Source organism: Dendrobates tinctorius, unplaced genomic scaffold, assembly GCF_039654945.1.
Source record: "Dendrobates tinctorius isolate UK_male_01 unplaced genomic scaffold, ASM3965494v1 ptg000263l, whole genome shotgun sequence".
NCBI classification, from domain to species: domain Eukaryota; kingdom Metazoa; phylum Chordata; class Amphibia; order Anura; family Dendrobatidae; genus Dendrobates; species Dendrobates tinctorius.
In genome coordinates, this window is record NW_027361930.1 from 208,445 (window position 1) to 486,022 (window position 277,578).

The 277,578-nt window shown below is 45.1% G+C and overlaps 2 protein-coding genes across 2 annotated transcripts; one reads left to right on the top strand and one right to left on the bottom strand.

Moving 5' to 3' along the window:
• Window positions 1-56,192: 56,192 nt before the first annotated feature.
• VKORC1L1 (vitamin K epoxide reductase complex subunit 1 like 1) lies at window positions 56,193-81,594 on the top strand. The gene is made up of 3 exons (XM_073558920.1): window positions 56,193-56,447; window positions 72,886-72,995; window positions 78,971-81,594. The coding sequence occupies exons 1-3, from the start codon at window positions 56,257-56,259 to the stop codon at window positions 79,195-79,197; spliced, it is 528 nt and encodes a 175-aa protein (XP_073415021.1). The 5' UTR covers window positions 56,193-56,256; the 3' UTR covers window positions 79,198-81,594.
• A 16,859-nt stretch (window positions 81,595-98,453) lies between these two features.
• Window positions 98,454-225,982, bottom strand: GUSB (glucuronidase beta). Its single transcript, XM_073558921.1, has 13 exons — window positions 225,679-225,982; window positions 221,174-221,362; window positions 215,969-216,150; window positions 187,035-187,177; window positions 148,129-148,316; window positions 147,198-147,350; window positions 137,883-138,061; window positions 136,366-136,512; window positions 125,196-125,280; window positions 114,324-114,500; window positions 112,136-112,271; window positions 111,827-111,938; window positions 98,454-98,620 (listed from the first exon to the last, which is right to left on the bottom strand). Exons 1-13 carry the CDS (start codon window positions 225,877-225,879, stop codon window positions 98,521-98,523), a joined length of 1,992 nt encoding a protein of 663 aa, XP_073415022.1. The 5' UTR covers window positions 225,880-225,982; the 3' UTR covers window positions 98,454-98,520.
• Between the last annotated feature and the right edge of the window lie 51,596 nt (window positions 225,983-277,578).

Genomic DNA, 277,578 nt, shown 5'->3' on the forward strand with positions numbered 1-277,578 from the left:
GAGAGAGACAGCAGACAAGGGGGATAGCACATGGGGTAGACAGGTCAAAGAAGAGAGCACAGACGGGAGAAGTCAGCACATGGGGAAAGAAAGAGTGCATAGGTGGGTGAGCACATGGGGGGGGAGACGTTACCGCCCTCCCGATGCGATAGCATGGGGCCTCCATCTAGTATAATAAATTAATTTTGGAATGCCAAAAATCCTAGATGGGGTAATATTATTTAGCACCTCCGCAAAAGTATGCCTGATTGTCAAGGTATAGAAATCACAATGGGTAAGGCACCACACATGAAGGCTATAGAAGTACTAAAGACACATTGCAAAGGTGCTGCAATGCATTTGTATACAGGGCTGGAACTAAGTAGTCAGCCCAGAGAGGATGGAGATAGAATGCACATAAGGATAAGGGCTCATGCCCACTTGCGATGAAATCGGACAAATTCAATCCGATAAAAAATCGGATTGAATTCGGACCAATGTTAATCTATGATTGTGTGCTCATCTGCATTTTTTTTTCCAGCCCGGATCGGATCACGATCGGGCTGGAAAAAAATCGCAGCATGCTGTGATTGTAATCAGAAAGTGCAGCTCATCCAGGATGGCACATCAATGCGAGCTGTGGCAAGAAGGTTTGCGGTGTCTGTCAGCGTAGTGTCCAGAGGCTGGAGGCGCTACCAGGAGACAGGCCAGTACACCAGGAGACGTGGAGGGGGCCGTAGGAGGGCAGTTATGAACAACTGCCACCTGATGAAGACGGGGTTACCGTTGAAACGCATTGTGGGCTAAAGAAGAAACAATTGTCTTTTCCTTGTGTTCCTAGCACTCCGCTGACCGTTCACTCTCATCTTCCCTGACCGTGAAAGAGGCAGACAAGACTCAAAACCTAGTCTGGATCATGACAGTATGACTTTAGGAAAAGGAGTCATTATTCAAGCTGGAGTGACAGACTTCAGATCCACAAAGAACTCTTCAGTCTCATTTTTATATTAATTCAAATTTTGATTTTTCATTAACTAAGGTCAGACTGGGCATGCAAAGGAATTGCTAGATTCGTAGTCTGGGGGTGTAAAATCATGCTCATAGATTCCCTTTAAATTCTTCTGATCCCAGTGATTGAGACTTTTTTTGTGACATGTTGTACTTTGTGGTAAATTTAGGTTAGTATAATTTGTGCCTATTTGTGAAAATATCTGAAATCTGCAGAAAATGGGAATAGTATGTCAGCGCGATCAGCGAGATTATCACAGCTGACACGTGGCACTATGTGTCAGAGGCGGTCACCGACTGCCCCGGCACATTAACCCCTGGCACACTGCGATCAAACATGATCACAGTGTACCGGGGGATTAGGGAAGAATCGCGCAGGGAGGGGGCTCCCTGCATGCTTCCCTGAGACCCTCGGAGCCGCGCAATGTGCTGCGCTGCTCCGAGGGTCTCCTTCCTTGCAGGCCCCTGGATCTAAGATGGCCACAGGGGCCTTCGGGGGCCTGCAGGGAGGCGGCTTCCTCAGTTCCTGCTGAGAGCAGGCGCTGAGAAAGCCTGCTCCAGCGCCTGTCAGATCGCAGCGATCTGACACTAGACAGTGATGTCCCCCCCCGGGACAATAAAATTTAGTAAAGAAAAAAAAACATACGTGTAAAAATAATTTATAAAAAATCCCTCAATAAATTTTTTGACCCGAAGAATAAACCCGCTTTATCAATTTTACCACACGTGGAACGGTGTAAACGCACCCGCCAAAATAAATTCATGAAATGCTGTTTTGTGTTCATTCTGCGTCCCAAAAATCGGAATAAAAAGAGATAAAAAAATGTCACGTGCCCGAAAATGGTACCAATAAAAACGTCAACTCGTCCCGCAAAAAAGAAGACCTCACATGACTCGGTGGGTCAAAATTTGGAAAAATTTTAGCTCTCAAAATGTGGTGATGGCAAAAACTATTTTTACAATAAAAAGCGTCTTTTAGCGTATCACAGCTGCCAAACATAAAAACCCGCTAAAAATAGTAAATCAAACCCCCCTTTATCACCCCCTTAGTTAGGGAAAAATAATAAAATTAAAATAAATGTATTTATTTCCATTTTCCCATTAGGGTTAGGGCTAGGGTTAGGGCTAGAGTTAGGGTTAGGGCTAGGGTTAGGGCTGAGATTAGGGTTAAGGGAGTGTTGGAGTTAGGGTTGGAGTTAGAATTGGGGGGTTTCCACTGTTTAGGTACGTGAGGGGCTCTGCAAATGCAACATGGCGTCTGATCTCAATTCCAGCCAATTCTGCATTGAAAAAGTCAAATGGTGCTTTTTCCCTTCCAAGCTCTGCCATGCGCCCAAACAATGGTTTACTCCCACATATGGGGTATCAGCCTACTCGGGACAAATTGCACAACAACTTTTGGGGTCTAATTTTTCCTGATACCCTTGGGAAAATAAAAAATTAGGGGCAAAAATATCATTTTTGTGGAAAAAAATATAATTTTTGTATTTTTATGTCTCTACGTTATAAACTTCTGTGAAGCACTTGGGGGTTCAAAGTGCTCACCACACATCTAGATAAGTTTCTTGGGGGGTATAGTTTCCAAAATGGTGTCATTTGTGGGGGGTTTCCACTGTTTAGGCACATCAGGGGCTTTCCAAATGCGGCATGGCGTCTGGTCTTTATTCCAGCCAAAAAAGTCAAATGGCACTGCTTCCCTTCTGAGCTCTGCCATGCGCCCAAATAGTCGTTTACCCCCACATGTGGGGTATCAGCGTACTCAGGGAAAATTGCACAATAACTTTTGTGGTCCTATTACCCTTGGGAAAATAAAAATTGGGGGTGAAATGATCATTTTTGTGGAAAAAATATGATTTTTTTAATTGTATGGCTGTACTTTATAAACTTTTGTGAAGCCTGTGGGGGTTCAAAGTTCTCACCACATATCTAGATAAGTTCGTTGGGGGGTCTAGTTTCCAAAATTGTGTCATTTGTGGGGGGGTTTCCACTGTTTAGACACATTAGGGGCTTTCCAAACGTGACATGGCGTCCAATCTGAATTCCAGCCAATTTTGCGTTGAAAAAGTAAAACGGCACTCCTTCCCTTTTGAGCTCTGCCATGCGCCGAAACAGTCGTCCCCCCCCCACATATCAGGTATCAGCGTACTCAGGACAAATTGCGCAATAACTTTTGCTGTCCAGTTTCTCCTGTTACCCTTGGTAAAATAAAAAAAAATTGCACTTGATGTAATTTTTTTGTGAATAAAGTTAAATGTTCATTTTTTTTTTAAACATTAAAAAATTTCCTGTAAAGCACCTGAAGGGTTAATAAACTTCTTGAATGTAGTTTTGAGAACCTTGAGTGGTGCAGCTTTTAGAATGGTGTCACTTTTGGGTATTTTATATCATATAGACCCCTCAAAGTGACTTAAAATGTGATGTGGTCCCTAAAAAAATGGTGTTGTAAAAATGAGAAATTGCTGGTCAACTTTTAACCCTTAGAACTTCCTAAAAAAAAGTTGGTTAGAAAATTGTACTAATGTAAAGTAAACATGTAGGAAATGTTACTTACTAAGTTTTTTGTGTGCCATATCTCTGTGATTTAAGGGCATAAAAATTCAGAGTTGGAAAATTGCGAAATTTTCTAAATTTTCCCCAAATTTCCATTTTTTTTCACAAATAAGCGCAAGTTATATAAATGAAATTTTACCACGAACATGAAGTACAATATGTCATGAGAAAACAGTGTCAGAATCACTGGGATCCATGGATTTGTTCCAGAGTTATTACCTCATAAAGGGACAGTGGACAGAATTGTAAAAATTGGCCTGGGCATTAACGTACAAACCACCCTTGGGGGTAAAGGGGTTAAGGAGAAAATGTACCACACAATTTAATTTACAATTTGTCCTGAATGTGGAATTACCTGGTATGTGGTCACAAACTACTGTTTGGGCCCACGGTAGAACTTGGAAGGGAAGGAGCGCTATTTGACTTTTGGAGCACAAATTTATCTGGAATAGATTGCTATGTCATCTTTCCAGAGACTCTGATATTATCTGAACAGCAGAAACTTCCCAAAAAGTAACCCTCATGGGTAGTGAGCATTTTTAACCGTCAAGTGCTGTACCCTGTGACACTGGACCTTTAAAAATAAAAAAATACATTTGTTCCACTAAATAGTTGTTTTGACCCAAATCTTTCATTTTCATATAGATTAATAGGAGAAAATGGCCCCACTAGTTGTTATGAAATTTCACTAGAACGCAGAACCCCTTCTGTGGTTGGAAACTACTGTTGGTTCTGAAAAGAAGAAGCGCCATTTAATTTTTTGCTTTTTGGATCACAAATATTGCTGTATTAGTTTTTGGAAATTACACCCCTCTGGTTCAGGCAGCATGAATCAGATGACTGGTTGCCTTTACTAACTCCTAAAACAACAATTATAACCCAAAGTGAAAGAATTGCAGACTCAGTGTGAGATGGATGTACTAGGTCACTGGGCTTTGACTATAATACTTAAAGGCCAGTTTGGCTTTCAGACGATCAGATATAATTTATCTTGGTTATTTTTGAGATCTCTGGTATACATTCAAATTTAAATATTTGATTGAGGTGAACATACATCATAGAAATCTGAAAAAGATGTAATCCAACACTCACAGATATAACATGAGTAAGGTGCTATGAAATTAACATAAAGTCAAAGAACAAATTATTGCACTGTTGGCGGCTGGGAGATGTTTATCTATTCTACCCCTTCCTGGATTGCTTAGTGTCAAGTGATCTTTCCAGCCATGCTAAAGACAGTTATTCATCTTACAGATCCTTAATGATCTACCAAGTCTGAATACACTGTGGCAAATGGATTCATAAAGACTGGCGATTTTCTCACTGGTTTTGATGAGGAGGGTTGTAGGAGTCAGACGCTCCTGTAACATTAACCCCTTCCCGACCTTTGACGCCACATAGGCGTCATGAAAAGTCATGCCAATACGACCCATGACGCCTATGTGGCGTCATGAATTGATTGCCCCCCTGCATTCGGGTGACCGGGCTCACTGAAAGGTCACCCAACCCGCACACAGAGGACACTTTAGAGTTACCCCAAGGGGGCGTGGCTCAGCCCTCATGTGCCTATGATCGCTCTGATTGGTGGTTTCACTTTTAACAGCCAATCAGAGCGATTTGTAATATTTCACCAATGAAATTTGGTGAAATATTACAATCCAGCCATAGCCGATGCTGCAATAGCATCAGATATGGCTGGACACCGACACCCGACCCCCCCCACACACCGACTATGGGGACGATCAGCCCCCACCACCGACGGACTGCGGCGATCGGTCGCCGCCGTCATCATCTGCTCCCCCTCCCCTTCCCTCCGTTCCCCCCCACCTTCCAATCCCCCCTCACCCCCCGGTACCTCTGATGTCCTGCTGTGGCTCCCAGGGTCCCGCTCTCCCGGATCATGGGCACCGCCATCTTGGAAAATGGCAGGCGCATGTGCAGTGCGCCTGCCATTTTCCAAGATGGCGGCGCCCATGAATTTGCCGGCTGACCATTCATTTTTCATTTTGATCACTGTGATAAACTCTCACAGTGATCAAAATGAAAAAAAAGTAAATACACCCCCCGTTTATCACCCCCATAGGTAGGCACAAATAATAAAATACTTTTATTTTTCCATTAGGGTTAGAAATAGGGTGTTAGGCGTCGGATTTCTGTCGCTGTACAGCGAGAATACAGAGCCTTGCTTCCGGTGGTCTCCCATTCCTCTCCAGCCGCAGAGGAGGTTGCTCAGCAAACTCGACAGTCCTGGCGTTCTGCCCAGACCAGCTCCGTGGGTTTGCTTGCTGCTGCCACCCCTGGCACAGCTGTGGCAATGCATGCTGCTCAGCAGCAAGATTCTCCAGGGACTAAGTCCTCATGTCATGCCACTGAGCATGCCCGTGGAGTGATCTCCCATTGGAGATCGAAGGTCACATGCTCAGGCCCTGCTCGTGTTCGGATTGGCCCATCCGAGAAGCCAGGAAGGTCCCGGACGCTCACGGCTATAAAAGGATCGCATGGCCGCCCGGCCATGCGCTAGGATAGCCTGTATTTTCAGACTATAAGGAGTGAGTGGTGTATGCACGTATGAATGTCTCTGGTGACTGACTCATTATGAAACCCCCTACCCTTGGTACGCATGTGTTGTGCATCCTAGCCTGCTAGCGCCCAGGCTTAGGCGTAGGTAGGTCAGAGTTTGAGTCAGGCATTAGCCATCATCAGTGACTCGGCACGCCTCAGTGCCCCGTGCTCCGCACTCCATAGTCAGCATCTATAGCGGCGCTCATGGCAGCGACACTGTGCGCTCTGTGGGCCTAGAAGGACTCTAACCCCGTGTCCTTGGGGTAGAGTTCTGTGGCCGCTTGCTGTGCGCTCTTTGGCCGGGCTCTGTGAGTTAAACAGGCTCCGGCATCCACGTTCAGCGGCTGTGCGGCTCTGTGAATTAACAGAGTCCGCTCCTGTTGACATTGGGTGACGTAACCCACGTGTGACTGTTTTTACGCCGCTCTATTCTTCCACCATTACCTAGCAGCAGTGTACCACCTCTGCACGGTGGACACCGGGCTGCGAACGCACCTACTATTATTTTATAATTTGGTGCGTTCCGCCAGTCCTAACATAGGGTTAGGGTTGGAATTAGGGTTAGAATTAGGGTTATTGTTGGAATTAGGATTAGGGGTGGAATTAGGGTTAGGGTTGGAATTAGGGTTAAGATTAGGATTAGGGTTAGAGTTGGGATTAGGGTTAGGGGTGTGTTGGGGTTAGGGTTGTGGTTAGGGTTATGATTAGGGTTGGGTTTTTGTTAGGGGTGTGTTGGGGTTAGAGTTGGAGTTAGAATTGAGGGGTTTCGACTGTTTAGGCACATGACGGGGTCTCCGAACGCGACATGGCGCCACGATTTATTCCAGCCAATTTTGCGTTCAAATAGTCAAACAGCGCTCCCTCCATTCCGAGCCCCGACGTGTGCCCAAACAGTGGTTTACCCCCACATATGGGGTATCAGTGTACTCAAGAAAAATTGCACAACAACTTTGGGGGTCTAATTTCTTCTGTTACCCTTGGGAAAATAAAAAATTGGGGCTAAAAAAATGATTTTTGTGGAAAAAAAATGATTTTTTATTTTCATGGCTCTGCGTTATAAACTTCTGTGGAGCACTTGGGGGTTGAAAGTGCTCACCACACATCTAGATAAGTTCCTTGGGTGGTCTAGTTTCCAAAATGGGGTCACTTGTGGGGGGTTTCCACTGTTTAGGCACATCAGAGGCTCTGCAAACGTAACATGACGCCCGCAGACCATTCCATCAAGTAGGTATTTCAAAACGTCACTACTTCCCTTCCGAGCCCCGTCATGTGCCCGAACAGTGGTTCCCCCCACATATGGGGTACCAGCGTACTCAGGGCAAACTGGACAACAACTTTTAGCGTCCAATTTATCCTGTTACCCTTGTGAAAATAAAAAATTGTGGGCTAAAAATCATTTTTTGAGGGCAAAAAAAATGATTTTTTATTTTCACAGCTCTGTGTTATAAACTTCTGTGAAGCACTTGGGGGTTGAAAGTGCTCACCACACATCTAGATAAGTTCCTTGGGTGGTCTAGTTTCAAAAATGGGGTCACTTGGGAGTTTCTACTGTTTAGGCACATCAGGGGTTCTGCAAATGTACATGATGCCCGCAGAACATTCCATCAAAGTCGACATTTCAAAACGTCACTACTTCCCTTCCGAGCCCCGACGTGTGCCCGAACAGTGGTTCCCCCGACATATGGGGTACTAGCGTACTCAGGACAAACTGTACAACAACTTTTAGGGTCCAATTTATCCTGTTACCCTTGTGAAAATAAAAAATTGCGGACTAAAAAAACATTTTTTGAGGAAACAAAAAGATTTTTTATTTTCACGGCTCTGCGTTGTAAACGTCTGTGAAGCACTTGGGGGTTAAAAGTGCTCACCACACATCTAGAAAAGTAGAGTTGAGCGAAACAGGTCGGTCAGATTCAAAAGTCGCCGACTTTCACCAAAGTCGGGTTTCATGAAGCGAAACCTGACCACAGTGTGAAGTTGGCCATGCGGTCGGTGACCCAAGCGTCAAAGTCGGGTTTCGCCGAATGCTTGCACGTGACTTTTTTCAGCCAATGAGAGAAGCGGAGCGTAGCGTAGCGGGAGCATAGCTGGAGTGGGAGAGAGAGAGGGAGAGCGAGAGGGAGAGGGAGAGAGAGGAGAGAGAGAGATTTTGCCACCTCTGGGGTTAAAATTCATGCCAGGTGTGTTTACAGTCCTCCACTCACTGCCGACTTTTCTCCCCATTGACTTGCATTGGGTTTCGTGTTTCACGACTTTTCCCGACTTTTCCCTATAGTTGGCCGATTTCGTTCGACTCGACTTTTGAGAAAGTCGGGTTTCATGAAACCCGACTCGACCCTAAAAAAGGCAAAGTCGCTCATCTCTATAGATAAGTTCCTTGGGTGGTCTAGATTCCAAAATGGGGTCACTTGTGGGAGGTTTCCACTGTTTAGGCACATCAGAAGCTCTGCAAACGTAACATTCCATAAAGTCGGCATTTCAAAACGTCACTACTTCGCTTCCGAGCCCCGACGTGTGCCCAAACAGTGGTTCCCCTCACATATGGTACCAGCGTACTCGGGATAAACTGGACAACAACTTTTGGGGTCCAATTTCTCCTGTTACCATTGTGAAAATAAAAAATAGCGGGCTAAAAAAATCATTTTTTGAGGGAAAAAAATTATTTTTATTTTCACTGCTCTGCGTTATACACTTCTGTGAAGCACCTGGAGATTCAAAGTGCTCACTATGCATCTAGATAAGTCCTTAGGGGGTCTAGTTTCCAAAATGGGGTCATTTGTGGGGGAGCTCCAAAGGTTAGGCACACAGGGGCTCTCCAAACACGACATGGTGCCCGCTAACGATTGGAGCTAATTTTCCATTCAAAAAGTCAAATGGCGCTCCTTCCCTTCTGAGCCCTGCCGTGATCCCAAACAGTGGTTCCCCCCACATATGGGGTACCAGCGCACTCAGGACAAACTTAGCAACAACTTTAGGGGTCCAATTTATCCTGTTACCCTTGTGAAAATAAAAAATAGCAGGCTAAAAAATCATTTTTGAGGAAAAAAAAAATATTTTTTATTTTCATGGCTCTGCGTTTATAAACTTCTGTGAAGCACTTGGGGGTTCAAAGTGCTCACTACATATCTAGATAAGCTCCTTGGGAGGTCTAGTTTCCAAAATGGGGTCACTTGTGGGGGGATTCTACTGTTTAGGCACATCAGGGGCTCTGCAAACGCAACATGATGCCAGCAGAACATTCCATCAAAGTCTGCATTCCAAAATCGCGCTCCTTCCCTTCTGAGCTCTCCCATGCGCCCAAACAGTGGTTCCCCCCACATATGGGGTATCGGTGTACTCAGGACAAATTGCACAACAACTTTTGTGGTCCAATTTCTCCTGTTAGCCTTGTGAAAATAAAAAAATAGCAGGCTAAAAAATAATTTTTGAGGAAAAAAATGATTTTTTATTTTCACTGCTCTGCGTTATAAACTTTTGTGAAGCACTTGGGGGTTCAAAGTGCCCATCACACATCTAGATAAGTTTTTTGGGGGGTCTAGTTTTCAAAATGTGGTCAATTGTGGGGGAGCTCCAATGTTTAGGTACACAGGGGCTCTCCAAATGCGACAAGGTGTCCGCTAAAGATTGGAGCTAATTTTCCATTCAAAAAGTCAAATGGTGCTCCTTTACTTCCGGGCCCTGCCGTGCGCCCAAATAGTGATTTATGACCACATATGAGGTATCGGTGTAATCAGGAGAAATTTCCCAACAAATTTTAGAATCCATTTTATCCTGTTGCCCATGTGAAAATGAAAAAAATGAGGCTAAAAGAAAATTTTTGTGAAAAAAAGTCCTTTTTTTTTTACGGATCACTTTGTGAAGCTCTTGGGGGTTCAAAGTGCTCACTATGCATCTAGATAAGTTCCTTGGAGGGTCTAGTTTCCAAAATGGGGTAACTTGTGGGGAAGCTCCAATGTTTAGGCACACAGGAACTCTCCAAACGCGACATGGCAACCGCTAAATATTCCAGCATATTTTCCATTCAAAAAGTCAAATGGCGCTCCTTCCCTTCTGAGCCCTGCCGTGCGCCCTAACAGTGGTTTATAACCACAAATTTTGGGATACATTTTATCCTATTACCCATGTGAAAATGAAAAAATTGATGCTAAAAGAAAATTTTTGTTGGAAAAATTAAAATGTCCATTTTTTCCTTCCACGTTGCTTTAGTTCCTGTGAAGCACCTGAAGGGTTAATAATCTTCTTGAATGTAGTTTTGAGTAGCTTGAGGGGGGTGCAGTTTTTAGAATGGTGTCACTTTTGGGTATTTTCTGCCATATAGACCCCTCAAAGTGACTTCAAATGTGAGGTGGTCACTAAAAAAAATGGTTTGTAAATTTTGTTGTAAAAATGAGAAATCGCTGGTCAACTTTTAACCCTTATAACTTCCTAACAAAAAAAAAATTTGTTTCCAAAATTGTACTGATGTAAAGTAGACATATGGGAAATGTTATTTATTAACTATTTTGTGTCACATAACTCTCTGGTTTAACAGAATAAAAATTAAAAATGTGAAAATTGCGACATTTTCAAAATTTTCACCAAATTTCCGTTTTTTTCACAAATAACCGCAAAAATTATCGACTTAAATTTACCACTAACATGAAGCCCAATATGTCACGAAAAGACAATCTCAGAATCACTAGGAAGCGTTCCAGAGTTATTACCTCATAAAGGGACACTGGTCAGAATTGCAAAAAGTGGCCAGGTCATTACGGTCAAAATAGGCTGGGTCATGAAGGGGTTAAAAGACATGTGCTTCTGTGGCAAGCCACAAATCTTATTCCAGTTCCTAGGATTTCTGGAGTATGAAATGCAACAGCTTCTCATTAATTAGATAAGGCGTGGCATCATGCCCCTTCAGCACCCCCATCTAGCCTTATCACCACCCATTTTGGCTGGTTGAAACTGGCGTTAAAAATGTCAAAAGTTGAAAAATTATGGGTCAAAAACATTTCACAACAATTTACGCCAGAATTCTGGTGAAATTGCTTTGATGAATCAGGACCTAAATTTCAAAAGTGTATTTATGCCATATGTAGCCTTACAATAAAAGTCCTTGTAATGTGTTTTTATGGTGTAAGGCCTCCGCCCTTTGTCAGACAATGGAAAGCTGCATAAATGCCTGAAGCCTTAGTAGATATTACATAATGGTGTCATCCAACCATAGACATTATTGATGTTGTTTCATACTGAACATTATGGATAGTGTGGGAGGAAGGACCGAAACAATAAAGATAACGGTGTCTCTGGACCAGAACCATTGGGACTGCCACTAGTGTTGCAGGGGGACAGAGAACCTGATCGGGACAGACCTGTGACCCCTGCTGCCAAGGGTGGGTCTGTTATAAGAAGGGCTGTATGCAGGAACCCAGGGCTTTTGGCTGGAAGACAGGAGGTGTGGCAGGTGAATGTTAGCTCCCTCCCTGCGGGTAATCCTACAGACTTCAGACTACGCTTGAGTACGTACTTCCCAGCATCCAGCTATAGCACCACTGACCGCTGCCGGACGCCGACCGCAGGCAGGAAATGCTGACCGCACTGTGCAACGCTTGACTGTTGACAACATAGGGTGCATAGCTCCCGTCAGAGACTTCAACTCCACAGCCGCGGCTGCGGCCTTGGTACCGGATCCGTCCACCTCATTCGCTGGAGCAACAGCCACTGGTACCCGAACATACAGTGGACCACCGAAAGTTCCCGGACACTTCGCCGCCGCTAAGAGACAGTGCCTCCAGTGCATCCACGACCACTTCCTCAACGTAATGCGCCATCTGTGGCACCATCATGGGATTTTCCAACCACCTCCCTCCAGATGACAGAGTCTGATAAGTTGAACCCCACATTTTTCTTTCCCACCGTTAGCAACTCTGTTTTTTTTTACCGTTGTTGACAGCAGAAGTCAGGCTATCACCGAATTTTACTGTGCTTCCACATATTTGCCCTCGCAATACTTCTGTGCATCTTGTATATTCCAACTCCCTGCGTGGAGAAAGCGTTATCTTTTTCTCTTGATATATAAAAACACCCGTTAACACTTGCTCTGCCTCCTGCTCGTCACTGCATCCTACGCAACTGTTAGTAACCTACAATAGCACCCAAATCCCCTGCACTCTACATGTACAGTTATGGGCAGACATAAACCAAAGAGATCTCTTATGGAAGAACTGTATATGGGCACTTTGCGCTCCAGTAGTTTTTCATAGTACCGTACATTTGTTTATGCGTCTGTGATAGAAGCTGTTTGTTGCTTTGGAGGTGATAGTGATTCCCCTTATGTCTTTGATCCCTATTCTAACTGTTGAAAGATTACACATATCCAAGTGATTCTGAGATTGTTTTCTTCCATGGCACATAGTACTTTATGTTAGTGGTAAATTTAGGTCAATATGATTTGCGTTCATTTATGAAAATATCTAAAATTTTATAAAAAATATAGAAAAATGCAGTTTTTGAACTTTTAATTTATTTGCCCTTCAAACAGATAATCACAGAAAATACAGTAATTAATAAGAAACATTTAACAATTGTCTACTGTGTACGTCAGCATAATTTCTGAAAACACCTTTTTTGTTAGGATGTTAGAAGGGTTAAAGTTTAACAGAAGTATTTTATTTTTTTCAATGAAATTAACAAAATCTATATTTTTAGAGACCACGTGTTGCAAACCACTATTTTGGGCATACGACAGGGTTCAAAAGAGGAGTAATATTTGATTTTTGATTTAATGATCATCTTGGACCCACAGGCGCTTCAAAAAATGTTATAATATGGGGACCTTGAAACTTAAATAATATATTTTCTTCCATAAAAATGTTGATTTAGTCTGAAATGTCTCATTTTCACAACGATGACAGGAGAAATTGCACAATAGATTTTCTCCTAAATATGATGATAACCAACATGTGGTCAAGAACTACTGTTTGTGCGTACATCAGGTATTGAGAAGGAAGGAAACCTATTTGATTTTGCCCAATTTTTGCTGGAACAGAATGCGGACACCAAGTCACATTTGCAGAAACCGTGAAGTGCCAATAAAGCAGAAAACCCCCACAAGTGACCCTGTTTTAGAAACTGCACCCATAAAGGAATTTTTAACCCATAGATGATTCCCAGAATTTTATAACGTTAGGCTGTGAAAATGAAATATTATGTTTTTGCTTCGAAAATGTTGCTGTAGTCATAAATTTAGCCGATTTTATGACGTTATAGCGATATCGCTATGTGTGATACTTACTTCCGACCGGCTGCTCCACGGTCCATCGCTGATCGCGCGAGAATGTCCGGCTCCATTTCTCGTCGTCCGCTTCCTGCTGAGACTTCCTGCTGGCGCCGATGAGCGACGCGTGGAGGCGGGTGGGAGGACGTCAGGATCGCTGTGTGTGAACGGTGATTATCGTGCGCTGCGTCGCTGCTGCATCGCTGTGAGATCTTCAGGTGTGAAAGCTCGCTAGCAATCATTTAGCGATGCACCAGCGATCCTGACCGGGTTGGATCGCTGGTCGGATCGCTGGTGCATCGCTAAATGTAAAGGGGCCTTTAGGTTTACATAACATCTAGCCTGCTCTTCTTCTTCTGCTTACTGTCACTGAATGAAAACATTGATTCCTGAGGGTTAACCGATGAGGAAGCAAATCACTAATAAAACACAGCAAGAAAATCTCTAATAAAACACAACAATATCAACGCAACCGATGCTCCGTGTTGGAAAAAGTCTCTAGTAAAGCTGTGAACTCTGCTCTAGGTCCGTTCGTCTTATAGTCTTTAGTACGTGGCCATATCCTCACACATATTTTTTTTGTTACGAAGTTAGAAGAGTTAAAAGTTGACCATCAATTTCTAATTTTTCCTTAAAATTAACTAAACCATTTTTTTACGAACTACATCCCATTTGATGTGTCACACCATTCTAAAGCTGCACCCCTCAAGGTGCTCAAAACCACATTCAAGAAATTTATTAACCCTTCAGGTACTTCACATGAATGGAAAGTGAACGGAAAAAATGAACAATTAGCTTTTTCCCACAAAAATGTTACTTTACCCCCCCAAATTTTTATTTTCACAAGGGTAGCAGAAAAAATGAACCACAAAATTTGTTATGCAATTTCTCCTGAGTACGCTGATACCACATATGTGGAGGAAAACTACTGTTTGGGCGCACGCTAGTGCTTGGAAGGGAAGGAGCGCCATTTATCTTTTGGAATGGAAAATCGTCTCAAATCGATACCCGACGCCATGTCGCATTTGGAGAGCCCCTGATGTGCCTAAACAGTGGAAACTACCCACAAATTAACCCTTTTTGGAAACTAGACCCTTCCAGGAGTTCATCTAGATGTGTGGTGAGCGCTGAGAACACTCAGGGGCTTGACAGAATTTCATAATGTTGAGCCGTAAAAAATAAAAATCATTTTTCTCACAAAAATGTTGTTTTAGCCCCAATTTGTTTATTTTCACAAGGGTAACAGGAGAAAATGGATGCCAACATTTGTTGTGCAATTATTTTCTGAGTACAACTATACCCCATATTTGTTGGAAAACGACTGCTTGGGCACACGGCAGGGCTGGAAAGAGAATTAGCGCTATTTTGGCTGGAATAGATTGTGGATACCATATCACATTTGAAGAGCCCCTGACATACCAAAACAGAAGAAACCCCCAGAAGTGATCCAATTTTGTAACGTACACCTCTCAAGGAATTCATCTAGGGGAGTAGTGAGTATGGGTGGCCCTCCCAGGGCTGTGGGGTACTCGGTGCCGGGCCGGTATCAGTGGGATGTGTCACAGCAGCAGTGACCCGGTCCATGGCCCTGGGCGCCCAAGTAATGGGGAAATTGTGTATGGTGGAATAGTTCGTGACGCCACCTGTGGTGTTCGGCAAGTGAGATGTTAGGCCGACGCTGCTGGCAGATCCTCTGGGGCTGGTGATGGGTTGCAGCTAAGATGGTGAAGCTCCCCACAGGTGGAGCTGTAGCCCCAGGGCAGTGTAGATGTAGGGGAAGAGGAGAGGCGTAGAAGCTGGTACCCAGATGTAGCGGTGCTGAGTGTGTTGGCGCAAGAATCGAGGACACCAGGGCTTGTAGTTCCAAAGCTTTATTCACAGTCTGAAGTACCCACAGGTGCCGGCCTCCGTGCCATGTCCTCCGGGTCAGGGACTCAGCCAAACTCCAGGCAAGATGGAATGCTCCCTTCCAACGCTCCGCCAACATGTGCCTTTCTGAACGTCTCCTCATATAGCGCCTTTTAGTGTGAAGATCTCCTAGTACTGAGTTACACTGGAGTTCCTCCTAACTGATGTTCCCAAGAACTCTACTTGTACGGCAGACAGCTGTAGCCTGCTTCGGGGACTCCTCACTCCTGAGTCCCGGCTCTCTATCCGTGTTGCTGTTGTGCCCCCAAGTCTTAGATGAGAGTAGTGCATTTACAGCCCACTACTCCACCGGTGTCTGCTGCAGAACCATTAGTGTCCATACAACCTCGGGGACCGTGCCCTGGCCTTGCGCTTATAACTTCTAGGCAGGGTTCTCTCCTAACCCACGTCCTCTGTGTTCTCTTATTCTCCTACATTCCGTACTTGTCTTTCTTTCCTATGGAAGCTCAGGCTTCAGATCAGTGTCTGTCTCCTTCTTTCCTTTCCTGTGCCAGCAGACCCGGGTCACTCAGGCTTGCTGCAGCACTCCTTCCTCCATCCCTCTCTCAGGGATCTCCTTTCCTCACTCCTCTCTGAGTGACTCACTACTCACTGACTGACTGACTGACTGCCCTCAATCCTAAATCTTCCCACTCTTTTATGTATTCTCAACTCCACCCACCTCCCAGTACGTTTCGTGTTCCAAGCAGGGAGCCACCAAAGGTGCTCTGCTACACTCTAAGCAAGAGCCGCAATGTGGCTTTGCTGAACTACCCTGTTGTGTGGGGTGTGAGTGTTGGAGCGTGGTCAGGAGTTCCCACCTTACCTGGATGGTGGGGCACCACACCTTAGGAGAAGGTGCAGTACCTCTGTGGCAACTGAGCCTCAGGGGCGCCACAAGTATTTTTAACTCTCGGTGATTCACAGACTTGTATACATTGGGTTGAGTAAATGAAATATTACTATTTTTTCCCGTAAAATGTTGCATCAATAGTACATCAATTTCCCCATAAGTGGTCAAAAACTACTTTTGAGGTACAGTGCAAATCTCAGAAAGGAAGGAGCGCCATATTACAGTGCAGATTTTGCTGCACTGGTTTGATGGTGCCATGTCACATTGGCAGAGCCCCTGGGGTTCCAGAACAGCAGGAGACTACGTAAGTGACCCCGTTTTACAAACTAAACCTCTCTATGAATTCATATGGGAGTGCAGTGATCATATTGACACCTCAGGAATGTCACAGAATTGTATACCATTTGACAGTGAAGAAAAAATAATTACATTTTTACAGCAAAAAAATTGTTTTAGCCCCAGATTTTACACTTTCATACAGTGGTTGTACCATCTGTGGTTGTACAGTACTGCTTAGCCACACAGTGGGACTCAGGAGGGACAGCGCTATTTGAATCTTGAAGAACAAATCATTGTACAATAGTTTGCGGACTCCATATACAGAGCCCCTAAGAGCCAGAAGAGCAGAATCCCCCTCAAGTGACCCCATTTTGGAAATTACACCCATCTTGAAATTTATTTACTGGTGCAGTGACGATTTTGTGTTAGGGACGGCGGAACGCACTAATAAATAAATAATAATAAGTGCGTTCGCCGCCCGGGGTCCACCGTGCAGTAGGTGTTACACCGCTGCTAGATAATGGCAGACGCACAATATGGCGGTATATCGCACACGGGTTGAACGTCACCCGGTGTGCACTGAGCGTACTGTTATCTCCACAGAGACGCTTAGAACTTAAACGTATATACTGAGCCTGTTGGACTCACAGGTCTCAGAGAACTGCACGCACGGTAAATGGTCACAGCAGCTGAACCCAAGGCAGAGGGACAGGGTCCGTCTAGACCTACCGTGTGTGCGGCGTCGCTACCGCAGACGCCCACAGATGCTGCTGGTTGCAGTACGGCGACTGACTCAGCCGCTATACGTCAGTGCCCAGAGGAGGCGCACTGTCGGACGCTAAATAGGTGAAGATATGCACTGTGACCTGTATCATGCCACTGACTGGCGCTGACTCTAATACTAAGTCCCTATCCACACACATAATATCAGAGGGAGGGGAGTCTTAATGAGTCATTCGCAGGCACATGCATCGTCATCATTCACACAGGTAGCAAGTAGAGACTATACTAGCGCATAGCCGCTCGGCCATGCGGGCCTTATATAGCCTTGCGCTTCGGGGACCTTCCAGATCTCTGAGACGGACCAATCAGATCAGGAGAAGGACCTGAGCACGTGACTCCCGATCTCCACTGGGAGATCGTCTCGTGAGCATGCCCAGTGGCGCGCGAGAGGACTTAGCATCTGGAGTGGTTTGCTGCAGAGCAGGCTGCGCTACGCTACTATTGCTGGTCCAGAGGTGGCAGCAACAACCAGACCCAGAGAACTGGTCTGAGCAGGGCACCTGGATTGCTGAGATTGCTGTGCAGGTCCCTGAGAGGTCGGAGGGGAATGGGAGACAGCTGGCTGCATGGCTCTGGATTCCTGCTGTGCAGCTGCAGGAACCCGACGCCTAACATTTTGACTCCATAAGTGTTTTCCAGAAACAGGCAGCAGTACATTATGCCTACCTTGTGCTTCTGGAGACATGCACTCATAAATTAGGCAGGCTTTCATCGATACAGAAATGCCAAACATGTAGATGCTAAATTTGGTTTAGATACACTGGGGCTCCGAAGGGAGGGGGGCATTTGGATTTGGGAGCACATAATTCATTGGATTTCTTTTGGGGAGCGAGAAGCTATAGCGCTTTTCCTGAGCCTTTGTGCTACCAGTAACGTAGAAGCCCCCAATATTTCCATTAACAGGTGACAGAGGTGAGTGGGGACTTGCTTGTTTGGGGATTGAGTTTTAGCTTTTACTGGGAACCGTCTACATAACATTTAGGATCACATTTGTCCGGCGCTCTATGCTGAGCATTTACTTTGGGGTTTCCATCTAAATCTCTGAGTGACATGATTCAGATGAAACCCCCGAGAGATCAATTCACTATAGTGAGGCAGCAGAGTTACTCTGGACTCCGTCTGACCTCTGTTCAGTGGTGTCCTTCTTTTCAGAGGTGCACAAAATGGTGGTGGACTTTGCTTTTATGCATGTCTAAAAAGAAAGACACCAACAGATCATATACACATGGTCAAAATTGTTGGTACCATTCGTTTAATGGCCGAAAAACCCACAATGGTCACAGAAATAACTTGAATCTGACAAAAGTAATAAAAACTAAAAAATCTATGATAATGAACAAATGAAAGTCAGACCTTGCTTTTCAACCATGCTTCTGCAGAATTTTTTAAAAATAAAACTCATGAAATAGGCCTGGACAGAAATGATGGTACCTTTAACTTAATATTTTGTTGCACAACCTTTTGAGGCAATCACTGCAATCAAACGATTCCTGTAAAGGCCCTTTTACATTTAGCGATGCACCAGCGATCCGACCAGGTCAGGATCGCTGGTGCATCGCTAAATGATCGCTAGTGAGCTGTCACACAGGCAGACCTCACAGCGATGCAGCAGCGACGCAGAGCACGATACTCACCTTTCACACACAGCGATGAAGATGTCCTCCCGCCCGCCTCCACGCGTCGCTCGTCATCACAGCAGGAAGCTGACGAAGAGAAATGGAGCCGGACATTCTCGCGCGATCAGCGATGGACAGCTGGGGAGCCGGTCGGAGGTATCACACATAGCGATATCGCTAGCTATATCGCTATAACGTCACAAAATCGTTGACGTTATAGCGATATCGCTATGTGTAAAACCCCCTTAACTGTCAATGAGACTTCTGCACCTCTCAACAGGTATTTTGGCCCACTCCTCAAGAGCAAACTGCTCCAGTTGTCTCGTGTTTGAAGGTTGCCTTTCCAGACGACATGTTTCAGCTCTTTCCAAATATGCTCAAGAGGATTTAGGTCAGGGCTCATAGAAGGCCACCTCAGAATAGTCCAATGTTTTCCTCTTAGCCATTCTTGGGTGTTCTTAGCTGTGTGTTTTGGGTCATTATCCTGTTGCAAGACCCATGACCTGCGACTGAGACTAAGCTTTCTGACACTGGGCAGCACATTTCTCTCTAGAATCCCTTGATAGTTTTGAGATTTCATTGTACCCGGCACAGATTATAGACACCCTGTGCCAGATGCAGCAAAGCAGCCCAGAACATAACAGAGCCTCCTCCATGTTTCACAGTAGGGACAGTGTTCTTTTCTTGATATGCTTAATTTTTCCTTCTGTGAACATAGAGCTGATGTGCCTTGCCAAAAAGTTCCATTTTTGTCTCATCTGTCCATAGGACATTCTCCCAGAAGCTTTGTGGCTTGTCAGCATGTAGGTTGGCAAATTCCAGTCTGGCTTTTTTATGATTTTATTTCAACAATGTATTCCTCCTTGGTTGTCTCTTCAATAAACAGCAAGATACATATAGGGTCTCAAAACTAGAAAATCATGAAAATCCCCTATCAAAAAATACTTTATTGGTTAAAAAGACCAAAAGTTGGTTCACACCAAATAGTGACAAACAAAAATCAAAAAACAATGTGCTCAATCCAAAGATAAAATGTTTTGGGGATATACTAGAAGTCCCTGGTAAGCAACCTAGGCTCACTCCTTCCTGACTGTGGAGGTTGGCACCCTAGGGGGGAGCATTGTGGTGCCCCTGCTCCTCGATGGCTGTCCCTAGGGACCCTGCAAAGCCCTACCGCCACTAGGGAGACCCTCTACCCAATCTACTAGAGGGACCCCTATCAATAAACAGAGACCGGTCCTATGTCTAAGGAGACCCTATAGCCCAGAACAATGATAAAAACAGTGAACAAAGAACACATAAGGCAATCGGTGGTCAAGATATATAATTCAAGATCTTAATAAATTTTCCACAGATGATATTTCATAATTTTGGTGGCATAAGGTTGTAACCACACAGATAAACCATTTAAAGGAAAATAGTGCGGATTTTCAACGTGCATGCAATTGCCCACATATAAATGGGCCTGAATTAACATATGATATATTTTATACCACGTAAAGCAGCTTTTTAAATAGTACCTCAAATTAAAGTCTATATTGCCAAAAGAGGACCATGTACCACATGGTCTCAATGTCTATACCAGCAGAAGACATGAATAATCAACCAGGTATACAAATGCAGTGCGTGATATCATATTGGCATATTGTAAACGATATTCATCTTCTTGCCGCCACCTGCCATATAGAAATGTGTGCCTCAACGTGTTTCGCCCCTTTCTGGCTCATCGGGAGGCTTGATATATTGATACCATGTGTCCCGATATGGTGTGATGTATAGCTACAGATGCCAGACTCCGCCAGTTCAAATATACCGCCACACAAGGTGCCGCCCACAAGTGTCTGCAGACCGGACATGATCATTCCATATTAATCTCACATGCAGTGTGCATGCCCTGGTTGGAGCGCAAGTACCGTCAGCCAATCAAATGCCAAGCATTGGAACGCAAACATGCCCCAGCCACTGCAATGCTGAGAATCACACTTCCACTGCCGGGTAAGATACCATGGCGTCCGCACCATTCTACTGTGCATCCCCAGGATTGCAAACACTCCCTCTATGACATGTATGGAAACTAGTAACAAGTGGTGGAACGCTTTACTATATTAGTGGGCATAAAGCGTCAAAAACTGAGCGTCTGCCACGTCAACAGCGATCTAATGATAGAAAAAAGAAATATGACATTTATAGCCATAGAAAAACATATTAAGCGACTCAAAACTTATGAGCAGATCATGAAATAAACATGGGCAGACCTTAATTGGAGTATGATAGATATATTTTAAAGCATGGTTTATAGAATTAAATAAATCATTCATAGTAATCTATGAGTCCCCATTCAGGGGAGCACATTTAGATCCTAGAACAGACAGTTTTAATTATTGCGAAACAGACCTAAAGGTACATATAGACTCAAAATATGAATTATGAAAAAATGAATTATAAGAAACACGCATAAGACAACTGTTCATTAATGCCTTTAGGAGTCTAACCTGAATATCTATTCACACTCCCTTTTTGAATCGCCTTATCACTGTTTCCCCCCCTCGGGTTCAAACCAACCACCTCAACAACCATAAACTTGATTTCATTGAGATTACCCCCATGAATGGTCTGCATGTGTTTTGCCAATGGGGTATCCCTGTTGTTCCTGATATCCCCCATGTGTCCCCAACTCTCCTCCTAAACTCCCTCTTTGTTTTGCCCTCATAGTCTCTTGGGCAGGAGCACGTGGCCATGTAAACAACACCCGTGGTCTTGCAGCTTGAAAAATCATGCTGATAGAAAACTTTACCCGAGCAGGCGCTTCGAAATGCTTTACCAGGTTGCATCTATTGACACATACTACAATTGCCGCATTTGTAGAAACCACACGGTCTCCTGTCCAACCATGTGCCCGTCACTATCGGTCTCCTGTATTGGCTATGTACCAACATATCCCTCAGAGAGCTCCCTTTTCTGAAAGTAATGTTTGGACGTTCACCCACTATACCTCTAAGATCAGGATCCAGGCTATGAATATCCCAATGTTGGGCTAGAACTTGTCTAAAGATCTGATGCTTATAATCAAAGGTCCCAATAATCCTCATAACCTTGGAGGAACTGCTATTCTCATTTTTCTGCAACAGTTGTTGTCTGTTTGCTTTTTTTGCAGAATCATACGTCATATCCAGGACATGTTTAGGGTAGCCTTTCTCCCTAAATCTATTATACATGTCTCCTGCTTGATTATTAAATGTATCATTTCTCAAGCAGTTGCTCCTTGGTTGTGTCCCATGAAGTCCACTTTGGCTCATACAAAGACGGATGGTGCGATCTGACACTGATGTTCCTCGAGCTTGAAGTTCACCTTTAATGTGCTTAGAAGTTTTTCTGGGCTCTTTTGTTACCATTCGTATTATCCATCTCTTTGATTTGTCATCAATTTTCCTTCTGCGGCCACATCCAGGGAGGTTAGCTACAGTCCCATAGAGCTTACATTTCTGAATAATATGTGCAACTGTAGTCATAGGAACATCAAGCTGCTTAGAGATGATCTTATAACTTTTACCTTTAACATGTTTATGTATAATTTTCTTTCTACTCTCCTGAGACAACTCTTTCCTTCGCTTCCTCTGGTCCATGTTAAGCGTGATACACAACAGCGCAGTGTATCCCTATATACAGGCAGACTCACTGATTCCAAGATTGTAGACACCTGTGATGCTAATTAGTGGACATACTGTGGTTTAACATGTCCCTTTGTCACATTATTTTCAGGGGTGCCATGATTTCTGTCCAGGCCTTTTTCATAAGTTGTTTTTTTTTTTTTTAATTCTGTGGAAGCATGTGTCACGATATGTCTGGCTCTGCGTGACACGACCCGACGATCAGTCGGTCACAAAACCACAAGACAGACAAGGGGACACCGGGGAAACAATTACAACGGTGGGCCCTATAATAGGGAACGGGGAAGTGGACACCTCCAGCACTCTCCTAAGGAAGAGCGCTGAACTCTCCTCACATTCCCTATACAGGTTCTTTCAACCTGTCGCCGACCAGGATACCTCAGTCCCTCACTTGCCCTGCACCTATCCCTTACTAGGGAACTGACAAGTGCGGACACTGGTCCTCACCGCTGTACTAATAAAACACCAGGGAAAACAACAGACAGGGAAAAACAAACAACACTTAGCTTACTCTTACCGCAGAGTAAGGCACCAGGACACAGCTTCCAGCAGAAACACTAAGGCTCCAGATAAGCTGCAACAGCACTGCTCCAGATAGCTCCTCTCTTCAGAAAGGTTGATTAGTGAATGACCAATACTACAAACAGGGAGCTGCAGCAGATGATGACCTTTCATAGGAAGGAGGGGGGAGGTCACCACCTGCTGACTAATTAGAACTGTAGTAACACCAGCGGTCACTGGAGGGGGAAAAACCCAGCAGCCGACCAACTACAGTTGTAGTAACACCAGTGGCAAAAACTCATATTAACCCCCGAGGGCCTGAAAGGAAAAAGGTTTATAAAAGATAATCCAGACTCTGCCACAGATCCAAGAATGGATCGTGACAGCATGGTTGAAAAGCAATGTCTGACTTTCATTTGTTCATTATCATAGATTTTTTTAGTTATTATTACTTTTGTCAGATTCAAGTTATTTCTGTGACCATTGTGGGTTTTTCTGTCATTAAATGAGGGGTACCAACAATTTTGACCACGTGTGTAGGTCAGACTGTGTCCACGATGCCTCCATCTGCCTCATTATGGGGAATCTTCCACCGGGGGTTTCGTCTGAATCATGTATTTACAGAGATTTACATGGAAACCCCGGTGTAAGTGTTCAGCGCAGAGCACAGGATAAATGGGCTCCGAGCCTTACTACGATCTTTGGGAGGCAGAAAGAACAAATCAACCACAAGTGAACAAATGGATTAATTTATTTTTTACACCATCCTCTTGCATTATAAGCGATTAGATGACTTTATTCTTCCGGTCAGTGCGATTACCAGGTTTATATGTTTTGTATGTTTTGCTGCTGTTACACACAAAAAGACACTTTTTTTTTACAAAAACAAGGTTTTGCATTGACATGTTTAGATAGCTTTACACTGACAGAACATCTGTTAGGCAGACTCAGAATTCATTATTTGACAACCATCAGTTCCCCACAATTGTAACATAAGGGTGCTGGTGGGTTGAGAAAGGAAGCCCTTTTCCTCTCAAAGCCTTCTAAATGTCTGTGGAGAGTACGTCAATTTTAGAATCCCAAGTTATCCCTTTAATGTGAGGCTTGTTTAGATTAGCACATCTACAATGGTGATGTGTAATATTCTTTAATTATAAAATGCCAGGAGTGCTACTGAACCTGCTAAACAGTATGCTGAACTTACGTTTAGGGAGTTTAAGGTTGGGATGTACTGTATGATAATTACAGGTATTTCTTTGCCCCAAATCATTGGAGAGATATGTATAAAAAGTTAAAAAGCCACATGAGATTCCCTACTCCTTGTCAACAGTTTTGAGACAGTCTGTTGCATCCATTCCATAGAGAAACCAAACACTGCAATTAGTTTCTAGTAGGCATCAGAGACAAAAATTATGCTCAATTTTATTCTCAACTGCTTTCTAGAACTGCATCCACTATATTTTGTGCTGCGAGGGCTCTGTCACATGCTCCTTTTTTGTTTAATTAGCATTAAAATAGCATTAAAAGTGCTTGTTTAAAAAAATTCCAAAACCTTGTGCATTTGAAATCAACTTAATGGCGTATTTTATGTGTTTTGTGTTGAGGTTTTTCATTTGCAACATTTTGTACATGTGTTTTTTTTCTGACATTTTGGCATTCTATAAAGAAGCCTATACAAAATTAAAAAAAAAAAAAAATTATCTAGAGCATGCACCTTTTTGATAATATTGCTTGTCAACTCAAAATCATATACCGTATTTTTCAGATTAAGACGCACTTTTGTTCCCCCAAATTTTTGGGGAAAGTGGGGTGTGTGTCTTATAATCTGAATCTATGTGCTTCTGTACTATAGAGTGAGGGGGGGGGAACTCTGGCATGGTGTCATGGGGCTGGGGTGGGCTGACTGTGGGTGGTCACGTGCTCCCGCTCCTTAGGCTCATGTAATATTCACTGCACCCGCTGTCCATCACCTTGGTGCTGAAGCCGCGCCAAGTTGGTAGACAGGGGAGTGGCGCATATTGCATGTGCCTTCACTCTCCCCCCCGCGCCGCGTCACTATATTTACTTTCCGATGATGACTCCTGCTCCCAGCTCCCCCGTGGCTCTTCCTGTGTCTGTGCTGACATCCTCCTCCTGCGAAGGCACGCGGCAGGAGCTACTCATTCAGGTAGTTCATCGTAGCTTCAGGACCTTCCGTCACGTCAATAGGACCTGCGGCCACGTGACTCCCAGTGTGCACTGTGAGTCACGTTACCACAGGTTCTATTGGTCACGTGACGTAAGGTCTTGAAGCTACGATGAAGTGCCTGAATGAGCAGCTGCTTCCGTGCGCCCTCACAGGAGGAGGATGTCAGCACAGACACAGGAAGAGCCATGGGCGAGCTGGGAGCAGGAGCCATCATCCGAAGATGAGTTAAGTGTTTGTTATTTTATTATGCGCTTGCCAGCAGGGGGGAATATAGAGACGGAGGGCAGTGTGCATGCCAGCAGAGGGGAATATAGGGATGTGGGGCCGTGTGCATGCCAGCAGGGGGAATATAGGGACGGGGTGGCCCGTGTGCATGCCAGCAGGGGGAATATAGGGACGGGGCGGCCCGTGTGCATGCCAGCAGGGGCGAATATAGGGACGGGGGAGCCATGTGCATGCCAGCAAGGGGGAATATAGGGAAGGGGGGCCGTGTGAATGCCAGCAGGGGGGAATATAGGGATGGGGGGGCCGTGTGCGTGCCAGCAGGGGGGCATATAGAGAGAGGGGGGGCATGTGAGTGCCAGCAGGCAGGCATATAGTGACCGGGGGGCCATATCCAGGATGGGATGGGGGGCTATGTGCCAGCACAAGGGGGCAATGTGCCAGGATAGGGGTTATATAGATACCAGAATGAGGGACATATATATGATTTGAAAGACAGACACTGTCATTATAAGACACACCTCCATTTAACATAAAAAAAATTTCTCCTTTTCTTCACCAAATTTGGGGGTGCGTCTTATAATCAGGTGCATCTTATAACGCGAAAAATACGGTAAACACAAAAAATGCTATGTAGGCTTTTAATAGTTTGCTACATTTTTTAGTTTGGCTTAAAATGCAGTATTTAGAAAAAAAAAAAGAAAATACCGTGAAAAATGCCAGTGACAACACAATGAGGATGCTTCGTAACCCTGTGTGTGAAATCAGTTATAAAAAAAGCTTGCTAAAGCCTTTACAGTAACTGAAGACAGCCATCCTAGCAATCAGATGATATCTCTTTGGGAAACTGCTTGTGATCACTCGTCTTCTGTTCAGATAAATGGATGGCTTTGTGATACAAACCCTTGCAGGGTTGACTAGTCCAATAGTCACTAGTTCTTAGTGGCTCTTTCCATTTCTACCCTTGCTTTACTGACTGGCAATTATAAGCTTCACACTTATTGGCCCAGAAGGTAAAGTCTTTTATTCTAATTACCTTACATTTATGGCACTCACATGGCTCAGGCCCTGGTGTTGACCTCACACCATCCATTATATTCTCTGGTCAATATCAACCTCAGGTAAGTATGGCAGTTTGTGGCCTAGCAATGGTCCCCAGATCTGCCATGTACAGAAGCCAAAGAAAAGATCCTTTATAGTGGTGCAAAATAAGTATTGGTTCCTCCATAACAACCCAATCCCCCATATTCTGGAACTTACCTGGTCTTCCTGGTCTCTGCTTCCTCGTCCACACGGGAATGTGCAGTAATGCCACTGGTTGAGTCAGCGCTGAGGACAGTGGGTGGCTATGCAGACAATTGTCACCATTTATGGATTGTCAAGAAGGGATAAAGGAAGCAAAAATCAGAGACGAACAGATGAGCAATGATATAGAAACTTTTCTCTAATGAAAGAATTTTTCATACTTTACTAGCATGCATTACGCTAGAGAATCAAACTGAATCCCAACATCCAGTTTTAGGAGTGTTCTAAACAACACAATATTTAGACAGGCCTGTCATATTCTCCGACTCCTTTCTTTTTACTCTTGTTCATCTATAATATACTCGCAGACTTCTTGTACTTTTAGGCATATACACAGATACTGGTTGGGTGACTAAGTCATGCAGATTTACTGTATATGTACCTGCACATTTATGTTTTATTTTTATTTTTTATAAAAGATTAAGCTAAATACAGAATATTATTATTCCTTTTGTTTAGGCGCTGTATTGTGACCCTGACGAGACATATGTAGGAAGATACACAATGCAGTGATAAAAAAGCATAACTGTCTAATAATCTAGTCTGTCTCATTACAGCAGGAATGTGCAGTCTAAGTGTTTCTCATCCCACACATGTACTTGAGTGGACGGACAGTGTTTGAATTTATTGTTGTGTCCCTTTTGGCACCCCTTCAGTAACAGAGTACAAGGATCATGATTTGATTTTAATAAGCTTTTCTTTTTATCACTGTTGTACTTGCAAATTAATTGGCTTTCTTCAACTATACTCCCTTCTGTATACTACATTTCATATTTTTTGTGGGTTTTTTTAGTTGTTTTTTAAATCTTTTTCTGGAGATTGCTATCTTCTCAGTCTACCCAATAAGTTTGTATTGATCATTTGTGATGAGCAGATTGATGACTTATGGTTCAGTTGCAGTTGGTTATTCTATATTCACACAGCAAAAATAACAAAGGCGTGGCCTCAGAACAACTCTGTGACCATTCTTGACTGGCCCAATTGAGCATTTCTGGAGAGACATGAAAATGGCTGTCCACCAGCGCTCACCATCTAACCTGATGGAACTGAGGAGGATCTGCAAGGAAGAATGGCAGAGGATCCCCAAATCCAGGTGTGAAAAACTTGTGGCATCACTCCCAAGAAGACTCATGGCTGTACTAGCTCAAAAGGGTGCTTCTGCTCAATACTGAGCAAAGGGTCTGAATACTTTTGACCATGTGATATATTTTTTTTCTTTTTTAATAAATTTGCAAACATTTCTACATTTCTGGTTTTTTCAGTCAAGATGGGGTGCAGAGTGTAGATTAATGAGAAAAAAAAACTTTTTTTAATTTACCAAATGGCTGTAATGAAACAAAGTGTGAAAAAAGGGTCTGAAAACTTTGCATATCCACTGTATATAAGTGAGTAAAATAAATAAATGCTATACACATATGTGATATACTTCATATGTGAGTAGTATGAGTACATCATTATTTGGGGACCACAAACCTTCTCTTTGGAAAACAGGGTTAACTAGAATCATTGAACTAAAATTAAATCTGGTGTGAGATAAGGGAAAATTATATCATTTTGATTTCGGATGGAATTCCCCATCAAGAGAAAGTTTGGCTCAAAAATACTTGCTTCAGACCACTCAGCCCCCCTCCATTGGCATGCATACCCCAAGGCCAAAAAAGCAATGCAATGTTTTTTTTAAAACTCAAGGAACAAGCTCTTTAAAGCTCAGGCGACTAGCAATTAGCACAAGGGTTTGAATTCTCCTGCAGCTATAGCCAGCTGGCTCGCTTTGTCTGGCACTATATCTCACAGCAAGGCTCTGAGGTATTGAATCTGGAAAATGACCTTTAATAACAGAATGCAATATCTCTGAGACTAGCCGAGCACATGTTCGGAATCGGCATTCCTTCCCCCACATGCCCGTGCCCGGCAGCCACCTGTAGCACTCTGCGTTATTGAGTTATAAAGCATAGCTACTAGGAATTACATAATGTAGGCATATTTAGTCTCTATGCGCAGATAAAATCCAACAGAATCCAGTGGCACCACTGCCATTCCATTCAGAGCTTCGGGCGGAAAGTTATGAGCCTCCACATTTCTAGACTGAAAATCATACTCTCAGAGATGGGAGGAGCGAGGCTGCACAAGCCCAGTTGTGGGCACAAAGTGTGGGAGAGGACAGCCTAGGAGATAAGAGACAGCTGCTCATTTTGAGCTTAGAGTTTTTCTACTGGCAGGAGGATCCATTACAAGACGCAGCCAGGAAAACCACGTAACTAAGATTTGAACCTGTGATCCATCAGCTCCTCCCTGTGGTCAAATGCTACATAACACGGTAATTGCAACCTATCTTTACCCTATATCCAGAGAATTAAAGGAAATGCTGGATCGTTTAGTTAAAAATATCCTTGTTTTTATTTGAAAATCATTTAAAAAATGACATCAGGGTAGTCAGTAACTGGTTGACGCGTTTTGACAAGAGCTTTAGTTGTAACAAATTACAGAATATGATGTAATCGCTTAAAAACACAATGCCACTCCCATTTAGTGAGATCATACATGTAATTATTTACGAGGAACATATGTGAAGAACAATGCGATTGAAGGAAAACAACCTTAAGCCAAAATAGTACAAAGAAACTCCAAAGATACATGCTTCAAATAAAGACACCAGTGTGTCGAATATTTCCATAAGTATTAATGCAAGAAAGACTCATAAACATATGGAAAAACGGAGAAAAACTGAGTCACCAATTGCTGCATAAATCGATACAATTTTATTAATCACAAAGGACATATACTGGGACAAGACAAACTTCATAAAATAGTCACATAATGAGTGCAAAATACCTATCCGTCTGGCAATTTGACCAGCCTCACCATGCCTCTACCCAGGGGTTACTGATAAAAGGGCTATACCGGCTATAATGGGCATTATTCTCCCATCATTTTGCACTCATTATGTGACTATTTTATGAAGTTTGTCTCGTCCCTATATATGTCCTTTTGTAATTAATGAAATTGTGTCTATTTATGCAGCAATTGGTGATTCAATTTGTCTCCGCTTTTATTTGAGCCAAAATAGCACAACAAAGGAAACAGAATATATATAAATATATAAATATATATACATCGGAGTTTCACAAATGAAAAGTACAATTATTGTGCAAAAAAGGGAAAAAAAGGATCAATATAATAAGGGAGTCATCAAAACACCATTCAAGTATCAGTGATCTAAATTATTGTAATGGAGTCATGGAATACAAACACATTGGTAAAAAACTGTATCTCGATCTAGAAATATAAATGTACTATACATAAAAAAGGGGGAAGGGGAAAAAAAACTTTTCTCCTTCCTTCCTCTTTTCTCAACATAAATACATGAGGTCATTGCGAAAATGTAATCCAAAAGGAATTCGGAATTCTGGTATTAAGTTTCCTAATCCATAATGCCTGTTGTTTTAATAATATTTTCCTCCAATTGCCACCCCTTTTTGGTCTGTCTATTCTCACTATACCAAAAAACACAAATATTTCCAGGCTCCCAGCAAGTAATTAAAAAAAATGTTTAGCAGCTCCTGATGTATTAGACACTTTTCCCTTTTTTATATCTGCGTACACATAATGACATATATAACATATGTACTTTTGCAATTAATAAAACTCCTAATAGAATAAACATCCAAATTCTGTCCATTTCCAAAATTTTGTGTTTTAAAAGCATATTGACATACCGAACATTGATTTAGTTTACATTTAAAAAATCCTGTTACCGATAGCCAGGTTTTCTTTGTTTTTTTAGCCTTTTCTTCAAATAAACTTGGGGATTAAAAATCACCCAAAGTTTTACCATTCCTGACTATAAAATTGCACCCAGGTTTTAAAATGAATGCAAGCATTTCATCTTGATTTAGAACTGGTAAGTATGTAGACACTATATGTTTAATTTCGTTGAACTGTTTACTATAAGCTGTAACAAAACTAATTTTTTTGCTGACTATTCTTGTTTTTATTTGCATTAGATTTTAAAATACTATCAGTTTTGCAATTTTGTTTACATTTTATAATTCCCTTGTTCAACAATAAATCAGATCTAGCAACCCCATCTACTCTGGACTTAGCATTTTTCAACAGTAAATTTTCATAACCCCTCTGTTTTAATCTATACTGTATTAGATCAGAATGCTCATCAGATAACTCATTGTTAGTACAAGTGCGCTTTGCGCTCACCATTTCACCATATGGAATCGCCTTAATTGTATGTCTAGGGTGACAACTCTCTGCCCTGAGTATGGTGTTACCCGCAGTGGGCTTGTGATAAAAGGTTGTATTAACCCTTCCTGTACTAGAATTTGCTAATTATAATTTATAATTAATAAAACATCCCAAAAAAGGAATTGATTGTCCACGTTCAGAAAAGGTGAATTTGAGATTTAAGTTGTTGTTATTTCTGTAGCTAACAAATTTGTGCGCAGCTGCTTCACCCAACCAAACAATCAGAATCTCATTCAGAAAGCGGCCGTACCATCTCAAATGCTGATTGAATGGGTTATTGATGTTATAAATGTATGTTCTCTACCACAAAGCTACAAAAAGAATTGCCAAAGAAGGAGAGAATTTCGAGCCCATTGGAGCTCCCACCAACTGTTTGTAGTATCTCCCATTAAAAGCAGGGTAGGATTAATTATTAAAAGACAATTTTATTAAATACAATTAAAATATTTCCTATGGTGACACCAAAAAAAGACAAACAACACATATAGTGCATGTGATCAAATCACCAAATTAAGCAACACCATTGACCAACTGGTCAAAATCAAAAATTGAACAGTATGAACATCATGAATAAATATCAATGCTCAAATGCCAATTTTCAATTCAAATGTTATGATGTTATGAGGTGGATTACAACTAACCATACTATTTCACATTTCAGTGATTGTAAAAAATGGAACGATCTCACCTCATCTGAATGATCTGTCCGACCTGTTCAAGGGCCATGGATTCCTAACACCAAAGGAGGAGGCATTCACTTTCATCCAACCAGTACCCCGCAGGAGGAATCAACATAAGACCCTTTGCATTATAGCCCCATCATAATCACTCCCCGACGTATTTCGTTTAGCATACTCATCAGGGGAAGATAAAGGGCATAAAGATAGGGAATGTCAATAGAGACCCATCTATAATATGGGGGTAAAGCGGCATACCTTATTGCACAATATGCCCGGTTTAAATATTCTATCTAGCTGTGAAAGCCACCAAATACCCACACATCGCCACTTTGCGAACCCTTTCAATGTCCTCAATTGCGGCAAATGCGGATTATCCCATATGGGAGCATATCTCGTGAACCCAGCAATTCCTCTTAAACTTTTGATTTTTCCCCACACCTTAACTATAAGCATTACCGTCGGAAGTTTAGCTATCCAAGGTCTGAATTTATTCGCCTCTAACTTAGACATTAGAGGTCCCCGACCCCCAAGAAACTGGAAACTGTCCCCCCATCTCCACAGATGCGTCTTCCCATCCCCCTGCTAGATGCTGACACTGAGAAGATAAAAAATATAACCAAGGGTTAGGCAATGCCAGCCCTCCTTACCCCTTTGTAAGTGTTCTAACTTGATCCTCGCACCCTTTTTTAGCCAAATAAGTTCCCTGAATAGTGCATTAATTTTAAAGAACCTATTTTGAGGAAGCCACATCGGGGAGTTATAAAGAACATACAAAAGTTGTGGCATAATCACCATTTTCAACAGATTCACTCTCCCCACCATTGACAGATGTAACTTAGCCCATGCCTTCATCTTTTGTTTAATCTTAGCTACAAGCGGTGAGAGATTTAAATGCTCATAGTCTGGTATGTTATTAGATACATTAATACCCAGGTATTTAAGGCACGACACTACCGGCACTTGTGGAACTCTGACCACAGTTGGGTCTAATGGGAGAATAGCAGACTTTTCCCAGTTTATAACTAGTCCCGAGACAGCTCCAAATGAGGTAAGAAGTGACATTGCACTATTCAGTGATCTGTCAGGGTCCGCTAAGAACAAAAGAATATCATCTGCATAAAGAGCCACTTTCTCCTACAATGCCCCATACCTAAATCCTTCAATTTCCTGGTTTAGTCTTATCCTCGAAGCCAAGGGCTCCACCGCCAGGGCGAAGAGCAGCGGAGATAGAGGGCAGCCCTGCCTCGTACCCCTGTGAAGAGGGAAGGGCCCAGACAGCAATCCGTTCGCCCGCACTCTTGCCAATGGTGCAGAGTACAGAAGCTTAATCCAACCAATGAAGCCTGGACCGAAACCCATGCATTGAAGCGTGGCAAAAAGGTATTTCCACTCCACGCTGTCAAATGCCTTAGCAGCATCAAGAGACAGGACTGCCCTCCTCCCCACATTATCTGCCCCACCTGCATGTTAAGATACAATCTTCTAATATTTAGGGCCGTTGACTTGTGAGGCATAAATCCCGTCTGATCCGGGTGTACTAAAGATTCCACTACCTTCGAAAGACGAGTGGCCAGTACCTTTGCTAATAATTTGATGTCTACTGTCAGAAGGGAAATTGGCCTGTACGAGGCCGGGAGGGTAGGATCCTTATCTTTTTTCGATAAGACAGTAATAATAGCTTCCCGCATGGATGGCGGGAGGATCCCAAGTCCAAGACTATCATTAAGTGTAGTCAGCAGCAGTGGGAGTAATACCGACTTATATTTTTTATAGACTTCCACTGGTAGGCCATCCACCCCCGGTGCCTTGCCATTAGACATAGTGCTCAAGGCCTCCTCAAGCTCATCCAAACCCAGGGGTTCGTCCAGCAAATTTCTGTCTGTGTCAGAGAGTCGTGAGAGCTTAGCTAATCCCAAAAAATCCTCAAGATCTTCCGCGGAAGCCCAAGAATGAGAGGAATACAAGTTAGTAAAGAAGGCCCCCAAAACTCCCAGGATTCCCGGCGCATCAGTAACAAGTGTCCCATTTTCACCACTGAGCCCAGGTATGAACGAGGACCCCTTTTGTGCTGACGTTATAACTGAGAGTAGGTGCCTCACACTTTCTGCATTTTCAAAGAATTGGGTCGATTGGAACATATGTTTCCGCGCTGCCACTTCTAGAGACATTTTGGTCACTCGCAACTGAGCATCCTTAAGTTTCTGTTGTGCACTGGGAGTGACCTGTATTGAAAAAGCCCACCAGACTAGAGGTCGAGTTCTCATTAAACCCAAGATATTCCTGTAATTCAGACGTGAATGAATCAGTCTTGTCCACTAGTTGTAGCCAAAACGGATTTAAACGCCAAAGTCTGTTATCTCGTGACATATTATTATCTCCTTTAATTATAATAGACAGGGGCGAATGGTCTGACACTGTCCTTGATAGATATTCAACATTCAGAATTTTCCCCAGTATGAGACCGTCGCCCAGAGCCAAGTCGATACGAGACAAGGAGGAAAAAGTAGAGGAGAAACATGAGTACTGATATACTCCAGGATTCTTGCATTTCCACAAATCAGTTAAGGCTAGTTCGCGCAGGAGCTCCCCGAATGGTGTGCAGTTGCCTTCCCGTTTTATAGGTGCATGATTACCTCTATCCCAATGGGCATCCAAAATGTTGTTAAAATCACCCACCACTAAATATGGGACTCCTGGAAAATCTCTCAAAATAGTTAGGATTTTATGTATGATTTTGCTACTATATGGCGGAGGAATATATATAGATATGAGTACCATCGTGACCGCAGACAGCGTACAATACAAAAGAACAAATCGCCCCCATTCATCTACCACCACCCGATTACATGAAAATTGAGCACACCGTCTAATTAGTATACTAACACCTCTAGAGTACTGGGAATATGTAGAATGATATCCCGCCAATATCCACCTTTTATCCAGAATATTAAGTGTTTCACGTGTAAGGTGCGTCTCTTGCAAGCAAATTACAGTTGGTTTGCGGTCCATAATAGAAGAAAAAATCGCCTGTCTTTTTACTGGCGATTTCATCCCTCTAACATTCCAGCTAAGAATTTTAACGTCCCCCATAATTGGTATTTTTAAACTTAAACAACAATATCCAACTAATCTTAGCTAAATACATTTGGACATATGTGCACCTGTCAAAGGACTTAACACCCCCCATTCCCCCCCCTAATAACACATCCCAACGTAACTCTCAACTGTATTAGGCCCATCACAAAGAAGGACAATGTTATCCCCCTTAAAATGTATAAAGCCAAATACCAGGTGCTTTAGTTCCTATCTCGCCCCCCACATATTTCAGGATAATGCCCAACAGCACAAAGCAACCATCTAGACACAGGAACAGCTCAAAACGTGCAGAATGTCCAAAACATTCATGTTTCTTCACCACAGTCCTCCACCTCTCTTCTTAGATGTTGTTCGTTCAGATCCAACCATTCAGCTGCCTCTGTAGCTTCCAGAAAAAAATGAGACTTGTTTCCAACTTCGACCCGCAATTTGGCCGGGAAGATCATAGAGTACTTGAGGTCAAGGGCCCTCAGTCGTTTTTTAATATCAACAAATTGAGCTCTCATTTTTTGCACTTTCGGTGAAAAATCAGTATAGAATGAAACTCTAGAACCATCAATAGTTAGATCAGGGTGGTCTCTTGAGAACCGAAGAATACTGTCCCTGTCTCTGTAGTGAAGTATTTTAGCCAGGATGGGTCTTGGTGGATGGCCAGGGGGAGGGGGACGAGCCGGGACCCTATGAGCGCGCTCCACCGCATATAAGTGAGTCAGATTGTCTGGCCCAACTTTTTCCTTTATCCAGGCTTCGATAAAAGTAGTAGGGTTTTTGCTCTCACAGCGCTCCGGGACACCGACAATACGGACATTATTGCGTCTGGACCTGTTTTCCAGGTCGTCCGTTTTATTCCATACTGCTGCAAGATCTTTTTTGAGCTCCTTATTATGCTGCGCAGAGTTAGAGACTGCATTTTCCACCACACCAACTCTTTTTTCTAATTGCCCAGTTCTGTCCTTAACTGTGTGGAGGTCATATTTTACATTCTGCATTGACTCCTGTAGAAAGCCCAGCTGAGTGAGCACATTAGTAATGGCTGATCCACGTTGCATAACAGCCACCAACACGTCTTTTATAGTGGGTTCAGCAAGAACCTGCAGCTTCAGCGCTGTGAGCTGTTTCTTATTTAGCTCCACCAGTTCTCCCCAGCTAGCCAGAGCCTCCTGGTTCCTCTGCCCTCCAGCACTCTCAGTCTCCTCCTCCCCCTCTTCACTCATCCCCCGCTCTGTACCTTCTCCTCCGGTGCCTGGATCTTCTCCAGCTGTTTGAGGAGATTCCTTCTCCACTTCCTCCACTTGGGCAAATCACTGCAGACGAGCCGCTACTTCTCTATTTCTGGTTGCACTATCAGCTTCTGCATTTGCCAAAGCACGTGCTGAAGCAGCAGCGCCATAATAATAATAATAAATTTTATTTTTATAGCGCCGACATATTCCGCAGCACTTTACATTTCAGAGGGGATTTGTACAGACAATAGACATTACAGCATAACAATAATCACATACAGTAGATTATAACAAATACCAAGAGGAAAGAGGGCCCTGCTCGCAAGCTTACAGTCTATGAGGAAAGAGGTAGACACGAAAGGTGGGTGGTAACAGTTGCCCTGATTGTATGGACCAGCCATAATGTTAAGTGTGTAACAGTACAAACACAGAGGGCTAATGGATGCATAAAGCATGTGGGAACATGATGCGGGGAATCTGGTTATGGTAAAACTTTTGGCTGTGTCACACAGGGATAGAGTAGGTTAATATGTTGAGGCGATAGGCCAGTCTGAATAAATGCGTTTTCAGGGCACGCTTATAATTGTGGGGATTGGGGACTAATCGTATTGACCTGGGAAGTGCATTCCAAAGAATTGGCGCGGCACATGTAAAGTCTTGGAGACGGGAGTGGGAGGTTCTGATTATTGAGGATGCTAACCTCAGGTCATCAGCAGAACGGAGGGCGCAGGTAGGGTGGTATACTGAAACAAGGGAGGAGATGTAGGGTGGTGCTGAGCCATGGAGGGCTTTGTGGGTGAGGGTAATAAGTTTATACTGAATTCTGGAGTGGATGGGTAGCCAGTGTAATGACTGGCACAAGGTAGAGGCATCGGTGTAACGATTGGTGAGGAATATGATCCTGGCTGCAGCATTCAAGACAGATTGGAGAGGGGAGAGTTTGGTATGAGGGAGACCGATTAGAAGAGAGTTACAATAGTCGAGACGAGAATGAGTAAGAGAAACAGTAAGAGTTTTTGCAGAGTCAAAAGTAAGAAAAGGTCGAATTATAGTTATGTTTTTGAGGCGCAGATGACAAGAGCGAGCCAGTGATCGAATGTGGGGGGCAAAGGAAAGCTCGGAATCAAGTATGACCCCAAGACAGCGGGCTTGTTGCTGGGGAGTAATAGTGGAACCACACACAGAAATGGCAATGTCGGGTATAGGTACATTAGTAGAGGGAGGAAACACCAGGAGTTCAGTCTTTGACAGGTTCAGTTTCAGATATAGTGAGGACATGATATTAGACACAGCGTTTAGACAATCGCCGTTTTTTTCTAGAAAGGCTGGCGTGATATCAGGAGAAGAAGCGTATAATTGGGTGTCATCAGCATAGAGATGGTACTGGAAACCAAATCTACTGATTGTTTGACCAATAGGGGCAGTGTACAAGGAGAAGAGGAGGGGGCCTAGAACCGATCCTTGAGGGACCCCAACAGTAAGGGGAAGGTGAGAGGAGGAGGAACCGGCAAAAGCGCCATCTTGGGAACCAGAGGCCATCTCTCCTGCAATCTTCTTTTGACCTTTTTTCGGCATGTTGCACGCCAGGAATGCTCCCATGATGGCCCTACGACCTCCACCAGTCCCCAGGGCCTCTCCCACAGGTAATTACCGGCTGTGCTGTGGGGATTTAGCAGCAGTAATTAACTAGGACATGCGGGAGCTCTGCAGGCACACGTCCTCCTCACATGCTGCTAGGCCACGCCTCTCCAATAAATATTTAATGGAAGCCAATATAAATTCTCGAGTTTCCACTATGGCATCTGTATCTCTCTGAATAAAAAAATTCACTGCCTCAAGTGCATAAATGTGGGGTATACATGATTAGAGATTTACTATATCACAAGTGAAAAAAGAATTGTCCTAAGTTCATTTGAACGTGTCAAAATTTACCACCACTTCAGTGCTGTCTCTCAAATAACCTGGAATGCTTTTCATAATAGGTTGCAGAATTGAATCAACTGAGAGACCCAATGCCTGACATTATTGGGCGTGAAGGTGGAGGAAAAATTTCCTTATGGAATTTTGGTAATCCATGAAATATAGGCATGGTAGGAATGTCTACATAACGATAATCTGATAACATCTTGGTAATAACCCCAGTGTCTAAACCCTCTTTCAGTAAATACTTTAAAATAGCTTATTATTAATAATAATCGTTATTTTTGTATAGCGCTAACATATTCCCCAGCGCTTTACAGTTTGCACACATTATCATCGCTGTCCCTGATGGGGCTCACAATCTAAACTCCCTATCAGTATGTCTTTGGAATGTGGGAGGAAACCCACGCAAACACGGGGAGAACATATAGCTTGACATTGAAGTATGGCATAACACAGAAGACAGCAATATGTGATAAAATCATTTAATATGTTTAATACCATATCACTGTACAGTTTAGAATCAAGAACTACAGCTGAGCCGCCCTTGTCCAATTCCCGTATCACAATGTTAGCACTTTCAAATAATTCTTTAAGTGCTGAGGATTTCCTTTTTGGAGAAATTACCTCCTGTATCTTTTCTTTCAATGGAGGCATATAGTTGTTTCAATTTCACCTCCACAAGATTCTGAAACTGATCACAGGCTGCAGATCTTTTTTGCATCGGGTAATAATTAGGATTAGGTGTGTTACATTTTTGTGGTCTAATAGCAGTCAGAGTCGAATCCAGATTTTCATCCTGCAAATCTCTCAAATTATATCATCCTCTTCAAATGAATCCATGCTGGAACTGATTGTACTAATATTTAGGAGGTAGGATTCCACCGTAGAACCCGAAGTATTTGATTCAGAAACAGTCAAATCAAAGTTTACATGAGGAATTTCCTTCTTTTTTTGTTTATTTGATCTATGCGGGTCGCTAGAATGGCGGAGAATAGATTTAGGTGCCCACTTTTTATTTTTTCTCCAAGAATACACACAATTTTCCTCATAATCTCTGTTTTTTTAATTTGCATGATATTGGACTCCGTTTTTTCTATGTTGGTATTGATTTTATCACGCAAGGCTTCAATAATATTAATTTCCGTGGAAGCTGCAAGAGCGGTTTTAATATCATCTATTTTAATTCTCAGATCAGAAATCTTTTTCTCTTCATAACAAATGATCCGTATCATTAAATCCATGGAACAGCGGGATAGTATATTGTTCCATTCCACAATAAAAGAATCTGAAAACTGAGTAGTTGGTACTTTATTTATCCGTAGACCACGAGGGATCTTGCTTTTACCCACATAAGTCTTAAGCAAATTATGATCCCACCACGTTTTTGTTTCCTGGATACAAAGTTTCTCCAAGTTGTGCAATGGATATGAGCCATTTTCTGTGTTCATAGCAGTCTCAGTGTTAAACACTTGTGTCAATTTGGCCAGCCGTACGGAGTACATCATCAGTGAACAAACACTTAAAGCAGGCTCTAAAATAAATCTTCGGTCAATTGGTCATATAGTAAATGCTAAACCATATAATAAGCAGCCAGTACAGCAACAAAAGCCGACCCAATAAAGTAAAAATCAGTAGAGGGTATGTTGCTCACCAGAAAGTCCTTTGACCTGACCGATCCATACAAATAAGGAACACAACCACCTGTCGGCTGGGTGCATAAATATACAGTATCCAAAGAGAAAAAAAGATAATGCTGGAAGCCTTGAAAAAAAAAAAATGGCAAAACTGATAGTATTTTAAAATCTAATGCAAATAAAAACAAGTATAGTCAGCAAAAAAATTAGTTTTGTTACAGCTTATAGTAAACAGTTCAACGAAATTAAACATATAGTGTCTAAATACTTACCGGTTCTAAATCAAGATGAAACGTTTGCATCCATTTTAAAACCTGGGTGCAGTTTTATAGCCAGGAACGGTAAATCTTTTGGTGAATTTTTATTCCCAAGTTTATTTGATGAAAAAGCTAAAAAAATAAAGAAAACCTGGCTATCGGTAACAGAATTTTTTAAATGTAGACTAAATCAATGTTCGGTACGTTTAAAACACAAAAAATTGGAAATGGACAGAATTTGGATGTTTATTCTATTAGGAGTTTTATTAATTGTGAAAGTACATATGTTATGTATGTCATTAAGTGTACGCAGTGTAATCTCATATATGTGGGATGTACTATACTTCGTCTAAAAGTAAGGATTGCTGAACACATCGCTGATATAAAAAAGAGAAAAGTTTCTAATACTTCAGGAGCTGCTAAACATTTTTTTGAAATACATGCTTGGAGCCTGGAAAATGTTGTATTTTTTGGTATAGTGAGAATAGATAAACCAAAAAGGGGTGGCAATTGGAGAAAAATATTATTAAAACATCAGGCATTATGGATTATGAAACTTAATACCAGAACTCCGAATTCCTTTAGGACTAAATTTTTACAATGACCTCATGTATTTATAGTGAGAAAAGAGGAAAGAAGGAGAAAAGTTATTTTCCCTTCCCCCTTTGTTATGTACAGTACAATTATATTTTTAGATAGAGATACAGTTTTTTACCAATGTGTTCGTATTCCATGACAATAAATTTAGATCACTGATATTTGAATGGTGTTTTGATGACTCCCTTATTATATTGATGCTTTTTTCCCCCCAGCAACATACCCTCTACTGATTTTTAGCTATACCCTATCCTTGTACTACACTATTGACTCTATACCTGTATATTTTTCTTGTAAATATATACCTCTATATTACTAGTGCGCCTTTTCGACGATTAAATATAAAATTAATCTTTGGGTGCTCTTTTATCTTGATACACGAATCCCCAAGTCCAAATGCTCAGTTGGTTATATTATACGCTACCTTGGTTGGTTTCTGATCTATAAGCCTTCTATCGGATGGGGTTTATTTTGAACGAGGAACTGGTGGCAGCAAAGCATACTGTTTTAGTGAGGAACTCTGGCAGTGACAGCCGTGAGGTTTATATATATATATCCCCAGCCTGGACTGGTGATATATATATCCCCTCACTGGGAGCACCTCGTTAACTCGAACCTATAAGGGAAGCCTTTCCGGCGACTATTTACCCTCCATGCAATTCCCAGACTGACCTGGAGCAAGTGGTGGCGCCAGAGAGACGATCCCTGCTGAGTCCTTCTCCCCCCTCCTCCGAGGTGAGCGAAGTTGACACACCTTCCTGAGTGCGATTCGTCATGTCTGGAAAAACCTATATACAAAGGATTGGGAAAAAATGGTGGAAGTGAGATATTGATGAAGAATTGATATGGACTATGCACAGAGCTTAAGAAGCACTCCTTCTCCCACCAAAGTTTTTATCCTTTTAATATAACAGTCATCACATTATATAGCACTGTGTACATACAATTGCTCATTCTGCCTTTCTACCCAGGTAAATTATTCTGTTTTCTCTCTTTAGAGACATGAAGTCTCTTGTCCCCAGATTTATCATTCCCCTTTTCATCTTCTCACACAGCTCCTCTGCCTCTCACCCCTGCCATTGACTTTTGCAGTGACTTATGACTCATACACGAACAATTGTACTCCAGTTTCTACATAGAGCTTGGAAGGATTCAACTAGTCAGTTTTTAATCAAGTGATGTCATAGACCTAATGGAAAACAGAATAATTAGCTGGGTTGAAAGGCAAAATGAGCAATTGTAAGTACACAGTGCTATATAATATGATTGCAATATATTAAGAGGATAAAAACTTTGATAGTAGGAGGAGGAGTGCTTCTTTAATAAATGCTATAACTAAAGTTGAGCGAATTTGTTGGGATTCGATCGCCGAATCTGAATTTGCCATATTCTTGCCATATGGGTTCCCTATTCCTGCTGAGTGTATGTTTGATGATCCTGTTCCGAACATATTCTGTAAACTCTACTCCCATTGACTCTAATGACGTTCGGCTGTGTTCGATGAATATTGCAAAAACAATATTCGCTGTCGATCGTATTCGGAACCAAATCCGAACAAATTCACTCAACTCTAGTTATAACCAAGCATAGCTATAGAAAACATCACTGAAGGTTTTCAAGGAGAACACATGACCCCACAGGCTCAGTAAATATGAGTTTGGGAAGTATTTTAAAGGTTGTGAAGTAATTGGTCCATGTGGTGAAATTGTACAGTAGTCCATGAATATTGGGGAAGGTGTACCAGTTAATAATTGAACAATTGATGGTTAAATACATGACATATCTGCAATAGTTTGTCATGTAGGGGTTAGCATAGAAAATGTATCCAAAATGATATCATTGTCTCTGTTCTGACTCCAACACCTGATTATAATCCCTAATTATCTGCTTGTTAATGTTTTCAGTGCTTTTGGCTCCATCTAGTGACCAGAGTCATAACTGTTATGAACGAGTAGCCGAGGAGGAAATAAAAAACAAACAAGCTAAGTCTCAGAAAACCTAAGAGGTTGGTAACTATGCAGACTGCAGACCCCTGATCCTAACACGCAACTAGCAGCAGTCGTGGAGCGTTCCTACGGTGGTCCTAGACGCCTCGTCACAACCGGAGAACTAAATAAGCCTAAAGCAGGAAAAGAGGAAAACTAATTGCCCCAGAGCAGACCCCAAAGGAGAGACAGCCCCCCACATGTATTGACGGTTAAACAAGATGAAAACACAAACAAAGGCAGGAAAATAGGCTGAGCAAATGATGGGGCCAAACTAACTAGAAAGGACAGGAAAGGAAAGATACTGTCTGCAATCTGCCAAAAAACCCTACAAAAATGTCCAACACAACTGATAGCAAAATAAACCCTGAAGTCACTAGACTTCTCCCACTATATCAGCATTCTGAAATATTCTGAGACAGAGCAAAAAGAGGACAATCCAATAAGGGACAAAAAAGACAATTTGGCAAATAAGTGTGGAAATTCGGGCTGGCTGACCACACAAAAAACTGAAATGACCAACAAGAGCAAGTGTGAACATTAACAAAAAAACAAACTTATCTTGGGAAGACTGGAACAGAGCTGAGTCCTAGACCTGAGAAGCAGACTGAATCACCAGCACTAGGATAGGGCGTCAGCTGTCTTATATCCATTCTGATCCTCCAGAGATCCAATCGTCATCTTCCTCACCAGGTGGCAGTTCACTACCACTTAAGCCAACCTCTCTACCTCCTGTCACCACCAGAGGGAGAACGGAAGGGGAACTCTCAACTGGTGGAGCAGAAAATGAGCTCATAACACATAACCACAGTATTATTGTAATTTTACTTTCACTTTGATGCTTGTATTTTTTCCCTCTGTTGCAGTGCATTCTGGTAAGCTTTTGCAGTGCATTCTGGTAAGGTTGCAATGCATCCTGGTAGCCTTTGCAAAGGATTATGGCTAGTTCAGCCTCTATTTCCCTCCTGTTCTCCATTTTCCTTCTGCCTGCATTTCCTTCTGCCATTGCTTGTTTAATTCATGTGGCCCAGTCTTACAAGTCAACATCACCCATCAGTCAGAAGTCTTGTAAAGGTTGGCACCACTGCAAGCATGCCATTACAGCTCTAAACCTGGAAAATGAAGTGGCATTAGTTAATGCCAAGCGGGGAGTGTTCTGCCTCTCAATAGGGCAAAGAATGTTTGCATTATATGCTGGGTTAGTTGTAGCACCATCTAGTGGTAGCTGAATTTATAGCAGTGTCTTCAATAGCATTTACAGTCTGTGACTTTAACAGAAGCAATGCACTATGGGATTGAAGCAATGCTTTGTGAGAAGCAATGTATTCTGTGACAAAGAAGGGCCATTTTGCTTCTGTGTACATTATAGGACGCATGTTGTTTACCTGTCTTCCAGGTTAACTCCAACTTGAGTTCGTTATCCAGGTAAAGTGTGGCGCCCCTGAGGCTCAGTCGCCACAGAGGTACTGCACCCTCTCCTAAGGTGTAGTGCCCCACCAACTAGGTAAGTTGGGAACTCCTTTCCACACTCCAACGCTCGCACCCCACACAACAGGGTAGTTCTGCACAACCACATTGCGGCTCAGTGCTTAGAGAGTAGCAAAGCACCTCTGGTGGTTCCCTGCATGGAACACTGGATGTGCTGGGAGGTGGGTGGAGTTGCGATCCATATAAAAGGTTGGGAAGGTTTAGAATTACAGAGCAGTCTGAGAGGTCAGGCGAGAGGACAGTCAGTCAGGAGAGTCTGAGGACGGGTCCGAGGAGAAGGAGTGCTGCAGCTGCCTCAGTGATCTGAGCCAGCTGGCACGGGAAAGGACCAGAAGGAGAAAGACGTAGAACTGCAACCTAAGCTTCCATAAGAGAGAGAAGGAACAGTGCGGAACGAAGGAGTAGGAGAACAGAGAGGAGATGTGCGTTGGAAGAGGAACCCTGCCCATAGGTTCTCAGCGCAAGGCCGGGGCCCGGTCCCCGAGGTTGTATGGACACTTATGGTTCTGCAGCAGACACCGGTGGAGTAGTTGGCTGTAAATGCACTACTCCCATCTAAGACTTGGGGCACAACAGCAACTGAATAGAGAGCCAGGTCACCGGAGAGAGGAGTCCCCGAGAGAGGCTACGGCTGTCTGCCATACGAGTAGAGTTGTTAGGAACATCTGACAGGAGGAACTCCAGAGTACCACGGTACTGGAGCTCTTCACACTTTAAGGCGCAATAGAGGAGTCGTTCAGGAAAGGTACATGTTGGCGGAGTGTTGGAGAGGAGAATCCTGACTTGCCCGGGAGGTTGATTGAGTCTGTGCCCCGGAGGACACGGCACGGAGGCAGGCACCAGTGTGTACCACAGACTGTGAGTAAAGCTTTGGAACTGCAAGCCCTGGTGTCTTCCATTCATTTGTGCGCCAACACCGTCAGCACCGCTACATCTGGGCATTCCTCACATCGCCTGCGCCTGTTCTCATCTATTGCAATTACACTGCCCTGGGGTTACAACTTCACCTGTGGGAAGCTACACCATCTATGCTGCAACACACCATCAGCCCCAGAGGATCTGCACGCACCATTGGCTTAACATCTTGCTTGCCAAACACCACAGGTGGCGTCACGAACTATCACATAAACTATATCACAAACCACCATTGATTTGGGCGCCCAGGGCCACGGACCGGGTCACCGCTGCTGTGACACATCCCCCTGACACCGGCCCGGTACCGAGTACCCCACAGCCCTGGGAGGGCGACCCAATTTTGGCGTCACGAACAGGATGACGAGACCCGATACCATCGGGTTCTGTGCGCCTGAAATTTGTGAGACTTTGAACTTTTGAAAATGTGCAGAAGACCTGATTTAATAGACTGTAAAATGGACATTAGAAATGGCCACTGGCGCGGAGAAGAAGGGCGTGAAGACATGGGAGGTCCTAGGAAAAGGCCGCGAAGAGTATTGGGCCTTCCCTGCTTGAATTACTATGTGACAGATACATGGCCCACCCCCCGAGGGGTTCGTATACTGGCTTGGTATGGAGGCGCTGGAAGAAGACGCCGCCCCTGGAAGGAGGGGCAGAAGAAGCCAGTGGCGGGAAAGGGGCCGAGGCAGGAAGAACGCCAGAACGCCATTTTGGAGAGTGAGGGAAGGAGGCCTGCGGAGTGTGGGGAAACGGATCTCCCTGGCGCCATGGCTGACGGCTCCAACCTGATCTCCGAGATGAACCTCCGGCAGCTGGAGATAGTCGAGCTGACCACCCAGCTGCAGCTGAGACGGGAGGCCTTGGAAAGGCTGAACCGACAACGTGCCCAGGAGGGGCCTACGCCTGCGGTACCCGCTCCACCGGTACCTGCTACCGCTGCACCGGACTGTCCGCAGGCAGCGCCAGTCTATATCTCCAAGCTGTCCATACAGCTGGTCGCGGCTCGCCCGGAGGAGTCCCCGGAGACCCCGGGAGCTGAGGCCACGCTATTGCCTGGACCTGACGCGGCTGCGCAGGTCCCATCGGAGGCCCCTGCGGACTCGGAACCATCACCCGCTCCACCACCGCCGGCATCCAGACCAGCCATTCCGGTGGATATCCCGGCAGCGGCCCACCACCTCAAGCCTGCACCGGAGCCGGAACACCGCCAGGAGGTCCCAGGTAGGACTGCAGCCCCTGAACCTGGGAAGGCCCTGGGTTGTACGCCCGTGGTAGCGGCGGGACAGGTCGTGCTGGACCTTGTCTGGGACCGGGATGCTAGTCCTGAGGATAAGACATCTGAACCCCTAAAGGTGGTGTCACGGGCCCCAGTGGGTGAGGACCAGTCCCAGGAGGAAGAAGAGAACTGGGCTAGTTGCCAGGCTACCATCCGGCAACTGGCAGCTGAATATCGGGAGAGGGAGCAGAGAAAGATGGCTGTGCTGGGCCCGGATCTAGCCCGAAAGGAGTAAACTCGTGCTGGTCACTTTGGTCCCCGGGATTCAGCAGGATGGGGCCAGGTTCTCAACGTGAACCAGGAAAAGGGGTTCGGGTTTATCTCTGACCCCAAAAGAATAAGTGACCTTTTCTTTAGCCGGAGAGACGTTGAGTCCCATCTGAGTAAGTGTGACGAGTATCAGCTTACGCTGAGTCGTTCTTCTTAGAAAGAGTGGACCCTCTGGGCCGTGGCACCCACCCACCTAGGGCGAGCTGACCTAATGAGAACCACCCCCTATACAGGGAGTGTCAGGGGCAAGACCAAGGGGGTGAGCCACCACGGCAGCTGGACCAGATGGCCAGCTCAGGGAAACAAGACAAGGCAAGACGATTCGCTAATTCAAAGAAACTTCATTAAGGAAGACTTCAGGTACAACAGGTGCAAAACGTGAACACACAGAACATAAGACAAGGTGCGTGCAAGGGCACGCCGAGGTCCAAGACTTGAGGAACTCTTCAGGGTGCAACAGGAGCAAACGTGAACACACAGTTCGTAGAACAGTGTGCGTGCAATGGCACGCCAAGGTCCAAGCATGGAACGTGCAGATGGTATGCGGACATCGGACTCTGGACAACAGTCCACGATCAACCAGGGCATCAGGACCTGCAGCTCAGAGGGTGATCGGCAGGATCCAGACATCCAGAAGTCAGCCAGGGTTCCATGCAAGGAAACAAGACAGAGTTAGTGACATGGTGCGTGTCAACGGACACGCCAGGATCAGGTTCACAGGACAGAGACCTGCGCATGCCGAGGGGCATGCCAGGGACGGGTTAGGTTCACAGGATGGTGGCCTGCGCATGCCAAGGGGCATGCCAGGGACGGGTCAGGTTCACAGGACGGTGGCCTGCGCATGCCAAGGGGCATGCCAGGGAGAGACACAGGGTACGATGGCATCGGAATCCAAGTGCTGGCATCGACCGACAGGGTCCAGGTAACTGGCTACGGACATCAGCTCCGGACATCAGGCCGCAGTCATCTAGGTCCGGACCTCTGGCAGTGGTCGGCAGGTTATGGAATCCGGCAGTCAAACTAGGGGTCAGAGAAGAGCAAAAGAGACAAAGGCTTTGTGCAAGAGTAGCACGAAAAGACACAGTGCGAGAACCAGCGTGAGTGCAAGGGAGCACAGAGACCACGGCTGGGAGCACCTGCAGGTGGTACCGACGATGGCAGTTGCAAGCGGGCACGACTAGAGGCGGCACCGCTGCGGGGCCACGCAGCCAGACCACTATAGCACTGGACGGGGCACGGCTGGGGCACACAGGCGAGCACGGCTAGAGGCGGCACGGCTGAGGCACACCAGGTAGGCACAGGCGACCAGGCACGTGCACAGAGGCACGGAGCCACAAGGCAGGGCTAGGCAAAGGGTACAGGACAGAGCCACATGCAAGACAGCATGGCAAAGCCTAGTACGAAATGTGCAAGAGCGCACGAAACAACAGGGACAAGACAAAGAACGAGGCAGAGACCTGCGCATGTGGAGAGCATGCCAGGGACAGGGACAGTCTAGCAGCGGAGCGTAGGCCGAAGCCCAGAGCCGGGCCAAGGAAGGACCTTGGGACTAGACAGGGTACAGAGCGAGGCCTGCACGTGTAGAGACACGCCAGGGAGAGATTCAGAGCGGAGGCCTGCACGTGTAGGGAGACACGTCAGGAACAGGGACAGTCTAGCAGCGGAGCATAGGCCGAAGCCCAGAGCCGGGCCAAGGCAGGGCCTTGGGACTAGACAGGGTACAGAGCGAGGCCTGCATGTGTAGAGACACGCCAAGGAGAGGTTCAGAGCGGAGGCCTGCACGTGTAGAGACACGCCAGGGAGAGGTTCAGAGCGGAGGCCTGCACATGTCGAGACGCCAGGGAGAGGTTCAGAGCGGAGGCCTGCACGTGTAGAGACACGCCAGGGACGGAGACAGAGGCAGGGTACCTGAAGCCACAAAGCAGAGCGAGACATGAAACAAGGACAGAAACACGAAACAGAATCAGAGCAAACAAGGACTACAAGGCAAAGCAGAGCAGGGACAAAACATGGCACGAAGGACAAACACTAGACAAGACACAAGACAAGAGATGGCATACGAGCACGGAGCGTGTGCAGAGACGCACAACAGAGCAGAGTGCAAGGGTACAGAATAGATGGAGCGCCCCACAGACCAAGCAGCCATGCAGGGACACCACACAGTACTCAGGCCCTGAGCATAGGAAGGGGCGGCCTGATATAGGGCATAGCACCTCCTCTTCCAGGTCAAGACCAGGGGGGCACTTCCAGGTTCAGATCCACAGGATAACAGAGCGTAGTCGCATGATCAGAGATCCAGACATGACGAGACGACTGCAGAATCAGTGCTGAAACCTAGACAGGTCACATGATCAGAGTTCTAGACATGACGAGATGATTACCAAACCAGACAGTGCAGGATCCTAGGAAAGGTCACATGATCAGTGTTCCAGACATGACGAGATGATTGCAGAACCAGACAGTGCAGGATCCAGACAGGGACACCTGATCAGAGATTCTAGACATGACGAGAAGATCACAGAAGACAGAGCAGAAACACAGGCATCCTGCAGCTCAGACATGAGGTGAGTGTGCACACTGCTCTAGGGAACGAGCAGTATAGCAGACAAGATATACGCATGCACATCGCTCCAGGAGTTCTTGAGAGAAAACAGACTGGGCAGACATGACAGACATGGCGGACATGACAGTAAGGGACACCCGGCCCGGAGTCTGCAACCTGGGGAGTATGTGACATTCACCCGGCATGAGGGGCTCAGGGGGTGGTATGCCCTGAATATCCGCCGTATCCCGGAGGACCTTGCTGAGAGGTATAAGCTGAAGCGACCTGCTGCGCATCCACCCACAGTTGCCACACCTGCTCCTAGAAAACCGGCAGCCCTTGCATCAGTTCCAGCCCGACAGCCTAAACCAATGGTCCCCAACTTGACACCTTGAGAAGAGGAGTACCTGAGGATGGCCAATGAGTACCTTGCATCTGGTAGCAGTTCCAGTTTGGCTTCCAGAACCCCAGGAGGGGACCACAATTAAAAAATTTACAGTAAATCTCGTTACCCAGGTGGGTTTGTTTGCACCGTTGTGCCTGTTTCTATTTTTGCTATCATGTTTTTCTGGTAGCACTTTTGTTGCCTAATTTTTGCAGTGGCAGCATTCTTCAATTTTGAACTACAGTGATCATGAACTTGGAGTGTATCACAAACTCTATTGTAAATAGTTTGCACCTCTTTAGGTGCTCTCTCTTGGCTTTACATAAAAGACACTTTGCGAAGATGATGTTTTACATAAAAGACACTTTGCGAAGATGATGTTTTGCATGGACACTTTTCGAAGATGATGTCTACCTCAAAGGACACTGCAAGAGATCCCGACTGGGAGTGGTGTCCAGCACTTACAAGAATCTTTGAAATGTTTTATTGTTGATAATGTGTTTATTAAGAGTATTAGTAACTGAGAAATGGCTTTTATAGAAAATTGAGAATGTTTTGCAGAATAAAGAATTGAAAGTAGACAGGTGACGGACCAGGTATTTGCGGTCGGCGTCTTGCGTCTAGAAGAGAGAACAATAATAAAGAAAAGTGTACTAGAGAAGGAAAAGCTGAATAATTCTGAAGTGATAGTGAGTCACAGATAATGGCACTTAGAATGAAAAATTGCACTTTTTGACTTGAAATTTAGATAGTTAAATAAGAATTGTTTGTAACGTTCAAGAATAAGTACCTCCTATACTAGGAAGTTTAGTATAAGGATTGTTATGCAGCATTATAAAAATTGTGTATGTTCCTGTACTGTCAACTTTGTTGTCTTGCAGCCTGCGGACGTGCTGTGTTTAACGGGGGGGTATGTGACGCCCCTGAGGCTCAGTCGCCACAGAGGTACTGCACCTTCTCCTAAGGTGTATTGCCCCACCAACTAGGTAAGTTGGGAACTCCTTTCCACACTCTAACGCTCGCACCCCACACAACAGGGTAGTTCTGCACAACCACATTGCGGCTCAGTGCTTAGAGAGTAGCAGAGCACCTCTGGTGGTTCCCTGCATGGAACAATGGATGTGCTTGGAGGTGGGTGGAGTTGAGATCCATATAAAAGGTTGGGAAGGTTTAGAATTACAGAGCAGTCTGAGAGGTCAGGCGAGAGGACAGTCAGTCAGGAGAGTCTGAGGACGGGTCCTAGGAGAAGGAGTGCTGCAGCTGCCTCAGTGATCTGAGCCAGCTGACACGGGAAAGGAACAGAAGGAGAAAGATGTAGAACTGCAACCTAAGCTTCCAAAAGCGAGAGAAGGAACAGTGCGGAACGAAGGAGTAGGAGAACAGAGAGGAGATGTGGGTTGGAAGAGGAACCCTGCCTATAGGTTCTCAGCGCAAGGCTGAGGCCCGGTCCCCGAGGTTGTATGGACACTTATGGTTCTGCAGCAGACACCGGTGGAGTAGTTGGCTGTAAATGCACTACTCCCATCTAAGACTTGGGGCACAACAGCAACTGAATAGAGAGCCAGGACACTGGAGAGAGGAGTCCCCGAGAGAGGCTACAGCTGTTTGCCATACGAGTAGAGTTGTTAGGAACATCTGACAGGAGGAACTCCAGAGTACCACGGTACTGGAGCTCTTCACACCTTAAGGCGCAATAGATTAGTCGTTCAGGAAAGGTACATGTTGGCGGAGTGTTGGAGAGGAGAATCCTGACTTGCCCGGGAGGTTGATTGAGTCTCTGCCCCGGAGGACACAGCACGGAGGCAGGCACCAGTGTGTATCACGGATTGTGAGTAAAGCTTTGGAACTGCAAGCCCAGGTGTCTTCCATTCATTTGTGTGCCAACACTGTCAGCACCGCTACATCTGGGTGCCAGCTTTCCTCACACCGCCTGCGCCTATTCTCATCTACTGCAATTACACTGCCCTGGGGTTACAGCTTCACCTGTGGGGAGCAACACCATCTATGCTGCAACACACCATCAGCCCCAGAGGATCTGCACGCAGCATTGGCTTAACATCTTGCTGCCAAACACCACAGGTGGCGTCACGAACTATCACATAAACTATATAACAAACCACCATTGATTTGGGCGCCCAGGGCCACGGGCTGTGACACATCCCCCTGACACCGGCCCGGTACCGAGTACCCCAGAGCCCTGGGAGGGCGACCCAATAGCATATTTGGTAAGCTTAATCTTTCTTACAATGCAGTGTGTGCAGAGAATTTATAAGCTGTATAGCAGTCAGTGCTCAGTAGATGTAATTAGACACCTGTGTTTTTCTATGTACGTTGCATCACACTAAATGCTTCCTGTATTTGTGTTAACTGTGTGATCATCTGCCCAATACTTATGTATGTCATTGTATTCTTTACAGTTTTACCGCATGTTCTATACCATTTACCAATAAACAAGTTAGACTACAGAGAACAGTCTGCTTATTTTGGAAGACAGAGCTGTGGTTAATGCTGTATGCTGGACTGCACACTGTGTCAGCGTGCCTGAAGGCAGAACAACAGCCTTAAAGGTGTTGCACAACAGACAGGACGAACAGGCCGAAAGCATCTCTGAAATGGAAAGGAGAATATCAAAATGTGGAGGATGATACATATAGTGACTATAATAAGCTATTGGCCCTCACTAAAGAGAATGTCTTGCTGTGGGATAGAGTGGACGACCTGGAAAATCGCTCTCATCATAATAATTTGCGCATGGTGGGACTGCCAGAATCTTTTGTACCTAAAGAGTTGAAATCAATATGCGAAATTGATCTTCCCAAAACTTTGCATCTATCCACGGGGAGTAAGGAGGAGAGGGCCCACAGAGTGGGACCACCGGCATCCTCTACCGCGACTGATGGATGGGTCCCAAAGTGCCAGACGATTATGCGCTTTCTAGATTATAATAACATAGTAACATAGTTTTGAAGGCTGAAGGAAGACCTTATGTCCATCTAGTTCAGCCTATTTTTAGTGCAGCGGTTCTCCATTGTTGGTCCTGGGGAAGGCAAAAAACCCACAGAGTAGAAGCCAATTTTCTCCATAGGGAAAAAACTTCCTTCCCCTAAGCTGGGTCAACCATCTACCTATAATATTGTTATTCGTAACCTTCTATACTGTTACTCACAAGAAAAGCATCCATTCCTTTCTTAAATTCATTCAGTGAGTTGGCCATCACCACTTCCTCAGGAAGAGAATTCCAGAGCCTCACTGCTCTTACCGTGAAGAACCCTCTTCTATGCTGGTGCAGAAATTGTCTTTCCTCCAAACGAAGAGAATGCCCCCTTGTTCTTGTCACAGTCCTTGGTACAAACAGTTCATTGGAGAGATCTCTGTATTGCCCTCTGATATACTTGTACATATATATTAAGTCTCCCCTAAGTCTTCTCTTTTCTAAATAGACCTAATTTTGATAACCTTTCTGGGTAATGTAGTGAACCAACTCCATTTATCATTTTAGTAGCCCGCCTTTGAACCCTTTCAAGTTCAGTAATGTCTTTCTTGAGCACCGGCATCCAAAATTGCACACAATACTCCAGGTGTGGTCTGGCGAGTGATTTGTACAGAGGGAGAATTATGTTTTCATCTCGTGTCCCCAGACCTCTTCTAATGCATCCCATGACCCTATTTGCTTTGGTGGCAGCTGCCTGACACTGGGCACTCCAATTTAGCTTCTTATTGACTAAGATGTCTGTCTTTTTCCATGTCTGATTTCCCAAGCAGTTTCCCATTTAGTAAGTAATCGTAGCATCTGTTTCTCCTGCCCATGTGCATAACCTTACACTTATCTGTGTTAAACCTCATTTGCCATTTTTCAGCCCAATTCTCCAATTTACTCAAATCTGTCTGTAGTTGCAAACTGTCCTCCTTTTGTGTTAACTACCTTACATAGTTTTGTATCATCTGCAAATACTGATATTTTACTGTGTAAGCCATCCACTAGATCATTAATAAATGTATTAAATAGTAGGGGGCCCAATACAGAACCCTGTGGTACCCCACTAGTAACCCTGGCCCAATCTGAGTATGCCCCATTAATAACCACTCTTTGTTTTCTATCACTAAGCCAGCTACCTACCCATCTACACACATTTTCCCCTTTTGATAAAGTTGATATCCTGCAGGCATATTGGAGACGCAACCAGCCATTTATGATATGTGTAAACAAGGAAAAGAGACATACTATACACCAGGGATCACCAAAAAATACAAATTGGTATCAAAAAAATGTCTTTATTCAGATAGTCACAATTAAAGACAGGACAAAGAAGCCCCCATGAGATGTCATAAAACCCCTGAACCCAAACCGATCAAACACATATATAGCCTAGGCATCAGCTCCTGCAGATGAACCGGCCACCTCTGAGGCGGCTGCAAATCTTGTCAATGTACAGGACACTAAACAAATGCTGGCCCCTCTGATCCTGAGAACATGGAGGATTTGTAATAAGAGGTAAGGTGTAGCGTCGCTGGTACAAGCCCCTGAGAACGTCACCCATTATATAACACAATACGACTCCTTTAAGACACTAAAATAATAAAAGACACTGGAGAAGTTTGGTATCACCATGAGGAGAGAAATTTGGTATCGCCGTGACCGGAATAGTTTGGTATCGCCGTGACGGGAACAGTTTGGTATCGCCGTGACGGGAACAGTTTGGTATCGCCGTGACGGGAATAGTTTGGTATCGCCGTGACGGGAATAGTTTGGTATTGCCGTGACGGGAACAGTTTGGTATCGCCGTGACGGGAACAGTTTGGTATCGCCGTGACGGGAATAGTTTGGTATCGCCGTGACGGGAATAGTTTGGTATCGCCGTGACGGGAACAGTTTGGTATCGCCGTGACGGGAATAGTTTGGTATCGCCGTGACGGGAACAGTTTGGTATCGCCGTGACGGGAACAGTTTGGTATCGCCGTGACGGGAACAGTTTGGTATCGCCGTGACGGGAACAGTTTGGTATCGCCGTGACGGGAACAGTTTGGTATCGCCGTGACGGGAACAGTTTGGTATCGCCGTGACGGGAACAGTTTGGTATCGCCGTGACGGGAGAAGTTGGGTATCGCCGTGACGGGAACAGTTTGGTATCGCCGTGACGGGAACAGTTTGGTATCGCCGTGACGGGAACAGTTTGGTATCGCCGTGACGGGAACAGTTTGGTATCGCCGTGACGGGAATAGTTTGGTATCGCCGTGACGGGAACAGTTGGTATCGCCGTGACGGGAACAGTTTGGTATCGCCGTGACGGGAACAGTTTGGTATCGCCGTGACGGGAACAGTTTGGTATCGCCGTGACGGGAACAGTTTGGTATCGCCGTGACGGGAACAGTTTGGTATCGCCGTGACGGGAATAGTTTGGTATCGCCGTGACGGGAACAGTTGGTATCGCCGTGACGGGAACAGTTTGGTATCGCCGTGACGGGAACAGTTTGGTATCGCCGTGACGGGAACAGTTTGGTATCGCCGTGACGGGAACAGTTTGGTATCGCCGTGACGGGAACAGTTTGGTATCGCCGTGACGGGAACAGTTTGGTATCGCCGTGACGGGAGAAGTTTGGTATCGCCGTGACGGGAACAGTTTGGTATCGCCGTGACGGGAACAGTTTGGTATCGCCGTGACGGGAACAGTTTGGTATCGCCGTGACGGGAACAGTTTGGTATCGCCGTGACGGGAACAGTTTGGTATCGCCGTGACGGGAACAGTTTGGTATCGCCGTGACGGGAATAGTTTGGTATCGCCGTGACGGGAATAGTTTGGCATCGCTGTGACGGGAGAAGTTTGGTATCGCCGTGACGGGAACAGTTTGGTATCGCCGTGACGGGAATAGTTTGGTATCGCCGTGACGGGAACAGTTTGGTATCGCCGTGACGGGAACAGTTTGGTATCGCCGTGACGGGAACAGTTTGGTATCGCCGTGACGGGAATAGTTTGGTATCGCCGTGACGGGAATAGTTTGGCATCGCTGTGACGGGAGAAGTTTGGTATCGCCGTGACGGGAACAGTTTGGTATCGCCGTGACGGGAATAGTTTGGTATCGCCGTGACGGGAACAGTTTGGTATCGCCGTGACGGGAACAGTTTGGTATCGCCGTGACGGGAACAGTTTGGTATCGCCGTGACGGGAACAGTTTGGTATCGCCGTGACGGGAACAGTTTGGTATCGCCGTGACGGGAATAGTTTGGCATCGCTGTGACGGGAGAAGTTTGGTATCGCCGTGACGGGAGAAGTTTGGTATCGCCGTGACGGGAGAAGTTTGGTATCGCCGTGACGGGAACAGTTTGGTATCGCCGTGACGGGAATAGTTTGGTATCGCCGTGACGGGAACAGTTTGGTATCGCCGTGACGGGAACAGTTTGGTATCGCCGTGACGGGAACAGTTTGGTATCGCCGTGACGGGAACAGTTTGGTATCGCCGTAATAGGAGAAGTTTGGCATCACCGTGAGACATTCACACAGACCACCATATCAATGAGATCTAAAAACAACATTGGAGGAATCGTAGGGGGTTTCCACTCCATTTCTAAATGTTTCCCCTTTTTTGAATACTTTGGTAAAATGAATGGTGTCCTACAAAACTACAACTCGTCCACAACAATAGGGAAAATAATTCAGTCATGGCGATTGGAATAAGGGGGTGAAAAAACGAGGCTGGAAGGGGTTAAAGGGAATCCCTCTGCCACCTCCGACTGCTCCATGCTGACACCATTAAGGACCTGACCGCTAGGGGGCGGCAAGGTCCCTCACGGAGACATTAGCCGGGTGTCGCACAGAACCTGGACCAGATTCTCACAGAGAAGTGAAAGCCAGGCACCATTGGCTCTTTCACTCAGTGTCACTAGTTCTCCGTGACGTCACACCTGATTCCTCAGCTGATTGGACGTTCCGCCTCAGCTCTCGGACGTGGCTCCACCCCCGAAGCTCCTGACCGCTGGAGACGTCACTGCTGCAGACGGAGCGCGCTTTGCGTGTACCTCGCCTCCCGCGAGAGATTAGAGCAGGCCGGGGTTAAGATGGCGGCGCCCGTGCTGAGAGTGTCTGTGCCGCGGTGGGAGAGCGGGGCCCGCTACGCTGTGTGCGTTCTCGGTATCGTTATATCACTCTATGCTTTCCACGTGGAGAGGGAAAAGGAGCGGGACCCCGGCTTCCAGGCCATGTGCGACCTTAACGAGTGGGTGCGCTGCTCCACCGACCTCTCCTCCAGGTACCGGGCACTTTGTGTTCAGGGATGGCACATGGGCTGCGGGCAGGGGTGGCACATGGCGCCTGGCTGCAGCCCCATCCCTGGGGAGATGCTGGGCTGTCAGCTCTGAAGGATGGAAACAAGGCCACGTCGTCAGTGCTGCTGTCAGTGTACGTGGCCAGGTGACACTGGGGCCAAGGCTGGCATTCCTGGGCATGGTGCCATCACCTGGCACACCCCCTCTGAGGAATGATGGGAAGCTGTATGTGCCCTCCTCCGCCGCGGGACTGGCAATATAGCAATGGCAGGTTTAGTCCCAGTGATTACTCCAACAGCTGGGTGCCGTGTGTGAGGGTCTGTATACAGGGACGACACCATCGTCTGTCTGTAGTACAGTCCCTTTCACCACCATGGATACAAGTTCTCCGCTTACCCTTTCATGCGTACCGTTCTGTGCCATTGAGCAGTCGCTCTTTAATTTTTTTTTTTGTTCTTTACACGATTAGGTATATTTTTTTATAAAGACCCTGTTTGTCAGAGGTAATGCTGACCCGGGCATTGGCGTGGTGTGGATGTCAGCACGGTGTCACTCCTGCAATGACCTGACGGGCTGCAGGGAAAAGATTGGCTGACAGATGCTGCTGTTTGTGTAGGCTCCTTGCTCGGCATCTTTCTAGTTACTCAGGTCTTGGCACTGAGCAGAGGGCAAAGGAATAGGAACCTATAAGTTCTTGAAAAAGTATGTAATTCTTCTAATATGCTAGACTGGTAGCCATTTTTGTCTTCCTTGCAAACGTTCTCTGTGTTAAACATAGCGGAGAGGAGGATGCTGTGATTGGACCTGAATTACATGGTCACCCTTTATTGAATGTACAATACAATACTAAAATTCTCCTAAGTGGCCACTTACAGCTTCCCCAGCGATCACTGGGAGTTAAAGGGAATCGTTCAGAAGACTCCACCCTCCTAAGCCGTTTATAAGCGCATGTAAGTCCTACAGTAGATGGCTGAATAAAATTGATACCTTGATGTCTGAAAATCAATGTCTTATTCTAGAGAAATCCACATTTTCTTAATGTTCAGGGCAATGGGTCATAGATCTGCATGAGAATCTGTCTCCAGAGCTTATTCCCTTCCTATGACCTACATGCACATATAGACGATTGGTCCTACTGACAGATTCCCTTTAACCCCTTACTACCATCAGACGTACTATTACGCCGATGGCAATATACCCTGCTATGATGTGGGCTCCACCTCAAAGCTGGGACATGTCAGCTCTTTTGAACAGCTGATGTTTGTCCGCAATAGCCGCGGGTGGAATCGCGATCCGCCCGTGGCTATTAACTAGTTAAATGCCGCTGTCAAACTGACAGAAGCATTTAACAAGCGCTTCCGGCCGTCTCCTTGAGACCTCTATGGTTGTTGATGCTGGATTGCTATGAGTGCCACCTGGTCATAGCAAGTCTGTAATTCTGCTACATAGAGGCGATCTGAGCATCGCCTGTATGTAGCAAAGCCAATCGGGCTATGGCAGCTTCTAGCCTCCCATGGAGGCTATTCAAGCATTACAAAAGTTAAAGAATTTCACAGCGTTTGGAATTCTTTTTCCAGTTTTCTAGTACACGACATGGTAAAATCAATGGTGTCGTTCAAAAGTACAACTCGTCCTGCAAAAAATAAGCCCTCACATGGCCATATTGACGGAAAATTGAAAAAGTTATGGCTCTGGGAAGAAGGGGAGCGAAAAACGAAAACACAAAACTGAAAAAAGCTCCAATCATTAAGAGGTTAAAGCTGTAACCCACACAGCTTGTCACTGATCACCTGGTCCTGCCAGCCTGTCAGCCCGCTAGTAAAATGCACTGATAATACAATGGAACTTGAAATCTGCTGCATGAGCGCTGTGGAGAGTGTATATAGTGCCCCCTCAGAGTTGGACTTTCCCCGGGGTCTCGGCTACCGGGGGTAGCCGAGACCCCAGAGAACATGATTCCGGTCTTTTTTTTTTTTACCGACCCCGCTTTTGCAATCGCCGTTATTAACCGTATAGCAGTGACAGCAAAAAAAAGTCCGATGTGCCATTTAATTTCTGTCTCCTCTGATGTGATCGCACATCAAAGAAGAGAGAAATATCCCCAATTTCCCCCCTCCCCTCCTGGTGGTCTTCGGCCCTCGTGCTTCTCCTCCATGGGCGCCGCCATCTTCTTCCAGGAAGAAAATGGCGGGCTCATGCGCAGTGCGCCCACCGAGATCTCCCGGCCGGTACCTGGCAACAATAGGAAGATTTTTCCTATTGGTTCATTTTGGTCACTGTGATAGACCCTATCACAGTGATCAAAATAAAAAAATTAGTAAATAAACCCCCTCTTTATCACCCCCATATGTAGGGAAAAATAATGAAATAAAGAAAACATATTTATTTTCTCTTTTTCATTAGGGTTGGGATTAGGGTTGGGGCTGGGATTAGGGTTAGGGGTGTGTTGGGGTTAGGGTTGGAGCTAAAATTGAGGGGTTTCCAATATTTAGGCACATCAGGGGGTCTCCAAACATGACATGGCGTCACCATTGATTCCAGCCAATTTTGCGTACAAAAAGTCAAATGGTGCTCCCTCCCTTCCGAGCCCAGACGTGTGCCCAAACAGTGGTTTACCCCAACATATGGGGCATCAGCGTACTCAGGACAAATTGCACACCAACTTCGGGGGTCTAATTTCTCCTGTTACCCTTGGGAAAATAAAAAAAAATGGGGGCTAAAAAATCATTTTTGTGGTAAAAATGATTTTTTATTTTCACAGCTCTGTTATAAACTTCTGTGAAACACTTGGGGGTTCAAAGTGCTCACACACATCTAGATACCGTATTTTTCGTACTATAAGACGCACTTTTTCCCAAAAAATTTTGGGGAAAAATGGGGGTGCGTCTTATGGTCCAGATGCATTTACCAGGAGACACCATCCGAGGCTGATGGGCGGCGATTTGGCAGATGATCGGTGATGTGGGGGCTCCGCCGGCATTGGTGGAAATCCCGGAGCCCTCGCACATCCATCCCGGGCTGGTGTGGCACTTTTGCAGGTGATCGGCAGTGCAGGGGCTCCGCCGGCATTTTGTGAAAGGAGCCCCCGCACTTCCATTGTTGTAATGCTGAATTGAAAATGGCCGCGCATAGTGAGATCTCGGGAGACTAGATGTTGTCCCGGGAGACGAGATCTCGTCTCCTGAGATCTCACTCTGCGCTTGCGCTGCCTCCGACCAGGGCTGTGGAGTCGGTAAGCCAAACCTGCGACTCCGACTCCTCAATTTCCCTTACACCGACTCCAACTCCGACTCCACGACTCCGACTCCCACACATATTGCTTATATTTAAGTGAAAAATTTATTGTAGTACAATGTGAACCTCAGACATTTAATCATTTTTATGATCCCATAATCAAGATATTTAGATAGAACAGAATTTATATTGGTGTACTACCCGGTTTTCATTCTTTTTGGTACAGATACGATATGGATAGACAGATATGGATAAATGGATAGAGCAGATTTCTAATCTGCTTTTGCTATTGAAAACATTATCTATGAGCTCAAAAACCTTTCAGGTGATGCGGTTTTTTAAAAAGATGATCAGCTTTTGCAGCTGAAAAAAGTATCCTCAAAAAACACAGGAAAAACGCTGTGTGAATGTAGCCTTAGATCAGGAATAGAACAGCCATTTATAGGACATTTCATAACTTTCCCAAATTCCTATGAAAAAATATTCAGCACATTCTGCATTGAATTACTGTACCCAATTTATTATATATTTTAGGAGTCGGTCCATTTTATACCGACTCCGACTCCACCAAAATGAGCTCCGACTCCGACTCCACAGCCCTGCCTCCGACGGCCATTTTCCTGAAGCTCAATTGAGCATTACAACAATATAATGCTGAATTGAGCTTCAGGAAAATGGCCGCAATGTAATGCTGAATTGAGCTTCAGGAAAATGGCCGCCGGAGGCGGCGCATGCGCAGAGTGAGATCTCAGGAGACGACATCTCGTCTCCCAAGATCTCACTATGCGTGGCTGTTTTCAAATCAGCATTACAACAATGGAAGTGCGGGGACTCCTTTCACAAAATGCCGGCGGAGCCCCTGCACCCCCCGATCATCTGCAAAAGTGCCGCACCAGCCCGGGATGGATGTGCTGGGGCTCTGGGATTTCCACCAATGCCGGCGGAGCCTCCGCACCACCGATCATCTGCCAAATCCGCCGCCCATCAGCCTAGGATGGATGTGTGGGGGCTTTCACAAAATGGCAGAGCCCCCACACCACCGAACTTGCTGCAACAGCCAGGGCTGTGGAGGCGGTAAGCCAAACCTGCGACTCCGACTCCTCAATTTCCCTTCCACCGACTCCACGACTCCAATATATTGCTTATATTTAAGTGAAAAATTAATTGTAGTACAATGTGAACATCAGATATTTAATCATGTTTATGATGCAATAATCAAGACCGTCCTTTTGACGGTGCAACAAATCGTGTTGCATTTTGGTGCGGCCGGCTCACCGTCAAAAGGACGCATGCGCCGGCAAAAGCATACCTGCGCACGGCCTGCATACCCAAAGGTAAAGATAGGGTACGCAGGTCGCATGCAGCGTCTCATGCGCCTATAGGCGGAGCTGACCGGAGGAGGCGCTGCAGGGGGCGGCGCTTCACAGCGAGCGTCCACTGCGCCTCAGAACGCTAGCCTAAGGGCATCTGTCCAAAATATGTATCTTAGTCTTAATTTGTTACCTGGTAGCTTTCCCTAGACTGACTGGTGACGTACACAAGGAGAGACCGGTCAGTCTAGGTAATCGGGGCAGGAAGAAGCAGACAGGGACCTGCCTCAGACTAGTCACCCAATGCATAGTCCCCTGCCAGAGTAGAAGTATGACTTCTCTGAAATGCTTTGCCGTTTCATAATAAAACAGGCATGTCTGTAATACCAGAACCAGGCTCTGATTCTGCGGCCAGCATAAATCCATTGTCTGGTTCCATTTATCACATCTGTCCTCACGGTTAGGAAAAAAATACCAATTGTCTTATCCGACTTCCGTTGTAGATTCCGGTTTTCGTTCTGTTTGTTTTTTAAATACAATTGTCTCCTCCCATTGCTTGCTATAGACAGAGTATTGCTTTTATGTATCACATTCTGGGAAGTGCACATCGCATAAAAGGGAAAGGACTTCAAGTATTCTCATTGATTTGAATGGGGCTTGCAGAAGTCCATGCACATCCTGCACAGGCAACTGTCCATGTACGGAATTAATTTTTCAGCAACAAGTTTCTGCTGTAACTGCACATTATGTTTTTTTCACCTGACTGAAGAGGGTCACAATCTTGGGCTTCAGAAGAGAACAATTTGTCTATGTCATGAGAATGCAGTCCAGTCAGATCTCAGTGCTGCTAGAACATTCTATTCGCTATGCTATTTAGTAGCCTAGTAGTTTGTTGTCTGTTACCATAGAAACATCAGAGCTGTCAGCACAAACATATTTTTTTGCTTAGACTATTTGATAAGTTGCTTTATTTTCCTTTGTGGATGTGTGTATAAGGATTGTACCAAAACTTGAAGTTAATCCAATCAGTCAGATTTGGGATGAGTTTACGATCGTGGGGACCCTCACTGATCTGGAGAACGTGGCTCTAAAGAGCACCAAATATATTCTCTTTGGGCGTGCCAGAGATGGCCGAGTGTTGTGACTTGCTGTCTTCAGCGGTCTTGCTGATAATTTTGTGTGGTCCATCCTGGTCCATCTTCTTTTTTCTTGGTAAGCCATATACCAGTCCACCTTCTTGTATTTCTACATACTCTAGTTCTGATGACCCTATGCTTATGCCATTACTTGTTTTTGCAAGTTGTGCTACAAAATCTCTTGTGTAGAACTGGACCAGACAGGCAAGTCTTCTCTTTGCTTGTGTTCAATGATCCTATTGTGCCTAATACCCTGTCACTAAGTGCCCAATCCACATTGATGTGTGTTACAGTTTGCCTTCTTTGGATTCTGTGTGATAGAGATTGGGTATTGGAGGAACACCATTGTAGATCCTTCATTTTGGAGATGCTCTGGCCCAGTTGTTTAGGCTTCATAATTTGGCCCTTGTTAGTCTCTTAGATCTTTACACTTTCCCATTTTCAATGCTTCCAACAAATAAACTTTAGCAAATTTTCTTTACCCCTGAAATTGTTTTTAAATGTTACCAACCGCTCTGATTTTAGAAGTATACTTAATGGCTTACCGCTTCTCCTCTTCCAATGCTTCCCAGGTCCTCTGTGCTTCCTTTTCCAGCTGGATGGGCATGTAACCTCAGCAGCCAATTATAGGCCGGATTGGTGTCCAACATGGCACCGCTGTGCCCCGTGATTGGCTTTAGCAGTCACACATCCGTCCAGCCAGAAGAGAAAAACTGGAGGGGTCACAAGCATTGATGAAAGAGGAGTCGCAGAATTTGGTAAGGTAAGCATACTTTATTTTACAGTGTGCTAGACAGTTTTTAAGAAAAATAACTATATTCTTGGAATTCTTTTAGAATTGATTGTTTACTTGCTGCCTAGTAGACCGTAGCATATGGTCACACACAGCGGTTGGCGTGTGGCAGAAATAGGGGTGCAATGTGGCTACATCATGGCAATAACAGCTGCTGTCAAATCTACTATATAATCGTCTAATTTTGTCTGTAACGGAAATCCAGCGTCACTGACTGGTCGCGCTCGGCCGCGACCAATCAGCGACAGGTGCAGTCCGGCCGCGAATTGGTGCAGCTAGCCACTGATCTCCCGACGGTTGCCGCGGGTCATCTCCTGCTGCACAGAGATGACCGGTGCAGCGCTCAATGTGCGGATGGTACCCAGGGTCTGGAGGAGAGGAGATTCTCCTCCAGGCCCTGGGTACCATAAACCTGTAAAAAATAGAATTAAAATAAAAAATAGTGATATACTCACCTTCCGACAGCCCCCGGACTCTTTCCCTCTTCTCACCACGCACCCGGCATCTTCCGATCCCAGTAATGCTTTGCGCGAAAGACTGCTGATGACATTGTGCTCTCGCGAGAGTGGCGTCATCTCCGGTCCTTCACGCTAAGCATTACTGGGATCGTAAGATGCCGGGTGCGTGGAGAGGAGATTGGGGGCCGTCGGAAGGTGAGAATAACATTTTTTTTATTTTTTACATTCTATCTTTTACTATTGATGCTGCATAATAAAAAGTTGATTACAATCTTAGAATACCCGATGCGTTGGAATCGGGCCACCATCTAGTGTATTATAAGAAAGAGTCCATTGACTTTTTAATGGTCGCACAGTTCTTGCACTGCATGGAGATTAAGAGTTAAACACCAATCAAAGATTACCATGTTTTTGCTTTTAAAGGGGATTGTATGTAAGTAGAAAAATAAGGCTATTTTCTAATAGCGTTTCATCGCTCCTTGGTTTGTGTCCAGTATTGCAGCTTAGTTATGTTGTAGAGCATGTGGCTAGGCAGAAATACAACGCATAATCTGTTGACAGGTGTGACCCTTTTATTGGAATACTAATTTTTGTATTATGTACTATCCCTTTATGTGCATTTATAGTATTGTCATGCATATTGTCACTACTGGACACTTTCTGAGCAGGGAACCTTAACACAGCCTCCTTCCCTTCCTCCTTTAGCAGAGTCCCAGAGGTTGGACTGATCAAAATATTATGGCGTGTCCTTGTAGTATGCCATAACGATATAAAATGGGAATACCCCTTTAAAGGGATTGTCCAGTGAGAGCAAGTTCTCACGTATCCACAGTATAGGTGATAACTTGTTGATTAGTTAGGGCCAACTGCTGAGATTGGGGTACTGCTGCTCTGTACATTAGTTATGGGGCTGCTGAGTGCTGCTCTCGACTTTTTCTGACAGCCCCATGCAGAATGAATGGTGCGGCGATCGGGCATCTGACCTGCCACGCCATTATATAATGGGGATAAAAATTCCTGGTCCTGCTGATCATTGCTGGTCCCAGCGGTGGCACATCTACCGATCAGTAATTCAATACCTATATTGCGGATAGGTGATAACTTGGTTTAACTGGGCAGCCCATTTAATAAACTTAATCTTTAGCAGCAGTTACTAAGAAATTGTAAATGCTGGATAGAAGCTGTCTTTATTTCATGTGCAGCCTTCCTTATTGTCGGCTATGGAAGTTATGTGACGGCAAGTTCATATGAGGCTTTCATTCCCTGTGAGCGTAGCTGAGTCATATCCACGTGGAGGAGACTTTCAACGTCTCCTGGTGTCTAAGTTCAGTCTATCTTGTGATTTTTCAAAGTGCCGTTTAAGTTCTTGTCTCACAAGATTGGCAGATTTCTGTAATGACTCTTCCTGCAACCTGCTGGTTCACACAGTGGGAACAGTCAGATCTGTACGGTAAAGCAAGAGGCTGCGATCTGTTGCATGTAGAGCTCTGATGTTTGGCTGTCTGCCTCCGACATGGACAGGGCACACTAGTGAAATTCTATATCCACTTGTACTACTGGGCCTGACGAGCTTCTGTCCTGATAGAGAAACATATTTAATGTCAGATCTTTTCACCAGTCCTTGTCCTGTTGGTGGCTAAAATGAAAAGGTTAAGTGTTGCAATCTTGTGGCGTAGCCATTAGTAGGGGGTCGGTGGGAATAAATGAGAAATGGAAATGAAGACTCTTTTGTTGTGGTATAAATATGCCAAGCCATAAGTGGAAAATGTAGCTTGATATTGCATAATTGGAAGTCTTAACCACCAAAGGTTGGGGTGGGCACGCTGGCATTCAGGGATCCCGCAGTCCCAGGCCATAACATCTAACTAACCAGGGATAATTCAATGTCTTATTATATCGCATTTATTATATCTGGTATATAGTTATTTCAGCTTACTCTGCTTGTCCCCTTATGTTGTGAGGTCAAGAAACTTTTCAAAGTGCTTTAGGATCCATGTAGTGCTGGACATCTGTTTATCTGACCACAACATTTTATTGGGTCCTGCTATCTCAATTTAGTTTGATTAACGAGAAGAGAGAGAGCACAAAAAAAAAATCTAATCCTTAGCCTCCTATATATTCAGACATAGCTTGGGGAAGGCATTTATGCAGGGGGCATTTATGCACATGTAATCGAAGTACATGTATCAAAGTACTGGCAGTTATAACATGGCAGTTAGACAGGGCAGGAGACAGGTAAGACAAATTATTCCCTGTACATTTGGAGTACCACAAATATATATACCATATGCATTTGTGTAATTTATATCCTAGCCGCTGCATTCACACACATCCACCGCCCTGGCATTAACTCTCTACACTCCATCCATATCGGCCCCTCGCTCCTTTCTTCTTCTATGTATAGCACTCACGCTCTTTTCACATAGTTAAATTGCACAGATCCAGTCAGTTCCACCATTCAACATAAGAGACGCTCTCACAAATCACTTAACCATCTGCTCACTCTTTCTATCCTCCTTCTAGTCGCAGGAGACATTGCTCCCAACCCTGGTCCCCCATGTTATTCAAAGTCAAACCCCCCCCCCAACTGCTACACTCAGAAACCCCTCTAATCTTAATATTCCCTGCATTCCATCTGTCTCTCTTAATTGTGCCCTTTGGAATTCTCGCTCAGTGTGTAACAAACTCTCCTTCACTCATGACTTTTTCCTTTCTAATTCTCTTAACCTCCTGGCTCTTACTGAAACCTGGATCCAGCAGTCACACTACCGCTGCTGCTGCTCTTTCATACGGGGGGACTACACATCTCTCATACCCCAAGATCAGACAATAGAGCAGGTGGAGGCGTTGGTCTGCTCCTATCACCAAAATGTACCTTTCAGGTTATCCCTCAACTACCCTCACTAGTCTTCCCTTCTTTTGAGGTCCATGCCGTCAGACTCTACACCCCCTTCTCCATGCAAGTGGCGGTGGTGTATCGTCCTCCCGGCCCCTCTAATCAGTTCCTGGATCATTTTGCCACTTGGCTTTCACATTTTCTCTCCTGTGACATCCCTACCCTCATCATGGGAGATTTCAACATCCCCATTGCTCTTCCCCTCTCCCCATCTGCTACTCACCTTTTATCTCTAACCTTCTCGTTTGGCCTTTTGCAGCTTACTAATTCTCCAACGCATGAAGACGGAAACTCCCTCGACTTGGTCTTCTCTCGGCTTTGTGCAGTGGATGATTTTGCAAACTCCCCTCTCCCGCTCTCTGACCACAATCTTCTTTCATTCTCTATCAAGAACTGCCAGGCTGCTCAGGTCACCCCCTCTGTCCATACTTATAGAAACATACAGGCCATTATTACCCAGAAACTTATGAAGAACTTACAGTCTTCATTGGCCCCTATCTCCTCCCTCTCATGTCCTGATTATGCACTGAAGCATTACAATGAAACACTTCAAAGTGCCCTGGATGAATTTGCACCCCCTATAAATAGAACACCACAACACAGACGGCGACAAGCCTGCCACACCCTGCAGCGGTGCTCCAGGTGCGCCGAACGTCTGTGGAGAAAATCCAATCTACACGAAGATTTTATCCATTATAAGTTTATGCTTAGAACATACAACACTGCCCTTCACCTCGCCAAACAAACCTATTTCAACACCCTCATCACCTCACTGTCCAATAACCCAAAATGTCTCTTTGACACTTTTCATTCTCTACTCAACCCAAGAGTACAGGCCCCAACCACGGAGCTCCGAGCTGACGATCTGGCCAATTACTTCAAAGAAAAAATTGACCAGATTCGACAGGAAATTATCTCCCAATCACCTCATACCATGCACTGTCCTCCCTCCCCCACTGCATCTAGCTCACTCTCTGATTTTGAACCAGTCACAGAAGAAGTAAGCAGGCTCCTTGCATCTTCTCGCCCAACCACTTGCATCAGTGACCCATTTCTGTCACATCTCCTCCAGTCCCTTTCCCCTGCTGTCTCTGACTGCTCCTTTATTGTATCTTTTGACGGTTCCTCCTCCTCTCACCTTCCCCTTACTGTTGGGGTTCCTCAAGGATCGGTTCTAGGCCCCCTCCTCTTCTCCTTGCACACTGCCCCTATTGGTCAAACAATCAGTAGATTTGGTTTCCAGTACCATCTCTATGCTTATGACACCCAATTATACGCTTCTTCTCCTGACATCACGCCAGCCTTTCTAGAAAACACCGGCGATTGCCTAAACACTGTGTCTAACATCATGTCCTCACTATATCTGAAACTGAACCTGTCAAAGACTGAACTCCTTGTGTTTCCTCCCTCTTCTAATGTACCTATACCCGACATTGCCATTTCTGTGTGTGGCTCCACTATTACTCCCCAGCAACATGCCCGCTGTCTTGGGGTCATACTTGATTCCGAGATTTCCTTTGCCCCCCCCCTCATTCGATCACTGGCTCGCTCTTGTCATCTGCGCCTCAAAAACATTTCTAGAATTCGACCTTTTCTTACTTTTGACTCTGCAAAAACTCTTACTGTTTCTCTTACTCATTCTCGTCTCTACTATTGTAACTCTCTTCTAATCGGTCTCCCTCTTACCAAACTCTCCCCTCTCCAATCTGTCTTGAATGCTGCAGCCAGGATCATATTCCTCACCATCGTTACACCGATGCCTCTACCTTGTGCCAGTCATTACACTGGCTACCCATCCACTCCAGAATTCATTATAAACTTATTACCCTCACCCACAAAGCCCTCCATGGCTCAGCACCACCCTACATCTCCTCCCTTGTTTCAGTATACCACCCTACCTGCGCCCTCCGTTCTGCTGATGACCTGAGGTTAGCATCCTCAATCAGAACCTCCCACTCCCGTCTCCAAGACTTTACACGTGCTGCGCCAATTCTTTGGAATGCACTTCCCAGGTCAATACGATTAGTCCCCAATCCCCACAATTTTAAGCGTGCCCTGAAAACGCATTTATTCAGACTGGCCTATCGCCTCAACACATTAACCTAATCTAGCCTTGTGTGGCACAGCCAAAAGTTTTACCATAACCAGGTTCCCCGCATCATGTTCCCACATGCTTTATGCATCCATTAGCCCTCTGTGTCTGTACTGATACACATTTAACATTATGGCTGGGCCATACAATCAGGGCAACTGTTACCACTCACCTTTCGTGTCTCCCTTTTTTTTCCTCATAGACTGTAAACTTGCGAACAGGGCCCTCATTCCTCTTGGTATTTGTTATAATCCGTGATTATTGTTATGCTGTAATGTCTATTGTCTGTACAAATCCCCTCCGAAATGTAAAGTGCTGTGGAATATGTCGGCGCTATAGAAATAAAATTTATTATTATTATTTATATTGCCCTCAGTTGGGTATGTTTATGTAAGGCCAGGATCACACATGCGAGACGCGGACGAATTTCTCGCTTGTTAATACCCGGCACTGCCGCCGGCACTCAGGAGCGTGCTGCTCCTTGTATTGCTATGCGGCCGCATGCTCCGCTCCCGAGTGCCGGGTATTAACATGCGAGACTCTGCCGTATTTCTCGCATTTGTGATCCCGGCCTAACATATAGACTTTACTGGGCCATATGAGACAGTGCAATGACTATACAATAGTACTGCGTCCATTACTACACATATTGCAGGTATAATAGATATACCCTTACAGGTCATCTCTGCCAGTACGCACTGTCCTCTGCACGTGCATGTTTTATCTCTCCTGTCTCTCCTTGTACCTGGCTCTGACCAATAAAATGTTGTACCGTACTTTATAGAACATTTGGGATGTTTGGTCGATACATATGAGTGATTTATCCCTTCATATATACCGTAGTTTAATGGTATGCTCTGTATAATTAGCATTTTTACAATTGGATGTGAATGTAAGCATACATTGTTTTTCCCATGAGGTCCTTATGACAGTTTGAAGTCTGTTGACCCATTCTTTTATGTTGGGCATTGGTCTCTCATATAGTCACAGCCCAGGCCCATTTGTGTCACCAGCAAGAGATACCCACCAAACAGTGAGCTGCTGCTGGAGGGATACCCTATCTGTGTAATCATACAATTACAGACTTGTTTTCAGAGCTGTAGATTTTTTTTATGGGCTCTTTCAATGTGTTTTTTGGTATATCGTTTAAAATTCAGTTGGAACAGGTCGAGATTTTATCTCTGTAGCAAGAATAATGATTTTATTTCTATAGTGCCAACATATTCCGCAGCACTTTGCACAAGTCCCCTCTATAATGTAAACAATAGACATTACAGTATAGCAATAAACAAAGATGAAATCAGATACCAAGAGGAAGGAGGACCCTGCTCGCAAGCTTACAATCTTTGAGGAAAAAGGGGAGGCACGAAAGGTTGATGGTAACAATTGCTTTCATTGTTCGGAGCAGACATAATGTACGAATCGGGTGTTCCTGTAATGCTGCATGAACCAGTTAACAGCCTAAGTACATAACAGTACAGACACAGACGGCTATTAAATGCATAAAACATGTGAGAACATGATGCAGGGAACCTGAATATGGTAAAAAATATTTCTGAATGAGCCACACAGGGATAATTAGGTTGAGTTGAGGCGGTAGGCCAGTCTGAACAAATGCGTTTTTAGGGCACGCTTAAAACTGTGGGGATTAATCTTATCAACCTGGGTAGTGCATTCCAAAGAATTGGTGCAGCACGTAAAAAGTCTTGGAGATGGGAGTGGGAGGTTCTGATTATTGAGGATGTTAACCTCAGGTCATTCGAAGAATGGAGGGCAAGGGTAGGGTGGTAGGCTGAGAAAGGAGGAGATGTAGGGTGGTGCTGAGCCATGGACTGCTTTGTGAGTGAGGGTAATAGGTTTGTGCTGGATTTTGGAGTGGATGGGTAACCAGTGTAATGACTGGCACAAGGTAGGGGCATCGGTATAACGATTGGTGAGTAATATGATCCTGGCTGCAGCATTCAAGACAGAATGGGTTTCCCTACAATTGACAATTTTCTCATGTGCCTCTTTTACTTGGTTACATCTGTATATTAACCGCTTGCCTCCTCAGCAAAATTTTCATTTTTACTTTTTCATTTTACTTCCATTCTTCTTGGAGCCATAACTTTTTATTTTTTATTTTTCCATTGACATACACATATGAGGTCTTGTTTTGAATTATTCCTTCTGTTTTATCATGCAATGTATTTACAATTTTTTCCCTTTTTTATGTGGGATGATATAGTTTGAAAAACTGTAATTCCACAATCTTTTTTTGGGATGTGTTTTTACAGCATAAAAATGACCAGTATGGTAAAAATGACTTTTCCATATTCTCCTGATCAGTAAAATTTTGCCAATGCCAAACTTGCATAGATGATTTATTATTATTAGTAAGGTAAGAAAAAATTGTGTTGCTATTTTCCGAGGTCCATAACGGTTCTATTTTTTTCTGATGATGGAGCTGTGAGGGATTAGTTTTGCATGGTGAGCTAATGGTTTTATTAGTACCAATTTGGGGTACATGTTATGTTTTAGTCTCTTTTCATTGCTTTTTTTAGGGAGGTGTCGACCAAAAAATGCAATGCTGGTTTTATTTTTTCTCTTAATGGTGCTTACTGTACATTTTAATCTATTTTTATATTTTGATAGACTGGTCTTATACTGAAAATGTATTGTCAAGTGTTCTTTATTACTAATATATATTTTATTTTGTACTTTTAAAAACTTGATGAAAGACAATGCTCATGAGCGTCTGCTCTGCAACCACTTTATTTAAAGGCTGCCGTCAAGAGATTTAAATGGTTAACAGCAGTGATCAAAACCCAGCTGCGGCCACTGCTGTAATACCCAGATACATACTATACCCAATATAAAAACATAATAATATAGGGTACTTGGTTAATATAATTTTGATAAACATGAAAGCCATCCCACCACGTCACAGTGGCCATATTCTGTATGATCCTAACCTCTAATATTTAAAACCTTACCATTTGTCAAGTGACTTGCATGTGGATGAGGACTGGGACCAGATTGATGGACTCGCTGCTATGGGGAACCACATGAATTTAATGTCCAGCTCAAATTAAAGGCAAGCCACACCTTTATATGCACTGGTTTTGTCTGTTTAGTGGCCAGTGTGAACACACACTGCATGCACACCGATTTATATTCCAATTCATCTATTTAGGTTTTTTATATCAGTCTGTTTGCACCAAGTGCATATAAAGGTGTGACCTGCCTTTTCTTTGAGCTGGACATTAGATTCATGTGGTTCTCCATGGCTGTGTGTCTACTAACTGGGTCTCAGTCCTTCTCAGCAGGGCTTGGAGTCGGTAAGCCAAACTTTCGACTCCTCAGTTTCCATGACTTCCGACCCCACAGCACTGCCTCACTACTGAGCATGTACATAAAGTGTAGCACAAGTTAATCTCAACTAAAAGCCAAGTTCTTTAGATCAGGAATATAACAGATATTTAAAGGACGTTTCACTACTTATTAAGAAAAAAAATAGAGTACATACTGCATTGTACTACTGTACCCAATTTGTTACACCAAAATGGGCACAGGACTTTGATTCCGACTCCACAGCCCTGCTTCTCACCCCTTATCAACATGAACATTACTTGACAAATGGTAAAGTTTTAATATTAGAGGTAAGGACCGTCCCGAATAGGATCACCATGACGTGGTGGATGACTTTTACATTTTTTTAACAAGATTATGTTAACTAAGCACCCTATATTTTCATGCACTATTGCTGCTTATAATTAAAGGGAATCTGTCACCCTTTTTTTTGCCCTATCAGCTGATGGCATTGGCATCAAGAGCTTATCTACAGCATTCTGTAATGCTGTAGATAAGCCCCGGATGTAACCTGAAAGATAAGAAAAACACATTAGATTATACTCACCGGAGGGGGGCGGTCCGGTCCGATTGGTGTCATGGTCCGGCTCCTCCCATCTTCATACGATGCCGTCCTCTTCTTCCCTTCCTGTGATAGCTCCGGCGCAGGAGCACTGCTCTGCCCTGTTGAGGGCAGAGCAGAATACTGCAGTGCGCAGGCGCCAGACCTCTCCCGACGCCTGCACACTGCAGGACTGCAGGGTGACAGATTCCCTTTAACTGCAGAGTATTTTATCTTGGGTTATGTCTGTTTTGTGGCCAGTGTTGATCATGCGCTTACATGTTGCATGCACACCAACTTATATTCTAGTTCATCTCCTTAGGTTTTTTTGTTCCACATACAGACTATGTAATATAGCCATCATGAGACTCATGTGTAGAGAGGTCAGCTCCCTCCACACGTTGTCACCCCCACAAACATGTACAGTGCAGTTTTCATATTGTGTTAGGGGATGACTATTGTCTTACACCTGTCACCTGGTTATCTGGAAAACTTCCACCCTTTTAACAGGAGATTGTACCTCTAGGGGGGTATGTCCATTATCTTTTTCCCCTGAGACAGGGCAATAACGCTATGGGTGCTCTTCATCATCTTTGTTTTCTGTCCTGCAGATACGGTCGAGGATTTGGTCTATTGGGGTCCATATTTGGAAAGGATAGTGTAATGAATCAGCCAAACAGTGTCTTTGGGCTTGTATTTTATTTACTACAGATGCTGCTCGGTGAGTACTTTTATAACCTTCTCCTAACCCTTTGTGTCGTTGGCATGGAGAAGTGATTACTATTTTGAGAGATGAGAAGCCTCAACAAAGTAGTTTATAGTTGGACCATTAAAATGTATCCTGATGAGTCAGATTACATGTGAACCAGGGCTGTGGAGTCGGTAAGCCAAACCTGCGACTCCGACTCCTCAATTTCCCTTACACCGACTTCGACTCCACGACTCCGACTCCCACACATATTGCTTATATTTAAGTGAAAAATTTATTGTAGTACAATGTGAACCTCAGACATTTAATCATTTTTATGATCCAATAATCAAGATATTTAGATAGAACAGAATATATATTGGTGTACTACCCGGTTTTCATTCTTTTTGGTACAGATACGATATGGATAGACAGATATGGATAAATGGATAGAGCAGATTTCTAATCTGCTTTTGCTATTGAAAACATTATCTATGAGCTCAAAAACCTTTCAGGTTATGCGGTTTTTTAAAAAGATGATCAGCTTTTGCAGCTGAAAAACGTATCCTCAAAAAACACAGGAAAAATGCTGTGTGTGATCGCGGCCGGGTGTCAGCTGATTATCACAGTTGACACCTGGCACTATGTCAGCGATCTGACATATGACAGTGATGTCCCCCCCTGGGACAATGTAATAATGGGTGTGTAAAAAAAAAAAAAAAAAAAAAAAAAAAAAAAAAGTGTAAAAATAACTTATAAATTAAAAAAAATAAATTCCCTAATTCATTTTTTGGAATTAAAAAATCCCAGAACAATAAAAGTGCACATATTTGGTATTGCCGCGTCCATAACGACCTGCCCTATAAAAGTGTCCCACTAGTTAACCCCTTTATTGAACCCCTTAAAAAATAAAAATAAAAAACAAAGCAAAAAATAATGCTTTATCATACCGCCGAACAAAAGTGCAATAACGCGCGATCAAAAAGACGGATATAAATAACCATGGTACCACTGAAAACGTCATCTTGTCCCGCAAAAAACGAGCCGCCACACAGTCATCAGCAAAAAAATAAGTTATAGCTCGCAGAATAAAGCGATGCAAAAATAATTATTTTTTATATAAAATTTTCATTGCATAAAAGCGCCAAAACATAAAAAAATGACATAAATGAGGTATCGCTGTAATCGTACTGACCCGAAGAATAAAACCGCTTTATCAATTTTACCGGACGCGGAACGGTGTAAACGCACCCCCCAAAAGAAATTCATGAAATGCTGGTCTGTTCATTCTGCGTCCCAAAAATCGGAATAAAAAGCGATCAAAAAATGTCACGTGCCCGAAAATGGTACCAATAAAAACGTCAACTCGTCCCACAAAAAATAAGACCTCACATGACTCGGTGGGTCAAAATATGGAAAAATTATAGCTCTCAAAATGTGGTGATGTAAAAACTATTTTTACAATAAAAAGCATCCTTTAACGTGCGACAGCAGCCAAACATAAAAACCCGCCATAAATAGTAAGTCAAACCCCCCCGTTATCACCCCCTTAGTTAGGGAAAAATAAAATAAATACATTTTTTTTTAATTTTCATTTTCCCATTAGGGCTAGGGTTAAGGCTGAGATTAGGGTTAGGGGCGTGTTGGGGTTAGGGTTGGAGTTAGAATTGGGGGGTTTAGGCACATCAGGTTCTCCAAACGCAACATGGCGACTGATCTCAATTCCAGCCAATTCTGCGTTGAAAAAGTCAAGCGGTGCTCCTTCCCTTCCAAGCTCTGCCATGCGCCCAAACAGTGGTTTACCCCCACATATGGGGTATCAACCTACTCAGGACAAATTGTACAACAACTTTTGGGGTCCAATTTCTCCTGTTACCCTTGGGAAAATAAATAATTGGGGGCAGAAATATCATTATTGCAGAAAAAAATTATTTTTTTATTTTTATGGCTCTGTAATAAACGGCTGTGAAGCACTTGGGGGTTGAAAGTGCTCACCACACATCTAGATAAGTTCCTTGGGAGGTCTAGTTTCCTAAATGGGGGTCACTTGTGGGGGTTTCAACAGATAGGCACATCAGAGGCTCACCAAACGCGACATGACACCCGCAGACCATTCCATCAAAGTCTGCATTCCAAAACGTCACTACTTCCCTTCCGAGCCCCGATGTGTGCCCATACAGTAGTTTTCTCCCACATATGGGATATCAGCGTCCTCAGGACAAATTGGACAACAACTTTTGGGGTCCAATTTCTCCTCTTACCCTTGGGGAAATAAAATTGGGGACTAAAAGATCATGTTTGTGGAAAAAATGATTTTTTTATTTTCACGCCCGGGCGTTATAAACTTCTGTGAAGCACTTGGGGGTTCAAAGTGCTCACCTTGGGGGGGGGGGGTCTAGTTTCCAAAATGGTGTCATTTGTGGGGGGTTTCTACTGTTTTGGCACATCAGGGGCTTTCCAAACGCGACATGGCGTCCGATCTCAATTCCAGCCAAAAAAGTCAAATGACGCTGCTTTTCTTCCGAAATCTGCCATGCGCCCAAATAGTGGTTTACCCCCATATGTGGGGTATCAGCGCACTCAGGACAAATTGCACAATAACTTTTGGGGTCCTGTTACTCTTGGGAAAATAAAAATTGGGGGTGAAAAGATCATTTTTGTGGAAAAAATTATTTTTTAATTTTACGGCTGTACGTTCTAAACTTCTGTGAAGCCCTTGGGGGTTCAAAGTGCTCACCACATATCTAGATAAGTTCCTTGGGGGGGTCTAGTTTCCAAAATGGTGTAACTTGTGGGGGGTTTCCACTGTTTAGGCACATCATGAGCTCTCCAAACATGACATGGCATCCGATCTGAATACCAGCCAATTTTGCAGTGAAAAAGTCAAACGGCGCTCCTTCCCTTCTGAGCTCTGCCATGCACCGAAACTGTGGTTCCCCCCCACATATCAGGTATCATCGTATTCAGGACAAATTGCACACTAACTTTTGCAGTCCAACATCTCCTGTTACCCTTGGTAAAATAAAAAAATTGAACCTGAAGTAATTTTTTTTTGTGAAAAAAAAAAAAAAAAAAGTTTAATGTTCATTTTTTTTTTTTTTTAAACATTCAAAAAAATTCCTGTGAAGCACCTGAAGGGTTAATAAACTTCTTAAATGTGGTTTTGAGTACCTTGAGGGGTGCAGTTTTTAGAATGGTGTCACTTTTGGGTATTTTCTATCATATAGACCCCTCAAAGTGACTTCAAATGTAATGTGGTCCCTTAAAATAAAATGGTGTTGTAAATATGAGAAATCGCTGGTCAACTTTTAACCCTTATAACTTCCTAACGAAAAAAAATTTTGGTTCCCAAATTGTGCTGATGTAAAGTAAACATGTGGGAAATGTTACTTACTAAAGTATTTTGTGTGACACATCTCTGTGATTTAAGGGCATAAAAATTCAAAGTTGGAAAATTGCGAAATTTTTGCCAAAATTCCGTTTTTTTCACAAATAAATGCAAGTTATTTGAATGAAATTTTACCACTAACATGAACTACAATATGTCACGAGAAAACAATGTCAGAATCACCAGGATCCATGGAATCAGAATCACCAGGATCCATGGAATCGTTCCAGAGTTATTACCTCATAAAGGTACAGTGGTCAGAATTGTAAAAATTGGCCCGGTCATGAACGTGTAAACCACCCTTGGGGGTAAAGGGGTTAATGTGTAAAATGCCGGTTTCACATGTCCGACATTCAAAACTGTCCGAGTACAGACTACGACATGCAGACCATCTGTAGTTTCCTGTCTTGAACTTGAGCTCATGCATGCTTATGAAGCTGTTCAGGATACCTATCTGCTCCTGGACCACACGAGTGAGTTTTTTTTTTTTTTTTCTATCAATATTTTACATCCATGGCAAATTTCCATGTGGAATCCCATGGTATATGTACTTTCTTATGCTCTGCCGGCACAGCTCCCAGGATGACCTCTTCATCCCTATAGGGACAGTAAAAACACTGAGGAGTGAGGGTAGGAGGAGCTATTTGACCTCTTTCGTATTTCCTGTCTCTATTAGGATAAGAGGATGTTCTTCTGTGTGCTGTCTTGGGAGGTTATTAGATAAAGAACAATTAAAAATAGATGACTTATCTCTGTCATCATGGTGATTCATTGTCAAGCTACATGGAATTAATGCGTTAACCAATGAAGGCTAATTTTAAGGGCGAGAAATGTAAGTATATCTGGCTGTGTCAGGGGAATCTCTTATAGCATATTTATTACTAAAGTAAATGAAGTTGATCTCTATAACTTGCCTCATTTTAGTGCATTTAGCAGCCATGAGCTTGAGTAGAGACTGATATTTGGGGCACAAAGTAAAATCCTGTTATTTTGAAATAACAGTATCGCTTCCAAATGTCCTTACCTTGATTAGGACATTGTATTCCTGCTATAACCTCAGTGATATTATAGGGCGCTGAGGTAAACAATAGGTAATCTGTCCCAGCGCAGCGGCAGCCATATTAGATGCCCATGTAATACAGATGCCAACATGCAAACCTCTCAGTGGTTAGCACTGTTGCCTTGCAGCATTGGGGTCCTGGGTTCAAATCCCAGCAAGGACAAAGAGTTTGTATGTTCTGTGGGTTTCCTCCTGGTACTTCGGTTTCTGCCCACACTCCAAAAACATACTGATTGGGGCTCACAAGCTACATTCCCTATGGGGACAGTGATGTTTGTAAAGCGCTGTGGAATCAATGGCATTATATAAGCACTAGATGGAGGCCCGATGCTATCGCATCAGGAGGGCGGTAATGTCACGATGGGGGCAGGCTTTGCAGCGTTGAGAATCTCTTCCCCTACCCCCCCTCTATGTGCTCACCCACCTATCCACTCTCTCTTTCCCCATGTTCTGACTTCCCATCTGTGCTCTCTTCTTTGACCTGTCTACCCCATGTGCTATCACCCTTGTCTGCTGTGTTCTCCCCTCATGTGCTGTCCCATTTGAACGGTCTCCCCCCTGTGCTCTGTCTCTCTCTCACCCCTGTGTCTGACCGTGTACAGAACATACCACAGCTCCTGGGCAGGGGAGGAAGCAAAACACAATTCTGACATTACAGCAGGAGATCACAGAAGATACATTTTGTGAGGTAAAATATTGTTTAAAAACAGTGAAATATTTTACCTCATAAAATGAATCCTCTGTGATCCCCTGCTGTAATGTCAGTATTGTCTTTTGCTTCTTCCCCTGCCCAGGAGATGTGGTATGCTCTGTACATGGTCAGACACAGACAATTTTTAAAAATGAACTTTCGTTCATGGGAAAACCCCTTTAATGTGACCGGCTTCCTCTGCCTGTAGACACGTCGCGCATCTGCCGCCGGTATCAGCCGAATGTTTCACTGCGCCTGCGTGGAATTAGCGCAGGTGCAGTGCGACGTGTTCCACTGGTGGTACCGCGCAAGAGGCTGCGTGAGTGTGTGTGTGTGGTGTGACGGTGTTCCGCTGGTGGTACCACGCAATAGGTTGGTACTAGCAGCAGTTTCCGCATTGATACACCCATCACTTGGGTGTCCCAATATGGCGGTCGGTGAACTTCCTCCGCTTGGAATTCTGGGATACGGTGACATCTGGACAGAACAGGAAATGAAAACATTGCAAGGCAATTACATAAATAGAAGTGCAATAAATTAAAAAAGGGCTATTAGTTTGGCTACTGTACAAACAACCGGTTTCTGCTCCTCTAGGCTACAAGGTGCTCTGTTCTCATTTACTGATGAGCACGCATTCTCCACGTCTCCTGTATAGATGGCAACTATTGCATTTTTGACCTGGGGTCTTAGATATTGTTAGTGTTTGGCCAACACTTGGTTATTCAGTTTTGTCACCGACTTTAGGAACTATATTTAAAGTTTCAAAGAAAAATTCTGTTAAATCAGAGCAGTGTTAAATTGAACATTTTAAAGAAATTTTTTAACATCTTTTTGTAGCTCCATATTGACTTGTATCTTCTCTCTTCCAGGTATGACAGTAAGTGCGGTTGCGGCACTAGTGCTAATGAGCAGCTCTATAGTATCGGTAGTAGGATCCCTCTACCTAGCGTATGTCCTGTACTTTGTGCTGAAGAACTTCTGTGTGATCTGCGTCACCACCTATTTGCTGAACTTCATTCTCCTTATCATCAACTACAAACGACTAGTTTACTTGAATGAAGCATGGAAACAGCAACTGCAGGACAAACAAGAATGAGGCCTCGCGAACTCTTGACTGGCGTCTGTAGGACACTGCTTCCTTAAAGTTTATTTTGCAGTACACTTCTATTGGTTGTGGGGACAGACTGTTTCCAAGAACAATCTTAACCAATTTCTTTTTTTTTTTTTTAACTTTTGACTGAAAGGGCCCTGGATGTGTGTTTGCAATGGCACCTCCCACTTGAAATGGCTGGATGAAGGAGCAATGCTGATAAAAAGAAAAAGTGGCAAGCTTTAACTGTACTTACCAAGGTGTTCTGTTGAATGGCACATTCTCTATTCTTGGCGACATTTTCCCTCCTTTGTGCCTCCCTCTCTTTATATATGTATGTGTGTCAATCCTTCAATGCGGGTATTTTTTTTAATTTTTATTGTGGCTGATTGGTTACGATGTGTATTTTGTTGCTACCATTAGTATAGTAGGTTGCCATGTACCCTTTGGCTGCCACTGGCACTTCTGAATTTTCAGAGAACAATATTAGCAGCCCATAGCATTGTCCATTTCTTTCTATGCACATTGAGTAGAATTAATGCAACCTCCTGCTTATTACCACCAACCGCACCTCGGAGAACGTTTCTCTGTGAAAGCCATCTAAGGGTACATTGAGGGGTAGCATTTTGCACTATCTTCAGACTGATGCTGAATTCCATCTTTCGCCAACTGCAGAGCCGACGAAAGACTTTAGAAATGGCTGCAGACTTCTGGTCAGCTTGAATGATCACATCAGCACAATCAACCAAGGTGCAAGGTTTCATGTGCAGTGGTAATGTGTGTGAAGGTTGACCTTCATGGCTGTGAGAGTTAGCATTGGTAGGTAGTAATAAATATTCCTTTAAAACCAGGACCAAGAAAGTACTTCTGCTCCACTTTTATATGTATGTCTGGAAGTTGTGGAGCATCTATCATTCCAGCATATAAAGCTGCTGATGAAGCCTCTGTATTTACTGACCCCTCCAAAATCTTGCAGCGCTCCCTATGCGGTGGGAGCCACTAATGTTTCTGTATCTCATTTCTGCACACTGGAGATGGCTCATGTCTGGTTTCCTTGCTCCATTTTTTTATTCTATTAGTGACTCTGGCCTGCCTGCCCTTAATAATTTACTATGCAGCTCATCAACAAGTAGTTGGTGTCATACTGTACACATGTCAATCTTTTGTACGAGACCATTCTTCAGCTATCATACGTGTCCTCTGCTTCTGGGTTCTTCATGCTGACTGTGTAGGAGTCTAATGAATTGCAAGGGTGAGGTTTTTTGTTTTCTCTTTTGACCTGAGTGCTCTGTGTCAAATACCGTAACCAGTATATGTAAACCTTGTATTGTGCCAGATAGACCTTGTGTTGAATGGATTGTGCAGGTAACATATGGTTATCACTTCACTGGGATGTGATTTTCTGATTGGCTTTGTTGGAATACCCTTGATCTTGACTGTCTAGAGGAAGTGATCAGTGACCAATCGAATATATAAAGGGATCTGTTAACTGAGAAGACTTGGTTATCTCTGGGCAGCGCATATACTGGGGGAGTTGTATATAAAGCCAGAATTACCTGTTGTGTATGGCATAGAAGATGTTGTGCGCAGTGTTTAAATAGTGTTATTTTGTATCTGGATTGGTGATCTTCATCTTGAGGCTCTTCAGCTGCAGGCTGTTGGTACATGCTGGGGGTTGTAGTGGTGTAACACCTGGGGAATGGTATCATTTTGAAGTGACCCCATCATTGCATTATTCCCTCCATAACTAATGTCATGGCGGTATTGTGTGTATTTAATACTTTTTTAATGTTATCCTTGTGGAAATAAGCAGGTTTTCTGATAGCCCAAAACATTATTTTTTAGAACTGCTGTGCGCTACTGTGTCCCAGAAATCTGGGTGGCATTGCAGCACTGAACAGTCGTGGCTGTAGTCATGCCTGCGTGTAACTGTGCGGGACCTAAAACGATGACGGTGGGCTGGAATAGAGTGCAGCATGGCGTGATGAAAATGTACTGGCTTCCAGTAAAACTGCTAATTTCCATAAGGGAAAGTTTAAAGGGTACACACTACACCATCATGGCATTAGTTAAAGGGCACCTGTCAGTAAAAATGTACCAAAAAAACTCCTAAAGTACCGATGTAAACACACTTCCAATGGTGCTTATTCATGGTTTAAGCCCATTCTTCTAAGGCTTACAGTGGCGGGCAAATCAGTGCGCGCATGGTCCTCAGTTTCACTTCTCCCCGCGATCGCTACTCCTGCGCAATACAAAAAGCAGGGGCAGTGCCACGGGGGAGAAGAGGAGCCATGGACCGCTAGTAAAAGGACTTTCCCACTAATGCACTTGTGAGCCTAATTTGCATGAATTTTTCTTGGAAAAATAATTTCTTGTTTTATGCAGGTGCAGGACCTCAGGTTTCCTAGTTGCCTTCTTACTGACAGGTGTGCTTTAAATAGGCAAATCTGTGATGACACATTCCGATTAAAGATGTAGGCTCAGCTGATTCGTTGGCCAGAGTTCAGTCTGACTCATTCTACTGTATGTTAGTCTTTTCATGATGGACTTGATATCTGATCAGGGCGCTAATGTTTTGTGGTTTACATTTTACCTTCAGTATTCTAGAACTGAGTTTTCCCTGTACTAATAGGGCATGTGCACACATTTTCAGCACATATTTCTGTACCAAAATGCTGCAGTTTCCAGTACCATGAAAACCGAAGGAGGGGATCTGTGCCAGAACAACATAAATCTTACTAGTAATTAAAATATAATTGCCTTTATTAAACACATTTAATGAAAACAGAAATGTACAAAAGTTGGGATTTTGGTACTGATATGTATAGTTATAACTGATGAGCGAACCTGCTTGGATAGTATGTTATCCAAGTATCTTCGGCGTGCTCAGTTTTAGAGTCCCTGCGGCTGTTAGGCTAGGTTCACATTTGCGGATGGCCGAGCTGTGGACTTCCTCCATGAAGCTCCGCCCACTGCCGCACCTCCTCCGGTCAGATCCGCCTACGTCCGCATGCAGCCCGCGTACCTATCTTTAACATTGAGTAGGCGGGCCGTACGGATGTATGCGGATGCCTCTGCATGCGTCGTTTTGACGATGCGGCGACCTCATCAAAATTGCAAATTGATGAGTTCGACGCGGGTCGCCGCACCGTCAAAACGACGCATTCGCATACATCTGCACGGCCTGCGAACCCAATGTTAAAGATAGGTACGCAGGCCGCATGCGGACGTAGGCGGAGCTGACCGGAGGAGGTGCAGCAGTGGGCGGAGCTTCATGGAGGAAGTCCGCAGCTCGGCCATCCGCAAATGTGAACCTAGCCTTAGACAGCCGAAACACATAAGGGGATTGCCTAACAAACAGGCAATCACTGCATCTGTTGCGGCTGGCTAACAGCCGTGAAGACTCAAACATATTTTTCGAGTATGCCAAAGATACCCAAATAACACACCCCAACGTGCTCGAATAGCACAATATATTTATATGTCAATGAATACTGATCCAGACTTCTTTTTAGTTCTTATATACTTGTGATCTGTAGATTTTGTGTACCAGTGGGGTTCCCAGAGGTCCTCACCCACCAGTTTGAATCCATGTTTGTATCGCCGTGTCTTGTTGCACATTACTGTTTTTATGAAAAGTGTTGAATAAAGGATATTATATTTTAATTACTGGTATGATTTATGTTGTCCTGACACAGATCCCTCTTTTGGATTTCGTCATTCCTACAGTGCCTTTTTGGGACACATACTTGCTAGGATTGCTAGCCTTGGTAGTTTATAGTACCAGCAGAATCTCTGAATTCTCATGCACATGCTGCTTATTTTTTCCATGGAGATTTGAAGTAGTTTCAAATTTGCAGCATATCCGTTTTTTCAACGTTTTTGCAGCGTTTTTTTACCCATTCAAATGAATAGTGAAAAAAAAAAAAGCATCAAAATCGTGCATATTTTATGCCACATTTTCTCGGCAAAAAGTTATTGTATGCATGTGCCCTTGGGATCTGTATAAGGTTTGCTTCTAAAGAAAAACATGCCATGTTTAACCCCTATTAAAGGGAATTTGTCAGCAGGATTTCACTCCCTAAACTATTTACATGTGCAGGTAGCTCTTTCAAATACAAGTCCAGCAATACCTTTACATGGCCAGTCTGTGTTAATCTATTCCTGAGACAGCAGCATTTGAATTGACATGCATATGAGGATGTAGCTCTGAAGCCTCTGTCATTCCAGCTCTATTCCCTGTCAAGTGCTGCCTTTTTATGCTTGACTGCTTTCCTGATGTCACACAGCATAGAGGCTGTTAGTCAAGCGATAAGAGACTGCTGGGCAGGGAATAGAGCTGGAGTGACACAGGCTTCAGATCTACTATAGTCCTTCAGCCTCATTTGCATATCAATTCAAACACTTATTTCTCAGTGACCTAGGAAAGAATTGGCCATTTAAAGGTATTGCTGGACTTGTCTTTGAAAGAGATTCATGCATTGCACATAACTTTTTTTTCTTTTTTTAAAAGGGAAATTGTTAGCAGGATTTCATGATCCCTCTAAACCAATGGTTCCAAACCAAGATAAAGATTTTTCTTTTTTTAACTAAACATACAAAAGGGACATTGAGATAAAGTTTACTATATTTGCTAAAGTTTACTATATTTGCTAAAACATATCTGAAAATTTTTAGGACACAAATCAATAAAATTGAGTCTTTTTTTTTTTTTTTTTTTTTAATAGTGCTGGTTTTAAAATATGAGTGTCCGTATGAGGAACTGGCTCTTTTATCCATGTGGAAAGGTCTTTCTGATGAGTGGGTTTTGGGTAATGGTGTTTGAATTATTGCTCTAAATCAGGGGTGGGGAATCTTCTTTCTGCCAAGGGCCATTTGGATATTTATACCATCCTTCGGGGGCCGTACAGACTCCGCCCACATAGGTCATCCTGACTCTGGCACTGATTTCATGACTTAACCTTTCATTGCCCTTAAATGTTCAGGAGTGAACACTGTGTGTGTGTGTGTGTGCTAACAGAGCAAGAAGAAATTAATGATCTTGTGGCAATCAAAATACAGCTCCCTGCCCAAGAATGCGGTCCTGGAGAATCTGCTTGGGGGCCTGATAAAAGGTCGTAAATGGCCCTGGGGCCTGAGGTTCCCCACCCCTGCTCTAAATGATTCTGTGGTGACTCTGAGATACTTTGCAAAGTACTGCTCTGGACTGGCAGGCAATTTTCATAATCATAAGCTGCACAAACCATTCTTTAGCCACAATGACTTAATTTGGCTACATAATTGACTCACTTTTTGGATTATTTTACTTTTTGACCAAGGGGAAATTGTTTGAGATTGAATACAGTTTTGACCACGGACTATGAAGCCCCAGTAAAAAAAAAATGAATAGCCTGGGTCTAGGGGACCTATAATCCACAAAACCCATGTAGGAAACATGGTGGCTATTCTGTTCTAACACTGGTTTACTACTGTTTTCTAGCTCTCCTCCATCTGGGGTAATGAGAGCAGATCTCCTCCTTGTTCTTTGGTATATAGTAGTCTGCTCAGTATTTGCATCCCACTACAACAGTTTTGGCGTTGTGCTTTTTCTTATAACTGATCTTATATGGGTAACCAGTCCCAATGAAACCACAAATTGTCAGCTTAATGTTGCTCTCCACCTGTTGCCTGTGTTAACCGTTTTATGCCATGACTGCAGTTTCCTGGTCTGTGTCCTACATAATAGGAGAGGGATCCGCACTCCATATTGTACATATGCATCATGCTGCTGGAGGACTTAACCATGTTAGAACTTTGCACCTGCATGTACAGAGATTTGTAATCTGGGACCTATACAGAGGAGATGTGACTAATTGCTCTTAATGACTCATGCTGAGCATACAGTGAAGGAAATAAGTATTTGATCCCTTGCTGATTTTGTACGTTTGCCCACTGACGGACATGAACAGTCTATAATTTTAAGGGTAGGTTAATTTTAACATTGTGATTTTCTGGATTTTATTTTTGATATTCTCTCATTGTATAAATTATATTATATAAATGTATTTGCATTGAGAAATAAGTATTTGATCCCCTACCAACCATTATGAGTTCTGGCTCCTACAGACCAGTTAGATGCTCCTAATCAACTCATTATCTGCATTAAAGACAGCTGTCTTACAGTCACCTTTATAAAAGACTCCTGTCCACACTCAGTCAGACTCTAACCTCTACAACATGGGCAAGACCAAAGAGCTTGCTAAGGATGTCAGGGACAAGATCATAGACCTTCACAAAGCTGGAATGAGCTACAAAACCATGGAGCCATGTACCTAAAATCTTGAGTGACAACCGCCTTCCCGTGGCTACTACTGTAACTAGATAAATGCCGGTCAAACTCTGCCGAAAATACGCTCACCAGTGACCTGCGTCATGTGATCGCGGGTCACCGGTGTGTCAGCATCACAACCAGAGGTCTCATTGAGACCTCTATGGTGGTTGATGCTGGATTGCTATGAGCACCACCTGGTGGCTGGCACTCATAGAAAGCCTGTAATTCTGCTACATAGAGGCGATCGGGCTATGGCAGCTTCTAGCCTCCCATGGAGACTATTGAGGCATGCCAAAAGGTAAACTAAAATTTGTTTTAAAAATATAAAAAAAATAAGTTCAAATCCACCCCCATTCGCCCCATTCAAAATAAAACAATAAAAAAATCAAACATACACATATTTGGTATCGCCACGTTCAGAATCGCTCGATCTATCAATTAAAAAAAAAGAATTGACCTGATCGCTAAACGGCGTAGAGGGAAAAAAAATCAGAGCGCCAGAATTGTTTTTTGGCTGCCACGACATTGCATCAAAATGCCATAACGGGCGATTAAAAGATCATATCTGCACCAAAATGGTATCATTAAACACGTCAGCTCGGCGCGCAAAAAATAAGTCCTCACCTGACCCAAGATCACAAAAAATGGAGAGCTACGGGTCTCGGAAAATGGCGCAATTTTTTTTTTTTTTAAGCAAAGTTTGGGATTTTTTTTTTTCACCTCTTAGATAAAACAATCTAGACATATTTGGTGTCTATGAACTAATAATAACCTGGAGAATCATAATGGCAGGCCAGTTTTAGCATTCAGTGAACCGAGCAAAAAAAAGCCAAACAAAAAAATGTGGGATTGCACTTTTTTTTTGCATTTTCACCGCACTTGGAATTTTCTTCCCGTTTTCTAGTACATGACACGGTAAAACCAATGGTGTCGTTCAAAAGTACAACTCGTCCCGCATAAATAAAGCCCTCAAATGGCAATATTGATGGAAAGATAAAGTTATGGCCCTGGGAAGAAGGGGAGCAAAAAAATGAAAACACAAAACAGAAAAAAGCTCCGGTCATGAAGGGGTTAAAAATGGGTTGTAGCTGGGTCTTCAAGCAAGACCATGACCCAAGAAATACAGGCAAGGCAACAAAGGAGTGGCTCAAAAAGAAGCACATTAAGGTCATCGAGCGGCCTAGCCAGTCTCCAGAAAACTTATGGAGGGAGTTGAAGCTCCGAGTTACCAAGCAACAGCCTCAAAATCTCAATGATTTAGAGATGATCTCCAAAGAGGAGTGGACCAAAATTCCTCCTGACGTGCGCAAACCTCATCAGCTACAAAAAAGTCTGACTGCTGTGCTTGCCAACAAGGGTTTTGCCACCAAGTATTCTTGTTTGCCAGAGGGATCAAATACTTATTTCTCACTGCAAAATACAAATTTATAACATTTACACAATGCGATTTTTCTGGATTTTATTTTTGATATTCTATCTCTCAATGTTAAAATTAACCTACCCTTAAAATTAGACTCTTCATATCTTTGTCAGTGGGCAAACTTACAAAATCAGCAAGGGATCAAATAATTATTTCCTTCACTGTATACTGGAGCCCCTCTGCTCATATGGAGTAGTTTACTTTGGGGAGTGCATGTTAATGGAACTGAATGGACGTCTAGGTTTATATAGTGTTGGTAACATATCTCCTAAAGCCTTGATATATTGTCACTGACTTAGATGAGGTCTAATATCCAGATTTTCCTGTGTGGCTAACAGGGCACAACAGATTTATGACGACCTCTGTATCCTACAGACATGATCAAGCCTCAGTTCTCTCTAAGGTGACGGGGCTGGACCTTTATGTTGGGATGTACTTGGCTATTTAGTTTGCGTACAGACCATAATTTACTTTTTTGTTTTAGATCTGTCTCTACCACGGTGTTTTCTTTGTTAGATTGTTCATTTAGTGAGAGCTTTGCCAGACTTAAAGTGATGTCAGAATATAGGTTAAAGTGCCTTCTGCTTTTTGCCTTTAACAAGAATGCATTTAATTTTCTTGGTGAAAAAAACAATCCCATTGAACTTACCCAGGTCTGTGACCGTATCCTCTATTCCATAAATTCTTACAATGCTATGTATCAATCAGCCTAATGAATGTTGCTGAAGCTGTCTGTATAGCTGTATCTGTGCTCACAATATGTTTGTGGAAAATACCCATACTGGGAAAGGTTTTTGGGGATTGATAGGCTCTCTTTGGGTTTGTCGGCTTTCAGAAGACTTTATGCTACAGGCTGCAACAGATATTCGAAGGAAAAACAAAAATCGGTCTCCCTGTATCCAGCATCATGTAGACTGCACAAGCTGCTCTGATTGACTGTAGTGGTGTTGATGTGACAACACCGCTGCAGCCAAGCAGACACAGAGGGAAAGTACTAGTCAGCTCTACAAAATGTCTCACAAGGAAACACACAGTCCACATTTGGCTAACCGTTCTATATAGGCACACATTTTTGACTTTCAGAACGTCAGTTGAGTCACCACTATATTTTCTTAATTCAACGTTGGTAAGATGTTGTCCCCCCTTTTATCTATTTCTTTTTTTTTTTTTACTTTTTATTGCACTGAAGTATGCGTTTGTGTCATTTAAGAAAAGGAAACCCCCTTGACCACTATCAAAGATACAAGCTATACCGAATAGCACCTTTTTTACAGTCGGTTAGTGGCACTTTAGCTTTTCTTTTGGATCACAGGATGAAGTATATTCCCAAGACCGGCTGCACAGATAGACGAGCCTGCCCTCAGCCAGAGCATCATGGGAAGCAGTAGTTCTGCATTACCTACGGTTGCCTCTCCGTTACTAAGTGTTAGGTGCTGCACGTCCCATAGGACTGCTGCAAACCTGTGATTTCAAGACACGAGGTACCAATTTGGTAAGTTGTTGATCATAGGCCAATGTGCCTAAGACTTACTATTGTGAGGTTGTTTACATGGGCGAGCTACTGTCTTGATGATAAAACATTCCATTGTGTAATCATTGTGTTCTAATAAAGGGAGGCCCTATTACAGTATTCCAGTGTGCAGGAGTTCCCGTCACCTCCTGGACTAGAAGGTTATGTCTCCAGCATTACTCCCAAGCTGCGGCTGGGCCCTTCCAATGTAACCACATGTTCTGTGACTAAATAGGGCAATCGGCCTACTTTATCATGCAAAAGTTGGTACAAAAATGATCTTTCCTTTCGCCGGGTACCTCTGTCTTTCTGTACTGTAACCTAGCATATTTAAGCACTACAAAAAGTTGGATACTGAACGTTTCTTGTGGTGTACGTCTAAAATGAATAAAATGACTACCATAAAGCATTACTTTTTACAATTTTCAAGATGGATGGTTTTTTTTTTGTATGTGCTTCCAGAGGGTGAAATACTCCACAGTGTTTTAATTGAGCCCAGTGGTATATTAAAGTACAGTTAAAGCTTGTTGTTGACCAATACATGCAACCTTGCTGTGGTCCACTTGCACTGAATTCTCTCTCTCAATTGTATTTTCTTATGTTTTGGGTCCAGAAAACCAGTTATTTATAAAGACTGAGCTTTTTTTTTTTTTTTTTTTTTTTTTTTTAATCGGTCCCACACTTGAACATATGGTGACATATAGGGGTGTCAAGAATTATTCACATGTAGAGTACAAAGTGGGACCATAAAGCAAAACGGGAATCGGCCTCTTTGAGCAGTTACTTACAATGTAATTCCTAACTTTTTTTGATAACTGAAATACGGTTAAAATGAATAATGTTCATCCTTCTATAACTAAGTTTAATTCAGTGCTGGTTAACTGTTAAATGTATATTTACTGGTCAGGGCGTTGTTTCTCCAAATCCCCTATGAATGAAAAGATAACATGGTGGCTACCTGGAGCTGCCACTAGAGGGAGCTTACTGCATACAGTAGTACTGAACTCCCAATACAGTATGCAGCAATATCCGATGTTCCCCCTAGTGGCAGCTGCAAATACACAACTGTTTCTATTAAAGGAGTTGTCGTGCCAGAAAAAAGGTTTGAAATGCAAAGCGATAAACCTTACAAATAGTTTTTTACAGTAACAGCCCCAATATTTGGATTTAAGCGCCAATGTGCACTACTTTGGGTTTGTGCCAATAATAAATGGCCCTAACTTCAAAAATACACACACTTCATTAAACCAAATGAAGTAGATCAGCACTGAAATTGGGATATTGCGGCAGCTGTCCTAATGAAAGACGGCTTGAGGGACATTGGCATTGCTAATGACTTACTAGTAGTAATATGCTGGACAAAAATAGCTCAGAATGTGGAGAAGAGGGTGTTTATAAAGATTCCATGAATTCTATTGCGTGGCTGCATTTAGTTTTGTTTGCCTTGCTCTGGGGTTTTCGGGGGGGGGGGGGGCAGCAAGGATTTTCTTTGACATGTGTTATGATGCACCTACTCTTTGCAAATTTAACTGAAGACAAATGCTGCTATATTATCTCATGACTTGTTAATGGGCAGTTTATAAATGGCTAATTCTTCACTGCTTTAGTGTTCTGCTCTTGGTAAGGCCTCTTTCACACTTCCTGATATTAGTTACTGGGAAAACCTACCAGTGCTATATGTGTGCACCATCGGTGTGACATGCACCAGTGTCTAGGGGAAAAAGCAGTGCAGTTAGCACTGGTCCTAGGCAGGGGTGCGGAATCCAACTTTCATCATTGTCATCTGGTCTCCCTGTGATCAGCACGACGCTGCTGAGAATTGGAGTCCGCATCCGCTGTTTGTGTATCGCCTGTATTAAATAAATTTATAAAATGGCGTGGGGTCCTCCTTAACCAGCTGTGGGAAAGAATAAAGTTAGAGGCTGGTATTAATATTCTGGGAAGGACGCAACAGCCATAGAGGATCCCAGCCTATTAAAGGGAATCTTGTCACCCTTTTTTTTTGCCTATCAGCTGCCGGCATTGACATCAGGGGCTTATCTACAGCATTCTGTAATGCCATAGATAAGCCCCCGATGTAATCCCTTACTGTAGTGGCGCAGGCGCACTGCTTTGCCCTGTTGAGGGCAGAGCAGAATACTGCAGTGCGCAGGCACCAGACCTCTCCTGATGCCCGTGCACTGCAGGACTCTGCTCTGCTCTCAACAGGGCAAAGCAGTGCGCCTGCGCCACTACAGTAAGGGAAGAAGAGGACGGCATCGTATGAAGATGGGAGGCGCCGGACCAGACCGCCCCCTCTGGTGAGTATAATCTAACATGTTTATCTTTCAGGTTACATTGGGGGCTTATCTAGAGCATTACAGAATGCTGTAGATAAGCCCCTGATGTCAATGCCAGCAGCTGATAGTGAAAAAAAAGGTGACAGATTCCCTTTAAAAACAGCTCACAGCTGCTTGCTTAAGGGCATGTCACACTAAGAGATATCGCTAGCAATATCGCTATAACTTGTGACGTTATAGCGATATTGCTAGCGATATCTCTGTGTCTGATACTTACCTACGACCCGCTCCCCCGCTGGTTATCGCTGATCGCGCGAGAACGTTCAGGACTGTTTCTCGTCGTCAGCTTCCTGTGGCGCTTCCTGCTGAGACGAGCGACGCGTGGAGCCGGGCGGGAGGACGCAGGATCGCCTGGTGTGACAGGTAAGTAGCGACCCCTGCTATGTCGCTGGTGAGATCTGCCTGTGTGGCAGCTCACTAGCAACCACTTAGCGATGTACCAGCGATCCTGACCGCGTCATATCGCTGGTCGGGATCGCTGGTACATCGCTAAGTGTGACAGTACCTTTAGCCTTTGCTGGTCAGTAAAGCCCGATTGCAAGGCCAGACCAGGTGACTGATGAAAGATGGATTTGGCACCTGGGAACAGCGTTAATTGTACTGCTTTTCTCAGAAGCTGGTACATGTCACGCTGATGACACACGGATGTAATCGTTGTGTGTGCACATGTGTGGGACATATTGCAGACTTTCCAGCAAAAAAAAAAAAAAGACATGTCAATGTGTTTTGCACGTAGATACACGGTCCATGGAAACACACTGATGTGTGCAGACCTGTAGATTTGAATGAGTCTACGAGTGTAAGAAGTACTGGAGACACTGATGTGTGAAGGATGCCTAGGAGTCATTCTCTAAAAGAAATGATAAAGAAGTACTACTATTAATTCCCCCCTCCCAACTACCCCCCAAACCTGTGTAAACGTTAGTGTAGCATCAGTGTGTTGATATACTCACCGATCACAGTTTCCTCTGGCATTCAGCTTGGCCTCCGAGCCATGTGACTCCGGATCACTCTGCGTCAGCCAAAAGGCTCTTTTACAATGTAAGCCTATGGAGCCTCATTCTGCCGCTCTCTAGACTTACATAGAAAGGCGATGTTTAGGTCACAAGTAGAGCCCAGTATGATTCAGAGAGTCTGAATCGCTGTTGTGGGCTACTGCAGAAGACAGTGATCAGTTACTATATTAGTGCACACTACACTAACATTTACACAGCTTTAATATATTTCCATGGCTGTCTTTTGCCATTTCCAGCTCTGCATCGGTCCCTCTCTGCCATCTTGTGACTGCAGTTCTATAATGTAAACCTATGAGAGCCTTGCACTGAGCCTCAGACTTAGGCCGGGATCACACATTCGAGAAATACGGCCGAGTCTCGCATCACATGTTAATACCCGGCACTGCTGCCGACACTCGGATTGGAGCGTGTGCGGATCCATGTATTGCTATGTGGCCCCACGCGTCGATCCGAGTGCCGGGTATTAACATGCGAGACTCGTCCGTATTTCTCACATGTGTGATCCCGGCCTTACAGTGAGAAGTGACTTCCTGTTATTACAGCAGACACTGGAGAGATCAGGCTAGTCACGTGATCCAGGAGAGAAACTGAGGTAGCGCTGGAAACGGAAGACTACAACCAGTAAGTACTAGTCACATGAAAAATACAGTTAAGTCCATATATATTTGGACAGAGAAAACATTTTTCTAATTTTGGTTCTAGACATTACCACAATGAATTTTAAACAAAACAATTCAGATGCAGTTGAAGTTCAGACTTTCAGCTTTCATTTGAGGGTACCCACATTAAAATTGGATGTAGGGTTTAGGAGTTTCAGCTCCTTAACATGTGCCACCCTGTTTTTAAAGGGACCAAAAGTAATTGGACAGATTAAATAATTGTAAATAAAATGTTCATTTCTAGTACTTGGTTGAAAGCCCTTTGTTGGCAATGACTGCCTGAAGTCTTGAACTCATGGACATCACCAGATGCTGTGTTTCCTCCTTTTTGATGCTCTGCCAGGCCTTCACTGCGGTGGTTTTCAGTTGCTGTTTGTTTGTGGGCCTTTCTGTCTGAAGTTTAGTCTTTAACAAGTGAAATGCATGCTCAATTGGGTTGAGATTAGGTGACTGACTTGGCCATTCAAGAATATTCCACTTCTTTGCTTTAATAAACTCCTGGGTTGCTTTGGTCGTCGTTTCATACTACAGATGGACAATGACCCAAAGCATAAAGCCAATCAGTTTGGCTGGATCTGAGCACACAGTATGGCTCTGAATACCTCAGAATTCATTAGGCTGCTTCTGTCCTGTGTCACATCAATAAACACTAGTGACCCAGTGCCACTGGCAGCCATGTATGCCCAAGCCATCACACTGCCTCTGCCGTGTTTTACAGATGATGTGGTATGCTTTGGAACATGAGCTGTACCGCGCCTTCGCCATACTTTTCTCTTTCCATCATTCTGGTAGAGGTTGATCTTGGTTTCATCTGTCCAAAGAATGTTCTTCCAGAACTGTGCTGGCTTTTTTAGATGATTTTTTTTTTTAGCAAAGTCCAGTCTAACCTTTTTATTCTTGATGCTTATGAGTGGCTTGCATCGTGCAGTGAACCCACTGTATTTACTTTCATGCAGTCTTCTCTTTATGGTAGATTTGGATATTGATACACCTACCTCCTGGAGAGTGTTGTTCACTTGGTTGGCTGTTGTGAAGGGGTTTCTCTTCACCATGGAGACTATTCTGCAATCATCCACCACTGTTGTCTTCCGTGGGCGCCCAGGTCTTTTTGCATTGATGAGTTCACCAGTGCTTGCTTTCTTTCTCAGGATGTAACAAACTGTAGATTTTGCCACTCCTAATGTTGTAGCAATTTCTCGGATGGGTTTTTTCTGTTTTTGCAGCTTAAGGATGGCTTGTTTCACCTGCATGGAGAGCTCCTTTGACCGCATGTTTCCTTCACAGCAAAACCTTCCAAATGCAAGCACGCCTCAAATCAACTCCAGGCCTTTTATCTGCTTAATTGAGAATGACATAACGAATGGATTGCCCACACCTGTCCATGAAATAGCCTTGGAGTCAATTGTCCAATTACTTTTGGTGCCTTTAAAAACAGGGTGGCACATGTTAAGGAGCTGAAACTCCTAAACCCTTCATCCAATTTTAATGTGGATACCCTCAAATGAAAGCTGAAAATCTGAACTTCAACTGCATCTGAATTGTTTTGTTTAAAATTCATTGTGGTAATGTCTAGAATCAAAATTAGAAAAATGTTGCCTCTGTCCAAATATATATGGACCTAACTGTACACTACTGATTGCAAATTGATGGTGGACCCAAAAACACCCGATTAGATATCCTTCCCCAGGGTGCTGCTGCTGCTGAACCCAAGGGCTGTATTTATTAAGACTTTTCTTGGGAAACTGGAAAATATTGTTACATGAACAACAGGATCATGACCTTTATTTTTACATTTAATACTTGACCGACTTATGTTCTTTAATGAAAATATTTGTCATGTCACTTTTTACGTGCATTTTCCTTCTATGAAAGTGGATCGGTTGCCAAAATTCACAACACTAATGACACAAGTTATTACACAGGTTTTAGACCTGATAAGGCTGGTGTAATTACATTGAAAGTCCATGTCAGAATTGCTATATAATCCTTCTGTGAAAATTTCCCTGCCGGATATTAAAATGTTTGTTTTTTTTTGTTTTATAAATGGCAGCACTTAAAGCTCTGCATTATACAACCGTACCAATATTAATTTACAAAGTAAGAACACCGCAATATGTCTGAGATATTAAATGTGTACAGTTTGAATTGTAATATTTGGGGAACCATCCCCTTAAAGTGATCATCCTGATAGGTCGGATCCAAAGCAAACTATTTGTATTAATGTGGTACTTGCACATCTACAGAGATGAGAGGGATTAAAAGGGTTACACAATGTTAAAACCAATATTCTCATTCTCCCTATTAGAGTCACAAATTCCCTGCCCATGAAACTTTCCAGAAAAGGCCTTTAGAGAGATAGGCATTAGAAATGTCACATATATAATTACGCTATTTTAAAGCTTACTCATGTTGGTGACTTTGTAAAGTGAAGCTCTGCTTTGATGACCTTTTGCTGCTCTGGGGAAAGTGCAGGTGCAACAATATATATCTTCCCGTAGCTTGCTCTGGATTCTGAGAAACCAGCCTTATTAATGGTGGCTGCACTCGCAGCTTGTAAGTCAAATGACGCCACCCGAACACCCAACTATTCTCTCTACACTCTGAAAAATACTTGTGAACCAGTGAGTGTGTCAGTGATGCAAGACTTCAGGATTTCTGAGGATCTAATGAGAATTAGATGCCCTATTAAAGCACTGAATGGTCCCCGCCATCCTATACGGTCATGAGATGGGCACAGAGGAAGAAAGGGTCTGTCACTAGCTGGATTCTGGCTCTGTCAGTCTACTAGGGAAGAATTTCTCTGTTGAACCAGCATAAGTCCCCCACAAAATATCATGGTGGGATTAGGACCATAGGTTTTTAAATGTCCTATCTGTGACCGTTAAAAATGTTAAAATCTGTTGAAAGCGAAAACAAAAAACCAACCACTTGGCTGCATTGTAATTCATTTGTAAAGGACGCCTATGTGTTTGAAAATGCTGTCTGCAATCTATGAGTAGTACAGATACAAGATGGCATATCCCCCCGCCTCTGCACTCCCTGGTCTTTACAGCTTGCTAACACATAAAGACAATGTGACAGGTTCCATTAAAAAAAATGAACAAAACTGAACGTAATGCGAACTCTTCTCCTTTTTTCCTAGCATGCTTGCGGAATTAGATTATATTACTCTTTTCGGCCCTTGTGACATAATCAAGTGGCACCAGATTGTGGCAGTGTTATTAGGGATCACTTGTATAAGCCAACTGATATGGGAAAGTTAGGGAAGCAAGTTTGCAGGATTTATTTTTATCAATCTAACACGGTGTGTGACTTAGCCGTAAGGAAGTGCTTGCAGCATGCGCAAAATTGCCCCTTAGACCATTGATTTTATAAGGAGGCAGCTGGTTCACATGCAGAACCGCAAATTAGATCTAAAAAGCGTCTTGGTCACTCCATCCGGTCCAACACTAGTGCTTAACCCTAACGTTAAAATATTACTCCTACTTGTGGATTGATGTTGATGTGCAAAGCTTTGGTTGATAACTCTCCCAAACTGGTATTGCTTCCGTTTGCTGGTGACCCTAATACACATGTGGTTTTCCTTAGCTTATGGCTCAAGATTTTTGGAGACGACCCGCTTCAAAATAAGACAATTTGCACTGACTGTCAGGAGTTGTTTATTTTCTGTGTCTGCAATACATTTGTTTTCTGAGAAATTCCGAGTTCTTAATGAATTTGGCTTAAAGATAAGGCCAGGCTCCTGCGTCGCAAATCTGTTATGCTTAACAGTCTAAGCAAAATGGACGTGATTTTATAAAATCTCCTGCCCACTGCACAGGTAAAAGCACTATTGCACTATGAATGTTTGATCCTTCTAGGGGGAGTGTGGAAAAGAAATGCATGTGATAAACACAATTGTGTTTTTTAAGTGCGAAATCAAAGCTTTTCTGTACTAAAGGAGCATTAAAATACTTCAAGTCTGCACCAAAAATACATAAAATAAGTGAGACGATGTATAATATCCCCCCCCTCAAAATCTGCTATAATCAAAGAAGATTGTTATTGTGTATTTTGGTGCAGAAATAATGTGGATAAAAATGCAGCATTTGTGCTGTAGGAGAACACTGGCTAAGGGCTCATGCATCACGTACTGCTATGCATGGACTGGCCGCGGGTCTCCCGACCGGAGCATGACCACTTCATACATTTCTATGAGGCTGTGGCACTTGGGTCAGTTGCCACGCGGTCAGTCTGTGCCTTACGGTCCGTTATCGGATCAAGATTCATAGATGTCGGTATGAGCCCCAAGGGTGATACTGGTCAATAGAAGCCATGGACTCAACTAGGACTTTCCCTGGTTGAAGAAAATACCAAACAAATATCCGGAGTATGGTAGACATGAGGCATCCTCACAAGCAGCCAAAATCCATTCCATGGGGTTTCTTCTCACAAGTATGAATTGATTTCCACACATCCCACTGAGATGACTTGTACTGAGATTACTACAATAAATCTGCAGTGTTTGAAATATATCCATAAAAAATAAGTTAGGTGTGCAGGCTAAAATTACACTGGATTTTCCAGATGATTTAGATCTAAATATTGTGTAGTTTTGTAGCATAAGTAAAATTTATAAAGAAATGCAGGGAGTGTATATTACACATCTACACAATGACTTTGTTAAAAACCTGCTTTGTTGCGTTATTTTTATTTTATCCATGGCTACTCCCATTAATGATGCGGATTTCATGACAGATCACTAAGGTTTTGTTTTGGCATCCCATTTACAGTAAATGTATGGAGCCACCTGCATCTCTTGGCTGGTGCTAGATAATTGTAGGATGCCTACTTCCAGGCGAAAAAAAAATATATTTCTGAAAAACTGAAAAAACCAACCAAACTCAAGGGCAGTAATGGCCTACATTTGAGAAATCCAAAGCTTAGCGAGAGCATGGCCATAATAGTATATATCAGTGTACCTCCAGAATGTATGGTCTTCAAATGTGCTACATCCGTGTGTGTGTGTGTATGTACTAACAAAGAGCGTCATGTAAATATGTAAGAATTTTTTTCTTGTTGCATATAATATTTGGTATAAAATAAACGTAGAAACACAAATGTTTACTGTTTTTTTGTTTTTTTTTAAAGAAGCTGTAAATGTGAATTACACAAGTGAGTCCAACCTGCATATTTGCTGCCTTTTCTTGATGTGACTATGCTCAATGAGAAGTTTTCCCTCCCCTATTTCAGCTCAAAACTATTTCACATGAATGTATTTTTTGCTCTGTGTGTGCGACGGGCAGCAAACGAACCAAAGGGCTAAAGACACATGGGTGATTTTCCACCCCTTCCGCATAAGCTAGTGTGGCTTAATTTACAGACCAGACTAGCGGATGTAAATAGCAGGGAGCTCCTGCCCTATCCTCTAGGTGGGCGAGCTCATGGAGCCAATCATGTTCGCACACCTGCAGTCATGACTTATCCAAAATTTCATCCGAATTTAGCCAAAAGCTGGCCATGCAGATGAATGATCCCACCCTCAACATGCCAAACTAAATGGAAGGATTCAAAACATTTTTTCGTTCTTCTAAAACAAAGTGCCAAATGATTGACCACAAGTGGACGTTCTCTCCATAACCGAGTACTACAGCCAACGCCTGCTGAAATCTAACAAGATGACATTAGGGCACATTCACACATCCATTTTACGCATGCGAGCTCCATCCATATTTGACGGCTAGAACTCAAACCTAGTATAGTATGTGAGGCAGTCCTTGTGTCTTTTTTTTTTAAACTGACCGTGCAAAAACACAGACATCTAGTATTTACAGTAAAAAAAAAAAAAAAAAAAATCACCAATGTGATTGGATTTCCAGGGAAGGAAGGGAGCTTTGCACATACAATTACCTAGGCCCATCAATTTCAGCCTGTCTCCACCAATTGTACAATTGGTCACTAATTTAATTCTAACCCCCCAATGTTATAGTATTAATAAGGAACACGTTAAGAAAATGGCAAGCGTCACATTTGTCTTCCTTGTAAATTTTTTTTTTTTTTTTTATTTTTTTCTTGAAACTTTTAACCAAAATTATTTTAGCAGTAGCCAATGTCTGGTTTGTGCAATGCATGTGTTTCTCTCTTGCTACAGAAGGCATCATGAATGGCAGAATTCTTCCACATAGAATCCGATGAGCTGTTTTAATTGGGAAAGAAACAAAATTGAAACTATAAGTTAGGAATGGACAAATCATTAACGGAGCACATGCAATCTCTTTATCGTCCCCTATTTACACTAACGGATGGTGGAGGTTAAATGACAGCTGATTAGCTACATAAATGCTAAGAGATGGTCGTTTAATAGCCTGTTTGTTCGACAACCACAACACATGCTGGGATTGCCTAACAGCCACAAGACATGCAGCCACGGGGACTCGAACATAGTATTAAGGCCCCGTCTCACACAGCGAGATAGCTGATTTTGTGACGCCACAGCGATATCTCTGTGTGTGACATGGATCAGCGACTGGCCCCCCTGCCGGGTATCGCTGATCGTGCAGGATCATCCTGAGCTGTTTTTTGATCGTTGGTCTACCGCTGGCCAGCACGCATCACTGCATGTGGCAGCGAGAGATTAGCGAAGATGCACGCTGGTTTCCAATGTAAACAGTGGGTATCTAAGAGCCGCGTGGCTCTTGGTTACACACTGTTAACATTGGAAACCATCCGCATCAGTACCACACAGATGGGTGCCAGGGAAGAAGCGGTACAGTAAGTGCTGTACCCCGGGGCCTGAAGAATGCTCTCATCATTCTCTCCTGCTCTGCCGGCGATCAGCGCAAGCAGAGGAGAATGATGAGAGTTGTATTCAAGTGAGAACAATGACAGCAGGAGCTGCTGATGGGAGTATTCCTCACCCGCCTCCTGCGCTATAAGTAAATGAAAAATCCAGCGTGTGTTCCCCTATATTTTCTATAACCAGCCAGGTTAAACTCACAGCTGCGGGCTATAACCCCCCACTGTCAGCTTTGTAGCCCGGCTGGTTTTCAAGAATAGAGGGGTCCCCACGCAATTATTTTTCAATTATTTAAAAAAAAGTGTGGGGTCCTCCCTATTTTTGACAGCCAGCCTTGATAAAGCTGACAGCTGGGGGCTGGTATTCTCAGGCTGGGGAGGTGCCATTGATAGTGACCCCCCCCCCCCAGCCTAAAAATTGAAGCCCGCAGCTGCCAAGAAATGGTACATCTATTAGATGTGCCAATTCTGGAACTTTGTCCACCTCTTCCCACTTGCCCTGTAGTAGTGGCAAGTGGGGTTCATAGTTGTGGTATTGATGTCACCTTTGTATTTGTCAGGTGACTTTAAGCCCACAGCGTTGTAACGGAGAGGAGTTCATAAGACACCTATCCATTACTAATCTTATAGTTATCTGGTAAATAAACACACAGCCAGATTACATTCCTTTATTAGTAATAAAACAAAACACAGTTTTCCATTTTTTGTTTAAAAATAACAAAGGTTATACTCGCCTAACACCTAATTCCACTGACTCCCTCATCTCTTGTAATAAACCAAAAATAAAAAAACAACAGTATCCCTCACCTGTCCCATGCCGTAATCCATGTCTGAGGGCTGAATAGTTTTCAACCTGGCCGATGCCAAGATGTGACTGTCCAGGCTGAGAACCACTGGTGAATGAGACCCACGGTGATATCGAGGTTACTGCAGGTCACTGAGGCTGCACGCCTAGCTGGGCTGAACTGTGTTGACTTCAGCACCATGGGAAGTCAGTGATGAGGTCACAGCAGATCATGGTGCGAAATTATCACGTTGATCTGTGAAATCACTGTGCTTCAACTGCGGTGACCTCATCACTGACTTTTTCCCACTATGCTGAGGTCCATCGCAGTTCAGCCTTGCTGATGATGTCACCGCTGGTCTCATTCACCAGTGGTTCTCAGCCTGGACGAGCACATCTTGGAACCGTGCAGGTTGAAAACTATTCATCCCTCAGACACAGATAACGGTGTGGGACAATACGACAGTTAGATGAGGGATACTGTTGTTTCTTTATTTTTGGTTTATCACAGGAGACGAGGGATTCAGTGGAATTAGGCATTAGGTGAGTATAACGGTGTTTGTTAATTTTTAAATAAAAATGGTGTTATTTTATTTCTTAAAAAAAAAAAGACGTTTCTGTGTGTTTATTTACCAGAAAACTATAGGATTAGTAATGGATAGGTGTCTTATAGACACAACAAGTGCTATGCATCTCTGGGAACTCCTTCAAGACTGTTGGAAGACCAGTTCCAGTGACTACCTCTTGAAGCTCATCAAGAGTGTGCAAAGCAGTAATCAAAGCAAAAGATGGCTACTTTGAAGAACCTAGAATATAAGACATATTTTCAGTTGTTTCACACTTTTTTGTTAATTATATAATTCCACATGTGTTAATTCATAGTTTTGATGCTTTCAGAGTGAATCTACAATTTTCATAGCCATGAAAATAAAGAAAACTTTTTGTCTGTACTGTATATACACATACACACACTTCTCAAAAAAATAAAGGGAACACCACTTAAACAACAGAATATAACTCCAAGTAAATCAAACTGTCCACTTAGGAAGCAACACTGATTGACAATTTCACATGCTGTTGTGCAAATGGAATAGACAACAGATGGAAATTATTGGCAATTATCAAGACACACTCAATAAAGGAGTGGTTCTGCAGGTAGGTGGAGACCACATCTCAGTACCAATGCTTTCTGGCTGATGTTTTGGTCACTTTTGAATGTTGCTTGTGCTTTCACACTCTTGGTAGCATGAGACGGACTCTACCACCCACACAAGTGGCTCAGGTAGTGTAGCTCATCCAGGATGGCACATCAATGCGACCTGTGGCAAGGTTTGCTGTGTCAGCGTTGTGACCAGAGGCTGGAGGTGCTACCAGGAGACAGGCCAGTACACCAGATGTGGAGGGATCGCTGGTGCATTGCTAGTGAGCGGTCACACAGGCAGACCTCACAGCGATGCAACGCACGACACTTACCTTTCACACACAGAGATCCTGGCGTCCTCCCGCCCGCCTCCACGCGTCGCTCGTCACAGCAGGAAGCTGTCGATGAGAAATGGAGCCAGACATTCTCGCGCGATCAGCGATGGACAGCGGGGGAGCCGGTCGGAGGTAAGTATCTCACACAGCGATATCGCTATAATGTCACAAAATCGGTGACGTTATAGCGATATCGCTATGTGTAAAACCCCCTTAAGGGCCCCGGCACACATAGCAATCTAGCTAGCGAGATCGCTGCTGAGTCACAACTTTTGTGACACAACAGCGATCTCACCAGCGTGATCGCTGTGTGTGACAGCGATCGGCCCCCCTCCCGGTGTCGCTGATCGCTACAAGACACCTCTGGACATTTTTTTCGTCGCTGATCTCCCGCTGGCCAGCACGCATCGCTGTGTGTGACAGGCGGGAGACCAGCGATCAGCTGTAAAATAATAAAAAAAAAAGAAAAAATATTGTTATTCTCACCTTCCGACGTCCCGCGCAGCATTCCCGCCTCTCTCCACGCTCCCGGTCCCAGTAATCCTTTGCAAAAATGACCGCGAGACTTCGCGATCCCGCGAGAACGGACGTCATCGCGGTAATTCTCGCAAAGGATTACAGGGACCGGAGCGCGGAGAGAGGCAGGAATGCTGCGCGGGACGTCGGAAGGTGAGAATAACAATATTTTTTTATTTTAATTCTATTTTTGACATGAATGTGGCATCAGCGCTAACGAACACAGCGATGCTGCGTGCGGCGTCGCTGTGCTAATTGCTGGTGAAGCTGTCTGTTTGACAGCTCACCAGCGATCACATAGCGACTTACCAGCGATCCTGACACGTTGATATCGTTGTCGGGATCGCTGGTAAGTCGCTATGTGTGACTCCCTATTTACATGATATATCATTGTGCAAGTCAGCCTTCTTGACCCACCAGAATCCATACTTAAATCCACAAGCCAAATATATAGACAAAAAGTCCATTCCCCCAGGCCTGTAAAAACCATAGCCGTCTGGACAATTAAGATATACTCTGGTTTCTTCACAGTGCTTTAATACAAGTCTAGGAGGAGATCCCTCAGGAGAACATCTGCCATCTCATCAGGAGCCCAGGCTTTGTAGGGATGTCATACAGGCACGTGGAGGCCACACACTACTGAGCATCATTTCCTTGTCTTGAGGCATTTCCACTGAAGTTGGATCAGCCTGTAATTTGATGTTCCACTTTGAGTTTGAGTATCATTCCAAATCCAGTCCTCCATGGGATATTAATTTTGATTTACATTGATCATTTTTGTGTTTTATTGTTCTCAACGCATTCCACTATGTAATGAATAAAGATTTGAAACTGGAATATTTCATTCAGTGATATCTAGGATGTGGTATTTTAGTGTTCCTTTTATTTTTTTGAGCAGTGTATAATCATTATTTGTTTTGTGTGTGTAAACATTATAGGTTTGAACATGGTGTGTAATAGTATGGTCTTCAATGGAGAATGAAAAAGAAGAGGTTGAAAAACGAAATGACATCACAATTTTTTTTTTTAATATATCTTTATGGATTTACAAAAATGTATACAAATCTGCATGGATAACCGCAACAAAAATGCACAGATTTTCCAATGCGTTTTCTGTCAAGAGATGCAGAAACTGCACAGAAATTTCTGCAGGCAAATCCGCAACGTGCGCACATAGCCTTACGCTGCACAAAAGATCATTTCACCTGACGATCAAACGTTTTGCTCATTTATCAGGTGATCTGCAACATCTTTACACTGCAAGATTATCTTGATTGAGCGCTTTTAAAACACTAATTCACGATAATGTTTCAGTATAAATGCAGCATAAAGAGAATCTGTCAGGTCCGATAACGCTACTAAGCTGCAGGGTAACAGCGTTATGACGGTACCTGGCTGCTGTACTGAATGTGTGACACCAGGGAGAAAATGAACTGCACTACAGAGCCGACAGTCAGTACCATGGTGCACTTACAGCTCTGGCTCTCAATGCTGTGAGCGGGGAGTGTAATTGCTCCGGTGGCTCCTGGGAGATATAAAGTTTTTTATTTTCTTCCAGGTGCTGCATTTTCTGTGCTGCAGCCGGGCACCTTCCTAATGCAATTATCCTGCAAATTGTGCCTATATCTTCAGGTTAATAGTTACTGGACCTGACAGGCTCGCTTTAAGAATAATCAATGCAGTTTTAAACTAACAGGAGAAATTGTGAGTACATGCTTTGGAATAAAATTTAATTCATGAATATCTTGTGCATTCTTTAATGGTGGCAAGAACAGGGTGTGTGGAATACAGTGTATAAAGTATATTTAAATAAAGTAATTTCTATCCAAACAATCTTAGCAGTGTTTCTGACAAAGAGACTCATTTGGACAGTTAAATCACTCATAGCTTATCAGCTATTTGGAAAGTATGTGGACTTAGGGACTTTGCCAATGGCTGGAAATATAGAGAAGCAAGTGAGAAGTGGAAACTTTGACCGTGGTGTGGGGGAAGGTACTGGTATATCATGATATGGGTTATTGATCACTATGTATCATGGATATGTGCTTTGATTATGCACATTACACTTCAGTAAGGTGGCAAAAACCTGGATACAGATTCCCTTTAAGGCTCATAAAAATGAGTAGCATAACGTAGGTCCAGAGACCCTGATTCCAGTGATATGTCACTTTTGCTTGCTGAAATTTTGATCATTTTTTTCAGTGGGAGATTATCACTAGAGAACTAGTAAACCTGCCATGTAGTCCTCCATATTCATCAGCACTGTTTATCCCAGGCCCAAACATCCTGCCTATGCACAGCGTACACAGAAAGCTGCCAATAAGTGGTGTGGGCAGGGTTATACAGAGCTCAGCATTCAGAGAACTGATAGATCTGCAGCACATAAAACAGTGATTTTTATCAAAACTGTTGCAAGCAGTCCAGTAAGTGATGTATCACTGGAATCCGTGTCTCTGCCCCTACATCATGCTGCTCTGGGGTACCTAAAACCTTGTAACAGATTCCCTTTATAACTAAGGCTCGTCCCCATGATCAGGAAATAGCAGCGTTTTGGACACAACGTATTTTTGCTGCATCCAAAATGCTGTATTCTAATTACACAGGCAGGGCTGCCACTAGGAATTTCAGGGCCCCATTAAGACTCTGCCCAGGCTCCAACCCAGCCCCGCCTCCACTCCTCGAACTGTCCACAGTCCCACCGCTCTCCCTTGGAAAAACTCCACTTCTCACCAATCACACATTAACCGTTCCCATCTCCAGATCACACACATTGCCAGCAGCTCTTGTTTTGGGCAAAAGATTTTTTTAATCTGCCACCACGACAAGGTAGACTCCTCTGGCCGAGCTCTACTCTGCCCTATTAAAAATTTGTTAAAATATCCAATACAATTTAGGTATATTTTTAGCTATTTTTCAATTTTTAAAATGACCAATAATATCACATCCAAAGAGACAAATATCACCGCACCATGACCAGACACCATATTACCACCACATAGTGACCTATAATACCACATACAAGGAACAAATACAGCCACCCCATCACAGTGACCGAATAATAGCACATACAAGGGACAAATACCACCACACCATGACCAGACCACATATTACCATCACATGGTGACTGAATACTACAATACTGATCATTAATAAAAAAAGAAAACAATACTATCAGCATAAGTGCCATTATACACAGGAGATCTGTACTTAGTATTTAGTGTCTGTGTACAGGTAATACAGTGATCACCAGTGACAATGTACACAGCAGCTCTGTATATAGTGTCAGTGTAAAGGTAATAGTGATCACCGGTGACATTGTTCACAGGGCCTCTGTATATAGTGCCAGTGTAAAGGTAATACAGTGATCACTGGTGACATTGCAGACAGGAACTCTGTATATAGTGTATAGTGTCAGTGTACAGGTAACACACTAACTCACCAGTGACATCTCTTGGTGAAGTCCTTTATCTTCACTTTTCATCTTCATCATATTCCTGCCCCATCTGTCTCCATCCTGCCCCGTGTCTCCCATTCTTCCCCGGGCTTGCCGCTTTATAAAAAAAAAATAAAAAAATTCTCCTTACCTGGCTGCGGTCCAGCGCCAACATCCACCCCAGGCATTTCAGCGCAGGTTCAGTTTCTGCACCGGCAGAATCCTGCCGCTGGGGCTCGACCAGAAGAGACGGGGCCTGATGCGGGCCCCCTCTGATCATCAGGACCCATACGCCAGTCAGGGCAGTAATTCCCCGATGGCGGCTCTGCACACAGGTAAATCCGCATGTGTTCACTGAACCATATGGATTTAATGCATCTAATGAATCGCTATGGGTGGGACTACGCAGCAGAGATTAGCTTCTCCACTGCTGAAATTGGCATGCTGCGGCTCGTAAACCCGCACCACGGGTGAGTATGCGCAGCATTAAATAGAAGCACAGTGGGCATGGGATTTCTATAGATCCCATCGACTGTGCTGGTATCGTAAAATGCGTCCAAGGTCTGCTGCATCCAAATCGCTGCTCATACTGATCGTGCGCACATACCCTTAGGCAGTTATTGTTGTGGAACATATAAAATAAGTCTGATGTTCATCAGCATTTTGAATGATATTTTCATCAATGTTTGGTTAGTGTGTCATGTTTTATTTTTATTTGCATAGAGCTCAAGTACTCCTTCTCGCTGAAGAGGCAATTTGCATATTAAATTTCCCAGAGGAGCATTGCACGGCGAATAAGCCTCCTTACCTTGACAAGCCAGCGCTGGTATGTCAGTCTCCACAAGGAGAAACCTTACCCCTTAGACTCCAGTCCATAGCCTCTCACCTAGCCAAATCAGATCTCATACTTTGCACTGATGAGGGGCAATAGCCCGAAACACCGTGTCTGCAAATTGAGATTCTGATTTGGCTTTAATCCTAAGTCATACTGCAAGACTCGTTAAAGGGTCAATTGTGACTTGTAGGATCGCTACATCCAACAGGTGGCACTATAGTGTTCAAGTCCTCTTTCTCTCTGAAGAGGCAATTTGCATATGAGACGTTTTTTCCAGAGCTTTTCCTATCAAGCAAACATGAAAATCGTACAACACATAAATAGCATCCGGCTGTGTCCAATTTTTTTCAAGTACCCATATACAGTGGGGAAAAAAAGTATTTAGTCAGCCACCAATTGTGCAAGTTCTCCCACTTAAAAACATGAGAGAGGCCTATGATTGACATCATAGGTAGACCACAACTAAGAGTCAAAATGAGAAAACAAATCCAGAAAATCATCTTGTCTGATTTGCAAGATTTATTTAGAAATTATGGTGGAAAATAAGTATTTGGTCACCTAAAAACATGCAAGATTTCTGGCTCTCACAGACCTGTAACTTCTTCTTTAAGAGGCTCCTCTGTCCTCAACTCGTTACCTGTAGTAATGGCACCTGTTTGAACTTGTTATCAGTATAAAAGACACCTGTCCAGAACCTCAAAAAGTCACACTCCAAACTCCACTTTGGTGAAGACCAAGGAGCTGTCGAAGTACACCAGAAACAAAATTGTAGCCCTGCACCAGGCTGGGAAGACTGAATCTGCAATAGGCAAGCAGCTTGGTGTGATGAAATCAACTGTGGGAGCAATAATAAGGAAATGGAAGACATACAAGATCACTGATAATCTCCCTCGATCTAGGGCGCCACGGGTCAAAATGATCACAAGAACCATACCTACTGTGAAGCATGGGGGTGGTAACATCATTCTTTGAGGCAGTTTCTCTGCAAAGGGACCAGGACGACTGATCCGTGTACATGAAAGAATAAATGAGGCCATGTATCGTGAGATTTTGCGTGCAAACCTCTTTGCATCAGCAAGGGCATTGAAGATGAAACGTGGATGGGTCTTTCAGCATGATAATGATCCCAAGAACACTGCTAGGGCAACGAAGGAGTGGCTTTGTCAGAAGCATATGAAGGTGCTGGAGTGGCCTAGCCAGTCTCCAGATCTTAACCCTATTGAAAACCTTTGGAGGGATTTGAAAGTCCGTGTTGCCCAGCGACAGGCTCAAATCATCACTGCTCTAGAGGAGATCTGCATGGAGGAATGGGCCAACACACCACCAACAGTGTGTGCCAACCTTGTGAAGACTTAAAGAAAACGTTTGACCTCTGTCATTGCCAACAAAGGATATATAACAAAATATTGAGATGAACTTTTGTTAATGACCAAATATTTATTTTCCACCATAATTTGCAAAACTCATAGTTGTGGTCTACCTATGATGTCAATTACAGGCCTCTCATCTTTTTAAGTTTGATTTCTTACTTTCAAAGTCAGACATAATTTTGTGTTATGATACAGAGCATTCAGTCTGAAAAAATACACTGACATGTTAAAAAAGTAATTATTTACTGTAAGAACAGTGAGACTATGGAACTCGCTGCCATATGATGCTGCAATAGTTGATTCATTACAAAAGTTCAAAGAAGGCATGGATGCCTTTCTCAAAAAATATATTACATGTTATGGTTACTAAATTCGGTGATGGAACGTTGATCCAGGGAACTACTGCATTCTGATTGCTATATTTGGAGTCTGGAAGGATAGTTTCCCCTAATATGGAGCTATTAGTGTCTGCCCGATGGTATTTTTCCCTTCCTCATGTCGATCCAGTTAGGGTATAGGTTGAACTTGATGGGCTTATGTGTCCCTTTAACCTTGAAACTATGTGAACAGCCCTATAGGCCACAGAGTACGAGTTCAATCCAAAAAATAGTGACATTTGAATGAGCCCTTAGAACCTCATGCATAAAAATGTCTTAAGGGAATCTGTCACCCCCAAGATGCAATCTAAACTACGAAAAGTTATAAAAGGCCCCTATAAAGATCATATTAGCACTACTTATTTTATTGTTGTAATTTCTTTGAAAGTGCTTTATATTCCATATGCAAATGAGGGGGCTCTGGGGTCCCTTGGTGTGGCCAAGATCTTGGTGCAAGGTTACACGCCTTTCAGTTTGTATATTGAGCAGTACCATGACTGACAGCGCACACTGCCTGAACCTTAACTGCGGCCAGTGTGTGTGCGCACACTGACTATGAATGAGTCTCCCTTTTGGTCACTGCTTCCCACTATACCGATTCACTCAGAAGTGTAGTGAGTGTCTGGATCTGTTATACTGTAACTGTACGAGGAGATGGTGGTGAAGGGCTGAATGCCTCAGTTTTTGAGGGAAGAGTTGTTCACGATTCTGTACAAGCAGAAGGGAGAGAGGTGCAACCTGCACTCTTCTGATCATGGACTACAGAATCCTGGCTAAAACAATGGCAATGAGACTGAAGACAGTCATAGCACGAATCAATTCATACTTCACAACTTTTTTTAGGGTCTCTCATCTGGACTTAAGAGGACATAGCTCTTACAATGTACAGAAGAAGTTCCTGTATACAAATCCCACTACTTTGTTGTGGCGTTGGATATACGCTGTTCCTGCTTGCATCTTGCATACTTCTACTATGTGGTGGACTGTTTCCGAGACCTCTTTGCATAGTTTGCACCTTGGGTCTTGTAAGGTATATCCCTGCTTCTATGGATCTGGTACTTAGTACCTGTTTTTGTGCCACTATGATCAATGCCTCTGTACTATCAAGAAGTCCAGCTTTCTCCAGCCATTGGTAGGATTTTCCCACATCAGCCACCTCTGTTATCTGTCGATGGTACATCCCATGAAGCGGCTTATCTAGCCATGGTATTTCATGTCCCCGTTCTTCTTCCTTCAACGAATCTTATTCTTCCCATTGAGCTGGCTCTTCAGGATCTGTCTTACCCTTTGATGGTATTTGGATGTTGCTGCTTTCCTTGCCTTTTCATCATGGGATATTTGCAACAGGTCTTTACATCTGCTATGTGCCCTGCTGGTAGTTCCCCTCCATCAGTCTTTACTACCTTGCCTCTCTTTATTACCAACCGGCCACACTTCTCCAGTCTGAAGGACATCCCAATGTCATTGCTGTAGATCCTACTCCGGTATATCAAAGAATCGATATTTCGTTCATTTTTCACATATAACTTGATGTCATTCAAGTAGAGGAGGTGGCTAATAGTACTTCCACTCTTGAACTTGTAACCATAACCAGATGCTGTCATTTTCTGACTGAAGGGGTTCAAGCCTAAGCAGAACAGCAATGGGGACAGTGCATCACCTTGGTATATGTCACATTCGATGGTTACTTGTGCTAGTTGTGTTGAGTTGACTTCCAGTATTGTCCTCCATAAACCCATTGTGTTTCTAAGGAAGGTGCTTAATTTCCTGCACCAAGCATTCACAAATCCATGTGTGTGGCATTGAGTCATGGGCTTTCCTATAATCATTCCTGGCTGTGCTGAGGTTGATCTGTCTTTACCGTGAGTCTTGAGCGACTGCTCTATCCACAAGCAGCTGATGCGTGGAACCTTTGGTGTTATTCCCAATGCCGTTCTAAGCTGCGATCATGTACTGATTCATATAGTTCTGTAGCTTAGTGGCTATGATGCCTGACAGGAGTTTCCATGGGTTTTTTAAAACAGGTTATTGGGTGGTAGTTGGATAGAATTGTTCCATTGTGTGGATCTTTCATGATCAATGCTGTTCTACCTTGAGTTAGCCAAGCTGGGTGATGACCTGCTTCTAGCAGCTGGTCCATCTGCTTTTCCAGACATTCAAGTACCACTGTTATTTCTTTAACCAGTAGGTGTGGATTAGGTATGGGCCAGGTGCTGCCCAGCTCTTCATGTTCTTAACAAGCTGCTGGATGTCTACTTCTGTAACTTTCGTTCTCAGGTCTTGCAGCCACCTTTCGCTGGTGTTGTGCATTTTTTTCCCTTCTCTAATGTTACTCCAGCATTGTTTAGTTTCTGCTATTGATGGAGTTGCTGCCTCTATTGCTGTTGCTTTGCAGTTGGGAGTACACCTTGGATGGTTCTTTAAAGAAGAACAGGACAATTATTTTCTTGGCCTCAACTTCTCTAGAGTATTTCCTTAATCTTGCAGCAAAAGTTCTGTGAGCAGATTGTCCTGGTTCCTCAACATCTGACGCGGACCTTGTTAATCCAGGAGACATCTGAGCCGGTATGACTCTTTTTTTGTTTGTGACACTCATGTTCAATGAAGTAGGCACTATAGTGTTAGTAGTCTTGCCCAAGGACCCCTTGCGGGTGTGGTAGGGTATTACTTCTCACTGGACTGGGATTCGAACACCGGTCTCCCATGTTGGAGGTTGTACACTATATCAACCACTGATATATATTATACTGTTGCATAACCCCTTCAAATTAGCCACATGGGCTAAATAAAAGTCTGTGCTACTTTATATCTGGATTTGGTGTGCTGCTTTTTTTTTCAGGAAAGTATTCACGATGACCTTGATTCTTGGTCATGGGGGCCCTGCACTCACTGCAAGTATTGTTGGTTAGTTCTGCTTTACTTTTCCTGTACTGTGTTTTCAGCTTTACTTATAATGGAATTTTAATGATTTTTTTTTTTGCTCAGACATATGTTGTTTTTTGCATATATGTATACAAGATTTCTAAGTACTTTGCAAAACATATACGCAATTATGCAACCTTCATAAAATGTGAGATTAAGATTTCAAATTAATTATTCATGCAAAAAAGTTGTATTTTATTACATCAATGATTTTCATTCTCATTCAAAGATATCAAAATAGAGCAATTTCCCAATGATTGTAAAAACAAATTTCAGCTAAATATTCTATTACCCCCACTCATACAGAGAAATGAAGACTGGAGTTGAGTATACCCCAGTATATTACAGTACATGTATTGTGCAATTTGACATTGGTTACATTCAAGGCACTTTTACCATATTTTCTATTAGCGATAGGAGGTTCAAAGGCTATTTCTGGCTTTTTGGAACATTCATATAATGTTCTATAACTTAGGAAGCATTTAATATGGCAGTCTTAATCCATACTTCATTTGAGTAAACTGCACCAAATTTATCAAGAGACACACACCCGCACCGCTCTTAATAAATTTGGTGCATTGTTGGTGGTCCATCCATCAGAAAGTGAAATCAAACTCTGCTTTAAGCAGATGTCGATTTGCACCAAATTGTGGTCAACATGGCCCACTTTGGAAAAGCACCTGGAGGGGCGAAAATGAATGTGAGTTATTTAACAAATATGATTTACACCATCATATGTGACTGTCTATCATAAAAAAACTGGTGCAGGTCATTTGTTAGATATCTCCCATAGTCTGTTTAGGCAGTCCACAAGCAAGTCTATGACAGCTCATTCTGTAAAAATATTGAGTGTAACAGGGGAATGAAGTTTATACAGTAGGTTTTTGTAGGTACCCTGTGCTATTGGCCAGCTTCCAGTATCTGTCCCGCAGGATAAAAGCTGATGATTTGGGTTGTCTCTGACGGGTGAAGATTCCTTTCTTGTTCCCCACAACTCTTGTAACGGCTGCAGTGGGAAAACGAATATTGAATGTAAATAATGTAAATATATAAGTAATTGGCTCATGATAGATAGATAGATTGATTGATAGATAGAAGTCCACATTCCTGGACCGAAACATCGCCATATGGGCAATTAAATTGCACATGATTTGATCCAATAATGCTGCTTCCATTTTTTGGATATACAGTAGATAGACTTACTCTGCGCTGTCATGAAGTCTGCAAAGTTCCATATCAGTTCTCCAATAACACATTTCTTCCTCTTTTCATCGAATACAGAGTGATAGTGTTTTAATACTAATGCCTGATATTCCTCTGTAAACATTAATGGGGGGTCCTGAAATGCAAAGACAGTATTCATGTGTAAAGCACTGGAAATAAGAACCTTCAGCATTCAGTTAGATTCCAACACACACAGCCCACATTATATATAAAAAATGTATAGTATTTGAATCCCTATATATAAATCAGCAATGTAATTTCACATTGTCAGTTTTTCGTTTTACAGTGGGCAACAGCAGGGACTGATAAATCATAATGGTCTATTTTGTGGTCACCACTGGAATCTCAGTGTGTCAACCTTAACATTTTGGTTAGATTTTACTATTAACTGTTCCCAAGAAACAAGCTAACACAATTCTAAAGCTGGCCATACATCTTAGACAGCTGTCACCAGACACTTAGGGTATGTGCACACGTTGCGGATTGCTGTGCGGATTTTTCGGCGCAGAATCTGCAGGTAAAATGACCAGAGTTTTACCTGCGGATTTCGTGTGGATTTCGCCTGCGGTTTTTTTACACCTGCGGATTCCTATAATGGAATAGGTGTAAAAATGCGCGGAATCCGCACAAAGAATTGACATGCTGCAGAAAATAAACCACTGTGTTTCTGCGCGGAATTTTCAACCAAACTTTCTAAAAAAAATTTGGTTCGGGTACCAGAACGTTACCCACATTCGATCCCAAACCCCTTTCAAGTGAATAGGGGGCTCGAACATCTGTGTGACAGTGTGGGAAAAATACTTTGATCGGCAGTAACCTTGCTGAAATCACCACTGGTCACAGCCGCTGGGTATCGTGGTTCCCACGCTTTCACACAGAGGACATCATGTGAGCCAGTGGCGTCGATTGATGACTACTACTGTCATCAGTGTAACCTGATAGCAGTAAGAGCAGGTGACGCTGATGAGAGTATTCACCAGCAGGCGACTGTGCATAGTGGTAACTTTACTGCCATCAACAGGCAGAGGAGGCAAAGAAGAAGATGGAGGTGGAATTGGGTTTATTCTGTGGGATAATTTAATAAATGGGTATATGAGGCATGGGGAGCCTTTATTCAAATACATTTTTGTTTCTGTGCGTGTGTGTTTTTACTACTAGGTTAGTAATGGGGGTGACTGGCATCCCAAAAACAATTACCCCCAACCCCAAGGCAATCGGGAAGAGCTGAGGCTAAGCACCAGAATTGGGCATTAAATATGATGCAACACTTCTGAACTGTCTGCAGACTGATATTTGTAGGTTGGGAACAGCCAAATAACCATGGGGATTCCCAGCCTATTTATATAAGCCTGCAGCTGTCTGTTTTCCCTTTGCTGGTTATTGAAAATAGGAGGGCCCCGTGCCTCTTTTTTTTTCACTTCAGCCAATGAACTGCAGTAACCTTAATGACATCACCGCTCGCAGCATGAGAAAATTCTCAGACTGCGAGCAGTGACGTCAGTAACGTTACCACAGTTCATCGGCTATGAACTGCGATAAGCTTACTTTTGTCAGCTCTAGTCGCAGCAGCCGGATTCACACACTATTGTGTGATCCGGCGGCCATTCAGAGACGTCATATTACTGATGTCACCCACTCAGCACTGCATTCGGATGTTGGAGAGTCGGAGATTGTTGTGTGATGTGCAATGGATTTACGGCGGACCCCTTTGGATAAATTTTTTAAAAGGTATTAAATGTGTAAAAGAGGGTTGGGGAGTGCTTTTTACAATTACAGGACTTTTTGTGTGTGTGTGTGTATTTATTTATTGCTTTTGACTATGGGGTTAGTAATGGGGGTGTCTTATCGATGCCTCTCCATTACTAACCTCAACCCCAAAATATTACCCCACTTGCCAACCTACTAGGGCAAGCGGGAAGAGCCAGGCAAATTACCAGAATTGGAGCATCTAATGGATGTACTTTGGAGCGCCTGCAGGCTGCTATTTTTAGGTCGGAGAGGGCCAAATATCCATGGAAATTCCCAGCCTGAGAATACTAGCCCCCAGGTGTCTGTTGTACCTGCGCTTCTTACCAAAAATAAAGGGAACCCCACGTGGATGTTTGATTTTTTAATTTATCTATCAAATACTTTCTGAGCTACCACTGGGAAGCCAAAAGATACTTACACTATGGAATCCTGGTATAGTATCTGCGCCATATTCAGTCTGTATGATAGGTTTCTGGTATTTGTCATACCAGCTGTCAAACTGGTTATTTAGCTGGAGCTGAATTACTTCCAGATGACCAGGGTCATGGTACCAGGAGAAATAGCTATTCACACAGATTACATCCACATATGGAGCCTAGACATATATAAATGTACAACAAAAACATCATGTTATTGTGCACTGTAGTGAAATAGCAGGCAGAAATCCTATAAAATACATTTGGATTTTCCTGGTCATTATTCTGGCATTTCAGGGGACCATTATGACAAAACGTGGACAACTCACATACTGTATTTGCTCATTTTACAGATGGACTGCTGGACATACAGAATATAAACTAATGACATTTCAGACTGTCCACCGTTACAAATTTACACTATATGGACAAAAGTACTGGAAGTGAACACACCTCAGTCATTAAATGTAAGTTTATCATTCAGCCACATTGATGCAGGAGTATATACATAGTGCCTTGTGAAAGTATTCGGCCCCCTGGAACTTTTCAACCATTTCCCACATATCATGCTTCAAACATAAAGATACTAACTGTAAATTTTTGGTGAAGAATCAACAAGTGAAACAATTGTGAAGTTGAATGAAATTTACTGATTATTTTAAATTTTTGTGGAAAGCCAAAAACTGAAAAGTGGGGCGTGCAATAATATTCGGCCCCTTTATCTTAATACTTTGTTGCGCCACCTTTTGCTGCGATTACAGCTGCAAGTCACTTGGGGTAAGCCTCTATCAGTTTTGTACATCGAGAGACTGAAATTCTTGCCCATTCTTCCTTGGCAAACAGCTCGAGCTCAGTAAGGTTGGATGGATATCGTTTGTGAACAGCAGTTTTCAGCTCTTTCCACAGATTCTCTATTGGATTCAGGTCTGGACTTTGACTTGGCCATTCTAACACCTGGATATGTTTATTTGTGAACCATTCCATTGTAGATTTTGATTTATGTTTGGGATCATTGTCTTGTTGGAAGACAAATCTCTGTCCCAGTCTCAGGTTTTTTGCAGACTCCCAACAGGTTTTCTTCAAGTATGGTCCTGTATTTGGCTCCATCCATCTTCCCATCAATTTTAACCATCTTCCCTGTCCGTGCTGAAGAAAAGCAGGCCCAAACCATGATGCTGCCACCACCATGTTTGACAGTGAGGATGGTGTGTTCAGGGTGATGAGCTGTGTTGCCTTTACGCCAAACATATCGTTTGGCATTGTTGCCAAAAAGTTCTATTTGGTTTCATCTGACCAGAGCACCTTCTTCCACACGTTTGGTATGTCTCCCAGGTGGCTTGTTGCAAACTTTAAATGACACTTTTTATGGATATCTTTGAGAAATGGCTTTATTACTGCCACTCTTCCATAAAGGCCAGATTTGTGCAGTGTATGACTGATTGTTGTCCAATGGACAGACTGTCCCACCTCAGCTGTAGATCTCTGCAGTTCATCCAGAGTGATCATGGGCCTCTTGGCTGCTTCTCTGATCATTCTTCTCCTTGTTTGAGATGAAAGTTTAGTGGGACAGCCGGGTCTTGGTAAATTTGCAGTGGTATGATAATCCTTCCACTTCAATATGATCGCTTGCACTGTGCTCCTTGGGATGTTTTAAGTTTTGGAAATCATTTTGTATCCAAATCCGGTTTTAGACTTCTCCACAACAGGATCACGGACCTGCCTGTTGTGTTCCTTGGTCTTCATGATGCTCTCTGTGCTTTAACCCCTTCACCCCCAAGGGTGGTTTGCACGTTCATGACCGGGCCAATTTTTACAATTCTGACCACTGTACCTTTATGAGGTCATAACTCTGGAACGCTTCCATGGATCCCGGTGATTCTGACACTGTTTTCTCGTGACATATTGTACTTCATGTTAGTGGTAATGTTTCATTCAAATAACTTGCGTTTATTTGTGAAAAAAACGGAAATTTGGCAAAAATTTTGAAAATTTCGCAATTTTCCAAATTTGAATTTTTATGCCCTTAAATCACAGAGATACGGCACACAAAAAACTTGATAACTAACATTTCCCACATGTTTACTTTACATCAGCACAATTTTGGAACCAAAATTTTTTTTTGTTAGGAAGTTATAAGGGTTAAAAGTTGACCAGCGATTTCTCATTTTTACAACACCATTTTATTTTTAGGACCACATCACATTTGAAGCCACTTTGAGGGGTCTATATGATAGAAAATACCCAAAAGTGACACCATTCTAAAAACTGCACCCCTTAGGGTGCTCAAAACCACATTCAAGAAGTTTATTAACCCTTTAGGTGCATCACAGGAATTTTTTTGAATATTTAAAAAAAAAATGAACATCTAACTTTTTTTCACAAAAAAAATACTTCAGGTTCAATTTTTTTTATTTTACCAAGGGTAACAGGAGAAATTGGACTGCAAAAGTTATTGTGCAATTTGTCCTGAGTACGCTGATAACTGATTTGTGGGGGGAACGACTGTTTCGGCGCATGGCAGAGCTCAGAATGGAAGGAGCGCCGTTTGACTTTTTCAATGCAAAATTGGCTGGAATTCAGATCGGACGCCATGTCACGTTTGGAGAGTCCCTGATGTACCTAAACAGTGGAAACCCCCTACAAGTGACCCCATTTTGGAAACTAGACCCCCCAAGGAACTTATCTAGATATGTGGTGAGAACTTTGAACCCACAAGGGCTTTACAGAAGTTTATAACGTACAGCGGTACAATTAAAAAATCATATTTTTTCCACAAAAATTATCTTTTCACCCCAATTTTTATTTTCCCAAGGGTAACAGGACCCTAAAAGTTATTGTGCAATTTGTCCTGAGTATGCTGATACCCCACATGTGGGGTAAACCACTATTTGGGCGCATGGCAGAGCTCGGAAGGGAAGCAGCGCCATTTGACGTTTTTGGCTGGAATTGAGATCGGACACCATGTCGCGATTGGAAAACCCCTGATGTACCTAAACAGTGGAAACCCCCCACAAATGACAAACTAGACCCCCTAAGGAACTTATCTAGATATGAGGTGAGCACTTTGAACCCCCAAGGGCTTCACAGAAGTTTATAATGCCAGGGCATGAAAATAAAAAAATCGTATTTTTTCCACAAACATGATCAATTAGTCCCCAATTTTTTAATTTTCCCAAGGGTAACAGGAGAAACTGAACCCCAAAAGTTGTTGTCCAATTTGTCCTGAGTAAGCTGACACCCCATATGTGGGAGAAAACTACTGTATGGACACACATCAGGGCTCGGAAGGGAAGTAGTGAGGTTTTGGAATGCAGACTTTGATGGAATGGTCTGCGGGTGTCATGTGCGTTTGGAGAGCCCCTGATATACCTAAACTATTGAAACTCCCCACAAGTGACCCCATTTTGGACACTAGACCCCCCCACGGAACTTATCTAGATGTGTGGTGAGCACTTTGAACCCCCCAGTGCTTCACAGAAGTTTATAACGCTCGGACGTGAAAATAAAAAAATCATTTTTTTCCACAAAAATTATATTTTTGCCCCCAATTTTTTATTTTCCTAAGGGTAACAGGAGAAATTTGCCCCCAAAAATTGTTTTGCAATTTGTCCTGAGTAGGCTGATACCCTACATGTGGGGGTAAAACACTGTTTGGGCGCATGGCAGAGCTTGGAAGGGAAGGAGCACCATATGACTTTTTCAACTCAGAATTGGCTGGAATTGAGATCAGACGCAATGTTGCATTTGGAGAGCCCCTGATGTGCCCAAACAGTGGAAACCCCCAATTCTAACTCCAACCCAAACCCCAACACACCCCTAACCCTAATCTCAGCCCTAACCCAAGCCCTAACCCTAGCCCTAACCCTAATGGAAAAATGGAAATAAATACATTTTTTTAATTTTATTATTTTTCCCTAACTAAGGGGGTGATAACGGGGGGTTTGATTTACTATTTATGGCGGTTTTTATTTTTGGCAGCTGTCGCACGCTAAAAGACGCTTTTTATTGTAAAAATAGTTTTTGCATCACCACATATTGAGAGCTATAATTTTTCCGTATTTTGACCCACCGAGTCATGTGAGGTCTTATTTTTTGCGGGATGAGTTGACGTTTTTATTGGTACCATTTTCGGGCACGTGACATTTTTTGATCGTTTTTTATTCCGATTTTTGGGACGCAGAATGAACAAAAAACAGCGTTCCATGAATTTCTTTTGGGTTAGTGCGTTTACACCGTTCCGCGTGCGGTAAAATTGATAAAGCGGTTTTATTCTTCGGGTCAGTACGGTTACAGCGATACTTCATTTAGGTCGTTTTTTTATGTTTTGTTGGTTTTATGCAATGAAAACTATTTTATATAAAAAATAATTATTTTTGCATCGCTTTATTCTGCGAGCTCTAACTTTTTTATTTTTTCGCTGATGATGCTGTGTGGCGGCTCGTTTTTTGCGGGACAAGATGACGTTTTCAGCGGTACCATGGATATTTATATGCGTCTTTTTGATCGCGCGTTATTACACTTTTTGTTTGGTGGTATGATAATAAATCATTATTTTTTGCTTCGTTTTTTATTTTTATTTTTTAAGGGGTTCGCTAAAGGGGTTAACTAATGGGACAGTTTTATAGGGCGGGTCGTTACGGACGTGGCGATACCTAATATGTGTACTTTTATTGTTTTGGGTTTTTTTTATTTTCAAAAAATGAATTTATTGGGGAATATTTTTTTTTTTTTTTACTAATTTATTTGGCGATTTTTTTAAAATTATTTTTACACTTTTTAATTTTTTTTTTACTTTATTAAATAGTCCCAGGTGGGACATCACTGTCCTGTGACAGATCGCTGATCTGTCACATCACAGATCACTGTGACAGATCAGCAATCTGTCACAGGCATTGAAGAAGACTTCCTCTTGCCTGCGCTTTGCAGGCACTGAGGAAGCCAGCTTCCTGCAGGCCCCCGTCGCCATCTTGGATTCGGGGGCCTGCAGGAAAGGAGTCCCCCGCAGCAGCGCTGCACATTGCGCTGCCGTGGGGGGCTCAAGGAAGCACGGAGGGAGCCCCCTCCCTGCCAATGCTTCCCTTTAACTCCCGGTACACCGCGATCGTGTTTGATCGCGGTGTGCAAGGGGTTAACGTGTCTGGGGCGGTCCGTGACCGCCCCTGACACATTGTGCCGGGTGTCAGCTGTGATAATCAGCTGACACCCGGCCGCGATCAGCGGCGCTCACCACGTGGGCGCCGCTGATCACGGTAGACGTACTATCCCGTCCATGGGCATAGGGGCCCGGGTCCCATGGACGGGATAGTACGTCGGATGTCAGGAAGGGGTTAAACTGAACTCAGACTATCACAGAGCAGGTGCATTTATACAGAGACTTGATTACACACAAGTGGATTATATTTATCATCATTAGTCATTTAGGACAGCATTGGATCATTCAGAGATCCACAATGAACTTCTGGAGTGAGTTTGCTGCACTGAAAGTAAAGGGGCCGAATAATATTGCACGCCCCACTTTTCAGTTTTTGACTTTCCACAAAAATTTAAAATAACCAATACATTTCATTCAATTTCACAATTATGTTCCACTTGTTGATTCTTCACCAAAAAATTACATTTGGTATCTTTATGTTTGAAGCATGATATGTGGGAAAAGGTTGAAAAGTTCTAGGGGGCCGAATACTTTCGCAAGGCACTGTAACACAGCCCCTAGTCAGTCATGCAGTCTGTCTTTACAGATATTTGTTTTCAAATATTTTTATCAATTTATATTACAATAAGGTAAGGTGAGAATGGGGCAACATAGGAGAAAAAAAATAAATTTGTAAATTAGGGGAGGGAATATATATGGGGAAATGATACAGAAAGCAGCATACACAAGTTGGATCAATCAGCATAAGAAACTTTTTATTAAACAATCAGATTATACAGTTAACATTAGACCAGTTTATAGATATTTGTAAAAGATTAGCTTGTTCTAAAAAGCTCATTGAATTTGAGCGGTGTACTGTAATAGACATCACTGTTATAACAAGTCCGTTCCTGAAACATCTTCCCTCCTAAATATTTCACGATCAACTGTGAGTGCTATTATTGAAATGTAAGGGAGCTAGTCTGATTGCCGTATGTGGAGTCGGGAAGGAATTTTTTTCCCCAATGTGAAGCTTACTGTTTGCCACATGGGTTTTTTTTGCCTTCCTCTGGATCAACATGTTAGGGCAAGTTAGGATAGGATATGGGTTGAACTAGATGGACTTATAGTTATTATTAAGGTTGAAGGGAGACTTTAACTATAATAACTATAACTAAAAGCATTTAGGAACCACAGCAGCTCAGTCACAAAAGTGGGTGACAGTGTAAAGTTACAAACAGGGATCACTGAATGCGGAGGAGAAAAGTGCATGGGTTTCAAACAGCTACACACAAGCCTTACAACACCAAGCACAATGCCAGGCATCACATGGAACGGTGTAAAGAATATCCCCACTGGACTTTGGAGCAGTGAAAAGTTGTTCTCTGGAGTGGAGAACTCTTACCTGGAAGTCTGATGAATAAGTCTCAGTTCTGCAAATGCAAGGAGGCCATTACCTGTCTGACTGTAGTGTGCCAAGTGTAAAGTATGGTGGAGGGTAATAAAGCTGTGAGGTGGTTTTTCAAGGACTGGCCTAGGCCATTTAGTTCCAGTAAAACAAAATCTTAATGCTTCAGCATACCAGGACATTTTGGATAATTGCTTAATTCTAACTTGGAAGGAACAGTTTGGGGAAGGCCCTTTTCTGTTGCAGCATGACTGTGCTCCAGTGCAAACAAGGTCCATAATGAAATAGTTGGGGCACTTGTGTAGAAGACCTTGAATCCCCGCACAGAGCCCTGACCTTTACTGCATTGTACACCTTGGGGAAGAACTAGAATGGACATTGTGTACCTGGACCTCTCATCCAACATCAGTGTCTGACCTCACAAATGCTGTTTTGGATGAATGAGCAAAAATTTCCAAACACCCAAATGATAGCTTTCCCAGAACAGAAGTTGTACTATCTGCAAAGAGAGGTCCAAATCCATATTAACCCCTTCATGACCAAGCCTATTTTGACCTTAATGACCAGGCCATTTTTTGCAATTCTGACCAGTGTCGCTTTATGAGGTAATAACTCTGGAACGCTTCAACGGATCGTAGTGATTGTTTTTTCGTAACATATTGGGCTTCATGTTAGTAGTAAATTTAGGTCGATAATTTTTGCGTTTGTGAAAAAAAAACACGGAAATTTGGCGAAAATTTTGCAATTTTCAAATTTTGATTTTTTATTCTGTTAAACCAGAGATATGTGACATAAAATAGTTACTAAATAACATTTCCCACATGTCTACTTTACATCAGCACAATTTTGGAAACAAAATTTTTTTTTGTTAGGAAATTATAAGGGTTAAATTTGACCAGCGATTTCTCACTTTTACATCAAAATTTACAAAACCATTTTTTTTTAGGGACCACCTCACATTTGAAGTCACTTTGAGGGGTCTATATGGCAGAAAATACCCAAAAGTGACACCATTCTAAAAACTGCACCCCTCAAGGTGCTCAAAACTACATTCAAGAAGATTATTCAAGAAGATTAACCATTCAGGTGCTTCGCAGCAACTAAAGCAATGTGGAAGGAAAAAATGGACATTTTAATTTTTCCCACAAAAATTTTCTTTTAGCATCAATTTTTTCATTTTCACATGGGCAACAGGATAAAATGGATCCTAAAATTTGTTGGGCAATTTCTCCTGAGTACACCGATACCTCATATGTGGTCATAAACCACTGTTTGGGCACACGGCAGGGCCCGAAAGGGAAGGAGCGCCATTTGACTTTTTGAATGGAAAATTAGCTCCAATCGCTAGCGGACACCATGTCACGTTTGGAGAGCTCCTGTGTGCCTAAACATTGGAGCTCCCCCACAAGTGACCCCGTTTTGGAAACTAGACCCCCCCAAAGGAACTTATCTAGATGTGTAGTGAGCACTTTGAACCCCCAAGTGCTTAACAGAAGTTTATAACGCAGAGCAGTGAAAATATAAGATCTTTTTTCATCAAAAATAATTTTTTAGCCCGCTATTTTTTATTTTGACAAGGCTAACAGGAGAAAATGGACCACAAAAGTTGTTGTGCAATTTGTCCTGAGTACACCGATACCCCATATGTGGGGGGGGAACAACTGTTTGGGCGCATGGGAGAGCTCAGAAGAGAAGGAGCGCCATGTTGGAATGCAGACTTTGATGGAATGTTCTGCGGGTGTCATGTTGCGTTTGCAGAGCCCCTGATATGCCTAAACAGTAGAAACCCCCCCACAAGTGACCCCATTTTGGAAACTAGACCCCCCCAAGGAGCTTATCTAGATGTGTAGTGAGCACTTTAAAACCCCAAGTGCTTCACAGAAGTTTATAAACGCAGAGCCATGAAAATAAAAAATAATTTTTTTCCCTCAAAAATGATTTTTTAGCCCGCTATTTTTTATTTTCCCAAGGGTAACAGGATAAATTGGACCCCAAAAGTTGTTGTCCAGTTTGTCCTGAGTACGCTGGTACACCATATGTGGGGGGAACCACTTTCTGGGCGCACGGCAGGGCTCAGAAGGGAAGGAGCGTCATTTGACTTTTTGAATGGAAAATTAGCTCCAATCATTAGCGGACACCATGTCGTGTTTGCAGAGCCCCTGATGTGCCTAAACTTTGGAGCTCCCCCACAAATGACCCCATTTTGGAAACTAGACCCCCTAAGGAACTTATCTAGATGTGTAGTGAGCATGTTGAACCTCCAAGTGCTTCACAGAAGTTTATAACGCAGAGCCGTCAAAATAAAAATTCATTTTTTTCACAAAAATAATTTTTTTAGCCCTCAATTTTTTATTTTCCCAAGGGTAAAAGGAGAAATTAGACCCCCAAAGTTGTTGTGCAATTTTTCCTGAGTAAGCTGATACCCCATATGTGGGGGTAAACCACTGTTTGGGCACACGTCGGGGCTCGGAATGGAGGGAGCACTGTTTGACTTTTTGAACGCAAAATTGGCTGGAATAAATGGTGGCGCCATGTCGCATTTGGAGACCCAGTGATGTGCCTAAACAGTGGAAACCCCTCAATTCTAACTCCAACCCTAACCCCAACACACCCCTAACCCTAATCATAACCCTAGCCTCAACACACCCCTAACCCTAATCCCAACTCTAACCCTAACCACAAGCCTAATCCCAACCCTAATTCCAAGGATTGGCACGACTTTTCATGACGTCTAAGTAGCGTCATTGGTCGGGAAGGGGTTAAAGAAAATCTGTCACCAGGTTTTTGCCACGTTATCTGAGAGCAGCACAATGTAGGCAAAGAGACCGATTTCAATGATGCATCACTTTGTTTACTGAGTGCAGTAGTTGTGACACAATCAGTGTTTTTAGATATAGCAGAGCTCAGAAAGCTACCCCCCGCCCAAAGCACTGATCATCAACTTAAGGTCCCGTTACATTTAGCGATGCACCAGCGATCCCGACAACGATACGACCCTGTCAGGACCGCTGCTGCATCGCTAAATGGTCGCTAGTGAGCTGCCAAACAGGCAGATCTCACCAGCGATGCAGCAGGGTCGGCGGTCGTTACTTACCTGTCACACGCAGCTCTGATGACGTCTTCCGCCTGCGTCCATGCATCGCTCATCGGCGCCAGCAGGAAGCCGGCAATGAGAAAATGGACCAGGACGTTCTCGCGCGATCAGCGATATCCAGCGGGGGGGTGGTCGTAGGTAAGTGTCACATGTAGCGAGATCGCTAGCGATATCGCTGTTGTGTCACAAAATCGGCTACGCTTTAGCGATATCGCTATGTGTAAAAGGCCCTTTACTGTCACTATAGAATGTGCACAGAAAGCTGCTAAATCACTGCCGGAGGCGTGGTTGGTCTAGCTGATAACACACTCATTGTATTGAAACAACAGCACAAAGCCCAATAAGTAACATATTGCTGAAAATCAGTGTCTCAGCCTCTTCCTCATTACTGCTCTCAGATTACATAACACAAAACTGCAGATAGATTCCCTTTAATGACTACGAATTTAGATTAGCATTTCATAAATGCGCCTGTAGGTTTAAAGGGAAACGGTCACCAGGTTTTTCCCATACAAAGTATGACCACCACCATGGGGTTTTTTCTTGCAGCATACTAGTATGCCGCAAAAAAAAGTCCCCAATCCAGTCTGCAAATCCCCAAAAAATACTTACGGTCCGATGAGCCATTCTGGTCTTGATCTGGAGCCTCTTCTCTTTTTGTGATTGCCGTCCTCCTTCCCTGTTTCATGTGGATCACGGGTCCTACTACTACCACACAGTGTTCTCCATCGCGCTCCTGTGCAGGCACACTTCTATGTGGCCTGCGGAGGGCAGAGCAAAGTACTGTAGTGTGTATATGGTGGCTTAACTTTGCTCTCCGATGGCTGGGCAGATAGTGCACCTGTGCAGGAGAGCTACGGATGACACACTGTGGATAACCAAAAATGCATCATCCACACAAAGCGGGGAAGGAGGACGGCAAATGCACGAAGAGAGGAGGAGCCTGGATCAAGACCAGAGATGCTCGTCAGAACAGACTTCGCCGCCTAAGTATAGTAATAGTTCATTTTTGGAATCTGCAGACTGGATTGGGGACTTTTTTTTTTACAACATTCCAGTATGCTGTAAAAAAAGGCCCTAAAGATAGTGGCCATATCATCATATGTACTTTAAACCTGGTTCCCTTTAATTTGTAGGGTATCCCAGTACTTTTATCCATGCAGTACATCTTTATGACTTTTTTCATGTAATCTCATCACCATGTAAATTCTCAAAATTGTGATAAAGGTAAAACAACTTACACCTTGGTCCCTCTCAAAGTTTGCATTGCTGACATAAGTTACTGGTCTAGTGCTGTCCAAATCTTTAGTGTGAGCAATGATTGTCCTGAAAAAAAAAAAAAAATCAAAACATAAGCTTGGTGATATTAGCAAAGTTTTTTTTTTTTTAAAAAGGGATTTTGGGTACTCAACGTCAACGTAAAATCTCTTTCTTGGAACCTTCTTAGGGGGACACAGGAGACCATGGGTGTATGCAGCTTCCACGAGGAGGCTGTCACTAGGTAAAAAAAAAGTTAGTTCCACCTCGGCAGGGTACACCCACCAACTGACACAAAGCTATTCAGTTAGTGAGAAAGAAGTAGAAGAAGCAACAAGAAAACAACTTCAAACAGGCCCAACATAGGCACAAGCAAGGGTGGGGGCTGTGTTCCCTCAAATGAAGGCTCAGAGATAGGATTTTACAGTGAGGACCCAAAATCCTTTTATCTCTTTATCGATTCATTCAGGGACACAGGAGACCATGGGACGTCCAAAGCAGTTTCAAGGGTGGGCAAAAAGGAAGAATGTCCAGATCAGTTCTGAGCCCAGGCAACTGCCGCTAGCAGAACCTCGGCATCAGCTGAGGCATAGGTATGTGCCCTGTAGAATTTGGAGAAGATATTAATGAAGGACCAGGTAGCAGCCTTGCAGAGCTGTCACGAAGAGGCCTGATGGCTTACTGGGTCGTTCGCCCTCAGTGCACAGGTAGAGTAAGCTTTAACCCTAATTAGGGGTAGTTTATCCTGTACTCGATATGCTTTCAGGATGGTGAAGCAGATCCACCGAGCGATTGTGTCCTTGAAGGTGAGAAGTTCTTTACGGTGGCTTTCGGAAATCACAAACAAAGAGTCAAAAGCGTCTGAAGGAAACTGTTCTGGAAAGATAGAGGCTCAGTACTCTAATGAGATCTCACTTGTGGAGGGACTGTTCCAGAGGATGAGCTGGGTACGGACAGAAGGATGGAAGGACGATGTCCTCCTTAAGGTGGAAAGAGTAAACCACTTTAGGGAGAAAGGAGGGAACCAGATGCAACACTACTTTGTCCTGATGGAGGACAAGTAAGGGTGAACAGCAGAACATGTAGATGCGCCTGATGGAGGTGATCGCCACAAGGACAGCTACCTTCCAGGTAAGTAAGGAGAGAGTAACTTTCTGAATGGGCTGAAAGGGGGGCCCTGGAAGGTGTTCAAAACTAGACTAAGGTCTCAAAGATCCATAGGAGGACGATAAGGGAGAACGGAATGAGTGACCCCCTGCAGGAATGTTTTAACTTGGGAGCGAGCAGGCAGGTTCCTCTGAAACAGGAATGAAACGGCAGAAACCTGACCCTTAAGGGAGCCGAGAGACTTGACTGTAGGAAAGCCAAGAGGGAAGGAAGAGAGAAGGACATGGGGTCTGCCTGGTTGGCTTCACACCAGCAAAAAGGGCCTTCCATGTGCGATGATAGATGCAAGAGGAAGAGGGATTCCTTGCCTTGATCATGGTCTGGATAAACCTGCATCTCTTAAGACTGTGGCTTCAACAGCTATGCCAATAAATTGAGATTATGAATTCTGGTCTAAAAGGGGACCCTGTGAAAGAAGGTCTAGTCGATCCAGAAGCTTCCACAGGGAGTCTGCAATGAGGATGACCACTACTGAGTACCAAGATCTTCTAGGCCAGTAGTGAGCCATGAGGATGACTGGTACTCCTTCCGAGTTTATCTTCTTGATGAGCCTGAAACCATGGAAGAACCAGGGCATCGAAATAGATCAAGAGGGAGTCACAGACCTGGACATGAATCGAGGAACTTTGTTGTTCATCCTGGTTGCCATCAGGTCAAAATCGGGTGTGCCCCCCCCTTTGAGAGATTTGCCTGAAAACCAATGGGTTCAGGGATCACTCACTCACAGAGAGAGGCTCTCGTGACTTAGGAAGTCAGCGGCCCAGTTGTCCACCTTGGGGATGTATACTGCCGATATCGCAGGCTCCCTTTATTCTGCCCTTGATAGAATACAAGACTTCTGATATGACTGATCTTCTTTGAGAAAGACTTCTGATATGACTGATCTTCTTTGAGATTTATGTATGCCATGGATGCATAGCAGGTGGCCCGCTAGTAGGTTCAGCCAGTGCAGGAGAGCGAGATAGGTGGCACTGATTTCCAAGATGTTGTTGGGAAGTGAGGACTCCACAATTTACTGTGAGTCGATGAAATACTACTACCTGCAAGAGAAAGCAGGACTTGTTTATCACAATCTTCCACACTTGGAGTATTGTGTGCAATTTTTGACGCTGGTGCTCAAGAAAGACATTACTGAACTTGAAAGGGTTCAAAGGCGGGCTACTAAAATGATAAATGGAGTTGGTTCACTACAATACCCAGAAAGGTTATCAAAATTAGGACTATTTACTCTAGTAAAGAGAAGACTTAGGGGAGACTTAATATATATGTACAAGTATATCAGAGGGCAATACAGAGATCTCTCCAATGAACTGTTTGTACCAAGGACTGTGACAAGAACAAGAGGGTATTCTCTTCATTTGGAGGAAAGAATTTCTGCACCAGCATAGAAGAGGGTTCTTCACGGTAAGAGCAGTGAGGCTCTGGAATTCTCTTCCTGAGGAAGTGGTGATGGCCAACTCACTGAATGAATTTAAGAAAGGAATGGATGCTTTTCTTGTGAGTAATAGTATAGAAGGTTACGAATAACAGAATATTATAGTTAGATGGTTGACCCAGCTTAGGGGAAGGAATTTTTGCCAATGCAGAACAGCTGCACTAAAAATAGGCTGAACTAGATGGACATAAGGTCTTCCTTCAGCCTTCAAAACTATGCTACTATGTTACTATGTAATGGGCAAAACAATCTCCCGCGATGAAAGAGGTAGGAGAGAAGGCACCAGGCAAGTGACTGTTTTACTCACAGAAGAGGATAGATACAGGAAAGATGTATATCTTTGTACTGTGTTAGCCAGTAGATAGAAAAATATTCAGAATTGAGAGAAGAGGATGGTGTGATCCAAGAAGTAGATCTCCTGTGTACCAACGCAACTTAAGGGCGACTATGAAACTGAACAAAGGGGATTGCTTCCATTGCAACTAACACCTTGCCCAGCCCACTCATGAGGATCCGAAGGGGGCAGGGTGATGGACGGCTGAGAGAGCAAATACTGAGTAGAAGAGAAGAAGCTTTTTCCTTTGGAAGAAAGACTCTGACGCGTACAATGTCAAACAGCATGCCAAGGAAAACTAAGTGTTAGGCCAGGATCAGAGACGACTTTGCCCTGTTGATAAGCCAGCACTGCTGAGAAACCATGTCTCGCAGCAGTCCAGAAAGGATGGGATTTTGATCAGAGGGTCGTCTAGGTAGGGGATAACTAGAATCCCTCTGGGAGGTAGGATGGCCATGACGACTGCCATGACCTTCGTGAAAACACTTGGGGCGGATGCTAGGCCGAAGGGAAACACCGTAAATTTAAAGGTAAACCCTGAACGGCGAAATGAAGGAATTATTGATGACATGCACAGATCTGGATGTGAAGGTAGGTGTTGTAACAGGTTTATTTCCCTTGTGTGTATTGGAACACCACAAAAAAAAAAAAAAAAAAAAAACAGGAAAAAAAGAAATGCAAATTGGACATAAATTCACACAACATCCCCAAAATGGGCAGGACAAAATTGCTGGCACCTTTACAAAATTGTGGGTAAACAACTTTGTTTCAAGTATGTGATGCTCGTTCAAACTCACCCGTGGCAAGTAATACGTGTGGGCAATGTGAAAAATCACACCTGAAACCAGATAAAAAGGGAAGAAGTAGACACCATGCAAAAAGTCAGTGTGTACCACACTAAGCATGGAGAACAGAAGGAGAAGATGAGAAATATCTGAGGACTTGAGAACCAAAATTGTTGAAAAATCAACCATCTCAAGGTTACAAGTGCATCTCCAAAGATCTTGATGTTCCTTTGTCAACGATGCGCAACACAATCAAGAAGTTTACAACCCATGGAACTGTAGCTAATCTTCCTGGAAGTGGACAGCACAGAAAAATTGATGAAAGGCTGCAACGCAGGATAGTCTGGATGGTAGATAAGCAGATCCAATCAAGTTCCAAAGAAATTCAAGCTGTCCTGCAGGCTGCATCAGTGCGAACTATCAGTCGACATTTGAATAGAATTAAACGCTATGGTAGGAGACCCAGGAGGACCACACTGCCGACACAAACATTAAAAAACACGGGTATTACGTACCTGGTAATGTGTTTTTTCATGAGACATGACGGCACCACGAGAGAGGGGATCCGCCCTACGAGGACAGGAAACCTTCAAGATAAAAGGGGGCGGCTCCTCTCTCCGCATCAGTTGTTTTACAGAGCACGAGAGGAACTCCGCAGGTTAGTGTACACATAAATAATACCTATTTTACACTGCTAAATTTCCAACACCAAGGGGGTGTATAATACTAACAAAAAACACCCAACTAATGACGTGATCAAATAGGGCGGGAATATAAGGGTGCCGTCATGTCTCATGAAAAAACACATTACCAGGTACGTAATACCCGTGTTTTTCCATGGTACATGACGGCACCACGAGAGAGTTACAGAGATTTGTATTCTCTTTAGGGGGGGATCACTGCCTGTAACACTCTTCTCCCAAATGTGAGATCAGAGGTAGCAGATAGGTCTAATCTGTAATGTCTGAAAAAGGTAGATGGAGAGGACCAAGTGGCCGCCTTACAGATTTGGTCGATGGAGGCGTCCGCTTTCTCCGCCCAGGATGTTGCCATGGCCCTCGTGGAGTGGGCTTTTAGGCCCTCTGGAACAGCCCTGCCTGCACTACCATATGCTAGTATGATGGCCTCTCTCACCCATCTAGCTATAGTTTGCTTAGAGGCTTTAAGGCCTTTCCTTGCTCCCTGATATGAGACAAATAAGGCCCTCTGTTTCCTCCATGGTTTTGTCACCTCTAAATACTGTAGGATACATCTTCTAACGTCTAAGCAATGTAATCTCTCTTCCTTTTTGTTACCGGGGTTAGGACAAAAGGATGGCAAGATTATTTCCTGAGCTCTGTGGAATTTCGACACTACCTTAGGGAGGTATGCTGGATCTAATCTCAACACGACTCTATCGTCCATAACCTGAGTGTATGGTGGATCTGCTGATAGTGCGTGTAAGTCCCCAACCCTACGTGCCGATGTGAGCGCTACTAACAAGGCTGTTTTTAAAGTTAACACTTTATCTGATGTTGCGTTTATTGGTTCAAACGGACTTTCCGTTAGAGATGATAGGACTAAATTTAGATCCCAGGGAGGAGGTTTAGGAGATGGGACAGAGTCAGCCCTAGTGCAGGCCCGGATAAATCTGGCGACCCATCTATCGCTTGCCAGGTCATAGTTGAATAATGCTGCCAGGGCTGAAACGTGTACTTTCAGGGTGCTGACCGCTAAGCCCAAGTCTAAACCCCTTTGTAGGAATTCTAGCACTGCCCTCACAGGCACTTCCCCCTCCTGTATAGGGCCTGAGGTGGACAAAAATTTCCTCCATATCCTCCCATATATTTTTGGAGTCACTGGCTTTCTGCTACTGATTAGGGTGGAAATCAACCTTGCTGAAAAACCTTTCTTCTCTAATAGTGACCTTTCAAATTCCAGGCTGTCAAATGCAGCCTGGAATTCGGAGGATGATTGAAGAGACCCTGTGTTAGGAGGTCGTGATCCTCTGGGAGCACCCATGGGTCTGTCACTGACATCACTCTCAGCCAAAAGAACCACGGCCTTTTTGTCCAAAAGGGAGCTATCATAATTACTCTGACTTGGTCCTCCCTGATCTTTTTCAGGACTAATGGAATGAGGCATATTGGAGGGAATGCGTACAGGAGACCTGATGTCCATTTTATTCTGAAGGCGTCTACCGCCAGTGGCATGTCTGCTGGTCTTAGGGAGCAGAATTTTTGAACTTTTCTGTTGGCCTTTGAGGCGAAGAGATCTATTATGGGTTTTCCCCACCTCTGCACAATTTGTTGAAAAATGGACTCTTTTAGGCACCATTCTCCTTGCTTTAAGTGGTTCCTGCTCAGAAAGTCCGCCTTCAGGTTGTCCGCGCCTCGGATATGCAGGGCCGATAATGAGAGGAACTGATGTTCCGCCAGAGTCAGGATTCTTTTTGCTATTTCCATTAACGACCGAGAACGGGTGCCCCCTTGATGGTTTTCGTATGCAACTGCTGTACGATTGTCCGATAGGACTTTCACATGATGTCCTCTCAGGTGTGTCAGTAATCCTTCCAGCGCTCTTTCGATGGCTAGTAGCTCCCATTCGTTTGAGGATAGATCTTTTTCCTCCTGAGCCCAAGGATCTTGGAGCCACAGGGTGTCTAGATGGGCTCCCCAGCCCCAGGGACTGGCATCTGTCGTGACTACTCTGGAGGCTGCATATGTCCAGGGTACTCCCCTCGGAGTGGACTCTATATGTAACCACCGTTTTAGCGACTGGAGTACAGGATCCGGGATGGTGAGCTTCTGTTCTAACTGCCCCTGAAGTGTCAGATCGCTTTGTAACACACACCACTGAAGTTCCCTTGTGTGAAATTGAGCCCATTTTACCGCTGGTATGCAGGAGGTTAGGGACCCCAACACTGACATGGCTTTCCTCAGAGTCATTGTTGGCTTTCCTAATGTTGTTCTGATTAGATTTTTGATTTTCTCTTCTTTTTCCTCTGGGAGGCGACACTCCTGTATTACCGAGTCTATTGTTAGGCCCAAAAAATTCTGGACCATCGTTGGTTCCAACCTGGATTTTTTGAAGTTCAGTTGCCAACCCAGAGTCTGAAGAGTCTCTATCACTGTCCTGACTTGTTCCTGACAGTGAGCGAAATCTTTCCCCACTATCAAGAAGTCGTCCAGATATGGTATTACTAGAGCATCTTTTTCTCTGAGATGTGCCGTGACCTCCGCAATTAATTTCGTGAAGACCCGGGGGGCTGTTGCTACCCCAAAGGGCAGAGCCTTGTACTGAAAATGATGCCACTGAGAGTTTATCTGGACTGCTACCCTGAGATATTTGCGGTCTTGCTGCCGGATCGGGACATGATAGTAAGAGTCCTTGAGATCCAGGACCGACATGTAACACCGAGGGAAGAGGAGTTTCACTGTAGATCTTATCGTCTCCATCTTGAATGATGGGACTACTAGATACTTGTTGAGGCCTTTCAGATTTACAATCGTTCTCCAGGAATCGTCTGGTTTCTTTATCAGAAATAGGGGGGAGTAAAAGCCTTCCCTCTTTTCTTCTTCTGGAACTTCTTCCAGTACGAGTTTTTGTATAAGCGATAATACCTCCTCTTCCAAACTCTTTTGTCTCTCTTGAGATGATTGTACCGGAGTTTGAATGAATTTTTGTGGTGGCCAGTGGTGGAATTTTAACTCCAGACCTGACCCTACTATCTGTCGGATCCAGGTGCTGGATGAGATCCTTTCCCAGGCTGGGTGGAAGTGAGAGAGCCTTCCCCCCACCTGAGAAGGACCGTCACTGAGTGAGTTTTTTGGCTTCTCTAGGGGGCTTACTGAAATAGAAGCTTCTCCCTCCTCTGTATCGCCTGTCAGAATTGTTTCTGTCACGATCTTTAAATTGTTGCCTTCTAAATTTTCGGCCCCTCTGAAAGGAGCGCCGAAAGGCTTGAAATGGTTGTTTCGGAAAATTCTTTTTTGTATCACTCGCTTTTTCCAACACTTCATCCAATGCCGGACCGAATAAGAAATTCCCCTCACATGGTAGAGAGCAAAGTTTCATTTTTGCCTGGGTGTCCCCCGGCCAGCATTTGAGCCATACCACACGTCGTCCTACATTGGTTAAGGCTGCTGACTTTGACGCTAGCCTGGCCGAATCTGCTGACGCCTCTGCGAGAAAGTCTGCCGCCGCTCTAATAGCCGGTAATGCTTCCAGAACCGTCTCTCTGGGAACTCCTTGTTCTAATTGATCCTCCAAGTTGTCTGTCCATATCTTCAGGGACCTAGCCACACAAGTGGCTGCGATGGTGGGTCTTAGTGCGCCAGCCGAGGTTTCCCAGGCTGCTTTAAGGCAATTGTCCGCCTTTCGGTCCAGCGGCTCTTTTAGAAACCCCAGGTCCTCAAAGGGTAGGGAAGATTTTCTGGCGACCTTTGATATCGCTACATCAATTTTAGGGGCCCTATCCCAGGATGAGGATGCCTCTTCCTCAAAGGGGTATCTCCTCTTCAGGGAATTCGTTATCTGGGACTTCCTTTCTGGCTTTTCCCATTCGCGTTTTATGAGTGCTTTTAGTTGCTCATTAACAGGGAAGGTCTTACGTTTTTTCTTTTGCAGTCTGCTGAACATGAGATGTTGGGCTGTCTTTTTTGTCCGTTCTTCTACTAGCCCCATGGTAGATCTAACTGCTTTAATGAGTTCATCCGTGGTTTCTACTGGAAACGTATCTTCCCCGTCCGAGCTACTTCCTGAATACTGCGACTTATTTGAGTCGTCCTCTGACCCTGTAGAGTCTTGTTGAGAGACCCCTGAGGGGCTTGATCTCCTAGTTTTCCTCTCTGTATCTACAGTCTGTAATGCTCTTACTGACTTGGCAACTTCTGTCTGAATTATGGCCCTCAGACTATCCGAAAATGAGGGTGTCTCCTCCGCTATGGTCTTGTTAATGCACTCCTGGCATAACTTTTTGTTCCAGGCTGCTTCTGCGGGACTTTTACATAAAGCACATTCTTTATTTTTTGACTTCCCTCTACATTTCTTAGGGACCTCCTATACTCCACCCCGTCAATGTATATAAGAGGAGGAGGAGAGGGAAAGAGAGGAGAAAAAGAGAAAGAGAACAGACATTAGATTACTGGACTTTCTCGAAGTTCACTCACCACTCGGACGCTTCATAGAACGGGTACCGGATCTGGAGGTTGGCTGGTCCTTTCACTGTCTCCCAACGAGACTATGGACCCCTCTTTCCTGCGGTGACGATCCGCTCGTGCGCTGCCCGAGTGGCTCACACTACTGCTGCGGCGTGTCTTTGCTTTTTCCTCTGAGCACGACCGCCTCTCCTTTGCTTCCTGGCACGGCTGTACATGCTCTGGCGAAGGGCTCTCCATTATGCTGCTTATGGCTGCAAGTAGCCACCTCACTCAACATTGGTGCTGTGACGCCTGCTTGCCTTTCCTGGCGATCTTAAATAGTATCCCCTTTTTTTTTTTTTTTTTTTTTAGACCACCTGGTCTTGCACCTGCCCCGCTTGCTGTGGACGCGCGCGTGTGCGTGCCCTCTGACTCTGCGTGCCTCCCCTGGGACCGTGCACACCTTCTGCCTCTCCCAGGCCCCGCGGTGCTGTGTGCGCCGCTCTACTTCCGGGTCGCACGCAACGACTTCCGGTTCATCGGCCATCATGCGCGCTCCCAACGCGCGCCCCTCCCGGTGCGGCCATACGAACCCGGGCCGGGTGAGCGCTTGGGCCCTGCATGCTTCGGGGCCCCCAGACACCCCTTACCTGCGCGATGGACCCCTTCCTGACCTGACTGCAGGTATGCTTTTAGGAAGAAGATCACTGTTCTCAGGCAGACTTGAACCCAGGGCACTAGCGTTGGACAGCAGCGGCAGTAACAACTGCACTTCTTCATGCTGCCTCCGCTGCGGGGTCCGGTGTCTGGTCTTCCACAGGGAGGGTACACTGTTTGTGGCCTCCGAGGAGCTCTCTGCCCGGGCACCGATGTGCTCCTGGGCTGCATGGCCACTATATGTCGACAGGGAGGGAACACTACCAGTGGCCTTCCTGGACTTGCTTCGTGTGCCGCCATCTTGGAGGGTCCACCGCCAAGGTACTCCGCTTCGCCTGGGCATCTGCCCTCCGGCTGTGGCCATGCCTTCGCTCAGGGGGGACATAGGCATATATGGCCCCCGAGGCGACTACCGGTACCCGGTGTCGGGTGTAGCAAACCCATGCCTGCCATTAATCACCCGACCCAGGTCCAGGCATCCTCTTCTTCGGAATCTTCAAAGAGGCTTTCATCTTGAGGGTTCCCCGTCGAGGACAGGAAACCAACTGATGCGGAGAGAGGAGCCGCCCCCTTTTATCTTGAAGGTTTCCTGTCCTCGTAGGGCGGATCCCCTCTCTCGTGGTGCCGTCATGTACCATGGAAAAAGATAGACTGCAGTTTGCCAAAATGTACAAGAGTAAGCCAAAATTCTTCTATGTGGCATTTCTATACATCTTAAACTTATTTTAGGAGTAAATTATATAGCTCATCCTGCTTAAAAATTCAGATTTTCTGGCTAAATGTTCAAACATTTAACAAAATATGCTATGATGCAAACTTGCATGGAGATGCATGAAAGTGTATGGTGCAATTTTTACAATGTGCCTGGTGACTTTTAGAAAATGTACAGGTATAGGGATGTGATTTTTTTTCTGTTTTATCATTCAGATTTTTAGTGTACATAAAAGTGCATTACTACTAGCAGTTATAGAGTTAAAAATTCATTGCACGAGTGGGTGCAAATCGTAATAAGGCATTCGGCTCCGCTTTTTAATGGGATAATGCTAGACTTGCATTTCAGTTGTTCACCCAGACAACAAAAGACAATAAAAAGGAATTGTCCAGCATTAGGAAGGAGCAGGAATATATATATTTTTTATTAAGTAGCATGTTTACAATTACTGCTGACTAGAAATGAGCGAACATCGTAGGCTTCCTTCTTATTCGGCAAGCTATAGCGCTTACTGAAGAAGCTGCATCGGGAACCCGATACCTGAAGCGCTTCCGATAATCAGCTGTTCGACGCCGCAGCTGCATGTCTCTGTCACGGCTGTGTGACAGTCACAACACACAGGCTCTCCATGCACGTGTTGTGACTGTGACACAGCTGCGACACATGCAGCTGCGGCGCCGAACAGCTGATCATCGGGTGCACGCCAAGTAACCGGGTTCCCGATGCAGCTTCTTTGGTAAACGCTATAGCTTGCCGAATAAGGAGGGAGCCGACGATGTTCGCTCATCTCTACTGCTGACCAGAAGATCAACAAAATCATAAAAAGTCAATGATGGAGATGCATATAGGGAAAATAAATTTGACAGATTACCATTTTGTACCAATATGGTAATAATGATATATGGGACGATGCTTTATGGTATTCAACAAGGCTACCCACTTACTTAAAATAATATCCTGCAGGAGGTAGCTGTGAGGCTGGCTCATTGGCGACTGACCACATCACCACTGAAGGTCGGTTTTTATCTCTTTGTACAAGTTCCTCCATGACAACTAAATGATGTTGCAGAGACTTGTTTCCAAAACTTTCTCTAACAGTAACACGAAGAAAAACAAGGCACAGATCAAAGGAAATATTCACAGTACATGTTTATTCAGTTACGCTTAATAAAATATTCCATTTGACTGTTCCACCCCTTGACGCTTATATTTATACTATATGCATAGCTAATACTAACAAGACAAGTACAAGACAAGTACAAGTATTCAGAATTCATACCACCACTGGAATGTGTGACCAAACAGTGGTCAGTGTCATGTGAACATTTCCAGCCTACATCGGATATTACAAAGCATTTTTGTACTTTAAAAGCTTTCATTTAAAGCAGTGTTCACCAACTCGAGTCCTCAAGAGCCACCAACAGGTCATGTTTTCAGGATTTAATTAGTATTGACCAGGTGATGGAATTATTGCCTGTGTAGGTACTGCAATTATCACCTGAGCCATACTAAGGAACTCCTGAAAACATGAACCGTTGGTGGCTCTTGAGGACTGGAGTTGGGGAACACTGATTTAAAGGCTCTAGAACCAGTTGTGCTGCGCATGCGATGGTTAAGTGTGTGCAATAACTTTATATGCAAAATAAATAACAGATTGCTATAGCTGGAAAGGAGTAAATGTTACATGCTTCCATGTGTCATGTATTAAGAAATAATCACTAATCTTACATGGGTTATCCACTACTATAAAAAAGTTGAACTTAATGGGCCCATGAAATAAAAAAAAAAAATCTTATACTTGCCTCCTAGCCCGATATGATCCTCCGCACTCAGTATTGTGTCCCCTGCCGGTCTCCTGGCATCAAGATCCAATGGGAGGCATCACATCACAGCACATTTCTTACTGTTTGCACGAAATGTGCAGGCTTCAGACGATCACGTGACACCCCTTGCCTATGCTGATGTCAGGAGACTGACTGTAGACAAACTACTGAGTTCCAAGGAGTAGTGCCAGTGCGTGAGGTAGGTATAGTAATTTTTTTTTTTAATTTATGTCTTCCACCACCCTTGTCCAATAAATTTTAACTTTTAAAGTTGCGTAGAATCTGTTTACACCGCAGGCAATGTAAACATCTTTCTGTGTATCTGCATGCAATCTACTAAGTAGTGTGGTTGAAGCATTTTCCTATATACATCAATTGGACAATGCTGCACAGCTACTACTAGGTAGACAGTGCGCAGGCTTCTGCAAAGCAGTTCCACATAGTGGTGCCGAGAGCTGTCCTCCTAATGATCTGATATTAATTGCCTATTCTAAGGATAGTCCATCAATACTGTGATCTTAGAAAACCCCTTTTAAAAAGTCCTGTGAAGAAAAGCTCATCTTAAGCTCTTCTATTCTCTATAGAGTTTCTTGCAGAAAAAAAGCAGAAGATAAACAATTACAATAAGTATTCCTTACGCCTGTCTTATGCCCACTCCTGGACATTCATCGATGACCACAATACCATATTTATCGCACAGGTCCATGATCTCTTCAGCGTATGGGTAATGACTTGTCCGGAATGAGTTTGCTCCCAGCCACTTTAACAGGTTAAAATCCTTCACGATTGTAGACCAGTCCAGACCTTTTCCTCTAATCTTTAAAAGCAAATGATCAGTTAGTTTGTAGATGCTATAATGTTAATTTAGTTAATCATTTTATGTTAAAAACTAAAGAAATTTAATCCCTTAATGACCGCCAAAACGTCTTAACTGACGTGAGATATAAGAGAATAGCATCCCCATACAGGTGACAATCCAGTAGCTGTCGGCTGTACAATATAGCTGACAACTTGCTGCATCAGCCACGATCAGTGTTTGCACCGTCCAAATCTTTTTAACCCCTTAGATGCTGCTGTCAATAGTGACTACATCATATAAATGGTTAACAGAGTGTGGGGGCTTCCTCTTTATCTCAATCGGCACTCTGAGATCATGATTGTGTGGTCCTGATGTTTGCCATGGCAATTCACGACCAAATAGTGGCCTAAGAGTCTAACGGCTGTTGTAACCTGTTCAGAAGTTAGTGGCACTTAGGTGGTAAAAATACACATTTTCATTTCTGTCATGCCACTATGCATTAATTTCTGAAAAACCACCTGAAGGGTTAATAAACTACCTGACTGCAGTTTTCAATATGTCAGGGGGTGCCGTTTTTAAAATGGTATAACTTTTGGGGGTTTTCCAATACATACGAGCCCCAAAGGCACTTCAAACCTGGATAGGTCCCTAAAAAAATAAATTTTGCACATTTCCTTGATAAAATGAAAAATTACTGCTACATTTTTAAACCTCCTAAAATGCTAACAAAATAAAATAACATTTTACAAATGGTGCTGATGTAAAGCAGGCATGTGGAAAATGTTATTTATGAATGTTTTTGTGTGGTATGACTACCTGGATTAAAGGGATAATCATTCAAAGTTTGAAAATTGCTAATTTAACATTTTTCTCAAATTTTTGATTTTTTTTATATATAAAAACAAAACACATTGACCTAAATTTACCATTATCATAAAGTACAATGTGTCATGAAAAAACAATCTCAAAATCACTGGGATTTGTTGAAGTGTTCCAGAGTTATTATTACCATATATATTGGCACTGGTCAGATTTAAAAAATTTGGCTCCGTCACTAGGGTGTTAATAATATAGTGCATATATATGCAAATTGTCTCTTCAGAGAGGAAGAGGACTAGAACTCTAAGTCTCCACACCTCGACATGCTTAGCATGTTATTCTCCGCAAGGAGAAATGATACTTCTTGGATATAGTGCATATATACACACACACAACCTGGATCTCAGGAGTTCTACTACATTCAGTAGCCATCACCCACATGATAACCCTAGGAGCACTAAACTCCACATTGTATGCCCCTAGAGGCAAAAAGCAAATTGTACGATAAAACATAAAATGACCTGTATAAATATCGATTTTTAAACCCTAATCATTTTTGTAGTTTGCTTTATTTGTCCTGCTTCAGAAGAGTGATAGAAGCTGCGGAGAAGTAACAGCAGGGCCATCCTCCTGGTGAAGTACCATTTGAGAATCCCCAGTGAATGCTAAGACAAAACGTCACAGGAAATACAAGGCATTTTATGTATCTAACAACCCTTTATTGCTCCTTCACACAACAGGAAAATCGCAGAACTGAATAAACCGTGAAGGCATAGGTCTTAATTCTCAAATTTCCTATGTCTATGTTGCATTTGTGAACCACTTTGGGCAATAGGTAACATGCTGACCAAATTTGCTCATGGGTTGCTATAAAATCAGTGGTTCCCAAACTCCAATCCTCACGGACCCCAACAGGTTATGTTTTCCATAGTGTTACACATGTGAGAGAATTCCTGATGCCTTGATGATACTTCCATCACCTGTGAAATACTAAGGAAATCCTGAAAACATGACCTGTTGGGGTCCACGAGGACTGGAGTTTGAGAACCACTGCTTTAAATGAACCGTTTACAGACAATGTCTATTTTTCATTGACACATTCCAGAAGTCACATTTGTTTATTGATCATGTATCCATGTGAGGGCATGATTTGGAATGAGTTGTACTTGTCAGGGGAATATGTAATTACTTAACTTTTAATATTTATTTATGAGGAGAAAAAAAAAGCAGCAGTTATGCCATTGGTTCTTTTTCCAAGATTCAAATTCTACTCATTCATGTGTTGGGCCAACCCAATCGGCACCCCACGAATGATGGTGAGGAGGGCGAGTGTTCTGATGGGAGGATGCACTTGCTCATTCACACTCCTCTGATGCTGTCATTTTGACCATGGCATCTGAGAGGTTAAGCTGTTGGGATCGGTGTTCTTAGCGTTTCAAGCAGGAGCTCAGCTATGTACATATCAGCACGGCTCCGACAACTAATCGCACTGGTACAGAGGCAATACCCGTGCAATTATGACATATACAGTACTGTGCAAGCATTTTAGGCAGTTATGGGAAAATAAGAATGCAATCAAAAATAAAAAAAAGCCAAGTTTATTTTTAGCAATGAAAAAATGCCAAGTGAATGAACAAAAGAGAACTCTAAATCAGATCAATATTTGGTGTGAGCACCCTCTGTCTTCAAAACAGCTTAACCCCTTAACCCCCAAGGGTGGTTTGCACATTCATGACCGGGCCAATTTTTAAAATTCTGACCACTGTCCCTTTATGAGATAATAACTCTGAAACGCTTCCATGGATCCTGGTGATTCTGACATTGTTTTCTCGTGACATATTGTACTTCATGCTAGTGGTGAAATTTCATTCATATAACTTGCGTTTATTTGTGGGAAAAAAACAGAAATTTGGCGAAAATTTTGCAATTTTCCAACTTTGAATTTATATGCCCTTAAATCACAGAGATATGGCACACAAAAAACTTGATAAGTAACATTTCCCACATGTTTACTTTACATCGGCACAATTTTGGAACCCAAATTTTTTTTTCTTAGGAAGTTATAAGGGTTAAAAGTTGACCAGCGATTTCTCATTTTTGCAACAACATTTTATTGTTACAGACCACATAACATTTGAAGCCACTTTGAGGGGTCTATATGATAGAAAATACCCAAAAGTGACACCATTCTAAAAATTGCACCCCTTAAGGTGCTCAAAACCACATTCAAGAAGTTTATTAACCCTTCAGGTGCTTCACAGGAATTTTTTGAATATTTTAAAAAAAATGAACATTTAACTTTTTTTCACAAAAAAAATACTTCAGGTTCAATTTTTTTTTTATTTTACCAAGGGTAACAGGAGAAGTTGGACTGCAAAAGTTATTGTGCAGTTTGTCCTGAGTACGCTGATACCTGATATGTGGGGGAAAACCACTGTTTCGGCGCATGGCAGAGCTCAGAAGGGAAGGAGCGCCGTTTGACTTTTTCAATCCAAATTGGCTAGAATTCAGATTGGACGCCATGTCACATTTGGAGAGCCCCTGATGTACCTAAACAGTGGAAACCCCCCACAAGTGACCCCATTTTGGAAACTAGACCCCCCAAGGAACTTATCTAGATATGTGGTGAGAACTTTGAACCAACAAGGGCTTCACAGAAGTTTATAACGTACAGCGGTACAATTAAAAAATCATATTTTTCCACAAAAATGATCTTTTCACCCCAATTTTTATTTTCCCAAGGGTAACAGGACCCTAAAAGTTATTGTGCAATTTGTCCTGAGTATGCTGATACCCCACATGTGAGGGTAAACCACTATTTGGGCGCATGGCTCGGAAGAGAAGCAGCGCCATTTGACGTTTTTGGCTGGAATTGAGATCGGACACCATGAAGCGTTTGGAAAGCCCCTGATGTACCAAAACAGTGAAAAACCCCCACAAATTACACCATTTTGGAAACTAGACCCCCCAAGGAACTTATCTAGATGTGTGGTGAGCACTTTGAACCCCCAAGGTCTTCACAGAAGTTTATAATGCCCGGGCATGAAAATAAAAAAATCGTATTTTTTCCACAAACATGATCAATTAGTCCCCAATTTTTTTATTTTCCCCAAGAGTAACAGGAGAAATTGGACCCCAAAAGTTGTTGTCCAATTTGTCCTGAGTACGCTGATAACTCATATGTGGGAGAAAACTACTGTATGGGCACACGTCGGGGCTCGGAAGGGAAGTAGTGACGTTTTGGAATGCAGACTTTGATGGAATGCTCTGCGGGTGTCATGTTGCCTTTGGAGAGCCCCGAATGTACCTAAACAGTGGAAATCCCCCATAAGTGACCCCATTTTGGAAACTAGACCCCCCACGGAACTTACCTAGATGTGTGGTGAGCACTTTGAACCCCCCAGTGCTTCAAAGAAGTTTATAACGCCCGGGCGTGAAAATAAAAAAATCATTTTTTTCCACAAAAATGATATTTTTGCCCCCAATTTTTTATTTTCCTAAGGGCAACAGGAGAAATAGGACCCCAAAGTTGCTTTGAAATTTGTCCTGAGTACGCTGATACCTTATATGTGGGGGTAAAACACTGGACGCATGGCAGAGCTTGGAAGGGAAGGAGCACCATTTGACTTTTTCAACGCAGAATTGACTGGAATTGAGATCAGATGCCATGTTGCATTTGGAGAGCACCTGATGTGCTGAAACAGTGGAAACCCCCCCAATTCTAACTCCAACCCTAACCCCAACACACCCCTAACCCTAATCTCAGCCCTAACCCTAATAGGAAAATGGAAATAAATACAATTTTTTTATTTTATTATTTTTACCCAACTAAGGGGGTGATAACGGGGGGTTTGATTTACTATTTATGGCGGGTTTTTATGTTTGGCAGCTGTCACACGCTAAAAGACGCTTTTTATTGTAAAAATAGTTTTTGCATCACCACATATTGAGAGCTATAATTTTTCCATATTTTGACCCACTGAGTCATGTGAGGTCTTATATTTTGCGGAACGACTTGACGCTTTTATTGGTATCCTGTTCGGGCACGTGACATCTTTTGATCGCTTTTTATTCTGATTTTTGGGACGCAGATTCAACAAAAACCAGCGTTTCATGAATTTCTTTTGGGGGGTGCGTTTACACCGTTCCGCGTGTGGTAAAATTGATAAAGCCCTTTTATTCTTCGGGTCAGTATGGTTACAGCGATACCTCATTTAGGTTTTTTTATGTTTTGGCACTTTTATGCAATGAAAACAATTTTATATAAAAAAAATAATTATTTTTGCATTGCTTTATTCTGCAAGCTATAACTTTTATTTTTTCGCTGATGATGCTGTATGGCGGCTCTTTTTTTGCGGGACAAGTTGACGTTTTCAGCGGTACCATGCATATGCGTCTTTTTGATCGCGCGTTATTGCACTTTTTGTTCGGCGGTATGATAATCATTATTTTTTGCTTCTTTTTTTATATTTTTTTAAGGGGTTCGCTAAAGGGGTTAACTAATGGGACAGTTTTATAGGGCGGGTCGTTACGGACTCGGCGATACCAAATATGTGTACTTTGTTTTTTTTTTTATTTCCAAAAAATGAATTTATTAGGGAATATTTTTTTTTTTTTTTTTTTTTAATTAGCGATTTTTAAAAAATTATTTTTACACTTTTTTTTTTTAACTTTATTACATTGTCCCAGGTGGACATCACTGTCCTGTGACATCGCTGATCTGTCACATCACAGATCACTGTGACAGATCAGCGATCTGTCACAGGCACTGCACAAGGCTTCCTCCTTGCCTGCGCTTTGCAGGCATGAGGAAACCAGCTCCCTGCAGGCCCCCGAAGGTCCCCGTCGCCATCTTGGATTCGGGGACCTGCAGGGATGGAGCCCCCCGCAGCAGTGCTGCACATTGCGCTGCTGTGGGGGGCTCAGGGAAGCACGGAGGGAGCCCCCTCCCTGCCGATGCTTCCCTTTAACCCCGGTACACCGCGATCGTGTTTGATCGCGGTGTGCAAGGGGTTAACGTGTCGGGGGTGGTCCGTGACCGCCCCTGACACATTGTGCTGGGTGTCAGCTGTGATAATCAGCTGACACCCGGCCGCGATCAGCGGCACTCATCACGTGGGTGCCGCTGATCGCTGTGACGTTCTATCCCGTCCCTGGGAATTAAGTCCCAGGGCACATGGACGGGATGGTATGTCACATGACAGAAAGGGGTTAAATTTATCAATTACTATGGGTACAATTGCACACAGTTTCTGAAGGAACTCGGCAGGAAGGTTGTTCCAAACATCTGGGAGAACTAACCACATATTTTCTGTGGATGCTGGCTTGCACAGATCTTTCTGTATCTTCATGTAATCCCACAGAGACTCAGTGTTGATATCAGTGCTCTGCGGGGACACAATATCTTCCAGGACTTATTGCTCTTATCCAAACTCTTAATGACAATGGCTGTATGTTTTAGGGTCCTTGTCCTGCAGAAAACTTTTGAAGCCAATGAAATGGCTCCTTTTTAGTATTGCATGACTGAGAAGCATCTGCCTGTATTTCTCAGTAATGAGTACCCCATTAATCCTGATCAAAACTAATTTCATTTGCAGAAATGCAGACCAGAATTTGCAAGGAAGCTTGCTCATGCTTCACTATTGCCTGCAACCACTTATTATTTGGAAAACAAACTGCCTTCTGTTACAGCCGAATATTTCGACTGCTGCCATTTTTCTGCATCCTGGTTTCTATATTTTTGTGCTTACTTGATTAACTTGGCCTTGTTTCTATGTCAAAGGTATGGTGTTTGGCTGAAATACTTACATGATGACTACTTCTGGACAGAATTTTCTGAACAGTAGATGGGCGTAGCTGGGTCCCACTGTTTGCTGACAGTCCTGAGCGGATGGCACTACTGAATATATTCTAATATTGAAGGGAAGTAGGCATGATGTGTCTGTGGCAGACCACTGTGTACCTTTTCCTGGTACTTTTTAAAACATGCTTGAACAGCATATCCCGAAACCCCCCGTCTGCTTTGCAATATTTGCCTGGAAGAGACCTTGCCAATGCAGTATAACTACCTTGTGTCTTGTGGTTGTGCTCAGTTTTGCCATGGTGCCATGACCTATGACATTAAGCTGTCTTCCAGAAACTCACATATGCAGCAGAGTTTGTCTGTTCACCTAGTTTTAAGCCTCCTACACAACTATTTCTGTTTCAGTTAATAACGGTATTTAAACCTATACGAAAATGCTGATCATTATCACCCGTTTGATAAAAATTTGTTACTCATACGTGGATTAAAATCCTACAAAATCAGTGACTTTGTACAAGTCTACCTAGAATAACTGATGATGTTTGGAAGGCAAAGGGTGGGCACAACAAATATTGATTTGATTCAGATTTCTCTTTTGTTCATTCACTTTGCATTCTGATAATTGATACAATTAAAGTGTTAACACTTCTATGTTTGAAAACATTCTTACGCAATCATTTTTTCCACAACTGCCTAAAACCTTTGCACAGTACTGTGTATACAGTGGGGAAAAAAAGTATTTAGTCAGTCAGCAATAGTGCAAGTTCCACCACTTAAAAAGATGAGAGGCGTCTGTAATTTACATCATAGGTAGACCTCAACTATGGGAGACAAACTGAGAAAAAAAAATCCAGAAAATCACATTGTCTGTTTTTTTTTTCATTTTATTTGCATATTATGGTGGAAAATAAGTATTTGGTCAGAAACAAAATTTCATCTCAATACTTTGTGATATATCCTTTGTTGGCAATGACAGAGGTCAAACGTTTTCTGTAAGTCTTCACAAGGTTGCCACACACTGTTGTTGGTATGTTGGCCCATTCCTCCATGCAGATCTCCTCTAGAGCAGTGATGTTTTTGGCTTTTCGCTTGGCAACACGGACTTTCAACTCCCTCCAAAGGTTTTCTATAGGGTTGAGATCTGGAGACTGGCTAGGCCACTCCAGGACCTTGAAATGCTTCTTACGAAGCCACTCCTTCGTTGCCCTGGTGGTGTGCTTTGGATCATTGTCATGTTGAAAGACCCAGCCACGTTTCATCTTCAATGCCCTTGCTGATGGAAGGAGGTTTGCACTCAAAATCTCACGATACATGGCCCATTCATTCTTTCATGTACCCGGATCAGTCGTCCTGGCCCCTTTGCAGAGAAACAGCCCCAAAGCATGATGTTTCCACCACCATGCTTTACAGTAGGTATGGTGTTTGATGGATGCAACTCAGTATTCTTTTTCCTCCAAACACAACAAGTTGTGTTTCTACCAAACAGTTCCAGTTTGGTTTCATCAGACCATAGGACATTCTCCCAAAACTCCTCTGGATCATCCAAATGCTCTCTAGCAAACTTCAGACGGGCCCGGACATGTATAGGCTTAAGCAGTGGGACACGTCTGGAACTGCAGGATCTGAGTCCATGGTGGCGTAGTGTGCTACTTATGGTAGGCCTTGTTACATTGGTCCCAGCTCTCTGCAGTTCATTCACTAGGTCCCCCCGCGTGGTTCTGGGATTTTTGCTCACCGTTCTTGTGATCATTCTGACCCCACGGGGTGGGATTTTGCGTGGAGCACCAGATCGAGGGAGATTATCAGTGGTCTTCTATGTCTTCCATTTTCTAATTATTGCTCCCACAGTTGATTTCTTCACTCCAAGCTGGTTGGCTATTGCAGATTCAGTCTTCCCAGCCTGGTGTAGGGCTACAATTTTGTTTCTGGTGTCCTTTGACAGCTCTTTGGTCTTCACCATAGTGGAGTTTGGAGTCAGACTGTTTGAGGGTGTGCACAGGTGTCTTTTTATACTGATAACAAGTTTAAACAGGTGCCATTACTACAGGTAATGAGTGGAGGAAAGAGGAGACTCTTAAAGAAGAAGTTACAGGTCTGTGAGAGCCAGAAATCTTGATTGCTTGTTTCTGACCAAATACTTATTTTCCACCATAATATGCAAATAAAATGGGAAAAAAAACAGACAATGTGATTTTCTGGATTTTTTTTTCTCAGTTTGTCTCCCATAGTTGAGGTCTACCTATGATGTAAATTACAGACGCCTCTCATCTTTTTAAGTGGTGGAACTTGCACTATTGCTGACTGACTAAATACTTTTTTTCCCCACTGTATCTATTATTGAACACAAAGTTGCAGGTGTTCATGATGTACAGACACATCCTACACATCTTAAAAGAAGTCATTATTGTGCACAAACCTTCACAGTGAGGTGTTATACTCAGAAATTTATTGAAACTGAATTTTTCATTGTAAATATATTTATCATAGTCGAGTACACTGTTCCAATCATAGTCAACGACTTTGCCTACTTACATCATAGTCTTCATGCTTGTTTACTCCATGGAAGTAGAAATGTTTCCCATTGATGAGGAATTGCTGAGCAGACACTTGGATTGTTCTTATTCCAACAGGTAAAGTGTAGACATCCTCATATACACCACTTTCTGTATTCACATTTATTTTCACCTGAAACCAACAATTTCTTTAAAATATCTTTTTTAAAAAGAAATATGGCAACCTAAAATATCTACAATGAACACTTTTGGTCTGACAAAATGGCTGACATGTAGGTGTTCTGAGGTAAGAGAGACAAAGCTATAGGTGCCATGAATATTATAGTGCTTTAAAGAGTAATTATGCATTTACTGAGGCATGCTTATGGCCCCATACACATCAGAGTAACATCAGCTGTTCCTGCTAATATTGATGGGTTCGGCAGTCACGCTAAGGTATATGGGAACTCTGGACAATTTATTGTCGCGGGAAATATTGATCTGGCATGTCAGAATTTGGACTGCCAATCCTTTTGTGCTCTCGAAGATAGGCCACCACCAGAAAAGTCTTGCAGTGGCTCTCACATAGAAAACACAGGAATGCTCAGCCACACAAGTGCTCTTGTGTATTGGTTAACTCTGCCAGCAGCCATCTCATGCGTGTGGCGGGTTTTACTGTACTCCTGAAAGCTTTGTATGTGACTAAGACATTTATAGCTTCCATAAAAAATGCTGGAAAATAGTGTAGTATGCTGCGCGCTATTGTCTGGGAAAAGTATGGACATCATAAGGTGTCGTGGCCATGCGTCATAAGATGATTCTAGCCATTATTTTCATAGTCCCGCTCTTATGACCCAGAAAAAAAACAAACAAATCTAAATAGTGGAGTGTTGTAGAGCTCACTGACATGTAGCGCTTCGTATACTTGACAATGCCTGATGAAAATATACGTTTGCAGGGGTCTACCTTACCTCAAGCGAATATAGATATCCAGGGTTTTCATCCATTAAATACGGCCACCAGAAATTTGCATTGGCCACTTTCAGCTCTCCTATAGCCCCCTGTGCCGTGGCTACCACTTGATCAAATTTACAACGCAAGGCGACAGCTACTGAGTAATATTCTGAGCCAACTACAGATACTCGATACCTTACAAATCCTGTAAAAAAAAAATAAGAAAAAAGAAACAGGTAATCATTGACTAGAGGTGTTCTGAGTAGTAGAATTCTGCTGAGACCAAACTTCTATAAACTATTCATGACCAGGTGATTTTTAACTTCTGCGATTCCGTTTTTTAAGTTGTGAAAACATTTTTTTTTCTTTTTTGTGGAAATTTAGACCCTTTGCTTGTTTAGCCATTTTCCAAGACTCGTAACGCTTCCATTTTTCGGGAGATAGGGAATTATGATAGCTTATTTTTTGCGTCCTGAGCTGATGTTTTTACGGACACAATTTGGGGGTAGATACAATGTTTTGATCACCTCTTTTTGCAATGTTGCAACGGCCAAAAAAAAAGTAATTCTGAAGCTTTATTTTTCTTCTCGTTACGCCGCTTACCGATAGGGTTAATATATTTTAAATTTTGATGAATCCGTCTTTTATGAACACAGGGATCCTAAATGTGTTGCTTTTTTAAACTGCATTATTTCTAATAGGGAATTAGGAGAGTGATTTGAACATGTGTGTTTTTTTTCTTCAGATTTTTAAAAACCTTTTAATTTTATTACCTTAAATAGTCCCTTAGGGGACTTGAAGCTGCGATCATCTGTATCATTACTGCTATGTATAACTAAAAATCACAATCACTTACGAACACCAGCTAAAGTCTGGCTTTCAAAGGAGGATTGTCATGACAAGCACAGAGGATTTCAGCAGACCTCCGGCTCTCAAGGCAACCCATTGGCAAACGGCGATCAAGCCGACAGGTGCATGGAATGACGAGTCCCTTGTCAGTATGCGCCAAATGCCACGATCAGAGGCAGTGGCATTAAACACATTAACAGCCTTAGGCAGGGCTCTGCACCTCCCGCACCTTTTATAGGCATATAATGGCGGATTGACCCCTTTATGCCCCAAGGGTGGTTTGCATGTTAATGACCGGGTCAATTTTTACAATTGTGACCACTGTCCCTTTATGAGGTAATAACTCTGGAACACTTCCATGGAACCCGGTGATTCGGAGAATGCTTTATCATGACATATTGTACTTCATGGCTGTGGTAAAACGTCTTTAATATTGTCATGATCCCAGTGTGGACTGGACCCGCATGCTGGGGGTTAATGTCTGGAGCCCAGTACTGGTGGACCTGCATTCCTGGGGTTAATGTTACGATTCCAGTGCAGGCTCTTACCTGCACACCTGGGGCTTATTATTGTGGCCTCTCCTTGGTTCGGGGAGAGCTTCTTATAGCCCCAGGAAGCGCCAATCCCCGTCAGTTATACTTTAGCCCTTGGCAGAGTGCGTTGACCCCTGAGTGTGTTTGTGCTGTGTTCTTGTTTGCCTGATACTTTGGTTTTGACTCGGTCTGTTCTCTGGATACTGCTTGTTGGATTCTGTTTTTGTACCTTCTATGTCTGTTTGGCTTTGACCGCTGTCTGGCCCCGACTATCCGTTCTGTCTCATCCTTGGTACTGTACTGCTATCTCTGTGTATGACCCCCATTTGTCTGACCTGAGGATTCCTATAGTTGTGTCCTGCAGTATCTCTGCAGCAGGACGCTAAGCCCCGCCCCTTTCAGTCACATGACCGTAGGTCCTGTGCTGCTTGCTAACTTCGGCGTCCCAGGTCCAGCCTGCCGGAGTTTTCCCCGCTGTAGCCGACACCGAGCCCCTCTGCAGTGTGGGTGAGTCCCTGTTCAGCTGTTGCTGTCCGCCAGCGCAGACCGGACCGTGATAGATATGACCTGCGCTTGTGAAAAAAAAAACGGAAATTTGGCAAAAATTTTGAAATTTCGCAATTTTCCAACTTTGAATTTTCATGCCCTTAAATCACAGAGATATGTCACAAAAAATACCTAATAAGTAACATTTCCCACAAGTCTACTTTACTTCAGCACAATTTTGGAACTAAAAATTTTTTTGTTTGGAAGTTATAAGGGTTCAAAGTTAAACAGCGATTTCTCATTCATACAACGCCGTTTTTTTTTTAGGGACCACACCACATTTTAAGTCACTTTGAGGGGTCTATATGATAGAAAATACCCAAAGGTGACACCATTCTAAAAACTGCACCCCTCAATGTGCTCAAAACCACATTCAAGAAGTTTATTAACCCTAGAACGCAGCGCCAGTGACCGAGGGTGACGTCATAGATGCTACCTCCGGTCACTAGGCTCCGTTCCCAGCCGGGCTGAGCTGCGGTGAGATCCACGCTAGTACCGTGAGCACTCACGGCGCTAGTGGGCATCTCACCAAAGTCACCACAGTTCAGCCCGGCTGGGAATGGAGCCTCAGTGACCGGCGGTAACCTCTATGAGATCATCCCCGGTCACTAACGCTGCGTTCCCAGCAGCACATTCACCAGTGGTCTCAGCCTGGACGGTCGCATCTTGGCACCGTCCAGGTTGAAAACTAATTATCCCCCAGACATGGATTACGGTGTGGGACAGAATGACAGACAGAAATGGTATATTGTTGTTTTTTTATTTTAGTTTTATTACAGGAGAATGAGTGCTTCGGTGGAATAGGCGTTTGGTGAGTATAACTGTGCTTGTTTTACTTTTTTAAAAAAAAAGTAAAACGGTGTTATGTTTTATTTCTAATATAAGACTTTATTCTGGCTGTGTCTTTATTTACCATGTAACTATAGGATTAGTAATGGATAGGTGTCATATATGCTTCTCCATTACTAAGCCGTGGGCTTGATGTCACCCGACAATACAAAAGGTGACATTAACCCCACCAATATGAATCCCACTTGCCACAGCTACAGGGCAAGTGGGAAGAGCAGGGCAAAGTGCCAGAATTGGTGCATCTAATAGATGTGCCTTTTCTGGTCAGCTGCGGGCTGCTATTTTTAGGCTGGGGGGGGGGTGTCAATATCCATGGCCCCTTACCAGCCTGAGAATACCAGCCCTCAGGGGTGAGCTTTAATAAGGCTAGTTGTCAAAAATGGAGGGGGACCCCACGCTGTTTTTTTAAACTGTTTATTTAAATAGTTTAAAAAAAACAAAAAAAAACAAAAACAGCGTGGGGACTCCTCTATTCTTGGTAATCAGCCTTGCTGAAGATGACAGCTGAGGATTGCAGCCTCCAGCTGTGAGTTTTGCCTGGCTGGTTATAGAAAATACAGGGGAACCCACGCTTTTTTTTTTTCATTTATAGCACAGGCGGAGGCTGATGAATAGTCCAATCAGCCACTGCCTGCTGTTTCTATTAATACTTAAATATAACTCATCATTATAACTCGCGCCGATCGCTGGCAGAGCAGGGGAGAATGATGAGAGCCGTGGTCAGCACTCGGCGCCGGGGAGCAGCTTTAACTGTGACGCTTCTTCCATGGCGCCCATCCGTGTGGTACTCATGTGGCACACGGTTGCCACACGTATTACACACAGGGAGACTGACATCTCTGGTACCGGAAATATCAGGACGTGTGAAAGAGGCCGTTTATGTTTGGATGCCGTCACACACTAAAAGACGCTTTTTATTACAAAAAAATAGTTTTTGCATCACCACCTTTTCAGAACTATAATTTTTTCCATATTTCGGCACACAGGGTCATGTGAGGTCTTTTTTTTGCGAGACGAGTTGATGTTTTTATTGGTACACTTTTTGGGCATGACATTTTTGATTGCTTTCTATTCAGAGTTTTTGTGAGGCAGAATGAACAAAAAACAGCAATTCGTGATTTTTTTGTGTGCGTGTGTGTATGGGGGGTTATTCCGTTCCGTGTCAGGTTAAATTGATGAGGCAGTTTTATTCTTCGGGTCAGTACGATTACAGCGATACCTTATCTTTTTTATGTTTTGGCGCTTTTATACAATAAAAACTATTTAACAGAAAAAAAATAATTATTTTTGCATCACTATTCTGATAGCTATAACTTTTTTATTTTTCCGCTCATGGAGCTGTATGGCGGCTTTTTTTTTGCAGGACAAGATGACGTTTTCAGCGGTACAATGTTTATTTATATCCGTCTTTTTGATTGAATGTTATTCCACTTTTTGTTCGGCAGTATGATTATAAAGCTTTGTTTTTTGCCTTTTTTTATGGTGTTCACTAAAGGGGTTAACTAGTGGGACAATTTTATAGGTCGGGTCGTTGCGGATGCAGAGATACTCTTATTGTTTACATTTTTTTTCATTCAAATATTTATTTAGCGATAAAAAACAATATATTCTATTTTTTTTAAATATTTTTACAATTATTTTAAAACTTTTTTTTTTTTCTTTTTAACTTTTTTACTTTGTCCCACTATGGGACAATAATTTTTTTTTTAAGGCTGATTGCTTCTATAGCATGGAGATTGAAGCAGCATCTGCATGCTATAGAAACTGTCAGCGCTGCACTGACAGAGACTTGCTGATCATGCACTGCGCATAATCAATAAGTTTCCTAGCTCTGGTGACCCATATGTTGTCATGACAACATTGGGTCACCATGGCAACGATCGGGACCCCGCGGGGTCTCCGACCCAAAGGCAGAGGGGCTGTCCGTCGTCTGTCGGCTTCCGGAATGCTGCGATCATGTTCAAACGCAGTATTTCGGGGGGTTAAAGTGTCGGGAGCAGTGTGTGACGGTCACAGACCGCTCCTGGCACCGGACAGGGAAAGATTATAGCGACGGCGCCAAAGAGTCACTGCTAAAAGGGCCGCACCACCACACACAAACATCACACAGACAGCACACATACACCAACCTACAAGCACAACACACAAATGCCACAACACACCACACAAACACCACCCCACAAATACCACATCACCCCATAAATACCACACACGCATGCAAACACTCAGATGGATGCACCCTACAAACACGGACGAACCTTACTGAGCAGCAATATTGGTCAAGCGAAAAATGCCTCATAGTAAGATTGTCATTATTGCTTACTATACAGGGAGCTTTCATCCCTGAAGCTGCTGTGGTAAGGTGAAATATGAGCTCTGATTGGTTGCTATGGGCAACTAGACAAGCCTGCCTGTGAGGCGGCTTTCATTACTGAGAAGTGAGCTCCTTCAGGTCATAATACTGTGTCTGCTCTGTATTTACTATTCATCCTATTAAATCTTTTATAAGTGTCAGGTGAATACTAAAAGGGTCATAATACTAAGGACCGTTTATTAAAATGCCGCCCAAAAAACAACCATCTATTGGGCAAGTTCATCCAAAAGCTAAGAAAGCAAAATTGTGTCAAAAAGCTGTGACAAGCGAACAACGTGATTATAAACAAAGCACGAGGTCAATCACTTAAAGTAGCCGGCATTAATTTGGAGAGCCCGTTTTTTTTTCACATGGACAGTTGTACGTTGCTTGCTCTAGAGTGGGTAACCCCAAAAATCTTTTCATATATGCACCTATAGGTAAAACCAGAAACATTGTTTACCAAAAAGCACTACAATAGATAGTTGTTTAACTGTAAGGGTCCCGTTTCACATAGGGACGCACCAGCAATCCCGACAACGATACGACCTGGTAGGGATCGCTGGTGCGTCGCTACATGGTCACTAGTAAGTTGCCAAACAGGCAGATCTCTTCAACGACGCACCAGCGATCCCGACAACGATACGACCTGGTAAGGATCGCTGGTGCATTGTCACACAGCAGCTATTCTGAACGATCCCAGCCTGCATCCGAGTTCTGCGTCGCCAACGAGGTCGCTCGTCGCTGTCAAACACAGCGATGTATGCTGGCCAGCGGGACACAGACTATGAAAAAATGACCTAGGACATTCGAGCACGATCAGCGATATCCAGCGGAGGGGGGGGGGGGACGGTTGCCGCTATGTGTCACATGTAGCGAGATCGCTGTTGCATCACAAGATCGGTGACGCATCAGCGATCTCGCCATGTGAGATGGGGCATTAACCCAATTTTACTCTTTATTTATAGATTACGCTGGGGGGGGGGGGGAAGGGTTGCACTATGTTGTTAATTGGGTGTAAATGTTTTGTGTGTGTGTGTATGGTGCATAAATTTTAATTTTTGATACAACTATTCTTTGAACTCTTTGTTTTAATAGTTTATACTACATAATATGTATTGAATATGTAAAATCAATAAAAATGTTGAAATTAAAAAAAGAGTTCACAACTGTTACGACAAATTAGTAAAATGCTAAAATAATAAAAATTTAAAGTGGAAAAAAAAAAACTGAAGCACTCTGAAAATGTCAATTTCAGGGTGACACTGAAAATTTTACTTTAGCTACCATAACCAACAATTTAACATTTTCCGCGAGCAAAGGCGTGGGTACTCTACTAGTATATAATATTCATTATGCAAACTAGCGGGCAGGTCACTGATGGATCAGCGACCTGTCAAAAGCCATCAGTATGAATACATAAGCAGAGCACCACATGAAGACCCCCCACAGGCCACCCCGAAGCACGAGCATATTATTAACTGAAAGATTAAACAACAACCACAAGACGGATTTCATCACCCCAGGTATCATTTTAATCAGTATAACAGCGCCAACCTGACACTGTCTGTAGGTTACTGAGCACAATCCTGCTGACAGGTTCACTTGAAATCTGACCAGTGTCATTTCATGTGGTATGTCCTATATATTTCCCAAGAGTGATAACGTTTTAAAAACGCACCCCTCAAATACTATAAAAAAAAACTGCTGTCAGGAAATTTTTCAACCCTTCAGGTGCTAAAAAAAACAATTAATGCTAAGGGGAATTAACAAAAAAAAAAATTCCTCTATAATGTTGCTTTAGCCTCAAATGTTTCACTTTTACAATGGGTTAATTTGTTACCTAGTTTCTTCTGAGAGCATGGACACCACAAGTGTGGTCAGAAATCTGTTTGGACAAACAGGGCTCAGAAGACAAGGAGCACCATTTGAATTTTGGAACACAAATTTGGCTGAAATAGATTGCGGGCACCATTTTACATTTGTAGGGCCCTTAAAATGTGCCTAAATAGCAGAAACCACCACAAGTAGCCCCATTTTTGGCAATTACACCATTCATGAATTTTATCCTACATGTACTTCACAGAATTTGATAAAATTAGATCATAATGAAAATTTTCATTTTTTCCTGAAAATGTTGCTTTAGTCCCAAGTTATTCACTTTTGCAAGAAATAACACAAAGAAGTGGACTCCACAGTTTTTTCAAGAAAAAAGGGTATGTCCAGCTCCTCTTGTCCCATAAAAAATTCATATTATATTAAAAAGAAAAAAATCTTTAAAATAACTGTATAACAACATGTAGCATGATTGTCACTTGCCCCAAAGCGGTTAGATTGTATGGGCAGACGAGTTTCGAACCTTGCGGTTCTTGGTCATTGCATACTACATAGATTATAAATCGACCTTTTATACAACATCCTGATGAGATCAGGTGATTATGAATAGTTAATCTAATTGATGAAACAACCTCCACCTGTTAAAAGAATATTCCTACTGTTAAAGTTCCTATAGTTAAAAATCAGAATCTATTTATATAATTGCCTTGTAATCTTTTCATTTCCTGTTCTGTCCAGATGTCACCGTATTCCAGAATTCCAAGCAATGGGTGTCTCAATATGGTAACTGCTGCTGGTACCAACCTATTGCGAGGTACCACCAGCGGAACACCATCGCACCACACACACTCTATACGCTGTACACACCACACACACTCACGCAGCCTCTTGCATGGTACCACCAGAGGAACACCGGTCGCACTGCACCTGCGCGAATTCCGCGCAGGCACAGTGAATCATTCAGATGATCCTGGCGGCAAATGCGCGACGTGTCTACAGGCAGAGGAAGCCGGTCACATTAAAGGGGTTTTCCCACGAACGAAAGTTCATTTTAAAAATTTCCTGTGTCTGGCCGTGTACGGAGCAGGCCGCATCTTCTGGGCAGGGGAGGAAGCAAAAGACAATACTGACATTACAGCAGGGGATCACAGAGGATTCATTTTATGAGGTAAAATATTTCAGACTGTTTTTAAACAAATATTTTACCTCACAAAATGTATCCTCTGCGATCTCCTGTTGTAATGTCAGTATTGTCTTTTGCTTCCTCCCCTGCCCAGGAGCTGTGGTATGTTCTGTACACGGTCAGACACAGGGGTGAGAGAGACAGAGCACAGGGGGGAGACAGCTCAAATGGGACAGCACATGAGGGGAGAACACAGCACAGGTAGGAGAGACAGCAGACAAGGGGGATAGCACATGGGGTAGACAGGTCAAAGAAAAGAGCACAGATGGGAGAAGTCAGCACATGGGGAAAGAGAGAGTGGATAGGTGGGTGAGCACTGGGGGGGGGGGGATTCTCAACGCTGCAAAGCCTGTCCCCATCGTGACATTACCGCCCTCCATCTAGTACTATATAAAAATAGAATGGATTAGTTATATCAAAGAAGCAAAAAGTAAAGAAATAAAAAAAAAAGAGAGAAGAGAGAAAGGAGAACATTCACTGATTTATATTTACAGTGGGTACGGAAAGTATTCAGATCACTTTAAATTTTTCACTCTTTGTTTCATTGCAGCTATTTTGGTAAATTCAAAAAAGTTCATTTTTTTCTCATTAATGTTCACTCTGCACTTCATCTTGACTGAAAAAACCCCGGAAATGTAGAAATTTTTGCAAATTTATTAAAAAAGAAAAACTGAAAGATCACATGGTCAAAAGTATGCAGACCCTTTGCTCAGTATTTAGTAGAATCATCCTTTTGAGCTAGTACAGCCATGAGTCCTCTTGGGAATGATGCCACAAGTTTTTCACACCTGGATTTAGGTATTAGGTATTTATAGGATGCCTCCAAACTAATGGCATAGGTTCAGAAATTATCATTTTCACAGATAATGATTTCACATGTAAGAATCATATTGGATGTATGAAATTTTTCTACTTAACCCCTTAACGATCCCGGATACGCCTTTTAATGGCGGTCATTAAGGGTCCTTAATCCTCAGCGCCGCTTTTTAATGGCGTTGAGGAATAAGAGTATAGCGACCGAGAATTCCCGCAGGTATCAGCTGTATGTGACAGCTGACACCCTGAGGTGTTGGCCCCGACTGATTTTGTGACCGATCGGGCAGATAAACCCCTTATATACTGACGTCAATTGCGACAGCGGTATTTAACTTTTTACAAGGGGGTCACAAAACCCCCTTAAGTAACCATTGGACCTTGCAATGAGAATCGTGGGTCCCGAAGGTTACCATGGTACCCTGAAGTCATGTGATGACCCCAGGGTACAGTGGCCCAAGATATCCAGCAATAAGCTGAGTCTCACAGGCACTGTCAGTGAGTCACTGACTGTCTCATGCACTGCTGTATATAAAACTGGCATGTTAATTATTCAGTTTGGGAAATGTCATAAAAAAATAAAAATTAAACTCACCAAAAATGTCGCTTTTTCATCATAGGGACTCACAAAAAAGTGAATAAAACACGATCATAAAGTCATATATAAAATAAAATTACATAAATGAAAATGCCAAACCGTCATGCAAAAAACAAGTCCTAATATGGCTCATTCAGCAAAAACATAAAAAATATACAGCTCTCAAAAAAATGCATTTAGCTAAAATATTGTTTTTAGTGTGGAAGAATAGCAAAGCATAAAAAACAGTATAAATCTGGTATTGCTGTGATCGCACAGACTTCATGAACAAATCAGTCTTAATCACTTTTACCACATGGTGAATGGCACAAAAAAACAAACAAACAAATAACTGGATTGCTGGGTTTTGTTAATTCTGTGTCTGAAAAATCTGAATAAAAGCGATCAAAAAATATTATGTGCCCTAAAATGGTATCAAAATATCTGCAACTCGTCCTGCAAAAAATAAGCCCTCATACAGCTATGTTCACCAAAAAAAAAAAAAAAGTTATAGCTCTCAGAAAATGGTGACTAAAAAAAAAAGTTTCTAAAAAAGCATTTTTACTGTGTGATAGTAGCAAAACCTTAAAAATAAAAAACGATGTAAATCTGGTATCGCTGTAATCACACCGACCCGGAGAATAACTCCGCCATATCACTTATACCACACTGTGAATAGAGCAAAAATAAAAAGGAAGAAATATTCTTGTACCGCTGTCTATTTCTTCATTCTACCTCCCAAAAATCGGAAAAAGGCTCGGCTCACATTTATCGTGTGTTCTCCACTTAGTGCTTACATAGGGGTTTCCAAGTAAACTCCCCAAAACCACGATTCAGACAAAACCCAGATAGGAACCACTCACTTATGAGGCAGATGGAGTCCCTTTGGATTAGTCTGTGTTCCAGTGGTGTCCCATCGTTTTAGGCATCTTTTTAGCACACAAGTGTGGGCGACCACAGATACGTGCACAACTAATAAAATGGATACCACCGGAGCATAGGCCAGATGGAGTACAAAGTGTCTCCATCTGCCTCATGGAGGGTGGTTCCGTTGAGGGTTTCGTTTGAATCGTATTTTTGGGAGATTTACACAGAAACCCAGAAGTGCTCAGCATAGAACACAAGAATGTGATCCCAGCCTTATTATTTAAGAGATCGAGAATTATGTACCCCAAAATGTTACCACTAAAAACTAATTTACCCTGCACAAAACCAGCCCCCAATCAGGCTCTACACTGTATGGGGACATAATGTATGGGTACAATACTGGCAGATTTGCAGTTCTCTAGAAGAAAAGTTTCACGATAATGTAAATATGATGTATGGTTTTCTTTATCATCACACCTTTCTAGAACATTCCATGGCTTTTCTGACACGCACACACGCTGCAGATGTGACCCCCCCCTCATAGCCCTCTGCACCAGGGGAGCTCCTTCACTTCGCCAGCCTGTAATCCAAAACCCTTCCTGCCCTTCCCTCAGAAATGTGCAAATTAGCAGAGATCAGTTCTTTGTGTAACAACACATGCCTTCCTTTGTATGTGGGGGAGATATTAAAGATGGAATAACTCGGTCCCAATCAGTGACAGAGATATGAAAGTCACATACTTGGGATGTGCTTCGATACAGCTACCCGCCCTGTAATTTTCTAGACTCCAGCGTCAGTAGAATGCAAGAAATAGATTCCTGCTTAGCCGATTCATGCAGGTACTTCGAGTTTGTACTTAAATGAGTCATGATGAGTAAGATGATACTTTGTTCGTCGCTATACGAGGTTCCCTCTCTGAGATATGATACTTATGAGCCATTAGGCATTCGTAAAAAAGAGGAGGGCTTCAATAACTCAGCCCCTTCAGTGATGTCACGACCAGGGGTATAAGTTAGTGTACTCCCAGACTGGAGCAGTCTTTGCCTGGGAAACCTGATATACAGAGAGGCTGTGATGCATCGCCCTTCCCCCGCACCGCATGGTCTGCCTGAAATGACTTAAGCAAATGTAAGTACTTCTTCTTTTAATCCCTGTTATTTTGTAATTGTCTTGTACATATTTCAATTGTCTCCCTTTGTAATATCTTTTATACCTTTTGTAAACACTGCCAAACTTTTTGGAGTAAAATATATAAAATTACTCGTTTCGTTTCTCCTTGCTCTATATCGTATCTGCACGACCTCTGAAGTGAATTCCGCTACTAATTTGGGTCAGCTCCGGACCAGTTATTGATTAAGAAATCGGAGCTGGTGGCAGCGAAGTGTGTTCTGGGCTTGTTGGGTAAAGCTGGCAGTGATGGAAGGGGTTTTATAAGCTTAATGTCTGGCTGCGGCTGAGAGTAGTTACAGTATATTTCCCTCACTGCAGCTTGCCTGACAGCCAGTCCACGTTCAAGCGGCCCGTCCGGCGATTACTTATCCTAGGTGCAGTTCCCTGACTGACCTGAGGGTAAGGGAGGCGCCAGAGAGCTGCAAGTTCCAAACCCAAACTGGGAAGCGGAATATACATAAATCCCTGCTGTTGGTGACATATTGGTGGCAGAGGTGGGATAACTAAAATAAGCCCTCCTGCGATAGATAGTATTATATCATATTTTCATCACACAAAGTCTGGCATGGATGTTAGAAAATAGTCATTGCAGCCGTAGATGAATTCATTGAGAGGTGCAATTTCTACAATGGGTTCACTTTTGGGGTTTTCTGCTGTTCTGGCACCTTCAGAGCTCTGCAAATGTCCCGTAAACTATTCTTGCAAAATCTGTGCTAAAAATACAAATACCACTCCTTCCTTCTCAGCCCTGACGTGTGGCCAAACAGTAATTTCTGACAACATATGGGGTAGCACTGCATTAAAGAGAAATTGTGCTAATACAAAAAATAAATTTTTACCACTGAAATGTCATATTTCAGTTCCAAGATGGCCACCACAGGGATCAGACACACATGAGGGAGCTCCACATCCAGAGCAGTCAATCCGTGCCATCCATCCTTAATAGTGCTTCATTAACCATCCTGCTTTGCTCTGGTGGGTGCCCAGTGCCCGGGGGACCATAAAGCAGCAGTTTTAAACCAACTTCTCCAGCCCGAGATTGCCTGCACAGCCTCTTCCATCTGCGACCTACTACAGGGCCCCCTGCCGGAAAAAGTTTCTCCTGTGGGTGTGGATGGTCCCTGCACTCCTTCCCCTCCATCCACCTGTGATAGATCTACAGCGGAGGCCCGTCTGCAGGGAGCTGAGGGGTGAGAACTTCTGGGAGCCTCCAGCACACAGCATTTAGGGAGGCCTGCCACCATCATCCATCACGGGGGGGCCGCCCCGCTGCATCTGTGGTGAAGACCCTGCAGGCAGTAAGATACCACCAGGACCAGACCTCTCCCTACCCATCTGCTGTCTTACCCGCTGATGCTGCTTGTTGCACCTGGGGAGGGAGAGAGAAAATTGCTGATCGGATTCTGTGTGATTGCCGGGAGCCGTGTTTCCACCAAAATTTTGGCAGCAGAACAGCGGATCAGTGAATTGGAGGACACTGTACAGTCCTATGCTGCTCAGCTTAAAGATAAGGACCTTATGATAGAGCAGCTCCAAGACAAATTCGATGATCTGGAAAACCGAAGCCGCCGAAACAATCTCCGCATCATCGGCGCTCCTGAGTCGGTAAAGGATCGCCACCACTTTACTTCCTCCTGGCTCCCACGAGCACTTAATTTGCCTGACCGACCTGGCTCCATAATAGTCAAAACGAGCCCACAGACTTGGACCTCCAACTCCAGAATCCAATGCCCGCCCTCGCCCTGTTATTTTTAAGTTACTTAATTTTCAGGACAAAATGCTAATGTTTTGGACTATGTCTGCTGTGAAATATGAGGGACACTTCTTATCGTTCAAGATTATTCTGCTGTGGTGGCGGCCAAGCGCCGCGCCTTTGCCCCAGTTTGTAAACTTCTGCATAAGAGGCTCCCGTTTTGCCCTTCTCTACCCGGCACGTCTGAGGGCAGAACTCTGAAGAAAGACGATGTTTTTTGTTGACCCTAATGAAGCCATGGAGGAGGTGAAGCGCGCCTCCCGAACCTCTTCTCCGGCCACTTGATTTCAATTTCATGGTTTTTGTAATTTTTTCTAGTTACTGCATTATGATTATGGGAGAGCTTAGTCAAGATTCTGTTATATAATGTTTATTGTAGTTTTTCTATTGCTTGTGGGTTTGTTGGGGGATGGGGGGGTAGTCTTCTTCCCTAGGCACGATTTTTTTTTTTTTTCTGGGTGTTAGGGTTTGCTTGCTGGGACAGACCTTAGACCAGTTGTTTCTTCTCTGATATTACTCTTTCATGGCCTCAATGTGGCATAGGCTAATATGGCTGACTCTAATACTGTAGCTCCTCAAATTTAAGTAGACTCTCTCAAATTGTTATCTTGGAACGTGGCTGGGCTCAATACTCTGGTGAAACGCAGGAAAGTTTAAGACCATGTTACCCATACACGCCCACACATTGTGTTTTTGCAGGAAACTCACTGGATTAGTGGATAACATGCTCCGCAACAAGCATTACTGCATAGAGGCTTCTTTTTCAAGGAAGAAACATGGGGTTGCCGCTCTGTTCCATAGAGACTTTGAATACTCCATTCAAGATGTGGTAAGAGACAAGGCGGGACGATATTTGCTAATTAGGATACTTGCTGAGCAGAGGGAATACTGCCTTATTAATGTTTACGCACCTAATGCGGCTAGCCTTTCCTTTTTTTCTAAGTTTGTAGAGGTCATCCATAGCTGGCATCCTACTAATATTTTATTAAGTGGGGATTTAAATGCTCTTCATGATATCTTTTTAGGTAGGTCTACCCCACCACCTGCATCCCTCTCCTCGGTTGGAATGATTCCCATCTTATTAGATAGGATTGACTTATTGGATTCCTGGAGATGATGCCATCCTACGGAAAAAGAATATACGTTTTACTCTAGGGTTCACGATGTACACACTCGCATTGATTACTGGCTAACATCTACCCTTCTTTTTTCATCTTTAAAATCGGTTGAGATTCTTCCAATGGTTATTTCAGCTCACTCTCCTGTCTTGGAACCCGATTTCCAGATGGACGTAATAAAAAGAACGAAATCATGTTTCATTATTAATCAAAGTATTATTATCTATTGTGCAATAATTGTTCAGTAATTTTGCTAATATATTTTTCTATCTGTGTTATAGATTTTAATTGTTTTCATGGTTTAATATATACACGTAATCGGTCCAACTAGGACCTTTAAATCACATGATTAATTTGTGACTTTTCATTGGTGTATAATGCCTTTATATGATGTCTTATCAAGAAAAATGAAACCATGTTTCATTATTGATAATAGCATTATATATTGTGCAATAATTGTTCAGCAATTTTACTGTTATATTTTTCTATTTGCGCTATTGATTTTAATGGTTTCGTAGTTTTGGGTATATATACGCATTTGGTCCAAATAGGACCTTTGATCACATGAATGATCTGTGATCTTTCATTGGTGTATGATGCCTTTATAATGTTTGCAATGTCAGTAATGTGTAGCTTTGATAAAGACCGCAGTTACGTTCGAAACGCGTCGCTTGTCCTCTTCTGTGCTGTGATGTCCGAGAAGCTGTCTGTAAATTTTACTCGTATGGAATAAAATAATTATTTTTTATACCATCTGGAGCTGGAACAAATTTTAATTTTTTTCATGTCACTGGTGTCTCATCAAGGCGAAGTTCCGAGCACCTCTTCTTAAACGGTGAGCTGGCTATTTTCTTCTATTCATGTAAATACAATCTTGGACATCTTTTAAATTATCTTCGCAGGTAAAGCTCACCTTAATAAAATGGTTTCCTTTCCTAAAATACTCTTCCCTTTACAAACGCTACCTATTCTATTATCTAAAGCTGATGATCAACCCCTAAGATCTATCGACAATTTATATGGGGCTCGATGGGGAGATCTAGGATCAGTATTTTTAAATTGCAACAGGCTACATCTTTAGGGGGGCCTCAATTTTCCAAATTTAAGATTGTACAGCGTTGCAGCCATTTTCAGACATTCTCTTGATTGGATTTGGGCCCATACTATATTTACCAACACCCCATTAGATGAAGCAATGTCTGGTCCAATCAGTCTTCCTGCCTTATTCCATTTACAAAAAAAATAGAGTTCCCACTGCAATCAGGGATAATCCTCTGCTATGGTCCATGGTATTGGCATGGTGTCATAGAATCATAAAATCATAGAATCGTAGAGTTGGAAGGGACTTCCTGGGCCATCTGGTCCAACCCCCTGCTCAAAGCAGGATTCGCTAAATCATCCCAGACAGATGTCTGTCCAGCCTCTGTTTGAAGACTTCCATTGAAGGAGAACTCACCACTTCTCGTGGCAGCTTGTTCCACTCATTGATCACTCCAGGGCTGTGGAGTCGGTAAGCCAAACCTGCGACTCCGACTCCTCAATTTCCCTTACACCGACTCAGACGCCACGACTCCGACATATATTGCTTATATTTAAGTGAAAAATTTATTGTAGTACAATGTGAACATCAGACATTTAATCATTTCTATGATCCAATAATCAAGATATTTAGATAGAACATAATATCTATTTATTGGAATACAACTTTAGAACACAAAAAACTGTAATAAATTGTAAATATGTAATACACTGTATACATGTACATGTATACGTTACAGACCAAAGTTTGGACACACCTTCTCATTCAAAGAGTTTTCTTTATTTTCATGACTATGAAAGTTGTAGATTCACTCTGAAGGCATCAAAACTATGAATTAACACTTATGGAATTACATAATTAAAGTGTGAAACAACTGAAAATATGTCATATTCTAGATTCTTCAAAGTAGCCTTAGATCAGGAATAGAACAGTCATTTATAGGACATTTCATAACTTTCCCAAATTCCTATGAAAAAATATTCTGCATTGAACTACTGTACCCAATTTATTATATATTTTAGGAGTCGGAGTCGGTCCATTTTATTCCGACTCCAACTCCACTAAAATGAGCACCGACTCCGACTCCACAGCCCTGGATCACTCTGTCAAAAAGTTTTTTCTAATATCTAATCTGTGTCTCCTCCCATTCAGTTTCATCCCATTGCTTCTAGTCTTTCCTTGTGCAAATGAGAATAAAGTTGATCCTTCTACAATGTGACAGCCCTTTAGATATTTGTAGACAGCTATTAAGTCTCCTCTCAGTCTTCTCTTTTGCAAACTAAACATTCCCAAATCCTGCAACCTTTCCTCATAAGACAGGGTTTGCAGACCGGTCACCATTCTGGTCGCTCTTTTCTGAACTTGCTCCAGTTTGTTGATGTCTTTTTTAAAATGTGGTGCCCAAAACTGGACACAATATTCCAGATGAGGTCTGACCAAAGAGGAGAAGAGGGAAATAATGACTTCACGTGATCTAGACTGTATGCTTCTGTTAATACTTCCTAGAATTGCATTTGCCTTTTTTGCTGCTGCATCACACTGTTGACTCATATTCAGTCTGTGATCTATTAGTATACCCAAGTCTTTTTCACATGTGCTGTCGCTTAGCCCTATTCCTCCCATTCTGTATATGCTTTTTTCATTTTTATTGCCCAGATGTAGTACTTTGCATTTTTCCCTGTTAAAAACCATTCTGTTAGTTGCTGCCCACTTCTCCAGTTTATTTATATCTTTTTGAATCCTCTCTCTCTCTTCTCTAGTATTAGCTATCCCTCCTAGCTTTGTGTCATCAGCAAATTTAATCAGTTTACCCTCAATTCCTTCATCTAAATTGTTGATAAAGATGTTGAACAATACAGGGCCCAGGACAGAGCCCTGTGGTACCCCACTTGAGACATTCTTCCAACTGGATGTGCAGCCATTTACGACCACTCTTTGGGTCCGATCACTAAGCCAGTTATGAATCCACCTAACAGTTGCCTTGTCCATTCCATACTTAGTCATTTTTTCAATAAGGATTGTATGAGAGACTTTGTCAAATGCTTTGCTGAAGTCAAGATATACTACAGTGGGGAAAAAAAGTATTTAGTCAGTCAGCAATAGTACAAGTTCCACCACTTAAAAAGATGAGAGGCGTCTGTAATTTACATCATAGGTAGACCTCAACTATGGGAGACAAACTGAGAAAAAAAAATCCAGAAAATCACATTGTCTGTTTTTTTTTTTCATTTTATTTGCATATTATGGTGGAAAATAAGTATTTGGTCAGAAACAAAATTTCATCTCAATACTTTGTGATATATCCTTTGTTGGCAATGACAGAGGTCAAACGTTTTCTGTAAGTCTTCACAAGGTTGCCACACACTGTTGTTGGTATGTTGGCCCATTCCTCCATGCAGATCTCCTCTAGAGCAGTGATGTTTTTGGCTTTTCGCTTGGCAACACGGACTTTCAACTCCCTCCAAAGGTTTTCTATAGGGTTGAGCTCTGGAGACTGGCTAGGCCACTCCAGGACCTTGAAATGCTTCTTACGAAGCCACTCCTTCGTTGCCCTGGCGGTGTGCTTTGGATCATTGTCATGTTGAAAGACCCAGCCACGTTTCATCTTCAATGCCCTTGCTGATGGAAGGAGGTTTGCACTCAAAATCTCACGATACATGGCCCCATTCATTCTTTCATGTACCCGGATCAGTCGTCCTGGCCCCTTTGCAGAGAAACAGCCCCAAAGCATGATGTTTCCACCACCATGCTTTACAGTAGGTATGGTGTTTGATGGATGCAACTCAGTATTCTTTTTCCTCCAAACACTACAAGTTGTGTTTCTACCAAACCGTTCCAGTTTGGTTTCATCAGACCATAGGACATTCTCCCAAAACTCCTCTGGATCATCCAAATGCTCTCTAGCAAACTTCAGACGGGCCCGGACATGTACAGGCTTAAGCAGTGGGACACGTCTGGCACTGCAGGATCTGAGTCCATGGTGGCGTAGTGTGTTACTTATGGTAGGCCTTGTTACATTGGTCCCAGCTCTTTGCAGTTCATTCACTAGGTCCCCCCGCGTGGTTCTGGGATTTTTGCTCACCGTTCTTGTGATCATTCTGACCCCACGGGGTGGGATTTTGCGTGGAGCACCAGATTGAGGGAGATTATCAGTGGTCTTGTATGTCTTCCATTTTCTAATTATTGCTCCCACAGTTGATTTCTTCACTCCAAGCTGGTTGGCTATTGCAGATTCAGTCTTCCCAGCCTGGTGCAGGGCTACAATTTTGTTTCTGGTGTCCTTTGACAGCTCTTTGGTCTTCACCATAGTGGAGTTTGGAGTCAGACTGTTTGAGGGTGTGCACAGGTGTCTTTTTATACTGATAACAAGTTTAAACAGGTGCCATTACTACAGGTAATGAGTGGAGGAAAGAGGAGACTCTTAAAGAAGAAGTTACAGGTCTGTGAGAGCCAGAAATCTTGATTGCTTGTTTCTGACCAAATACTTATTTTCCACCATAATATGCAAATAACATGGAAAAAAAAACAGACAATGTGATTTTCTGGATTTTTTTTTCTCAGTTTGTCTCCCATAGTTGAGGTCTACCTATGATGTAAATTACAGACGCCTCTCATCTTTTTAAGTGGTGGAACTTGCACTATTGCTGACTGACTAAATACTTTTTTGCCCCACTGTATATCTACAGCATTTCCTTGATCCACCCAATCAGTGATTCCGTCATAGAAGGAAATTAAGTTAGTCTGACATGACTTAGTTACAAACCCATGCTGACTCTGTTTAATCACCACTTCATTCTTATCCAGGCACTGACATACATGTTTAATAATTTGTTCAAAGATCTTTCCTGGTATAGAAGTCAGACTCACCGGCCTATAGTTGCCTGGGTCAACCTTCTTCCCTTTTTTGAAGATAGGAACAACATTTGCTCTTCTCCAGTCTTCTGGGACTTCTCTTGTTCTCCAAGCTTGTCCAAGCTTCAAGTCATGCTTGAAGGATGAGCGGACTAGACCCTTATACCTCAGTTTTGCTTCTCTTTGAAGATAAACCCCCCCCCCCTTTTTTTTTTTTTTTTTTTTTTACACAAGACAGACCACCCCCAATTTACCGAGTGCTAGGGGAGAAAGGGTGCAGACTGGTCTGCGATCTTCTGACAACTGCTCAATATTCTCTTTCTCTGGAAGGTATTTTCTCCAAATATTCAATCTTAGTGGGCAATATTTTTATTACTACTCAGATTAAGCATTACGTTGACTTGGTCTTCCGAGGCATACCAGTATCAGAACCTGGCCTCTCCATCTCATCTCCCTAGGCGCTCGTGCAGGAGTTTATTCGTTAAGTCTTATCTATAAATTATTATTTATTATAGCGCCATTTATTCCATGGCGCTTTACATGTGAGGATGGGTATACATAATACATACAAGTACAGTAATCTTAAACAATACAAGCCACGACTGGTACAGGATGAGAGAGGACTCTGTCTGCGAGGGCTCACAATCTACAACGGGATGGGTGAGGATACAGTAGGTGAGGGTAGAGCTGGTCGTGCAGCGGTTTGGTGGATCGGTGGTTACTGCAAGTTGTAGGCTTGTCGGAAGAGGTAGGTCTTCAAGTTCTTTTTGAAGATTTCCATGGTAGGCGAGAGTCTAATATGTTGTGGTAGAGAGTTCCAGAGTAGAGGGGATGCGCGGGAGAAATCTTGTATGCGATTGTGGGAAGAGGAAATAAGAGGGGAGTACAGAAGGAGATCTTGTGAGGATCGAAGGTTTCGTGCAGGTAAGTACCGGGAGACTAGGTCACAGATGTACGGAGGACTCAGGTTGTGGATGGCTTTGTATGTCATGGTTAGGGTTTTGAACTGGAGTCTTTGGGTAATGGGGAGCCAGTGCAGGGATTGACAGAGGGGAGAGGTCGGGGAATAGCGGGGGGGACAGGTGGATTAGTCGGGCAGCAGAGTTAAGAATAGATTGGAGGGGTGCGAGAGTGTTAGAGGGGAAGCCACAGAGCAGGAGGTTGCAATAGTCAAGGCGGGAGATGATGAGGGCATGGACTAGGGTTTTTGCAGATTCTTGGTTGAGGAATGTACGGATCTGTGAAATATTTTTGAGTTGAAGTCGGCAGGAAGCGGAAAGGGCTTGGATATGTGGTTTGAAATAGAGATCAGTGTCAAGGATAACCCCGAGGCAGCGAGCTTGTGGGACTGGAGAGAGTGGGCAGCAGTTTACTTTAATGGATAGGTCCGTTGGGGGGGGGGGGGGGGTGTCACGTGAGATGGGCGAAAGATGATTAATTCTGTTTTGTCCATATTAAGTTTTAGAAATCTAGCAGAGAAGGATGAAATAGACAGACATTGAGGGATTCTGTTTAGTAGGGAGGTGATATCTGGTCCAGAGCTATAGATCTGTGTGTCATCAGCATAAAGGTGATACTGGAAGCCATGAGATTCTATGAGCTGTCCCAGGCCGAAGGTGTAAACGGAGAAGAGCAGGGGCCCTAGCACTGAACCTTGCGGGACTCCGACGGATAAGGGGCGAGATGAGGAGGTGGTGTGCGAATGGGAGACGCTGAATGTCCGGTCTGCTAGGTATGACGCAATCCAAGATAGGGCCAAGTCTGTGATACCAAGAGATGAGAGGGTCTGTAGTAATAGGGAATGGTCCACTGTGTCAAAGGCAGAGGACAAGTCCAGGAGGAGGAGGAGGACAGAGTAGTGTCGCTTGGCCTTGGCGGCTAGTAGGTCATTGGTCACCTTAGTTAGGGCAGTTTCAGTGGAGTGGTGTGGCCGGAAGCCGGATTGCAAGTGGTCAAGGAGGGAGCAAGAAGAGAGGTGGGAGGATAGTTCAAGCTGGACGTGTTGTTCCAGTAGTTTTGAGGCATAGGGGAGAAGTGATATAGGGCGATAGCTAGATACAGAGGATGGGTCAAGAGAGGGCTTTTTCAGGATAGGTGTGATTGAGGCATGTTTAAAGCATGAGGAGGGGAAAACACCACTTGTTAGTGATAGGTTGAAGAGATGGGTTAGGGTTGGGATGAAGACTGTGGTGAGGTTTGGGATGAAGTGGGATGGGATCGGGTCAAGTGCACAGGTAGTGAGATGTGATCTTGAGAGTAGAGTGGAGAGTCGATCTTCTGTAATGGTGGAGAAGTTGGTTTTGGGGGAGGAGGGCAGGGCAGGTAGGAGGAAGGGCACTGGGGGTTGTTGACCAAAACTGTCTCTGATGTTATAAATCAATCAAACCTTCTAGTTCATGGCCAGATTATTCACCAGGCCCAGGCAGATGGGAATCACAACTATCTAATTATAGATTGACTGATCTTTTGAAAGCCACTCTACATTTAAAGGAAACATGTCACCCCCCTGGGCGTTTTTAACTAAAAGAACCACCTTCAGCAGCACTAAGGCTGCACTCTGTGAAGGGGGCTCTTCTGTTTCTGACCCCCAGTAATGCCAAAATATTAACTTTTATAAATAGGTCCTCATACATGTAATGGTATAGGTATGGTGGGTCCCCCTGAAGCAGCCACCTCCCCGCCGTCAGTCATGTCTCTGTAGCATCTGCGCCCCGCCTCCTACAGCCGTCCATCATGCCCCTGCTCTGCCGTCTGTGCCCCGCCTCCTTCTGTCTCCCATGCCGGCGCCTGCTCTGTGAAAACAGTTCTCAGGCATGCGCAGTGTGATGTGAATACATGATAACACACTCTGCGGGACAGGATCTGGGGCCTCCACAACACGCAGGCGTGATCGCCTGATGTCAGTTCACGGGCAGCGTGCACTGCGCATGCCCGAGAACTGTTTTCACAGAGCAGGCGCCGGCATAGGAGACAGAAGAAGGCGGGGAACAGAAGCAGAGCAGTGGCATGATGGACGGCTATGAGAGGCGGGGCACAGACGGCAGAGCAGGGGCATGATGGACGGCTATGGGAGGCGGGGCCCAAACGCTACAGAGACATGATTGACGGTGGAGAGGCGGCTGCTTCAGGGGGACACAGCAAACCTATGGGACGCATTACAGGTATGAGGGCCTATTTATAAAAGTTAATATTTCGGCATTACTGGGGGTCAGAAACGGAAGAGCCACCTTCACAGAATATAGACGTAGTGCTGCTGAAGGTGGCTCTTTCAGTTTTTAGTTAAAACGCCCGGGGGGGGGGGGGGGGGTGCCAGGTTCCCTTTGAAAACTCTTTATTGCCATATGACACCTACTCAGCTATGGCCCTCATGAGTTTCCATAGGGCTTACATTTCCCCGGAGGTCAAATCTAGGATGTCTATATCGGCTAATCCTTCTTGTCCCAAATGTTTACACTCTCCAGCTGACATAGAATCATAGAATCGTAGAGTTGGAAGGGACCTCCTGGGCCATCTGGTCCAACCCCCTGCTCAAAGCAGGATTCGCTAAATCATCCCAGTCAGATGTCTGTCCAGCCTCTGTTTGAAGACTTCCATTGAAGGAGAACTCACCACTTCTCGTGGCAGCCTGTTCCACTCATTGATCACTCTAACTGTCAAAAAGTTTTTTCTAATATCTAATCTGTGTCTCCTCCCATTCAGCTTCATCCCATTGCTTCTAGTCTTTCCTTGTGCAAATGAGAATAAAGTTGATCCTTCTACAATGTGACAGCCTTTTAGATATTTGTAGACAGCTATTAAGTCTCCTCTCAGTCTTCTCTTTTGCAAACTAAACATTCCCAAATCCTGCAACCTTTCCTCATAAGACAGGGTTTGCAGACCGGTCACCATTCTGGTCGCTCTTTTCTGAACTTGCTCCAGTTTGTTGATGTCTTTTTTAAAATGTGGTGCCCAAAATTGGACACAATATTCCAGATGAGGTCTGACCAAAGAGGAGTAGAGGGAAATAATTACTTCACGTGATCTAGACTGTATGCTTCTGTTAATACATCCTAGAATTGCATTTGCCTTTTTTGCTGCTGCATCACACTGTTGACTCATATTCAGTCTGTGATCTATTAGTATACCCAAGTCTTTTTCACATGTGCTGTCACTTAGCCCTATTCCTCCCATTCTATATATGCTTTTTTCATTTTTATTGCCCAGATGTAGTACTTTGCATTTCTCCCTGTTAAAAACCATTCTGTTAGTTGCTGCCCACTTCTCCAGTTTATTTAAATCTTTTTGAATCCTCTCTCTCTTCTCTAGTATTAGCTATCCCTCCTAGCTTTGTGTCATCAGCAAATTTAATCAGTTTACCTTCAATTCCTTCATCTAAATCGTTGATAAAGATGTTGAACAATACAGGGCCCAGGACAGAGCCCTGTGGTACCCCACTTGAGACATTCTTCCAACTGGATGTGCAGCCATTTACGACCACTCTTTGGGTCCGATCACTAAGCCAGTTATGAATCCACCTAACAGTTGCCTTGTCCATTCCATACTTAGTCATTTTTTCAATAAGGATTGTATGAGAGACTTTGTCAAATGCTTTGCTGAAGTCAAGATATACTATATCTACAGCATTTCCTTGATCCACCCAATCAGTAATACCGTCATAGAAGGAAATTAAATTAGTCTGACATGACTTATTAGTTACAAACCCATGCTGACTCTGTTTAATCACTTCATTCTTATCCAAGTATTGACATACATGTTGTTTAATAATTTGTTCAAAGATCTTTCCTGGTATAGAAGTCAGACTCACCGGCCTATAGTTGCCTGGGTCCACCTTCTTCCCCTTTTTGAAGATAGGAACAACATTTGCTCTTCTCCAGTCTTCTGGCACTTCTGTTCTCCAAGAATTTTCAAAGATTATGGAGAGGGGTTCAAAAATTTCTTCTGCTATCTCCTTCAGTACTCTGGGGTGTAATTCATCTGGACCTGGAGACTTGAATTCATTTAGGTTAGCTAAGTGTTTCCTCACTATCTTTCTGTTTATAAATATCCTGGATTCTTCTATTCCCTTAATAGGACAGTGAATAACAGTTGATGTTACATTTCCTTTCTGAGAGAAAACAGATGCAAAATAGGAATTTAAAAGTTCAGTCTTCTCAACATCCTGTCTTACCATTTCATCATTTTCATCCTGTAAAAATCCTATAGCATCTTTGACTTTTCTTTTACTTTTGACATATCCCCAAAATCCTTTATTATTGCTTTTGACATCTCTTGCAAGTCTCAATTCATTTTCAGCTTTAGATAATCTGATTTGTGCCCTGCAGGTTCTGCAGACAGCATTATATTCTTCTTTAGATATGCCTCCCTCTTTCCATTTTATAAACATTTTTTTCTTCCTTTTTAGCATGTGCTTAAGTTCTGTGTTCATCCATCCTGGTTTCCTTAAATGCTTCCTATTCTTCCCTCTTTTCGGAATTGTTAACAACTGTGCTTTGAGAATTTCATTTTTCAAGATTTCCCATCCTTCCTGGACATTTTTGTCTTTAAGGATATCCAGCCATTGGATCCCTCCAATTCTCTTTCTGAATCCCTTAAAATCTGCCTTTCTGAAATCTAACCTTGACGTCTGAGTCTTCACAGGTCTTCCGCCTCTAGTTATCCAAAATTCTAAAATAGCATGGTCGCTACCTCCTAGGGTCCCAGCCACTTTTACCTCCTCAACCATTTCCTCCCTGTTTATAAGGATTAGATCCAAGGTAGCAGTTCCCCTTGTTTTCTCCTTTACCTTTTGGAAGATAAAGTTGTCAGCAAGAGAGGATAAGAATTTCCTTGACCTGTTAGTTTTGCCTGAGAGAGATTCCCAACAAATGTCTGGATAGTTGAAATCTCCCATGACAACTATGTCATATTTTTTGGAGAACTTGGCCATTTGATGCATAAAGAGTTCATCCATATCTACAGCTTGCACAGGCGGCCTGTAGTAAATGCCTACAATGGTGTCCTTTCCATTGTTCTGTCCTTGTATTCTTACCCAAACAGTTTCCACAGAACTCCCAGTCTCTGAAGCTTCAATCTCTGTGCAGATATACGCATTTCTAACATACAATGCGACACCCCCTCCTCGTTTATCAAGTCTGTTTCTTGCAAATAAGTTGTATCCTTCTAGTCTTGTATTCCAGTCATGTGTATTGTCCCACCAAGTTTCAGTGATTCCAATGACATCATATTTCTGTTCCTGTGTTAGTAGTTCCAATTCTCCTTGTTTGTTGCCCATGCTTTGTGCATTAGTATAGAAACATTTTAGTTTGTGATTGGTTTCTCTTTCTCCAATATTTTTATTAATTAGATTCTTTCGTCTTTGTTCTTCCTTTCCACTTCTAATAGCAGAGTTCTCAATAGCATTTGTCAGGTGTATGGCTTTTTCTGGTCTTTTGCTTCCCTTCCCATGTTGTTCTAGTTTAAAGCTCTCCTTACAAGTGTAGCAAGGCGACTTCCAAATACCTGCTTTCCAGTCTTCGTAAGGTGCACCCCATCTCTAGCAAGTAGTCCATCGTATAAGTAGTTCACTCCGTGATCCAGAAATCCAAATCGTTGCTGACGGCACCATCGACGTAGCCAGTTGTTCACCTGCAGAATCTTATTCCACCTCCTTGTTCCATGGCCATCCACTGGGAGGATGGAAGAGAAGACCACCTGCGCTCCCAGTTCTTTCACTTTCTTGCCTAAGTCTTCAAAGTCTCTGCAGATGGTTTCCAGGTCGTTTCTTGCGGTGTCATTTGTCCCCACATGTAGTAGCAGGAATGGGTAGTCATCTGTAGGTCTGAAGAGTCCTGATATCCTGTCAGACACATCTTTAATTTTTGCACCTGGAAGACAGCACATTTCTCTTGAAGTTATATCCGGTCTGCAGATAGCGGCCTCTGTTCCTCTCAACAGGGAATCCCCCATGACCACCACTCTCCGTTTCTTCTTCACAACATTTTTCTTTCTCCATCCAGGAGGACTCTGAAGGCGTACAAGGTTGCTGTTTGTTGGCAAAGTCTTAGCCTGATGTATTTCTTCATCGTTTTCCTGCGTGAGAGCCTGGTACTGGTTTCTGAGCAGTATGGGTGCTGACTGCCTCCTGATCCTCCTGCTTCTCTGGGTCACTTGTCTCCATTCCTCTGTTTCTTCAGGTGCACTTCGAATTTCTTCTCTTTCTGTAACATGAAGAGATAATTCTGCTCTGTCCAAGAACTCTTCACCTTCCTTAATGATCTTCAACGTAGCTAACCTCTCTTCGAGATTTTGCAACTTTTCCTCCAACAGGGTCACAAGCTTGCATTTGTGGCATGTGAAGTTTGGCTTTTCCAATGGTAAATCTGTGAACATGTAGCACGAAATGCAGCTCACCAAATGGCTCCTGGCCTCTTCCATCTTGAGATTTCTTAAAAACGATGAAAGATGAGCCAAAATTCGCGCGCCGATAGGCGCACGGTTTTTCCGATTTCCTCTTTTCAGCTGCAACGGCCAAAACCCAGTGATCGTTGAGCTCGCGGAGACTCTTCACTTATCCCAGAAGGCACTGTGAATATGCAAATGATCTCCTCAAGACTCTTCCCCTGGTTTTCCGATTTCCTCTTTTCAGCTGCAACGGCCAAAACCCAGTGATCGTTGAGCTCGCGGAGACTCTTCACTTATCCCAGAAGGCACTGTGAATATGCAAATGATCTCCTCAAGACTCTTCCCCTGGTTTTCCGATTTCCTCTTTTCAGCTGCAACGGCCAAAACCCAGTGATCGTTGAGCTCGCGGAGACTCTTCACTTATCCCAGAAGGCACTGTGAATATGCAAATGATCTCCTCAAGACTCTTCCCCTGGTTTTCCGATTTCCTCTTTTCAGCTGCAACGGCCAAAACCCAGTGATCGTTGAGCTCGCGGAGACTCTTCACTTATCCCAGAAGGCACTGTGAATACGCAAATGATCTCCTCAAGACTCTTCCCCTGGTTTTCCCGATTTCCTCTTTTCAGCTGCAACGGCCAAAACCCAGTGATCGTTGAGCTCGCGGAGACTCTTCACTTATCCCAGAAGGCACTGTGAATATGCAAATGATCTCCTCAAGACTCTTCCCCTTTCATTGTCTCTGGGATTCACTAAATCTAATTTCTTCGAAGGTAACATTTGTTTAAAATGAATTGGACTGAGTCCATACTTCATAAAGAAAGTCATACGGAACATTTTTTTCCTCACATGGTCCTCCTTTATTCATCTGCAGTCACTATCGGTGCGTCAAGCATTACATGGTTGCTTTCAATTCACCAATTGGTATATGAGAGAGCTTATATCTGGTAACGCACCAATTAGGCTTGCTTGATTAAACCTGCAGGGTTTCAGATGTGCCTGGGGGGGGGGGGGGAGTTGGGGTCGGGAATGACTGTTCTACTGAATAACCCCGTCTTCTTTTGAATCTTTCAAGCTACACTTTCTGGATATTGTTATGTCCTTCTTTGTCTTTATATGCTATGTATATTACTGATTCTTATCTTGTTTGCAGACGGTTATAAATAAATATTAGAAAAAAAAAAAAAAGTCATATTTCCACACGTCTCAAGGTTATAAAATTCTGTGAGGCACAGGTCAAAATACTCACTACACCCCTAGATGAAATTCCTTGAGGGGGTCTAGTTTCCAAAATGGGATCACTTGAGGGGGGTTTCTGCTGTTTTCACATGTCAGAGTCTCTTCATATGCGACATGGCATTCACAATCTATCCCAGGCAAATTGCACTTTTTCCTTTCCTAGCCCTGCCATGTGCCCAAGCAGAAGCTTGATCACATATGGGGTAGTCACGTTCGGGACAAATTGCACAACAAATTATGGGGTCCGTTTTCATGTATTATGCATTGCGAAAATTACAAATTTGGGGCTAAACATTTTCGGGAAAAATTTTTTTTTCAATATGACGACCTAATGTTATCAAATTCTGTGTAGTACTTGTGGGTTCTTAATGATCACTATACCCCTGGAAAAAATCCTTGAGGGGGTGAAGTTTCCAAAATGGGGTTACTTGTGAGGTTTTTTCACTGTTTAGGCACATGAGATGCTCTCCAAACATGGCATGATGAACACAGACCTTTGCATCAAAGTCTGCGTTCCAAAAGTCACTCCTTCCTTTCCGAGCCCAGCTGTTCTGCCCTCTGATATAGGGCAGTCTGTTTGTGTTATGTGCTCTGAATAAAGCAATATGTTTGTATTATTGCTGGGTTAATTATAGCACCATCTAGTGGTGGCTGAATTTATAGCTACGTCCTAAGTAGCATTTAAAGCCTGTGACTAACCGAAGCAATGCACTGTGGGATTGAAGCAATGCTTGTGGGAACGAAGCAGTGTATTCTGGGAGGAGGGGACTCCATTTTCCCATTGTGAATCTCATAGGATGCACGTTATTTTGTCCTCCTGTGTAACCTTTGTTTTTCCTGCAACTTCTCTACTTATCACTACCCGGCTAAAGCATATCTGAGTCAGTGTTTTCTTGCAATGCAGTGATTCAGAGAGGTGTTATTTACTGCCTAGGCCAAGAGATGTCATTAACCCTTTAGTTGCCCTTTAGTATTCCTATGTAATGTTTTCATCACAATGTACACTTCCTGTGATTGTGTTAGCTGTTATTTGTATTCCTGGTAGTTTTACCGCGCATGTTCTATACTCTTCACAAATAAACAAGTTAGACTACAGAGAACAGTCTGCTTATTTTGGAAGACAGAGCTGTGGTTTGTACTGTATGCTGGATTGCACATCGTGTCAGCATGCCTGAAGGCAGAATACCAGCCATGCACCCAAACAGAGGTTTTCCTCCATCTAGGGTATCGGTGTACTCAGGAGAAATTGCACACCAAATTTTTGGGTCCGTCTTCCCCTGTTACCATTGTGAAAATAAAAGGTTTTGGGCTAAAAGTACATATTTTGTGGATAAAATGTGATTTTGCATTTTCACAGCTCTACATTATAAACTTCTGTGAAGCACCTGGGGGTTGAAGGTGCTCATGACTTGCATTTATTGTGAAAATATTGAAAATCTGGGAAAAATTTCACAATCTTCAAACTTTTAATTCTTATGCCCGTAAACCAGAGAGTTAAGTCACACACAATAGTTAATAAATAACATTTCCCACATGTCTACTTTATATCAGCACAATTTTGGAAAAAATTTTTGTTAGGAATTTAGAAGGCTTAAAAGTTGATAAGCAATTTCTCATTTTTTGAACAAAATTTACAAATTTTTTTTTTTTTTTTTTTTTAGGGACCACGTGACATTTGAAGTGACTTTGGGGGCAAATGGTATGGAAAGCATCCCTCAAAACCACATTCAATAAGTTTATTAACTCTTCAGGTGCTTCACAAGAACTTCCAATGTGGAAGGAAAAAAACGAACATTTAACTTTTTCACAAAAATTTTACTTTAGCCCCAATTTTTTTATTTTCACAAGGGTAACAGAAGAAAATGAACCCCAAAATTTGTTGTGCAATTTCCCAGAGTACTCCGATACCCCGTATGTGGGAGAAAGCTAGTATTTGGGTACACATCAGGGCTCGGAAAGGAAGGTGCACCTTTTGACTTTTTGAATGAAAAAATATCTGTAGTCGAGAACGGATGCCATGTCATGTTATGTCGTGTTTGTAGACCCCCTGATGTGCCTAAACAGGAAAAAATCCCCACAAGTGACTCCATTTTGGAAACTAGACCTCTCAAAGAATGTATCTAGATAGTGACCTGCCCCCTACTTTGCATAATGAATACCTGTACATACTAAAGAAAAAAACTCTACTGCAGGAAAGTGCCAGCTGTGGCACCTGTGCTGCAGCATAATCATGTTTAGCGTCCAGTTAATAAGAATTATTGATGTTACTGAGCAAATGTATATAAAAAAAAAAAAAAATATAAATTAAAAAAAAATAAAATTTGAAAATGGTGCCCACCGCACCTGCGCAGTAGCAGCTATCAGTGTGTATAGAGATCCGATAGCTACTATTGTGCAGGCGCCAGTGGCGCCTTGTTGCTGAGGAAAAAATAAAAATTCCTACAAGATGGTGCAACCTGAGCCTGCGCAGTAGCAGCTCCGAAGCGCCATTTTCAAATTTTATTATTTTTTTTTTACACTTGCTCAATATCATCAATAATACTGGTCACTAAACATAAAATGCCAGAGCAGCCTCCGCACCACCGAACCTGCCGCACCAGTCTGGGATGGGCGTCATATCGCCAGACCACCGAACACCCCCTGTGACCACGCTCCACCAGCGCTGCCGATCTCCCTCGGTAAGCTGAATTCGGACTGTAAGACGGACCCCATTTGACACATTAATTTTTTCCCCCCCATTTTACTTTTGAAAATTTGGGGTGCGTCTTATGTTCCAGTGCGTCTTACCGAAAAATACGGTAACTCCGAGTCAATCAAACTTCTGTGAAACATGGATTTTTGTGATAACTCACCGTAAAATCCTTTTCTCAGAGACGCTCTTTGGGGGACACAGATACTGTGGGTGTATGCTTCTGCCGCTTGGAGGCTGACACTAAGTGAGAAAAAGAGGTTAGCTCCTCCTCCGTCGTATACACCCTCGCCACTATTGCGGGCGGAACTCAGTTTGGTGCCAAAGCAGTCGGAGGACAACAAAATCAGCCTTAATACAGGTACAACATGTCCAGAAAAGGACCACCCTTATAGCACATAAATAAATGCATATTAACTAAACAGAAACAGCCAACTGGCTAATAGGGTGGGTGCTGTGTCCCCCAATGAGCGTCTCGGAGAAAAGGATTTTAAGGTGAGTTATCACAAAAATCCATGTTTCTCCTTCGCCTCATTGGGGGACACAGATACTGTGGGACATCCTAAAGCAGTTCCTGGGTGGGAGATTGACTCACCGATCCAAGCTACATGCACCTCTTGTTTAACAGGTACTGCTGCTTGGAGAATCCTTCTACCCAGCCTCGCATCCGCCAAGGCCTGAGCATGGATATTATAATGCTTGGCAAATGTGTGCAGGCTGGACCAGGTTGCTGCCTTGCAAACCTGTTCCGTCGAAGCCTGGTGCCAAAGCGCCCAAAAGGCGCCCCCTGCCCGGGTAGAGTGCGCTCCGGTCCCTGCTGGAATCGGCGTGCATCTAATGCGGTAAGACTCCTGAATCGTCCAACGAATCCATCTGGCTATGGTCGATTTTGAGGCAGCGAGTTCCTTCCTGCGCCCTTCGGGGAGCACAAACAGCGTGTCCGTCTGAAAGGGTGCCGTCCGCGACACGTACCTCCAGAGGGCTTTTACCAGGTCTAACATATGAAGAGCCTTTTCCACATGGCGCATCGGTGCTAGACAAAATGAAGGCAAAACAACATCTTCATTAATGTGAAAAGTGGACACGACTTTCGGCAGAAAAGGAGAGGCTGGTCTGAGGACCACCTTATCCCTATGGAAAGTGAGGAACGGAGCTCGGCAGGATAGGGCCGTCAGCTCTGAAACCCGCTTGATGGAAGTGATGGCCACTAGGAACACCACTTTCCAGGTAAGGTACCTCAAAGAGATATTCTGAAGCGGTTCAAATGGAGCTTCCTGCAGAACACTTAGGACCATGTTAAGGTCCCAGGCGTCCATAGGCGCCTTATAGGGAGGTACCAAGTGGGAGAATCCCTGAATGAAAAGTCTTCACCTGCAAATTAGTAGCAATTCTGCACTGGAACAGGACGGATAAGGCCGATATTTGTCTCCTGAGGGAATCTGGGGCAAAGCCCGAGTCTAATGCTCTACCGACTGAGCTATCCGGGCTCTCTAAGCCCGACTGGAGAAAAGCCAAGATGTTGGGGATGGAGAATCCCAGAGGGGAAACACCACGGTGTCAACACCAAGCAAAGAACACCTTCCAGGTGTGGTGGTAAATTTATGCTGAAGCAGGCTTCTGGGCGCCAATCATTGTAGCGAACCCTGCCTGGGTTAGAATCCAAGATTCAACGGCCATGCCATCAAACACAGGGTCCCTGAGTTCAGGTGGCAAATCAGCCCTTGAGACAGTAGATCTGGGCGCTCTGGCAGGCGCCAAGGAACGTCGGCGAGCAGCTGCATTAGATCTGCGTCCCACACTCGACGGGGCCAGCAGGATCCCCAGCACCCCTTCCGTGTTGATCTTTTTGATGACTCTCGGTAGTGGCAGTGGGGGAAATAGATATAGGAGGCGAAACTGGTTCCATGGCAGAACCCACACGTCCACAGCGAATGCCTGCGGGTCCCTGACCTGAGCGACATATGTGGGCACCTTGGCATTCACTCTGGAAGTCATCAGGTCCACATCCGGAGCTTCCCACAGTTGACAAATCTGCTGAAAAACTTCGGAATGTAGAGACCACTCACTGGATGCAAGACCCTGCCGGCTGAGAAAGTCTGCCGCCCAATTTTCCACGCCCCGGAATGTGGACAGCCGAAATCACCGAGTGGTTTGCTTCGGCCCACTGAAGAACGAGCTCCCCCTCTGGTTGCTCTGCTGCGGGTGCCCCCTTGATGATTTATGTAAGCCACCGCCGTGGCATTGTCCAATTGAATCCAGACGGGGCGGCCTGCTAGAAAGTGAAGAAACTTCTGCAGAGCCAGTCGAATTGCTCGTATCTCCAATAAGTTGATCGGGAGGCGTGCCTCCTGTGGCGACCACCGTTCCTGGGTTGTGTGGTGGCGAAACACTGCTCCCCCACCGAGGAGACTGGCATCGGTTGTCATTACCAGCCAATGATCTGGGGGGAAAGGTTTCCCCTGGGCCAGAGAGGAACTGGTTATCCACCATCCGAGCGGCTGCCTGACTTGAGAGGACAGTCGGCACCGCCGATCGAGCGTGAAAGGATTCTTGTCCCAGGCTGACAAAAGGGCATGCTGCAGGGGGCGAAGGTGGAACTGGGCGACAGGTATCGCTTCCATTGCTGCCACCATTTTCCCTAGAATCCTCATCCCGGATCGGATGGTATGAGGGACTGGTTGGCGAAGTGTCCGGACTCCCTGCCGGAGAGCTAGCGCCTTTTCCTGAGGGAGAATTACCAACCCTCGGCAAGTGTCAAAGATCATTCCTAGGAAGGAGATCCTCTGAGCTGGCACAAGGGATGACTTCTTTGCATTGCCAACCATCCTAAGCGGGCAAGAGTATCTAGCATGATGCTGACCTTTTCCTCGCATGCCTCGGGCCCTTGACCAAGAGGTCGTCCAGATAAAGCAAGACTATGCCTCGAGAATGCAGTGTGGCCATGACAACTGCCATAACCTTTGTGAACACTCTGGGAGCCGTGGCTAGCCCGAAGGGTAGCGCTACGAACTGAAAATGTTGATCACTGATGGTGAAGCATAGAAACCTCTGATGAGGAAAAATGGGAATATGCAGATATGCGTCCTGGATGTCTATTAAGGCCAAGTATTCTCACTGCTCCATGGCCGATATGACTGAACGGAGAGACTCCATCCGGAAATGTCTGATCCTGATGAATTTGTCCAGAAGCTTCAGGTCCAAAACAGGCCTGACAGACCCGTCCTTTTCGGGAACCGGAAAAAGGTTGGAATAGAACCCCTGAGCTCTTTCGTGTTCCGGCACTGGAACAATGACTCCGTTGTGCCGGAGCGATTTGATGGCTGCCAATAGAGCCCTTGCCTGGGTATTCACCCTGGGAAGCCGGGAAGAAAAAACCGTCTTGGAGGATATCTGACAAATTCTATTTTGTAACCCGAGGCCACCGATTCCTATCCCCATGCGTCGTGAGTGACACTGACCCAGACGTAGTGAAACCAGAGTAGGCGGCCGCCCACCTTGCCGATGTCATCTGGTTAAGGCCTCGAGTCATTTGGCCGACGATCTTTGGGATTTGGATCCCCTCGATATGGCCTGCTGTGTATGCATTCTCCCCAATGGGTTGGCTCTATATGAGACCTGCCGCTCCCTATCCTGGTTGGGGTGGCCTGAGGCAGCGGAATTGGCCGCTGTAGTCCACCCGGTGTTGCGAAAGGCCCGAAAACGTGCCTGAAAACGGGTGACGAAAAAGCGTTTTGACCTTTTGTTGAGGGAGAAACCCTTTATTTCCTCCTGTGGAGTCAGAGATAAGTTGATCCAACTTCTCCCCAAATAGGTGGCCGCACTGATAAGGCAGGGAAGTCCAGGACTTCTTAGAAATAGGATCGGCTCGCCATGTCCTTAACCATAGGGCTCTTCTGATAGAAATTGCATAAGCGGCAGCAAGTGCCGAGCAATTGTCCGCATCCCAAAACGCATTGATTACATAGTCTCCGGCCATCGCCATCTGTCCTGCGACCTCCAAAATCTCTGAAGGTAGATCCTGCTCCTGCGCGACCTTGTTTAATGTTTCTGACCATGATATCATAGCCTTGGCTACCCAAGTTGCTGCAAATGAGGGAGCGAGCACTGACCCTGACGCCTCATATACTGAGCGAGCTAAGCTCTCTATAAGGCGATCCGTGGGATCCTTAATTGAGGAAACACTAGGGACGGATAGCAGGGTCTTAGTGGCTAGGCGCGAAACCGGAGGATCCCCAACGGGGATTCCACCCATTTTTTACGGAGGTCCGGAGCAAACGGATACCATGTTTCGAGTGCCTTTTGACCCGAGAAACGCCTGTCTGGGCGTTCTCTGTGCCGCTGCACTATGTCCTCAAACTCCGGGTGAGAGGAAAAAATTCTGTGCGGGCGCTTCACTCGCTTAAATGCCACTTTATGCCCTGTAGCTGCTGCGGGATCATCCTCAATCCCCAGGGTCTGATTGACGGCTTCTATGAGGCTGTCCACTGTTTCACATGACCCTGGAGTGTCCAGGTCAAGGGGCTCGTCTGAGTCGCAATCTGAGGTCTGCTCGCTACCAACCACTGGTAACGCGGAGCGAGAAGCAGAGCTTACGGATGCCAAGGCACCGGATGGACTGGGCGATACCGTGTGGATTAGTTTCCTCCGGGTCTGCCTGGAGTGGGTGCGGCCCCTGCAGGCCGGAGGCTTTTGTGAGGTGGAGGTTCCCTCTAAGGCCGGCGAGCCATTGTCCCTGCCCCTATCTGGGGCTTGAAGGGACTCTCTTGCTCTCGTAAGTGACACCATGGACTGTGACAGAGATAGGGCCCACTCCGGGGACACATTGGCTACAGTCACAGGGGAGGGCTCCTGGGCGCGTTCGGAGTCACAGGCTTCTGGCTCTGTGCTCGTGGAAACCTAACCCCACAAGAAATGCATGCGGCATAAAGGAACGTGTGCGATTTACCCTTTTCGGTCATATTGCTGCCAGGTCTAATCTATATGAGGGTTGAGAGGAAGGGAGGAAGAGGAAAAAAACACCTTCAAATCGCCCGTAGCGTGCCTCTAGGGTCGGGGGGGGGGGGGGGGGGGGGTGTCACACCCCGTTCTGTGTCCCCACGTGTTCCTGCTGCTGCCTCTGCGCTGCCCAGCGTTCCTTTCCTCTGGATAGGCCGGGACGTTCCTCTCCCAGTCGCAGCCTACCCTGCGATGAAGCCGGGGGTTCAATTTGTTCGGCGTCCGCCCTAGCCCAGGGGGCGGCACCGGAAATGACGTCACACTGGGGCCGGGACTTGCCGAAGCCGCGGGCTAAATTTTGCATGCCCGGTCGAGCACTGACCCTGACGCTGGTGGCCTCCGCCTTTTCCCCCTGCGATCCCTTCCGCCGGAACCCGGCGTCCCCGCCTGGCGGAAGGAGGCAGGAGAGGGAAGGAGGATTGCCTTACACTCTCTAAGATGCCTGGAGCTTCAGTGGATTCCCCGGAACGCTGCCGCAGGGCCCTCCCCAGCCCTCCATACCTGACTCCAGATCTAGCACACCAAGTAGAGGGGATGGGGTTAATTTCTGGCACCCTAGCTCCGTCTAACCCCTTCAGGGGGTGAGGAGAGGGACCGTCCGCCGCTTTGCAGCACCGCCGACTAGCGGTGGAGCAGTGGGGGCCGCACAGACTGGTCTTGTGCCTCTGTACAAGCCCATGGTTTCTTTACCTAGGGGTGGACAGGGCTAAGTCCGGCATCATGTCCCACGTCGCGGGAGAGGATACGTGGAGGGACACTCACACGTGCTCGCCCGTTGTTGGTTTGGGGAAATCGGACCCTTTCAATAGGATCCGTTGCCCCTGTCTTATCTTCATAAAATAAAAAACAAAAATAGAAGTCTGGGGAAAAAGGCCTTAGATATGTGCCTCGGGGCGAAAAAGGATACGTGGAGACGATACTAAACACGTGCTCGCCCGTTGATGGTTTGGAGAGATCGGACCCATTCATTAGGATCCGTCGCCCCTGTCTTATCTTCATGGAAGAAACAAGTCTGGAGAAACCCAGACACGTTTGCCTCCAAAGACACTAAGCAAAAAACTGAGTTCCGCCCGCAATAGGGGTGAGGGTGTATACGACGGAGGAGGAGCTAACTTCTTTTTTTCACTTAGTGTCAGCCTTCAAGCGGCAGAAGCATACACCCACAGTATCTGTGTCCCCCAATGAGGTGAAGGAGAAATTAACCTGTCCAGTTATGAAGCAGCACTGATTGTGAAACAATTTCTCCTGCTTTTGTTATGCAAATCAAACAGTCCACAGGTAGAAATTATAGGCAATTAAGCAAGACAACCCCTATAAAAGGAGTGGTCTTGCAGGTGGTGATTGGAGACCACAGACCATTTCTCTGTTCTCATCCTGGCTGTTTTGGCCCCTTTTGCATTTTGTCATTGCTCTCACCCCTAGGAGGTATGTACAGTAGAATGAGGAGGTGTCTACAAATCAGAGTTTGCTTAGGTAGTGCAGCTCTTCCAGCATGGCACATTAATGTGAACTGTGGCCAGAAGGGTAGCTGTGTGTCATCAGTGTCCACAGCATGGAGCAGATACCAAGAGACAGGCCAGTCAACCAGGAAATGTGGAGGGGGCCATAGGAGGGCAATAACCCAGCAGCAGGACACAAAGCTCCTCCTTTGTGCAACAGGAACAGGAGAAGCAGTGCCAAAGCCCTGCAAAATGACCTCCAGCAAGCCACTATCATCCATGTGTCTGCTCAAACTGTCAGAAAGAGTCCATGAGAGTGGTATGAGGACCTTAAGTCAATAAATTGGTGTTTTACTTCCAGCCCAACACCGTGCAGGGCGAGTGGCAAATTCAACATTGGCGCCCTGTGCTCTTTACGGATGAGAGCAGGTTTACACTGAGCACATTTGACAGACATGACAGTCTTGAGACGCCAGGTAGAACGTTCTGCTGCCTGCAACATCCTCCATCATGATCGGTTTAGCATAGGTCAGTAATGGTGAGGGGTGGCATTTCTTTGGAAATCAGCACAGCCCTCCATGTGCTACCAAAGAGGTACTCTGACTGCCATTAGCTACCAGGATGAGATCTTCAGACCCACTGCGAGACCATAAGCAAATGTGCTGGGTCCTGGGTTCTCATGCGGCTGAAGTGTGTCAGCAGATCCTGCATGATGAAGCCATTGATGCTATGGACTGGACTGCCCGTTCCTCAGACCAGAATCCAATTGAGCACATCTGGGACATCATGTCTCATTTCATCCACCAACGCCACATTGCACCCCAGACTGTCCAATAGTTGACTGATGCTTTAATAAAGGTCTGGGAGGAGATCCCTCATAACATCCGCCGTCTCAACAGGAGTATGTACATGCGTTGTAGGGATGTCATACAGGCATGAAGGCCACTCAAACTTCTGAGCATCAATTCCTTGTCATAAGGCATGTCCACTGAAGATGGATCAGCCTGTAATTTGATTTTCCACTTTGATTTTGAGTATCATTCCAAATCCAGAACTTCATGGGATATTAATTTTGATTTACATTGAACATTTTTATGTTTTATTGGTCTCAACATATTCCACTATGTACGGAATAAAGATTTGCAAGTGGAATATTTCATTCAGTGAAATAAAACATGGAATCTGATTAGGGAATGACACGAGAGGGGTGGGTGAGATGAGGGGGCTGATTAGGAGATTGGGAAAGGATTTACTCAAACTGATCTTGAACTTTGATTTTTCTTTCACTGACAGGACAGCACATTGGACGTAGTGTATCTCTCTTCTTTCACAGACCAATTATAGAGGGAGAAGAGAGAGGCACAGCCCAAGTGCTGTCATATTTTGAAGATAATTTGGGTTTTGATCACTGTGATAAAGTCTATCACAGTGACTGAACATTAGCAATCAATTAAATTGGCTCCCGATGTTGCATATACCCGCCATTTTGCTTTGGGATGAAGAGGAGGGGGGTTGGGGGCTGGAGGTACCGTGGGGGACTTGGTGACACCATTTCTCACTTTTGTGACATAATAGATCATGTCAGAGGAGAGAGAAAGTTTATTTTTTTATGTGATCGCCGTTATTCATTGAGTAACGGCAATAACGTGATTGGGGACTGTAAAAACGGCTTCAACTGTGTTCTCCAGCGCCTCAGCTACCACCGGTAACTGAATACCCACCGATTTTACAACTCTGGGGGCTCTATAACCTTATTTCTCCCTGCCGTTTTAAAACCACTATGAGGGTATAAGGCCCCTTAATGAATGCAGTTTTAATGCGTATCGGCAGACGTTATAATTCTTACCTGTTTTATCCCTTCTGTCAGTAATAATGGTGATGTCATCAATGTACACCGAGGGCGTTGTGTAAAGAATCACAGGGCGATGAATTCCGGCATAATTAAAGAAATCAAACTCTGTATTTTGAACAAAATATCCTTTAGGGTATCTATGATGAAAAATAAAACCATGGTGTGAGTTAGGTATTTTACATCTTAGATCAGCAAAGTAAATTGTACAAATTCAAATAGCAATCTATTCAGTGATCTAGATACAGAATAGTTCATGAATTGTAGAAGATAGTAATCGTTGGCTAAGAATGTAAACCATACAATACACTAAAAAACTAAAAAGACACTTGATCTCACAGACACTTGTAACAATTTTCCACCAACCCCCCTCCCACAAAAAAAACAAGACAAAACCCAAAAAAAAAACAAAAAAAAAACACCTATTGAATTACTTCCGGCTACAGTGTTCCTACATGGTTTTTGTTTCCTTGACTACAGTGATGATGTGCCATTTAACCATATGAGCGCTGCAACCAATCACTAGCCTTAACATTCTCATGCTGTACAATGCTGAAGCCTGTGATTTGCAGGAGCAGTGGCATTGGTAGTCAGGATTTCATTTATGCACACAAGGAAGCCAAACATAATGTGCAGATAAGGTGAAAGTCATTTCACTGGTGATTGGAGGTTCTTTTATTATTTTAGCCCCCTCCATCTCAGAAAACGCCTCAAAAAAAAAAAAAAAAAAATTTGAAACATCCAAGGTGAAAAAAATAAACCCCGTCAAAACTAGAGAAATTACATCCTTGACCTACTTTTGAATACTAACCCTGAAAAAAAGTAGTTTAACCCCTTCAAGATCCTTCCTTTTCATTTTTGCTTTTCTGTTTTTGCTCCCCTTCTTCCCACAGCCATAACTTTTTTATTTTTCCATCAATATGGCCATGTGAGGGCTTGTTTTTTTGTGGAACGAGTTGTACTTTTGAACGACACAATTGGTTTTACCATATCATGTACTCAGAAATGGGAAAAAAACTCCAAATGCGGTGAAACTGCAAAAAAAGTGCAATTTCGCAACTTTAATTTTTTTTTTTTTTTACCATGTTCACCAAATGCTAAAACTGACCTGCCATTATGATTCTCCAGGTCATTCCGAGTGTCTAGATTCTTTTTTATTTAAGTGGTAAAGAAAAAACAAAGTTTGTTAAAAAAAAAAAAAAAAAAAGCGCGCAATTTTCCGATACCCGTAGTGCTCCATTTTTCGTGATCTCGGGTTGAGTGAGGGCTTATTTTTTGCGGGCAAAGCTGAAATTTTTATTGATACCATTTTGGTGCAGATATGATCTTTTGATCACCCGTTATTGCATTTTAATGCACTGTCGCGGTGACAAAAAAAACCCCTAATTCTGGCGTTTTTTACTTTATCGCTACGCCGTTTAGCGATCAGGTTAATCCTTTTCTTTTATTGATAGATCGGGCGATTCTGAACGCGGCGATACCAAATACAGTGGGGAAAAAAAGTATTTAGTCAGTCAGCAATAGTGCAAGTTCCACCACTTAAAAAGATGAGAGGCGTCTGTAATTTACATCATAGGTAGACCTCAACTATGGGAGACAAACTGAGAAAAAAAAAATCCAGAAAATCACATTGTCTGTTTTTTTTCATTTTATTTGCATATTATGGTGGAAAATAAGTATTTGGTCAGAAACAAAATTTCATCTCAATACTTTGATATATCCTTTGTTGGCAATGACAGAGGTCAAACGTTTTCTGTAAGTCTTCACAAGGTTGCCACACACTGTTGTTGGTATGTTGGCCCATTCCTCCATGCAGATCTCCTCTAGAGCAGTGATGTTTTTGGCTTTTCGCTTGGCAACACGGACTTTCAACTCCCTCCAAAGGTTTTCTATAGGGTTGAGATCTGGAGACTGGTGGAACTTGCACTATTGCTGACTAAATACTTTTTTTCCCCACTGTAGGTGTATGTTTGATTTTATTTTTATTGTTTTACGAGCTGAAGAGCCTGTCGCTGCCCGGGCATAGTTTCTAACTATGGTTAGTTATGACAAATTATAGTGAATATATATCTGAGTGTAGAGCCCCGCCCACTCCCCATAGCCACATTCGCTATAATATCCCATATCATCCCATCAGCCAGAGCTACCGGACTACTACCTCTAACATCCCATATCCCACATCGTCCCGTCACCCAGAGCCACCGGACAACTACCACTAATATCCCACATTATCCCGTCACAGCCGCCGGACTACTACCCCTAACATCCCACATCGTCCCGTCACCCAGAGCCACAGGACAACTCCCACTAATACAGCTGTGGCCAAAAGTATTGACACCCCTGCAATTTTTTTTCAATTACTCAGTTTCTTCCTGAAAATGATTGCAATCACAAATTCTTTGGTATTATCTTCATTTAATTTGTCTTAAATGAAAAAAACACAAAATAGAATGAAGCAAAAAGCAAAACATTGAGCATTTCACACAAAACTACATAAACGGGCCAGACAAAAGTATTGGCACCCTCAGTCTAATACTTGGTTGCACAACCTTTAGCCAAAATAACTGCAACCAACCGCTTCCGGTAACCATCAATGAGTTTCTTACAATGCTCTGCTGGAATTTTAGACCATTCTTCTTTGGCAAACTGCTTCAGGTCCCTGATATTAGAAGGGTGCCTTCTCCAAACTACCATTTTTAGATCTCTCCACAGGTGTTCTATGGGATTCAGGTCTGGACTCATGGCTGGCCACCTTAGAAGTCTCCAGTGCTTTCTCTCAAACCATTCTCTAGTGCTTTTTGAAGTATGTTTTGGGTCATTGTCCTGCTGGATGACCCATGACCTCTGAGGGAGACCCAGCTTTCTCACACTGGGCCCTACATTATGCTGCAAAATTTGTTGGTAGCCTTCAGACTTCATAATGCCATGCACACGGTCAAGCAGTCCAGTGCCACAGGCAGCAAAGCAACCCCAAAACATCAGGGAACCTCCGCCATGTTTGACTGTAGGGACCGTGTTTTTTTTTTTCTTTGAATGCCTCTTTATTTCTCCTGTAAACTCTATGTTGATGCCTTCGCCCAAAAAGCTCTACTTTTGTCTCATCTGACCAGAGAACAATCTTCCAAAACGTTTTAGGTTTTTTCAGGTACGTTTTGGCAAACTCCAGCCTGGCTTTTTTTATCTCTCGGGGTAAGAAGTGGAGTCTTCCTGGGTCTCCTACCATACAGTCCCTTTTCATTCAGACGCCGACGGACAGTACGGGTTGACACTGTTGTACCCTCGGACTGCAGGGCAGCTTGAACTTGTTTGGATGTTACTCGAGGTTCTTTATTCAACATCCGCACAATCTTGCATTGAAATCTCTTGTCAATTTTTCTTTTCCGCCCACATTTAGGGAGGGGTTAGCCACAGTGCCATGGGCTTTAAACTTCTTAATGACACTGCGCACGGTAGACACAGGAACATTCAGGTCTTTGGAGATGGACTTGTAGCCTTGAGATTGCTCATGCTTCCTCACAATTTGGTTTCTCAAGTCCTCAGACAGTTCTTTGGTCTTCTTTCTTTTCTCCATGCTCAATGTGGTACACACAAGGACACAGGACAGATGTTGAGTCAACTTTAATCCATTTCAACTGGCTGCAAGTGTGATTTAGTTATTGCCAACACCTGTTAGGTTCCACAGGTAAGTTACAGGTGCTGTTAATTACACAAATTAGAGAAGCATCACATGATTTTTCAAACTGTGCCAATACTTTTGTCCACCCTCTTATTTTTGGTGTGGAATTATATCCAATTTGGCTTTAGGACAATTCTTTTTGTGTTTTTTCATTTAAGACAAATTAAATGAAGATAATAATTACAAAGAATTTGTGTTTGCAATCATTTTCAGGAAGAAACTGAGTATTATCTGACAAAATTGCAGGGGTGTCAATACTTTTGGCCACAACTGTATCCCACATCATCCCGTCACAGCCGCCGGACTACTACCCCTAATATCCCACATCATCCCGGCAGCCAGAGCCACCGGACAACTCCCCCTAATATCCCGCATCATCCAGTCAGCCAGAGCAACCGGACTATTACCCCTAATATCCCACATCATCCCTTCAGCCTGGAGTCAGAACCAGAGCGCTGAGTGGAACGGTCTTAACTTCCATACCAGGGATCCCTATAAGAGAGGCCTGGCGTCAGAACCAGAGCGCTGAGTGGATTTGCCCTGACTTCCATACCAATGATCCATTTTATAGAAGCCTGGGGTCAGAATCAGAGCACTGAGGGATTTACCCTATCTTCCATACCGGAGATCCCTTTAAGAGAGCCTGGGGTCAGTACCAGAGTATTTGAAGGCAATTGCCCTGACTTCCATACCGAGGATCCCTTTAAGAGAGGCATGGGGTCAGTACCAAAGTGCAGAGTGGATTTGCCCTCACCTCTATACCGGGGATCCCTTTAAGAAAGGCCTGGGGTCAGTACCAAAACACAGAGTGGATTTGCCCTAACTTGCGTACCAATGATCCCTTTAAGAGACCCTGGGGTCAGAACCACAGAGCCGAGTGGAACGGTCCTAACTTCCATACCGGGGATCCTTTTAAGAGATGCCTGGGGTCAAAACCAAAGCGCTGGATGGATTTGCCCTGACTTCCATACCAGAGATCCCTTTAAGAGGGAAGATGTGCCTATGGGATGGAGGATGTGTGATGTGTATATGGGCAGGGGGGGGGGGTTTCATTTCTGTCATGTGCTCCTTTCTGGGAGGCAGACAATGGTTGGGAGCTTATGTTCTCGGGGATGCTAGATTTCCCCCACCATGTCAGCGCCTGCTGAGGTGTTGTCAAGTGGGTAAACTTGCTCATAGCAACCAATCACAGCTCAGCTTCTTTTAACCAGCTCTGGTGAAATGAAAGATGCTTCGTGATTGGTTGGTGATACATTCAGTTTTATATATAGAGATTTTGAACGGGGCGAAAGGGGGATGATTTGAACTTTTTTTTTTTTTTCATATTTTTAAAAAAATTTTTTTTTTTACTTTTGGCATGCTTCAATAGTCTCCAAGGGAGACTAGAAGCTGCCATAGCCCGGTCGGCACTGCAACATATAGGCGATGATCAGATCGTCTCTATGTAGTAGAATTACTGACTTGCTATGAGCGCCGACCACTGGGTGGCGCTCACAGAAAGCCAGCAGTGACGACCCTCACAGAAAGCCAGCAGTGACAACCATAGAGGTCTCCAGGAGACCTCTGGTTGTCATGCCAACCAACTGGTGACCCACGATCAAGTGACGAAGGTCACCAGTAGGAGGATTTGCGGCCCTATGGCCGGAAGCGCACGTTAAATGCCGCTGTCAGTGTTTGACAGCATCATTTAACAACTAGTTAAAAACCGTGGGTGGATCGCAATTCCACCCGCGGCTACTGCGAGCACATGTCAGCTGTTCAAAACAGCTGACATGTCCCAGGAAAGATGTGAGCTCACCGCCGGAGCCCACATCAAAGGGGGAGACACGACATGCGCCGTACCAGTACGGCGGAGGTCGTAAAGGGGTTAACGTTAGCACATTCAACAAAAATCCCTTACATCCCACTACTAGAAGTTCAGAGCACTAGGGCTCCACAGCCCCTTCGTTTTCACCTCCCTTGCCAATGCTGTTCTAGCGGTGTCGTCACTCACATTCCCAGGGCTAAAGTGAGGTTGTTACGTCACCTGAGCCCTGTGTCCAAACCGGACTGGCGCTTCAGTCCCCGCCTACGGATGTTTAAGTAATCAACAGGAAATGAGAACTGTGGCTGGTTCCACATAGTCCGCCACACAGTATAATGGGTCCCACAGGGCACTGCACACAGTATAAACATCTGCTGTCCTATCTGACGGATCTTTAAAGGGGTTGCCTACTGCTAGGGCAACCCCTACTTGATCTAAATATTTGGCCCCGATAAAATAAAAAAGCCTATACTCACTTCCAGTGCCGTTCCAGCTGTGTTGGCACTCGTGGTCTCGGGGCTCTAGTGGAGTTGATGTTACACCTGAGCCTGGTGCTCAATCAGCGCTGATGTCCCTGTCCCCACCTTTGTTCGAATTGAACATGAAGAGGAAAGCGCTGCATAGGAGGAGAGTATGCGTTTTTTACTTTATCAGGGTCAAGAATGGAGTATGAGAAGGACTTGTCCAAGTAGTCGACAACTTCTTTTAAAGTATTCTCATGTCCTCAAAAGGCAATTTAGATCTTTTAGATGCCTTGGCCATGGACACATTTTAGGTGTTTTAGCCCATACAACTGCCACATCTTCTTCAAAGGGATACTGACGGACGCTGACGGCAGGGAACCTTTCTTCTTAGTTTTTTTCCATTCTTTCCTAATGTGGGCCTGGATTTTCTCATTTACTGGAAAGGTTTGCCACTTTTTCAGCTCCAGCACCACCGAACATGATGTCCTGCCCTGACTAACGCCTTCATAGGGGATCAAAGATTTTAGGGAACTCTTCACCTTTGCCTTTAAAAAGCTACCTCAACTTCATGACGAGATTAGAAGACTCTTAGCATACTGTCTTTTCAATGCAAGCACAAGAAAGTCTCTTCTGCCACGAGCTGGGCAAGCCTTCTCTGCAAAGAGCACACTCTTTATGTTTAAGTTTTTCAATGCATTTCCTAGTTCTATTCCAACCATCAAAAAGAGAAAGGACCCATTACAAAAAGGTGAACTTTCACAAAAGTCAGTCATCACTCAGGGGCTAGCTAGGATACTAGATATGAAAGGAGAATCATATCACCAGAGAACTCTGCTCTGGACGTTGTGGATCCAATCCAGTCTATTAGTGCTGTTGCTCTGCTGGCTGGTCTTAGCGTCGCTTTTGGAGTCCTCTCTTTCACCAGTGCGACTGCCGCTGCTATGCCGTCACTTCTGCTGCTGATGTGGCTGCTGCTCCATTGTCAAACTGGAGGGAAAGAGGGAGCCAAACATGCTCTTCTGGAGGTCTCGACCGCAATTTAATGTGGGACCTCTGGTACGGTGTCTCCCTCCACTTGGACACCTCCTCTGGACACCCCTGGGAAGTGACTTAACACGTCCAGGTTAGAAGTCATCGGGCCGCACGTCTTCAGGCACTCCCCATGCACGCACACACGCGACTCACGGAAATGCAGTCGCTGCCCACGTCCACATGCCAGCTAGAGTCCCCAATGGACCCACTGCAGCTCTTACAGGATCTCCATTGTGGCGCAGCAAGCACACAGCTTCTCTTCCAGGTGACCGGGCCACACCTGGGTAAGTGCCTTCACTTCTATCTTTGTTCCGCAATCAGACACTCCAGATGTAGGTTACCCCTCCAGGACAAAAAAAAAACACAAAAAACAAACAAAAAAAAAAACAACAAAAAAACAAAAAAACACAAAAACCTGATGCTGGGGGATCAAATAAAAATCGGTGTGATCACCCTTTACCTTCAACAGCTTTACTTCTTCTAGGTACACTTGCACACCTTGGACAGAAGGTTGTTGCAAATATCCTAGAGAACTAACCACATATCTTCTGCAGATGTAGGCTTGTCCAAAACCACCATGGTTACTTACCAGTAGCCGGTTTTTCCGGAACACATGACAGCACACCTGAGAGAGGGATCCGCCCCGCCAGGACAGGAACCTACTGACCTTCAGTTGGTTACAGAGCATTAAGAGGACTTCCCAGTTACATGTTAATCCAACACCACATCACACAAATGCACCCCACTAATCGTGCACACCCATACGGTGAAAAAAGGGGGGGGAATATACGGGTGCTGTCATGGGTTCCGGAAAAAACGGCTACCGGTAAGTAACCATGGTGGTTTTCCCTTCACCCATGACAGCACACCTGAGAGATTTTTGGAGACTATGAAACACCTTAGGGAGGGACCACCGCTTGCAGCACCCTTCTACCAAAGGTTAAGTCAGCAGAGGAGGATAGATTTAATCTATAGTGCTTAAAGAAGGTTGAAGGTGAGGCCCAGGTAGCGGCCTTACAAATTTGTTCAATCGATACCTCTGCTTTTTCAGCCCAGGAGGTCGCCATGGCTCTGGTGGAATGAGCCTTGATGCAGTCAGGAATCGAAACACCACTAGCTGAGTAGGCTATACTAATGGCCTCCCTAATCCATCTGGCAATAGTCCCTTTTGATCAGGGGTCCTCAAACTACGGCCCGCGGGCCACATGTGGCCCGCCAAGGACTTTTATCCGGCCCCCCGCCAGGCCGACATTGAACTTATGAACAGCACTGCAGTTCAATGCCGGCAGGCCCTGTAATCGCGGGTGGGACGAGGCGCCAAGGAAAGGCGTTACGCAGCCCTCCCTATGCAGCAGAGCACAGTGCACACAGACTGCGTGATTATCATCACGCCGCCTGCGCGGCCTGATGACGTCACGCCGCCTGTGTGCCTGTGCAGGAAGAAGACTGAGATGAGCGGGCGCCTCTTCAGAGCAGCGGGGGACATAGGTGAGCACTTTTTTTCTTTTTTTAACGCCGGGTCCTATTGGGGTCATTTACCTGCCTAATGGGGACCTGTGCTGCCTAATGGGGACATTTACCTGCCTAATGGGGACCTGTGCTGCCTATTGGGGACCTGTGCTGCCTATTGGGGACCTGTGCTGCCTAATGGGGACATTTATCTGCCTAATGGGGACCTGTGCTGCCTAATGGGGACATTTATCTGCCTAATGGGGACATTTACCTGCCTAATGGGGACATTTACCTGCCTAATGGGGACATTTACCTGCCTAATGGGGACCTGTGCTGCCTAATGGGGACCTGTGCTGCCTAATGGGGACCTGTGCTGCCTAATAGGGACCTGTGCTGCCTAATGGGGACCTGTGCTGCCTAATGGGGACCTGTGCTGCCTAATGGGGACATTTATCTGCCTAATGGGTACATTTACCTGCCTAATGGGGACCTGTGCTGCCTAATGGGGACATTTACCTGCCTAATGGGGACATTTACCTGCCTAATGGGGACATTTACCTGCCTAATGGGGACATTTACCTGCCTAATGGGGACCTGTGCTGCCTAATGGGGACCTGTGCTGCCTAATGGGGACATTTACCTGCCTATTGGGGACCTGTGCTGCCTAATGGGGACCTGTGCTGCTTATTGGGGACATTTACCTGCCTAATGGGGACATTTACCTGCCTAATGGGGACATTTACCTGCCTAATGGGGACCTGTGCTGCCTAATGGGGACCTGTGCTGCCTAATGGGGACATTTATCTGCCTAATGGGTACATTTACCTGCCTAATGGGGACCTGTGCTGCCTAATGGGGACATTTACCTGCCTAATGGGGACATTTACCTGCCTAATGGGGACATTTACCTGCCTAATGGGGAACTGTGCTGCCTAATGGGGAACTGTGCTGCCTAATGGGGACATTTACCTGCCTATTGGGGACCTGTGCTGCCTAATGGGGACCTGTGCTGCCTAATGGGGACATTTACCTGCCTAATGGGGACATTTACCTGCCTAATGGGGACATTTACCTGCCTAATGGGGACCTGTGCTGTCTATTGGGGACATTTACCTGCCTATTGGGGACCTGTGCTGCCTAATGGGGACATTTACCTGCCTATTGGGGACCTGTGCTGCCTATTCGGGACATTTACCTGCCAAATTGGGGACCTGTGCTGCCTAATGGGGACATTTACCTGCCTAATGGGGACCTGTGCTGCCTAATGGGGACCTGTGCTGCCTAATGGGGATATTTACCTGCCTATTGGGGACCTGTGCTGCCTAATCGGGACCTGTGCTGCCTATTTGGGACATTTACCTGCCTAATGCGGACATTTACCTGCCTATTGGTGACATTTACCTGCCTATTGGGGACCTTTGCTGCCTATTGAGGACATTTACCTGCCTATTGGGGACCTGTGCTGCCTATTGGGGACCTTTACCTATCTATTGGGGACCTGTGCTGCTTATTGGGGACCTGTGCTATCTATTGGGGACCTTTACCTGCCTTTTAGGGACCAATGCTGCCTATTGGGGATTCTTGCACCACACCAGTCTGAGCCTGAGGTAAAAGTGGAGTTCCACCAATATGGGCACTGGTGAGGCTGCATTGATAGGCACTGATCAGGCTGCATTGATGGGCACTGATCAGACTGCATTGATGGGCAGTGCAGTTTGTATGTCTCTGTGTGGGCAATTTTATTGCTGGTATATTGTTTTTGTAGCGCTGTATATATGTTGGTATTTTACTAATAGCCATTTTGAATCCCTAGGAAACAATGATATCAAGAAAGAGAAAAAATTGACTCGAAGTGTAGGATATTCGAAGAACCCAAAAAAAATCGGTAAGTTTGATGATTTAACTTCATTTTTAATATTGTATTTGTTCCTATTTTTGTTTTATTACCTCTAAATAAGATATGTGCAGGTGTGCACAGGAATTTATTCATAATTTTTTTTAAACTATATTCCGGCCCTCCAATGGTCCGAGGGACCGTGATCTGGCCCCCTGTTTAAAAAGTTTAAGGACCCCTGCTTTTGATACTCAATAGCCCTTCCTGGCACCCTTGAAGGCTACAAATAGGGACTGGGACCTCCTCCACTGGCTAGTGACAGATATGTATTCTAGCAGGGCTCTCTTACCGTCCAACCTATGGAATTTTTCCTCCCCTGAATTCTTTGGATTATCGCAGAAGGATGGGAGGATGATCTCCTGACCCCGATGGAAATCTGATGCTACCTTAGGCAGATAAGCGGGGTCTGTTCTTAATATCACCCTGTCCTGTGTATAGGGTGGATTTACCGAGAGAACCTGCAAGTTGCTTACTCTACGGGCCGATGTAAGGGCCAATGATCGTCTTTAGGGTCAGATATTTTATGGGTAGCTAATGTAAAGGCTCGAACAGTTCTTTTGTAAGGGCCTCTAGTACCAGCTTTAAATCCCACGGGGCTATTCTGGGTATTGGAATAGGCCTAGACCTAGGGCAGGATAAATCTGGCTACCCATCTATTTGCTGCCAAGTTGCAGTTATAGAGCGCACCTAGTGCAGATACCTGAACCTTAAGAGTGTTCACCGCTAACTCCAGCTGCAACCCTGATTGTAAAAACTCCAAGATGGCACTAATCGGGGGTTCTTGTTCTAACGGCTTACCTAGGAACTGCAGGAATTTATTCCATGTTCTGCTGTAGATATTGGTTGTCACCGGTTTCCTACTCTTTAGCAGGGTGGCCACCAACCCGGGAGAGAAACCTATATCCATTAAAAGCGACCTTTCAAATTCCACGCCGTCTGATGGAATCCTTTGACTTGAGCGTGGAATATTGGACCCTGAGCTAGTAGGTCCGGGATTTCTGGCAGAACCCATGGATCGGAGAGGGACATCATTCGTAGCAGCGCAAACCAGGGTCTTTTTGGCCAAAATGGAGCTATTAGAATCACTCTGGCCTGATCGTTCCTGATCTTCTTGACAACTGTTGGGATCAGGGCCACTGGGGAGGGGGAATGCATAGGCTAGCCTGAAGTCCTACGGAATCTGCAATGAGTCCACAACCCATGGTCGGGTTTAGTGAGCAAAACCTCTCTACTTGCCTGCTGTTTTTGTTGGCAAAGAGGTCTATCACCGGATTCCCCCAAAGCTGTGTTAGTTTTTGAAAAACGGACCGATTTGGAGCCCATTCTCCTTGCCTCAGAGTATTGCGGCTTAGGAAAATCGGCCTCTGTGTGTTTTCTGCCCCTTTTATGTGCAAGGCTGTTAAAGGAGTGTAGGTGTTGCTCCGCTCTGACAAGAATGTCACCCGCTGCCATCATTAGGGAGTGAGACCTTGTCCCCCTTTGTGGTTGATGTACGCCACCGTTACTCTGTTGTCTGACATAATGTGGACATTGCGACCCCTGAGTTGGGGAATGAAGTGGATTAAGGCTTTGCTCACTGCCCACAGTTCTCTCAGGTTGGAAGATGCCCCCATTTCTTGAGGCCTCCAGGAACCCTGGGCCACATGACCCCTTAGGTGTGCCCCCCACCCCAGGGAGCTTGCATCTGTCAGTATTACTTCAGTTGTCTTGTCTGTCCCAAGGCATTCCCGAAGCCAAGTTTGTACTGTCCACCCACCAGTTGAGAGAGTCTCTAAGGAAAGCTCCAGTCTTCCTTCTAAACGCCCTCTCAGCGATCTTTGTGCTGACAATATCTCCCTGGAGCTGTCGGGTGTGAAATTGAGCCCACCTGACCGCTGGAATACAGGCCGTCAGGGTACCTAGCAGAGACATCGCGTTTCTCAACGTCATATGAGGTTGGTCTCGGGCCGCCAAAGCCATGTTCTGTATCTTCTTTATTTTGGTATCCGGAAGCAGACACGCTTGCTGTTCTGAATCCAGGATAAATCCCAGGAAGGTCTGTTTCCTTAAGGGCTGTAGTTTTGATTTTTTGAAATTTATTATCCACCCTAATTCCTGTAAGGTGTCGGTCAACCGACTCAACTGTGCCGTACAGTGGTCCTCTGAGCTGCCCACTATAAGGAAATCGTCCAAGTAGGGTATTATGACCGTATTCTGAATTCGGAGAAAGGCTGTTACCTCTGCTATGATCTTGGTAAAAACCCTCAGGGCTATAGATATGCTAAATGGAAGAGCTCTGAATAGGAAATGCCTGAGTATGCCCTGGATATAGAGAGCCTCTCAAGTATTTTTGGTAATCTGGATGGATAGGGATGTGATAATACGCATCCTTTAAATCGACTACAGCCATAAAACAATTTTGATGTAGCAGCTTTATGGCTGTAGCCACCGATTCCATCTTGAGGGTTTGATTCCTTATCCACCGATTGAGACCTCTGAGGTTTATGATTGTCCTGAAAGACTGATGTTTTTTTTTTTTTATCAGAAAAAGAGAGGAATAGAACCCCCTTCCTTCCTGTCTATTTGGGACTTCGGAAAGGACCTGCTTTGTCCATCAGGCTCAGGATCTCTGATTCCAAGGCCAACTGTTCTTCGATCGCCTTCCTAATAGGGGTAATGACAAACACGGCTTTTGGCTGGCGAACGAAGGGGATTCTCAGGCCTTCTCTTAAGATGCCCAGGATCCAGGTATTGGAAGAGATCTTCCCCTAGGTCTGGGAAAAGAGTGCCAATCTCCCCCCTACCGGGATGCTGGCGTCATGGTGGAGATTTCTTTGCAGTGGAGGTGCATCCACCAAACATAAATCCTGACTCCTTTTTCCTTTTATCTTCCCATCTTCTCCTATCGGCCGGAGGACGACCCCTATTGTATCTTGCCCTCCGAAAGAGCTGTCTTCTCTGGTCTGTCGGGAACCTGGTGAAGCCTTTCTTCCCATCTCTCGCCTTTTCCAGGATGTCATCCAAGTTTTTCCCGAATAAAAACCCGACCATCACAGGGGAGAGAGCACAGCTTAGCTTTAGATCGCAAGTCACCTGGACAGCCTTTAAGCCACAACGCGCGTCTGGCGGCATTCGAGAAGCCTGCCGCCCTAGCTGTCAAACTCAGAGTCCGCCGAGGTGTCTGCCAAAAAAACTGCTGCCCCGTGCAGGAGATACAGTACATATCTGCCAATATCTTTTCTCTTCAGACCTTTGACGCTAGCCTCTCTTCTAACTGCTGCAGCCAAATCATCAGGTGCAGGTGCCTGCTATTGCCGGCTTTAATCCTCCCGCTGTTGCTTCCCATGCATGCCTCAAATAGGAATCAGCTTTTTTGTCTAGCGGGTCCCTAAGAGCCCCTGAGTCTTCTAGGGGTAGGGCCGACTTTTTGGAAGACCTGGACACCGCTGCATCAATCTTTGGGACTTTGTCCCATATTTCCGCATCTATGTGCTCAAAGGGGTATCGTCTCTTGGAGGCGGAGGAAAGAGCCCCTGATCTCTCGGGTTTCCTCCATTCTCTCTCAATAAGCGCTTGGATCTTTTCATTCACTGGAAAGGTCCGTTTTTTCCTCTCTTGAAGCCCCCCAAACATGACGTCCTCTAGGGATTTAGCCGCTTTCTCTTCCTGTAGGCCCATTGTTCTAATGGCCTTTAGGAGAGCATCCGTGTCTTCTACGGGAAATAACTTAGTTACTCACCGATAACGGTGTTTCTCGGAACCCATGACAGCACCACGGAGAGAGGGGATCCGCCCTTCAGGGACAGGAACCTACAGATGAAAGGGCGGTACCTCTCCTCCGCCTTCAGTTGGTTACAGAGCATCAGAGGGTCTCCAGGTTAGACAACAGAAATATATACACAATATTATAATACTGCTTACTTATCAAAACACCGTGCTTAAACGGAAACTCTACTAACAGTAAAAACGTGCTCACCATACTCGTGAAGGGGAGGGGAATAAGCGGGTGCTGTCATGGGCTCCGAGAAACACCATTATCGGTGAGTAACTAAGCTATACTCTCTCACCCATGACAGCATCACGGACAGAATTTCAGAGATTGGTAGCTTAGGGAGGGACCACCGCCTGAAGGACCCTTCTTCCGAAGGTCAGGTCAGATGTAGAGGCTAGATCTAATCTATAGTGCCTAAAAAAGGTCGAAGGTGATGACCAGGTGGCCGCCTTACAGATTTGTTCTATTGATACCTCAGATTTTTCAGCCCATGAGGTCGCCATTGCCCTTGTGGAATGAGCTCTCAGCCCCTCTGGGATGGTATTCCCGCTGGATGAATATGCCAGGGCAATCGCATCCCTTATCCACCTTGCCAGGGTACTCTTGGATGCTTTGAGCCCCTTCCGAGGACCCTGGAAACACACAGAGAGAGCCTTCCTTCCTACACTTTTTGGTGGCCTCTAAGTACTGTACTAGGCACCTTTTAACAACTAAAGTGTGGAACTTTTCTTCCCCCTTATTTTTTGGATTTGAGCAGAAGGAAGGACTACCTCCTGGGACCTGTGGAAATGTGATGACACTTTAGGTAAATAGGCTGGGTCAGGTTTTAGGATGACTCTATCCTCTAGAATTTTTGTAAAAGGAGGACCTGCTGACAAGGCTTGAATATCGCTCACTCTTCGGGCTGATGTTAGTGCCACCAGAAGCACAGTTTTAAGAGATAAGATTTTTAGGGGTGCCGAGTGAATTGGTTCAAACGGAGGGCCTGTCAGTGTTGAAAGTACAAGATTCAGGTCCCATGACGGTAATCTTTGACTATTGGCCTAGATCTGGTTGCGGCTTTAATAAACCGTGCTACCCAGGGGTCACCTGCCACATCATGGTTATAGAGGGCGCCTAACGCCGCTATTTGTACTTTTAATGTGTTGACCGCAAGACCCTGTTCTAGGCCCTTTTGTAGAAATTCTAGGATCTTATCTTTTTCCATGTTCTGCCATAAGCTCTCATGGTAACCGGTTTCCTACTTTTTTGTAGTGTAGTTATCAGGTTCTCTGAAAATCCCCTGTCCCTCATCAGTGCACTTTCAAATTCCATGCTGTTAAATGGAGGTTCGGTGCCTGAGGATGTAGCACTGGGCCCTGCGATAGCAGGTCCGGGAGATTCGGTAGGACCCATGGGTCGGTTACTGAGAGCATTCTTAGCCAGGAAAACCAGGTTCTTTTGGGCCACAAGGGGGCTATCAGTATCATTATTGCCCTGTCCTCCCTGACTTTCTTTAGGACCGCTGGAATGAGCATGATTGGGGGAAAGGCATATGTTAGACTCTGTGTCCATGGGAGCATAAATGCGTCCAGAGTTAGAGGACTCCCCCTGGGATCTAGGGAGCAGAAGGCGTTTACTTTTTTGTTTTTGAAGTCGGCAAACAGATCTATGTCTGGGGTCCCCCACATTTTTACAATCTGCCAAAAAATGGACTGCTTTAGTACCCATTCCCCCTGTCGTAACTGGGTGCAGCTCAGAAAGTCTGTCCTTTGATTCTCTGTACCACGGATGTGTAGGGCTGTCAGAGATAGCAGGTTTGCCTCCGCCAGTTTGAGGATTTTGGCGGATGTGTCCATTAGGGCTCGGGACCTGGTTCCCCCCTGGTGATTTATATAGGCCACTGTGACTCGATTGTCCGAAAGAATGCGGACATGGTGATTCTGGAGTAGGGGGGTAGGAAGTGTGTTAGGGCATAGCCTACTGCTAGAAGCTCTTTTTGATTTGAGGAGGCTTTTAGTTCTTGATTTCCCCATACGCTCTGAGTCACCTCGTTGTTCATCCTGTGGGACTGGCATCCGTTGTCACTATGTGTGTTATCTTTGATGCCCAGGGGATCCCTTTGGACAGATTCTCCTGGTTTCCCCACCAAGCTACGGAATGAATAGTGCTTGAATTTAGGGTAATACGACCCTCTAGGTGTCCCCCTATTGCCGCCTGGTTGGCCAATACGTCCCACTGGAGATATTGGGGAAGAGTCTTGAGGAGATCATTTGCATATTCCCAGTGCCTTCTGGGATAAGTGAAGAGTCTCCGCGAGCTCAACGATCACTGGGTTTTGGCCGTTGCAGCTGAAAAGAGGAAATCGGAGAAACCGCGCGCCTATCGGCGCGCAAATTTTGACTCATCTTTCATCGTTTTTAAGAAATCTCAAGATGGAAGAGGCCAGGAGCCATTTGGTGAGCTGCATTTCTTGCTACATGTTCACAGATTTACCAGTGGAAAAGCCAAACTTCACATGCCACAAATGCAAGCTTGTGACCCTGTTGGAGGAAAAGTTGCAAAATCTCGAAGAGAGGTTGGCTACGTTGAAGATCATTAAGGAAGGTGAAGAGTTCTTGGACAGAGCAGAATTATCTCTTCATGTTACAGAAAGAGAAGAAATTCGAAGTGCACCCGAAGAAACAGAGGAATGGAGACATGTGACCCAGAGAAGCAGGAGGATCAGGAGGCAGTCAGCACCCATACTGCTCAGAAACCAGTACCAGGCTCTCACGCAGGAAAACGATGAAGAAATACATCAGGATAAGACTTTGCCAACAAACAGCAACCTTGTACGCCTTCAGAGTCCTCCTGGATGGAGAAAGAAAAATGTTGTGAAGAAGAAACGGAGAGTGGTGGTCATGGGGGATTCCCTGTTGAGAGGAACAGAGGCCGCTATCTGCAGACCGGATATAACTTCAAGAGAAATGTGCTGTCTTCCAGGTGCAAAAATTAAAGATGTGTCTGACAGGATATCAGGACTCTTCAGACCTACAGATGACTACCCATTCCTGCTACTACATGTGGGGACAAATGACACCGCAAGAAACGACCTGGAAACCATCTGCAGAGACTTTGAAGACTTAGGCAAGAAAGTGAAAGAACTGGGAGCGCAGGTGGTCTTCTCTTCCATCCTCCCAGTGGATGGCCATGGAACAAGGAGGTGGAATAAGATTCTGCAGGTGAACAACTGGCTACGTCGATGGTGCCGTCAGCAACGATTTGGATTTCTGGATCACGGAGTGAACTACTTATACGATGGACTACTTGCTAGAGATGGGGTGCACCTTACGAAGACTGGAAAGCAGGTATTTGGAAGTCGCCTTGCTACACTTGTAAGGAGAGCTTTAAACTAGAACAAAATGGGAAGGGAAGCAAAAGACCAGAAAAAGCCATACACCTGACAAATGCTACTGAGAACTCTGCTATTAGAAGTGGAAAGGAAGAACAAAGACGAAAGAATCTAATTAAAAAAAATATTGGAGAAAGAGAAACCAATCACAAACTAAAATGTTTCTATACTAATGCACAAAGCATGGGCAACAAACAAGGAGAATTGGAACTACTAATACAGGAAAAGAAATATGATGTCATTGGAATCACTGAAACTTGGTGGGACAATACACATGATTGGAATACAAGACTAGAAGGATACAACTTATTTGCAAGAAACAGACTTGATAAACGAGGAGGGGGTGTCGCATTGTATGTTAGAAATGCGTATATCTGCACAGAGATTGAAGCTTCAGAGACTGGGAGTTCTGTGGAAACTGTTTGGGTAAGAATACAAGGACAGAACAATGGAAAGGACACCATTGTAGGCATTGACTACAGGCCGCCTGTGCAAGCTGAAGATATGGATGAACTCTTTATGCATCAAATGGCCAAGTTCTCCAAAAAATATGACATAGTTGTCATGGGAGATTTCAACTATCCAGACATTTGTTGGGAATCTCTCTCAGGCAAAACTAACAGGTCAAGGAAATTCTTATCCTCTCTTGCTGACAACTTTATCTTCCAAAAGGTAAAGGAGAAAACAAGGGGAACTGCTACCTTGGATCTAATCCTTATAAACAGGGAGGAAATGGTTGAGGAGGTAAAAGTGGCTGGGACCCTAGGAGGTAGCGACCATGCTATTTTAGAATTTTGGATAACTAGAGGCGGAAGACCTGTGAAGACTCAGACGTCAAGGTTAGATTTCAGAAAGGCAGATTTTAAGGGATTCAGAAAGAGAATTGGAGGGATCCAATGGCTGGATATCCTTAAAGACAAAAATGTCCAGGAAGGATGGGAAATCTTGAAAAATGAAATTCTCAAAGCACAGTTGTTAACAATTCCGAAAAGAGGGAAGAATAGGAAGCATTTAAGGAAACCAGGATGGATGAACACAGAACTTAAGCACATGCTAAAAAGGAAGAAAAAAATGTTTATAAAATGGAAAGAAGGAGGCATATCTAAAGAAGAATATAATGCTGTCTGCAGAACCTGCAAGGCACAAATCAGATTATCTAAAGCTGAAAATGAATTGAGGCTTGCAAGAGATGTCAAAAGCAATAATAAAGGATTTTGGGGATATGTCAAAAGTAAAAGAAAAGTCAAAGATGCTATAGGATTTTTACAGGATGAAAATGATGAAATGGTAAGACAGGATGTTGAGAAGGCTGAACTTTTAAATTCCTATTTTGCATCTGTTTTCTCTCAGAAAGGAAATGTAACATCAACTGTTATTCACTGTCCTATTAAGGGAATAGAAGAATCCAGGATATCTATAAACAGAAAGATAGTGAGGAAACACTTAGCTAACCTAAATGTATTCAAGTCTCCAGGTCCAGATGAATTACACCCCAGAGTACTGAAGGAGATAGCAGAAGAAATTTTTGAACCCCTCTCCATAATCTTTGAAAATTCTTGGAGAACAGGAGAAGTGCCAGAAGACTGGAGAAGAGCAAATGTTGTTCCTATCTTCAAAAAGGGGAAGAAGGTGGACCCAGGCAACTATAGGCCGGTGAGTCTGACTTCTATACCAGGAAAGATCTTTGAACAAATTATTAAACAACATGTATGTCAATACATGGATAAGAATGAAGTGATTAAACAGAGTCAGCATGGGTTTGTAACTAATAAGTCATGTCAGACTAATTTAATTTCCTTCTATGATGGTATTACTGATTGGGTGGATCAAGGAAATGCTGTAGATATAGTATATCTTGACTTCAGCAAAGCATTTGACAAAGTCTCTCATACAATCCTTATTGAAAAAATGACTAAGTATGGAATGGACAAGGCAACTGTTAGGTGGATTCATAACTGGCTTAGTGATCGGACCCAAAGAGTGGTCGTAAATGGCTGCACATCCAGTTGGAAGAATGTCTCAAGTGGGGTACCACAGGGCTCTGTCCTGGGCCCTGTATTGTTCAACATCTTTATCAACGATTTAGATGAAGGAATTGAGGGTAAACTGATTAAATTTGCTGATGACACAAAGCTAGGAGGGATAGCTAATACTAGAGAAGAGAGAGAGAGGATTCAAAAAGATTTAAATAAACTGGAGAAGTGGGCAGCAACTAACAGAATGGTTTTTAACAGGGAGAAATGCAAAGTACTACATCTGGGCAATAAAAATGAAAAAAGCATATATAGAATGGGAGGAATAGGGCTAAGTGACAGCACATGTGAAAAAGACTTGGGTATACTAATAGATCACAGACTGAATACGAGTCAACAGTGTGATGCAGCAGCAAAAAAGGCAAATGCAATTCTAGGATGTATTAACAGAAGCATACAGTCTAGATCACGTGAAGTAATTATTTCCCTCTACTCCTCTTTGGTCAGACCTCATCTGGAATATTGTGTCCAATTTTGGGCACCACATTTTAAAAAAGACATCAACAAACTGGAGCAAGTTCAGAAAAGAGCGACCAGAATGGTGACCGGTCTGCAAACCCTGTCTTATGAGGAAAGGTTGCAGGATTTGGGAATGTTTAGTTTGCAAAAGAGAAGACTGAGAGGAGACTTAATAGCTGTCTACAAATATCTAAAGGGCTATCACATTGTAGAAGGATCAACTTTATTCTCATTTGCACAAGGAAAGACTAGAAGCAATGGGATGAAGCTGAATGGGAGGAGACACAGATTAGATATTAGAAAAAACTTTTTGACAGTTAGAGTGATCAATGAGTGGAACAGGCTGCCACGAGAAGTGGTGAGTTCTCCTTCAATGGAAGTCTTCAAACAGAGGCTGGACAGACATCTAACTGGGATGATTTAGCGAATCCTGCTTTGAGCAGGGGGTTGGACCAGATGGCCCAGGAGGTCCCTTCCAACTCTACGATTCTATGATTCTATATCTTGTGTGTAACTGAGCCCATTGAACTGCTGGCAGGCAGGCGGATAGGGAACCCAACAGTGACATGGCTTTCCTTAAGGCCCCGTCTCACTAAGCGACATACCAGCGATCCCGACACCGATATCAAGGTGTCAGGATCGCTAGTAAGTCGCTATGTGATCGCTGATGAGCTGTCACACAGACAGCTTCACCAGCGATCAGCACAGCGATGCCGAGCGCCCGGCATCGCTTGCCATCCTGTAAAAAATAGAATCAAAATAAAAAATATAGTTATTCTCACCTTCCGACGTCACGTTCAGCCTTCCCACCTCTCTCCACGCTCCGGTCCCAGTGATCCTTTGCACGAATGACCGCGAGATGTCACGGTCTCGCGGGAAAACAAAGTCTCGCGGTCATTCGTGCAAAGGATCACTGGGACCGGAGCGTGGAGAGAGGCAGGATGGCTGAACGCGACGTCGGAAGGTGAGAATAACTATATTTTTTTTATTATTTTTTTCACCTGATCGCTGGTCTCCCGCTGTCACACACAGCGATGCGTGCTGGCCAGCGGGAGACCAGCGACCAAAGAAATGTCCAGAGATTTCTTGCAGCGATCAGCGATACCGGCAGGGGGGCCGCTCGTTGATCGCTGTCACACACAGCGATCTCGCTGGTGAGATCGCTGTTGTGTCACAAAAGTTGTGACTCAGCAGCGATCTCGCTACCGAGATTGCTGAGTGAGACGGGGCCTTTAGTGTCATGGAGGGATTTTGGATTGCTCTTGCTGTAATTTGAGCGATCTCCTCCTTTTTGTGGTCTGGGAGGCGACACTCCTGAATGTTTGAGTCTAGTGTTAGGCCCAAGAATTCTTGTACCCTGCTGGGCTCCAATCTTGATTTTTTTAGATTTAGAAGCTAGCCCAGGTCTTGTAGAGTGTTCATCACCCTGTCTCTCTGTTCCCTGCATTTTTGAGCCGAGGTGCCTGCTATTAGGAAATCGTCTAGATACGGGATTATTATTATATCTTGTTCCCTTATATGAGCCATCATTTCCGCTACTATTTTGGTGAATACTCGCGGGGCTATCGATATTCCTAACGGCAGGGCTCTGTACTGGAATTCTTTCACCCTGCCCTTTATTGAGACGGCTAACCTTAGATATTTCCTGGAGTCTTTGTGGATAGGGACATGATAATAAGCGTCGCTGTGGTCCAACACCGTCATGTAGCAGTTTGGGAACAGGACTTTGGTGGTAGATTTGATCGACTCCATTTTGAAGCTCTGATTCTTGACGTATTTGTTTAGCTTTCTCAGATTTATAATTGTACGAAAGGTGCCGTCCGGTTTCATCACTAGAAAAAGGGGGGAGTAGAAACCTCTGCCCATATCCTGCAGGGTAACCTCCTGGAGGACTCCTTTTTTTTAACCAGGCCTAGGACCTCGCTTTCTAGCGCTTCCTGTTCTCGCATACTGGATCTCAGCGGCGTTGTTACATATTTTTGAGGCGGGAGAGAGAGAAAGTCTATTCTTAGGCCCTCCTGGATTAGGTTTATTATCCATGGGTTTGTTGAAATTCTCCTCCAGGCTGGAAGGAAAAAGGATAACCTTCCCCCCACCCTGGGCGTACTGTCACTTGGAGGGCTTTTTGTCCCGGGGAGAGTTATTAAAGAAGAAGCCTCTCTCTCTTCTTTTGTCATCCCACTTTTGTTCCCTTGGTGGTCTTCTCTGAAAAAGCTTCCTATTCCGAAAGGGTCTCAAATGCCGCTGGCCCTAAATTTGGGAATCCTTTTTTCTTGTCCCCTGCTTTCTGGAGGATGTCATCTAACGTTTCCCCAAAAAGGAATTTTCCTTCACAGGGGATTGAGCATAATTTCATTTTGGTCTGTAGGTCTCCTGGCCAACTTTTAAGCCATAGTGTCCTTCGGGCTGCGTTTGAAAGTGCTGCTGTTTTGGACGATAGCCTGACTGAATCGGCCGATGAGTCCGCTAGGAATGCAGCCGCTCCCCTTATTACTGGGCTAGAATCTAAGATTTTTTCTCTAGGTGTCCCTTCCCTCAGCTGTTTCTCAAGTTGGTCCACACATACCATTAGGGCTCTTGAGGTACATGTTGCCTCTATCGCTGGCCTGAGGTTACCGCTTGCCGACTCCCAAGCCCCCTTTAGAAAGGTATCCACCTTTTTATCTAGGGGGTCCCTGAGGGTGCCCATGTCCTCAAAGGGAAGGGCGAATTTCTTTGAGGCCTTAGCGACTGCTACATCGAGTTTCGGGGCTCTATCCCAAGACGTAGATGCCTCCTCCTCAAAGGGATATTTCCTTTTAAGGGAAGGGACCGTAGTATTTTTCCTATCTGGCTTATCCCATTCTTTTTTGATTAGACCCTTGACAATTTCGTTAAGCGGAAATACTCTCCGTTTTTTCTGGCCTAGTCCCCCGAACATTATGTCCTGGACTGTTTTATCCGGCCTCGGGTCCAATACCCCCATGGTAGACCTTACAGCTTTTACTAGTTTGTCTACCTCTTCTAGGGGAAAACAATGGCGTCCTCCTGTTTCCTCGTCTGAGGATGAGGAGCCGGATTCTGAGGATTTAGATGAGATTTCTCCCGATGTCGAAGAGTCTGACTGGGAGGTTTCTAGCGTGTCATTTTTCCTCGTTTTATCCTTATGTTTAAGGGATTCGAGGGCGCTCTGGACCTCTGATTTAATTGCGGCCCTTAGGTCAGATGCAAAATCTGACAAACAATTTCTTTTGTACAGGGCTCGCATAGTTTTTTCTCACATGATACAGGTAGGGGTTTAGTGCAAGTGGGACATTCCCTGTTCTTTTTTGCCTTCTTTCCCTAATAAGGGAGAGGGATTGCATTACAAGGGTGACATTCACGAAGATCACTTACCCCAAAAAGGTGCGCGGCTGCAGGTACCGGTTCGGGAGACGGAGTCAGGTCCTGTATAGGCTGATCTCCTGGTGGCGTTTTGCTCCTTGCCGCTGACGTACTACGCTGCATGGAGTGACTGCTGGAACGGCGCTGTGTTTCGTTCCTTTTGTTGGTGGTGGTATTGCTGCTTCAGCTGCTGCCTCTGCTCCTGTTGCTGGTCGCTATCCTCCATTATCAGGATCGCTTCCAGCCAGGAGTTTCTGCACCTCACCCTTTTTAAATTTACCGCCCCGTGACGTCACCGCTCCCCCTGCACGCACTGGTCGGGGAGCGCGCTCCTGCGCATGCGCCCGGTTCCGGGACCCGGAAGTCGCTGCTCTAATTCCGGGGCAGCGGCCATCTTGGTACTCTCCGTACCATGGCGCTGCCCACACTCCACCGGGTCCCGCTGAGCCCCGATCTCCTTTCCGGAGCGGCGACTCCGGCGTCTCGCCCCCCCGCTCACCCGGCAGCCAGCATCGGCCCCGGCGGTGGCGGCTTCGGGCACCGCACCTGCCGCGACAGGGGCCTCCCCGCTGCCGATTACCAGACAGGCCGGCCCCGGACTCCTTGAATGCACAGGTACCGTACTGTGGGTCCCTCCGTCAGGGACAGGAACCCAACTGAAGGCGGAGGAGAGGTACCGCCCTTTTATCTGTAAGTTCCTGTCCCTGAAGGGCGGATCCCCTCTCTCCGTGGTGCTGTCATGGGTGAGAGAGAAACATGGCTTACCCCCCGTGTCACTGTCTGAGGATGGCTGTTGGGTCTGAAATAAGGCCAAAGAGGAGTCTGAGGGAGAACTAGGGGGATTCTTTCTACCTTTCCTCCCTTTCTTCAACAAGGTCTTAATTGAACCCTCCATCTCTGACCTAAGGGCCGATATCAGGTTACCTGCGAAACTAGGCGCTTCTTCATGGTTCGTTGAATGCAACTGGCGCAGAGATCTTTCTGCCAGTCTCTTGCTAGGGGAGTTTAACATATGGGGCAGTCCCTATTATTCTTCTTACTTCCCGCTTTTTTAGGTTTTTCCTACGGGGTAAAACATACAACAGGGAACCCCTATTAACATAATGCTAGCATTCACGAAGATCACTCACCACCCTTAATCGAGGGTACCGGACTTGGAGGATGCGTCAGAGCACGTGACCTGTGCTCTTTGGACCTTGAGTTCTCCTGACCTGCGGCTGGGGCGGTTGCTGCTTGAGTGGCTACCATGTTTGCGGCCGGAGGGTTGTGAACGAGGCAGAGACAATGATCGCTCCTGTTCTGACTCCATCTTGCACCGTCTGCCCTGCCGCTGTTCCTCGTTTAAAATAGGTCGCCTCCGTCCTGGTGGGTGTCTCCTCCCCTCCCCCCCTGCGACCGCTGGCCGACCGCTTCAGAAAGTCGGCGTCGCACCCGGCGCCATGACACATCGCCTTTTGCCGACGTCAGCCGGTGCATTCCCATGATCCTCTGCGCTGCTGACGTCAGTGGCCGGAGGACGCCCGCGGCTCTCCCCTGCTAGATGTCCCAGGGATTGAGATCGCGGGCGCGCGCGAGGGGAGGGCGGCGCAGTGGAGCTTCCTCTTTCTTTTTCCTTCGCCATGATAGGCACTCATCCAAATAGGAGATACAGTGCTGTGCAAATTAATTGGGACAAAGCATTTTTTTTAAGTAAAATTGTAAGTTGGTTACCAGTCAGTGATTCAAACCAGTTTTAACTGGTTTGAATCACTGACTGCTAACCAAATTATGATTTTACTTAAAAAAAAATGCTTTGTCATAATTAATTTGCACAGCACTGTATCTCCTATTTGGATGAGTGTAGACAGACATGGTCCTCATGGAGGAATTGACTGCAAAAACCATACCTTTGACATGGAAACAAGCCCAAGCGATTCAAATATATTCAAAAACAAAGTAACTTGAGTGAAGAAAAATGGCAGCAAATGCTCTGGACTGAGGAGTCAAAATATGAAATATCTGGCTTTAACATCTAGCTTTCGGGTTTTAGGAAAATTGGAAATCATTTCACACAAAACCCCCAAAATGAGCAGGACACAATTGTTGGCGCTTTTCCAAAACTGTGGGTAAACAACTTTGTTTCAAGCCTGTGATGCTTGTTCAAAATCAACTGTGGCAAGTAAGAGGTGTTGGAAATATGAAAATCACACCTGAAAGCAGATAAAAAGGGGAGAAGTTGACTCAATCTTTGCATGCCACACTAAGCATGGAGAACAGAAACAGGAGAAGAAAACTGTCTGAGGACTTCAGAACAAAAATTGTTAAAAAATATCAACAATCTCAAGGTTACAAGTCAGATATTGATGTTCCTTTGTCCATGGTGCGCAACATATTCAAGAAATTTATAACCCATGGCACTGTAGCGATTCTCCCTGGATGTGGACAGCAGAGAAAATTTGATGGAAGGTTGCAACGCAGGATAGTGAAAATGGTGGATAAGCAGTCCCAATAAAGTTCCAAAGAAATTCAAGTTGTCCTGCAGGCTCAGGGTGCATCTGTGTGAGTGTGAACTAACTGTCAATATTTTAATTAAATGAAAAGGTTTGGCAGGAGACCAAGAAAGACCCCAGAGACATAAAAAAAGCTAGACTTCAGTATGCCAAAATGTACGAGAGTAAATCAAAATCCTTCTGAGAAAGTGTCTTATGGACAGATGAGACCACAATAGAGCTTTTTGGTAAAGCACATCATTTTTCTCTTTACCGAAAACAGAATGAGGTCTACAAAAAAAAAAAAAGAAAACAGTACCTACAGTCAAATATGGTGCAGGTTCAAAAGATGTATTGGGGCTGTTTTGCAGCCTCTGGCACTGAGTGCGTGTTTGCAAGGTATCAAGAAATCTAAATATCACCAACATATTTTGGGCCGTATTGTAGTGCCCAGTGTCAGGTTTGTGTCCTAGGTCATGGGTCTTCCAGCAGGACAAGAGTCCCAAAGGTATTTCAAGAAGCACACAAAAATGGACTGAAACAAAGCTTTAGAGAGTTCTGAAGTGTCCAGTAATGAGTCCAGATCTAAATGCCATTGAACAACTGTGGAGAGCTCTTAATATTGCTGTTGGGAGAAGGCACCTTTCAAATATGAGTGACCCGGAGCAGTTTGAAAAAGAAGAGTGGTCCAAAATTCCATTAGAGAGGTGTAAGAAGCTTGTTTATGGTATAGAAAGCGATTGATTGCAGTTATGTTGATAGAAAATAAAGTTGTATTATTAGGAATAAAGGGAGGAAAAAAACAAATGCACGCAAGTCGTTACAGGATACAATTTGGGACAGCACCCCTGAGGAAGCCACATACAGTGATGTAATTCATGGAGTTTTCCTCCTCACAAAAATACAAGCTTTGGTATTGATAATTTAATAGTGATGAGCGAATGAGCTTGGTTAATATGTTATCCGAGCATGCTCGTGTGTAATCGGATAACATGTTCGAGTCCCTGCAGCTGCATGTTTTGCAGCTGTTAGGCAACCTACGCATGTGTTGCTGCTCACAGCCACAAAACCTGCAGCCCCAGGGACTCGAACATATTTGAGCATGAAAAAGATACTCGGATAACACCCGAGCATGGTCAGATAACATGTTATCCAAGCACTATTCTTTAACCTTTGGAGACTAACACTTTAGACTTAGGTTCATTCTTGACATTGCCTGTGTACATTGTTTTAGGGGACACTGTGGATGAGTTTTGGGCTGGTTATCAGGGTACTCAGCCCTTTGGCTGCTGTTTGTGTACTCTTTATGTACACTTTAGCCTCTTAGAATAGTTTCACACTAGCGCTCTCGGGCGCAGCGCAGGGCCGCTGCTTAGCTCCGCCCCCGGCTGCGCCCCCTCCAGTCAGCTCCTCCTAGGATCGCATGACGCTGCATGCGATTAGCGTACAGTATATTTAGCGTTGGGTACGCTGGTCTGATTTTGCTGGCGCTGCGCCCAGCGCACAAAAACGCGCTCCTAGGAGGAGCTGACCGGAAGGGGCACGGCTGGGGGCGGAGCTAAGCGGCGGCACTGCGCCAGAGAACGCTAGTGTGAAACTAACCTTACACAGCCAGTTTTGGACACCAATTACAGAAGTTCCGCTTTAGATTTTTCCTCCTTTTATTCCAATGGCCATAACTTATACATTTTTCTGTTAACATAGCCATATGAGGGCTTGTTCTTTTTGTTAGTGGAGTTGTAGTTTTGAATAATTAGTGTGGTAAAATTGCAAAACACTTTTCTTGCTTTAATTTTTATTTTACAGTACTTATTCTATTGTAAAAATTACTTGTCAAGATTCTCCATGTCAGTACAATTAGACCAATACCAATATGAACCCCTGATGAAGGCCATAAGTGAAACGCGCGTCAGGGTGGTCGCCACTCAGTAGGGAGTCCTCATCCATTTCTTACAGTGCAGCAAGTACAACCCCCATTATCCCTAATTGATTCTGCACTAACACTTTATCTGGGGCACTTTTGCACTTTGCCACTAGTGGTTTATGCGACACATGCCACATTTAATTAATATATATCTTATATATTATATACAGATTTATACAATTACTGGCATCATACCTTATTATGTATAGTTGACTTGCTGTTTTACTAATTCTGGGTGTGCACCCCTGTATCTATGTCATTTCTTACAATTCGTATTGTTGCCTTTCTGTCCTTACTAAAAGTTTATTTATATTTTAATACAGATTTGTCTACACTGGGTTTTTAATGGCATAGACACCATTTTGGGATAGATTTAAAGTTTTGATTGATCCTTTTGTTCTATTTTTAGGTGTGTGACAAGGCCTATGCATTATTTTTTCAATTCCTTTTTCTTTCTTTCTTCTGGTTAATGACTGATAATGACTGGCTAAAGGTACTGTCACACTTAGCGATGTACCAGCGATCCCGACCAGCGATATGACGCGGTCAGGATCGCTGGTACATCGCTAAGTGGTCGCTAGTGAGCTACCACACAGGCAGATCTCACTAGCGACATCGCTGGGGATGGGGATCGCTACTTACCTGTCACACCAGGCGATCCTGCGTCCTCCCGCCCGGCTCCACGCGTCGCTCATCCTCACAGCAGGAAGCGCCGCAGGAAGCTGACGACGAGAAACAGTCCTGAACGTTCTCGCGCGATCAGCGATAACCAGCGGGGGATCGGGTCGTAGGTAAGTATCAGACACCGCGATATCGCTAGCAATATCGCTATAACGTCACTAGTTATAGCGATATTGCTAGCGATATCTCTTAGTGTGACATGCCCTTAAGCCACTGCACAAATTAACCTCTCTGTGCATGAATCTGTTGAAATTTACATTATTAGGTTCTCATAATATTTAAAATACATTTCCTCCAGAATTGACATTATACGTGATCTACCATGTTAAACATAGAATACTTTTGGCTCAATGCACCAAAAATTAGGTATCTTGCACCACATTTGTTACAAATCTTCCACATCTTTTTTTTTTTGTCTCAATTGACAAGTAAAGGCATACACATTAGAGTAATGTCAGTCAAACCCGCCGATATCAATGGTTTTGACCAACAGTTTAATTGATATATATGGGGCTGCCGGTCGACTAAAAATGCTGTGCTACGGTCACGATACTTACCGTGCAGGGTCATTCATGAATTGGATGGATCCTGGAGGTAAGGTGGTTAGAGTGAGGGTATTATTCACAGCAATGGTGATGCGACAGGGAGATCCTAAACTACCTTTTAGAACATTGGATATGTCGGCTTCAAATGGCAGGTGTCCTCCTTCATGGTGTGTTACCTGAACACCGTTAACCCACTGCAAAAAAAAAAAACACAGTAATATTTAAAAAAAAAAAAGAAAAGCAAACTCAAACTTAAAAAAAAACAAACCCCACATATATTGGAAACGTCCCTTTTTCCAACACTCTGCACAATATTTGCTCTATTTTTTTCCCTATTTAATGCTTAGTGGACAATGTGAGTTTCCTTTTAAGTGCGTGTGCAAAATCAGCAGGTTTCCTAGCTGTGGTGACTTGGATGTCGTCACACCATGGCAACAATCGGGACCCTGCGACACGCCACGGGGTCTCCGATCCAAAGGCAAAGGGGCTGTCAACAGGCGATCTCAGACATAATGATCCGTCCCTGGTCAAATAGGCCCAGGGCACAAGGACGGATCATTACGTCTAATGTCAGAAAGGGGTTGAAAGGAAACACTATCATGCTGTTTTCAGGTCCAAATTTCTGTGAAAGATTTCTTAACTTATGGGGCCATACTGCGCACTGACTGCGAACTGTTATGTTATTCAATGTATGCTAGTGTGCAATAAGCTTCTCCTTCAAATACAGTACACATATTTGGTATCATCGCGTCCATAATGACCCAACCTATAAAACTGTCCCACTAGTTAACCCCTTTACTGAACTCCATTAAAAGAATAAACAAAAACCAAGGCAAAAATCAATGCTTTATCATCATACCACCGAACAAAATGTGGAATAAATCGCGATCAAAAAGACGGATAAATATGGTACCGCTGAAAACGTCAATTTGTCTAGCAAAAAACAAGCCCCCATACAGCTCTGTCAGTGGAAAAATAATTTATAGCTCTCAGAATAAAGCGATACAAAAATATTTTTTCTATATAAATACAGACCCGAGAAATAAAACTGCCTTATCAATTTTACCACACACGAAACAGCATAACCTCCCCCCAAAAGAAATTGCTGAATTGCTGTTTTTTGTTCATTCTGCCTCATAAAAATAATAGAAAGCGATCAAAAAAATGTCATGTGCCCTAAAAAGGTACCAATAAAAAAAGTCAATTCATCTCGCAAAAAACAAGACCTCACATAAATCCGTTGGCCAAACTATGGAAAAATAATAGCTCTCAAAATGTGGTGATGCAAAAACTATTTTTTGCAATAAAAAGCGTATTATAGAGTGTGACTGAAACCAAACATAAAAACCCTATAAAAATCTGGTATCGCTGTAATCGTACCGACCCGAAGAATAAAGTCGCCTAATCACTTATACTGCTAGAGGAACAGTGTAAAAAATAAATAACACCAATCCTTCACATGCTGTTGGATGTTTTCATTCTGCCTCCCAAAGATTGCAGTAAGGCTCGGCGCACATTTTATCCTGCACTCTGCATTGAGCTCTTACACCAGGGTTTCTGTGTAAATCTGAAATACGCGATTCAGACGGAACCTCTGGTGGAAGATTCCTTATAATAAGGCAAGTAGAGGCACTATGGACATCGTGTGACTTGTGATCCGGCGATGTCAGTCTTTTTAAGATTGCATAAAAGTGCTGTCGGCCACAGTTTTGTGCACTTCCGAAAAGAAGGACACAGCTGAACAGTGGCCATATGGAGTCCAGAGTAACTCTGCTGTCTCATTATAAAGAAAACATCCATCGGAAGTTTCATCTGAATCACGTCACTCGGAGATTTAGATGGAAACCCCAAAGTGCTCAGTGTAGAGCGCCGGATAAATGTGATCCCAAACGTTATGTAAAATGTTCCCAATAAAAGCGTCAACTCAATCCACAAAAAAAAGCCAGTTCTCACTCAGGTCTGCAATTTGGTAACAGAAATATAGGGGGCTTCCCTGTTACTGGTAGCACAAAAGCTCTAGAAAAGCGAAATGGCTCCTCAGACTCGAAAAGAAATTTAAAAAATTCTCCGCTCCCAAATCCCCCTCCCTTCTGAGCCCCACAGTGTACCTAAACCACATATTGCGTCCACTTTTGGCATTTCTGAAGCGATGAGAGCCCGCCTGCCTATCTTACGGGTGCATGCCTCCAGTGCCTGACAGCAACACACTGGCCACTACAGCATTCTGGTCACGACAACTGCAGATTGCAAATTTCACTTGGCAACATTCATTGCTGCTTGTTTCTGGAAAATACCTATGGAGTCAAAATAGTCACTACACCTGTAGATAAATTCTCCAAGGGGTATAGATTCCCAAATGGGGTCACCTGAGGGAGGATTATGCTCTTCTAACAATTAGTTGCTATGTATATGGAGTCTGCAAACTGTTCTAGGAAAATCTGCGATCTATGAGGCAAACAGCGCTCCGTTTCTCCCGAGTCTCTCCGTATGGCTAAGTAGTACTGTACAGTCACATATGGGTATTGCCAAAAATTACACAACAAATTTTGGGGTCCATTTTTTCCTGTTAGCCTTGTAAAAATAAAAAAAAAAAAAAAAGGATCTGAAGTCAATTTTGTGTGAAAAAAATTAACTGTTCATTTTTTTCCCAAAAAATTCCTGTTAAGAAGTTAATCAACTTCTTTAATGTGGTTTTGAGCACCTTGAGGGGTGCAGTTTTTAGAATGGTGTCAATTTTGGGTATCTTCTTTCATATAGACCCCTCAAAGTGACTTCAAATGTGATGTGGTCCCTAAAATATGGTTGTGTAAATTTTGTTGTAAAAAATGAAAATAATGAAAAAAAAAACAAAAACATGCCGGTTAACTTTTAAACCTTGTACCTTCCTAACAAAAAAAAAAAAAAAAAATTGGTTCCAAAATTGTGCTGTTGTAAAGTAGACATGTGGGAAATATTATTAAGAAACTATTTTGTGTGACATATCTCTGCTATGGGCATGAAAATTCAAAGTTGTAAAATTACTAAATTTTCGCCAAATTTCCTTTTTTTCCCCACAAATAAACGCAAGTCATACCAAAGAAATATTACCACTATCATGAAGTACAATAGGTCACAATAAAAAACATTTCATAATCACCGTGATCCGTTGAAGCATTCGAATTATAGCCTCAAAGTGACAGTGGTCAGAACTGCAAAAATTGGCCCGGTCATTAACGTGCAAACCACACTCCGGGGTAAAGGGGTTAAACATTTCTATCCTGGGCACTTTTTCGCTTTTGGTTTTCCCTCCCCTTTTTCGGTCAACATAGCCATATGAGGGCTTGTTTTTTGCAGGACAAGTTGTCATCATGTATAACACTATTTGTTTCACTGAACAAAAATTCCAAGTGAGGTGAAATGGTGAAAAAAAGTTTGTTTTTCTGTTTTGTTTTTACAGAACCTATAGTGCTGTAAAAATGACAATGTAATTCTCCAAGTCCGTACGATCAATACAATACCAAACAATCATGGCCATAAGTGTTGGCACCCTTGAAATTGGTCCTAGAAATTAAAGTATTTTTCCCAGAAAATTGTTGACATTACATGTTTTGTTTTACACGTTTATTTCCTTTTTGTGTATTAGAACACAAAAAAAAAAAAAAAAAAAAAAAAAAAAAAAAAAGATAAATTCGACATCATTTTACACAAAAGTCCACAAATGGGCAGGACAAAATTGTTGGGATCTTTCCAAAATTCTGCGTAAAGAACTTTGTTTCAAGCATATGATGCTTGTTCCAACTCACCTACTCACCTGTGGCAAGTAACAGGTGTGGTATGAAAAATCACACCTGAAACTAGATAAAAATGGGAGAAGTTTGCTCAATCATGCTGTGTGTGTGTGTGTGTGTGTGTCAGTCATACTATATACTCCAGTCGAGAGGTGTAGCAAGCTTATTTATGGTTATATATTTATATATGGCTAAGGTTAGGAGACAGAAAAAACCCAATTCTGGTGCTTTGAATTTTTTTTCTCTTTACAGCATAATGTAATAATGTAAAAATAATTTCATATTTTAATATAGAACATTTTTACGTAAGTGGCGATACCAGGTTTTTTTTTTTTAAATTTCTTTATTTTAAATGGGGCGATTTCAATTTTTATATATTTTTTTATTAATGTCCTTAGGGGACATGAACCCACAATCGCCTGACCAATTATACTGTATATGGCAGTGTCACAGTATTGCACTACACATTGTAAACCGATATCTTCTTCGAAGCTCGACATACAGCAGCTGTGATATTACCTAAATGCCACTGTCACAGATTGACAGCGGTATTTAAATGGTTAACAGATGCAGTCAAAGCCCAGCATAATGTAATATAGCCTGCTTCAACTGCATGTACAGGGAGCTCCTGAGTCCTGTCCACACATGGTCAACTCAGCTCAGGGCGCACAATTACGTCCATATGCACAAAGTGGTTAAAGGGAATCTTGCCATGCTTGGTTTGAACAATCATTTGTGCTGACTAACAGTGCACCTTCCTACCTACTTATATTCCACACATTTCCTCCTCATCCTTGATTGACAGCTCTTGCTTTACCGGAGCCAGGTAAGGGTAGAGATCTATGGAAAACAATTAGGTGTGAAGGTGCACAAAGAGCTTTAGAGCGAGTTGAACGATCTCTTTCATTGTGGTGATCGGTGGTTGTCGCCTACCAAATACATCTTTAAAGACATTTTCCTGAACTTTTCAAAAGTCGGCAAAGTGTCAGGAACTTTATACTACACAGAAATAACCATTACTTACATCTCAAATCTTATGCCTCTAGGGCGGTGAGGATGCCCCATCCATTATTTCCACAACTTATGCAGTCAATCACTGGCCTCGAAGGTGAGATTTGCACGTATAGCATCCATTGGCAAACATCCCATCCATTATTCTCCTAACCCCGAATCCACTGACTGGCTTCAGGGTCATATGAGTACTGGAACCTACTGGGAACCAGTTCATTTTATAACTTATCCTACTATTTTCCCCCTCTAGAAAGAATCCAGAAAACCCCTTCACTGTACAATAACAAGCGGCAGCCTGATCTTTAATGAAATAAAATCTAGACATATTAGCGGGATATAAATCGCCTACTCCAGATAACTGCTAGTGAATACTAATATTAACCTTCTAGGATTCAGAGCTTCCGTTATACTGTATATTCCTTGGTAATGCTGTACTTACCACTATAGAGAAATAATGGGCACTGCCAACACGCAGTACAATTCTGTTAGAGGCCAAGTCTTTCAGCCAGCGACTGGGCACCCAAACTTCTTTATCATACCAGGCCCATCCAATGAAATTTCTTAAGTCAATGTCTTGAGTGATATCGTTGTAGCTGGCAGGTACTGGCATGTCTAGAACAGGGCCAGTCTATGGGGTGAAACATTGCAGAGGTTATTACATTTCTGTATAATAAAGTTTATAAAGACCTAGCTTACCATATCACTAATCATGCGTGTGAATGTATCAATTAATAACTGTATACAAATCAGTTAACATTGGTTGCCCTGCCCTCCTGCGCGGCACAGCACCCCCCGCTCCAGCCCTCCTGCGCGGCACAGCGCCCCCGCTCCAGCCCTCCTGCGCGGCACAGCGCCCCCCGCTCCAGCCCTCCTGCGCATATAAAAACCTAGCTTACCATATCACTAATCATGCGTGTGAATGTATCAATTAATAACTGTATACAAATCAGTTAACAGTGGTTGCCCTGCCCTCCTGCGCGGCACAGCACCCCCGCTCCAGCCCTCCTGCGCGGCTCAGCGCCCCCCGCTCCAGCCCTCCTGCGCGGCACAGCGCCCCCCCGCTCCAGCCCTCCTGCGCGGCACAGCGCCCCCCCGCTCCAGCCCTCCTGCGCATATCAAGACCTAGCTTACCATATCACTAATCATGTGTGTGAATGTATCAATTAATAACTGTATACAAATCAGTTAACATTGGTTGCCCTGCCCTCCTGCGCGGCACAGCACCCCCGCTCCAGCCCTCCTGCGCGGCTCAGCGCCCCCGCTCCAGCCCAGCCTGTTTGGCAGAACACAAAAAGACTGATAATGTGAAGAAAAAAAAAATGATTGACTTGGTGAGCGTTGCCTGGAAGATGAAGATCCAAGAGGTAAGTATAAAACCTTTATTACACTACGTGTTTCGGAGTCGATCCGTGAAGGAGTTAAAGCTGTTAGCTATAATAGAACAGATACCAGAGGATTTTCCTAACTGTAAACTGGACAATATAGACGTGTCAGTAAAAATTGTTCTCATGATACATATTTCATGTGAGGCTGGGGTCCTACAAAAAAGATTCAAAGGAGAAAAAATATCCAAGAGATCCTAAGTCCTAAGTGATGCATTCAGAAGCACAAAAAAACTTAATCAAATAGATTAACTTTATGGAGGAAGAAGTAATAAACAAGATTAGATATGAAAATTAAATATAGCTGCATTACCACTTTCAACTAATCCTATAAAAACATGAGGCGTATTATTGGCCAACAATAAATTATCCAATTCTATCAGAGACCCTACATTATTTTTCATAGAAGCACAAATATGAAGAATTTCATTGCACCAAGCAGGATTAAATTGATCAAACCACCAAATACACCAATGTCAGTTTCACCTGTGGGATCTTATCGCTGGGGGGGGGAGATAATGCCGGTGTTGTAATATGATCAAAAATGTGTACAATGTAACTAGTCGTCACTATGTGGGGAGGACCATACAAGCCGTACACAACAGGATGATTACACATGGACATCACATTTGCAATGGAGTTACTGACCACAGTTTATTGAGACACTACTTAACAGAGCATCAAAAAAGTCCAAGCAGTTAAAAATTAACAATATAGAACAGACACCAGAGGATATGCCTAACTGCACTTTAAGATACATATTAATAGAGAATCCTATTGGATTTTCAAACAATAAACTTTAACGCCTGATGGTTTGAATGAACGTATACAAAATAAGGAAGGGTTAATATGGCGAATCCTCCCAGGGGCTAGCCCAGGCTAACTTCCTTAGTGGATAGAAAAAACTTGGATCATTCATACTTCAAGTCACATGTAGGGGATTATAATGTTGCATTTTAATCATGTTTTTTGTATATTTCCTATTTTGTATAATTAATTTACTATGTCATTAGTGACCTCTATAAAGGTCATGAGCAATATCCTGTAACTATGCATGTGATGAAGGGGCCTGGTCGGCTCCAAAACGCAGTGTAATAAAGGTAATATGGGCAGCACGGTGGCTCAGTGGATAAGCCTTGCAGCGCTGGAGTCCTGGGTTTGAATCCCACCAACGACAACATCTGCAAGGAGTTTGTACGTTCTCCCCATGTTTGCGTGGGTTTCCTCTGGGTACTCCGGTTTCCTCCCACATTCCAAAGACATACTGATAGGGAATTTACATTGTGAGCCCCATCGGGGACAGCGATGATAATGTGTGCAAAACTGTAAGGTGGGGGTGCTTTGCCAGGGTGTTGGCCCTGTTGAGGGAGGGGCATTGCCATACAAATTATCTGGCACTGCTGAGGAGACTGGGTTACACACGAGGGTTGACATTGCTGAAGAGGGGCTCTGCAACATGCAAGATTTGACACTGGTTAAGAGGGTGGCACTAACATACACAGGAGCTGGCCCTGGTGAGGAGGGGGCTGTACCACACACAGGAGCTGGCCCTGGTGAGGAGGGGAGCTCTGCCACATGCAAGATCTGACACTGATGAGGAGGGTGGCACTAACATACACAGAAGCTGGCACTGGTGAGGAGGAGCTCTACCATACACAGAAACTATAACTGGTGAGAATGAGGTTATGCTACACAGGAGCTGGCCCTGGTGAGGACGCACTGTGCCACACACAGGAGCTGGCTGTCGGGAGGAGGCTGGCACTGCTGAGGAGGGGGAACTGAGTCACACACAGGCCCTGGCACTGCTGAGGGGGCACTGACACACAGGAGTTGGCACTGCTGAGGAGGGGGCACTGACACACAAGCTGGCGATGGTGATGAGGGGGCACTGACACATTGGATCTGGCACTGCTGAAGAGGGGGCACTGACGCACTGGAGCTGGCTGTGGTGAGGAGGCTGTGCCACACACAGGAGCTGGCACTGACCCTCTGGATCTGGCACTGATGAGGAGGGGGCACTGACCCTCTGGAGCTGGCACTGCTGAGGAGGGGGCACTGACCCTCTGGAGCTGGCACTGCTGAGGAGGGGGCACTGACCCTCTGGAGCTGGCACTGCTGAGGAGGGGGCACTGACCCTCTGGAGCTGGCACTGACCCTCTGGAGCTGGCACTGGTGTGGAGGGGGCACTGACCCTCTGGAGCTGGCACTGCTGAGGAGGGGGCACTGACCCTCTGGAGCTGGCACTGCTGAGGAGGGGGCACTGACCCTCTGGAGCTGGCACTGCTGAGGAGGGGGCACTGACCCTCTGGAGCTGGCACTGCTGAGGAGGGGGCACTGACCCTCTGGAGCTGGCACTGCTGAGGAGGGGGCACTGACCCTCTGGAGCTGGCACTGCTGAGGAGGGGGCACTGACACACTGGAGCTGGCACTGCTGAGGAGGGGGCACTGACACACTGGAGCTGGCACTGCTGAGGAGGGGGCACTGACACACTGGAGCTGGCACTGCTGAGGAGGGGGCACTGACACACTGGAGCTGGCACTGCTGAGGAGGGGGCACTGACCCACTGGAGCTGGCACTGCTGAGGAGGGGGCACTGACCCTCTGGAGCTGGCACTGACACTCTGGAGCTGGCACTGCTGAGGAGGGGGCACTGACCCTCTGGAGCTTGCACTGCTGAGGAGGGGGCACTGACCCTCTGGAGCTGGCACTGCTGAGGAGGGGGCACTGACCCTCTGGAGCTGGCACTGCCCCTCTGGAGCTGGCACTGCTGAGGAGGGGGCACTGACCCTCTGGAGCTGGCACTGCTGAGGAGGGGGCACTGACCCTCTGGAGCTGGCACTGCTGAGGAGGGGGCACTGACCCTCTGGAGCTGGCACTGCTGAGGAGGGGGCACTGACCCTCTGGAGCTGGCACTGCTGAGGAGGGGGCACTGACCCTCTGGAGCTGGCACTGCTGAGGAGGGGGCACTGACCCTCTGGAGCTGGCACTGGTGTGGAGGGGGCACTGACCCTCTGGAGCTGGCACTGGTGTGGAGGGGGCACTGACACCCTGGAGCTGGCACTGGTGTGGAGGGGGCACTGACACACTGGAGCTGGCACTGGTGTGGAGGGGGCACTGACCCTCTGGAGCTGGCACTGGTGTGGAGGGGGCACTGACCCTCTGGAGCTGGCACTGCTGTGGAGGGGGCACTGACCCTCTGGAGCTGGCACTGACCCTCTGGAGCTGGCACTGCTGAGGGGGCACTGACGCACTGGTGTGGAGGGGGCACTGACCCTCTGGAGCTGGCACTGCTGAGGAGGGGGCACTGACCCTCTGGAGCTGGCACTGCTGAGGAGGGGGCACTGACCCTCTGGAGCTGGCACTGCTGAGGAGGGGGCACTGACCCTCTGGAGCTGGCACTGGTGGGGGGGGGGTGACTTGCTCCTGTGCTGTTATTACAGAGACGCAGCCCTGTCTGCCATCCCCTCGCCTGAGGTCGCTTGGCAGCAGAGCGGTGCCAGCTGCAGCCTGTGTGTTGTGCCATGGCTCAGACACCAGAGCTGGGCGCACTCCGGGCACTCACCTCTCTCAGCCACCGCTTGTACCACTGACTCCGGAACCCCTCATCTCTATCAGGGGAATTATCAACCCGGAAGCTCCAGATCCCGCTCAGCTCCTTCAGCTCCCTGGTGGGGGTCTCCCTCGGATATAGCATGCCCCCGCCCAGCACAGCAGTGAGGCCTGTGGCCAGAAGTAGCGTCCAGCAGCCCCATACCCCACACATGGCCGCAGGCTGCTCCTGTCCTCCCCGCTCTGTGTGACTACTATAAGGCAGGTCACATGATCCGCTCTGTCACGTGACGGGGGAACCAAGTGTGGGATTCCGGGGGAGAGAAGGTGGGCGGGGTGTCAGTGATAGACTGAACTGTGCAAAAGGCTTAGGCCGGTGCGAGAAAATGCTGCACAGTATAAAGAAGGGTTAATAGTTTATTTTTATCAATTCAAAATGCAAAAGAAAAATCTAAAGGCTATGTGCACAAGGTGCGTATTCTGTGTAGGAATTTTCCGCGCAGAATTCACTAAATCCGCAGGTCAAATGACCTGCATTTTCCCTGCGGATTAAGGCTGCGTTCACATGTCGCGGTTTTTTCGCGGCGGTTTTAAACGCGCGATTTTGCCACGAAAATGCAAAAAATAAGCATCTCATGCATTCCTATGGGATTCCGCAATGCTGTGCTAATGCTGCGGTTTTTTCCGCGGTGGAATCGCTTCACGGTAAAATAACGCAGCATGCTCATTAATTTAGCAGAATCGCGGCGATCCCGCACCCATAGGAATGCATTGTTCCGCTTCCCGCATGTGGCTGTGCACACCATGCGGAAAGTAAGCAGAACATTTGCGGATGGTACCCACGGTCCGGAGGAGAGGAGACTGTCCTCTGGGCTTTGGGTACTATATCCCTGTAAAAAATAGAATTAAAATAAAAAATATTGTTATTCTCTCCTTCCGGCGTCCCGCACAGCCTTCCCGCCTCTCTCCACACTCCCGGTCCCAGTAAGCCTTTGCGAGAATGACCGCGATGGCGTTGAGATCTCGCGGGAGCACTACGTCTCGCGGTCATTCTCGCAAAGGATTACTGGGACCAGAAGATGCCGGGAGCGTGGAGAGAGGCGGGAAGGCTGCGCGGGACGCCGGAAGCTGAGAATAACAATATATTTTTTTTTTTTTTTATTATTTTTTACATTTTATCTTTTACTACTGATGCCGCATAGGCGGCCTCAATAGTAAAAAGTTGGTCACACTTGTCAAACACAGCTTTTGACGAGTGTGACCAACCTGTCAATCAGTTCTCCAAGCGATGCTCCAGATCGCTTGGAAAACGCTAGCATTCTGCAAGCTAATAACGCTTGCAAATCGCTAGTTTTTCCGCGGGAAAATTGCTGGAATTTTCCCGCAGAATGGAATTTTGGAATTCTAGCGGTAACTTCCGCGAGAGTTCCGCTACGTGTGAACGAAGCCTTAGTGCATTTTTTGTGCGGTTTCCCCTGCAGATTTCTAGAATGGAGCAGGTGGAAAACTGCAGCAAAACCGCGCAAAAGAAGTGACATGCTGCATTTTTCATTGCGCACCAAATATGCGCGGAAAAAAAGCAGCATGTGCATAGCGGATTTTGTTTCACATAGGCTACAATGGTGCTGTACATCACTTGCAGATCTGCTGCGTATTTGCAGGCCCAAATCCGCTGTGTATATGCAGCAGAATCCGCACCGTGTGCACATAGCCAGAATGAGTATTTGGGTGAGCAGCCTTCACTTCCACAGCATCAGTCTACATCAGACGCCTCCTCGATGGTATGCCATGATCGATAAGTGTGTGTATTTCTCAGCACATGGGGCACCGAGATAGGGCAACATTAAGAACTGTAGACACAGTGGTCAGGCAAGGAAACTTAAGGCCCTGTTACACATAACAATGTCCCAGCGATCCCACCAACGATCCGACATGATGGGATCGCTGGGACATCGTTAGACTGATCGCTGGTGAGCTGTCACAAGACTGCCCCTCCAGCGATCAGTACCAGCGACGCTGGACGCTGGTTTCTAATGTAAACATCTGGTATCTCAGAGCCGTGACTCCTGGATACCCCCTGTTTACCTTGGAAACCAGCGTGTACGCCGGTTTCCAGGGTAAACAGCGGGTATCCAGGAGCCGCAGCTCTTGGATACCCGATGTTTATATTAGAAACCAGCGTCGCTGATCGCTGGTTTCTCGCTGCCACACGTGATGCGTGCTGGCCAGCGGGAGACTAGCGATCGAAAAATGGCCCAGGCCGATCGCGGATGATCAGTGATAACCCACAGGGGGGGGGCGGTCGCTGATCCCCGTCACAAACAGCGATCTCGCTGGCGAGATCGCTGTGGCGTAACAAAATCAGCGATCTCGCTAGCGAGATCGCTGTGTGTGATGGGGCCTTTAGTGCAGCAGATGAAAGACACATCATGCTTACCACCCTTCAAGATCAGATGCCCAGCAGTGCCATCAACTCAGAACTGTGTAACAAGGAGGCAGCTGCACAGAAGAAATAGCGAACAGCAGTACTAAGAAAAATGTAAATTTTTATTACATAAAAACAGTTAAAAACAATTAAAATAAAAACAACAAACTTGGGGATGAATATAATAATTTAAAAATAATCTCGACATCAGGCAAACATTAACGGTGTACAGTTGTGGCCAAATGTATTGACACCCCTGCAATTCTGTCGGATAATACTCAGTTTCTTCCTGAAAATGATTGCAAACACAAATTTTTTGGTATTATTATCTTCATTTAATTTGTCTTAAATGAAAAAACACAAAAGAGAATGAAGCAAAACATTGATCATTTCACACAAAACTCCAAAAATGGGCCAGACAAAAGTATTGGCACCCTCAGCCTAATACTTGGTTGCACATCCTTTAGCCAAAATAACTGCGACCAACCGCTTCCGTAACCATCAATGAGTTTCTTACAATGCTCTGCTGGAATTTTAGACCATTCTTCTTTGGCAAACTGCTCCAGGTCCCTGATATTTGAAGGGTGCCTTCTCCAAACTGCCATTTTTAGATCTCTCCACAGGTGTTCTATGGGATTCAAGTCTGGACTCATTGCTGGCCACCTTAGAAGTCTCCAGTGCTTTCTCTCAAACCATTTTCTAGTGCTTTTTGAAGTGTGTTTTGGGTCATTGTCCTGCTGGAAGACCCATGACCTCTGAGGGAGACCCAGCTTTCTCACACTGGGCCCAACATTATGCTGCAAAATTTGTTGGTAGTCTTCAGACTCCATAATGCCTTGCACACGGTCAAGCAGTCCAGTGCCAGAGGCAGCAAAGCAAGCCCAAAACATCAGGGAACCTCCGCCATGTTTGACTGTAGGGACCGTGTGCTTTTCTTTGAATGCCTCTTTTTTTCTCCTGTAAACTCTATGTTGATGCCTTTGCCCAAAAAGCTCTACTTTGTCTCATCTGACCAGAGAACATTCTTCCAAAACGTTTTAGGCTTTTTCAGGTAAGTTTTGGCAAACTCCAGCCTGGCTTTTTTATGTCTCGGGGTAAGAAGTGGGGTCTTCCTGGGTCTCCTACCATACAGTCCCTTTTCATTCAGACGCCGACAGATAGTACGGGTTGACACTGTTGTACCCTCGGACTGCAGGGCAGCTTGAACTTGTTTGGATGTTACTCGAGGTTCTTTATCCAACATCCGCACAATCTTGCGTTGAAATCTCTTGTCAATTTTTCTTTTCCGTCCACATCTAGGGAGGTTAGCCACAGTGCCATGGGCTTTAAACTTCTTGATGACACTCCGCACAGTAGACACAGGAACATTCAGGTCTTTGGAGATGGACTTGTAGCCTTGAGATTGCTCATGCTTCCTCACAATTTGGTTTCTCAAGTCCTCAGACAGTTCTTTGGTCTTCTTTCTTTTCTTCATGCTCAATGTGGTATACACAAGGACACAGGTTGAGTCAACTTTAATCCATGTCAACTGGCTGCAAGTGTGATTTAGTTATTGCCAACACCTGTTAGGTGCCACAGGTAAGTTACAGGTGCTGTTAATGACACAAATTAGAGAAGCATCACATGATTTTTCGAACAGTGCCAATACTTTTGTCCACCCTCTTTTTTATGTTTGGTGTGGAATTATATCCAATTTGGCTTTAGGACAATTCTTTTTGTGTTTTTTCATTTAAGACAAATTAAATGAAGATAATAATACCAAAGAATTTGGGTTTGCAATCATTTTCAGGAAGAAACTGAGTATTATCTGACAGAATTGCAGGGGTGTCAATACTTTTGGCCACAACTGTATCTGGGACTTTACAGAAAAAAAAAAAATGTACCTAAGCCATAGCTCCCAAGCGTCCGGGATATGGCGGGATAGTCCCATTTTTGACTGCCTTTCCCGCTGTCCTGAGTGGGACTCTATTTGTCCCGCACTGCAGGGAGATAACCGCATGCCCCCCATGCACCGACCCATCCTCACCCTGCCAGAGACTGTCACGCCCCCCCCCGCAGCGCCCCCCACAGCCTGCGCTGACTGGCTAGACCCTTGCTTCTGTCCGCACAGGACCTGTGATGAGATCACAGGAGGGGAGGAGTCAGGGTCACATGATCAAGGGCTCGGTGTGCGTGCAGGACTCTGCTGTACTGGTTGTAATAATGCTGGTGAGGGGAAGTTTATGTGTGAGGTCAGAAGGGATTTACAGGGTGGATGTAGCAGAGCTGTGTGTGTATGGGGTATGCAGAGCGGAGTCGTGTGTGTACGGGGTGTACGGAGCAGAGCCACATGTGTATGCGGCGTATACGGAGCCGAGCCATGTGTGTATGAGGTGTACGGAGCGGAGCCATGTGTGTACGAGGTATATGGAGCGGAGCCTTGTGTGTATGAAGTGTACGGAGCGGAGCCACGTGTATATGGAGCGGAGCCATGTGTGTGTACGAGGTGTACGGAGTGGAGTCACGTGTGTACGGGGTGTACGGAGCGGAGCCGTTTGTGTGTACAATTTATACAGAGCAGAGCCATGTGTGTACAGGGTGTACGGAGCGGAGCCATGTGTGTGTACAATTTATACAGAGCAGAGCCATGTGTGTACAGGGTGTACGGAGCGGAGCCACGTGTGTACGGGGTGTACGGAGCGGAGCCGTGTGTGTGTACGAGGTGTACGGAGCTGAGCCGTGTGTGTGTACGAGGTGTACGGAGCTGAGCCGTGTGTGTGTACGAGGTGTACGGAGCTGAGCCGTGTGTGTGTACGAGGTGTACGGAGCTGAGCCGTGTGTGTGTACGAGGTGTACGGAGCTGAGCCGTGTGTGTGTACGAGGTGTACGGAGCTGAGCCGTGTGTGTGTACGAGGTGTACGGAGCTGAGCCGTGTGTGTGTGTACGAGGTGTACGGAGCTGAGCCGTGTGTGTGTACGAGGTGTACGGAGCTGAGCCGTGTGTGTGTACGAGGTGTACGGAGCTGAGCCGTGTGTGTGTACGAGGTGTACGGAGCTGAGCCGTGTGTGTACGAGGTTTATGCAGCTGAGCCGTGTGTGTGTGTACGAGGTTTATGGAGCTGAGCCATGTGTGTACGAGGTGTATGGAGCGGGGCTGCGCGCGTACGAGGTGCATGGAGCGGAGCCGCGCGCGTACGAGGTGCGTGGAGCGGAGCCACGCACGTACGAGGTGTGTGGAGTGGAGCCGTGTGTGTACGAGGTGTATGGAGCGGAGCCGCGTGTCTGAGGTGTGCGGAGCCACGTGTGTATGAGGTGTACGGAGCGGAGCCGTGTGTGTACGAGGTATACAGAGCGTAGATGTGTACACAGCGGAGCCGTGTGTGTACGAGGTGTATGGAACGGATCCCTGTGTGTACAAAGTGTACTATATGGGGGCTGTATTATACTTTATCAAGGACTATGGAAAGTGTATTATACTATATGGAGGACTATGGGGTGTGCATTCTACTATATGGAGGACTATGGGGAGTGTATGATACTATATCGAGGACTGTAGGGGATATTAGACTATGTGGAAGACTATGGAGCACCTTACACTAAATTTAGGACTATGGGGTGTGTATTATACTATATGGAATACTAGGGATGCATTATCCAGAACAAGCAAAATGCTGCCTATTCATCGAGTGATTGGATTGTTTATGCCTGAACAGAAATCATTGTTCATCATTGTTCTCAGCAGCACATTACCCGGTGAAAACTGCAGATATGCTGCTGATAACATCATAGTGTATGGGGACAGATTTACTAGTTATTGTTCTGTGGCCATCATTCTTCCTCAGCCGTTGTAAAGAGGCTGAGAAACAAGTGTCAAATAACTTCAATATTGTTGATCACGCTTGTTTAATGGCCTGAACTCAGCGCATGTAAATACAACAAAACTGTTTCTGTGTAATGGTGCAATATGTGAGCATTTGGAGCCTCACTTTAAACTTTTGACCAGGACCCTACTTTGTCTAAAACCGGGCCTGCAAGTAATGTCACGGCGCGGATTAAGAGTAGCTAGGGCCCCAGGCAGTTTGGAAATCGGGAGCCCCCAGCATCCAGTGTATCACTTGACATGAACCCCCACATGCTCTGATCCAAAAAGACAGCACCTTGTTTTTCCTTTATGTTCAGCGCTGTACATAGTAGAGGTTCCTATGTAATAAGAAACAGCGCTATATAATATAGGATATTACTATACATAACAAAATGGAATGCTATGTAATACGGGAGAGTATTGGCTTGAAATTGTTCCAGAAAATTCAGTATTGATCCCACAAAATTATTGCAATTACACGTTTTGTTATACACGTGTTTATTTCCTTTGTGTGTATTGGAACAATGCAAAAAAAAAAAAAAAAACAGAAAAAAAGGCACATTGGACATAATTTCACACAAAACCCTCAAAATGGTCCAAACAAAACTGTTGCCACCCTCAACTTAATATTTGGTTCCACACCCTTTGAAATAAATAACTGCAATCGCTTCCTATAACCATCAACAAGCTTCTTGTAATGCTACTGTCAGCATCCCCGCATGGCTCTCTTTCCCCCGCTATGCAGGCACGCCGACTTACTGCCCCGGCCACTCGGCATGTTCCACAGCATGCTGTCTGTGTCTCGGCTGCCCTGTTCTAAAAGGGCCAACACACATACCTGAAAGATGGCTCTCAGCCAATAGCTGAGACCAATTTAGGGGAAACTGGTCTCTTGCCACTCTCACTCCGGGGTAACCTACTCAATATGGGCTTGGATCTGACTGTACCCAGAAGACGGACGTGACCCTTTCCCAGGCTCCTGGGCTTCCACGGGCAGGCATCATACCCGCAGTGGGGCAGAGTCCCGTATAAAGTCCTGGGTGGCTGTTTAATGCTCAATCACTCTAACCACCTTTCTCGGTTACCCGGGTCCCCTTACCCCGCTCAATGATGTATGGCTGCTTGCAGAGTTCGCACCATCCGGTCAACTACTACCCTCGTTATCATTTGGGCTGGGCTCAAGGTCTCAGGCCGGAGCCACTTTTTGACTAACCGCAACAAGACATACGCCTGAGACCTAGCGGGTCGGGTCTCCTCAAAAGACCACTGATACCACACGTTATGCCCGTACATAAGTATTAATTCCCAGTAGGGCAAGGATCTCACCTTTGAGTTTCCCATAGTCCGGAACATCCTCCCAACTGTATACGGGTGCATTTCACAAAATTAGAATATCATCAGAAAGTTAATTTATTTCAGTTCTTCAATACAAAAAGTGAAACTCATATATCAAACAGAGTCATTACAAACAGAGTGATCTATTCAAGTGTTTATTTATGCTAATGTTGATGATTATGGCTTACAGCCAATGAAAACCCAAATGTTATCTCAGTAAATTAGAATACTTTATAACACCAGCTTGAAAAAAATTATTTTAAAATCCTAAATGTTGGCCTACTTAAATGTATGTTCAGTAAATGCACTCGATACTTGGTCGGGGCTCCTTTTGCATCAATTACTGCATCAATGTTGTGTGGCATGAAGGCGATCAGCCTGTGGCACTGCTGAGGTGTTATGGAAGCCCAGGTTGCTTTGATAGCAGCCTTCAGCTCATCTGCATTGTTGGGTCTTGTGTCTCTCATCTTCCTCTTGACAATACCCCATAGATTCTCTATGGGGTTAAAGTCAGACGAGTTTGCTGGCCAATCAAGCACAGTGATACTGTTGTTTTTAAACCAGGAATAGGTCTTTTTGGCAGTGTGGATAGGTAAGTCCTGCTGGAGAATGAAATTTCCATCTCCAAAAAGCTTGTCGGCAGAGGGAAGCATGAAGTGCTCTAAAATTTCCAGGTAGACGGCTGTGCTCACTTTGGTCTTCATAAAACACAGTGGACCTACACCAGCAAATGACATGGCTCCCCAAACCATCACTGATTGTGGATACTTCACACTAGACCTTGGAAATCAAGATCCCTATGTCTGGAGGAAGAGTAGAGAGACACAATCCAAGCTGCTTGAGGTCTAGTGTGAAGTTTCCACAATCAGTGATGGTTTGAGAAGCTTTGTCATCTGCTGGTGTACGTCCACTGTGTGGGGCTAAAATGTGTGACCCGATTGGAGCTCCGGATGCCAATGGCGCATTAAACTCCTTTGATCTCCCCTGTGAAAATGTCACTTCCGGGGGGGGGGGGGGTGCACTCCCCGAATCATGGACATTGAGTTTTTTGGGGGTATGCCTTTAGTTCACACTGTCCGCATTCTCCACCATATGTATTACAGCGATGTTATTATTATTATTATTATTATTGTTTATTTATATAGCACCATTAATTCTATGGGGCTGTACATGAGAAGGGGGGGTTACATACAAAGTTATAGATATTGTTAACAGTAAACAAATTTACAATGACAAACTGGTACAGAGGAGAGAAGACCCTGTCCCTGCGGACTTACATTCTGCAGGATAGTGGGGAAGAGACAGAAGGTCAGGGGTGCAGCAGCTCTGGTGGTTTTGAGGCGGCAGCTCGGGCAGTGGTGAGGCGGCAGAATGGTTATTGCAGGCTGTAAGCTTTCCTGAAAAGATGGGTTTTCAGGTTCCATTTGAAGGATCAGAGGGTGGTAGATAACCGGACATGTTGAGGCATGGAGTTCCAGAGGATAGGGGATATTCACACAGTGCGGTAAAGAGGCAGTGACCCAGGTCAGTTCAGCTGAAAAGTCTTTAATGTCAAAACTCAGGAAGTAAATGCAAATGTTATCCTTCGGATTGCAGTCAGGTCATCCAATACAATTGGTACCAAACCTGTTGCCATGGGCAACTGCACCACCGTATCACTAGTGAGTGCATCAATTGTGTTGTCTTCTCTGGCCTGTGTTCAGTATTCACACAGACCTGTACTGCACAGAGCTTCCTACTCTCCTTCTAGCATAACACAAACTGACACGCTCAAACCTAAACTCAAAGTTTAAAAATGAATCATGGACAGGACCACTCACAAAACCCAGAGTGGAGGGAGAGATCCGGCCCACAGCCATCTTGTAAATCTCTCCAAAATTAAAACCCATGTCAGGTTTTCATAAATCTGACTTGATCAAATAGTTTGAGCAAATCCACACTCTCTTTTATTTTTCATTGCAACCAGGGCTGTGGCTGTGATTACAATGCACTCCAGTGAGCTTAATATGCTTCTATGCTTATCCAGGAGGACACATAACGACCCTCGCTTATGATTCCCCTTACTGTCTCACAGTACATGTGTTTCTTGAATAAGAACTCCTTCAACACTTTGCTGCTGAATACAGACATGCACCCACCATCAATATATACAGTAACTAAAATAATATATGAATTTATAGTCCACCACGGTGCCCCCATTACCTGCCACTTTTCCCCACCCAATGAATATTTAAATTGATTAGCCACTGTCTCTCTCCTGTGTCCTCAACACCTTACCACTGTGCTCCATCCGCTGGCTCGATTTATTATAATTGCATGCCCCTCTAATTCATCACATTTACATGCACCCCCACCACAAGTCATCATGCCATGTCCTCTCTCCCACACCCCACCCTCAATTCATTATATTAATAATATAATAAATACTCCAATATTCTTTCTCCGACCTTCTACCCTTAATTCATTATAATATACATTGAGTACATATTTTTGAGATGACGTTAGTTCACCGACTGAATTACAGGGAAGGCAACAGGAGATCTCCTTTCGCTTTGCTGCCATTCTGTATTGTCAGCAGCGGAGCTTCAATAATGCTCCCTGTCCGGCAGTAAGCGCTATCAATGGTGGAGCACAAAATATTATAATGAGATTGCTCTCATTATAATCCGCCTATGGATGTAGAGCACACCCAAATGAGATCCGCGGGGCATAAATAAGAAAAGGTGGCCGATAATGCTAATCTCACGCGTATCGCTACCACATCGCTGCTTTGTCAGATGTCAGGTAGGTAGCAACTGCTTGTCAGTAAGTTCTTAACCTCATAGCAAAAAATTACCAAATTTCTGGATAACCCCTTTAAGTTTTTATGGTACTTTTGAAGCCAAACACAAAAGTGAATCCAAAATAAAGGACAATTATGAAGTAACAATTGATATGTCCGTTTTATATGCAATCCTGTGTTTGGCACACCGGACTGATGTATACTTCTGCTGCACAGACAGGCAAACATACAACCAATTGTCAGAGGCCTCTAATACCTCCTTGTGGGACAATGTGTCAGGAAGCCGTTGTCATAAAAATTTCTCTGCACATATTTTTATGAATAATTACAATAATTTACAATATTTACTGGCGTTTCCCTCTTGTCTAGATGCAGATTATTCTCAATATCCAGGATGCACCGTTTCCTGCAGGGATGTCGGCGCAGATGTTTCCTGCTGGCTAAGGTGCCAAGTATCTTCTGTTTAGTTGTTATTTTAGGCTGGGGCTGCGCACAGGTTTTTCCTGATTTACAGATGTAATGACATAACCAATATGCCAAACACAGGAGTCATATGCATTGTTTGCGACATATAAAGGGTGAAGCAGTTGAGATCTGAAGTTTCTTCAATTCCTTAGAGCATAAAAGTAGTTACGCAAAACTGATGTCATAGACACCCGGGTATCCCTAGTTGAAGCGCTCAAGGACCTTTGTATTATATTTATATGTATTGCTATTGTAGGTTATACTCAGTGTGCCATTCCAGGGGGTCCCTTGATATCACTACATTCGATTTACACCTGTTCTCTGAGTACCTGAATTGACCTTTCTGTTAGGTAAATTTATTACAAATCCCAGTGTAATACACTCTTCAGGGAACTTTGGATTGGCATAGTGATTTCAGCTCCGGCTGAGTGAGTGTACTGTATAATGGTATTTCAATCTGTTTCTTCCACATATTAAGTTCTACTTTCTGCTTTTTGAGTAAAGACTCTTTTGGGATTTCTGCCTCAGTCTCGGTTTGTGACCCACTGGATCTTATTTGGACCTCTGGTCATTACAAATTCAACACACCTCAATTTTTGTAGTAAAAGAATAGACATGTCCAAGAGCGGTAAAGGATCCAGCTTTCAGAATATAATTTTTTTTTATTTAATACATTGAAAAAAGTGAAAAAATATACAAACTTTGCAAAAGGTTGAAGTGAACACTTTCTGTAAGAACCATCGCGCTTCAAACGTTACAACATTCTTAGTCCTGGTTTGAAATGCGTCGTTTTTTATGAAGGGTGTTCAGAAGGTGAAATATCTGTTCCCCTGTACTTTACACACTCTCCCCTGCTCCAGGACTGAATCTCTGGTGCCACTCATGGTGTCTGTTACTGTCTTCAGCGCTGACTTCACATCGACAGCGCTGCCAGCGATTAATGAGCTCAGCAGCTTATGTTATCAACTCGAGCAGAGTCATGGAGATAAGTTACGCTGTCATCGATGTAATGATGAAGTCAGTAAGGATTTAGGGCACTTTTACATGGAGATATCTTGCATCAGTATTTGTTAACTGACTCCAGGAATGGATCCAAAACACAGATGAGGTGAAAGTGATTCCGTTATTATTTTTCTCTATGTTTGCTCCTGTCTATTTTTTAGCTTCCAAATACTGATGTAAAATACTGCCCCAAATGCTCACTGTGTGAATGAGGCGAGGAAGCTGCTTGTAATCCTGCTGTAATATAAGTCCTTATTCCAATGATGAGTGCACACTTGCTTGTCTTCTCTGCTCCATGATATTCAGCAGAGCAGGAGCGACACCTGGGGCAAAACTGTGGCCTGCAGATGTCCGGCCCTATGACACAGTGACATGTGATAAACCCCGACTCCCAAACAAAATGAATCTGACAGACGCACACAAAATACACAAAGCATTGTAATTAGGTGTCAAACGTTCTCAATTTTATTTAAATTCATGACACCAAAAATGGCACAACCCCCGACTCACGAAGAGTCACCCTCCAGCACTCAGGAGAGGAAAAAACCCCTGTGGTGGAAACCTCTAGGGAACCAAAGCTGGAGGATCGCCCTTCCCTTGGGCTTAGAGAGTTAGTGCCGATATATCAGATGTAACTGCAGAATTTTACCATTTGTACATTTTACTAAATTTACAGAGAACGACATACCAAATATAGACTATAAATGTGATAACCGGATGTGGGAGAGATCTGGTTGCGATATCGGTCACCACACTGGTTGCTAGACCCAATTTAGTTGATCTAATTGCCCAGATGGATGAACCATTTCTTCCTTATAGATCCAGGTCCAACTCTCAAAAATTTAGACTTTTGGTTACTGGGATTGTTCATAATGAATAATCCTTAATAGGAGAAATACCCCCTCCCCCCTTCCCCCTTCCTCCACCCCAATTTATCACCCATTAAAGTCATAGGTGCTTCCATGAACTCCCAAAGGAGAGCAGCTCTTTGTAGAAAGTAATAGAAGGGGATCCAGTGCTGGGGACCCCCCTCTGTTACCTTCCCATGCCTTGGGGGTGTCTAAAGCAGACAACCCCTTTCCCTGCTAGAACCTCCAAATTTCACTAAGGTCGGCACATTACGTGGGGTGGTCAAGCTCAACGTCCTCAGGCGCATCAGTAATGGCTCTGATCGTGGCAGCGCGCCCTTCTATTATGGAATCTTCTTTATCACATGTGTTTATGACCTCACAAAAGTACTCGGGGAAGGGAGCTCTGGAATGGACATTGAGGCAGGTTGAGACACATTAGGAGGAGACGGTGGATGGACAAACAAAGTTTTTTTTTTCTTCTTTTTTTGGCACAGGCATATCCTGCCCCGACCTACTTGCAGCCTGTGACCGCCTTTCTTTTGTAGACCGCCTGGTGACTGTGGACGGTGGCGTTGCCCTGTAAAATAGGGAATGCGGATCACCACTTTGCTACTCTGTGGTGGCGGTGCTGCTCAAAGTGGCAGTGGCGGTGCTTCTAGAAGGGGAGCATGTTGGGTCGGTGCTACGTGAAGGAGGCTGCGTATCAGGTTTCTCAGCCAAAGTGCTTGGGGGACTACGAGGAGGAGAATTGGTGGCGGTGCTCCTTTGATGAGGAGTGGTGGCGGTGCTCCTTTGATGAGGAGTGCTGGCGGTGCTCCTTTGATGAGGAGTGCTGGCGGTGCTCTGTTGCTGAGGAGTGCTGGCGGTGCTCTGTTGCTGAGGAGTGATGGCGGTGCTCCTTTGCTGTTGACTGCTGGTGTCGGTGGCCCAAGCAGGTTCTGTGGTGGTTTGGCTCCAAGCTGGTGGTGCTGTGGCGGTGGTGGTGCTCCATACAGGAGCAGCACTTGCCATAGTGGTGGTGGCGGAGGAGTCTCCAGCAGCACTCAGACTTGAGGTGGTGTAGTGATGTCCAGCTTCGCTGGGAATGCAGGTGGCCGTGCAGTGGTATGCAGCAGAAGTCGGTAGTGTGGTTAAGCGAGTCAGCGGTGGAACTGTTGGAAATGACACCACTGACTGCTGAACATACCGATTCTGCTGCACAGCCTGCAAGTAAGCAGTGTCGCAGGCCTGTTACACACTCAGCTGTTGCTCAGGACTAAGGTGTTCCACCATGCCCTGTTCAATTTTACTGAAAAAATGGTGCGCTGGACTGTTGAGGTCGGCCTCCAGACGGTCAAGGCGCTGGTCGACAGAGTGGAAGCGGTGTTCCATGTGGTTAAAACCACGTTCCATCAGGGAAAAACCGCTTTCCATTCTGGTGGACAGCGCCTTGAGGCTGGCCTTAAAGGCCTCGCTCAAGTGCATGAACTCGGGCATGACATTCCTGTCCAAGGCCCTCTGCCGATGGCGGGTAGTGCCCGCATAACCAGTGACAGAGACCTGGGACAGGGGAACACCTGATGGACCAGCTTCCTGGTCACCAGCTGTCTGTGTTGCTGACCTGCAAGATGCTTCCTGGCTGTCGGATGGCTGGGACGGGTCCGAGGTCGATCGATGAAGAACCGCTCCCGGGACAGGGTCAGGTTGCAGGGTGCTGCTCCAAGTGCTGTGGAAAGAAAGGGAAAACATTAGTATTATGCATTTACAAGAAGCATCACCTATGGAATAGAAAAGCACATATTAAGAACAAACGAAAAAAATATAAAACTTACGCTCTGCTGGCAAGGACCGGTGTCAGGAAAGCCAACTCGCGATGGTAGCGGTACTTTCTTCTGCGCCTTGCCGCAGAACCACTCCGAACCTGTCCCTCAGCACGAACATCAGTGTTGAAGCGGTCCTTCATCTAGCGCCAACGTTTGCGGATTTTTTTCACTGTTGGCAAAAAAAAAAAAAAAAAAAAAATGCACTAGTTTAACGTCATTCTCACCACACACACCTGATTGAACTTGAACAGTCACTGCTGCAGCACCAATAAAATTCTAGACACAATGCAGTAACTGTTGAGATGGAGGACACTGTTATGTTTCCTGCTACAATATATGTATCAGCGAAAACAACAGTATCATCAGGAACAATAGTGAAAACAGGATCAAGACAGCAGTTGAAAACTCAATCACAGTTCTCAACAAGGCATTGGTGCTTTTCATGCAAGAATATATCTTGCCAAAAAAACACCACCAACCACCACCGTCATGTCTACAAAACAATGCAGCAGTAGAAGACACAAATCAATCAAAGTTTTCAACAAGGCATTGGTGCTTTTCATGCAAGAATATATCTTGCCAAAAAAAACCACCACCGTCAGGTCCACAAAACAATGCAGCAGTTGAAGACACAAATCAATCAAAGTTCTCAACATGGCATTGGTGTGTTTAATGAAAGAATATATCTTGCAAAAAACACATCAGCACCATCAGGTCCAAAAACAATGCAGCAGTTGAAGACACAAATCAATCACAGTTCTCAACAAGGCATTGGTGCTTTTCATGCAAGAATATATCTTGCCAAAAAAACCTCACCACCGTCAGGTCCAAAAAACAATGCAGCAGTTGAAGGCACAATTCAATCACAGTTTTCAACAAGGCATTGGTGCTTTTCATGCAAGAATATATCTTGCCAAAAAAACACCACCACCGTCAGGTCCACAAAACAATGCCGCAGTTGAAGACACAATTCAATCACAGTTTTCAACAAGGCATTGGTGCTTTTCATGCAAGAATATATCTTGCCAAAAAAACACCACCACCGTCAGGTCCACAAAACAATGCAGCAGTTGAAGACACAAATCAATCACAGTTCTCAACAAGGCATTGGTGTGTTTAATGCAAGAATATATCTTGCAAAAAACACATCAGCACCATCAGGTGCAAAAAACAATGCAGCAGTTCAAGACACAAATCAATCACAGTTCTCAACAAGGCATTGGTGTTTTTCATGCAAGAATATATCTTGCCAAAAAAACACCACCACCGTCAGGTCCAAAAAACAATGCAGCAGTTGAAGACACAAATCAATCACAGTTCTCAACAAGGCATTGGTGTGTTTAATGCAAGAATATATCTTGCAAAAAACACATCAGCACCATCAGGTGCAAAAAACAATGCAGCAGTTCAAGACACAAATCAATCACAGTTTTCCACCAGGCATTGGTGTGTTTAATGCAAGAATATATATTGCAAAAAACACATCAGCACCATCAGGTCCAAAAATAAATGCTGTATCACAGAGCATCTTTAGGCTGTGTGCACACGCTACGGATTTAGGTGCGGATTCATCGGCGCAGATTTTGTAAAATCCGCAGGTGAAACCGCAGGTCAAAATACCTACGGTTTTACCTGCAGATTGCTCTGTGGTTTTGCCCTGCGGTTTTTCATCTCCTCAATGGAGGAGATGGCAAACCGCAGCAGAATCCGCAGAAAGAATTGACATGTCAATTCTTTCTGCGGATTGAAAACCGCAGATAATCCGCATGGAAAATTCCGCACAGTCTGCATTGCGGTTTTTGATTCCCATAGGGAATCATGGTACTGTACACCGCAGCAAAAACCGCAGCGTGTGCACACAGCCTCATACTTACTGAACGCCCTTTTTGAAGCTGCAGAGGCGCTGTCCCAGCCATCCATCATCGCTGCGGCCACCTCATTCCAGAACTGCCGGGTCACCACTGTGTCTTTGTACTGCTGGTCACGGTTGTCCCACAACGGGATGCGCTCCTCAACGAGGCGGATGAGGTGCTCGTTGTCTATGTAGACTTCTTCGTCATCCCGCTGTGGAACCTAGAAAAAATATATAGAATGTTTAGAAGTTTGGAAAAGATACCAAAAGAAACAGAAAAGAAGCAAGAGAAAGAAAGACAGGAAAAAAAAAATATATATACTCACATTGCGTCTCCTCGCCACGACTTGACTACACTGCTCCCGCTCAGAATCCTCTGACGGCTCCCGCTCAGACGGCTCCCGCTCAGACGGCTCCCGCACTCCATCTTCACTGCCCGTGTCCGATATCTGTAAAGAAAGAAAAAATTAAAACACATTTCTAGAGGCAGCTATACTTACCAAAAGGCAGCAAGATTCTCACCTCACGATCAGCTTGGGCCAGTTCTTGCCGAGATGGCGAATAGACCGATCCGGAAGAAGACATGCTGAAAAGAAAACAAAAAATACATTAGTACATAATAAATTGTACAGGACACACAGACATTATTTTTAAGAATACTCAAATTTTGGCTCCTGAAGCTTGAATCCACAGGTAGAAGGCTCTTGTAGAATGCTTGTCTGGTCTCTGCAAAGCATTGTCTGACCCTGAAGACACCTTCTTTTATGTACACTCCTCCAAAACAATGTTGCTTGTTTAGGGGGAGTTCTCGACAAGTGTCTAGACATTGTTTACTCATATCGCGTGCGCGCACAAGGCGCTGACGTGCGCAGTGCCAAGCGCTCGTCAGCGACCACATAGACTGTAATGCTATTTTTGGGCGCACACTTTCGCGCGCAATTTTTTTAACGATGCCGCCGGAAAAAAAAAAGCAACATGTAGCGTACGGCGTGTCTGGGCACACACCTGTAAAATGCGCAGCGCACGCTAAACGCTGAAGAGCACGTACATTTGCAAGACCCTGCGATCACCATGTTAAAGATAGGGGGATATTGCGTGTGCGCCCGATAGCGCACGATGCGCTGCGCGATCGAACGCTAGTGTGAAACCAGCCTAATCCACCTGGCTAGTGTATTTTTTGACGCTCTAAAACCTTTCCTAGGGACTTGATGGGAGACAAACAAGGCATTATCTTTCTTCCAGGGATCGGTAACTGCCAGATATTCTATGAGGCATCTCCTAACATCTAGGGTGTGTAGTTTCTCTTCCTTCTCGTTAGCTGGATTAGGGAGGAAGGATGGAAGGACTATTTCCTGTGTCCTATGAAAGCTAGAAACTACCTTAGGTAAGTACGCTGGATCAGGCCTAAGTATTACCCTATCGTCTTTAAACTGTATATAAGGAGGACGCCTAGATAATGCCTGGATGTCGCTTACTCTATGAGCTGACGTCAGAGCTACCAGGAAGGCTATTTTGATGGACAGGTTTTTTATGGAAGCTGATGAGATAGGTTCAAATGGAGCTTCCGCCATAGCCGTGAGGACTAGGTTCAAGTCCCACGGCATGAATCTATCCTTCACTACTGGCCTGGATCTACCTGCTGCCTTAATGAATCTACTGACCCAGTAATTACCCGCGATGTTGCAGCTAAAGAGGGCCCCCAAGGCTGATACTTGTACTTTAAGGGTACTGGTGAAAAGCCCCATGTCCAGACCTTTCTGGAGAAATGCTAAGATTTGAATTATAGGCGCTGAATCCGCAGCGACTACTCCTGAGTTCTGCAGGAATTTTTTCAAAATTCTGAAGTATATTTTGGTAGTAATGATTTTTCTACTTTTAAGTAGGGTGTTAATCAAGTCTGGGGAGAAACCTTTATCTTTTAGCAGTGACCGTTCAAACTCCACGCCATCAGATGTAGGCCAGCCACCTGAGGATGGAAAACTGGGCCCTGGGATAGGAGATCCGGGATGTCCAGAAGAACCCAAGGATCGGACACCGACATGGTCCTTGTCACGCTCACGCCTTGGCTGAATGGCGTGAGCCGGGGGGTTGTGGCCCCACTGTGCCACAAACCAGGCTACCCTGGAAGGGGCGTGACTACGACAGCTACCTCGGTCTTCACTGGAGCCTCTGATGGTGAGGTCAGGCTTGTGCGGCAGGTAGCTGTCGGGTGCCACTCCAGGGTGGTGTCTGGCTGTGGCTGCTGATCCCACTGGGGGACAAGTCACTTGGACAGGTGTGAATAACAGGCAGGCTGAGACACTGGGCAAGCAGGCACGGCTAGGTACACTGGCAGGCAGGCACGGCTTGGAGACACTGGGCAAGCGGGCACGGCTTGGAGACACCGGGCAAGCGGGCACGGCTTGGAGACACTGGGCAAGCGGGCACGGCTTGGAGACACAGGACAAGCGGGCACGGCTTGGAGACACAGGACAGGCGGGCATGGCTTGGAAACACAGGACAGGCGGGCACGGCTTGGAAACACAGAGCAGGTAGGTGACGGCTTGAGACACAGGGCAAGCAGGAGTGGTATATGAGAAAACAGGTTTGGACCTGTTCACACAGGAGGTGCAGGTATGGATATAGGCAGGAAGGAGTGGAATATGAAGGAACAGGTTTGGACCTGTTCACACAGGAGGTGCAGGTAGGCGGAGACGCAGGAGTGCGGAGTAGGCAGAGCCGCAGGAGTGCGGAGTATGCTGGGCTCCAAGGGAGCCGGGCAGGCAGAGCGGCAAGGGAGCCGTGCAGGCAGAGCGGTTAGGGAGCCCAGCAGGCAGAGCGGCCAGGGAGCCGAGCTGGCAGAGCGGCCAGGGAGCCGAGCAGGCAGAGTAGCCAGGGGGCCGAGCAGGCAGAGCGGCCAGGGGGCCGAGCAGGCAGAGCGGCCAGGGAGCCGAGCAGGCAGAGCAGCCAGGGGGCCGAGCAGGCAGAGCTGCTAGGGAGCCGAGCAGGCAGAGCGGCCAGGGGGCCGAGCAGGCAGAGCTGCAAGGGAGCAGAGCAGGCAGAGCTGCAAGGGAGCAGAGCAGGCAGAGCTGCAAGGGAGCAGAGCAGGCAGATCTGCAAGAGAGCAGAGCCTCAGATAGGAAGGACAGAAGGAAAGACACAGCAGAGAAGGAACCACAGACAAGGAGACTGACAGACAGAGGTAAGACTGAGTTCAGACAGAGACACAGGGACAAAGACACAAGGACCAGGATATTCTGCCTCCTGGCAGGCGGGCAGAGAAGTACTAGGCAAGGTACCAAGACACAGGAATACACAGTAAGAGCCTTCAGAGAAGGCAAGACAGAGGACAGGGCCTGGCTAGCTCAGCAGCAAGATACTAAGTGAGATTAGACATTGCACAGGCAATGTTTCAGTGGGTGTGGTGGAACTAAATAGTCAAGGGCTCTAGGTGATTGGTCAGGGACAGATTAGACTGGTGCACCCTTACTGCATAAGAACCAGAGAGTTCTGGCGCCGCCCCCCTATACACACATAGCCAGGAAACATACAGGAGAGCAGGAGCACAGAGCCAGAGCACATGACTGGCAACAGACAGAATTCACAGCATGACCAGCAGCAGTGAGTAAGTTGATGTGCGGGGGATGGGAGGCCATGCAGTGACGCCAGCAGGGTTGTTACAGTCCTGAGGCATGAGAACCATGCCCTCCTGGGCCAAAATGGAGCGATAACTATAACCCTTGCTCTGTCTTTTCTGATTTTCCTCATCACCAGGGGTAGTAGAGATAGGGGAGGGAAGACGTAGGCTAGCCTGAAGTCCCACTTTATCAGAAAGGCATCTACCGCCAGAGGCTTCTCTCTGGGATTTAGGGAGCAGAATTTTCTTAATTTCCTGTTTTCTTTGGTGGCGAAGAGATCTACCTCTGGTTGTCCCCACTTTTGTACAATCAGGTTGAAGATGGAGGTTTTTAGGGACCATTTTCCTTGCTTTAGCAGATTGCGGCTTAAGAAATCTGCCGTGATGTTTTTTTTCCCTTTTATATGTAGAGCTGTTAAAGGTAGAAAATGCTGCTCTGCTAGATGGAACAAACGCTCTGCTACATTCATCAGGGGCTTGGAACGGGTCCCGCCTTGGTCGTTGATATAAGCCACGGTGACCTGATTGTCAGAGGACACTCGTACGTGATGGCCCTGTAGATACACAAGGAGCTTTTTAGCCGCCTGCTCCACTGCTGTAAATTCTTTCAGGTTAGATGACATTTCTATTTGATGATGCTCCCATAGGTCCTGGACCAGAATCTCACCCATATTTGCCTCCCAACCGGAAGGGCTAGCATCCGTGGTGACTATGCGGGTTATGTTATACTCCCAGGGTACCCCTCTGGATAAATTATCCTTGTCTAGCCACCACTCTAGGGACTCCCTTGTGTTTCGGGAAAAGGTTAGCTGACCCTCCAAGTAACCCCCAAGGACTCTTTGATGTAATAAAACCTCGCCCTGTAGTTTCCTTGCATGAAACTGTGCCCACTGAACTGCCGGGATACAGGACGAGAGAGAATCTAGAAGGGACATGGCTTTCCTGAGGGACATGGTGGGGTTTTTGGAAGCGTTCAGGACCTGGTAGTGTAGGCGAACAAGCTTCTCCGGAGGCAGACGGCATTCCTGTTTCTCAGAGTCAAGGATTAGGCCTAAGAATTGCTAGACTCTCATCGGCTGTAACCGAGATTTTTTGATGTTCAGCAACCATCCTAACCGCTCTAGGGCAGACATTGCCCTCTGTAGCTGTTCCAAACAATGATCCGCCGTTTTGGAAGTCATCCAAGTAGGGGACTATTAGAATGTCTGATTCACGTAGATGGGCCATCACCTCCGCTACCACTTTAGTAAACACCCGGGGAGCGACTGCCACCCCAAAGGAGAAGGCCGCATATTGGAAATGCCGAACTGACCCATCTAACTGAACCGCCACTCTGAGAAAATTCTGATGAGCTGAATGAATGGGTATATGGTAGTAGGCGTCTTTTAAATCTAACACCACCATAAAGCAGTTTTGAAACAGCAATTTTATTGTTGAATTGATTGTTTCCATTTTGAACGGACATATGACTAGAAACTCGTTGAGGGGCTTAAGATTTATTATAGTCCTAAAGGAGCTGTCTGGCTTGCGGACCAGGAACAGAGGGGAGTAGAAACTTTTCCCCCTTTCTCCCTCTGGAACCTCTGTTAGGACCTTCTTGCCGCATAGGTCACGAACCTCGGCCTCCAGGGCAGCTTGTTCTGATGTGGAAGACCTGAGTGGGGTGACCTTAAATCGATCTTGGGGAACCCAGGAAAATTCTAGTCGTAGTCCCACAGCTATTACCCCCAGTATCCAGTTGCTATTAGAGATCAGTGACCAGGCTGGGTAGAAGGCAGCTAGTCTCCCTCCTACTGGGGCAACTTGTCATTGGGGCGGCTTTTTAGTGTCGCGTGCTGGACCTTCCTGGCGTCCCCCTCCTCCAAACATAAAACCTGTACCTTTTCTTCTTTTCTCATCCCATCTGCCCTGATCTCTGGACGGCCTTCTATGGAAATATCCTTTCCTGGTAATGGGACGTCTATAAGAAGGGTTCGGCAGACTGGGGAATTTCTTTTTATCATCCCCAGCTTTTTCTAATAGTTCGTCCAGGACAGGGCCGAATAGATATTCCCCCTCACACGGGATGGAACAAAGTCGGGATCTGGCCTGAATATCTCCCGGCCAGCATTTTAACCAGAGCGCCCTTCGAGCTGCATTAGACAATCCCGCGGTCCTAGCCGCCATCCTTGCAGAGTCCGCCAAAGCATCGGCTAAAAAAGCAGCGGCATTCTGGATGATCGGCAGAGTTTTACGAATGGATGCTCTCGAGGCTCCGTCTTTCAGCTGAGAATCCACTTGATCTAGCCAGACCATCATGGATCTGGCTGTACATGGGGCAGCTATCGCTGGTCTTAGGGCGCCCACTGACATCTCCCATGTTCCCTTTAGAAAAGAATCCGCTTTTTTATCCAGCGGATCCTTTAAGGAGGCCATGTCATCAAAAGGTATGGAGGATTTTTTGGAGGCTTTGGCTACTGCCGCATCCAGCTTAGGGGCCTTATCCCATCTGCTTACCACTGGGTCATCCAAAGGGTACCTCCACTTGAAGGCTGGTGACAAGGTGCCCCTTTTTTCAGGCCTCTTCCATTCTCTATCAGACTCTGGACTTTATCATTTAATGGAAAAGCTCGGCGCTTCCTGGGATCTAGACCCCCGAACATCATGTCCTGTGCTGAGAGTTCCGGCTTTGTGTCTGCTATCCCCCATGGTGGACCTTATTGCTTTGACTAGCCTATCCATTTGGTCTAAGGGGAAGCAGAACCGGCTAGAGTCTTCATCCGAAGAAGACGAAGAGGCCAGGGAGTCTGAGGAGTTATCGTCTTTCCTATGGGCAACTGAGAACTCCGAGCCTGAAAAACTAGCCTCTCTTCTCTTAGAAAATTCCCCTTGAGATAGGGCTTTCATCTCTGTCCTGATTATCTCCCTCAGGCTTGTAGTGAAGTCAGGCGTCTCCTCCGCTACCTGTATAAACGGGGGAGAGTGTAAGGGCTAGTTAATCTACCCATGGGCTATTGTTCCCTACCGACCCCTACCGTCTGTCGCACGCATGGCTGACATAACTTTTTAGGGTGGCCATCTGGTAAGGGGCAACTACAGAGGGCACATTCCCTGTGCTTCTGTTTTCCCGTAGCTTTCCTCCCCTGCGAAAAAACATAAGGGAACACTGCATCAGGGCACATTCACGGAGATCTCTTACCCATGCAGATGAAGTAGGTACCGGATCACGGAGGGAGGCAGGGGGATCCTTTAGTCTGGAGGAACTTACGCGGCTCTGTCCGCTCGTTCGTCTTTGCTTTTTTTGCTGGCCACTCGTATGAGGCTTCGCTGTGGCCTGTTTCTGCGGGCGCTCCTGCGCCTCGTCCTGCTTGTCTATGGGGGCTTCCGTCGTATCCATCGCTGGGCCTTCAGAAGCACCCCAGCAGCGTCCCCGCCTGCCTTATAAGGCCTCCTGATGTCCGGGTCAGCAGAGTTCTGGCCGTGGCACCTCCCACCCGGGACCCTCCCGCGACCTTCTTGCTGTACAAAAATGCATGCAAAAACATGCGTTTTTGCCACAGCATTTTTCCTGCCAAAAGATGCAGAAATTTCTGCAAGCAAATACTCAATGTGCTCACATAACCTTAAAGGTTGGTAAGGGATCAAATACTTATTTCTCACTGCAAAATGCAAATAATTTTATATAATTTATAAAATGTGATTTTCTGGATTTTATTTTTGATATTCTATCTCTCAATGTTAAAATTAACCTATCCTTAAAATTATAGACTGCTCATATCTTTGTCAGTGGGCAAACTTACAAAATCAGCAAGGGATTAAATAATTATTTCCTTCACTGTATCATCACTATATACACACATGGACAAAATTGTTGGTACCCTTCTGTTCGAGTAAGAAAAGCCCACAATGGTCACTGAAATAACTTGAAACTGGCAAAAGTAATTTTCAATTTAAATTTACAAACTATCAACTAATGAAAATCAGACATTGCTTTTGAATTAGAGAAAACTGGAGTTTTTTGCAAGTCATATCAGCCCTATGTTCACAGAATCAAAAATGAAGCATGCAAAGAAAAGACCATTGTATTTACTGTGGAACTGGAGGAGGCTTGGTAATTTTTTGGGCTGCTTTACTGCATCTGGCACAGGGTGTTTTGAATATTTTTATAGATAGTTCTGTTAATAGTTTATATTTTATCAATTAACAAAATGTAGGTAGGTACAATGTTTTGTCTCAACTGTCCAGAGGACATTCTGCTAGATTCTTAGTGGATAATCAATATACATTTTGGCATATTCCAGTCTAGCTTTATTATTTCTGTAGCGCCAGCGTCCCTGCACGCTGCCCCTCTTCCCCGGCAGGGATGCCGACTTACTCACTGGCGTGGCCCATGTCCCGCTCCTTCTTCTTCTTACTGCTCTGCTGCTGCCTGCGGTATGTGCACTATGCTAAGGGCATTCCTACCCTCCTTCTTAAAGGGACCTTGCATGCACCATCCTATAGTGTCCCCAGTCAATGGCTGGGAGACACTTTTTAAGGCACCTTCACGTGCACTGAGGTGCATGTGCAATGCTGTTAGTCTGTTTCTGTTGCTAGTTCTCAGGTCCCAGTGCTCGTATCCAAGCATACCTGTCTTGTACATCAGCCATGCCAGCCTGCCTATCAGTCGTGCCTGCCTGTATATCAGTCGTGCTCTCCAGTACTTGCTTGGCTGTGCGTCTGTTGTGCCAGTAGCTACACCAGCCGTGACAGCCAGTACTTTCGAAGTTTACCATCCCTGGCCGTTCCTACTTCCTACCTCCTGTCCCTTAGGGGACAGCTGCGATCCACCCAAGGTCATTACTAGTGTAGCACATAGTCTTGACTTAATTGACCCTCCTCGAATTGCTGTATCGTCAGCCACCGTGAATCCGAGGTCGGACTTGGTGAGGCACCTAATTACGCCCCTCCAGGCTATCCTCGGATCACAGTGCAACGGAGGCCAGGGGGGTAGTCGTGGCAGCAGGTGGCAGTACTGGCACACCCTGGCCCTCCGCTCTATTAACACACAGTAGTTCACTCACTTGCAAGTCAGGGTCCATTTCACACTGCCGAGAGTCCTTTTCCTTTAACACCACACAATGACAGTCAGAGTCAAGGTTCAACTTTAACAAAACGATTTTACTCAGCTCGTCCAGTTTAGTCACAGAAACAGCACAAAATTCTTCTCAGAATATCACTATTCTGTTCCCTGCACTGTCCCTCACCCCTCCAGAAATATCCACCAGATCCGCCGATCCCGTAGCTTCCTTACTGGTCAGAGTAACCCGCTTCAGGAGTTTCCTGCCCGCTTCCATTTCCGAAGGTGAAATCGAGAAAAGGCTCTTCCATTCCTTACCAGGCCCTAGGCCTTGGACATTTAGGGTTGTTCAAATGAAGTTAGCTGCTACCATCTTTAGGCTGCCAAGATACTCCTCCACCACGTGTGACTGTCAGCTCTAGGCCCTGGACTGCTGGGCTCCTCAGCTTAAACATTGCTCCTGGACACCACTGTCCTGTCCTGTCAGACACTCTTTCTCAACACTCTACTCCACACTGACTCAATCCCAGGAAGCTCCCCAAACTACCCTCAGTTGGCCCCTCCTAACTAGCTAAATCCTATTGGTCTAACCTAATCCTATCTTACTCTATTGTGTCCCCCCAGAGGGCTAAATCCGAATCCTACACTTTCCCTTTATCTAGTTATCTAGTCAACACAAGAGAATATATATATATATACACTCACTGGCCACTTTATTAGGTACACCTGTCCAACTGTGTGTTAAGACTTAATTTCTAATCAGCCAATCACATGGCAGCAACTCAGTGCATTTAGGCATGTAGACATGGTCAAGACAATCTCCTGCAGTTCAAACCGAGCATCAGTATGGGGAAGAAAGGTGATTTGAGTGCCTTTGAACGTGGCATGATTGTTGGTGCCAGAAGGGCTGGTCTGAGTATTTCAGAAACTGCTGATCTACTGGGATTTTCACGCACAACCATCTCTAGGGTTTACAGAGAATGGTCCGAAAAAGCAAAAAAAACCAGTGAGCGGCAGTTCTGTGGCCGGAAATGCCTTGTTGATGCCAGAGGTCAGAGGAGAATGGGCAGACTGGTTCGAGCTGATAGAAAGGCAACAGTGACTCAAATTGCCACCCGTTACAACCAAGGTAGGCAGAAGAGCATCTCTGAACGCACAGTGCGTCGAACTTTGAGGCAGATGGGCTACAGCAGCAGAAGACCACACTGGGTACCACTCCTCTCAGCTAAGAACAGGAAACTGAGGCTACAATTTGCACAAGCTCATCGAAATTGGACAGTAGAAGATTGGAAAAACGTTGCCTGGTCTGATGAGTCTCGATTTCTGCTGCGACATTCGGATGGTAGGGTCAGAATTTGGCGTAAACAACATGAAAGCATGGATCCATCCTGCCTTGTATCAACGGTTCAGGCTGGTGGTGGTGGTGTCATGGTGTGGGGAATTTTTTCTTGGCACTCTTTGGGCCCCTTGGTACCAATTGAGCATCGTTGCAACGCCACAGCCTACCTGAGTATTGTTGCTGACCATGTCCATCCCTTTATGACCACAATGTACCCAACATCTGATGGCTACTTTCAGCAGGATAATGCGCCATGTCATAAAGCTCGAATCATCTCAGATTGGTTTCTTGAACATGACAATGAGTTTACTGTACTCAAATGGCCTCCTCAGTCACCAGATCTCAATCCAATAGAGCATCTTTGGGATGTGGTGGAACGGGAGATTCGCATCAGGGATGTGCAGCCGACAAATCTGCGCCAACTGTGTGATGCCATCATGTCAATATGGTCCAAAATCTCTGAGGAATGCTTCCAGCACCTTGTTGAATCTCTGCCACGAAGAATTGAGGCAGTTCTGAAGGCAAAAGGGGGTCCAACCCGTTACTAGCATGGTGTACCTAATAAAGTGGCCAGTGAGTGTATATACACACACACTGCTCAAAAAAATAAAGGGAACAATAAGATACCACATCGTAGATATTACTGGATGAAATATCGCAGCTGCAAATCTTTAATCATTGCATAGTGGCATGCGTTGAGAACAAGTAAACATAAAAATGATCAATGTAAATCAAAATTAGTATCCCATGGAGGTCTGGATTTGGAAGGATACTCGAAATCAAAGTGGAAAATCAAATTACAGGCTGATCCAACTTCAGTGGAGATGCCTCAAGACAAGGAAATGTCGCTCAGTAGTGTGTGTGGCATCCACGTGCCTGTTTGACCTCCCTATGACACCTGAGCATGCTTCTGATGAGTCGGCGGATGTTGTCATGAGGGATCTTCTCCCAGACCTGGACTAAAGCATCCGACAACTCCTGGACAGTCTGTGGTACAACGTGACATTGGTGGATGGCGCGAGACATGATGTCCCAGAAGTGTTCATCTTGCAGGAACTGCTGACACACTCCAGCTACATGTGGTCTGGCATTGTCCTGCATTAGGAGGAACCCAGGGCCAACCGCACCAGCATATGGTCTCACAAGGGGTCTGAGGATCTCATCTTGGTACCCAATGACAGTCAGGCTACCTCTGGCAAGCACATGGAGGGCTGTGCGGCCCACCAAAGAAATGCCACCCTACACCATTACTGACCCACTGCTAAACCGGTCATGCTGAAGGATGTTGCAGGCAGCAGATCGCTCTCCACTGCATCTCCCGACTCTGTCACGTCTGTCACATGTGCTCAGTGTGAACCTGCTTTCATCTGTGAAGAGCACAGGGCGCCAGTTTGCCAATTCTGGTGTTCTGTGGCAATTGCCAAGCATCCTGCACGGTGTTGGGCTGTGAGCAAAACCCCCATCTGTGGACGTCGGACACTCAGACCATCCTGATGGGAGTCGGTTTCTGAACGTTTGTGCAGACACATGCACAATTGTGGCCTGCTGGAGGTCATTTTGCAGGGCTCTGGCAGTGCTCCTGTTCCTCCTTGCACAAAGGCTGAGGGTCCTGCTGCTGGGTTGTTGCCCTCCTACGGCCCCCTCCACATCTCCTGGTGTACTGGCCTGTCTCCTGGTGGCGCCTCCAGCCTCTGGACACTACACTGATAGACACAGAACCTTCTTGCCATAGCTCACATTGATGTGTCATCCTGGATGAGCTGCACTACCTGAGCCACTTGCGTGGGTTGTAGAGTCCATTTCATGCTACCGCGATTGTGAAAGCACAACCAACATTCAAAAGTGACCAAAACATCAGCCAGAAAGTATTGGTACTGAGATGTGGTATGTGGTCCCCACCTGCAGAACCACTCGTTTATTGAGGGTGTCTTGATAATTGCCAATAATTTCCATCTGTTGTCTATTCCATTTGCTCAACAGAATGTGAAATTGATTGTCAATCAGTGGACAGTTTGATTTCACAGAAGTTTGATTTACTTGGAGTTATATTCTGTTGTTTAAGTGTTCCCTTTATTTTTTTGAGCAGTGTGTGTATATATATACACATATACATAAAAGGCATTACACAAAATGGCAATGTTACAAGACATAAAATATACTAGCTTCTCAGGGACATACGCAAGGTGTGTGGGGCATGAACTACCTTCCGTACCCCCTTACAGCACAGTGGTTCCACCACCCAGTCTGTTACAATTTGCTTTCAACAGTGTCTTACTCCTTTATCGTCTTCCATGATGTACAATTTGGCCAAGACAGAGACGGATGGTGTGATCTGATGCTGATGTACCTTGACCTTGGAGTTCACCTCTAATGTTTTTGGAAGTTTTTCTGGGCTCTTTGGTTGCCATTTGAATTATCTGTCTCTTCAATTTGTCTCAAATTTTCCTTTTTGTGGCCGCATCCAGTGTGGTTGGCTACAGTCTCATAGACAATAAAATTCAGAATAATATGTTCAACTGTAGTAACAGGAACTGTCACGGGGTCCTTCTCTGGTATCACATGTCACGCCATGCTCACCTGGGGGCGGGACCTCGGTCCCGACGTCATCTCTTCCGGAGGTCCCGTCGGGTGTGCACGCGCAGCTCTCGTCCCCGGGTCTCCTCCTACATGTCACGTTTGCGCTTGCGCTCTCCTGTCAGTGCTGTATAGGGCTCGGTCCTCTCTATGGTAATGGAGGACCTGACCCAGAACCTGTAGTGGTCATGTGCTTTCTGGCTAGGTCCTGACCCGGAACCAGCAGTAGTCATGTGCTATATCAGATGACCTCCCCCCTTATTGTTGTGCTTCCTGGCTTGGTCTGCCGTGTCCCTGCCTGGCTGTGCACTGTATTCAGGTCCTCTGCTTTGTACTTGGTTGTGCCTCCTGGCACACGCTCTGACCCTGTGCTCTGTCTCGTACTTGGTTGTGCCTTCTGGCACATGCTCTGACCCTGTCCTCTGTCTCATCCTCAGTTGTGCCTCCTGGCACACACTCTGATTCCGTGCTCTGTCTTATACTCAGTTGTGCCTCCTGGCACACACTCTGATTCCGTGCTCTGTCTTATACTCAGTTGTGCCTCCTGGCACACACTCTGATTCCGTGCTCTGTCTTATACTGAGTTGTGCCTCCTGGCACACACTCTGATTCCGTGCTCTGTCTTATACTCAGTTGTGCCTCCGGGCACATGCCCTGATCCTGTACTCAGTCTCTTACTCTGTTGTGCCTCCTGGCACATGTACCAATCCTGCGCTCTGTCTTATGCTCTGTTGTGCCCTCTGGCACACACCCTGCACCTGCACTCTGTTACACCTCCTGGCACACCTGCTGCCTGACTCAGTGCTCTGACGTGCGCCTTGCACAAATCCTGCTTCACTCACACCCGGACGAACGTAGTCTCTGTATACCACGTGTTGCCGTGTCCACGCTTTACACGTTCCTGCAGACACACTCACCCACTCGTGTCTCCTGTGAGCCGGCCGCCTGGTGCCAGCAGTCGTGGTGCCTCACCCCCTGGGGCTTGCCCCTGACACTCCCTGTATAGGGGGTGGTCTTCACTAGGTCAGCTCGCCCTGGGAGGGTTGGTGTCACGACCCAGAGGGTCCACTCCAGGAGTCGTCACAGCATAATCAGGCCATGGACCCCGCTGGTACCACCACCTCCATCCAAAAGGAACTGGTGTTCCTACGGGAGAGTCAGACCAGGATTATGGCCCTTTTGAAAGCCACCCCGATATAGCGGGGACCCCAAGTTTTGTCGAGGATTTCTGAACCAATGCCGGTTACATTTGGAGCTTTTGCCGCAGCACTATCCCACTGAGCTCGCCCAAATTGCCTTTATTGTTTCACACTTAGAAGGGGAGGCGTTAGCATGGGTGAACCCCCTCTGGGAGCGCAATGACCCACTCGTCTCTCAGCTTTCCACCTTTTTGGACACCTTCCGCAAGGTGTTCGACGAGCCGGGTCGGCTGGCCTCTATCACCGAGTCCCTCTTTAACCTCCATCAGGGTACGCTACCGGTGGGACAGTATGCCATCCGTTTTCGTACCTTGGCCTCCGAACTCGGTTGGAACAACGAGGCTCTCGTAGGGATCTTTTGGCGTGGCCTGTCCGGTCGGATCAAAGACGTACTGGCAGGTCGGGATACCCCCACCTCTTTAGAGGATTTGATCTCTCTGGCGACACGCATTGACCTGCGGTTTCAGGAACGCGCTCGTGAATTAGCCAGAGAGAGGAGCTCCTCTCACCTCCTCCGTTCCTGCTCCGAGAAGCCGGGAAACTTCTCCGCCTAGGGTTGATAGGAGAGGCCTCCCTAGGTGTACGTGATTCCTCTCCTCCCCTGCTCGTGTCCGTATTATTGAATCTCGGTGCCAAGCGTTATTCTGAGGAGGCTTTTCTGGATTCTGGCGCGGAGGGGAATTTTATCACACTCGAGGCGGTTAAAAAATACCGGATTCCTGTCAGATCCCTGGAGACTCCTCGGTCGATTGTTTCGGTCAATGGTACGTCCGTGCAGGAGACCGTTACCCAGGCCACCGAAGAGATCGAGCTGCAGATTGGAGCCCTGCACCGGGAGAAGATCTCCTTCCTCGTCTTGTCTACCATGTCTTACACACTTCTTCTAGGCCTCCCTTGGCTACGGACTCATGAGCCAACCCTGGACTGGCGGTCGGGCGAGATACTCCGGTGGGGACCGTTCTGTCAGGAGAAGTGCCTGTTGCCCGTCCGTCCGATGAACTCTGCCGGTCCATCCCCGGCACCTACAGGTCTGCCGTCGGCTTACTGGTCCTTTGCAGATGTCTTCAACAAGAAGGAGGCCGAGACTCTGCCCCTCCATCGGCCATATGACTGTCCGATTGACCTCATTCCTGGTTCTACACCACCCAGGGGTAGGATATACCCGCTATCCCCTGCTGAGACCCAAGCTATGTCTGACTATATCCAGGAGAACCTTGCGAGAGGTTTTATCCGTATGTCCTCCTCGCCCGCGGGAGCGGGATTTTTCTTTGTAAAAAGAAGGACGGCTCCCTCCGTCCTTGCATAGACTACCGAGGCCTGAACGATATCACGGTCAAGAACAAGTACCCATTGCCATTGATCCCGGAGCTCTTTGACCGACTTAGAGGAGCTCGAATTTTCACCAAACTGGATCTTCGTGGGGCCTACAACTTGATCCGCATTCGTTCCGGGGATGAGTGGAAGACCGCCTTTAACACCAGAGACGGTCACTAAGAGTACTTGGTCATGCCCTTCGGCCTCTGCAATGCCCCAGCGGTGTTCCAGGAGTTCGTGAATGACGTCTTCCGGGATATGTTGTACTCCTGCGTGGTAGTCTATCTGGATGACATTCTCGTTTTTTCTCCAGACCTCTCCGCCCACAGAAAGAACGTGCGTCAAGTCCTCCAGCGCCTGAGGGAGAACCGCCTTTATGCCAAGCTCCAGAAATGTGCCTTCGAGCAAACGTCCCTGCCATTCTTGGGGTACATTATCTCAGAATCAGGTCTACACATGGATCCGGCAAAGGTGTCCGCCGTCCTCGATTGGCCACAGCCCCATGGGGTGAAGGCAATCCAACGCTTTCTTGGTTTTGCGAACTACTACCGACAGTTTGTTCCTCATTTCTCCTCGTTGGTTCGCCCCATCTCATCCCTTATCTGCAAGGGAGCTAACCCAAAGGCTTGGCCCTCTGAGGCTGAAGAGGCATTCCAGTCGTTGAAAACGGAGATTAGACCTACCGGTAATGTTATTTTCAGGAGTCCATCCTGACAGCACCATGGGGTTGACCTTTCATCCTTACAGGGACAGGAAATACACGAGAGGTTAAAAGGTCCCCTCCCACACCACACTCCAGTGATTTTCCAAGTACCACACCAGTATGGATGCAATTAAAATTTATTGAGATTTAGTACAAGCATATTGACACCAGTACAGATCCTAGGGAGGGAACTACCAGTGCTGTCAGGATGGACTCCTGGAAATAACATTACCGGTAGGTCTAATCTCCGTTTTCCAGGACGTCCTATCCTGACAGCACCATGGGGAATACCAAAGTAGGAATTCGCTTAGGGTGGGACTACTGCTTGTAGCACTCTACGACCGAAGGTCGACTGGCTAGCTGTCAAAGTGTCCAACTTATAGTGTCTACAGAAAGTGTTCGGTGTAGACCAGGTGGCGGCCCTGCATATTTGATCTACTGAGGCCCCCGCCCTCTCTGCCCATGATGTCGCTATTGCCCTAGTGGAATGGGCCCTAAGTCCTACCGGTATAGGAAACCCTTCGGCCTCGTACGCCGAGGTGATAATTGTCTTAATCCACCTTGCCAGGGTCTGTGTAGCTGCGCTTTTACCCTTATTTTTACCGCCGTACTGGATAAATAGTTTTGTGTCCTGTCGCCAATCCCGGGTGACCTCTAGGTAGCGCATGACTGCACGTCTAACATCCAGGGAATGGAACAGTTTTTCTTTACCATTCTTTGGGTCTGGACAAAATGAGGGTAGGATTATCTCCTGGTTTAGATTTTGCGGAGATTCTACTTTCGGGAGGAACCTCAGGTCTAGCTTGAGCACTATGTGATCCTCAAAGATCTGAATGTAGGGGTTCTGGACTGAGAGGGCCCGGATCTCCCCTAAGCGCTTGGCTGAGGTGATCGCTACCAGAAATACGTTTTTTTGTGTGAGCTTTGCAATGTCTACCTCTGATATTGGCTCATAAGGGGGTCTACACAGAGAGTTGAGGACTAGATTTAGGTCCCACGGGGGGACCGTCCTTCTTAATGTGGGTCTTAACCTCTGGGTGGCTTTGGTAAATCGCGCTATCCATGGATGGGAGGATAGGGAGAAATTGAAGAAAGTACTTAAGGCCGCTATCTGGACCTTGAGTGTGCTCGGGGTTAGGCCCTTATCAAATCCTGCCGGTAGGAAATCTAGGATTTGAGGGATATTGGGCTGAGACAGGTCTAAAGGGGCACTACCACTTTCTGAGCAGAACCTCTTCCAGATCTTACGATATATTGCCCGTGTGACAGGTTTACGGCTGGCCTGTAATGTAGAGATCACTTGGTCCGAGAGGCCACTGGACTTCAGGATGTCCCTCTCAGGATCCATGCTGCTAGTTGCAAACTTCCTGGGTTTGGGTGTTGAACTGGGCCCTGGGCAAGTAGGTCCGACGACGTTGGTAGATGGAGTGGTCCCTTCTGAGCCATTTTCTTGAGGAGGGGAAACCAACTCCGCCGGGGCCAAAAGGGTACGATTAGCATCACCCGAGCTCCCTCCTCCTGGATCTTTCTGAGAACCCTTGGTATTATGGCAATAGGGGGGAACCCGTATAGTAGTCCCCCTCTCCAGCTCTGGTTCAGGGCGTCGATCTCTTCTGGATGGTCCGCCGGATTGAGGGAGTAGAACCTCTCCAGCTTGGCGTTTCTTCTTGTCACAAAGAGGTCCAGTTGGGGTGTCCCCCAGCGATGGCACAAGTCCATGAAGATCTCTTCTTTTAGCTCCCACTCGGTGGCCCGGACTTCTTGCCTGCTTAAGTAGTCGGCTATATTGTTTTGGGAGCCTTCCAGGTGTATAGCTGACAAGGAGCGGGTGTTGTTTTCTGCCCAGGTGAGGATGCGAGCCACTAGGTCCTAAAGCTTCCCGTGCCTTGGACCCCCTTGGTGGCATAGGAAGGCCACTGTGGTCACGTTGTCCGACATGATCTTTATATGCTGGTTTTGTAGGCATGACTTGTTTCTCTTCAGCGTTTCCCAAACTGCTCGTAGTTCTCGGTAGTTTGAGGACTGTAAGCTGATGTTCTTGGGCCATGTTCCTTGCAGGTATCTTCCCTCTAGGTGAGCTCCCCATCCTTCTCTGCTGGCATCCGTGGTGATGGTCACACAAGGAGACAGGATCCAAGGAACCCCCTGGCTGATATTTCTGTGGTTGGTCCACCACTTCAGGGATGATCTTAAAGCTGGAGACGGCCAGAACTTCTTGTCCAGTGAGGACTGTCGTCTGTCCCATCTTGACAGGTTCTCCCTCTGCAGGATTCTTGTGTGGGCCTGGCTCCACATAACGCAGGGTATGCATGCGGTTAGGGTGCCCAGAATCTTCATCGCGGTCCTTATCGAAACCTGGTGCTGACCGAGCTGACGAACCTTGTCCATGATGGGCCTTTTCTTCTCTTCGGGTAAGAGTGAGATTCTTCTTCTGGAGTCCAACAGAATTTTTTCTGAGAACTGGGCCGAAGATCTGACTTTTCTCTGTTCAGGATCCAACCTAGGCTCTCGAGCCTGGAAATTACTGAAATGAGTTGTTCCTTCAACTCCTCCACTGTACGGGATACCACTAAAAAGTCATCTAAGTAAGGCACGATGATTATGCCCTCCTGTCTTAAATTTGCCACGACTTCGGCGACCAGTTTCGTAAAAACTTGAGGTGCTGACGCCAAGCCGAACGGAAGGGCCTGGAACTGAAAGTGGTAGTATCTGCCGCCTTTCTTTAGGGCGAAACGTAGGAACCTCTGAGATTGAGGATGGATGGGCACGTGATAATACGCACTTTTTAAGTCTATAGTGCACATGGAAGCGTTCTGGTCTATCAGCGGGATGGCGGTTTTCAGGGATTCCATTCGGAATCTCTTGTACCGAACCCATTGATTTAATGGTTTTAAATTTATGATGGTTCGGCTTTCTCCCGACGGTTTTGTTATCGTGAAGAGAGTTGAATAGTGCCCCTGACCTCTCTCCACTTCTGGGACGGGAACCACTACCTCGGTCTTTAATAGATCCCCTATGTCGGCCCATATAGGATCTATCAGGGCTCTGGAACGGGGTTCTGTGACCACGAATCGTGCAGGGGGGGTTTTTGTAAACTCGAGGGAATAACCCTGGGAGATTGTATTGAGGACCCATGGGTTTTGGGAGATGAGTCGCCAAGCCTCCGCAAAGTGCCTGAGACGCCCCCCTACCGGTATGGCGTCATTGTCTTCTGCTTCTGGAACTTTGCCCGGAACGAGACGGGGGAGTCCTACTTTTCCCCCCCTTCGAATATTCCCAGCGAGGAGATTTCCCCTTCCCTCTATATTCCTGCCTTTGGTAAGGATGGAATCTCTGAAAGGAAGACTGCTTTCTAGGTTTCTCCTCTGGAAACCCTTTTTTGTCATCAGAGGCACTCTCTAGAATCTTATCTAAAGCCGGCCCAAATACTTTCCCCCCCGAGAAGGGTATGGAACATAATTTATTCTTAGACTGGTAGTCCCCCGACCAGGTTTTCATCCATATGGCTCGACGGGCCGCGTTGGATAAAGTTATTCCTGGCCGCAAATCTTACAGATTCCGCCGACCATGATGTCCGCTGAAGGTGACCAGTCTGTACGGCTCTGTACCGCTGCCCCCACTCCCCCGCTCTTAGGCTAGTTTCACACTAGCGTTTTGGAGCGCAGCGACGGCCTGCGCACGGCCGCCGATAAGCCCCGCCCCTGCCGCGCCCCGCCGGTAGCTCCGCCCACCGGCGCATGACGCTGCATGCGCCCTGCGTCCCCTATCTTTATCACAGGGGGCGCAGGCCATGCGCAGTATGCGTTTGGCGGCGCATGCGCCTTTTTGACGGTGCGCCGACGCAACCAAAATGCAGCAGGTTGCATACTGCGCACGGCCTGCGCCCCCTGTGATAAAGATAGGGGACGCAGGGCGCATGCAGCGTCATGCGCCGGTGGGCGGAGCTACCGGCGGGGCGCGGCAGGGGGCGGGGCTTAGCGGCGGCCGTGCGCAGGCCGTCGCTGCGCTTCAAAACACTAGTGTGAAACTAGCCTTATCCTACCTTATCTTGCGCTGGAAACGCTTCTCCCGTCCATGACGCTTCCTTCTGACGACGCAGGCCCAAACCGGAAGTCGTCATACCCGGCGACCGGAAGTGACGCGGCCGCCGACTCTCGCGGGAGTCGCGCCGGGGGGAGCGCTACATCGTCCCGGAGCGACGCTCCACGGGACCGCAGGCGGGAAACCCCCCTTAGGGGGGTGCCGCGCGCACCGTCCGACCGGAGGAGTTGGCGGTTGGGACCCCGAACCTCCTGGCCCCGGTAAGTTCTGCTGCTCTCCTGCCGCCGCCGCCGCTGCGGCGCTCTCGTGCCTGTCCTTACAGGGACAGGAAAAACACTGGAGTGTGGTGTGGGAGGGGACCTTTTAACCTCTCGTGTATTTCCTGTCCCTGTAAGGATGAAAGGTCAACCCCATGGTGCTGTCAGGATAGGACGTCCTGGAAACAAGCCTTCGCCGCTGCTCCAGCGCTTCACCGACCTGAGGTTAGTAGACCTTTCACTCTCGAGGTGGACGCATCCTCTACTGGGGCTGGCGCAGTCCTTCTGCAGAAATCCTCTTCTGGACGTTTTGTCACCTGTGGCTTCTTTTCTAGAGTATTTTCCTCCACTGAGCAGAACTACTCCATTGGCGACAAAGAGCTATTGGTCATTAAGTTGGCCTTGGAGGAGTGGAGGTACTTACTGGAAGGTGCCATACATCCATTCAAGATCTTCACGGACCATAAGAACCTGGCGTACATCCAGTCCGCACAGAGGCTCAATCCTCGGCAAGCCAGGTGGTCCCTATTCTTCGCCCGCTTTGACTTTGAGCTACATTTACGGCCCGGCGATAAGAACGTTAGAGCGGATGCGTTGTCAAGATCATTCCTGTCGTCTGATGCAGAGGAAGAACCCTCTAATATCATTGATATATCCAAAGTGATTACTGTGGCCCCTGTCAAGTTAACCACGTTACCTCCGGGAAGAACCTTTGTGGCTGAGAATAACCGAAAACGAGTGCTAAATTGGGGACATTCGTCCAAGATTGCCGGCCACGTTGGTGTTAAAAAGACTTTGGACTTAATCTCTCGCCATTATTGGTGGCCTTCACTCTCCCAGGATGTTAAAGACTTTGTGGCATCTTGCCCGTCCTGTGCCCAGAACAAGATACCCAGACAACCACCCTCCGGTCTTCTGTTCCCGCTTCCCGTTCCGTCGACTCCATGGCAGCACATAGCCATGGATTTCATTACTGATCTGCCTTGTTCTTCCGGTTGTACTGTGGTCTTGGTGGTTGTAGACCGATTTTCAAAGATGGCCCACTTCATTCCTCTTCCCGGACTACCCTCTGCTCCTGACTTGGCGAAGATCTTTATTTCCCATATCTTCAGGATTCACGGCTCCCCCCAGCACATCGTGTCTGACAGAGGGGTCCAATTCACCTCCCGATTCTGGAGAGCTCTATGCGGACTCGTGAAAGTGTCATTGGATTTCTCTTCCGCTTATCACCCCCAAACCAATGGGCAGGTAAAACGTACCAACCAGTTCCTTACATCCTACCTCCGGCATTTTTCTAATGCTCATCAGAATGACTGGGTCGGTCTACTTCCTTGGGATGAGTTCGCCTATAATAATCACTCCAGTGAATCGTCTACCAAGTCTCCTTTCTTCATCGTCTTTGGACAACATCCCAATGTGCCTCTACCGGTACTTCCTGTCTCGGGGGTACCTGCTGCCGATTCTCTGTCTGTGGAGTTCTCCAGGGTATGGCAGGAGACCAAAACCGCTCTCGAGAAAGCACGGGACAGAATGAAATTACACGCTGACAAGAGGCGTCTGGACGTTTCTCCATTTCTCCCTGGTGACAAGGTGTGGCTCTCCACCAAATACGTCCGCCTTAAGGTACCATCTTACAAACTGGGTCCCCGTTACATTGGTCCTTTTGAGGTCCTCAGGCGGATTAATGATGTTGCTTACAAATTGAAGCTGCCTCCTTCACTCCGTATTCCCAATTCTTTCCATGTATCTCTCCTAAAACCTGTGGTTCTTAACCGATTTCATCCTTCTCCAGGCCACACACCCCAGCCTGTTGGCTTGGGGGATGAGTCTGAGGTGAATGACATTTTGGCCATGAAGAAGGTAAGAGGGAGAACCATGTTCTTGGTCGATTGGAAGGGTTTTGGCCCCGAGGAGAGGTCATGGGAACCCAGGGAGAATATCCACGCACCCCAGATTTTGTCTAAGTTCCTCTCCAGTTTTAGAAAGAGGGGGCGTAAAGGGGGGGGTACTGTCACGCCATGCTCACCTGGGGGCGGGACCTCGGTCCCGACGTCATCTCTTCCGGAGCCGCGGTCACTCCGGGGGTCCCGTCGGGTGCGCACGCGCAGCTCTCGTCCCCGGTTCTCCTCCTGCATGTCACGTTTGCGCTTGCGCGCTCCTGTCAGTGCTGTATAGGGCTCGGTCCTCTCTATGGTAATGGAGGACCTGACCCAGAACCTGTAGTGGTCATGTGCTTTCTGGCTAGGTCCTGACCCGGAACCAGTAGTAGTCATGTGCTATATCAGATGACCTCCCCCTAGGGGAGGTGCCTGATTATTGTTGTGCTTCCTGGCTTGGTCTGCCGTGTCCCTGCCTGGCTGTGCGCTGTATTCAGGTCCTCTGCTTTGTACTTGGTTGTGCCTCCTGGCACACGCTCTGACCCTGTGCTCTGTCTCGTACTTGGTTGTGCCTCCTGGCACATGCTCTGACCCTGTACTCTGTCTCATACTCGGTTGTGCCTCCTGGCACACGCTCTTACCCTGTACTCTGTCTCATCCTCAGTTGTGCCTCCTGGCACACACTCTGATTCCGTGCTCTGTCTTATACTCAGTTGTGCCTCCTGGCACACACTGATTCCGTGCTCTGTCTTATACTCAGTTGTGCCTCCGGGCACATGCCCTGATCCTGTACTCAGTCTCTTACTCTGTTGTGCCTCCTGGCACATGTACCAATCCTGCGCTCTGTCTTATGCTCTGTTGTGCCCTCTGGCACACACCCTGCTCCTGTACTCTGTTACACCTCCTGGCACACCTGCTGCCTGACTCAGTGCTCTGACGTGCACAAATCCTGCTTCACTCACACCCGGACGAACGTAGTCTCTGTATACCACGTGTTGCCGTGTCCACGCTTTACACATTCCTGCAGACACACTCACCCACTCGTGTCTCCTGTGAGCCGGCCCCCTGGTGCCAGCAGTCGTGGTGCCTCACCCCCTGGGGCTTGCCCCTGACACTCCCTGTATAGGGGGTGGTCTTCACTAGGTCAGCTCGCCCTGGGAGGGTTGGTGTCACGACCCAGAAGGTCCACTCCAGGAGTCGTCACATCACACAATCAACAGAGCAAGCGAAGAGTGAACAATTCCAAGACCTTTATTCAGGCAAAAATATGAAAAGGTCCATATTCAGTCCACCACACAAAGGATAAGATAGTCCAGAATAAGAATCCAGTCCAGTATCAGGAAAAAATGTCCAGGGAAACGAGATTCCAAAACTCTAGCACCAGAGGATAAAATGGGTCCTTCTCTCTGAAATGCAGTCTTTACACGATCCTGTCCACATTGGAACTGACTTGCCCAGCTCCTGTTCTCCCCCGACCCCCTTCCTTGTCCAGGGAAAGCCAAACAAGTTGGGGGAGGTTTGCAGGCCCCCCAGAGGAGAACAAAGGGCCTTAGGGATTAATGCACTACAGGGGGTCATCAAGAGACAGATACAGTGAGGCTGTAGACTTACAATGTAATAAGAAAAACACTATGAAAATAACTGGAATGGTTAAAAATAGGAATATACAAAAAATGACATCCACATAGCATATCACACCATCATAACCTCTCCCCCCCATAATAAGTGAGCACGCCATGAAGTCTACACAGACCTCTGGTCTGCTCACTTTAGTCCACATTGCTCAGTTATTTATAATTCCTTGTACAGTGGCAGGGGTAGGTCGGCCTGGGGAGCCTACTGTATGGTTCTTCTTGTCGAGACAGTCCATTGGCGTTCTGGTGTTGGCTTCCCCGCTTGTATTGGATGGAGAAGCTGTAGGGTTGTAAGGACAAGCTCCACCGCAGCAATCTTCCATTGTCCCCTGATACGCGATTCAGCCATGTGAGGGGGTTGTGGTCTGTAACAATTGTAAAGCCTCTGCCATACAAGTATGGCTGCAATTTTTTTAGCGCCCATACGATGGCAAGGCACTCCTTTTCAATAGTGGCATAGGCAACTTCCCGATCCAGTAGTTTCCGATTGGCAAAAGCAACAGGATGTTCTTCTCCGGCGGCGTTCGCTTGGCTAAGTACTGCCCCAATCCCAAAGGTGGATGCATCTGTCTGCACGAGGAACCTGCGTTTGTAATCCGGGGCAGCCAAGACAGGAGCAGTGACGAGGGCAGTCTTTAACGCTGAAAAGGCATACTCGCATGCAGTCGTCCACGTCACATTCCTAGGCATGTTCTTGTGGGTCAGGTCGGTTAGGGGCTTGGCCAAGGTGCTGAAGTTAGAAACAAATTTGCGATAGTAACCAGCAGTTCCTAAAAATGCAAGTACCTGCTTTTTAGTCTGGGGTCTACACCAGTTGCTAATGGCTTCCACCTTGGCAGGCTCAAGCCTTAGTGTCCCACCCCCTACTCTATGCCCGAGGTACTGCACCTCAGCCATCCCTATTTGGCACTTATCAGGGCGAATGGTCAGTCCTGCAGTAAGGATACAGTCCAGCACTATGCCCAAGTGTTTAAGATGTTCCTCCCAGGTTGTGCTAAAAATGGCGATGTTGTCTAAGTAAGCACAGGCAAAGTCCTGACATTCTATATGTAATGGGTGCGATATTTATGTTAGTACCTCGCTCTGAATAGTGCAGATTAGAACTTAGCCACTATACATCCTATTCAGACCTGGGAAATCTAACCCTGATAGGCCTTTACTTGCATCAGACTGGCACTTTCATTAATTGATCTAGTTACGGTTTGTCCTCTGTGGTGGATTCAGAGGACTGCTTCCGCCCCCTTTTTGTCCGGGGTGTATTTACAATCTATTGGGTCACATAATGTATAAACGACTACTGTGAATATGCTTATCTTTATCATTGGACTCCGGACAATCTCTCCCCTTCCTTTCCCTTTTCCTACCTTTATGTGTGCGTACCCAGACACTCTTTTTGTCACATTGTTTATGTTCAAATAAATTTGTATTATTCTTGGAATTGTTCTGAGCCTCTATTTTTTGATGTTTACAATTACATTCTGAGCATTCAATCATAATATATATGGCTAACATGTGAGCATGCTCAGTTAACACTTTTTTGACATTTTTTCTGAATTGTTTTGGTTTATCTTGGTATAAAGTCCTGACATTGTTGTAACAGTCGATCCACCAGTCTCTGGAAAGTAGCGGGGGGGGGGGGGGGGGGGAGTTTTCATCCCAAAGGGCATTCCCAGGAACTCATAAAGCCCAAATGGAGTAATGAAGGCTGAGCGCTCCCGAGCGTCCTCCATTAGGGGTATCTGCCAGTACCCCTTGCTCAAGTCTAACATGGTCACAAATTGGGCACTGGCCAGACGATCCAATAGATCATCCATCCTGGGCATGGGATAAGCATCACTCTTGGTGGCATCATTTAGTCATCTGTAATCAACGCAGAATCGTGTTGTACCATCCTTCTTGGGGACCAGGACGACAGGAGAGGCCCAAGAACTGTGAGATGGCTGAATAACTCCCAGTTGTTTCATCTCCTCCAGTTCGTTCTTTATCATGCCTTGACCAGCTTCTGGAACCCGGTAGGCAGCCTGCTGGATGGGGCGTTGTCCGGGGGTTTCCACATGGTGGCTGGTGAGAGAAGTCTTCCCCGGCTTTGAGGAGAAAGCAGCAGCCCTCGGCCTTAGTACGGCGACAATATCGTCCTTTTGTATATCCGATAAATGGGAGCCCAGGGGCACTTGTTCCAATGATCCTCCCGCTTGGGCAACCAGGAGGAGATCTGGGAGATACTCGTCGTCGGCGGTATCACTAGGGGGGGTGGCAGACAGCTAGAACAGGCAGAGATCGGTCGTGGTAGTCTTTCAGCATGTTAATGTGGATGGTTTTCTGTCGTCGACCGCTAGAGTCCAGGGCAATAACATAGTTAGTGTCATTAATTTTCTTGACAACCTGATAAGGGCCTTCCCACACTGCTTGAAGCTTGTTGGCAGGGGAAGCAGTAATCATGAGCACTTGCTGTCCTTCCATAAATTCCCGGTTCCTGGCATTACGGTCATACCAGGTTTTTTGTCTGGACTGGGCCATTCGCTGATGTTCTTTAGCGAAGGTAGCTAGCTGGGCAAGACGGTCTCTGAGCTCTAGAACATAGGGAACGATGGGCATTCCGGTATCTGAGATGTCTCCCTCCAAATGTTCTTTCAGAAGAGTGAGAGGCCCACGGACCTTCCGGCTAAACAGTAGTTCGTAGGGAGAGAACCCTGTGGACTCTTGGGGAACCTCCCGATAGGTGAAGAGGAGATGTGGCAGGTACTTTTCCCAGTCTTTTTCAATGTCAACAAAAGCCCTCAGCATATTTTTTAGGGTTCCATTAAAGCGCTCACATAGTCCGTTGGTCTGCGGGTGGTATGGGGTGGTGCGAATGGCTCGAACACCACAGGTATGGCATAGGGACTGGACCAGATCTGACATGAACTGAGTGCCTTGATGCGACAATATTTCACTAGGAAACCCTACCCGGGTAAAGATGGTAACAAGGGCCTCGGTTACCTTTACTGCTGTAATACTGGACAGGGCCACAGCTTCAGGATACCTAGTGGCATAGTCCACCACGGTCAGGATATATTTTTTCCCCGAGCTGCTGGGGTGGGCCAGAGGACCTATGATGTCGACGGCTACACATTGAAATGGTTCCTCAATTATGGGCAGGGATTGCAGGGGTACCTTATGTCGAGCTCCTGGATGCCGCATTCGCTGGCACACATCGCAGGTGCGGCAATAATGGGCTACCGACTGCGAGACGCCCGGCCAGTAAAAACTTTGGGTGAGTCTCTTTTCAGTCCTTTTTCTCCCTTGATGCCCAGCCAAGGGGATGTCATGGGCCAGTTGAAGTAGCTGTGCCCTGTACTTCTGAAGGACAATGAGTTGCCTGGTCGTTGCGTCAGGGTTGCCCTGGTCACTGCCCTTTGTTACACGATAATAGTCCGTTTTCTCGAGTGAAGCCATCCCCATTATCTCCCATGTGCCCAGTTTCTGCCTTTCGCCTAAGGGCTGCTAAGGTAGTGTCACCCTCTATTTCTCTCCTAAACTCCTCTCTGTCCCAAGACTCTCCCAATGTAGTAGCAGCGAAAGTATTGCTTACCGACTCTGATGCGGTTCGTGGTGGTTGCTCCCCGGATGACATAGTGCTTGAAGGGCCTGTAGTCGGGTGACTGCTCCCACAAATTGGCACTGTAACTCCCCAATGTCATTCCCAAGGAGGATATCTGCAGGAAGTCCTCCCATAACTCCAATCCAACACAGTTTTTCTCCACAACCATAATCCAAACGCACAGAAGCTCGCTGTATATATTTGCGGGCACCCCACGCCAGGACAATAGGAAATCACGGACCCTGGTAAATTGCCTCGGGTCGAACCACACGGGGGTCAGCGATAGTCAAGAATGCCCCCGTGTCTCTAAATCCTGACACTTTGTATCCATCAATAAAGACATCCTGCAGGTGGCGTTGCCGTTGCTCTGAGTAGCTAAAGGACAGAGGCCGGAGTCCGTACACTCCAGGAGGGGTATCTATGGTGCCGTGGTCGGTGGTCCACTCTGGTGGGGGTGGTGGTAGCTCTTCCTCAGGTGTGGTGGAGTGTACAAGATGTACTGGATGAGGTGGGGCTGCGTGGGGCTCCCTCCGAATCCTGGAGGGACAGCCAGACTGCAAATGTCCAGGTTGCCCACACCCATAACACCTCCTCTCTGTGATACCCTCAGGTCGTGGTCGGAACTGTTGGGTCCAAGGATTGTGAGGCGTGATTGTCATCGGCTTGCGACTAGGTGGAAGGGCAGATATAATTGGAGGGGGACGGGACGCGGGAGCAGGCCGTGGTTCATTGTCCAGAAGCCTCCTCCATTGCGGCTGGATAGTAAGGGCTTCATCGGCCAGGGCTGCAGCTCTAACCACGGTACACGGCGTGCGCTCCCAGACCCATTCCCGTACCTCTGCAGGGCACTTGGCAAGAAATTGTTCTATAAGGAACGCCTGTATAACATCTTCCACAGTAAAGGCGTTTTCTGCTTCCAGCCATCTCCGACATGCCTCGGACATCTTATGTGCATACATCCTAAACGATCCCCCCGTGATGCATGGGAGGTCTCGGAACTTGGCCCTATATGAGTCTGGGGTGATAGCATGGTAATCCAGGATAGTCCGCTTTACAATGTTATTGTCACAGACACCGCACTGAACTTGCTCACTGAGCCAGTGCGCGTGTCCTGAGTAAAGCGAACAGTGCTCAAAGCTACCTGTGGAGCGGGCAGCAACCGAGTAGATGTGTACTTCACACCCGCAGGACCTGAAGCACGTGACTGCTAGGGGCGTGGCCTAAACTCCACAGAGCTAGGAGCTGCAAGACAATTCCTAGCAGAGTAACTGCGAGACAAAGTTACCAAGGGGCATAGACAGTGAGAATAGTCAGGACGTAGCCAATGAGTCACACACAGAGATAGCTGCAAGGTACAAGAGGGGCGAGCAGAGAGTAGTCAGGTCACAGGCAATGAGTCATACACAGATAGTTGCAAGGTACAAGAGGGGCGAGCAGAGAGTAGTCAAGTCACAGGCAATGAGTCATACACAGATAATAACGCAGTACAAAATCAACAGGCAAACTCACAACGGGAAACAGAATCGGGTCAGAACCATATAAACAAGCTATAGCAACAAACAGGCACACGGGGGTCAGTACACTCGGCCAAAGGCAAAAGTATAACTGGCAGGGATTGAAGCTACCCAGGGGTTTATGAAGCTCTCCCAGAACCAGAAAGAGGCCACAATCATTAACCCCAAGTGTGCAGGTCAAAACCTGCACAGAGCTCCAGACATTAACCCCCGGTGTGCAGCTCAAAAACCTGCACTGGGATCATGACAGTACCCCCCTCTCAACGGGGGGCCTCTGGACCCCCAGGCTTCCCTGGGTACTTGGCATGGAACGCCTGAACCAGGCGATCTGCATGTACCGAGCGAGCAGGGACCCATGAGCGCTCTTCTGGTCCATATTCCTTCCAGTGGACCAGGTACTGCAAAGAGCGGCGCACCCGCCGAGAGTCCACAATATGTCCGACCTCATACTCCAATTGACCCTCCACCAGCACTGGAGGAACAACAGTCTCAGAGTTCTCTTTGACAGATCCTGCTGGTTTCAACAGAGACTTATGGAACACATTAGATATTTTTAAGGAGGCGGGGAGACGCAACCTATATGCCACAGGGTTGACTATCTCCATAATCTCGTACGGACCAATGAACTTTGGTCCCAACTTAACTGATGGTACCTTTAAGTTGATGTTACACGTGGAGAGCCAAACCTTCTCTCCCACCTGAAACATGTCTCCCGAGGCTCTCTTTTTGTCCGCAAAATATTTGTATCTCCCCTGGGCTCGAGAGATATTACGCCGGACTTCAGCCCAGAGGTTTTTTAACCGTTGAACGGACCCCTCTGCTCCTGGACAACCGGAATCCACCCGAGAAAACTCCCCAAAATGCGGATTAAAGCCATAGTTAATCAGGAATGGGGACATGTTGGTGGACTGACTCACCCGGTTGTTAAAAGCGAATTCAGCCAACGGTAACGCATCAGACCAATCCTCCTGTCTGGCGGAGGTCAGACACCTGAGAATTTGTTCCAGGGATTGATTGGTGCGTTCTGTCTGACCATTACTCTCCGAGTGATATGCCGACGAGAAGGAGAGTGAGATGCCCAATTTCATACAGAACGCCCTCCAAAATTTGGCCACAAACTGCACACCTCTGTCAGACACAACATTCAGGGGTACCCCATGCAATCGGACCACATGCTGCACAAACAATCTTGACAATGTTTCTGCTGAAGGTAATGCTGCCAAGGGAATGAAATGGGCCTGTTTAGAAAACCTATCCACCACCACCCAGATCACGGTATTGCCCCTGGAAGGTGGAAGGCCGGTAATAAAATCCATGGAAAGATGAGTCCATGGCCTATCAGGAACCGGTAAAGGTATGAGTTCCCCAGCCGGTCGGTTATGCGAGCTTTTGGAACGGGCACATATGTCACAAGCAGAAACAAAAAAATTCCTTGACATCGGACCTTAATGAAGGCCACCAAAAACCCCTGGCTACTGCCTCTCTAGTGGCCGTGATACCTGGATGAGCACTCAGCCTAGAATCATGAAACTCCTGCAGAAGTCTAGGCCGCAATGAATCTGGAACAAACAGTTTATCGCTTGGCCTGGTTGCCGGAGCTAGGGCTTGAGCCCTTAGGATTTCTTGTTCCAACTCAGTTGAGACCCCCGCCACTACCACCCCTGGGGGAAGAATGGAGGACAGCGGCTCAGGGGGAGACATTGGATCAAAACTTCTGGACAGGGCATCCGCTTTAACATTTTTGGACCCCGGTCGAAAAGTAATTGAGAACTAAAATCGTGAAAAAAAAAGTGACCAACGGGCCTGTCTAGGAGTAAGCCTCTTAGCAGATTCAAGGTATGCCAAATTTTTGTGATCCGTGACAACCGTGATAGGGTGAGCCGCCCCTTCCAAGAAGTGCCTCCATTCCTCAAACGCCAGCTTGACCGCAAGAAGTTCTCTATTGCCTACATCATAGTTTTTCTCAGCTGAAGAGAACTTCTTGGAGAAGAAGGCACAGGGTTTGAGATTGGTAAGGGTGGCCGGACCCTGGGACAGCACAGCCCCCACCCCCACTTCAGAAGCATCCACCTCCACAATGAATGGTTTGGATGGGTCAGGTTGCACCAACACCAGAGCAGACATGAAACATTTCTTAATCGCTGAGAAGGATTCCTTAGCGAGTACAGACCAATTTTTTACATCAGCTCCCTTCTGGGTAAGATCCGTGAGTGGTTTCACCACTTGTGAGAAACCTTTAATGAATCTCCGGTAATAGTTCGCAAATCCTAAGAAGCGCTGGAGCCCCTTGAGATCTCGAGGCTGAACCCAGTCAGCGATCGCCAGCACCTTCTTAGGATCCATACGAAACCCCTCACAGGACACAATCAACCCCAAAAAAGACAGCTCCTGTACAAAAAACGAACATTTTTCCAATTTGGCGAACAATTGGTTCTCCCTGAGTCTCTGGAGAACTGTCTTTAGATGTTGCAAGTGAGATTGACTGTCCAGGGAATACACCAAAATATCATCCAAATAAATAATAACAAAACGGCCTATCAGATCAGAAAACACAACATTGATGAAATTTTGGAAAATAGCGGGTGCATTAGTTAACCCAAATGGCATTACCAGGTTCTCAAAGAGTCCTTCTGATGTGAGGAATGCCGTTTTCCACTCGTCCCCTTCCCGAACCCTTATCAGATTGTAGGCCCCCCGCAGATCTAACTTGGAGAACCATTGGGCCCCAGCTAACTGGTTACATAAGTCTGGGATGAGGGGAAGCGGGTAAGAGTTCCTAACCGTTATCTTGTTCAGTTCCCGAAAGTCGAGGCACGGCCACAAACCACCATCTTTTTTCTTCACAAAGAAGAACCCTGCTGCCACAGGTGACACAGAAGGCCTGATATGCCCTTTGCGGAGACTCTCAGCTATGTACTCCTTCATGGCTTGGCGCTCAGGCCCAGACAAATTGAACAATCGAGCCTTAGGTAACTTGGCTCCGGGTACTAAATCAATGGCACAATCATAGGGTTTATGTGGTGGCAGCGCCTCAGCCTCACTTTCGGAAAAAACGTCTTCGAAATCTTTCAGGTACTCCGGAATACCTTCCAGATCGACAGACGACACAGACACGGATTTAACAGCGTTAACAAGATGTCCCCGGTTACCACATTTATTATTGCATCCCCATTGAGTGATTTCCCCTGTAACCCAATCAATGGTAGGATTATGGCGTTGAAGCCAAGGCATTCCCAGTACCAGTCCTGCAGGCAAGTTATCTAGCACCAGACAACTTAGTTTCTCCACATGAGTGGAACCCACTTTTAGAGAAAAAAGTTCAGACCTGCAACAGATACCATCTTGGGTCAGAGGAGATGAGTCAATTGCCACAAGTTTAACAGGATCATGAAGCCTGACTGTCCCTATCTTATTAAGAGTCATAACCTTGGTATCAATCAGGTTCACAGCCGAACCGCAGTCAATAAAAGCAGTAGTCTGAACAGGACCATAACCAAGTTCCAGTTCCACCTGCAGCACCATCTTTGCACATGAGGAAAATTGTACCTGAAGGTCTGGGTAGCCTCCTCGATTACTACCCAGACCTAGTCGTTTCCCGCCATCTTGGAGGATGACGGACAGGAGGGGCAGTCCTTCTTCCAATGTCCAGATTTCCCACAATAGAAGCACAACTGCTTTTCCCGGCGGCGTCTTCTTTCCTTTCCCTCACAGGTGACAGCGCTCACCTCCATAGCCATAGGAAGAGTCTGGGTCTCATCTCCACTGAAGAATAAGGGCGATTCCCGTTGCATAATGCCTCTAGCCCGCAGCCTGCGATCCATGCGAACCGCTTGGACCATGGCATCCTCCAGGGAGTCAGGCGGAGGATGGAGTGCCAAAGCATCCTTCAGACGTTCACACAGGCCTCTGTGGAACAGCCCCCGAAGGGCGGCATCACTCCAGAAAATCTCCGCTGCCCAACGTCTGAATTCAGTACAGAACCATTCGGCCGAGTGCTCCCCCTGACAGACACTCATTACTTTGTCCTCAGCCAACCGCACTCTATCAGGCTCATCATAAATAAGCCCTAAGGCTTCAAAAAATGCATCCACAGACATTCTCTCAGGGGCAGAAGAGGAAAGTGAGAATGCCCAGGCTTGTGGGGACCCCCTAAGCAGGGACATCACCACCCCCACCCTCTGTTTCTCATCCCCAGAGGAGCGGGGTTTCAAAGAAAAAAAAAAAGCTTACAGCCCTCCTTAAATGCCCTGAAATCATCCTTGTTACCAGAAAATATATCTGGCAATTTAACCGGGGATTCAGGTGGGACTAAAATGACATCTCTATTCCCCACCTGCTGGAAGCCTGCGGAAAGTACCCCCTGAAATGAGTCCTCAACCCGCCGTTGGGACTGGGCCAGAGCTTGGTGTTCCAAACTAAGCTTCTGCAGTGACTGAGTCAAGCTTTTCACCTGCTCAGATAAAGCACACATTGGGTCCATGCTGCAGAAGTGAGGAGAGAAAAAAAAAAAAAATTGTAGGCCAGTTATAATGTCACAGACACCGCACTGAACTTGCTCACTGAGCCAGTGCGCGTGTCCTGAGTAAAGCGAACAGTGCTCAAAGCTACCTGTGGCGCGGGCAGCAACCGAGTAGATGTGTACTTCACACCCGCAGGACCTGAAGCACGTGACTGCTAGGGGCGTGGCCTAAACTCCACAGAGCTAGGAGCTTCAAGACAATTCCTAGCAGAGTAACTGCGAGACAAAGTTACCAAGGGGCATAGACAGTGAGAATAGTCAGGACGTAGCCAATGAGTCACACACAGAGATAGCTGCAAGGTACAAGAGGGGCGAGCAGAGAGTAGTCAGGTCACAGGCAATGAGTCATACACAGATAGTTGCAAGGTACAAGAGGGGCGAGCAGAGAGTAGTCAAGTCACAGGCAATGAGTCATACACAGATAATAACGCAGTACAAAATCAACAGGCAAACTCACAACGGGAAACAGAATCGGGTCAGAACCATATAAACAAGCTATAGCAACAAACAGGCACACGGGGGTCAGTACACTCGGCCAAAGGCAAAAGTATAACTGGCAGGGATTGAAGCTACCCAGGGGTTTATGAAGCTCTCCCAGAACCAGAAAGAGGCCACAATCATTAACCCAAGTGTGCAGGTCAAAACCTGCACAGAGCTCCAGACATTAACCCCCGGTGTGCAGCTCAAAAACCTGCACTGGGATCATGACAGTTATAATCCCGGTTCCGCAGTGCATCAATGGTTCGGAAAGCCTCCGCCATGCATCCGTTCAGGAGCCCCACTAACAAACGCATCCAGCTAGAGTGGGCCACCTCCATCACAGCACACTGCTGCTCAAAGTCTTTGAAGAACCCCTCCACATCTCCAGAAGCCTCATCAAATGGCTTAAACTCTGTCCGGGTGATCCGTACAGGCTCCCGGATTGTTGGGGTTACACTCCACATTGCGTTACTACCTTTTTCAAGCTCCATTGCTTCTTGTCTCCGCTGTGCCCGGCGGGCAGCCTCCTCCTTGTACTCCTGAGAGACCCCAGGGCCCAGAACCGCCATCTCTTCTTCGTACCACACCAACCACTGGCTTTTCTGGAAGGGGGATCCCTGTCTCCAGTGCTCGTCCTTCAGACATCTGGGAGGAGGTGGCCGGGCTAGCGCCCACCAGTAGATCGATTAAGGCCTCTTTAGTCAGTCCCTGGTAGTTCAGGCCCAGGTCTCTGGCTCTCTCCTGTAAACTGCATACAGTCCAATTTCTGTACTCACTCTGTGGGTGGTTCTCCATTGGGTTACGCTCTGTTGATCCCACTGCTGCCACCAGTTGTCACGGGGTCCTTCTCTGGTATCACACAATCAACAGAGCAAGCGAAGAGTGAACAATTCCAAGACCTTTATTCAGGCAAAAATATGAAAAGTATTCCATATTCAGTCCACCACACAAAGGATAAGATTGTCCAGAATAAGAATGCAGTCCAGTATCAGGATAAAATGTCCAGGGAAACAATATTCCAAAACTCTAGCACCAGAGGATAAAATGGGTCCTTCTCTCTGAAATGCAGTCTTTACACGATCCTGTCCACACTGGAACTGACTTGCCCAGCTCCTGTTCTCCCCCGACCCCCTTCCTTGTCCAGGGAAAGTCAAACAAGTTGGGGGCGGTTTCCAGGCCCCCCAGAGGAGAACAAAGGGCTTTAGGGATTAATGCACTACAGGGGGGTCATCAAGAGACAGATACAGTGAGGCTGTAGACTTACAATGTAATAAGAAAAACACTATGAAAATAACTGGAATTGTTAAAAATAGGAATATACAAAAAATGACATCCACATAGCATATCACACCATCACAGGAACATTAAGCTGTTTGGAGATGGTATTACCTTTAACATGTTTGTCTATAATTATCTTTCACATTTCCTGAGACAGCTCTCTCCTTAGCCTTCTTTGGTCCTTGTTCTGTGTGGTCCCACCATTGACACCAAACAGCAGTGAATACTTTTCACCCAAATATCCAGACTGATTAAAAGTTTGTAGACACCTGTGATGCTAATCACAAGATCCATCTTAAGGTACTGTCACACTTAGCGATGCACCAGCGATCCCGACAACGATATGACCCGGTCAGGATCGCTGGTGCATCGCTAAGTGGTCGCTAGTGAGCTGCCAAACAGGCAGATCTCACCAGTGACATAGCAGTGGTCGGCGGTCGCTACTTACCTGTCAGACGAGGCGATGAAGACGTCCTCCCGCCCGCGTCCACGCGTCGCTCGTCTCCACAGCAGGAAGCCCAGCAGGAAGCTGACGACGGGAAACGGCCCAGGCCGTTCTCGCGCGATCAGCGATAACCAGCGGGGGAGCCAGTCGG

What these genes read in the sequence shown, in the direction of transcription:
- VKORC1L1 (XM_073558920.1), top strand. Translation starts at nt 56,257, where the DNA reads ATGGCGGCGCCCGTGCTGAGAGTGTCTGTGCCGCGGTGGGAGAGCGGG. An exon ending in TCCACCGACCTCTCCTCCAG is followed by an intron (nt 56,448 to 72,885) that starts GTACCGGGCACT and finishes TCTGTCCTGCAG; the next exon opens with ATACGGTCGAGGATTTGGTC. An exon ending in TTTACTACAGATGCTGCTCG is followed by an intron (nt 72,996 to 78,970) that starts GTGAGTACTTTT and finishes TCTCTCTTCCAG; the next exon opens with GTATGACAGTAAGTGCGGTT.
- GUSB (XM_073558921.1), bottom strand. Translation starts at nt 225,879, where the DNA reads ATGTGTGGGGTATGGGGCTGCTGGACGCTACTTCTGGCCACAGGCCTC. An exon ending in CCTGCAGGATATTATTTTAA is followed by an intron (nt 125,281 to 136,365) that starts GTAAGTGGGTAG and finishes TTTTTTTTTCAG; the next exon opens with GACAATCATTGCTCACACTA. An exon ending in AGACTTCATGACAGCGCAGA is followed by an intron (nt 111,939 to 112,135) that starts GTAAGTCTATCT and finishes TTCCCACTGCAG; the next exon opens with CCGTTACAAGAGTTGTGGGG.